General features: G+C 42.4%; 5 protein-coding genes and 2 long non-coding RNA genes across 8 annotated transcripts; 4 read left to right on the top strand and 3 right to left on the bottom strand.

Moving 5' to 3' along the window:
• Positions 1–103,198: 103,198 nt before the first annotated feature.
• On the top strand, positions 103,199–105,262 carry LOC134347664 (melanocortin receptor 5-like). The gene is made up of 2 exons (XM_063050073.1): positions 103,199–104,206; positions 105,167–105,262. Exons 1-2 carry the CDS (start codon positions 103,199–103,201, stop codon positions 105,260–105,262), a joined length of 1,104 nt encoding a protein of 367 aa, XP_062906143.1.
• A 19,714-nt stretch (positions 105,263–124,976) lies between these two features.
• LOC134342591 (melanocortin receptor 5-like) lies at positions 124,977–126,760 on the bottom strand. The gene has a single exon (XM_063040914.1). The coding sequence runs from the start codon at positions 126,758–126,760 to the stop codon at positions 125,801–125,803; it is 960 nt and encodes a 319-aa protein (XP_062896984.1). The 3' UTR covers positions 124,977–125,800.
• A 15,126-nt stretch (positions 126,761–141,886) lies between these two features.
• Positions 141,887–162,788, top strand: LOC134352477 (uncharacterized). Its single transcript, XR_010019410.1, has 3 exons — positions 141,887–142,064; positions 158,697–158,773; positions 161,942–162,788. It is a non-coding gene; the product is annotated as an uncharacterized LOC134352477 (long non-coding RNA).
• Positions 158,947–198,191, bottom strand: rnmt (RNA (guanine-7-) methyltransferase). 2 transcript variants are annotated; one of them, XM_063059747.1, is made up of 10 exons: positions 197,980–198,190; positions 192,899–193,034; positions 188,068–188,193; positions 181,270–181,385; positions 175,419–175,600; positions 170,335–170,499; positions 169,155–169,272; positions 165,574–165,672; positions 162,796–162,829; positions 158,947–160,293 (listed from the first exon to the last, which is right to left on the bottom strand). In XM_063059747.1, exons 1-10 carry the CDS (start codon positions 198,136–198,138, stop codon positions 160,256–160,258), a joined length of 1,173 nt encoding a protein of 390 aa, XP_062915817.1. In that variant the 5' UTR covers positions 198,139–198,190; the 3' UTR covers positions 158,947–160,255. The 2 variants fall into 2 exon arrangements, with proteins under 2 accessions (XP_062915817.1, XP_062915812.1); XM_063059742.1 differs by lacking the exon at positions 162,796–162,829 and having other exon boundaries at positions 197,980–198,191.
• A 10,197-nt stretch (positions 198,192–208,388) lies between these two features.
• LOC134352484 (uncharacterized) lies at positions 208,389–223,606 on the top strand. The gene is made up of 3 exons (XR_010019411.1): positions 208,389–209,233; positions 213,754–213,915; positions 222,828–223,606. It is a non-coding gene; the product is annotated as an uncharacterized LOC134352484 (long non-coding RNA).
• On the bottom strand, positions 213,108–236,282 carry LOC134352448 (leucine-rich glioma-inactivated protein 1-like). Its single transcript, XM_063059739.1, has 8 exons — positions 235,869–236,282; positions 235,478–235,549; positions 230,938–231,009; positions 230,778–230,849; positions 218,068–218,139; positions 216,434–216,603; positions 216,172–216,336; positions 213,108–214,405 (listed from the first exon to the last, which is right to left on the bottom strand). Exons 1-8 carry the CDS (start codon positions 236,051–236,053, stop codon positions 213,585–213,587), a joined length of 1,629 nt encoding a protein of 542 aa, XP_062915809.1. The 5' UTR covers positions 236,054–236,282; the 3' UTR covers positions 213,108–213,584.
• Positions 236,283–248,626: 12,344 nt separating this feature from the next.
• Positions 248,627–270,816, top strand: fam210aa (family with sequence similarity 210 member Aa). The gene is made up of 4 exons (XM_063040901.1): positions 248,627–248,728; positions 251,895–252,430; positions 263,736–263,847; positions 268,311–270,816. The coding sequence occupies exons 2-4, from the start codon at positions 251,940–251,942 to the stop codon at positions 268,542–268,544; spliced, it is 837 nt and encodes a 278-aa protein (XP_062896971.1). The 5' UTR covers positions 248,627–248,728; positions 251,895–251,939; the 3' UTR covers positions 268,545–270,816.
• Positions 270,817–288,358: the final 17,542 nt, after the last annotated feature.

Below are 288,358 nucleotides of genomic sequence, written 5' to 3'. Positions count from 1 at the left end.
GCGAGAAGGCAGGTGTATGGCTTGAGTGGGATCTGCGATCAGCCATGATGGAATGGTGGGGCAGACTCGATGGGCTGAATGGCCTAATTCTGCCCCTATGTCTTATCATCTCAGACACTTCTATCAAGACACCTCTGATCCACCTTCCCTCCAAGGAGAAAAACCTTAGCTTGCTTGACCATTCAAGGCTATGCTGGATAGGTTTTTGAACATTAAGGAAATCAGGAGATAAGGACACAGGACAGAAAATGGATTTGGAATACAGGATTATCCTATTTTCTTCTGTTCATACAAAATCAGAGACACAACATATTCAATACTTAAGGAATAACTAAGGCCAAAACAAGAGCACAGCCAGCGCTCAATGCAAGATATTGCTGAGGAGAAGGAACTGGGAACGAAGCTTGCAAAGGCAGCTGATTGCCACTTAATTTTGTCTCATTAAGGAAGATGAACAGCAGTTTAGTGGCTAGAACTTTAACTGATTCAATTTATGGTAATCACCAACTATGTCCACAACTTATGTGCTAAAATCAGCACTTCAAACAGGAATGCCTTTAACATGCCTTCCATTTATAGAACATATAACATAGAACAGTACAGCCCTTCTGCCCATAAAGCAGTGCCAAGCTAATTAAATTAGTAATTAAAAACATAAGCTAGTCCCTTCTACCTGCATAATTCACATCCATCTTCTCAGTTTTCCGAGACTATTTCCATCCCGACACCAAAATCTCCTGCACCTTATCTGGAAAGGAAGACTGATAAAGATTTTCAATTGGAGTCCTGAAACTATCCCACTTATCAATGCAATCCTGGCCACTTCTCCATCTTTGATTCCACAGTCTTTAATTTTATTAAGAATATAGATTAGTGTAGCACAGGAACAGGCTCAGTGGCAAATGATGTTGCGCTGAACGTGATGCTAAGTTTAACCTGCCTGCACATCATCCTTACCCCTCTGTTCTCTGCATATTCACATGTCTATGTACAAAGTTTGTAAAAACCTCTTGAACGCTGCTATCATATCTGCTTCCAGCACCACCTCTTACAGTATGTTCGACACCCGCCACTCTCTGTGTCAATAAACTTGTCCTGCACATCTCCTTTAAACTTTCCCCTTCCCTTATTTAATATCTGTCTTCTAACATTTAACATTTCTACTCTGAAAAAGGTTTTGAATATATACTTTATCTCTGCCTCTCATAATTTTATAAACTTCTCGCAGGTCTCTCCTCAGCTTCTGATGCTCAGGAGAAAACAACCCAATTTTGTCAAACCTCTCCTTATAGCTAAGGTCATCTAATTCAGGTGGCATCCTAGTAAACATCTTGTGTACCCTTTCCAAAACCTTCACATCCTTCTTATAATGGAACGACCCAGAACTATACAGAATACTCCAAAGTGAGGCTTAACCAAAGTGATGATGGCAACCATGGCATATGCTTTCTTTACCACTGTATCTATTTACGTTTTTACTTTCAGGGATGTATAGACTTGGGCCCCAAGAGCTCTCTGTTCATCAAAATAAACAAAATTCTCACTTCTTGATCAGCAAAATACGCACAGACTCAAGATGTTTTTGGAAAGGAAGAGTTCCAAGTTTCCAAAGTACTTTCTAAAAAGAAATACATCTCAATCACCTCCCTTGATAGTCCATTATAAGTTATTTCTCCATTTCATGGCCATAATTTTCTGGTGCAATGATCCAGAGTTGATAAGAGAGCTTAAGGTTAAGGAACCCTTTGGGAACTGTGATCACAATACGATTGAGTTCACTTTGAAATTTGAGAAGGAGAAACTAACTTCCAATGTGTTGGCATTTCAGTGGATTACAGTAAACTACAATGGCATGAGAGGGGAACTGGCCAAAGTTGACTGGAAAGGGACACTAGCAGGAAGGACAGCAGAGCAGCAATGGCTGGAGTCTCTGTGAAAAATGAGGAAAGTGCAAGACAGATATATTCCAAATAAGAAGAAATTTTCAAATGGAAGAAGGACACTACCATAGCTGACAAGTGAAGTCAGAGCCAAAGTAAAAGCAAAAGAGAGGGCATACAAGGAAGCCAAAGCTAGTGGGAAGGTAGAGGATTAGGAAGCTTTTGAGAACTTGTAGAAGGAAACTAAGAAGGTCATTAGGAAGGAAAAGATGAATTATGAAAGGAACCTGGCGACTAATAGCAAAGAAGATACTAAAAGCTTTTTTAAGTACATAAAGGGTAAAAGAGAGTTAAGGGTAGATATAGGACCAATAGAAAATGACACTGGAGATATTGTAATGAGAGATGCAGAGATGGCAGAGGAACTGAATGCATATTGTGCATCAGTCTTCACAGTGGAAGACATCTGCAATATACCAGACCTTCAAGAGTGTCAGGGAAGTGAAGTTTGTGCAGTGAAAATTATGACTGAGAAGGTGCTCAGGAAGCATAATGGTCTGAGGGTGGATAAATCTCCTGGACCTGATGGAATGCACCCTCAGGTTCTGAAGGAAGTAGCTGAAGAGACTGCGGAGGCATTAACAATGGTCTTTCAAGAATCGATAGATTCTGGCATTGTACCAGATGACAGGAAAATTGCAAATGTTACCCCACTATTTAAGAAGGGAGGTGGTGGTGGTGGCATCCGTTAGTCTCGCGAGACCATGGATCTGCGCCTAGAAAGTCTCACTTCAGTCTGTGTTAGAGCAGTGTCTGTTGTGGCTGTAGAGGCCCACATGGGAGTGACAGTCTCGGCTGCAGTGACTGTACTTGAAGGGAGGTAGCAGAAAGAAAACTATAGACCCATTAGCCTGACATCAGTGGTTGGGAAGTTGTTGGAATCGATTGTTGGGGATGAGATTACGGAATACCTGGAGGCACATGAGAAGATAGGCCAAAGCCAGCATGGTTTCCTGAAAGGAAAATCCTGCCTGACTAACCTACAGCAATTTTTTGAGGAAATTACAAGCAAGGTAGACTAAGGAGATGCAGTAGATGTGGTGTACTTGGATTTTCAGAAGGCTTTTGACAAGGTGCCGTGCATGAGGCTGCTTAGCAAGAAAAGAGCCCATGGAATTACAGGGAAGTTAATAGCATGGTTGGAGCATTGACTGAACGGCAGAAAACAGAGAGTAGGAATAAAGGGATCCTATTCTGGCTGGCTGCCAGTTACCATTGGAGTTCCACAGGGGTCGGTGTTGGGACCGCTGCTTTTTACGATGTATATCAACGATTTGAACAATGGGATTAATGGATTTGTGGCTAAATTTGTCGATGATACAAAGATAGGTGGAGGAGCAGGTAGTGTTGAGGAAAGTGTGGAGGAGCAGGTAGTGTTGAGAGCCTGCAGAGAGACTTTGATAGTTTAGGGGAATGGGCAAAGAAGTGGCAAATGAATACAATGTTGGAAAGTGTATGGTCATGAACTTTGGTGGAAGGAATAAACAGGCAGACTATTATTTAGAAGGAGAGAGAATTCAAAATGCAGAGATGCAAAGGGACTTGGGAGTCCTTGTGCAGAATACCCAAAAGGTTAACCTCCAGGTTGAGTCGGTGGTGAAGAAGGTGAATGCAATATTGGCATTCATTTCTAGAGGTTAACCTTTAGGATTTAGATCATTGGATCTAAGCTCTTCTTCTTGAGCAAACTCAAGGGTGACTTGGTCCAATTCCAGTGCAGGTAGTTGGGAGTTAGTGGATGAAATCAGTGTGGCCCCTGCAGATCCTTAAGCAAATGGAGCAGAAGGTGCCTGAAGAAATGTGTAGATGGGACATTTGGGAGATGATGCTCACCTTCTGCTGTTAATGCAGGACCTCTACACGCTCCTAGTCTAGTCCTTAATAGTGTCCTGAATGCTCTTCCACTATGTGTAGTCATAAGCTGGGGATTCCCAGAGGTCAGTGGGGACAGTTACATTTTCTCAATGAACCTTCATGCACATCCTTCAATATTTTCTTCAGCCCACCTGGAATTTATTGAGTAACATAGCTTGGAAATAGGTCATTTTGCCCAGGTGATCCATACCATCCAAGCTAGTCCCATTAGTCAGCATTTGGCCCTTATCCGATTAATCCTTTTCTATCCATGTACCTGTCCAAGTACCTTTTAAATGATGTTAATGTACTTGCCTCAACCACTTCTTCCGGCAGTTCATTGCATATATTTACCACCCTCTGGATGAAAAAGTTGGCACTCAGGTTCCTATTAAATCTCTTCACTCTTATCTTAAACTTATGCTCTTGTTCTTGATTCCCCTTGTGATTTTATATACCTCTATACAAGAATTCCCAACCTGGGGTCCGTGGACCCCTCGGTTAATGGTAGGGGTTAATGGCATAAAAAAGGTTGGGAACACCTCCCCCATAGAGTCTTCCTGTTTTCTTAAAGTTATAACAGTCCCAACTTGCTCAACTTGTCTGCATAGCACAGTCCCAGAAGTCCTGGCAACAACCTCACAAGTCTTCTCTGCGATCATTCCAGCTTAACAGCACCTTTCCTACAGCACGGTAACCAAAACTGAAGGCAATATTCCAAATGTGGCTTCGTCCATGTCTTATACAACAGTAATGTAATTTCCAAGTTTTTATACTCAGCACCCTGAGTGATGGGAGGCAGAGTGTCAAAAGATTTCTTCACCACCCTGTTTATCTGCGTCACCAGTTTTGCAGAACCATCTACAGGTGTCCCCCGCTTTACAAACGTTCGCTTTACACCACTTCGCTTTTACAAAAGACCTACATTAGTACCTGTTTTCGCTAACCGAAAGAAATCCAAAGAGGATTTTCGCTTTTACGAAAAAAGGCGCCCACTTTAAACTTGTGTTTACCCCGAGAAAGACTACCATGACCGTGAAGCCTTGCGTGGGCAGGTATGTGCGCATGCGTGTCCGTGCTGATTTTTTGCTACAAATCTGTTTTGGCTAAACCTTCCCAATTCTGATAAGTGAAACTGCACTGTACATAAATTATTTCTACTTTATATAGGCTGTGTATTTATCATATCATTCCTGTTTTCACTATATGTTAATGTTATTTTAGGTTTTATGTGCTATTTGGTATGATTTGTTAGATTATTTTTTGGGTCTGGGAATGCTCTAAAATTATTCCCATATAAATTAATGGTAATTGCTTCTTCGCTTTACACCATTTCGGCTTACGAACGGTTTCATAGGAACACTCTACTTTCGGATAGCAGGGGAAACCTGTACCTGTACTCCTGTCCTCTGTTTTACAACCTGGCTTGCCCAATGGAGTTATGTAGGTGAAACCAGGACATTAGTGTTGGACAACACATATAAAAGTTGCTGGTGAATGCAGCAGGCCAGGCAGCAACTTTTATGTGTGTTGCTTGAAATTCCAGCATCTGCAGATTTCCTGGTATTAGTGTTGGACATGTTGGCTGGGGAGAGGACACTGATATTGGTTCACTCACCCTTACACTAAGCTTGGAGAGCTTAATGGAGACAGCATTGAAGGTACCATACCAGTGCCTGAGATTTTGTTGTAGGCAAGTAGCACTGACTAATCAGTCACATAAATCTTGCAAAACACGAATATATTCCCATTCAAGGACATAGTCAATTTTAGTTTCCATCACATCGTCTTCGATATATCAGCCTCTAACAAAGACTCAGTGACAATCATGTCTGAAATGATTACACAGAGACAATCCCATTTGTAATACAGGAGTATCAATCCATTAGACAACACAGGCAGTAAAACATCCCTCTCCACAGGAAATTGTCCTCCAGCCTGAACTGTCTCACTTTGGTTAAACTCTCTAATTGGCCCAGTGTGTCAATGCGATGAAGTAATATTGCCAAACAATAAAGTTCTCAAAACAAACAACTGTTCTCCTTAAATGTTTGGATAAGCATAGCTCAGAATGTTAGTAGCAATGAAGAAAAGATACGAATTATAAGTACTGGTAATTTGCTCTCCACTGAGCTTTAATTAATTCTGAATGGCTCAGTATTTTTGCTGTTGAATAGAGTTCAAGTGCTAATCATCCATGCTTTATTTGTCCATTGCCAGGGTGACTAGAAGCTAAATTATAAATTCACATTTGATGGCTACAATATTGATGACAGGTGGAATGGGAAAGTTCACTGTGTTGTCTAATGGATCAATATTCCTATATTACAAATGGATTGTCTTTCTGTAATCATTTCAGACATGATTGTCCCTGGGTCTTTGTTAGGAGGCTGATATATTGAAGGGGATATGTCTGTGATGGAAACCAAGATCAAATTTGCCTCTAAATAGAAAGTGAATGAACTGGAGGAGAAGGGAGGCTGGAGGCTGAGGGACATGGGGAGGCTCAAGAGTGATATTGAAGGCTGAGGATACAGGAGGGAAGGGAGACTGGAGAGTGAGAAGAGAGGAGGGAAGGGGGGAGAAGACAGAAAATGTGGGAGAACTGGAGACTGGCAGGGGGGGGGAAATGCAAGAAATCAAGGGAAAGGCGGCTTGGGTTGAGAAGATATGGCAGGGATGATTGAGGCAGAAAAGGCTACAGTCTGAGATCAGGTGATGGGATAGCTGGAAGGTGGGTAAAGGGGAAGATGGAGACAGATCGGGGAAGGGTTGGCTAAAAACCAGCAGAACAGGTGTCTGGAGATATTGAGAGGGGAAATCTGAAGTCTAAGGGAAAGGTTAGAGATTGATGTTTGGAGGGGTGGGAGTAGAAAGAGCCCGGAGATCAGAGAGGTGGAGGACAAAGAAGTCTGGGTGGGAAGAGGCTGGTGATTTAGGGATGGTCTAGAGATTGGGAGGGAGGGGTAGGAAATGGGGAAGGGGCTGGAGGAACTTTGGTATATGGACGAAAAGGCATGAGTTTGAGGGTTTTGAGTGAAGATTTGAGAGACTATGGTTGGGGAAAGCAAGGCTGGAGATGATCAGGGAAAATTAAAGCTGGGGATTGGTGAAATGAAGAGTGCAGACAGTTCCAAACAGAGATTCAGGGAAAGGGGAGCCTGAAGGCTAGACATCCATGGATATTAATCTTTGAAGATGACAAAACTCGTTGAGGTGCTTCTAAAGAATAGATTAGATCCTTAAGGAGGTTTCATTAATAATAGTAACAGCCACAAAGAATTGTTAGTCACTGATAGAACACTGCTTGAACCTCAACTGGCAAATGGTTTATTATTGTCATTTCTACCAAGGTAAGGTGAAAAACTTTGTTCTGCCTGCCATCTAGACAGATCATTCCATACACAAGTACATTGAGGCAGTACAAAGGGAAGGATAGTAACAGAATGCAGAATACATTGTTATGGTTACAGAGGAAGTCCAGTGCAGATAGAAAAATGGCCATGATGAGCTAAACCATGAGATCAAAAGATCATCTTGATCAAACAAGAGATTCATTCAAAGGTCTTACAACAGTAGGATTGAAGTTGTCCTTGAGCCTCACGAATCATGGTTTCAAGTTCTGCCCGATGGAAGGGTTGGAGAGGAGAGAAAATATCTGGGCTGTGGGGGGGTCTTCAATTATGTTATCGTGACCACTTTGAAGCATGACTAATTCGAAAATAAGAAGAAATAGGAGCAGGAGCAAGCCACTCAGCCTCTCAAGTCTGCCCTTCTATTCTACGTGATCATGACTCATGTCCAGGCATCTTTTCTGCACCAGTTCCCATACTCCTCAATTCCCTAATTGTGATTCTGTCTATTCCTTCTTTAGGTATCCCCAACTACCTGGCCTATACCACCTTCTGAGCAGAGAATTCCAGCAACTTGCCACACTAGGTGAGAAGAAATCTTTACATACCTCAGTTTTTAAAAATCTGCCCCTTATCTTGAAACAAGGCTCTCCCACTAGTGACAAGATTTTAACATCTACCCTTGAAGTCCTCTCAGTACCTTGTAGTAAGATCAACTGTCATTCTCCTAACCTCCAAGGGAGCATGTATCATATCACCTTGAACAAAATCCAGAGGGGATGTCCACAAATGGTCCCTGAGATGAAGAATCTAAGTTAACTGGAAGTGCTGGTGAATTTGGTCGCATTTTTCAAAATTATGAAAGTTTGATGGAGTAAATGGGGAGAGACTTGTGCTTGCAGCCTGAGGCAAACAAATCCAAATCTCTGAAGGTGTCAGAGCATTCAGATTTAGCATTACAGGGAAAGAAGCCAAGCAGAGAAATGAGGAGCAGTGTAACCCTGGGAGGGTGGTAGAAATAGGTTCAATTGCAACACTGGAAAGTAGGTATATACTTGAAAAGGCAGGACTTACGCTGGGGCAGATAAATAGAGGTGAGGAGGAATAGGATAAATAGCATTGATATTGATGGGATGAATGGCCTTTTTTACTCTGTGATTCCCAGGAATGTCAGATAGATCTGAAGGGGCATTACAGGTAAGACAGCGGAAATATTGTAAGCCCAGATTCCTGGGTTTGACCCAGAGTATCAAGAATATTTCCTCAGGCTACCTAATCAGGGGGTATTTTCTGTATAAGTAGAGTATTGGCTAGATCACTGGGGTATTTTAGGTCATTGGAGGTAGTGGCTATATAAGTGGGGTATTAGCTAAACATTAGGGGTATAGACTAGGTCATTAGGGTACTGGTTATATCATTGAAGATATTGACTAAATCATTTGGGCATTGGTATCACCGAAGACTTGGCTAGATCATTGTGTGTATTAGTTAGATTAATGAGGACATTTGCAAGATCATTGGAGGTGTTTGCTAGATCAGTGGAGAGATTTGCTAGATTGTTGGGATATTGGCTAGATTGTCATGGTGACTTGAAGAGGAAGCAGACGAATTTTTGAAAAATCACAGAATCAAGTGTTGTGGGGAAATGGCGCAAAAGAGATGAGATCTGTGGCAGATCAACCATGATAACACTGAAAGGCAGGGCAGATTTGAGTGGCATACTCCAGCTCCTAATTGCTTACATTTTGATGGTACCTGAATGTGATGGACCCTTGAAAAGCTCCTCTCAATTTCTGGGTAAGTTATTGCTGTGTGACAAAGTCACAATGCAACTTTTCACCCACTTCAGTCAGGCAGCATGACAAGGTTTCAGTGAGCAAGGTACATTACAGAGAGGCGGTTAATGGCTGTCCATAAACTAGAATAATTGTTCCACATTGAACATTGACAGAGACCATTCAAAGCTTTATTTTTGTCTCGGCACAGGCTTGCTATCCTCCAATTTCTTTACAGAAGTAATTGAATTCAATCTGTTAAGCAGCGATTTACGCACACTAAAGGTTGCTCTTTACATCAAAATTTGGCAGATCCTGATAGTCTTATTCATATGATGAAAAGCATGTTTCAACGTCTATTCAATCAAGATATTATTGTATATACCAACCAAGACAGCATTCTTTCTGCTTTTCACATATGCCAGACCTCATTCTTCTGTGGCTCAGAATTGTACTTTAGGTGATGCAACAATAATACATTAGCAACACTTCCTTGGTTTTATCCCCGGCTCTAGTTTGTTCATCTTGATGGAGATGAATTGGGAAACAGTTTGAGAATAAATTCATGGTGCAGAGTTGGCACAAGGAATGAAATAAAGCAATGATAAACACTCGGTCACAGCGGACTGTGCAGTCTCACGGTCAGTGGTAATGGCTTGGACCATCTGAGAAGGTCTGAAAAAAAGAGTCTTCACCTGCTACTACTTCTGCTTTTCTTATTTAGTCATTTACGGGATGTGGGCATCACCAGCTAAGCCAGGATTTATTGCCCATCTCTAGTTGCCCTTGAGAAGGTGGTGATGAACTGCCTTCTTGAACCGCTGCAGTCCCTGAGGTGTAGGTACACCCACAGTGCTGTTAGGGAGGGAATTCCATGATTTTGACACAGCAACGATGAAGGAACAGCGATATTGTTTCCAAATCAGGATGGTGAGTGACTTGGAGGGGGATTTCCAAGTGCTGGTGTTCCCAGGTATCTAATGTTCTTGTCTTCTAGATGGTAGTGGTTATGGGTCTGGAAGGTGCTGCCTTAGGAACTTTGGTGTGCTGTTGCAGTGCATCTTGTAGATCGTACACACTGCTGGAACTGTCTGTCAATGGTGGAGGGATTGGATGCTTGTGAAAGAGGTACCAATCAAGCACGTTGCCTTGTACTGGATGGTGTCAAGCATCTTGAGTGTTGATGGAGCTGCACTCACCCAGGCGAGTGGCATTACACTCCTGACCTGAGCCTTGTAGATGGTGGAAGGCTTTGGTGAGTCAGGAGGTGAGTTACATGCTGCAGGATTCCTAGCCTTTGACCTGCTCTAGTAGCCACGGTGTTTATATGGCTAGACCAATTCAATTTCCTGCCAACGGTAACCCCCAGGATGTTGATAGTGATGCCACTGAATGTCAAGGGACGATGGTTAGAGCCTATCTTGTTGGAGATGGTCATTGCCTGGCACTTGCGAGGCTCGAATGTTACTTGCCAGTTGTCAACCCAAGCCTGGATATTGTCCAGGTCCTGCTGCATTTGCGTATGAACTGCTTCACTGTCTGAGGGGTCATGAATGGTGCAGAACATTGTGCAGTCAAATGCGAACATCCTCACTTCTGACCTTATGACAGAAGGAAAATCATTGAAACAGCCGCCGAAGATGGTTGGTCCTAGGACACTTCCCTGAGGAATTCCTGCAGTAATGTCCTGAGGATGAGATGATTGACCTCCAACCACCACAACCATCTTCCTTTGTGTTAGGTCTGATTGCAACCAGTGGAGGGTTTTTCCCTAATTCCCCCCTAATTTGAGCAATTACAGGTCTTGATAGAGCAATGACTTGATCCCAAGGCAAGGATATTCAAAATGATTGAATGCTGTTGAGAAGCGGGTTAATTTTACCCTTCTGGTGATGTATTGTTGCAATAAGGAGGAGGAGAAGATGGTGGCGTGACGCAGCTTGCACGGCCACTCCGGTGAAAGATATCTGTAATCTGTCAAGTAGGGTGCCGTGCATAATCCTGATTTGATGGAGACAGATGTGAGAGAACGGAGGAACATCTGGAGACGCTTCTGAAATGCCTTTTTTGCTGCCGCTGTTACTGTGTGATTTTGAATCTCCAGAGGGGAAGGCCCCGAATCCTCGGCTTTGCTTGTTGCTCAGCGGCCGGGATGGGATCAAAGCGCTCGGCAGAGATGGTGCTCAGTGCTCACTGTCGAAGGGCTGGTCAGAGGCTCGAAGTTTTCGGACAGACTCAGAGTCGGCTGGAGTTGGGTGCTTCCAATGCATCGTCATTTGTCGGTGCCTGGTGGTTTATGGCAGAGAGAGTTTCTCCCTTCTGCCTCCTGCTATCGGGGACTATCAGGAGTTGATCGGAACTTTGAGGCCTTTTTTTACCCTTCCCATGGTCTGATCTTTATCAAATTATGGAATTGCTTTGGACTGCTGTAACTATATGTTATAATTATGTGGTCTTGTCAGTGCTGGTCTTTGGTTTGTCCTTTTTTTTGTGATATCACTCTGGAGGACCATTGTATCATTTCTTAATGCGTGCATGCATTTCTAAATGACAATAAATGAGGACTGAGTGTCCTCATAATCTAATAATCTTGTTCAGTGCAAGACATGCCATGGGATTGGACATGTGTCTTTGAGCTTGGTAGAGGAGCCATTGGCATGAAACTACTACCATTGTCCCTCAGGTCTTCAGTATCCTATCCCCTAAACTCAGTACCCCTCTGGGTCAGAGTCCTGAAAAAATGTAATGACACACCAGTGCTACAGTATGAGTGTCAGCCTAGGAGAACTAGCCATCCATTCTGCAGAGTGGATAGACAGACACCACCTCTCACCTCTTCAACATCCTAGTGCTCAAGTATGTGCAGACAACTTCACACACACACACACCCAGAGGAGGTATATAAAATCATGAGGGGCATAGAGAGGGTGAATGTACAGTCTTTTTACCCCAGGACTGGGGAATCAAGAATTAGAGCACGTAAGTTTAAGGTGAAAGGAGAGAGATTTAATAGGCAATTTTTTCACCCAGCGGGTATCCTTCTATAGAACTAGTTGCCAGAGGAGGTTGGTGAAGAAGGTACATTAACAACATTTCAAAGACGTTTGGACAGATGTATGGAGAGGAAATGCTTAGAGTGATATGGAGTAAACACAGGCAAATAGGATTAGCTTAGATGTGAATCTTGGTCAATAAGGACCAGTTGAGCAAAAGGATCTGTTTCTGTACTGTTTGACAGTGATCTTTTAATGTGTCTTCCATCTCTACCATAGACAACTCACATTTCACCTTCCTAGGTGCTGGCTGCAGACTGACATAACTTACATTGTATAAAATTCAATCATACTGTAATCAAATATCTACACATGCTGTCACTGACCTTATTAGCTCTGGGGATGGAAACACATCCACAGCCACCAATCTCCTAGTTCCAGCATCCGGCACCTCCTGTTTCTACCTCCTACCCAAGACCCTCAAACCCGTTTCCAGGTAGAACCATTGTTTCAACTTGTTCTTCCTCCACTGAACTCATATCTGCATACCTCGACTCTGTTTTATCCCCCCAAGCTCAGTTCCTTCCTGCCTACATCCATGACACTTCATGTGCTCTGTATCTTTTCAATGATTTCAAGTTCCCTGGCCCCTATCTGATCTCAGGATGAGACTTTTCATTCCAGAACGAAGGAGATGTCCTCCTTTTTCAAAATAAAGAACTTCCCCTCCTCCATCATCAATGCTGCCCTCATCTGCATCTCTTCCATTTCACACACATCTGCTCCTACCCCATCTTCCCACCACCCTACCAGGGATAGGATTCCTCTTGTCCTCACCTACCATCCCAGTAGCCTTCGCATCCAGCACATAATTCTCCAGAATTACTGCCATCTCCAACCAACGAGATCCCACCACAAAGCACATCTTTCCCTCCCCCCCCCCACTTTCTGCTTTCCATAGGGTTTACTCCCTACGCGACTCCCTTGTCCATTCATCCCTCCCCACTGATCTCCCTCCTGGCACTTATCCTTGCAAGCAGAACAAGTGCTTCCCCTGCCCTACACCTCCCTCACTACCATTCAGAGCCCCAAACAGTCTTTCCAGATGAGGTGGCACTTCACCTGTGAGTGTGTGTGTTGAGGTCATCTACTGTATCTGGTGCTCCTGGTGTGGCCTCTTATATATCGGTGAGATCCAATGTAGATTGGGAGACTGTTTCGCCAAGCATCTATGCTCCATCCACCAGAAGAAGCAGGATCTCCCAGTGGCCACCCATCTTAATTCCACTTCCCATTCCCATTCCGATATGTCAATCCATGACCTCCTCAACTGTCATGATGAGGCTACACTCAGGCTGGAGGAGCAACACCTTATATTCCATCTAGGTAGTTTCCAACCTGATGGCATGAACATCAATTTCTCGAACTTCCGGTAATGCCCCCACATCCGCCCTCCTTACCATTCCCCATGAACAATACCAGACTAAAATGACTCTTTCGTTCCTTGCAAGACCAATATTTCGGGGATTCCAACAACTGCCATTTCCCTCCACCAAGTGGAGCTCTTCCATTCATCTTGTGTTCAATTCAGAGCCAATCTGCAGTCTTTTACCATAAACTGAACACGAGCTCCCCTCAATGGTCGGCCCTGGAGGTGCAACTTCAACATTGGAATGTGTTTGTCAGGCAGCATGGTCCATTGAAACAAACATTTCTCTTTCTGTTCATTCAGGGGATCAGGTTTTCACAGGCTAAACCAACATTTCATTGCCCAGCCCTAGACGCCCTTGAGAGAGAGACGTGAGCTGTCTTCTTGAACTGTTGCCGCCCTTCGGGTGTGAATGTACAAAATACTCACACCTGAGTATTTTGCACCTGAGGGAGTTCCCAGATTTTGACCCAGCGATGGTGAATGAATAATGATATAGAAAAAGGCACAGGAACCAGCTCTTTGGTCCATGATTTATGCGCTGAACACAATGTCAAATATAACTAAACTTCTGCCTCGGTATCATGTATCTAGCTAACAGCCTCTTAAAATACCACAATCATATCCAATTCCACCACATCTTCAAGCAGACCATAACAGGGACCCACTGTGTAAAAAAAAATTGCCCCGAACACCTTTAAACTTTTCACCTCTCACCCTAAATGCACATACTTTATTACTTGCCATCTCTAATCTGGGTGAAGATTCTGACTCTCTACCTCATCTATGCCTCCTATAATTTAATGGCTCGTATATTTCTAAGTCAGGATGGTGTGTGGCTTTGACAGCAACTTCACCAAAGACTTTACAGATGTATGGCAGAATAGCACTCATTCAACCTGGTATAGATCCGCCAATGCACAGGATCACACGAGGACGCAAAGGTATGTAGACTCATCCAGTTCTACCACCACAGGCACAAATCTCCCCACCACTGAGGGCATCTTCTAAAGGCAGTGATACCATCATTAAGGACACTCACAATCTGGGATGTGTCCTCTTCTGTTACAGTCTTTGGAGAAAAGGTACTGGAACCTGAAGACGTGCGCTCAAAGATTCAGAAACAGCTTCTTCTCCTCCAGCATCAGATTTCCATGAACATGTATACCTCCTAATTTTTCCTTTTTTATTTTGAAATTTTCATTTATTTTTGTAATTTATCATCATTTTATGTCTTTGTGTTGTACTCCTGCTGAAATTTCACATAATTTAAATCAGTGATAATAAATCTGATACTGATTCCGAAATTGAGAGGAGAAAGTTTCAAAGAGATATGAGAGGCAAGGTGCTTTTTTTAACACAGAGAGTAGTAGGTGTCTAGAATGCATTCCTGGGGAGATGGTAGCAGCAGCTCTTAAAAGGCATTTAGACAGATATATGAACAAGGGAATAGAGGGTTAAAGACCATATGCAAGCAAATAGGATCAGTAAAATTGGCATCAAGGTCAGCACAGTCACAATGGGCTGAAACATTTTACATCCTGAGGATAAATGTTAGTAGCAGAGAGGTTTCTCCTGCCAGAGGATAATGGCACAGGATCTCTCTCCCTCATCTTCAAGAACAAAATCCTCCCACGTTTTAAGCTGTAATCCAAAAACAGATATCAAAGCAGCCTTGCATTTGTGGGAAGGGTTTTGGCTGTCCCAGCTCTTTCCCACTGTCTCCAAAATGTTCCATGGGGAATGCAAGAAAACATTAGCTCTGGCAAAAATTTTGTGTGGGGGCTGATTTGTAGATAGGCGGACTGATGTTACTAATATGTTCAGCTCTGGCCTCAAGCAACAATTCTGTGACCTTCTCACGTGAGCTTCATGAGAAAGGGCGGCACAGAGCTGAAACAGTTAGTGTTGCTGCCTCAGAACTCCAGTGACCCAGGTTTGATCCTAACCTGAGGCACAGTTTTTCACATTCTCCCAGCAGCCATTTGGGTTTCCTCCACTGCCCCACCTTCCTCCTACATCTCTGACTTGTTGGGTGGCCCTGCGGCAGCCGCTGTAAATTCACATTAGTGTAGTTGGGCAGGAGGAGAATTAAAGGGGGTGTTCATGAGAAAATAAGTGGGGAGTGGGACAGATGGGAGAGCCAACATAGAAATGATGGGCTAAATGGCCTTCTACGCATTATAAGAAATGTAGTAAAAGGGGCAACAGAGTGGGGCAGTTTGTAGACTGTCTCTATGCCACAGTCGCCTGGCTTCAATCCTGACCTGCAGTGTGGTTTGTGCACGTCCTCCTTCCCTCCTTGTGACCACATGGGCTTCCTCTGACTGTTCCGGTTTCCTTCCACATCCCAAAAGCACGTTGGTTTATTCATCAATTGGGCATAGTAAATTGCTACTAGTGTGTAGCTGAGTGATAGAATTTGAGAGGTGTACAATGAGACAATACTATAAAATGGGATTACTGTAAATGTGTGCTTGACAATCAATATGGACTCAGTGGGCCATAGGCCACATTTATGTTCTGTCAGGTCAAGTCCTAGTGTAAAGGTTCGACCAAAATATCAACAATTCTTTCACCACCACCACCCACCCCCTCAACTCCCACCACAGATGCTGCTCAACCCACTGAGTTCCTCCAGTAGATGTTTGTTGAGACTAAGTGTTTTGTGACTCTATGACACAGAATCATACAAAATATTTAGGATCGTTAATAACTTACTCCAAGAAGGAAGAACATCAGTACATAAAGAACCAGGAGTGGGTGGACACACACAACTCAGCTTGCTCAACCCTTTGGTAAGATCATAGCTGAACACAGATCATCTTTCCTTCCTGGCCCCCTTAACGCCTGACTCCTCCAAATTCTGCCAGTGCCTCCTTTGAATATACGATATATTCCATGACATCACTCCAGAGAAAGAATTGCAAATAGTAATTGAGTCCATTAGCAGAGTTTGCACTTAAATTACAGGATAAATGGGAAGAAAGAGGAGTCAAACAAAGATTCTGAATCTTTCTCACTGCAATGTTTCAACTTGCCCTTCTCAAACTTCCCATGGGAGTGGAGCTGAAGGAGAAGGGTTCAACCTGCATTGGCCACGCTCCAGAACTAAGGTCATTCTGACATACAGTAGCTGGGCTGCAGTATTCACACAGGATGTGGTTCTGCACTAATTCAAAGGCAGTGTTCCAAGATTCTGGTAAGTTTCTAAAGATATACTGTATCTTGGGGAACATTCTGACTGGTTGTATCACATACTGATATTGAGGCTCCAATGCACAGAATCAAAAAAGGCTTCAGAGGATTGTAAACTCAGCTGGCTCCATCATGGGCAAAACCCTCCCCGCCATCGGGGAATCTATAAAATGTAGTATCTTAAAAAGTATCCATCGTTAAGGACCCTCACTATTCAGAACAAGCCTTCTTATTACAACCAACAGGGAGGAGGCACAGGAACCTAAAGACCAACACTTGACAATTCAGAAACAGCTTCTTCCCCTCCACCATCAGACTTCTGAACTGTCCATAAACCCATAAACACTACCTCACTATTTTGCTCTTTTTTGAACTTTTTATTTATTGTATATATTCCTTTTTGTAACTTATAGTCATTTTTATGTACTATTCCATAAAACAAAAAATTCCACATACCTTCTATAGCTAATATAGTGGCCACTGAGTAGATATTCATGGTCTTCTGCTGCTGTAGCCCATCCACTTCAAGGTTCAATGTGTTGTGCATTCAGGGATACTCTTCTGCATACCAAAGCCAAAAGGGCATCAGTGAACCACTGTGAAGTGTTGTGGGCTGCTTACAAAATATCTAAATATCTCTTCTGAATTATACTCTCTGCAGCCTTCAATTTCCCTTTAAACAACGTACCTTTCAGCCATCTCAATAAGCTAGTGATTTCAGATCTCCTGAAGGACTTAACACTGCCAAGTCCTTCACAAGATTGTGCATGCAGGTACACATCTTTAAGCAGATGAAGGTACGTCACCATAGCCAGAAGGACTGCAAGCCAGACTGAAATGCCGAGTAACTGAAGTTCATCTTCCCAGCATTATGTTAGCAAGTGTACAGTCACTGGTGTACAAGACTGAGGATCAAAGGGCAAGATTGCTGTATCGGAGGGAAATGAGGAATTGCTGCATTCTGTGTTTCACGGAGACATGGCTCACTCCAAATACACCAGATTTGGAGATCAGACATGAGGGCTTCTCGATACACAGAACTGCTCATTTGAAAAAGGCAAAAGATGGGGGTCTGTGTTTCATGATAAACTCTCTGTAGTGCTGAATCAAAGGTGGTGACATATCAGCATTTTGGAAGAAGATTGAAAATCTGCTGAGTGGGTCCACAACAACAACCTCTTACCCAATGTCAGCAAGAACAAGGAGCTGATTATCAACTTCAGGAGGTGGAAACTGGAGGACCATGAGCCAATCCTCATTGGGGGGGATCAGAGGTGAAGAGGTTTGGCAACTTTAAACTCCTCGGTGTTACTTCAGAGGGTCTGTCCTGGACCCAGCATGTAAGTGCAATTACAAAGAAAGCACAGCAGCACCTCTAATTCTTATAAGCTTGCAAGGTTTTTGCATGGCTTCCAAAACTTCCACAAACTTCCATAGATGTGTGGTGCAGAGTATATTGACTGGTTGCATCACAGGCTGCTATGGAAAAACCAATGTCCTTAAATGGAAAATCCTACAGAAAGTACTGAATACAGCCCAGTCCATCATTGAGCCCTCCTCTCCATTGAGCACATGTACGTGGAGCACTGTTGCAGAAAAGAAGCATCCATTATCTATTGCCCCCACCACCCAGGTCACACTCCCTCCTCACTGCTGCCATCAGGTAGGAAGTACTGGAGCCACAGGACCCACACCACGATGTTCAGGAGCAGCTATTACCCCTCAACCATCAGGTTCTTGAACCAGGGTGGATACCTTCACTTAACTTCACTGAACTGTTCCCACAATCTATGGACTCACTTTCAAGGATGCTTAATCTCATGTTCTTGATACTTATTGCTTAACTATTTTATTATTATTATTATTATTAATCTCTTTCATGCTTGCACCAATTTGATGTCTATCGCATAGTTGTTGTTTGTCCGTCCTGTTGGGTACAGTCTTTCATCGATTCAGTTGTGTTTCTTGGATTTACTGTGCATGTCCACAAGAAAACAAATCTCCAGGTTGTATATGTTAACAGATATGTACTACAATAATACATATACTCTGAACTTTGAACTTTGAACTGTTGAAACACGTGGCTATTTGCGTTACTGTCACCTTCCTGTCAGCTTGAACCACTCTGGCCATTCTCCTCTGATCTCTCTCATTGGTAATGCATTTTCACCCAGAGAACTCCACTCAGTAGATTTTGTTTTTTGTACCATTCTCTGTAAATTCTAGAGACTGTTGTGCATGAAAATCCCAGGAGGTCAGCCGCTTCTGAAATACTCAAACCACCCCATCTGACACCAACAATCATTTCACAGTCAAAGTCATTTAGATCACATTTCTTCCCCATACTGATGGTTGGTCTGAACAACAACAGAATCTCTTACCCATGACTTCATGCTTTAATACACTGAGTTTCCACCACAAGTGTACCTAATAAAGTGGACACTGTATGTTAGTGGCAATAAACCTAATTCTTATTCTGTTTCTGAAATATTGGTTCACTTCAGCCAAAAATAAGACATGACTTACATTCAATATCTACAACAGAAAGACCTCAGCCCACTGCATCCTGACTATAAAAGTTCATATCAAGACCCTGCAAAATCTGGACTACCTGTATCTCTGGAGATACCTCCAAGTGAAGGTAAATAGTCTTCACTGCCTTCAGTGTATCAGGACAGCCTTTGCTTGGCTGAAGAACAGGTGTTTGAACATAAGACTATAATATACTGAAGTAGATTCATCGAACCTCCTTTACCATTCCATCATGGCTGATTTATTTTCCAACTCAATACTATTCTCTTGCCTACTCCCTGTAACCTTTGACATCCTCATCCATTAACCCTTTCGTTCCCATAATCATTCTTGTGAACCTCCTCTGGATCCTCTCCAGTGCCAGCACATCCTTTCTTAGATACAGGACTTGAAACTGCTCACTGTAATCTGACCAATGCCTACTGAAGCCCCAGCATGACATCTTTGCATTTACGTTCTAGTCCTCTCAAAATAAATGCTAATATTGCATTTACTACTTCCCTTGCTACCACCTCAACCTGCAAGTTAACCATTTAGGAATCCTGCAGTAGGACATTACGAGTTCAAACTTGGCACCAAACATGGTCTATAAGGAAGCAGTCTACCATCCCATGTGCTTCTGAGACCCGGATAATAAGCACTGAAAGGTAGCATATAAAGTTCCAAGTTCACTGGAAGGATCAATGTGCCCTCACAATCTCCAGCCACTGCTGTTCCGCCATTATCCAGGCCAGCTCCTCCCTTATGCATCTGTAATTCTGTTTATTCCACCGTAATACCAAATCATTCAATTTTAGCTTCTCCTTCTCAAACTACAGGGTGAATTCTATCACATTATGATCACTAACTCCTAAGGTTTCCCTTACCTTAAGTTCCCTAAACAAATCTGTTTCATTGCACCCAATCCAGAATTGCCTTTCCACAAGCTCCCCTAAAAAGCCAACTAATAAACACTCTACAAATTCCCTCACTTAGGATCCAGCTACAACCTAATTTTCCCAATCTACCTACATACTGAAATCTGCCATGAGGATCGTAACATTGCCCTTTTTACATGCCTTTTCTATCTCCCATTCTAATTTATATTCCACATTCTGACTACTGTTTGGAGGCCTGTATATAACTCCCATCAAGGTCTTTTTACCCTTTCATGGCCTTGCTGTTTCTCGACCATACCCAAAAGGATTCTACATCTTCTGATCCCATGTTACTTCTTGCTAAGGATTTGATTTCACTTGTTACCTACAGAACCATCTCAACCCCTCTGCCTCCCTGCCTATTCTTTTGATACAACATGTATCTTTGGATATTCAGCTCCCAAGTACAAACTTCTTTCAGCCATGACTCAGTGATGCCCATAACACCATACCTGTCAATCTCTAACTGCACTAAATGATCATTTACCTTATTCAATATACTGCATGCATTCAAATGCATCATTTCAGTCCTGAATTCATCATCCTTTTTGATTTTCCTTGCATGTTATACTTCATGTCATACCACTAACTGCAATTTTGCCCTATCATCTGCACGTCCTTCCTCACAGTCTCACTCACACTGCATCTGTTTGTATACCAATTGCCCCATCCTCGGCCCTATCACTCTGGTTCCCATCCCCTTGCCAAATTAGTTTTAGCCCTTCCTGAGAGTTCTAGAAAACCTGCCCACAAGCATATAGATCCACCATTATGGAGGGCTACTGTCCAGGTGCAGGTTAATGGGACTAAGCAGAATTATAGTTCAGCAGTGGCTAAATGGGCTGAAGGGCCTGTTTCTGTGCTGTAGGTTCTATGACTCTATGACCTCTTATCATTCACCTCAGATCCCACAAAATCAGAGTAGAAACAAGTGATCATCAATCCAGACGCACTGTCAAAGGAGACTAAATTGGTTAGGAATGGGAGGGTGGATCTGATGTCATCCAATTACATTAATTGCTAAGGATGAGGTGATGGAGTACTTGGTGACAAAGGACAAGATAGGACAAAGTCAACATGGTTTCCTACAGGGAAAATCCTGCCTGATGAACCTGTTGGAATTCTTTGAGGAGATTACAAGTAGGATAGATAAAGGGGATTCAGAAGATGTTGTACATTTAGACTTTCAGAAGGCCTTTGACAAAGTGCCACACATGATGCTGCCTATCATGGTATTACAGGAAAGTTACTGCCATGATTAGAGCATTGGCTGATTGGTAGGAGGCAGCGAGTTGGAATAAAAGGATCCTTTTCTGGCTGGCCACCAGTGACTAGTGGTGTTCCACAGGGGTTGGTGTTAGGACCATTTCTTTTTATGCTGTATATCAATGATTTAGATGATGGAATAGATGACTTTGTTGCCAAATTTGCAGATAATACGAAGATTGGTGGAGGGGCAGTTAGTGTTGAGGAAAGATGTAGGCTGCAGAAGGACTTAGACAGATTAGCAGAATGGGCAAGAGAGTGGCAAATGAAATACAATGTTAGAAAATGCAAGGTCATGCACTTCATGGTAGAAGAAATAAATGTGCGGACTATTTTCTAAATGGGGATAAAATCCAAAAATCTGAGATGCAAAGGGACTTGGGATGGGAATCCTTATGCAGAACACCCCAAAGGATAACTTGCAGGTCAGGTCGGTGGTGAGGAAGACAAATGCAATGGTAGCAATCAATTCAAGAGGTCCAGCATACAAGAGCAGGGATGTGCTGCTGAGGCTTTATAAGGCACTGGTGAGGCCTCACCTTGAGTATTGTGAACAGTTTTGGGCTCCACATCTAAAAAAAGATGTGCTGGCATTGGAGAGGGTCCAGAGGAGATTCAGAAGGATGATTCCAGAATGTAAGGGTTATCATACAAGGAAAGTTTGATAGCTCTGGGTCTATACTCGCTGGTCTTTAGAAGGTTGCTCATTGAAACCATTCAAATGTTGAAAGACCTAGACAGAGTAGCTGTGAAAAGTATATTTCCCATGATGGGGGAGTCTAGGACAAGAGGGCATAAGCCCAGGATAGAGGGGCGCCCACTTAAAACAGAGATGCGAAGAAATTTCTTTAGCCAGAAGGTGGTGAATTTGTGGAATTTATTACCACAGGCAGCTACAGAGTCCAGGCCAGGAAGTGGCGCTGGGGAGGGGAAAAAAGGGATTAACCATGATTGAGTGGCAGAGCAGACTCAATGGACCAAATGGCCTGACCCTGTTCCTATGTCATGTGGTCTTATGGAGTTATTTCAGTACACTTCTCCTTTAAGAACAGCATGTATTTCCTGTGTGTTGTTCTGAGCATGTTTGCTATCTCAGGTAAGGCAATTGAAAGGAAGCAGACTTTTTCTTCAGCGATTTTAACAGTGATTCTACAATTAATCACACATATTAAACGGTCGGTCTGAACAGTGATTGTGGATACCAGTGCAACGCAAGCCACATGCACGCACTTTCAGTCTCACCGTCCTATTATTGCACGAAAACCGCAGACAAATTTTGACCCCAGAGTTTCGGCCAACACCTTGACCAGAGAGACAGACGGCACCTGAAGGGGTCGGTGGCCATGAACTTCCAAAGTAGCTAGTTGATCAGAAAAGTACTTAACTATTTTCCTGTAAAATCATTGTGAATGAAAAGGCAATGGGATCCGGGAGCTGTGGTCCCATGGCTGATTTATTGACTCTTGTCGACGAGAATGGGAAGGACGTAAAATCACAAGGTCTACAGAGCCCCCATGGAGAGGCTGTTTACATAGCTTTTCCGCTCTTATCATTTTCACATTGCACGAAGCGTCATCATTTATTTCACTGTCAGCCTGTTCATTGTTATTGACCCAGGCTGGTGTACGGAGTCCCGAGGAATTACGTCTTGGCGCTTAAAACTTATCTTGGCAAAAATCATCGCCGATGGATTCAGATAAAGAACGAGAGGACTTCCGCAAAGCAATGCAAGGTACTGAGTTTTGTTCCTGTTTTACTGAGTTTGAGGAACTTTCGAGAGATTCAGTAATAGAGACGCACCAGTTGTGCTCTGAGGCAGTTGCTATAAAGCGCACTCTCAACGTTGAGGACTGATTTCGTCACTGAGCTTTTTCAATACCAGTCTGATCAGTGCAAATCCTCGCTGACTGGTAATCCTTTATCTTCTGTCAGCTCTAAACTTGTCGCGATATTTCTCTGTTTATGGAAAGGCTCGGTATGTTACTTTTCTCCTTGCCATTCTCTCTGGGACGGAGATCCTCCCACTTCTAACCTACCGACTCACTTTCAAGGACCCTTCATCTCATGTTTTTGGTACTTATTGCTGATTTGTTGTTGGAGTCATAGAAAACTAAAGCACAAACTGGCCATTCGGTCCATATAGTCCATGCTGAACCATTTAAACTGCCTAATCCCATGGACCTGCACCAGACCATAGCTCTCCATACCCCTCCCATCCATGTATCCATCTAAACTTCTCTTAATCATTGAAATCGAGCTGGCATCCACCACTTGAGTTGGCAGCTCATTCCACACTCTCACTATCCACTGTGAAGAAGTTTCCCCTCATGTTCCCCTTAAACATTTTACCTTTCACCCTTAACCTATGACCACTAGTTGTAGTCTCACCCAACCTCAATGGAAAAAGCCTGCTTGCATTTACCCTATCGAGACCCCTCATAATTTTGTATACCTCTATCAAATCTCCCTTCAATCTCGCAAACACGAGGAAATCTGCAGATGCTGGAATTTCAAGCAACACACATAAAAGTTGCTGGTGAACATCAGATGCTGCCTGGCCTGCTGCGTTCCCCTCAATGTTCTATGTTTTAGGAATAAGGTTCTAACCTATTCAATCTTTCCTTATAACTCAGATCCTCTGGTTAAATTATTATTATTATTTGTGTATTTGCACAGTCTGTTGACTTTTGCACGTTGGTTGTTTGTCTTGATGGGTGCGGTCTTTATTGATTCTATTGTATTTCTTTGTTTTTACTGTGAGTGCCTGGAAGAAAATGCGTCTCAGGATTGTATATGGTGACATATACGTGCTTTGATAATAAATTTACTTTGGACTTTAAATGTTTAGATTAGAATTTGGCTGAGTGCATATGAACACTTGGTGTTCAGGTTTTTTTAGTTAAGGGAACTATAAGCGCTTTCCAAAAGGAACCCTTATGTTGAAAGGGACAACGCCGTGGGACAGCAGACTAAGGTCCAGCCTGCCTATTAGAGCATGTAAAAGACCCCATGGCTCTGTTTCCAAAACCAGCATGGGACTTCTCACCAACAGCCTAGCCAGTAACCGCCCTCCAGCAAAACAGATCATTAAACTCATTGCTGTTTCTGAGAGTTGCTGTGCCCTGCCTGGCTGCCATCTCCCCTACATTACAACAGTGACCACAAATACTCTTGACTGGAGGAGCAGAATTATGATCAGCTGGGCAAATCCTACTTGCTTTAAATTCAGAGTATTGACTTCAAAATCAGAATGTTGCCTTTTTTTACTTGGATATCACATTTTCATTTGTAAGTGGTCCATGTTGGATCAAGAGTCATACAACACTAAAATGAACCTAACAGGTCCATAGCAACCAAGGTTTCCATCTAAGCTCATCCCACTTGCCCATGTTTGGTCCATGTCCCTCTAAGCATTTCTTATCTAACTACCTTTCCAACTATATAGTAAACATTAATGTCTGTGCTCCCACCATTTCCTCCGGCAGCTGAGTCCACATGAGGGCCGTCGTCTGGGGAAAATGTCACCCCTTGGAACATCTTTCCCCTCTCACCCTAAATCTATGTCCTCTAGTTTGTGATTCCCCAGCCATGAGAAAAGGACTTTACATGTTAATAAACAATAGCCCACTGCTCTACCAACACCCCATCCCATCCCCTGAAAACTAATGTGAGTACTTGTGCTCTGAAAACAAACCCTGGTGCTGTTAGCCTCCACAACATTTCTCCACATGCGTCACGGCTGTGTTGCAATCTGAACCCATCCTTCAGTCTGCTGCCAGCACCATTTCATGTGACCCTTTATCTCCTGCATTCTGCCCTTCTTCCCACAACCTCCAAGGGCTTCACAACTCAAGGTTCCTATTTCCTGATTTATGTTGTCTCCTTACTTTCCCCAGCCTTGGTGCCTCTCCACTCTATCACAATACAGAGGTGTTGGTTTATTTTTGTCACATGCACCAGGATAAAGTGAAAAACTTTTCTTGCACTAATCATTATACAGTGCACTGAGCTTGAATAAATTAAAACAATTACAATGTAGAGTTTAAAAACTTTTTAAACTACTAAAGTTTAAAAACTACCAACAAGGTGCAGTGCAGGTAAATTTTGAAGTGCAAGATCATAACAAGTTAGATTGTGAGGCCATGTCGGTAATATCCTATGAGGTTCTTTCAAGAGTCCGATAAGACCATAAGACACAGGAGCAGAATTAGGCCATTCAGCCCATGGAGTCGGCTCCGTCATTCCATCATGGCTGATCCCAGATCCCAGAACCCACTCAACCCCATGCACCTGCCTTCTCACCATATCCTTTGATGCCCTGACTGATCAGGAAACTATCAACTTCCACCTTAAATACACATACGGACTTCGCCTCCACCGGAGTATGTAACAGAGCATTCGACAGATAAAAGTAAAAATAAAAGTTAAAAGTAGGATAGAAGCTGTCCTTGAGTCTGCCCAATGAGAAAGGGCAGAAGACAGAATATCTGGGTGGGTGGAGTCGTTGATTATTCTGGCTGCTTTACTGAGGCAGTGAGAAGTATAGGCAGGGTCCATTAAGGGGAGGCTGTTTCCTGTGACGCGCTGAGCTCTGTCCACAGCCCTCTGCAGTTTCTTGTAGTCATGTGCAGAGCAGAATTACCAAGCCATTATACATCCAGATGGAGTACTTTCTATGGGGCATCGTTTAAAAATCACCTATTTACTATGGAACAAGCTACTAGTGGAAGTGGTAGAGGTGAATACAATTGAAAGACCTTGGGACAAATAATGGATAGGAAAGGTATGGAGAAATATAGGCCAACTGGGACTAGTTCAGATAGACAACTTAGTTGGCATGGATGAGTTGGATCAAAGGGCCATTTCTGTGCTGTATAAATCTACGACTTCAATTCAAAAGTCTAACTTCCACACATACATTCATTCCTACGAGTAACGGAGTGAGCTTCTTCTCTGTTCACTTTTAGTAATTGTTCTTATCAGTCTTATGTGCTTTTGATAACTATTTATTGCAACAGTGTAACAGGTACCATATCAGGTGATATTTGTGTATTTTCTGACTTGTGGTCAAAATCAACTCAAGGACATTTATCAAAAAAAATGATGGATGACCTGAATTATATGTGCCCACGTGTATGAGGTTTACACCTGAGTACCAGCGAATCCTTCCCCCCTACCCCCCGTACACCTCCCATGCACTTTATCATTTGTCATTGCATGTAGTTGAAAGGGCAGGTGAACCATTTCCATTTGTGGAAACCATTTGTGCTTCTCAGCAACCCTCCTCCTGCAATTGCATGCTGTCCATCACACAACATGTACAGCCAGGCAAAAGGCCATTCGGCCCAACTGATCCATGCTACCATATACGACTAGGCAAGTTTTCTCTCGTTTTATTGTCCAGTATAAATATCCTTATTATCCTTTCTCCATTCTGTTTCGTCACCTTCATAACGTAGCATCCATGCAATTCATTTTCTGCTACTTATGCTTGGGATATGAGAGCATAATGATTATGACACTGAAATATTGTCTGCGGGCCTGGGCTATTGATCTGGAGACATGAGTTCCAATCCCACCATGGCATCTAGGGAATTAAGTTCAAATAATTTAATAATACTAAAATAAAATGTCAACATAGTAAAAATTGATCATGGAAATGTTGAATAAAAACAAACAACTCTTTATGAATGGAAGTAACACTCACAAAACGCTGGAGGAACTCAGCAGGCCAGGCAGCATCTACGGAATGGAGTAGTCAATGTTTTGTGCTGAGACCCTTCAGCAGGACAGAAGGGTCTCAGCCTGAAACATCAACTGTACTCTTTTCCATGGATGCTGCCTGGCCTGCTGAGTTCCTCCAGCATTTTCTGTGTGTTGCTCTGGATTTCCAGCATCTGCAGATTTTCTCTCCTTTATGAGTGGACTCAGTTTCAGAAGTAGAGGGTTAATGTGGCTTAGAAATTAAAATAATTCTGGGAATACTCAGCAAGCCAGGCAGCATCTGTGGGGAGAGAAACAGAGTTCAGCTTTCATCAGAAATTTGTCCTCTTAGTTGCAACAGCATGATTGGTTATAGAAAGGCTGCTAAATTTGACCTGGTTTCTTGTCTGTAGGATGTGTGGGTTTTCTCTGTTGCTTCAGTTTCCTCCCACAGTCCAAAGACATACCAGTTAGTAGGTTAATTAGTCATTCTAAATTGTCCCATGATTAAGCTAGGGTTAACTTCGGGGTGGCTGGGCAGCCTAGCTCAAAGAGCTGGAAGGGCCTTTTCTGTGCTCTGACTCAATTAATAGATAAATAATATGGATCTGCTTCCCTCACTTTGTATCATACTTCACTATATTTCAATTTCTTATACTTCTTCTTCATGTAAAAGGTAGTCCATTCGGTCCAACTATTACATGCTAGCTCTTAGATCAGTTCCACCATTTCCAGCCTTCCAATGATTTTCCTGCTATCAGTTCCCCTCATGTCCCCACAACTCCCTTCAGGTTCTACCATGCACCTAAAACATTTCGTCAACTTATAGCAAATGAATCTACCAGGGGGCATGCTTCTGAGATGTGGGAGGAAGGCCATGCATTCAGAGGAAGAACATGCAGGCAGCACCCGAGGTCAGGATTGGACCCAAAGTTCTGGCACTGTGAGACAGCAGCTCTGCTAATTGTGCCTCCGACATCCACAGTACTCCAGGAACTTTCTGAAGCATAATTGCCATTAATATTAATAGTGCAGGAAACACCATATCCACAGTAAGTTCCCAAAACTAGCGCTGTGAGATTAGACAGGTAATTGGTATCAGTGATATTGACTGAAAAATAAAGATAAGTCAGGATGCCAAAAAGAACACATCTACTCTTTGCTGTGTTATTTCTTCATCCAGTCTAGACCATAAACTGATCTCAGGAGGTAAAACTATCAACAGCTCAACACTCCCTCAGTAATACCATGAGTTTTGTCCTCCAGGCTCTCGAATGGGGGTTCAATTCTTTCCGAGAGACAGCTGCACCACCTACTAAATCACAGCTGATATGATCCTTCGGGAATGGATCAAGATTTGCGGATTCCCCAGAACAGAGGACATTACCCAGAACCCTGCACCAGGTTTGACTTGATACCACCTTGGCCAATCCATTCATCTGGTTAGAAAGGAACAATTGCCAAAGACAAAGCCAGTGCTTATTTATTATACATTATTTCAGATTTTTTAATATTTTAGCTGCTTCTAATTTTTAAGTGTTGCGCTAGTCTGATTATTTTTTGGAATGACATTCAGAGACAATTAAGGTTTTTAAAATGGCTTTAACAGCCATCTATGCCGGGGAGAGCAGTTGAGATGACTTTTTTCACAGGTTTTTACAGATTATAACAATATTACACTACAGCACAGGGACGCGCCCTTTGGCCCGCAGTTGTGCTGAATTAATTAAACTGCTTGTTTCTGCCTATACAATCAATATCCCTCATTGTCTACCCATCCACGTGCTTATCTAAGGATCTACTAAATACCTCTCTTGTATGTCAATGCCCCCACTATCACTGCTGGCTGCAAATTCCAGCCACCCACTGCTCTCTGTGTAAAAGAGATGTGGGGGTGATGAGTAGGGCTTTTTTCTGAACCCCCACCATACTGAGAAACTGACACTCGAGCATCAACTCAATGTAAATTCTGCCTTTGAGCAGAGACCAGCTGAGTACGCAGAAGCTTCATGGCTGCTTAGCCCAAACAGACCAAGCAGTTCTTTCTATCTTGTCCTGGTGGTTCATAATACTCATCCTGTGTCTGATCCACCAGTACCCTTGGTGCAAACAAGAATTATGTTGAGATTAAACAATACCTGGTCAGTTGCAGTTAAGTTAAGCACTAATTCCACAATTCAAACTATGGGCTATACTATAAAACACCTTGAAAAGATTAAGTGATAACAGGAAAGGTTGGAGATACTCTGCAGTTTAAAGATAAACTATGAAGAGTCTTAGCTCAAAACGTCGACTGTTTATTCCCCTCCACAGATGCTCCCTGTCTTGCTGAGTTCCTCCAGCATTTTGTTTGTCCTGCTCAAGAGTTGCAGAATCCTCCGAATGTTTTTGTGTCACTAATCTGCACACTGCAAGCTCCCATAAAGGTGAAAGTTTAGAGATTACCATTGAGTCATAGAGCACAGAAACAGACCTTACAGCCGCTGTGTTCCACGCTGACTTTGTGTATCCATCCATGTTAATCCCACTTCACCAGAACTTGATCCGTAGCCTTCTATGCTTTGGTAATTCAAGTTCCCATCTAGATATTTCTTAAATCTTGTAAGAGTCTCTGCATCCATCACCCTGTCAAGCAGTGCATTCGAAACTCCAACCATCCTCTGGCTGAAAGAATTCTTCCTTGGTTTCTTTCTAAACCTTTCACTTCTTGCCTTAAACCTAAGCCCTCTGGTTATGGGCACCTCTGCAATGGGGAACCTTTACTACTGTCCACTCTGTATGTGCCCCTCGTAAATGTGTATATCTCTATTAGATTCCCCCTCAATCTCCCCCACTTCATTTAAAGCAAATCTAGTCTCACTCCCTTGCTTTTTTGATAAAAGTTTTTTTTAATGCCACGTAGAACATTGAACATTGCAGCACAGTGTATGCTCTTTGGTCCACTTCTAAAATTACTCTAAGATCAACCTAACCTTTCCCTGCTACATGGCCCTCCATTTTTCTATCATTCACGTGCCTATTTAAATGCCTCTATAAGATCATAAAACATAGGACTAGAATTAATCCATTCAGCCCATTGAGTCTGCTCCACCATTCCATCATGACTGATCCCGGATCCCACTCAACCTCATACACCTTGCCTTCTCGCCGCATACTTTGATGTCCTGACTGACCAGGAAATGATCAACTTCCGCCTTAAATATACCCACAGACTTGGTCTCCACCGCAGTCTGTGGCACAGCATTCCACAGATTTATTACTCGCTAGCTAAAAAAATTCCTCTTTACCCCTCAGTTTTGAGGCGGCTCCGTCTAGTTCTGGATACCTCCACCATAGCCAACATCCTCTCCACATCCCCCCTATCTGGTCCTTTCAACACTATTCCTGGTAGGGCATTCCTGCAACCACCACTCTCTGTGTAAAGAACTTGCCTCCAACATCCCACCTATAGACAGTGAGGAAGGTTTTCAGAGCCTGCAGAGGAACTTGGACCAGCTGGAAAAATGGGCTGAAAAATGGCAGATGGAGTTTAATACAGGCAAGTGTGAGGTATTGCACGTTGGAAGGACAAACCAAGGTAGAACATACAGGGTTAATGGTAAGGCACTGAGGAGTGCAGTGGAACAGAGGGATCTGGGAATACAGATACAAAATTCCCTAAAAGTGGCGTCACAGGTAGATGGGGTCGTAAAGAGAGCTTTTGGTACATTGGCCTTTATTAAACAAAATATTGAGTATAAGAGCTGGAATGTTATGATGAGGTTGTATAAGGCATTGGTGAGGCCGAATCTGGAGTATTGTGTTCAGTTTTGGTCACCAAATTACAGGAAGGATATAAATAAGGTTGAAAGAGTGCAGAGAAGGTTTACAAGGATGTTGCCGGGACTTGAGAAACTTGTTGAATAGCTTAGGACTTTATTCCCTGGAGCATAGAAGAATGAGGGGAGATTTGATAGAGATATATAAAATTATGATGGGTATAGATAGAGTGAATGCAAGCAGGCTTTTTCCACTGAGGCAAGGGGAGAAAAAAACCAGAGGACATGGGTTAAGGGTGAGGGGGGGAAAAGTTTAAAGGGAACATTAGGGGGGGCTTCTTCACACAGAGAGTGGTGGGAGTATGGAATGAGCTGCCAGACGAGGTGGTAAATGTGGGTTCTTTTTTAACATTTAAGAATAAATTGGACAGATACATGGATGGGAGGTGTATGGAGGGGTATGGTCCGTGTGCAGATCAGTGGGACGAGGCAGAAAATGGTTCGGCACAACCAAGAAGGGCCAAAAGGCCTGTTTCTGTGCTGTAGTTTTTCTATGGTTTCTATACTTCCCTCTAATCACCATAAATTTAGGCCCCCTTGCATTAGCCATTTCAAATCAAGTTTATTGTCATTTAACTATATACATGTATATAATGTATATAACCATATAATGTATATAGAAATGAGACAACGTTTTTCTGAACCAGGGCGTAAAGCACAATAGTATACATAACACATGATAATTTATGCAGGTAAGGATAAAATCTACAAATGAAAGACTTCTACAGATCTACAGATTTCCAAGATACAGTGAGAAACTCTGTTTTACATGTCATCCAGACAGATCATTTCATCACACCAGTGCATTGAGTTGGTACAATGGAAAACAATAACAGAAGGCAGAATACAACATTCCAGGGAAGTGTTATATTCTGAATTCTGAAGATGCAGGCAGACAACAGGTACAAGGCCACGATGAGGTAGAATGCGAGGTCAAGAGTCCATCTTATCGTACAAGGGTACAATAGTCTTATAACAGTGGGATAGAAGCTGTCCTTGATCCTGGTGATCTTCGAGGCTTTTGTATCTTCTGCCTGATGGGAGGGGAAGAGAAGCGAGAATGACTGAAAAACTCCATCCCAGGCAACATTCTGGTGAACTGTGCTACCATATTAATTTGGTACTTGCTATCAGAACATGATGTGCTATATTACATCTAATATCTTTGAAAAGGTTTCTATTTAAAGCACCACAGTAATTCCTTTACAACATACAATGTTGTTTGATTTCTTGCTTTGTAGGTATCTCTGTGCCCAATCTTCTCCTAGAGACTGTCATGTGACATGTGTTTTAGTGAAACCTAACATCATTAATAGCTGAGATGCTTCACTCCCAGATGAGCTCAATGCCTTTTATGCATGTTTTGAAAAGCAGAATAAAACAACGTTTATGTGAATCCCTGCAGCTTCTGGACACACTGTGATCTCTGTCTCAGAGGCCAATGTCAGAACATCTGTCAAGAGATTGAATCCTTGCAAGACGACAGGCCCCAATGCTGTACCAGGTAGGGCTCTGAAAACCTGTGCCAACCAACTGGCAAGAGAGGTCAAACACATCTTCAGTCTCTCACTGTTGTAGTTGGAGATTCCCACCTGCTTCACAAAGCTGACAATCAGCAGGGTGAGCTACCTCAATGACTCACATCTACTGTGATAAGGTGCTTTGAGAGGGTTGGTCTTGGCTAGGATCAACTCCTGCCTAAGCAAGAGCCTGGACCTGCTGCAATTTGCCTATCACCACAACAGGTCCACAGTGGATGCAATCTCACTGGTTCTTCATGTGGCCTTGGATCATCTGGACAGTAGTAATACTTACATCAGACTGCTGTTTATTGTCTACACTCAGCATTTAACACAAACACACCCTCCGTCCAAATAGAAAACTGCAAAACCTGGGCCTTTGTACCTCTCTCTGCAACAGTCTGTGTGGATCAGAAATAATATCTCATCGTCGCTGACAGTCAACACTGGCACACCTCAACGATGCGAGCTACACCTACTGCTCAACTCTCTCTACACCCACAACTGTGTGACTAGGCACAGCTGAAACACCATCTATAAATATGCTGATGACACAACTCTTGCTGGCAGAATTTTAGATGGTGACGAGGAGGCGTACAGGAGCAAAATAGATCAGTTGGTTGAGTGCTGTCACAGAAACAACTTTGCACTCAGTGTCAATAAGACCAAAGAATTGATGGTGGACTTCAGGAAGGGTAAGTCAAGGGAACACGCTCCAGTCCTCACTGAAGGATCAGAAGTGGAAAAGGTGGGTAGTTTTGAGTTCCTGAGTGTCATCATCTCTGAGGTCCAACCAGTTGATGCAATTACAAAGAAGGCATGACAGTGGATACATTTCGATAAGAGTTTGAGGAGAATTGGTATGTCACCAAAGAATTGCAGATTTGAACAGATATACTATGAGAGCATTCTAATCGGTTGCACCATCATTTGGCATGGAGGGGGCCAACTGCCAGGATTGGAAAAAGTTGCAGAAAGTTGTAAACTCAGCCAGCTCCATCATTGGCACGAGCCTCCCCAGCATCTAGGGCACCTTCAAATAGCAATGCCTCAAAAAGGCAGCATCCACCATTAAGGACCCCCATCACCCAGGACGTGCCCTCACCTCGTTGCTACCAACAAGGAGGAGGTACAGGAGCTTGAAGACACGTACTCAATGTTTCAGGAACAGCTACTTCCCCCCCCCCCCCACCCCATCCCATGATCAGATTTCTGAATGGACAATGAACCCATAAACACTCCCTCAGAATTATTTCCCTTTCTTTTTGCACTTCTGGTCCAGATGGACCCAGCAAACTACATTTCGTCAGGCAACACTGTCCAGATAGTCCACGGAACTGTTAATTTCACTTCTTCTACACCTTCTTTCACTTTAATTGTGTTCTGGTTCTGTTAGAGCCTGTGATCTACTATTTGAAGATTAATTGAGTGATCTAGTGCTTTGCTGTCTCCAAGGTTCCAGGAGGTGAACAACCTTGAGGCGAAGAAGCTTCAAGATGGGGCGCGAGCCCACAATCAACTTTGTTTCTCATCAATTTCACCAATTAAGGTGCAGAGAAAGATTGAAACAAGAGGCCAATGTGGAAGATGAACAAGTATACAGCACTATCTACCTGCCTCTCATTCACTGCTGTCGGACTAGGTGGCTGTGTGTGACAGATTCTCGCTCACTGCTGTCGTATTCTCACTCAGTGCTGTCGGATTCTCACTCAGTGCTGTCGGAGAAGTTGTCTGTATGTGACCGATGCCTTGCTCATTGTCCCCAAGGGTAGTCCTCTGCATTCATGTTGTCTCTCCCTAGATGATGTCAGAGGATATTCCAGAAGTTCTGTGATTTATGGATGGACTATAGTTCAAGTTAGACTTTTTCAATTTTATGTTTTTATATTCTGTGTTTTCACCCATTCTTTCTTGTAATCTGTGAGATTTGTTAGTTTTTTTTACGTGAGGGGTGTTTAGGGTTTAATGTTGTTGCTGCCATTTGCGTTTTTTTTACAGTGGGAGGTTGTTCTTCTTGCCATTTGCGAGATTAGTTTTGTTTTGTGTTGGGGGGAAGAGGTTGGTGTTTTTCTTTGTACAGCTACCATGGTTTTCTTTGTTTTGTGGCTGTCTCAGAGTTGTACACTGCGTACATACTTGATAATAGATGTACCTTTGTACCTTTTTATTTATTTTATTTCTTTTTATATACTTTCTATAATTTATAGATTTTATTACTTCGTGTTGCAATGTACTGCTGCCACAAAACAACAAATTTCGTGACATATGCCAGGATATTAAACCTGATTCTGAATCTCAGTGCAGGCCATGACACAGATGTGGACTAAGTAAAAACTCGCTGGTCTTCTCCAGAATAGTGGACTGGGATGTGGGGACCAGGACGGATGAACCCTCAATTTGATGAATATCAGACAGGCAGCATCTCCAAAAGATGTGGCAGCCCAGATTTTAGACTCAAGCAGTCATGTGCCATAAAAACAGCCCCTTTGGCTGACTGAGTCCGTGCTGACTATAGACCTCTTGTTTTAAATTAATCCCAGAGTCACAAGAGAATGCAGATGCTAGAATCTGGAGCAAAATAAAACAAACCGGCTGCCTGAGACCCACTGACTTCCCCCAGAAGCGTGTTTCAGATAATCCTACGTTGATCCTATTTTATTCTCTCAGTATTCCATCAACTCTCCCCAGGTTCTGCCACTCACTTCCCTATGCACAGGAGGCGACTCGACCTGCTCACTTTTGGGATGTGAAAGAGTACCAGAACACTCGGAGAATGGGGAGGATGTGAAAACGGCGCATAGACAGCATCTGAGGACATGATGGACGAGGTCCATCACTGGTGTGAGGGGCAGCTGTTCTACTCACTCCACCAGTGTGCTGCCCCGGATAAGGCTTCATTTCTTGGACTGGGCCTCACTGCACAGAAATGTGTGTCAGCATGTCCCCCACCAACATCTCGACACAGACAGAATTACCTGGATGCAAGGCAGAATATGAATCAGGCTTATTATCATGGGCATTTGTGCTGAAATTTGTTATTTTGTGGCAACAATACAGTGTCAGATATAAAAATAACTAAGTTGCAAAATAACTAAGTCGTGGAAAAGACAAATAACAAGGTCGTGTTCATGGGCCATTCAGAAATCTGATGGCGCAGTGGAAGAAACTGTTTATGAATTGTCGAGTATTGATCTTCGGGTTCCTGTATCTCCTCCCTGATGGTAGGAATGAGATGAGGGCATGTCATGGATGGTGAGGATCCTTAATGATGGATGCTGCCTTCTTGAGACACCGCCTTGGTGGTGTGGAGGGTTGTTGCCTGTGATAGAACTGGCTGCATCTACAAACCTCTGCAGCCTCTTGTGGTAATAATCTTAACTCCATCCATGTGAAATGTTGAACAGGCCTTTTATTCTGAGTCACCTTCAGTCCGGAGTAAGCTCTTCCAGCCCCTTGAGTCACATCATCCAGCAACCCCTCAACTCCGATTAACCATAGCCTAATCACGGGACAATTTAGACCATAAGACCAAGGAGCAGAAGTCAGCCATTCAGCCCATCGAGTCTGCTCTGCCATTTTATCATGAGCTGATCCATTCTCCCATTTAGTCCCACTCCCCCGCCTTCTCACCATAACCTTTGATGCCCTGGCTACTCAGATACCTATCAATCTCTACCTTAAAAACACCCAATGACTTGGCCTCCACTGCTGCCCGTGGCAACAAATTCCATAAATTCACCACCCTCTGACTAAAAAAATTTCTTTGCATTTCTGTTCTGAATAGGCGCCCTTCAATCCTTAAGTCATGCCCTCTCATACTAGACTCCCCCATCATGGGAAACAACTTTGCCACATCCACTCTGTCTATGCCTTACAACATTCATAATGTTTCTATAAGGTCCCCCCTCATTCTTCTAAACTCCAAGGACTACAGTCCAAGAGCAGACAAATGTTCCTCATATGTTAACCGTCTCATTCCCGGAATCATTCTAGTGAATCTTCTCTGTACCCTCTCCAACGTCAGCACATCCTTTCTTAAATAAGGAGACCAAAACTGCCCACAGTACTCCAAGTGAGGTCTCACCAGCACCTTACAAAGCCTCAACATCACATCCCTGCTCCTATACGCTATTCCTCTAGAAATGAATGCCAACATTGCATTCGCCTTCTTCACTACCGACTCAACCTGGAGGTTAACCTTAAGGGAATCCTGTACGAGGACTCCCAAGTCCCATTGCATCTCAGAACTTTGAATTCTCTCCCCATTTAAATAATAGTCTGCCCGTTTATTTCTTCTGCCAAAGTGCATAACATAGACATAGTCATAGTCATACTTTATTGATCCCGGGGGAAATTGGTTTTCGTTACAGTTGCACTACAAATAATAAATAGTAATAGAACCATAAATAGTTAAATAGTAATATGTAAATTATGCCAGTAAATTATGAAATAAGCCCAGGACCAGCCTATTGGCTCAGGGTGTCTGACCCTCCAAGGGAGGAGTTGTAAAGTCTGATGGCCACAGGCAGGAATGACTTTCTATGACGCTCTGTGCTGCATCTTGGTGGAATGAGTCTCTGGCTGAATGTACTCCTATGCCTACCCAGTACATTATGTAGTGGATGGGAGACATTGACCAAGATGGCCTGCAACTTAGACAGCATCCTCTGTTCAGACACCACCGTGAGAGAGTCCAGTTCCATCCCCACAATCATACACTTTCCAACATCGTATTTCATTCGCCACTTCTTTGCCCATTCTTCCAAACTATCCAAGTCTCTCTGCAGACTCTCTGTTTCCTCAGCACTACCAGCCCCTCCACCTATCTTCGTATCATCAGCAAACTTAGCCACAAAGCCATCTATTCCATAATCCAAATCGTTGATGTACAATGTAAAAAGAAGAGGCCCCAACACGGACCCCTGTGGAACACCACTGGTAACCGGCAGCCAACCAGAATAGGATCCCTTTATTCCCACTCTGTTTACTGCCAATCAGCCAATGCTCTATCCACGTATGTAACTTTCCCGTAATTCCATGGGCTCTTATCTTGTTAAGTAGCCTCATGTGTGGCACCTTGTCAAAGGCCTTCTGAAAATCCAAATATACAACATCCATTGCTTTCAAGGGCAATGACATCAATGCTTCCCCTCCCCCACCCCTTTGTCTTTCAAATTACTGGTCTTTCAACTGAAGCTACAAGTATTCTTCAAATCCTTCCCCATCTTTCATTCTTCAGTCCTGACAAAGGGTTCCAGCCCGAAACGTCGACTCATCGTTTCTAACTGATGCTGCCTGACCTGCTGAGTTCATCCAGCGTACTGAAAGTGTTGCTTTGATCACAGCATCTGCAGATTATTTTGTGTTTACAACATCCATTGCATCTCCCTTGTCTAACCTACTTGTAATTTCCTCAAAAAATTGTAATAGGTTTGTCAGGCAGGATTTTCCTTTAAGGAAATGCTGAGTTCTGCCTATCTTGTCATATGCCTCCAGGTACTCTGTAACCTCATCCTTGACAATCGACTCCCAACAACTTCCCAACCACCAATGTCAAGCTAACAGGTCTATAATTTCCTTTTTGCTTCCTTGCCCCCTTCTTAAATAGCGGAGTGACATTTGCAATCTTCCCGTCCTCCAAAACCATGCCAGAATCTATCGACTTTTGAAAGATCATTGCTAATGGCTCCGCAATCTCCACAGCTACTTCCTTCAGAACACGAGGGTGCATTCCATCTGGTCCAGGAGATTTATCTACCTTTAGACTATTCAGCTTCCTGAGTACTTTCTCTGTCGTAATTGTGACTGCACACACTTCTCTTCCCTGCCACCCTTGAGTGTCCGGTATACTGCTGATGTCTTCCTCAGTGAAGACTGATGCAAAATACTTGTTCGGTTCCTCCGCCATCTCCTTATCTCCCATTACAATTTCTCCAGCATCATTTTCTATCGGTCCTATATCTACTCTCACCTGTCTTTTACTCTTTATATACTTGAAAAAGCTTTTAGTATCCTCTTTGATATTATTTGCTAGCTTCCTTTCATAGTTCATCTTTTCCCCTCTTAATGACCTTCTTAGTTTCCTTTTGTAAGCTTTTAAAAACTTCCTAATCCTCTGTCTTCCCACTAATTTTTACTTCCTTGTATGCCCTCTCCTTTGCTTTAACTTTGGCTTTGACTTCTCTTGTCAGCCACGGTTGCATCCTTTTTCCATTCAAAAATTTCTTCTTTTTTGGAATATACCTGTCTTGCACCTTCCTCACTTCTCGCATAAACTCCAGCCACTGCTGCTCTGCCGTCCTTCCCGCCAGTGTCCCTTTCCAGTCAGCTTTGGCTAGTTCCTCTCTCATGCCACTATAATTTCCTTTACTCCACTGAAATACCGACACATCGGATCTTGGCTTCTCTTTTTCAAATTTCACAGTGAACTCAATCATGTTATGATCACTGCCTCCTAAGGGTTCCTTCACCTCAATCTCTCTAATCACCTCTGGTTCATTACACAATACCCAATCCAGTACAGCTGATCCCCTAGTGGGCTCAACAACAACAATTTACAATGACCATATAACCCACCTGGTACATCTTTGGACTGTGGAAGGAAACAGGAGCACCCAGGGAAAACCCATGCATTCCACAGGAGAGCGTATAGAGACTCCTAACAGAATGGTGCTGGAATTGAACTCTGAACTCTGGAACACTCTGAGCTGTAACAGTGTCACGCTAACCACTGCTCTAGTGGTGCCCAAAGGCATTATCATTTGCCAAGTTTACCCAGCACATCTCCTTTAAACTTACTCCCTCTCCCCTTAAGTGCATGTCCTCTAGTTTTTCCCATTTCTACCCTGTGAAAAAGATTCTGACTGCCTTCTCTATCAATGCCTCTCATTTCCCTTGAAAATCCTGATATCATCCAGGATAAAGAGGACTGCTGGAGATTCAGCAAGTGACGCAGACAATTCATTCCTGAAAACTAGTGCATCATGGTTCCTTCCTTTGTGAGGTCAGAAGTTGGACTGCTCAGTTTGGGCTGTGTCAGGATCAATTGCCTCGAGACTTCCTCTCTGTCTTGGTCCGAGGAGCGGAGCTCCAGAGATGACATGAGAGTGACTGTCCTTGACCTTGAGTGAGCTTCTGGGTATGGCATGAAGGAGTCACTCTCAATCCACTATCATAATGCATTCAGTAACAGCTGTGTGCACTGTCTTCAAACTGCACTGAAATTACTCACCCGGGTTCTTTTCAACTTCACAAACCTATGTCCTCGACCACTAAGAAGCCCTCTGACAGCAGACACATAGGAACACCTCCATCTGCAGGTTTCCCATCAACTCTTTTAGAAGTGTGTCTTTGCACGGTACTGCTGCCACAAAACAGCAAATGCCGTGCTAAGTGATTCTGGTTGTGCTTTATTTTCTACACACACAAAATGCTAGAGGAACTCAGCAGGTCAGGCAACATCTGTGGAAGGAGATAAACAGTGAATATTTCAGGCTGAGACCCTTCCCCTCCATAGACGCTGTCTGACCTGCTGAGTTCCTCCAACAATTCGTGTGTGTTGCTCAAGATTTCCAGCATCTGCATAATCTTTTGTGTTTCTTTTTTTTCCTAGTTCCCTGAATCATGATGCATTCACAACTCAGAATGAAGACATTTATCCCATTGTGATTTTGCTGGCAGAAAAAGAGGTACTTGGCCTAATGCCACTATTGAGAACTCTTTAAACACTCTTAATACTTCTGGTCAATAAAAATCTCATTTATAAAATTAAATAGTTGATGAAGCGCCAATTGGTGTTTGTGAAAGAATCACAAACCAATGGGAATAATTTCTGTCAGACATACTGATTGGTTCCCATTCATATGGTTGATGTGCTGGCCAGTTCGATGTTTCTTACTGGAATGCCTTTCATGAGAAATCTTCAACTTTCACATTCATTGTCTTTGAACATTAAGCCTCCAGTTCAGGAATTCCCATCCTTTTTCATGCCATGGACCAATAGCATTAAGCAAGGGGTCCATGGACCTTAGGTTGCAAACCCCTACTCTAGATGCATAGATTAGATTAGATTATGAGAACACTCAGTCCTCTTTTATTGTCATTTAGAAATACATACATGCATTGAGAAATGATACAATGTTTCTCCAGAGTGATATCACAGAAAACAAGACAAACCAAAGACTAACACTGACAGAACCACGTAATTATAACATATAGTTACAGCAGTGCAAAGCAATGCCATAATTTGATGAAGAACAAACCATGGGCACGGTAAATAAAGTCTCAAAAGTCCCCGAGTCGATCGACTCCCGAGTCCCCGATAGCAGGCGGCAAAAGGGAGACACTCCCTGCCATAAACCTCCAGGCACCGTCAACTTGCCAATGCCTTGGAAGCAGCCGACCACAGCCGACACGGAGTCCATCCGTCCGAAAACTTCGAGCTTCCGATAAGCCTCTCCGATACATCCTCCCGAGTGCCTTCGACCTAGCCCCGGCCGCTGAAACAAGCAAAGCCGAGGATTCGGGGCCTTCTGCTCCGGGGATTCCGGTTACAACACAGTAGCAGCGGCAGCGAAGCGGCCATTTCAGAAGTTTTCCAAGGTAGCTTACTTTCCCCCATAGCTGTGAAAGGAATGTTTCCCAGGAAACATTACCGCAGTTCGATCCAGATACTTGGAAATGAAATGAATGGAGGAAAGAATGAAAATGTTTAGAATAACTAAAAATCTCAAAATGAATGTTTCCTCGCTGCCAGTCCTGTTTCCTTTCAGTCAGAGAGTTTATAGCCCATTTGTCCCCAGTGGATACTGATGCTGTGTTATCTCCTTCCTCTCTTGAAGATGTCTCCGATGGTGGGGAGGGCTGTGCCCGTGATGGACCTGGCTGAGTCTACAGTCTGCAGCCTCATGCAATCCTGCGCACTGGAGTCTGTATACCAAGCTGTCATGCAACCAGTCTGAATGCTTCCCTCTGTACATCTCTAAAAATATCATAGGCCTTTGGTGACATGTGGGGGCGGGGGTTGCTGCGGATGGCCATCCTGGGAGCTGGCACAGGCCCACTGGTCTGATAAGCTCCTTCCTACCCGTACTCAGTTCGTACTGCTTTGTTAAGGGAGGAGGAGAAGATGACGTCATGACGCAGCGCACGTGGCCTCTCCGGTGATGAATATCTGTAATCTGTCAAGTAGGAGGCCGTGCACAATTCTGATTTGGTGGAGGCAGGTGTGCAAGCACGGAGGAACATCTGGTGAAACTTCTGGAATGCCTGCTTCACTGCTGCTGCTACTGTGTGATCTGAAATCTCCGGAGGGGAAGGCCCCGAATCCTCGGCTTTGCCTGTTGCTTGGCGGCTGGGGCCAGGGTCGAAGCGCTTGGCAGAGATGGTGCTCGGTGCTCAGTGTCGGAGGGCTGGTCAGAGGCTCGAAGTTTTCGGACGACTCAGAGTCGGACTGTGGTCGGGTGCTTCCAGGATGCTGCATCAGCAAGTTTGCGGCACTGAAAGCTCATGGCAGGGAGAGTTTCTTCCTTCTACCGTCTGCGTGAGATGTTGGGGCTGTCGGGACTTTGAGACTTTTTTTAATCGTGCCCATGGTCTGCTCTTAGCAAATTATGGTATTGCTTTGCACTGTTGTAACTATATGTTATAATTATGCGGTTTTTGTCAGTTTTAGTCTTGGTCTGTCTTGTGTTTCTGTGATATCATACCAGAGGAATATTGTATCATTTTTTAATGCATGCATTTCTAAATGACAATAAACGAGGACTGAGTGCCCTCATAATCTAATCTAATCTAATGTTGCCAAAGATGGAGGCTGTGTTTATGGTGAGACTGACACCATTCCAACTCCACTTAGGCTGGCTCCATGGCATATGTCACTGGATAGTCTGCAGATGGTCAGCTCAGGAAAAAAAAAGACATGGAAAATCTCCTCAAATTCCTAACAAGTAGAACCATTGGTGTGCCTTCTTCATGATTGCAATAATTATTGAAGTGAGACAGGCTTGAGGGCAGAAATGGACATTCCCTGATTTTATGGCTATAAAGTTGGAGGCTGTTCATCCCAGGACTGACTCCATGAAAGGTCAATGCGGTTGGTCTCACTCTTCCTTACACTTATTCCCCTTTTCTTTGCAATAATTTCACCTTTCATACAATTCCCTTTTGTTTAATTTGTTTTTCTTGTGAATGCTACCTGTGATGCCACTGCAAGTAAGTTTTTCATTGCACCTGATAATAAATGCAACTGTGCCTGACTTGAAGCTTACCATTGCATCAGTTTCCACCACCAATTTGGAAAGTATAACTTAAATCCTAACTACTCAATGCATGAAAAATATTTTATTGATATCACTCTGTCCCTTTTTTGCCAATCACCTAAATATATACCTCTGTTCAGTGTGGGCTTACTTGGCCTATGATTCTTATGATTCTTTAAGTACTGTATAATAGCACCCTCTCGTGGCTGGAGGGTAAGTTACTGCTCTATCTTGTTTCTGTCGTAAATTCATATACATGGGTATGATTAGTTACGCTGGAAAATATCACTCGTGCACAGGTTGAGTAATAGAAAACAGCACAGAATAGTAGTTTTATCCCTCCAGCTGTGAGGGGACGAAAGAGATGGTATATAACAGAGCAAAAATTAGTGGGAAGGTAGAAGATTGGGAAGCTTTTAAAAATCAACAGAAGGCAACTAAAAAAGTCAAAAAGAGAGAAAAGGTAAACTGGGAAGGTAAATTGGCCAATAATATAAAAGGGGATACAAGAAGATTTTTCAGATAAAGGGTCAAAAATTGATGAGAGTGGTGGAAAGTGATGCTGTAGAGGTAGTAATGGGGGATAAAGAAATGGTGGAGGAATGTAGTAAGTATTTTGCATCACCTTCACTGTGGAAGGCACAAGCAGAATGCCAGAAATGCAAGAGTGTCAGAGACATAACTGAGTGTCATTGCTATTGCTAACGAGATGCTGCTTGAGAGGCTGAGAAGTCTGAAGGTGCAGTAGATAAGTCACCTGGATCTGATGGACCACACCCCAGGTCTTGAAAGAGGTAGCTGAAAGATCATGCAGACATTGGTAATGATCTTTCAAGAATCACTAGATCCTGGAATGTTTCCGGAGGAATGGAAAATTGCAAATGTCACTCCACTCTTTAAGAAGGGAGGCAGAAAGAAAGGAAATTATGGACCAGTTAACCTGACTGCAGTTCTTTTTTTAAGATATTGGAATCTATTGTCAAAGATGAGGTTTCAGGTTACTTGGAGGCACATGATAAAATAGGCCGAAGTCAGCATAGCTTCCGTAAGCAGAAATCTTGCCTGACAAATCTGTTAAAACTCCTTGAGTAGGGGGGTCACGTGGGGTCTTGGTATGGAGTAGACATGTGTCCTGGGAGCTGTGTCTACCTTCACCTTTTGCCTCACCCAAATAGCAGTTAATTCTTATTTTTTAAGTGACTGAAGTGAGCTGTAACGGGCTGAACGAAATTACGAAGCCTGGTAAAGGGAAGAAACAAGAAAAGGGCACAGGAGAAGAAGATTCTGGCGAGGGTTCCGCGAAGATAGCGGGCCCAGGAGAAGCTAAAGCCAATGCTGCTAGCGCCCCGGTCCCAACTACCATTGAAGAAGCCCTTGTGGTGGTAAACAAGCTGCACTGTTCGGTAGACGGGAGACATGCAGAGCATAATAAGTCAATCATGAACCTAACCGTGGCTCTAACCAAAGTCAGTAAGCATGTTTCTTTAATGGAGGATACAGTCGAATTGTTTGAGAGGCAAATCGAAGAGTTGGAGAGGTGGCTTGAAAGTCTAATATCCCAAAACACACTGCTACAGGCTAAGGTGGATGACCTTGAAGCTCGGTCTCGCCGTCAAAACATTCACATTATCGGGGTTCAGGAGAAAGCCGAAAACAATAAGCCGACAGAATTTGTAGCCACGTTGCTTCCAAAGTGCTGGGGGAAGAACATTTTCACTAGCCGATTGAAGTGGACCGTGCCAACCGGAGCCTAGCACCTGCTAAAAATGGCAGGCCAAGAGCTATTATTGCGAGGCTACACCACTACCAGGTTAAAGAGTTGGCACTACAGGTGTCCAGGGAGAGAGCTCCGCTGCTATATGACGGGTGTCCGGTGTTCATTTAACCGGATTTAACCTTGGCTACCATGAGGAAACATCAGGATTTTCAGCACATTAAGGAGAAATGCAAAGCCAGGAAAATTAGGTGTGGATTCCGGTATCCAGCGAGGTTTGTGGTTACAGTTAACAATACCACCAGTACATTCAGCACTGCAGCCGTAGCGAAGGAGTTCCTGAGCTGAGAAGTTAAAGATTGGCATTCTGACGCCGTATCAACCTAAAAACGGATTAACGCTGGGTTACTGGTTTCGTTGTTGATCGATCGCGGCTTCATCTGGAGACTGTTCATTATGTTCAGCGCATGAGGAACTGAAAAATAAGCTCACACTAAGATGTGGGTGAGGACTGATTGTTATTGTTTATTTTTATGTTTCATAGTGTATTTGTGAAGAGGTGTTTCTCCCATGTTTAGTGAGTAATGGGTAGTTATCTCGCTATTCCGGGCCATGTGTTGGCTCTTGGATGTAGCTTTGACTCTAGGTTAGTGGTATGGAAGTTCTACTCCTGGTCTGCTTTTATTTTTGGGAGGGTTTTTTGTGCTTCTCAAGGGGTTGTTACAGCACATCTATTTGTTCGAGTTACTGTTCGTGTTATGCTACGACCATACAGCGTATTTTTTTTTGTTAAGCAGCAGATATGACATCTAATTCACATATGCACAGCATTGGTGAGACTAAACTTGTCAGCTGGAATGTACGGGGGATGAATAGTCCACTGAAGAGAGGGAAGGTGTATGCACCTCTTCGTACACTCAAAGCTGATATTTGTTTTCTCCAAGAAACACACATTAAGAAAACAGCAGCGAAAGTGCTTTGTCCCTCCTGGGCATCTCATTCTACCAGTCGAATTTTAGTACTAAAACTAGAGGTGTTGCAATCCTAATTTTAAAAACCTATACCATTTATTCACGCACAAACTATCGCTGACCTGAGGGACAGATATGTAATAGTAAGTGGAATATTAAATTCTATACCATTGACACTAGTGAATGTGTACGGGCCCAACTTTGATGATCCAATTTTTTTTCAGAACCTCTTTAAGGCCGTGCCTAATCTGTCTGACTCTAATATAATTGTAGGTGGAGACTTTAATTGCATCTTAAACTCCCTCCTAGATAGACAACGTCCCCAAGGTTGTTCACTTAAAAATAGTGTAACACTTAATAATCTCATGCAATCGTATAACATAGTGGATATTTGGAGGCTTCTTAATCCCACGAAGAAGGATTTTTCATATTTCTCCACAGTATATAAATCCTACTCTAGGATTGATTATTTTCTGTTCGATTCGAAATTGGTCTCATCAGTAGTCAGTTGCACTTACCATAATATACTTATATCGGATCATACTCCTGTCTCACTTGTACTCAAATTGAACCACAAAAGAAGTGAATATAGTTGGCGTTTAAATAATGCTTTGCTAAAAGGTTAGGATTTTTGCTGTTATCTTTCAGATAAGATAGATCTATACTTAAGCACCAATGATATGGGCGGTGTTGATGATTCCACCCTTTGGGAGGCCATGAAGGCGATTATTAGAGGTTGCATAATAGCATATGAGACAGCGGAAAAAAGAAGATTCAAGAAAAGGTTAACTGAAATAGATGATCAGTTGGCAAATCTGGAAGCTTCTTACAAAATAAACCAGGAAGCAGAATTACTTAATAAGATTACTGCCTTACGGTATGAGTATAATTCTATCATGTCCAAGAGTGTTTCAAAACTACTGACACAAGTCAGACAGAGGTATTTTGAGCTTGGTGAAAAACTCCATAAGTTATTAGCCCGTCAGTTAAGACAGATGCAGGCCTCCAGGGCCATACATCGTATAAAGGCAAAAGATGGCTTTTTATTGACGGACCCAGAAAAAATTAATAAGTGTTTTGCGGAGTTCTATGCTAATGTTTACCAATCACAAGGCGGTCCAGATGTTGAAGCTATGGTAGCATTTTTTGATAATCTGAATCTGCCCACGCTGTCAACAGATTCAGTAAATATACTTGATGCTGATATAAGCCTAGATGAGATCAAGAAGGTCATCTCTTCCCTCCCCAATAATAAGGCAGCGGGTCCAGATGGTTTTAGCATGGAATTCTTCAAAGTATTTGGTCCAAAATTGTCACCTCTGCTCTTACGAATGTTGAATCACTCTAGGATAGCTTCCAGATTGCCACCCACTTTATGTAAAGCTAATGTTTCTCTGATTCCAAAACCAGGTTGTGATCCCAAGGTGGATTCATCATATCGCCCCATTTCGCTGCTGCCCATTGAAACCAAAATTCTTGGGAAAGTCCTGGCCAATAGGTTAAAAGAATGCATTTGTTCTGTTATTCATCCAGATCAAACTGGCTTTATGCCAGGTAGATATATGTATTTTAATTTGCGTCATCTTTTCAATATTTTATATACAAAACATGCAGAAGAAACCATAGAAACCATAGAAACTACAGCACAGAAACAGGCCTTTTGGCCCTTCTTGGCTGTGCTGAACCATTTTCTTCCTAGTCCCACTGACCTGCACAGGGACCATATCCCTCCATACACCTCCCATCCATGTATCTGTCCAATTTATTCTTAAATGTTAAAAAAGAACCCACATTTACCACCTCATCTGGCAGCTCATTCCATACTCCCACCACTCTCTGTGTAAAGAAGCCCCCACTAATGTTCCCTTTAAACTTTTCCCCCCTCACCCTTAACCTATGGTTTTTTTCTCCCCTTGCCTCAGTGGAAAAAGCCTGCTTTTAAGAGGCTGTAGTCATTTCATTAGATGCGCAACGTGTGTTTGACCAAGTGGAGTGGCCATATATGATGTTTGCACTTAAGAAATTTGGATTTGGACCATCTTTCATTAAATGGATTGAGATAATTTATGCACACCCATCTGCTTCTATTATAACTAATCAGAATATGTCCTCCCCTTTTGCAATTCATCGTGGGACTCGTCAAGGCTGCCCCTTTTCTCCATTTTTGTTTGCAGTTATCATTGAGCCACTGGCTGTTCGCATCAGACAGGATCCTTTGATATCTCCTATTGATATGCATGGACATAAACATCACCTTTCGTTATACGCTGACGATGTCCTTTTATATATCTCCAGCCCACAAACATCAATACCTGCCCTTCTGACTCTAATTAATAACTTTGGTAGTTTCTCAGGTTTCTCTATTAATTGGTATAAGAGTGAACTAATGCCAGTCACTGCAGTGGTTAATACAATGTATTTACAGTCCATTCCCTTTAAAATAACTCATGATAATTTTTCCTATCTTGGTGTGACTATTACAAAAAACCCAGATGAACCTTTGCAAGTGAATTGGCGAAACAAAGTTGAGCAGGTTAAACACAATATTGACTTTTGGAAAACCCTTCCAATTTCTTTGGTGGGGAGGGTTAACGCAATCATGATGATTGTACTGCCACGATTTCTTCATCTTTTCCAGTCAATTCCATGTTTTATTCCTCTGTCATATTTTAAGCAATTGGATTCAATTATTATACCCTTCATTTGGAATTATAAAGCTATTAGAATTACTAAAAAGCACTTGTCAAAGCCCAAGGAAGCAGGTGGTTTTGCCCTACCAAATGTTAAAATGTATTACTGGGCTGCCCACCTATCCATTCTCGCATGGTGGAAAAAAGGCCCACCCTCTACCTCAGACTCGTGCCCAGCATGGTTACTCATATAGCGAGTGCTTTGTAAGAAGACTTACTTACCAGCTGTCCTTAACAGCCGCACTGCAGTTAATAAGTCACATTTTAGTAACAGCTTCATGGTTGGCAGCACTATAAGAATTTGCAAGCAGATTCAACTACACATTAAGGCCCCAAAATCTTATATTGACACTCCGATTTGTGACAGTCATTCCTTTTTGCCTGGCCTGAATGATACTGTTATTTTCTACCTGGAAATAGAGAGGCATCTGCAGTGTAGGTGACCTATATATTAATGGAAACTTTGCCTCATTTGCGCAGTTACAAGCAGTTTACAATATCCCTGCATCTAGTTTCTTTAGATACTTACAAATTCGAGATTATGTTAGGAAATATATACCTAACTTCGAAGTTTTAGACAAACATGAGTCCCTGGAGGCATTTAAAAAAATTTGATCCTGTTACTCGTAGTCTGGTATCCTATTTTTATCAGATCCTACATAATGGAGCTCGGGTGAATACTGGAGGTTTTAAACAGGCACCTTCAATAACTCCAAAAGACTGAAGTTGGGTAAAATACTGAAAGGCTTTTATTCGCTGTACAATACGACCTCCATGCTGAGTGTCTGCCCCTGGACTGAGGGGGAGGGACAAGGCGAAATCACCTTTATTCAGGGGTCTGTGGGAGGAGCCACGGGGCAGTCAGCAGAGGGGTGTGTCCAGACAGGTAACCCAGTTACAACATATATATGGTTTACCACATTCACCCCTCCTTTTTTTTAAAAAGAGTTCCACGGGGTGAAGTGACTGACAATATTTAAAACAAGTATATTTACAGGTCAAGTCTATCAGGCGGTCGAGTCCGTCGCTGTGATCTACGTAGCACCGTTGGTGATTGCACCGGCGACAGTGGTTGTGCTGGCTCCGGCCTGACTTGAGGTGTCAGCATGTTAGGTGTTGGTAATCCCTCGTGCATGTGTGCCATGCCCGGTATGGGAGTGTCGTGTGGTGTCTGTGTAGGGTTTGGAGTGTGCGGTGTCTCATGGGTATATATATCAGTGGGTACGGGGTCAATAGTCACCACGGAGTGTTCAGGGTAGGGGCCCGGTGCTCCTGCGGGCGCCAGGTCGCGGATGGAGACCGTGTCCTCCCGCCCATCAGGTAAAACCACATAGGCATACTGAGGGTTCGCATGAACTAAGTGAACCCTCTCGACCATGGGGGAGTACTTATTGCTCCTCGCATGTTTCTGGCACAGCACTGACCCCGGGGACGTCAGCCAAGTTGGTAGGGTGGTCCCAGTGGTTGACTTTCTGGGAAATGAAAAGAGCCGCTCATGAGGGGTGGCATTGGTGGCCGTGCATAACAGGGAGCGGATGGAGTGGAGTGCCTCGGGAAGGACCTCCTGCCAGCGGGAGACTGGCAGTCCCTTTGACCTGAGGGCTAAAAGTGTGGCTTTCCACACCGTGCCATTCTCCTTCTCCACTTGTGTGGCAAACCATATATCTGTTGTAACTGGGTTAACTGTCTGGACACACCCCTCTGCCTACTGCCCCTGTGGCTCCTCCCACTGATTTCTGAATAAAGGTGATTTCACCTTGCCCCTCCCCCTCAGTCCGGGGGCAGATACTCACCATGGAGGTCATATTGTACAGCGAATAAAAGCCTTTCAGTATTTTACCCAACTTCAGTCTTTTGGAGTTACTGAAGGTGCTTCAATTTTATTTGCTGTAAATTTTAAAGCATGGAACACGCTCTGAGACCCGACAAGTTAGACCTCGATCCGCAAACGCCTGAAGCTGGAAACGCTTTCGAACTCTGGCTGGCCTACTTCGAAGCGTACCTAGAGGAGATTAAAGCGGACCGACCCCGTAGCGAAGCGGATCGCGTGCCTGGAGAGCCTCAGAGTTATGCAGAGCGGCCTCCAGTGTGTTGGCCAGCTCAATCGCTGAACTTAAGGTAAAATCAGCATTTTCCAACAGCCGCTGGTGCACATACACTGACCTGGTCCGCGTGAGGAAGGCGTCTCTCACTAGGAGTTCTGCATGCTGCGCCACCATCAGTACAAGTGTCTGTAGGGCTCGGATGAACTCAGCACTTGATTTCCCGGGCCGCTGTTGCCGTGTTGCTAAGCGATGCCGTGCATAGACGCTGTTTACCAGCCGCAGGTATTGTCCTTTGAGGGCACTCATGGCACCATCGTAGCTCGGCTGGTCTCTGATCAGTGAATAGGCGTGTGGACTGACCCTGGAGAGTAGAACTCTGCGCTTCACTACGGGGTCGGTCGCTTTAATCTTCTCTAGGTACACTTTGAAGCAGGCCAGCCAGAGTTCGAAAGCGTTTCCAGCTTCAGGCGTTTGCGGTTCGAGGTCTAACTTGTCGGGTCTCAGAGCATGTTCCATGCTTTAAAATTTACAGCAAATAAAATTGAAACACCTTCAATAACTCTAAAAGACTGAAGCTGGGTAAAATACTGAAAGGCTTTTATTCACTGTACAATACGACCTCCATGCTGAATGTCTGCCCCTGGACTGAGGGGGAGGGGCAAGGTGAAATCACCTTTATTCAGGAATCTGTGGGAGGAGCCACAGGGGCAGTAGGCAGAGGGGTGTGTCCAGACAGTTAACCCAGTTACAACAGATATATGGTTTACCACATTGGCATGGGTGGATGAATTGGGTATAGAACTGACAGTGAAGGTCTGGGATGAGTGTTTAAAGAGTATACATGATTGTTCGGTCAACGTCAGACACCGACTTATACAGTTTAAAACGATACATAGACTCCATTATTCCAAAGAAAAGTTGCACAGTTTCTACCCTGATGTTTCACCAGTTTGTAATAGATGTAAGTCTATGAACAGTAACTTGTCACATTCATTCTGGTCATGTTGTAAGCTTTATGCATACCGGAAAAGTATTTTTCACTGTTTCTCTGCGGCTTTTGGGAAGCGGTAGGAACCAGACCCGCTCATAGCCATCCTTGGAGCAACACGCTCCCTATCTTCAGCCAATATATATGAAAAATGGCTGTACTATTTGGAATGGTGATTGCTAAGAAGTTAATCCTGCAAATATGGAAAATGGACTCTGTGCCTACGTACGATCTGTGGCTGAGAGACCTGACAAATACTTTACATTTGGAGAGACAGGGACTACGTAATGAGGACCCAGGGGTCATCTTTGAAAGGATATGGGGCCCTGTAATGGACTTTCTCACGGGGTGAGGACTGAGGTTTTTTGGTGCGGTGAACCTCTGCTGTATATGTTTATTTTGCCTTTATATTTTTCTCCCTTTTGCTGCTCAATATTTAATTTGATTTTGTTATGGTTGTGGTTTTTGTGGATGTGCTGTATTTTTTGTGTTTTTTTTGTTTGTAATAAATAAAAATTAAATAAATATTTTCTTTTTAATTCCTTGAGTAAATAACAGGCAGGATAGACAAAGGAGAGTCAGTGGATGTTGTTTACTTGGATTTTCAGAAGGATTTTAACAAGGTGCCGCACATGAGGCTGCTTAATAAGGTAACAGGCTATGGTATTACAGGAAAAATGCTAGCATGGATAGAAGATTGGCTAACTGGCAGGAAGCTAAGAGTGGGAATACAGGGGACTTTTCTGGTTGGCTACCGGTGACTAGTGGGGTGCCACAGGGTTTGGTACTGAGACTGCTTCTTTTCACGTTGTATGTCAATGATTTGTATGAAGGAGTTGACGGTTTTGTGGCCAAGTTTGCGGACGATATGAAGATAGGTGGAAGTGGTGTTGGGGAAGCGTAGAGGCTGCAGAAGGACTTGGACAGACTGGATGAATGGGCAAAAAAGTGGCAGATGGAATATAATGTAGGGAAGTGCATGGTCATACACTTTGACAGAAGGAATAAAGGCGTGAACTATTTTCTAAGTGGGAGAAAATTCACAAATCAGAGGTGCAGAGGGACTTGGGAGCCCTCGTGCTGGATTCACTGAAGTTTAATTTGCAGGTTGAACCAGTGGTGAGGAAGGCGAATGGAATGTCAGCATTCATTTCAAGAGGACTAGAATATAAAAGCAAGGATGTAAACCTGAGGCTGTACAAGGCATTGGTCAGACTGCACTTTGAGCGTTGTGAGCAGTTTTGGGCTCCTTTTCTAAGAAAAGATATGCTGGTGTTGGAGATGGTCCAGAGGAGGTTCATGAGACTGATCCCAGGAATGAAAGAGTTAACATGCGAGGAGCATTTGATGGCACTGAGCTTGTATTTGCTGATGTTTAAAAGAATGAAGGGGAGATCTCATTGAAACCTATCAGATATTGAAAGGACTAGAAAGAGTGGATGTGGAGAAGTTGTTTCTATAACGGGGGTGTCTCGGACCAAAGGGCACAGCCTCAGAATTGAGGGATGTCCGTTTAGAACAGAGATGAGGTAAAATGTCTTTATCCAGAGGATGGTGAATCTGTGAAATTCATTGCCACAGACAGCTGTGCAAGCTGGGTCATTGGGTATATTTAAGACAGAGATTGACAGTTTCTTGATTAATCATGGAGTTAAAGGTTATGGGGAGAAGGCAGCAGAATGGGGTTGAGAGGGATAATAAGTCAGCCACAATGGAATGGAAGAGCAGACCCGATGTGACAAATGGCCTAATTCTGCTCCTATGTCTTACAGTCTAAATGGAACGGGCTGTGGGAATGAGGATGTGCTCCAGTTCATAATGGCCATTACCTGTGAAGCTACTAACCTTGGGTGATAACAATAACAAACATAAGAGGAGCAATTCTGCTACTGCAATCCAACACCCAAAGATATCCTCAGCCCAAACAAGCCACCTGCTCCAGTCCCCCTCAGTCCAGTGTAAGCTCCCAAGCACTCAACATTCTACCCTAACATCCCCTTCATCACCACTACAACACCACCTCAAAACCCCCAAACAATTCACTCTCCACTCACACCCAGCCCTGCTGCTAACCCAACTATAACCCCAATAACACTCATCCACTCACATGTCCGGGCCAGTCGAGAAGGTTCCATCCCACTCTTGAACTGTGACCTGCAAATGCTGTAAAATACTCCTGAATGTGAGAAAGTGAATCATAGTGCCTGACCCTCAGGGGTAGGTGGTCAGATGCACTTTTATTGGAGGTGGTCCTTGCCCAAAACCTCTTATGTCCTGATATCAGTCATTGCTTGTACATTGCTCTGGACTTGCTACGTGTAATCATAAGGAGATCATTTCTCTGAAGAGATGCAAATACTATTGAAGATCATGCAGTCATCAACAAACAGCCTGGATCCATCATGGAAGGAAGGTCACTAATAAAAATGCTGAAGATGGTTGGGACTGGGAATTCACGTAATGAGGGCCAGTACTGTGATATGAGGCTTGACTCCAGACAATAATGTGTTTACCCCCTTTGATGTCCATTGACATCAAGTGCTGTGAATATAGGAAGGAGAATTGAAAATATGTTGTAATGGTGCCACAACCTCGCACTCAAAGTCAGCAAAAGTAAAAGCTGATTATTGACTACAAGACGAAGAAATTGGGAGTCCTTGAGCCAGTCCTCATTAGAGGAATCAGGTGCTTTAAATTTTTATGCATTACCATGTCAGAGGATCTGTGTAAATGCACATAAGTGTCTTCACAAAGAACACACAATAGCAACTCTACTTCCTTAGGAGTTTGCATAGACTTGGCATGTCACCAAACTCTTTGACAAACCTCTTTAGATTCACAGTGGAGAGTTTTTGAACTGATGGCATAATGGCCTGGTATGGAAACACCAACGCCCAGGGATGGAAAAGGCTATAGTAAGTGGTGGACACAACCCAGTCCATCACAGGTAAAGCCCTCCTCACCATTGTGCACATCTACAAGGAGTGCTGCCACAAGACAGCAGCGTCCATCATCAAGCACCCCAACCAACCAGGCCATGCTCTCTTCTTGGTGTTGCCATTGGGAAGGAGGTAAGGGAGCCTCAGGATTCACACTGCCAGGCTTAGAAACAGTTATTACACTTCAACTATCAGGCTCCTGAACCAGCGTAGATAATTTCACTCAACTTTACTTCATTGTGGCCAAACAATTGATACTAGAACGTACAATCATCACAGCGATATTTGATTCTGCACTTCGCGCTCTCTGGAGTACAAATCGATAATAAATATTAAAAATTTAAATTATAAGTCATGAATAGAAAATAGAAAAGGGAAAGTAGGGTAGTGCAAAAAAACCGAGAGGCAGGTCCGGATATTTGGAAGTTACGGCCCAGATCCGGGTCAGGATCCGTTCAGCAGTCTTATCACAGTTGGAAAGAAGCTGTTCCCAAATCTGGCCATACGAGTCTTCAAGCTCCTGAACCTTCTCCCAGAGGGAAGAGGGATGAAAAGTGTGTTGGCTGGGTGAGTCGTGTCCTTGATTATCCTGACAGCACTGTTCCGACAGCGTGCGGTGTAAGGTGAGTCCAAGGACGGAAGATTGGTTTGTGTGATTTGCTGCACCGTGTTCACGATCTTCTGCAGCTTCTTCCGGTCTTGGAAAGGACAACTTCCATACCAGGTTGTGATGCACCCTAGAAGAATGCTTTCTACAATTAGTGAGGGTTTTAGGGGACAGGCCAAATTTCTTTAGCTTTCTCAGGAAGTAAAGGCGCTGGTGGGCCTTCTTGGCAGTGGACTCTGCTTGGTTGGACCAAGTCAGGTCATTTGTGATATTGACCCCGAGGAACTTAAAGCTTTTGATCTGTTCCACTTACGCACCACCGATGTAAATGGGGTCGTGCGGTCCGCTACTCCTTCTGAAGTCAACAACCAATTCCTTCGTCTTGCTGACATTGAGGGATAGGTTATTGCCTTCGCACAATGCCACCAGGTTCTTAATTTCCTCTCTTGTACTCAAACTCATCATTACCCGAGATACGGCCTACAATTGTGGTGTCATCAGCAAACTTATATATTGAGTTCGATGGAAACTTGGCTACACAATCTTGGAAAAGAAGTTCAAAGGCAGGTTCAAGTTTATTGTCATCTGACTATACATATATTCATTCAGACCATGGTGCGCCCAAAAAACACGCATCACACACAGGCACATAAACCAAAATATTACAGTAGTTAAGTTAATACAATATAATTCAAAATGCATGTAATGTGCAGGACAGGTAAACAATAGAAATACAGTAAACAGCTTGCTGTCCTAGGATGAGACCTTGGTCTTGGCATGGTGTTCATTAATCACACAGCCTGAGGGAAGAAGCAGTCCAAGTCCTGATATTTCTGTACCTGAACTGATCACAATAGACGATAGGTGCAGCAGTAGGCCATTTGGCCCTTCGAGCCAGCACCGCCATTCACTGTGATCATGGCTGATCATCCACAATCAGTATCCAGTTCCTGCCTTATCCCCATAACCTTCGATTCTGCTATCTGTAAGAGCTCTATCCATCTCTTTTTTGAAAGCATCCAGAGACTTGGTCTCCACTGCCCTCTGGGGCAGAGCATTCCACATATCCACCACCCTCTGGGTGAAAAAGTTTTTCCTCAACTCCGTTCTAAACGGCCTACCCCTTATTCTTAAACTGTGGCCTCTGGTTCTGGACTCACCCATCAGTGGGAACATGCTTCCTGCCTCCAGCGTGTCCAATCCCTTAATAATCTTATGTGTTTCAATCAGATCCCCTCTTAGCCTTCTAAATTCCAGCGTATACAAGCCCAGTCGCTCCAATCTTTCAACATATGACAGTCCCGCCATCCCGGGAATTAACCTTGTGAACCTACGCTGCACTCCCTCAATAGCAAGAATATCCTTCCTCAAATTTGGAGACCAAAACTGCACACAATACTCCAGGTGTGGTCTCACCAGGGCCCTGTACAGCTGCAGAAGGACCTCTTTGCTCTTATACTCAATTCCCCTTGTTATGATGGCCAGCTTGCCATTAGCTTTCTTCACTGCATGCTGAACCTGCATGCTTGCTTTCAGTGACTGATGTACAAGAACACCTGGATCTCATTGTACTTCCCCTTTTCCTAACTTGACTCCATTTAAATAATAATCTGCCTTCCTGTTCTTACCACCAAAGTGGATAACCTCACATTTATCCACATTAAACTGCATCTGCCATGCATCCGCCCACTCACCCAGCCTGTCCAAGTCACCCTGCATTCTCATAACATCCTCCTCACATTTCACACTGCCACCCAGCTTTGTGTCATCTGCAAATTTGCTAACGTTACTTTTAATCCCTTCATCTAAATCATTAATGTATATTGTAAACAGCTGCGGTCCCAGCACTGAACCCTGTGGTACCCACTGGTCACCGCCTGCCATTCCGAAAGGGATCTGTTAATCTCTACTCTTTGTTTCCTGTCTGCCAGCCAATTTTCAATCCATGTCAGTACTCTGTCCCCAATTCCATGTACCCTAATTATGCCCACGAATCTCCTATGTGGGACTTTATCAAAGGCTTTTATCACTGAACACAACCTATGCACCTCACTTCAAGGACTCTACAACTCACACACTCAATATTATTAATTTACTCTATTCATTTACAAATATTATTTGTTTTTTGTATTTGCCAGTTTTATCTTCTTTTGATTAGTGGTTGCTTAGTAGTCTTTGTGTGTAGTTTTTCATTGATTTACGGTATTTTCTTCGTTCAACCATGAATGCTTGCAAGAAAATGAATCTCGGTTGTATATGGTGACATACAGAGTAATAGAGAAGTACAGCACAGAAACAAGTCCTTGGGCTCATCTAGTCCATGCTGAAAACTATTTTGATAAGAAATTTACTTCAAACTTTGATGGTCAAAGGCAGTCACTCTCACCTCATCTCAGGAACTCTGTTCTTTGGGCCAAAATGTGATGAGGTCTGGAGACAGGTGACCCTAACACAACCCAGACGGGATGGTAAAACATCTGACCTTACAACAGAAGGAACCACAGTGCACTTGTCATGGAGGGAAACATAGAAACATAGAAAACATAGAAAATAGGTGCAGGAGTAGGCCATTCGGCCCTTCAAGCCTGCACCGCCATTTATTATGATCATGGCTGATCATCCAACTCAGAACCCCGCCCCAGCCTTCCCTCCATACCCCCTGACCCCTGTAGCCACAAGGGCCATATCTAACTCCCTCTTAAACATAGCCAATGAACTGGCCTCAACAGTTTCCTGTGGCAGAGAATTCCACAGATTCACCACTCTCTGTGTGAAGAAGTTTTTCCTAATCTCGGTCCTAAAAGGCTTCCCCTCTATCCTCAAACTGGGACCCCTCGTTCTGGACTTCCCCAACATCGGGAACAATCTTCCTGCATCTAGCCTGTCCAATCCCTTTAGGATCTTATACGTTTCAATCAGATCCCCCCTCAATCTTCTAAATTCCAACGAGTACAAGCCCAGTTCATCCAGTCTTTCTTCATATGAAAGTCCTGCCATCCCAGGAATCAATCTGGTGAACCTTCTTTGTACTCCCTCTATGGCAAAGATGTCTTTCCTCAGATTAGGGGACCAAAACTGCACACAATACTCCAGGTGTGGTCTCACCAAGGCCTTGTACAACTGCAGTAGTACCTCCCTGCTCCTGTACTCGAATCCTCTCGCTATAAATGCCAGCATACCATTCGTCTTTTTCACCGCCTGCTGTACCTGCATGCCCACTTTCAATGACTGGTGTATAATGACACCCAGGTCTCGTTGCACCTCCCCTTTTCCTAATCGGCCACCATTCAGATAATAATCTGTTTTCCTATTTTTGCCGCCAAAGTGGATAACTTCACATTTATCCACATTAAATTGCATCTGCCATGAGTTTGCCCACTCACCCAACCTATCCAAGTCACTCTGCATCCTCTTAGCATCCTCCTCACTGCTAACACTGCCACCCAGCTTCGTGTCATCCGCAAACTTGGAGATGCTGCATTTAATTCCCTCATCCAAGTCATTAATATATATTGTAAACAACTGGGGTCCCAGCACTGAGCCTTGCGGTACCCCACTAGTCACCGCCTGCCATTCTGAAAAGGTCCCGTTTATTCCCACTCTTTGCTTCCTGTCTGCTAACCAATTCTCCACCCACACCAATACCTTACCCCCAATACCATGTGCTTTAAGTTTGCACACTAATCTCCTGTGTGGGACCTTGTCAAAAGCCTTTTGAAAATCCAAATATACCACATCCACTGGTTCTCCCCTATCCACTCTACTAGTTACATCCTCAAAAAATTCTATGAAAGAATGCCTAGTGTTTGAACAGGGGTGAATATCAAGGAATCTACTTTATTCTGGATTATATCAAGCTTTTTGAGAGAGATGAGTGGTGTAGATAGGGTAGTGAGTCAGAATCTTTAGAATCTTTTCCAAGGGTAGAAGTGTCAAATACAGGACATGTGCTTAAAGTGAGGGGGAAAGTTTAAAGGAGATGTGCTGGACAAGTTTTATATAACACAAGAAGGTGATAGATGCATGAAATGGGCTGCCAGGAATAGAGGAGGGCACAAATATAATCATGGCATTTAAGAAGTAGTTAGATAAACACATGAATATACAGGGAATGGAGGTACAGTATATGGATCACATGCAAGCAGAAAAGATTTAAATTTGGCAATATGTTCAACACAGAGATTGTCGGCCATGTAGTATGATCCTGTGCTGCACAAGTCCATGTTCTGTGTTCTATATTGGAGCTGCACTCCATCTCATTAAATGGAGAGTATGCCATCATGCTCTTAGAATGGTAAGACTTTAGGGGGTCAGGAAATGTGACTCTAGCCACTGGAGTCGACTGCACGTTGAATAAATCAGTCTGTTACAATGGTAAACATAGAACAAAAAGATTTGTTATTTCATCATGTATTAGTTTCCATGATCAGATCTTAGAAGCATTGTCAGAGAGGAAATTTTAAAGTATGTAAGTTATAAAGAAGGCCACAAAATACCAACAGCTCCATGGGTTTACAGGAAAAGTCAGAAGTAAACAAACTGGCAAATCTTCAAAGTTCCATGAATTAACAGTCAAGAAGCTGGAGGAACTTTACAGGTCAGGCAACACCTGTACAGGGAAATGGACACTTGAGGTGACAGGGTGTCGAGCCAAACATCAACTGCCCATTTCTCCCCACAGATGCTAGCTGACCCACCAAGGCCCTCCAGCTTCTTGTTTGAGGCTGCAGATTCCAGCAACTCTTGAGTCTCCAAGCAGAGTTAAGCTTGGCCTAGTGTGTAATGTCATGCTGTGCCAAGGGTTACTTTGTTCTTGTGAGCTTGGGATGAGCCATTGCTATTTGTTGTTGGCCTCTATAGAAGTTGCACTTATTGGATTAGGGACAAGATAAGTAACAGATGGAGTGGGATTTGAAAACATATGAGCAATAATGAGTGGAGTAATTGCCAAAACAATCGCACAGCTGCCAATGTTTAATGTATTTTATTAACCAATATTAAAGGTGATATGAAGATAAAGGTGAAACAGATATAAAGGTGGTAAGATGGTGATGAAGAAAGGAAAGGCAGCAGGTCCTGATGAATTGGTAATAGAACAAATTATCACCCTTGAAGATTATGGAATTGAAAAACTTACTGATTTAATCAATGACATTTATGAGACTGGAATAATACCAAAAGAGATGAAAAAAATCAGCTTTTATCACTCTTCCTAAGAAACCTGGAGCAATAGAATGTGAATTACAGAGGACCATAAGTTTAATGAGTCATATCAACAAGATACTTATAAGAATTTTGATGACAAGAGCTAAAAGTAAGATACAAGCTGAAACAGGTAAAGAACAATGTGGTTTTGTAAAAGACAAAGGAACAAGAAACGCAGTATTGATGTTAAGGATACTATCAGAACGAGCTATTCAAGTGCAAAAACATTTGTTTGGTTTATCAACTACACAAAAGCATTTGTTAAAGTGAAGCACAATAAGTTATTTGAAATATTACAGAAAACTCTTCTCCGCCTAATCAGAAATCTGTATTGGGAACAAACTGCCACTGTAAGAATAGATGGAGAAGTGACTCAGTTTACAAAAATCAGGAGAGGTGTTAGACAAGGGTGTGTTTTCTCCCCTGATTTATTTAATGTGTACAGTGAAACAATATTACAAAAATAAGAGACATCTTGGGAATCAAAGTTGGCAGTGAAAACATCAATAATTTCAGATATGCAGATGACACTGTGTTAATTGCAAGTACGGAGGAAGAACTACAAAACTTAATTGATATAGTTGTTGAAGAAAGTGCAAAAATGGGTCTATCTGTCAATCTCAAAAAGACAGAATGTATGGTGATATCCAAAAAGAAGGAGAATCCTACCTGCAGGCTGAGAATAAATGGGGAAGACATAAAACAAGTACAGAACTTTTGCTACTTAGGAAGCTGGGTGACATCAGATGGCAGGTGCGACATGGACATCAGAAGAAGAATAGGGATGGCAAAAGACACCTTTACGAGAATGAAGAGTATACTGACCAATACTAAACTAGGCATAACAACCTGCCTCAGAGTACTGAAATGTTACCTTTATCCAGTTATGTTATATGGCTCAGAATGTTGGGCAATATCTAATAACATGAGGAAATGAATTGTAGCAGCAGAGATGTGGTTTTTGAGGAAGATGCAAAGAATATCATGGACGAAATGAATATCTAACGAGGATGTCATGAACAGAGCAAACACAAAAAGAGAAATAGCGTATGAGATCGTGAAAAGGCAACGTAATTTCATTGGACATGTGATCAGGAAAGAGGAGTTAGAATACACAGTAATTATGGGGAAGATTGAAGGGAAGAAAGCAAGAGGAAGACAAAGACAGATGATGATGGAGACAGCAGCCCAAGAACTGGAAATGAAGGCCAATGAATTGATCCACTTGACCTGAAACAGGAGTGTGTAGGCCATGGCAGTCAAAGCTCGAACTGGGCACGGCACCTGATGATGATGATGAGAAGGTGGTGATGCAGTCAGACACAGCAGCCTCTCCAAGGCCACCCTAAGGAGTTTTTGTCTTTATTAAACATATTTTTAACTTCAAGCACTGCGGGCTACCCCATCAGTGCATTGCTCGATAGCAGAGGATCTGGATGGTGCAGACCATGGTGCTGCCCGCTACAAGGAGGTGTAAAGTCAGTGCACAAAGGTGGTAATGTAAAATACTGCAAGTCCAGTTTACTGGTTTCTTGGAGGGTTGGATGGTGGGGGAGCTGTGTGTCCTCGGTAGTAACAAGGACTAAGGCCTCATGCTGCAGGCTTGCCTGTTGCAACAGTCCAGGAGGGGAGATACAGGTGTGGTGTTCATGCTGGGTTGGGGGCTGATGATTATCAGAGTTTGGATTCTCATTCCTGAATGGAAGCACAGACAGGAATGTCCAAATCCCTCACCTGCCTGATGATGACAACATTCCACCGATGGCTCCATTATTACACATTTAAAATATGAAATCTAACTTCCCAATTTACTGTGACGATTTAGATGAGTTGGTGCACTTTTAATCCAGCTCACTGACTAGTAGTGCAAGCAGTCGCATCTCTATAGTAACTTCTGCAGAGTCAGACCATGCCAGACATTGAGAGAGAGCTCCAGATACAGATGTAGCAGGCAGCGCACAGTGAGATCTCACATTTCTAAAATTTATTCTATAAAAAATACATATACAAAAGAAGAAACGGTGCAAAATGTTTACATTCATTGTCATTACATTCAGTAGTGCCACATATGTGGCTGCTAAACAAGAGCCAGTGATGCTACAGAAAAAATACGAGCATGGATAGAAGATTGGCAGAATGCAGAGGGTGGGAATCAAGAGGGCCATTTCTGTTTGACAGCTGGTGACTAGTGTTCCACAGGGGTCGGTGTTGGACCCGGTCCTTTCAACTTATATGTTAATGACCTGGATGATGGAATAGATTTCTTTGTTGTCAAGTTCGCAGATGATATAAGGATCAGTGGAGAGGAAGGTAGTATTGAGGAAGCAGGGAGTTCACAGAAGTACGGGGACAAATAAGGAGGATGGGCAACAAGTAGCAGATGGAGTACTGTGTAGGGAAGTGTATTGTCATGCACGTCAGTAGAAGAAATAAAGCTGTGGGCTATTTTCTAAATGGGGATCAAGTTTGGAAAGGGATTTGGGGTCCCAGTACAGGATTCCCAAAAGGCTAATTTGCAGGTTGAGTCAGTAGTAAAGAAGTCAAATGCAATGTTAGTATTCATTTTGAGAGAACTAAAATACAAAAGCAAGACTGTAACACTAAAGCTTGATAAGACATTAGTCAGACCACATTTGGAGTATTGCGAGCAGTTTTAGACCCCATGTCTAAGAAAATGTGTGCTGGCTTTGGAGAGTGTCCAGATGAGGTTTACAAGAATGATACTGGAAATGAAAGGGTTAATGAATGAGGAGCATTTGATGGTCCTGGGTCAGTACTCACTGGTTGACTGAGGACAGATCACAATGAAAGCTACTGAAAATTGAAAGGCCGAGACAGAGTGGAACATGGTGATGTTGTTTCTAATAGAAGGAGAGTCCAGCACAGTCTCAGAATGCAAGGGCATCCATTTAGAACAGAAATGAGGAAGAATTGATTTAGCCAGACTGTAGTGAATCTGTGGAATCTGTTACCACAGGTGGCTTCAGGAGCCAAGTTAATGGAATATTTAAAAAGATTGATAAATTCTTTCCTAGTAAGGGTGTCAAAGGTTAAAGCAAAGAGGTCCTTCTGCAGTTGTACAAGGCCCTGGTGAAACCCCACCTGGAGTATTGCGTGCAGTTCTGGTCTCCAAATTTGAGGAAGGACATTCTTGCTATGGAGGGAGTGCAGCGTAGGTTCGCTGGGTTAATTCCAGGGATGGCGGGAATGTTATATGTTGAAAGATTGGAGCGACTGGGCTTGTATACACTGGAATTTAGAAGGATGAGAAGGGATCAAATTGAAACATATAAGTTTATTAAGGGATTGGACACACTAGAGGCAGGAAACATGTTCCCGATGTTGGGGAAGTCCAGAACCAAAGGCCACAGTTTAAGAATAAGGGGTAGGCCATTTAGAATGGAGTTGAGGAAAAACTTTTTCACATGGAGGATTTTGGATCTGTGGAATGCTCTGCCTCAGAAGGCAGTGGAGGCCAATTCTCTGGATTCTTTCAAGAGAGAGTTAGATAGAGCTGTTAGAGATAGCGGAGTCAAGGGATATGAGGAGAAGGCAGGAACGGGGTACTGATTGTGGATGATCAGCCATGATCACAGTGAATGGTGGTGCTGGCTCGAAGGGCCAAATGGCCTACTCCTGCACCTAATGTCTATTGTTATGGGGACTAGACAGGAGAATGGTGAGAGGGAAAATAAATGAGCCCTGATGGAATGGCAGAGCAGACAGAATGGGCTGATTGGTTTAATTCTGCTCTTATATCTTATAATCTTATGGTCTTAGAGTTAACTTATTTTTTTTTAACCATTGCACTCATATGACTCCCTTCCCCTGGGATGATACACCCTTTCAGTGTTTAAGGTACTTCCTCACTGATCTCAGCGCTCCCATGTCCAGCAGCAAGAGGAGCCAAGGCTGTGGTCCTTCCCCACAGAGCCTGAGCATGGGCGTCACCAAGACACAGAGGTTCCCGAGCATGTACTCCTGCCAGCCAGCAGCGTTCCCTTCCAGACATCGCACTGTGCTGGAAGACCAACAAGATTTAGGCAAGTCAGAACATTGTGATAAAGACCAAACTATCTGTTTCAGTGGTGGTGTATGAGTGACAAATACCGAGCAGGGCTCCAGGGAGGACTCACATCGCACCTTAACATAACACAACATAGCTCGTAGAATAATATAGACCCTTCAGTCCAAAATGTAATGTTCTATGTTCTATAATATGGTGCCAAACTACTTCCAAGTTCAAAGTAAATCCATTATCAAAATATATATGTCATCATATACAACCCTGAGATTGTTTTCTTGCAGGCATACTCACTAAATCCAATAGCCATGATAGAGTCAATAAAAGACCACACTTGACAGGGTGGACAACCAGAGTGCAAAAAACAAAAAAACTGCAAATGCAAAATGAAATAACCAATGGTAACGAATAAATAAGCAATAAATATTGAGAACATGAGATGAAGAGTCCTTGAAAGTGAGTCCATAGCTTGTAAGAACAGTTCAGTGATGGAGCAAGTGAGGTTGAGGGAAGTTATCCCCTTTGGTTCAAGAGCCTGATGGTTGAGGAGTAAAAACTATTCCTCAACCTGGTGGTGTGAGTCCTGAGGCTCCTGTACCTCTTTCCTGATGGCAGCAGCTAGAAGAGAGCATATCCTAGGTGGTGCGGGTCCCTGATGATGGATGCTGCTTTCCTGAAACAACACTCCATGTAGATGTGCTCAGTGGTGGGAAGGGCTTTGCCCGTGACGGACTGGGCCATATCCACTACATTTTGTATGTTTTTCTATTCAAGGGCATTGCTGTTTCCATACCAGGCCATGATGCAGCCAGTTAATATACTCTCCATCACACATCAGTAGAGGTTTATCAAAATTTTAGATGCCATGCCAAATCTTTGCAAACTGCACGGTAACACGTCGAAGCTGCACCCTCTCTAACATGCTGGTAGAGAGAGTTTTATTTGGGTTTTTAGCGCTGGAAATAGTTACATTCCGACACGTCTCATTAGCAGGGCAGCAGTATGGTTGCATATAAGCTGATTGAGCTTATGCCGGCCGGTTTAGCGAGCAGAGCGGCGGACACCTCTGCTGAAATCTGGAGGAAAACAAACAGAGGATGCAGAAGGGGATCACAAAGTCGAGGAAAGAGGACCGGGTCAAGACAACAGAGACTTATGGAGAAGAGGAGTTCAGTGGGTAATAAAATGGATGAGTTCATGGCGCTAGCCAGACGTCGGAGAACATTTCGGGAGTGCAGTGTTATGTGTTTCACTGGAACGGGGCTGCATGAGGACATACCCGATCAAAACTTCTCCATAGAGGGCTTCCAGACCGTTCGGGCTGACCAGAAGTGCACTGAGAGCAGTAAGCGTAAAGGAGTTGGGTGTTTGCTGTTCTGGTTAACAACAGATGGTGCAATCCGCGTCATATTACGATCGAGGAACGTGTTTGCACACTGGATATTGAACTTTTTACTGTTGGACTTCGGCCATATTCCACCGAGATACAACACTGGGCGGCATGGGAGGTTGTTCCTGTCTGTGGACATCGAACTTTGCAGCTCCTCCCGTGGAGGGTCAGACACCCTGAGTCAACAGGCTGGTCCTGGACTTATTTCCATCTGGCATAGTTTGCATTTTGTTGTTTGATTGTGGATTTTGTATTGCTATATTTATGCTCTATTCTTGGTTGGTGCGGCTGTAACGAAACCCAATTTCCCTTGGGATCAATAAAGTATATCTATCTATCTACCTAGGAAGTAGAGACACTATCATGCTTTCTTCATAATGGTACTTGCGTGCTGGGCCCAGAAAACATCTTCTGAAATGATAAGATTGAGGAACTTAAGGTTGCCGACCCTCAGCACCTTTATTTATTTGTTTGTTTGTTTGTTGAGGTGCAGTACAGAATAAACCCTTCCAGCCCTTCGAGCCACGCCTCCCAGTAATCCCCCATTTAATCCTAGCCTAATCATGGAATAATTTACAATGACTAATTAACATACCAGCCGGTACGTCTTTGGACTGTTACGTACCCTGTAACTGGGTTGCCAAACGAGCAGAAATGGATCACTCAGTTGGAGTCTGGATTACTAGATCTAAGAAAGTTTTATTAAAGAAACAAGCAACACAGTAATCGAAAGGATAATAAATGCAACAGTTCAGCAATGATAAACACACGTGCACAGAATTAAGATAACAGGATCAATCAAGCTCTATCATTGTCTAGGGGTAAACGACCAATTTCAAAGTGACACAAAGTCCAGTTCAATTTAGTTCAGTTCGCAGTAATCGTTGCCATGGCGATGGACAATGTGGGGGGAAGGAGAGAGAGAACAAGAACGAATGATCATTCAAAATGGCTTCCACTCACAGACCTGCGATATTGCTCACAAGCAGCTTTCGGGCAAGTCCTTTGTGATGTCACCTGAGGTCACCGACTGTGACCCCTCCTCCAGATGCGGTCGATCCTCTGCAGTGAACCCGGCACCCAGGCAAGGGCGGACACACACCGGGTTCCCGCTGATCGTACCTTTCCACCCTGTGCGTCTAAGGCTTGGTTCCGCAACCAGCCTTCCAAACGACTCCCGCCGACTTGCGGGGGGGGGGGGGGACACCGCTTCCAGGGTCTCGTTACCTCGTGGTGTCGTGTGTGTCCTGCCTTAGCGAACCTGTCCCTTTTTATCCCCCCTGCTGGGGTATCGCCTGTCCATCACACTTCAAACAGTTCAGGGTTCAAAGGGGGAGCCGATCTTGACAATACCCAGACTGATGGCTCCTTCATTAACATCTCCAAATGCTGCTTCATTGTGTTCCTTATCTCTCCCTCCCCTGAGGACAGGTGGCAGACCAACTGCTGATGCCACTGGTGCTAGCCCAGGCCAGCAAACATCTTAATTTATGTGTATTCTCGTCACAGGACTGTAGGAGGAAACCAGAGCACCCGGAGGAACCCCACTCGGTCGCAGGGAGAATGTACAAACTCCTAACAGTGGTGGGAAATGAACCCGGGTTGTTGGCACCATAAAGCATTGTGCTAACCACTGTGCTACCGTGCCATGACCTGTGATCCCCCGCTGAGGAATGACTCATGGGCCTCCGACTTCTTCCTCCTGAAGTCAATAATCAGCTCCTTGTTCTCGCTGACTTTGAGCGAGAGGTGATTGGTGTGGCACCACTCAGCCAGATTTTCATCTCCCTTCTATATGCAGAGTCATTACCATGTTTGGTTTGGTCAATGACAGTGGTGATGTCAGCAAACTTAAATATGGCATTGGAGCTGTGCTTAACCACACAGTTATAAGTGTAAAGTGAGCAGAGCAGGGAGCTAAGCACACAGCCTTGTGGTGCAACTGTGCAGATGAACATTGTGGAGAAGATTTTGTTGCCAATCTGAACCGAGGATTCAATTACACAAGGAGGTATTGAGGCCAAGGTCTTGAAGCTTATTTATTAGTTTTGAGGGGATGATAGTATTGAATGCCGGATGGTCATATTTAATTTCATGATCAATTTAATCCTTCTCTCCTACACAGTCCATAACCCTCCATTTTACTTTCAATTCCCAGTGCCTGTTCAAGAACATGTACTTTCTTTCAACAATTTGCATCTTTAACCGACTTGCATAACCCTACTGGTGTGAGACTTCAGTGTCATCTGCAAATTTTCTGATCCTGTTAACCACATTATCATCCAGCTCATTGATATAGTTGGCAAACAATAACAGACCAGCACTGGTCCCTGAGACAATCCACTAGTCACAGGACTCCAGTCAGAGAGGCAACTATCTACCATCACTCTCTGGCTTGTCCCACAAAGCCAATATTTAATCCAATTTCCTACCTCATCTTGAATGCCAAGCAACTGAACCTTCCTGACCAACCCCCGCATGCAGGACCTTGTCAAATGCCTTGCTAAAGTCCATGTACACAACATTCACTGCCTTGCCTTCATCAACATTTCTGATAACTTCCTCAAAAATCTCTATAAGATTGGTTAAACACGACCTACCATACACAATCCATGCTGATTATCCCGAATCAGTCCCTTTCTATCCAAATACTCATATATCCAGTCCCTTAGAATACCTTCCAATAACTTTCTCACTACTGATGTCAGGCTTACCGGCCTATAATTTCCTGATTTATGTTTAGAGCCTTTCTTAAACAGTGGAGTAACATTAGCTATACTCCAATCCTCTGGTACCTCACCTGTCACTAAGGATGATTTAAATATCTCTTCTAAGGTCCCTGCAACTTCTGCACTTGACTCCCACAGGGACTGGGAATTTATCCATCCTAATTTGCCTTAGGACAGCAAACACAAAGTCTATTGTATTTCAAAGCAGTCATGTGTTGCTGTCCTGAGGTGATGATAAGGGTTGTGCAGGGTGCTTCAAGAGCCAAGTGGTTGAAGGGAAGTAGCTGATCTTGAAACTGGTGCTGTGGGACTTCAAGCTTCTGTACCTCCTGCGTGATGGTAGCTGCAAGAAGATGACATAGCCCAGACGGTAGTTGTTACCGCTTTTAAGCAGCTTCTCCTATATATTCCATTGAAATCAATAAGCTTCAGGACCTTGGCCTCCATACCGCCCTGTGCAATTGGATCCTTGGTTTCCTCACTTGCAGACCTCAGTCAGATTGGATTGGCAACAACATCTCCTCCACAATCTCTATCAGTACAGGTGCACCACAAGGTTGTGTGCTTAGCTCCCTGCTCTACTCGATTTACACTTATAACTGGCTAAACACAACTCCAATGCCATATTCAAGTTTGCTGACAACACTGCCCTAGACCAATTCAAAGGTAGTGATGATTCAGCATATAGGAGGGAGATGGAAAATCTGGCTGAGTAGTGCCACAACAACAATCTCTTACTCAATGTCAGCAAGACTAAGGAACTAATTATTGACTTCAGGAGGAGGAAACCAGAGGACCACGAGACAGTCCTCATTGGAAGATCAGAGGTGGAGAGAGTCAGCAATTTTAAGTTCCTCTGTGTTATCATTTTGGAGGACCTTTCCTGGGCCCAGCACGTAAGTACAATTATGAAGAAAGCACAGCAGCACCTCTACTTCCTTGTGAGTTAGTGAAGACTTGGCATGCCAGCTAAAACTTTGACAAACTTCTATAAAAATGTGGTGGAGCGTATATTGACTGTCTGTATCACAACCTGGTATGGAAACACCAATACCCTTGACTAGAAAGTCCTACAAAAAGCAGTGAAAAGAGAGCAGTCCATCATGGGTAAAGCCCTCCCCACTACTGAGCACATCTACATGCAGGAATGTAGCACCCATCATCAGGGACCCCCACCACCCAGATCATGTTCTCTTCTAGCTGCTGCCATCAGGAGAAAGGTACAGGAGCCTCAGGACTCTCACCACCAGGTTCAGGAACAGTTATTACCCCTCAACCATCAGCCCTTGAACCAAAGGGGATAACTTAACTCAATTTCACTTGCCCTATCACTGAAATGTTCCCACAACCAATGGACCCACTTTCAAGGGCTTGTCATCTTGTGTTTTCAATGTTTAATGCTTATTTATTTATTTATTAGTTGTATTTCTTTCTTTTGCATTTGTACAGCTTGATGTCTTTTGCACACTAGATAAATGTTCAAGTTGGTCTGGTCTTTCATTGGTTCTATTATGGATTTATTGAGTATGCCCACAAGAAAATGAATTTCAGGGTTGTATACAGTGACGTATATGTACTTTGATAATAAATATACTTTGAACTTGGAGATACCACCGATGGTGGAGAAGGATGTGCCCCTGAGGTATGCGCTGAATCCACTATCCTTACATTCCTATCCATTTGAATAGCCATACCGGACCATGATGCAACCTGTCAGGATACTCTTGTTTATGATAGTCATGAGGGTAAGTGTCCATTGAATCCAGAGATAAGCTATTAGACAAATTGAATCTGAAATTGGTTTGGTAGTAGAAGGCTTACAGTTGTGGTTAGAGGCTCGTTTTTACAGTTGAAACCCCATAATCAGTGGAATATCACCAGAATCGGTTAGGTTCCTTGTAAGACAGGGATATGAGACTGGAAAAATAAATATCACACAAATGTCAGGTGCTGGAAGTTAAAACCAAAATAGAAAAATGCATTGACTTTTCAGATTGTCAAACAGAACTGGGAAACAGAACCCACTATGGAGTCTGCCATTGCAACCAGCAGTTTGTATTATACAAAAAGAAGAAACATTATTAATGGAAGAAAATCACCAATGGATCAATGGGAATTATTTTTACTATCTAGCTGAGCAATTAGGCAACATTCACATGATCATTCGGAGTACTAGAGCATTTAAATTCCATCTGTTTCCAAAAGTGCACTCAAAGAAGTCACAAATAGCTGTGTTGTAACAATGGTGGTCGCTGTGACCATACCTTACTTGATCTCCACACCTTGGGTCAGTGTTACACATTTTCACTGGATTGATCACAAACACGAGAAAACCTGCAGTTGTTGGAAATCCAAGCAACACACACAAATGTTGGAGGAACTCAGCAGGTCAGGTAGCATCTATGTAAAAGAGTCAGGTCGATGTTTCGAGCCTAAACCCTTCATCAGAACTCTTCCTCCTCTTCCCCCTCTCTCTCCTCTCTCACTTGCTTCCCTCCTCTCCACCCCCTCTTCCTCTCCCTTTCTCCCTCTCTCCCTCATTCCCTCACTCTCTTTGTCTCTCCCTTGCTCGACGTTTCGAGCCTAAAACCTTCAGCAGAACTCTTCCTCCTCTTTCCACTCCCTCTCGTTCTCCCCCCACTCTCACTTGCTCCCTACCCACCTCTCCCCTCCCCCTCCCCTTCCCCCTACACCCCCCCACTGCCCTACACCGCTGTCTCACCCTCACCCCTCTCCCTTTCCCACAATGTCGAAGTGTCTCAGTCCAAAACACCAGTACTTTTTTCCATAGATGCTGCTGAGCTCCTCCAGCATTTTGTGTTGGCTGTCCACTCTATCACATTTGGGCTATATCCCTCAGAATCCTTCCTACCCCTGCACTCATTCAAGTGCCTATTAAATGTTATTATCGTACATGCCCCAACCACTTCCTCTGGCAGTGTTCTATATACACTCTGAAGTTGCCCCGCAAGTCCCTTGTAAACCTTTCTCCCCTCGCCTTAAGCATATAGCCTCTAGTTTTCAGCTCTCCTTCACTGGGAAAACAACAGTGTACATTCACCCTATCAACACCCCTTGTGTTTTATACGCTTCGGTAAGGTCTCCAACATTTCAAGGAATAAAGTTCAGTTCAAAGTACATTTATTACCGATGTATACATTATACAAACTTGAGATTTGTCTCCTTACAGGCAGCCACAAAACAAAGAAACCCAAAAGAACCCATAAAAAGAAGAAGACCGTCAAATGCCCAATGTGCAGAGAGAGAAAAAAACAAATCATGCAAACAATAAAAGTAGGCAAATAGCATTCAAAACAAAAGTGAGTCCATAGACACAAAGCCTGGAGCAGGCCACAGTGTCAGTTCAGCGCAGAGCCCAGTAAGCATCACAGATCCCAAAGCAGGCTTAGGTGGACGGGCTTCAAATCTGCCTCTCCTCTGCTCCGCTCACCCCGATTTTGCCTCAAATATGCCTCGACTTCACCTCCTACCCATATGCTTCGAGCCTTAACTCAGCCTCACCTTTGCTCGCCTTTCCACTGTTTGCAATGATCACTTACCAGAAATTTTACAAGAAGAAGTGCTATTAATAAAGTATTTAGTTGTATTCTGTAGTTTAGTTTTGTTTTCTGCCAGTAAGTAGTCGCTGGGCTTCACCCACACCATCATAAATCAGAAGGCCTCGCATGCCCAACCGCTCCCTGTAACTCAGGCTGTCAAGCCCTTGTAACACTCTCTTCTCAGTTCTGATTATATAACATATCTGAAGGCACAGGTGTAGGGTAAGGAATCTGCCAAAGAATGTTTTCACCCAGAGTGTGGTTGGAATCTGGAACACCCTGGCTGAGTCGAGGCAGAGATATTCACAACACTTCACGGTGTCTTGACAATCACTTCACTCACCAGGCATGGAAGGCTATGGACCAAGTGTTGGTAAAAGGGATTAATATGAATAGCCCAATCTTGGTTGAGGAATTACAAAGGAGCATTTTCAAGGAGGGAAGAGAGGCAATGATGTATAAACACTTATTTAGGAGCTTAAGGTTGTTGGCGGTATAAGTTCTGATTTCCATCTGTGGAGTGGCTGGTAAACCCGAGACACAAGATAGATATTGTACTCTGGAGTAATACACAAAGATCAGGAGAAACTCAGAAGATCAGACAGCATCTGTGGAGGAAAAGGGGCAGTTAACGGTTTGGGTTGAGACCCTTCATCGGGACTGAACCACTGAAGAGACCAGGACTGGATAGTGACAAATTATTCAGAGGACAATGGGGAGACAAGAGATTGCAAATGCTGGAATCCAGAGCTACAAACAGTTTGTCAGGGGGAGCTCAGTGGATGGAGCAGCACCTTATTAGATTAGATTATGAGGACACGCAGTCCTCTTTTATTGTCATTTAGTAATGCATGCATTAAGAAATGATACAATGTTCCTCCAGAACGATATCACAGAAACGCAAGACAAACCAAGACTGAAAAACTGACAAAAACCACATAATTATAACATATAGTTACAACAGTGCAAAGCAATACCATAATTTGATAAAGAACAGACCTGTGGGGGGAAAGGAACTCCCTGTTGCAAAAAATGTCCAAAAGTAAGATTTCAACCCAAAATATTGACAATTCATCCCCCCCACACACACACACGCACACACAGATGTTGCTCAATCTACTGAGATCTTTATGCAGATCTTTTGTTACATTCGGAGGGAGGGAGAAGTAAAAGTATGTGGTATTTTGCAAATAAGGATGACAATTTGAAAATCAAAGTGTTGCTATAATGACAAGTGCTAGAGTGACTGGTACACTGGACAGAGTTAGGACATAAACAGCAGTCTTTTGGATAAGCGCAGGCTTGAAGAGAGGATAGAAACGGACTCGGAATAGTTAAGCCTTACATGGATGAAGATTACTCCAGCAGGTGCCCCAAAGCAGGATCAGATTCAGAGTTACAGAGATGGATGTAGGCCGTCATTTTTGTTGTCATGGATACAGGATGCAAAGGTCATTTCAGAATATAATTAAACACTAAGCTTGAAAACAATTGTTCAGTCTGAAACAGTTGCCAGGGAAAGGGATGCAGTCAGGAGCTCGAGAACAGCTGGATGTGGCAATCAAAGACACTAGCTTCTCCTGATAATTAGTTGGGAGTCGCAGAAGCGATTTAAAGCAAGTAACGAGGTTAAGAGAAGGTGGTGGTAGAGTCAAATGTCTGCACCTTGCACTGGTTTCCAATGCTAATGTACCAATTTGATATCATAATTGCCTGCTGTATCTGCGTGTTAACTTCTAAAGGTTTTTGTATGTCACACAGCTCCTGATAATCTGTCACTATTTTTAAAAAATAAACTTCTTTCTGCCTTTTCCATCATAGATTCACAGAGTCACGCAGCATGAAAATAGCCCATTATCCCAATAGGTCCATGACAACCAAGATGCCCACCATGTTCAGCAGGACAACACACAGCCAACATACACCAAGTGACAACAACAAAGCAAATCCCTTTCCCTCTCCCCCACAACATGCTGCCTCCAGGCTGTAGCTCCACTCTTGCAGACATCAGGCCTTCAACCATCAGATTTGGGCAATCTAGGATTTCATCCTTTGGGCTTTGACCTGTGGATTCACCAAACTCAGGCTTCGATCTCCAGACTCACTGACCTTTGGACCTCAATCCTAAGTCTTGCTGATCACAGGCCTCTGACCTCAAGACCTCCTCACCAACCTCAAACCTCCAACTTCAGGACTCGCTGACCTCTGGGATCACCAGCCATCATTCTAGGGGCAATGCGGACCTTGGACCTCTGACTCCTAAGTGCTATGCTTGACTCGCTCGCCCCCCCCACCCCTATTCCAGGCCCTAAACGGCTCTTCTAGGTGAGGCAGCACTTCACCAGCGAATCTGCTGGGGTTGCCTATTGTGTCCAGTATTCCCAATGTGGCCTTCCCTACACTGGTAAGACCCATCATAAACTGGGGAACTGCTTCATCAAGCCCCTGTGCTCCTTCCTCCAAAAGCAGAACTTCATGGTGACCAAACAATTTAATTCCACTTCCCATTCCCATTCCAACATGTCAGCCCATGACCTCCTCTTGCGCCAAGATAAGGCCACCATCATGGTGGAGGAGCAACATCTTATATTCCGTCTGGGTACCCTCCAACCTGATGGCATGAATATTGATTTCTCCTTCTGGTAAAACATTTTCCCTCCCCCTCTCCTCTTCTTCAATTCCACACTCTGACCTTTTACCATTTCTCACCTGATATCACTTACCCCAGGGTCCCCTTCCCCTTCCCTTTCTCCTGTGCTCCACTCTCCTCTCCAATCACATTCCTTCCTCTCCAGCCCATTACCTTTCCCACCAACTTGGCTTTACCTATCACCTTCTAGTAGTCTCCTTCCCCTCCCCCCCCCCATCTTTTTTATTGTGGTGTCTTCCCCCTCCTTTCCAGTCCGGATGAAGGGTCTTGGCCCAAAATGTCAACTGTTTATAAAGTTGCATAGATGCTGCCTGACCTGCTGAGTTCCTCCAGCATTTTGTGTGTGTTGCTGTGGAGTTTATTGTCTAGAATGAAAAGAAAATTCTATTTCAAGAGCTATTTCAAAGCAACAAAGGACTGCTATTAAGTGGATTGTTCATTTTACAGTGACATTTAGTCATTAAGTAGAAGAACAATACAATGCCATTGATAAATACCTACTCTGCCTCTTTTGTGTCTGAGAGGGTTTTTTGGACACAGCATAGAAACAAACCCCTTTCAATCCTGTCCATAGGTTAAAAAAGCACGTGACTGAACTTCTCCATCAACTTCAAGTCATGGAGCGATAGGGTCACAGAGGTCAAGTTCAAGTTTATTTTCATTCAACTGTATACATGTATACTGCCAAACATTCCTCTGAACCAAGGTGCACAACACAGTACACAGCTCACACACAACATATAAAGTAGTATTAACACAAATAAATGAACAAATAATAAAATACATTCCAGATTCCAGTTGTACAGCATTGAAACAGGCCTACTGGCCCATCATGGGCTGTATCAATTACTTTTTGTAGGATTTTTCCATTCAAGGGCATCGGTGTTTTCATATCAGGCTGTGATGCTGTCAGTCAATATACTGTCCACTACATACCTATAAAAGTTTGTCAAAGTTTTAGATGACATGCCAAATCTCAGTAAATTGCTAAGGAAGTAGAGGCACTGCTATGCTTTCCTCATAAGTGCACTTACACGCTGGGCCCAGGACTGGTTCTCCAAAATGATAAATGAAAATAGTACGAATTTAAAATTGCTGACACTTTCCACCTCTGATCCACCAGTGAAGACTGACTCATGGACTTCTGGTTTCTTTCTCCTAAAGTCAATAATCAGTTCTTTGGTCTTACTGATATTGAGTAATAGGATGTTGTTATGAGTCAACTTATCCAGATTTTCATTCTCCCTTCTTTCTGGTGATTCAATCATCACCACTTTTGACTCGGCCTACAACAGTGGTGTCATCAGCAAACTTGAATAAGACATTGGAGCTGTGTTTAGCCTCACAGTCACCAAGTGTAAAGCGAGTAAAGCGGGGGCTAAGCACACATCCTTTTGGTGCATCTGTACTGATGGAGATTGTGGAGGAGTTGTTGTTGCCAAGCTGAACTGACTGGGGTCTGCAACTGAGGAAATCTAGCACCCAACTGCACAAGATGGTATTGAAGCCAAAGGACTTGGAGCCTTTTGATTAGTTCTGAGGGAATGATGGTATTGAATGCTGAGCTGTAGTCGATAAAGAGCAGCCTGATGTATGTATCCTTGCTGTACACGTGTTCCAGGTGTTACGTACCCCGTAACTGGGTTGTCAAACCAGCAGAAATGGATCACTCAGTTGGAGTCTGGATTACTAGAACTAAGAAAGTTTTATTAAAGAAACAAGCAACACAGTACTCTAATCAAAAGGATAATAAATGCAACAGTTCAGCAATGATAAACACACATGTACACAGAATTAAGATAACAGGATCAATCAAGCTCTATCGTTGTCTAGGGGTAAATGACCAGTTTCAAAGTGACGCAAAGTTCAGTTCAATTTAGTTCAGTTCAGTTCGCAGTAATCGCTGCCGTGGCGATGGACAGTGGGGGGAAGGAGAGAGAGAGCAAAACGAATGAATATTCAAACGGCTTCCACACAGACCTTCAACATTCTGCGCAGTCAGCTTTCGGGCGACCCCTTTGTGATGTCATCTGAGGTCACCGACCGTGACTCCTCCATTTCCAGATACGATCGTTTCTCTGCGGTGAACCTGGCACCCAAGCAAGGGCGGACACACACCAGGTTCCTGCTGATCGTGCCTTTCCACCCTGTGCGTCTATGGCTTGGTCCCGCAACCAGCCTTCCAAAACTCCCCACCGACTTGTGGGAGACGCACCGCTTCCAGGGTCTCTTTACCTCGGGATGTCGTGTGTGTCTTGCCTTAGCGAACCTGTCCCTTTTTATCCCCCTGCTGGGGTATCACCTGTCCATCACTTCAAACAGTTCAGGGTTCAAAGGGGGAGCTGATCTTGACAGCTCTCCTTCCGTTAAACTCTCCCGTCCCTTCATTGACATCTCCAAATGCTGCTCCATTGTTTTCCTTATCTCTCTTTCTCCTGAAGACAGGTGGAAGACCAACTGCTGATCCCACTGGTGCCAGCACAGGACAGCTAACATCTTAATCTATGTGTATTCTCGTCACACAGGGTTGAATGAAGAGTCAATGAGATGGCATCTGCTGTGGCCCTGTTCCTCTGATAGGCAAATTGGAGTGGATCTGAGTTGCTTCTCGGGCAGGAGTTGCTAAGTTTAACTACCAACCCCTCAGAGTACTTCCTCGCAGTGGATGTAAATGCTACTGGACAAGAGGCAGATTACCACGTTCTCCTTAGGCACCAGTATACTTGAAGCCTGTTTGAACCAGGTGGGTACCTCAAAGTTTGAAGATATCAGTGAACACTCCAACCAGTTGATCAGCAGTGGTCTTTAGTACTCAATCAGGTATGCCATCTGGGCTGCGTGATTTCCACGCGTTCTCCTTCTAAGTCGCTTCTCAGGCAAGAGTTGATATGTTTCATCACCATCCTCTCGAAACTTTTCATCACTGCAGACTTCATGACTGGGTGATAGACATTGATGCAGGTCTTGGGCAAGGGTATAATTGAAGCCTGCTTGAAGCATGTGGGTACTATACACTGCCAAAGCGAGAGGTTAAAGATCTTAGTGAACACACCAGCCAGTTGATCAGTACAGATCTTCAGTACGTGGCCAGGTGCCCCATCTGGGCCGGATGCTTTTTGTGGATTCACCCTTCTGCAGGCACTATGCACATCGGCTTCAGAGGCTGAAATCATAGAATCATCGGGGTATATGGGAGGTCGTGATGGTTCCTCCATGATTTGACGGTCAGAGCAGGTATAGAAAGCATGGAGCTCATCAGAAAGCAAAGCCCTGCTGTCTCCCATGTCTCTTGATTTAATGTTATAAGATGTGATAGTATTCAAGCCCCACCTCCACTGTCGGGCATTCTTCATTGATTCAAGTTTGGTCCAGATTTCCACTTCGCTCCTGAGATGGTTTTCTGCAGATCGTACCTGGACCTTTTCTAACTTTCTCGGTCTCCAGACTTGAATGCCTCTGACCTGGCCCTCAGCAGATTTTGGATCTCATAGTTCATCCAGGACTTCCAACTGGTGAAAACTTTGAACGATTTAGTGGGAACACACTCATCTACAGCTGCTTTAATAAAGTTCATTACAACCACTCCTTCGGATCTCCACATGAGTCCTTGAACCCGACCCAGTCCATGGACTTGAAGCAATCCTGTAGCCACTCCTCTTCCTCCTATGACCACTTCATTGTTGTCCTAATCTCTGGAGCTTTGCTCTTTACTCTCTGCCTGTATGTCCATAGGTAAAAGACAGCCAAGTGATCAGGCTTACCAAAAGGCTTTCTGGGCATGGAATGGTAGACATTCCTTATCTTAGAATAACAGTGATCTAGTATGTTGTGGCCCCTGGTGCTACACATCATATGCTGATGGTAATTGGTCATGGTTTTCTTCAAACAAGCCTGGTTGAAGTCTCTGACAATGATTTGAAATGCATTGAGGTGGACTGTTTCTGGTTTGGAGATGGCATCATGCAGTTTTGCGAGGGCTTGATTATAGTGGCATAGTGGCAACAGCGCCGGACTTCTGGACAAAAGGTCCCAGGTTTGAATCCAGCCAGCCAGCTCCCCTGCATGCTTTCCATCCATGCTGGGTTACGAGCTGGTGATCTCTTTGGAAACTCACCCGGCAGAAGACAATGGCAAAACCACTGCTGTAACTTGCCTCGTATGCAATGCCCCGCTACGTCTGAGAGGCGTGGAGGGAAATCGTCCGCTAAACGGAGAAACTCCGGATGCAAGGTACCTTTCCTTTCCTTTGATTATAGTTGGCCAGTGGTGGTATGTAAACTGTGGTCAGGCTTACGGAAGAGAACCCCCGGTAAATAGTTTAGACGGAATTTGACTGTCAGGTGTTCAAGGTCAGGGGAACACAAGTTCAATAAAGTCGCAACATCAAAGCACCAACAAGAGTTTATCAAAAAATTCCTTGTTTTGCCTTTTCTGAATCAGCAGTTCAGTCCATTCTGTAAATCGAGGAGTCCTTGGGTCTAATCGCTGTATCTGGCATGCCCACAGAAAGCCATATTTCCATCAAGCATACAATAAAACAGGCTCTCATTTCTCTCTGATACAGCAGTCCTGCCCTTAAGTCCTCAATTTTGATCTCCAGCGACTGCACATTTGCCAACAAGATGCTGGGTAGAGGAGGCATCATCCCTCTGCGTTTCAGCCTGGCTTGTAGTCGCCCCATCCTGCCTCACTTTCAGCAATGGCAATGAACCCTCATCCTCTTAAAGGTGCTGTGTCTGCATGGCCAGCCAAGCCCTTCAGTCAATCGTGAGATATGAAGATCATTGAACTGAATTGACTTTATTTCTTACATCCTTCACATACATGAGGAGTAAAGATCTTTACATTATGTCTCCATCTAAATGTGCAATCATAGTAATTTTAGAACAGTCAATGTGATATAGAATATACTCAAATCAGCATAAATTCATCAGTCTGATGGCCTGCTGGAAGAAGCTGTCCTGGAGCCTGTTGGTCCTGGCATAGGCCCCCAGTGATCCTAAGGGCACTTTTTACACACCTGTCCTTGTAAGCGTCCTGAATCATGGGACGTTCACAACTACAGATGTGCTGGGCTGTCCGCACCACTCTCTGCAGAGTCCTGCGATTAAGGGAGGTACAGTTCCCATGCCAGGCAGTGATACAGCCAGATCATGAGGGTAATTTAAAAGTCCATTGCTTGGAGGGAAGTTACATGCTGCAGATTGCAGTGAGAATAATTTAAAAGGGGTATATTTAACTGAGTATTTGGAACAATTGTCTGCAGCCTACAGAACATCGCTGATGATCAATAGTGCCATTTTGTCAGTGACTTTATGATACTTCATTCAAAGGGTTAACACAGGCATGATGAGCCAGTTTTGTTCAATAGCTTATAAGTGTCTCTTCCGATGCTAAAGTTAATTAGCTCTGGGCTGTTTCATGCTCTAGGAGAACTGTAATTGGTTTTTCAACTAAATTCTCGGAAGTACCACAATAAAACAGAGAAAATGCTACAAATTGAGGTTGCCGTCAACTCTGCTGCCCTTGTCCCTGAATGCAAAGTGTGAAATGTTAATTTGGATAACTTCCCAATCCTTTCATTTGGTCCTTTCCTGCCCTCCCACTACCCTATCACGCCTCTCCTCGTCCACCCTGAACAGCTGAATGGAGACATAAACATCAACCTGAGAAGAATCAAGAAAATTTTTATTGAGAAATTGATGTGAAAATGAACAACATGCCATTGCAAACCGTTCATGCTTGCACATAATCACTGATCAAAGAAGGAGGAGATGCAGCCCAAAGTATCCAAGTACTTTTTAAATGCGATGAGAAACTCTGCTTCCACCAGCGAGCCTGAGATCCCACCACTTATCGGGTGAAAGAATTTTATTTATTTTTAGCAATTATCTTCAATTATCCATGTCGTCTCATCGCTGTCCTATCTCCAAATGGAAATAGGACCTTCTCCCTTAGGATTCGCACAGGTTTATTCATTTGGAATACGGACATCCTCAATTTCTTCTGTTCCAGTAGCTCAGCCCAGCTAATATTTCCTCAAAATTAAACTCCTCCATCACTCAACTCTCTCCTGTATCCTGGCACTCCTGATGGACAGTGACTAGCAGTTTACGCAGTAGCTAGCTGTAACCTTATGCATATTTTATATAGTTCTAGCATGGCTTTCTTATTACCATATTTTGTGTTCAACGAAGTATATTTTATGCGTTCTTACCCACACGCTTGCTGGATTTCAAAGTTTTCCTTAGCAGAAGATGTGAAAATGTACCAGGATGCTGCCTAGATTGGAATGTATGAGCTATTAGGAGAGGTTGGCAAATTTGGCTTTTTACGCTGGAGCATCAGAGGACTCCAGTGCTGACTGTGTGTAGTCTGCACATTCTGTCTGTCACTGCCTGAGTTACCTCCAGGTCCTCTGGTTTCCTCCTACAGTGGTAATTGATACATAGCTTCTTATTGTCTCAAGTACCAAGTTACAGTGATAAAATTTATTTTGCATGCCGCCTAGACAGATCATTCCGTACATAAGTACATGGAGGTAGTATAAGTGAAAAAGCAAAAACAGAATGCAGAATATAGTTACAGTTACAGAGAAAGTGCAGTGCAGGCAGACAAATAGCATCCAAGGGTGGTGACGATGTAGACTGAGAGGTAAAGAATTCATCTTTATCATACAAGTCCATTCAGTGAGCTAGAAGCTGTCCTTGAACCTCGTGGTGCAGATGTTTAAGCTTTTGAACTTTCTGCATGATGGAAGCGGGTGGGGGGGAACAAAATGACCAGAGGGGAGGGGACTTTGATTATGTCCCAAAGGCATGAGGATTGGTAGCTTGATTGTCTCCTGTAAATTGCCCTTGAATTAAGTGGATAGAATGAGAATCAGGTGGTGTTGATGGACATGTGGGAGGGATCTCTGCAGGTGGAAGCCAATACTGTAGTCTTAAGTACATGAGTCTATCCTTGACCTGTGTCTGGCGGCAGTCTGTAACCCATCCATTATGGATAACTACTGCCTTCTAATTAAAAGTTCAGGTCTCCTAGCACAGACCATGTTGAAACTACTGGAATATGGAAAGTGTTCCAACTAAATTTATTTCCCCTTGAGCAAATTGTTTGAATAATTGAAAAGAAGCAGCTTCAGCTGAGATTTCACATCAATAATGGTTTCCAATAAACTGGATAGAATCCAAGTACAGGGCAAATTTTGTCTACCATCCATTTAAATAATTGCCATTTTCTTTTATATTGTCACATCTTATAGGTACTTGTTTTTCTGTTCTTGTTTTTTTTCTTTTTAAAGATCACTGATTTGTTTGATGGGGTGGTAAATTGGATTAGTGAGTATGCAGGTGATATTAAGATAGGTGGCGTTGTGGATAATGAAGTAGGTTTTCAAAGCTTGCAGAGAGATTTAGGCCAGTTAGAAGAGTGGGCTGAAAGATGGCAAATGGAGTTTAATGCTGAAAAATGTGAGGTGCTACATTTTGGTAGGACTAATCAAAATAGGAAATACATGGTAAATGGTAGGGCATTGAAGAATGCTGTAGAACAGAGGGATCTAGGAATAATGGTGCATAGTTCGCTGAAGGTGGAATCTCATGTGGATAGGGTGGTGAAGAAAGCTTTTGGTATGCTGGCCTTTATTAATCAGAGCATTGAGTATAGGAGTTGGGATGTAATATTGAAATTGCATAAGGCATTGGTAAGGCCAAATTTGGAGTATTGTGTACAGTTCTGGTCACCGAATTATAGGAAAGATGTCAATAAAATTGAGAGAGTACAAAGGAGGTTTACTAAAATGTTGCCTGGGTTTCATCTCCTAAGTTACAGAGAAAAGTTGAACAAGTAGGTCTCTATTCTTTGGAGCGTAGAAGGTTGAGAGGGGACTTGATGGAGGTGTTTAAAATTATGGTGGGGGGGGTTGATAGAGTTGACGTGGATAGGCTTTTTCCATTGAAAGTGGGGGAGATTCAAACAAGAAGACATGAGTTGAGAGTTAAAGGACAAAAGTTTAGGGGTAACATGAGGGGGAACTTCTTTACTCAGAGAGTGGTAGCTGTGTGGAACGAGCTTCCAGCAGAAGTGGTTGAGGCAGGTTCGATGTTGTCGTTTAAAGTTAAATTGGATAGATATATGGACAGGAAAGGAATGGAGGGTTATGGATCAAGTGCAGGTCGATGGGACTAGGTGAGAGTAGGAGTTTGGCACGGACTAGAAGGGCCAAGATGGCCTGTTTCTGTGCTGTAATTGTTATATGGTTATATGGTTTGAAGCAACAGGCATTATTATTGAAAGAGAGAAGGAGGTCTTAGTTCTGGAAATACCTATCAGATGTATGGTAATTGATTTAATTACATCCATCGTTTCACATTAAGATCTTGGTCAGTTACTCCTGTAGTTAGCATTGATTACTTTCTTTTCTCATCTTGAATCAAACCATCAATGACTTAAGCCACAAAATAGTGATACACTCATTGTTACATTGCAAAGAAAATGTTCTCATGGATCCTGAGGTGGGAATTATAATTAACTATACTTATAACTGTAATTATAACTATATAAGCAACTCCATTGAAAGCTAAACACAACATTCAATGGAATGGACAACAGAAATAAAGACTATTGCATCTGTTTGGTCAACTCTGTGCCTTTGCATCCTACAAGTCTCCCACCTTATTTTTTGTTCCAGGGAAGAGGAATTTCAGCCCCAGAGTTGGAAGGAAGAAGCTGAAATCCTTCATGCCTGGAACTGTGAAGTAAAATGGGAGAAGACTTGTGTGGAACAGATCACTAAGAAACTTCTTGGAGCAACAAGGGTTGAGAGGAGACTGGATAGAGGTTGACAAGATCAAGACTGGTTAAGATGGATAAACAAAAGGAAAATCTTCCTAATAATGGATGAATCAGAGACAAGGGAATTCAGATTTACAGTTTTTGACTTAAGATACAGGTGCAGAATTTGCGGAAAAGCCTTTGTATTCAGAGAATATTCTTGATCCAGAAGTGGTGGAAACAGAATGGCAATGGGATAGTCAGATGAAAGAATAATTCGAAGGGCTATGGTGAAAGACATAGGGTCATAGAGCTATAGAGTCACATAGAACAAAAACATGACCTTTGGTCCAACTGATCCATAGCAACCAAGATTCCCATTTGCCTGAATTTGGCCCATATCCCTCTAAACCTTTCCTATCCATGTACCTGTCTGAGCGACTTTTAAGTGCTGTTAATATATCTACCTCAACCACTTCCTCTGGCAGCTCATTCCAATTACAGACAACTCTATTGGCATACAACTCTATTAGTTGTACGTCAGGTTCTTATTAAACCTCTCCCATCTCTCCTTAAACCTATACCTTCTGGTTCTTGATTCCTCAACCCTGGGAAGAACTGTGCAGATTGATCCTATCTACGTATGTCCCTCATAATTTTATACAGCTCTATAAAATCACACCTCATTCTCCTATGCTCTAAGATGCTCAAAATTCTCCTTGGTGGAATTTTCTATGGGGAACCAGCATAAACTTGATGAACCAAATGGCCTTTTCCTGCACTATTCCATTTCTGATGCTCCATGATTCTGTAGCTCCATTAGCAAATTCTTTCATTAGTTCACTTTTCATGTACCTTTTTAACGTTAGTGTAAGTGCATCATTACTTTACCACCTCTAAGCAAACAGGAGAGGGAAAGGGACTAGGCAGTCAGTGCAGAGTAGCTTGGTGGCTGTTCCCCTCAATAATAAGTATACCGCTTAGGATACTGTTGGTGGGGGGGAGTGGAAAGTACCCTACCAGGGAGAAGCTGCAGCAAGTAGGTCTCTAGCACTGAGTCTGGCCCTGTGGCTCAGAAGAGAAGTGCAGTAGTGATAGGGTATTCCTTAGCTGAGTGAGCAGACATGGATGGCGGAGTAGGTCCAATGGGATGAATGACCCAATACTGTTCCTATGTCTTATGGTCTTTCTTCATAATGGAGGTGGGTTCCATATTCTACTCACTCCCAGCAATAAAGTGGTAAGGCAGAACAATACTGGGCCATTGATCAAGATAATAGATTCAGTTCATTAAAATAGTGAGCTGGACCATGGTTCTGTAAGGAATCACAGACTTTCTGCCATTTGCTATTTAGCTTTGGTCCAATTTCCATGCCGAGACATCGGAATCTGCTTCTGCACTCATTACTGAGCCCAAAGTCGGTACACAAGAGAGGGAGGAGCGTGTAAAATTCATCTGAATTTACACCAGGGAAGGCCGGAGTGTGAGGTTTGGCTCCGTTCTTCTAATAGGGTTGCAATCAAGCAAGCTAGAGATTGAAGGAAGATCTCATAAAGGTTTATAAAATAATGGGAATCTCGGAGACGGTAGACAGTCAAAATCTTTTCTCTGAGGGGAGAATTGTCAAATTCTTGAAGGCATAGCATGAAAGTGTGAGGGGAAAAATTTACAGGGGATGTTATGTGGGACATATTTTCTTTGCCGCCATCAAGGAGAAGGTACAGGAGCCTGAAGACATACATTCAATATTTCAGAAGCAGCTTCTTCCTCTCCACCATCAGATTTATGAATGAACAATGAACCCATTTCACTACCTCAGTATTGATTCTTGTCTTTTTGCACTACTTACTTATATATAGACCCAGCTGGTGGTGTAGTGGCATCAGCGTCTGACTTCAGGACGAAAGGTCCCGAGTTCGAATCCAGCTGGCTTTCCATCCGTGCTGGGTTATGAGCTGGTGATCTCTTTGGAAACTCACCCGGCAGAAGGCAATGGCAAACTACTGCTGTAACGTGCCTCGTACGTGGTTCCCCACTACGTCAGAGAGGCGTAGAGGGAAATCTTCTGCTTACCGGAGAAGCTCCGGATGTGACGTACCTTATTTATATATATATCCTTACTGTAATGTGTAGTTTTTAGTATTATGTATTACAATGTACTGCTGCCGCAAACTAGAAAATCCACAACATATTCCTGAAGTGGACTACCAGGGTGCTGGTAACAGCAGATGTGATAGTAGCCTTCAAGAGACTTGTAGATAAGCACAGGAATATGCAGGGACAGGAGGGATATGGATCATGTGTAGCAGAAGTTTGCTTTGGCATTATGCTCAGCACTGACATTGTGGGCTGAAGGGCCTGTCCCTGTGCTGTTTAGTTCACTGTTCTTTGTTAAAGTAAAATTGTAAAACGTTTACTTTATCTTCAGGTTTCAGTTGCTCTCTAATTTTCTAATGAAGAAAGAAATGATATGATCTGTCTGAACAGTACACAGGGCAAGCTTTTCGGTGCATTGTAGAACATGTGACAATAGTAAACTGTCATTGTGGCTATCCCTCGAGGTCGAGGATGATGGTCTTCGTTCTGTTGATCTACTTATGGGCTCTCAAGTGGCTTATGAGTCCAATCTTGGCTTTGAAAGTTCTTCTGCATTCAGGACAGGTAGTTCCAGATGGCAGATCGGGCTTTGGTTGTTGCTGCCTCTCTTTCCATTTCCTTCTCTTTTCTTCTAATTCTGCACATCCGTTGGCTTCGAAAGTTGCTGTTCCTTCTTGGATGATGGCTCGCCAGAGTTTCCTGTCCTTGGCATCAGTTTCCCAATTGTTGATGTCGACGTTACATTTCTTCATGTTGGCTTTTAAGACGTCTTTGAATCTCTTCTGTTGTCCGTCTCTTTTACGTTTGTCTTCTTTAAGCTGGGAGTAGAAGATTTGTTTTAGCAGATGCTTGTCTTTCATCCGAACAACATGACCGCTCCATCTTAGTTGGTTCTTGATGACGTAGGCTTCAATGCTTGTTGTTTTTGCTTCATTTAGCACGCTGACGTTGGTTCTTCTATCTTCCCAGCTGATATTTAAGATGTTTCGAAGACAGCGTTGATGGAACTTTTCAAGTGCCTTCAGATGTCGTCGGTATGTTGTCCAGGTTTCTGATGCATACAGGAGCATTGGGATCACCACTGCTTTGTACACTAACATTTTGGCGTCTGTTCGGATGTATCATCCAATACCGATACCCGTAAGTGCATAGGTAAACCAATACCGATACCATAAGTGCATAGGTAAACCAATACCAATACCGATACCCGTAAGTGCACGGAGCACTTGTGCTTGGTTGATATTCATCCAGAAGTTCATCCTGAAACGCACCTCAATTAGCTTTTAACATGGGTGAATATTTTCCAGTCAGCTGATGTTCAAATGTTAATATTACATGGGATAAGCTTTGGAGTGGGGAAAGATTTAAAACTGACCTAAAGTGTAAATTTTTCGCAGAGTATGTACTTGGAGCAAGATGCCAGAAAAAAAAATGGTAGAGGTGGGTACAATTACAATGTTTAAAAGTCATTTGTACAGGTGCATGCATAGGAAAGGTTTGGAGAGGTCTGGGCCAAATACAGGCAAATAAAGTTAGCATGGATAGGCATCTTGATTGGTATGGATAAGTTTGGCTGAAGGGTCTGTTTTGCTTTATGTAGCTCTATGAAATCTATGAAGTTGGAAAATTCATTAATCATTAAAGAAGGTTGTAAATAGCCCAGATAGAAGTTAAGGTGCAGTCTACTTTATTTTAGGCCTCACTACAGCTGCGAATGAGGCTTTTAACAACTCTGAAAGGGAATGGGGTTGAAAATTAAAGTGGTTTGCAAGAGGATCCTTCCTCTGGACTAAGTAGGTGCTCTACAAAGTGCTCGCCCACTCTGCATTTGGTTTCTCCGATGTAGAGAAGACTGCGTTGTGAACACTGAATGTGGCCCATTAGGTTAGAAGTGCAAGTGAATCACTGCTTCACCTGGAGTGATGGTTTGGGTCTCTGGATGGTGCACATTCATACTGTTCTGTGAGCTGGACTTTACACTTTAACCACAGTTACAATTTAAAGCTTCGTCTGCCACGAAGATTCACCTCTGGAGATGCCAGCCCAAAAAAAAAGTCAGTTTTGCTCACTCCCTTGCAATATGAATCCAATGTTCATTCGAGATGCTTGATTAGTAGAATCGTAGAGCCATACAGCATAGAAACAGGCACTTTAGCCCAACTGATCCATCCTGACCACAACTACAATCCAAGCTGGTCCTGTTTGCCTGTATTTGTCTCATTTCCATCTAAAGATTTCCTATTCATGTACCTGTCCAAATACTTTTTTAAATGTTGCTAATGTACAGTATCTGCCTCAATTCCTTCCTCGGGCAGTTCATTCCATAAGCTAATCACTCTCTAGGTGAAAGGTTTGCCCTTAGGTTCCTATTAAATGTTCCTCCCTTACCTTAAACCAATGCCCTTGATTTCCCAACTCTGGAAATAAATATTGGCCCTATCTGTGCCCGTAATATTTACCACACCTTCAAAAGATCACCCCTCATTCTCCTACACTGCAATGAAAAAAGTCCCAATCTTTTCAAACAACAGGAATTCTGCAGATGCTGGAAATTCAAGCAACACACATCAAAGTTGCTGGTGAACGCAGCAGGCCAGGCAGCATCTCTAGGAAGAGGTACAGTCCACGTTTCAGGCCGAGACCCTTCGTCAGGACTAACGGAAGGAAGAGCTAGTAAGACATTTGAAAGTGGGAGGGGGAGGGGAGATCCAAAATGATAGGAGAAGACAGGAGAGGGAGGGATGGAGCCGAGAGCTGGACAGGTGATTGGCAAAAGGGATATGAGAGGATCATGGGACAGGAGGTCCGGGGAGAAAGGCAAGGGGGAGGGGAACCCAGAGGATGAGCAAGGGGTATAGTGAGAGGGACAGAGGGAGAAAAAGAATGTGTGTATATAAATAAATAACGGATGGGGTATGAGGGGGAAGTGGGGCATTATCGGAAGTTAGAGAAGTCAATGTTCATGCCATCAGGTTGGAGGCTACCCAGACGGAATATAAGGTGTTGTTCCTCCAACCTGAGTGTGGCTTCATCTTTACAGTAGAGGAGGCCGTGGATAGACGTGTCAGAATGGGAATGGGATGTGGAATTAAAATGTGTGGCCACTGGGAGATCCTGCTTTCTCTGACGGACAGAGCGTAGGTGTTCAGCAAAGCGGTCTCCCAGTCTGCGTCGGGTCTCGCCAATATATAGAAGGCCATATCGGGAGACCGGACGCAGTATTTCACCCCAGCCGACTCACAGGTGAAGTGTCGCCTCACCTGGAAGGACCCAATCTTCTCAACCTCTCTCAATAACGCAATCCCTCAAAACCCAGAAACATCCTCTCAGTACATGTGGCAATAATAAAGCAATTAAAATTCATATGTCCTTTGTTCTAGACCAGTAGCTCTTCTGCAAACATACCTCCTACCCTTTAGGCGTCTATTTCTTCACATTGACTCAATATTCCACCATAGAATTTTTGAATCTCATAGTTGCGCCCCTGGAACTCTGATAAGACCAAATTCCAAGGCAAACCTGTAGTAAGAGTGTAAATTTCATAACATCATCTTTTCACTGTACTGTTGGTGCAAAACAACAAATTTCACATCATATAAGACAGAGATAATAAACCTGTTTCTGATTCTGATTCAGTGTATTAAATATCTTAATTGTGTTATACAATCACATCTAAATTAATAGATTTTGTTTAAGGAAGTGTATATGTTAACAGACTGAGGGGTGACTTTATGAAGGTTATTAAAATCATGCCTTGCCTTGCCTTGCACCCTAAACTCCTGGTGGAGTCGTCGGGGTGCCGTCATGACAAGCTTTGCACTAGTCTGTTCCATCTGTCGCGGTTGTGTGCCAGAGCCTGGGTCACCGCAAATGTTTTCCCTGTCCATTCTTTAATGTTGTCCATCTATCTTTTCCTCTGTCTGCCTCTCCTTCTTTTTCCCTCCACAGTTCCTTGTAGAATGGTCTTTGCAAGGTCACTGGATCTTGTTACGTGGCCATACCATCTCAGCTTTCTTTTCTTCACCGTTGTGAGAAGGTCTTCATGGGGGCCAATGTGGTGCTGGATGGTCTTGTGGACCTGCTCGTTTGTGATGTGGTCCAAGTATGAGATGCCCAAGATGTTGCGATAGCATCTCATTTCCAATGCCTGTATCTTCCTCTGTGGCCGTGCTGTGAGGGTCCATATCTCACATGCATACAGGAAGATGGAGAATACCAATGATCTTGTACTTCATGGTGATGTTGCTGTCCCTCCATATTGTCTTGAGTTTGGATAGTGCAGTCATTGTCTGTGCGGTTCTTGAGGGGCATGGAAAAGGTGAGTGCACATAGTCTTTTCCCAAGGGGAAGGGGAGCAAAAGTGGGCAAAGCAAAGGTTTAAAGTCAGAGCAGAGAGTGGTGCAAATACAGAATGAGCAGCCAGAGGAAGTTGTTGAGGCAGGTACAAAAATAATATTTAAAAGACATTAAGGATAAGTACTGTATGAGGATGGGTATATTGAGAGCTCCTTCTTCTAGAGCCATGGACCCCTACGACTAACCAAGGGGTCTGTGGATGCCATGTAGAGAACCCCTGTTCTAGAGGCTCAGATGCTGAGTCTAAATCCCAGTGTAGAAACATGGGAGCACCTACACCAAAAAGATGACAAAATCTGAATCAGGTTTATTATCACTGACATACAGTACTTCATAAAACGTGTTGTTTTGTAGCGGCAGTATCCTGCACGATATAAAAATTACTGTAAGATACAAAAATGAGTAGTGTAAATGAGGAATAAAGAGGTAGTTTTCAAGAGTTCATGAGTCATTCAGAAATCTGATGACGGAGAGGAAGAAGCTGGTTCTAGAATGTTGAATGTGAGTCTTCAGGCTCCTGTACCTCCACGTTCATAAATACAAAAAGAGATGGAAATGTCTGTAACACAAAAAATAAAGCAATATTTTACTGATAACGTTCAGCTAACTGGTGTGTCACTCCAAAGAGTCATACATTTATACTGCATGGAACAGACCTTCAACCCAACCTTTCCACACCAACCAAGGCGCTTTCCTGAGTTAATCCCATTTGGCTGCATGTGTCCCTCATCCCTTGAGTCCTTTTCTATCCGTGTACCTGTCCAATGCTTTTTAAATATTTTGTAGCTGCCTCTGGTCTGGCAGCACAGTCCATATACCAGCCACTCACCCACACAGAGTGTAACAAACCTTTAGAATTCCAAAGCCAAGTGGATTGTGTAAACTCAGGACCAAGGTTAATAGATTTTTGGATATTAGGGTAGTCTAGGAGCATGAGGTTAGAGTTGACCTGAGCTAAAGATCAGACAGGGGCATATTGAACTGTAGAGTCGGCACTCATGGCAGAATGGTCTTTTTCAGATTCTCTTTTGTGTAATCTGGTCCATAAAACTGTTAAATGTAGAACCCTGTGCTAGACCAGCACAGCTGATCCACTGCATCATCGGGTTCCTATTTGTCTTGCCTGACAGCAGCAGCGATGTTAATGACTTTAAGTTCCTCAGTATCAGTTGACACTTGGATCCCTTGTATTTCAGTAACATTTGCTTTGTCTTTTGCATTGAATTGTTTGTTTAAACCCTTCACAATGTCTTTGTTCACTGTTACAATATCTCCTGGCTTTACTGCCATGGGAACCACATTCATTTTTGTCACTTTCTTCCAAGATATTTTCCTAAAATAGAAATGTCAAATACTAGGGAACATGCATCTCAGATGAGAGGGGAAAAGTTTAAAGATGCGCGGAGCAATGTTTTATTATACAGAGAGTGGCGGGTGCCTGGAGCGGGGAAGCTAGGAGTAATGCTAGAATTAAAAACAGGTTTTTATCACCAACATACATATGTCATGGAACATGTTGCTTTGTGGCAGCAGTAAGGTGTCACAAATTACTATAAGCTGTTCAAGAGGCTTTTAGATAAGCATATGAATATGTGGGGGATAGAGAGATATGCACAGACAGAAAGGTTTAGTTTAATTTCACCTTGTGCTCAGCACAGGTATTATGGATTGAAAGGCCTGTTTCTGTTCTGCACTCTTCTATGATCTTCAATTAGAGCTGCTTAAAAATTCCTCAACAGAATGGTGACAGTGTTAGCTGGAGGACCGAGGATTGTGAAATGGATCAGTTCAGAAGGAGGAATTGTCATAGAATCAGACACCAGAGAAATAGGCCCTTTGGCCCATTATGTGCATACTCACCATTGAGTAGCCAAACATACTAATCTCATTATCCAGCACTTGGCCAATAGCCTGCTATTCCCTGATGGCCCAAGTGCTCATCCAGAAGCTTCAATAGTTCAATCGTTCAACTTAATATCAGAGAATTACTCTTACTCTTATCCTTACTCTTTGCAGACATCCATGAAACAGAGAGAAAAAAAACACAAAGAATGAATGAAAGAAAAATGTTAGAACCCTAAAGCCCCCCTCCCATGCAAAAGCAACAGCAAAAGTATCAACCCTCCACCCTCCCTCTCCAGCCAATTCCTTCAGCAAAAGCATCAGCCCACACTATCCCCCCCCCACCATCCCCCAGAGACCATGATCTAAAGTCCATCAAAAACTACTGTCCATCACAACACTTCAGCATCTCAATAGGCTCTTTCCCTTACTAACAAGGGAGAGAGAGAGAGAGAGAGAGATATCACTCCTCCACAGCAAGAGGGGAGGCCAACAGCTCGCTGTTGCGATGTTACAGTCTGCAGTGTTGCTTATTCGAGTTCCCCTGACTCGAGAATCAACAAACTCTCTCCCACACCGAGAGAGATTGCTCAAGTGCAGAGACCTCTGACAGCCGAGCTCATTGCTTCTTGCACGTTTCTGAAAGTCACTGCCTTCACCACCCCATCAGGGAGTGTTCCAGATTCTAATCACCCTCTGGGTGAAAAAAAAATCCCTCACTTCCCTCTGGACCTCCTACCCTTTTTATTAAACCCCCTGGTTTTAGACCCTTCCGAGGGGATAAGTGTTTCACTATTTATGCCATTCTTAATTTTGTATGCCTTGATCAGATTTGTCCATAAACTTTAATCAGAAAGTAATTGTCTGGAGAGAGAAGAGAATTTCTGCTGTGTGCTTTTTTTATGCTTGCTAGTCATCTCACTAAAATAAGAAATTCCAGCATTGTAAATTGCCCAAAGCACTTTCCACCAAGAATAATATGCCTTGTGAAGCAGAGACCAGATAAATCTAAAGTTGTAGCACGATCTGTCTCTGAACTAAATCTTACACACCACAGAACAAAGCCCGTTCTACACAAGAACCAGGCGTGAGCACAAGGAGGGAAGCACATTCCTTTGTGTTAGACGGGGCAAACAACACAAGGCTAGAAAATATTATTTTCAATGAACAAATACTTAGAATTTAGAACATAATACAGCACAGTACAGGCCCTATGGCCCCAAGTTCCCTCTGTTCTTCTACACTGCTAAGAATCCTGCCGTTACTCTCCCTTTAAATTGGCTTTCCAAAGTGCTTTCACACTTTTCTAGTTGAACTCCATCTGCCACTTCTCAGCTCAGCTCTGCATCCTATCAATGTCCCATTGTAACCTATGACAACCTTCCCCACTATCCACGCCACCAATCTTTTGTGTCATCTGCAGACTTAATAACACACCCTTCCACTTCCACATGGAAGTCACTTACCAAAAAAAAAACAAAAAAGCAGGGGCCCCTGCAAAATACCGCTAGTCACCAACCTCCAGGTAGAATACACTCCACCTGCTATCACCCTCTGCCTTCCATGGGCAAGCCAAGTTTCTCCGAATCCCATGCCTCCTTTCACTTCTAATTACCTTTGCCTGGGATTTTTGGTTTGTGTCTTTTTCCTCTGTGAAAACTGAGAATAATGTGCCTTGTGAAGCAAAGAGTAAGGATTTCGGGTTGTTTACTGTGCACATCCTCTAGTATTAAGTTGAACCATTGAGCTATTGAAATGGTAGTGTTAGAGGATTCTATCATTAGGGGATATATAGGTGATCCATGGCCGTAAACAAATCTTCAGGATAGTATGTTACCTCCCTGGTGCTGGGGTCAAGACTGTCTCAAAGGGGCTGAAAGTCTCTCTGAAGAGTGAGGATGAACTAGAGTGAGTAGTCATACAGCATATTGGTATTGATAACATGGGTAGGAGGAATAATGAGGTTTGTTAAGAGTTCATGGACCGTACAGAAATCTGACGACGGAGGGAAGTGTGGGAGTTCAGGTGCTGGCAGCTGCTGGCAGTAATGAGACGAGGGCAAGTGGCGGATGGCAAGCAAAGTAATTGTACAACGTTAGTCAAGGATTGCATTACTTCAGTACTGGGGGAAGATATCCTAGAAGGCTCCTCAAATGAGGCCATATGGGTAAAGATGAGGAACAAAAAGAGAGCTATTACTTTGCTGGGGGGTGTATTGCAGTCCTCCTGAAAGTTGACAGGAGACAGAGAAACAAATATTTAAGAAAATAGAGGAGAGAGGTGAATAATGAGGCTTATGGTACAAGACGATTAAAGTTTCCCAAATATTAACTGAGATTGCCTTAGTTTAAAAGGCTCAAAGGGTCAGGATTTTTGAGGTGTATCCAGGAGAGATTTTTGATTCAGTATGTAAATACCCAATGAGGGAAGGGGCTTTACTGGACCTTATCTTGGAGAATGAAGTTGTTCAAATATCGGGAATGTCATTGGAAGTGCATTCTAGAGATAGCAACCATAACTCTATATATGTATTTTAAAGGAGTTATGAAAAAGGATAGGGATAGACCTGGAATAAAGATCTTACACTGGTAGAAAAACAATATCATTCAAAGAAGACAGGACCTGGCAAAGGTAGGCTCTGAGAATCTCCTTTTAGCTACATCGACATCTCCACAATGGGAAGCATTCAAAGAAGAGGAAGTAAGAGCTCAGGACAACTGTGCTCCTGTAAGACTAAAGGCCAAGCAACTCTCCCATTACCTGCAAAAAGTGAAAAAGTGGAGAGAAATTAGATTTATTTTTCACATGAACATTGACACAAAGTGAAATGCATTGTTTGCCTTAACAACCAACACAACTTAGCCTTATAAAGCAAAGCGGGGTCACAAAATATCACTGACAGAGCAGATAGAATGAAGGTAGATCAGAAGGCAGTTTATGGATATATTAAGGACAAAAGGATAACCAGGAAAGAGTAGGGTCCATTATGAAAAACAGAGGCAAATCACACTGTAAGGGTAATGGAACATAATTTGTGGAGATGGAAACCTAATTTGTCCCTCTAGATTTTGTGCTGTTGTCTTAATATCATCTCACAATTTAAAAATAACAGGCCAAGTTCAGTATCAGTAGTGCATATGGTAAGTCATATGTAGCTTTAATAAGATGGACCTCTGTCCTAATAGTCCATTCACATCATTGTTATAATATAAAGAGATCTAAAATGGTCAAACATCATTATCTGACAATAAAAAGGGGAAATGAAGAGCCATTTTCTAAATCCCTGCAGCATTCCCATTACCTGCAAAGACTTTGGATCGAAAAGCAGTTTTAATTTACAGCCTGAAGGTTTTGTTCATACATGTTTCACAGGCGTCACAGAAGATTTATCAGGGTGTGTGTGTGTGTCTGTAGAGCATTATTTGCAGTGAGTGATTTAGTTGTTAATGCTTCTCTGGTGATTTACCATCGATTGTCAATTAGTCTTGAATATGCTGCTTTTAACCATTTCAAAACAGGAATGAAACACCTGCAAAACTGTACCTGTTTAAATTGTTTTTCTACTGATAAAACTTAGTGTTGGCAATAATTGCCAGTCACGCAGAATTTATATTTTCATTCCATTTTCCTTTATGAATAGCACATGTGGCTTTAAAAATGACAAGTGGATTCCAGTCTAATCCATCCAGGACTGAGGAGAGAAGTTCACTCAGTATATTGCCAATCTTTACAAGTCTCTAATCCAGAGATTTCCAAAGCATAGTCAGAAACTCATAAGAAACTACAGGCACTTCAGACCTTCAAGTCTGCCCTGACCATTTACACAAATCCTATTTAATACTCTTTTATATTCACCTCACATGCTTGGCAATGATATCGGTTTTATTATTGTCACATCTACAAGATATAGCAAAAAGCTATATTTTTTGCCTGCCATCCAGACAGATCCAGATCATACATAAGCACATTGGGGTAGTAAAAAGAGAACCAGAATGCTCCTTCATGGGACGCTATCAGATTTGCTGAGTTGCTTCAGCATTTTGTGTGTATTGCAGATTATCGTGTTGCCATTACAGAGAAAGTGCAGTGCAAATAGATAAATGAAGTGCAAGGGTCACTTCAATGTAGACTGAGAGATCAAGATTTCATCTTTAGCTCAGCAACTTTATACACACACACACACACACACACACACACACACACACACACACACAGAGAAATGTACAAACAGCACCAAAGTCAGGAAAATAACACACCTCATATGTTAACCCATTCATTCCCAGAATCACTCTTGTGAACCTCTGTACAAGTACAATGAAAAGCTTGCTTGGAGCAGCAATGCAGCCTAATGCCCCTCTCAATTGCAGATTCTAACCACTTCAGTAATATCTGTGTAGTGTTATGTAGTGTTGCAACACAGAAACAGACCATTCAATTCAGCAAACAGTGTGACATTCAAGTTCCATTAAACCTTCCTCTTATCTTTCAAAGTTAGAGCAAAAAACATAGAAAAGTATAGTGCATAAACAGGCCACCATGTCTGTACTGGCCAGGATGCTGATCTCAACTAATTCCATCTGCCCATTCATGGGGAAGTCTAAATTCCTCTTAACTGTTGCTATCTTATCTGCTTCTGCCACCTCGCTGAGAAGCACATTCCAGAAGATATAGGACGTAAGGATAGAGAAGGGTCAGTTCGGTAAATCTTGGCTTGATTCTGCACTGTGGATAACTTTATTTACTTTGTAACACATCCCCCTATTCCTTTCTTCCTTGTGTGTTTCTCTAGCTTCCCTGTAAATGCATCAAATGGCCTGAAGACGCACACTCAATGTTTATAGAACAACATCTTTTCTTCCATCACCAGATTTCTGAACGGGGTCCATGAACCCATGAGCACTACCTGTCTATTCTTTTCTCACACTATTTATTTATTTTGTAACTTATAAATCAGTGTAATGTCTTGCACTGTACTGCTGCTGCAAAACAAATTATTTCACAATATATGTCAGTGATAACAAACTTGATTGTAGTACTGAATCCTAAACAAAAGCTGAGTCAGTGGCTGTGTGTGTGTGTGTGTGTGTGTGTCTTTGCGTGATTATGCAGAAAGTTTGAAGTTAATAACTCATCTCCTTCTACCTTAGGCCACAAACTTATCAATCACCCCTCATAAAAAAGAAGATACCCAAAGTTTTTGCAAACATATATAAAGATAAAAGAGAGATGAGAGTGGACATTGCACCTCTGGAAAATGATGTTGTAGAGGTAGTAATGGGGGACAAAGAAATAGCAGACTAACTCAACAAGTATTTTCTATCAGCATTTACTATGGAAGACACTAGCATTGTACCAAAAATTGGAGAGTGTCAGGGGGCAGAAGTAAGTGTAATTGCTATTACTAAGGAGAAGGTACTTGTCAAGTTGAAAGGTCTGAAGGAAGGTAAGTCACATGGTCCAGATGGACTACATACTAGGGTTCTAAGAGAGGTAGCTGAAGAGATTGTAGAGGCAGTAGTAATGAGATTTCAAGAATCACTAGATTCTGGAAGGATGGAAAATTACAGATGTTATTCTACTCTTTAAGATGGGAGGGAGGCAGAGGAAAGGAAATTATAAGCTAGTTAGCCTGAGTTCAGTGGTTGGGAAGATGCTGGAGTCCATTATTCAGTATGAGGTTTCAGGGTACTTGGAGGCACACAATAAAATAAGCCAAAGTCAGCATGGTTTCCTTAAGGGCAAATATTACCTGACAAACCTATTGGAATTCTTTAAGGAAATAACAAGCCAGCTAGTCAAAGGAGTCAAGGGATATTACTTGGATTTTCACAAGGCCTTTGACAAGATGCCGTACATGCAGCTGCTAACAGGATAAGAGGCCATGGTATCAGAGGAAAGATACTGGCATGGGTAGAAAATTGGCTCACTGGCAGAATGCAAAGTGTGAAAATAAAAGTGGTCTTTACTGGTAGGCTGCTGATTCCAGTGGTGTTCTGCAGATGTCCATATTGAGACCACTTTCACAGTACACGTCAATGACTTGGATGTGTGGCCAAGTTGACAGACAATACAAAGATTGGTATAGTGTAGATAGTGTTGAGGAAGCAGGGAGTCTACAGAAGGACCTAGACATTGGTAGAATAGGGAAAGAAGCTTCAGAAAGAATACAATGTAGGGAAATGCTTGGTCATGCACTTTGGTAGGAGAAATAAAGGCATACTCTATTTTCTAAATGCAGAGAAAATTAAAAAATTAGAGCTGCAAAGGGACTTGGGAGATGTCCAGTCCCTATGCACCTCCATCCCTCACTAGGAAGGCCTCAAAGCTCTCTGTTTCTTTCTGGACACCAGATCCAACCAGTTCCCCTCCGCCATCACTCTCCTCCATCTATCGGAAATGGTCCTCACTCTCAATAATTTCTCCTTCAGCTCCTCCCACTTTCTTCACATAAAAGGTGTAGCCATGGGTACTCACATGGGTCCCAGTTATGCCTGCCCTTTTGTCAGCTACATGGAACAGTCTATATTCCAAACCTGCATTGGTATCACTCCCCAACTTTTCCTACGCTACTTCAACAAGTGTGTTGGTGTTACTTCCTGCACCCATGCAGAGCTTGTCGACTTCATTAACTTTGCCTCCAACTTCCACTCTGCCTTCAAATTTACCTGGTCCATTTCTGACACCTCCCTCCTTTTTGATCTCTCTGTCTCTGTTTCTGGAGACAGCTTACCTACCGATGTCTTTTATAAATTGCTCTCACAGCTACCTGGACTATACCTCTTCCCACCCTGTTACTTGTAAAGATGCCATCCCCTTCTCTCAATTCCTTCATCTCCACCGCATCTGCTGTCTGGATGAGGCTTTTCATTCCAGAACTAAGGAGTTGTCCTCCTTCTTCAAAGAAAGGGTCTTATCTTCCACCATCAATGCTCCCCTCAAATGCATCTCTTCCATTTCGCACAAGTCTGCCCTCATGCCATCCTCCTGCCACTCCACCAGGGATAGAGTTCCTCTTGTCCTCACCTACCATCCCACCACCCTCTGCGTCCAGCACATAATCCTCCATAACTTCTGCCATCTCCAACAGGATACCACCCACCACCAAGAAAATCTTTCTCTTCCCCCCACTCTCTGCTTTCCACAGGGATCGCTCTCTATGCGACTCCCTTGTCCATTTGTCCCTCCCCACTGATCTCCTTCCTGGCTCTTATCCTTGCAAGCAGAACAAGTGCTATACCTGTCCCTACACCAAACAGTCCTTCCAGGTGAGACAACACTTCACCAGCCAGACTTTTGGTGTCATCTACTGTATCCAGTGCTCACGGTGTGGTCTCCTGCATATCGCTGAGACCCAACATTGGAAGACCACTTCGCCGGGCACCTACGCTCCGTCCACCAGAAAAAGCGATATCTTCCAGTGGCCACCCATTTTAATTCCACTTCACATTCCCATTCCAACATGTCAGTCCATGGCTTCCTCTACTGTTGTGATGAGGCCACACTCAGATTGGAGAAGCAACAGCATATATTCCATCTGGGTGGCCTCCAATCTGATGGCATGAACATCGATTTCTCAAACTTCTGGTAATGCCCCCACCTTCATCACCATTCCCACTTCCCTCTCTCACCTTATCACCTTACTTGCCCACCACCTCCCGCTGGCACTCCTCCCCCTTCCCTTTCTTCCATGTCCTTCTGGTCTCTCCTATCAGATCCCCCTTCTCCAGCCATAGAACCATAGAACCATAGAAAATACAGCACAGAAACAGGCCTTTTGGCCCTTCTTGGCTGTGCCAAACCATTTTCTGCCTAGTCCCACTGACCTGCACACAGACCATATCCCTCCATACACCTCCCATCCATGTATCTGTCCAATTTATTCTTAAATGTTAAAAAAGAACCCACATTTACCACCTCGTCTGGCAGCTCATTCCATACTCCCACCACTCTCTGTGTGAAGAAGCCCCCCCTAATGTTCCCTTTAAACTTTTCCCCCCTCACCCTTAACCCATGTCCTCTGGTTTTTTTCTCCCCTTGCCTCAGTGGAAAAAGCCTGCTTGCATTCACTCTATCTATACCCATCATAATTTTATATACCTCTATCAAATCTCCCCTCATTCTTCTACGCTTCAGGGAATAAAGTCCTAACCTATTCAACCTTTCTCTGTAACTGAGTTTCTCAAGTCCTGGCAACATCCTTGTAAACCTTCTCTGCACTCTTTCAACCTTATTTACATCCTTCCTGTAATTTGGTGACCAAAACTGAACACAATACTCCAGATTCGGCCTCACCAATGCCTTATACAACCTCATGATAACATTCCAGCTCTTATACTCAATACTTTGATTAATAAAGGCCAATGTACCAAAAGCTCTCTTTACGACCCTATCTACCTGTGACGACACTTTTAGGGAATTTTGTATCTGTATTCCCAGATCCCTCTGTTCCACTGCACTCCTCAGTGCCTTACCATTAACCCTGTATGTTCTACGTTAGTTTGTCCTTCTAACGTGCAATACCTCACACTTGTCAGTATTAAACTCCATCTGCCGTTTTTCAGCCCATTTTTCCAGCTGGTCCAAGTCCCTCTGCAGGCTCTGAAAACCTTCCTCACTGTCTACTACACCTCCAATCTTTGTATCATCAGCAAACTTGCTGATCCAATTTACCACATTATCATCCAGATCATTGATATAGATGATAAATAACGATGGACCCAGCACTGATCCCTGTGGCACACCACTAGTCACAGGCCTCCACTCAGAGAAGCAATTCTCTACCACCACTCTCTGGCTTCTTCCATCGAGCCAATGTCTAATCCAATTTACCACCTCTCCATGTAGACCTAGCGACTGAATTTTCCTAACTAACCTCCCATGTGGGACCTTGTCAAAGGCCTTACTGAAGTCCATGTAGACAATATCCACTGCCTTCCCTTCATCCACTTTCCTGGTAACCTCCTCGAAAAACTCCAACAGATTGGTCAAACATGACCTACCACGCACAAAGCCATGTTGACTCTCCCTAATAAGCCCCTGTCTATCCAAATGCTTGTAGATTCTGTCTCTTAGTATTCCCTCCAACAACTTACCTACTACTGACGTTAAACTCACCGGCCTATAGTTTACCGGATTACTTTTCGATCCTTTTTTAACCAACGGAACAACATGAGCCGCTCTCCAATCCTCCGGCACTTCACCCGTAGACAGCGACATTTTAAATATTTCTGCCAGGGCCCCCACAATTTCAACACTAGTCTCCTTCAAGGTCCGAGGGAACACTCTGTCAGGTCTCGGGGATTTATCCACTTTAATTTTCCTCAAGACAGCAAGCACCTCCTCCTTTTCAATCTGTACAGTTTCCATGGTCTCACTACTTGATTCCCTCAATTCCATAGATTTCATGCCAGCTTCCTTAGTAAATACAGACACAAAAAACCTATTTAAGATCTCCCCCATTTCTTTTGGTTCCGCACAAAGCCGACCACTCTGATCTTCAAGAGGACCAATTTTATCCCTTACAATCCTTTTGCTCTTAATATACTTGTAAAAGCTCTTTGGATTATCCTTCACTTTGACTGGCAAGGCAATCTCATGTCTTCTTTTTGCCCTCCTGATTTCTTTCTTAAGTATTTTCTTGCACTTCTTATACTCCTCAAGCACCTGATTTACCCCCTGTTTCCTATACATTTCATACAACTCCCTCTTCTTCTTTATCAGAGTTGCAATATCCCTTGAGAACCAAGGTTCCTTATTCCTATTCAATTTGCCTTTAATCCTGACAGGAACATACAAACTCTGCACTCTCAAAATTTCCCCTTTGAAGGCTTCCCACCTACCAATCACATCTTTGCCAGAGAACAACCTGTCCCAATCCACGCTTTTTAGATCCATTCTCATTTCTTCAAATTTGGCCTTCTTCCAGTTCAGAACCTCAACCCTAGGACCAGATCTATCCCTGTCCATGATCAAATTGAAACTAATGGTGTTATGATCACTGGAACCAAAGTGCTCCCCTACACAGACTTCTGTCACTTGCCCTAATTTGTTACCTAACAGGAGATCCAATATTGCATCCCCTCTAGTTGGTCCCTCTATATATTGATTTAGAAAACTTTCCTGAACACATTTTACAAACTCTAAACCATCTAGACCCCTAACAGTATGGGAGTCCCAATCAATGTATCTCTTTATCTCTTTCACCTATCAACTTTCCAGCTCTTCACCAACCCCTCCCCAGTTTCACATATCACATACTACCTTGTATTTCTTTCCTCCCCCCCCCCCACCCCCCAACTTTCTTACTCTGATCTCACTTTTTTTCTCTAGTCCTGTTGGAGGGTCCTGGAGAAACATTGACTTTTCCATTGATGCTGCCTGGCCTTCTGAGTTCCTCCAGCATCTTATGTGTGTTGTTTGGATTTCCAGCATCTGCAGATTTTCTCATTTGCAGTTAAAGCCTTCATTTCGAGAGGACTAGAATATGAGAACAAGGATGTAGTGCTGAGGCTTAATAAGGCATTGAGCAAACTGCACAGAGTATTGTGAGCAGTTTGTGTCCCTAATCTAAGAAAAAGGTATTTGGCACTGCACTGAGTTGAGATCTGTGTATTTCACTGTACTTGTACACTTGACAATTCACAGGGCTCAGCTTGAGAATTTCTCCCCACAAACCCCTCCAAACCATCCCACCTCCAGTAACTCCACTCCTCTCCTTAATCTCCAGAAGAAGTCAGCCATCTATGGACAACACCGCAGCAAAAGAGCAGCATCAGGGTGTGCCCTTCACCCCTCACTATTTAGTCCACTCCAATCTTAGCAACTCAATGGACAATGAATAGAGCTGATAGAAGCTAATCCTCCCACCCTGACCTGTATTGTCACTGGAAAAAGGATTTTCCTCTGCCCCAGTAAGTGCAATTTCAGCTCAGCTGAGCAGAGAAAGCGGATGGAAATGGGCAGATATCAATTCAGGTTGAGAACTTTTGACTGATAGAGGGACGATAGTCAGGAAAAGAGGGGGTGGGCAGTCATCGGATGAAGGAGGGAAGAGTTAAAATATGGGGAGATGACAGGTTGAGGCAACAAAGGGCTGCAAATGATGAAATCCAATAGAAAAAGGAGGTGGAGAATGGACTCTTTCCCTTCAACCTTTCGGTCCAGATGAAAGGTCAGGACCCGAAATGTCAACTGTCTGTTATCCTCCACAGATGCTGCCTGACCTGTTGAGTTCCTCGGGTATCTTGTATGTTGCTTGCACCACATTCCAGACTATACAGTCTCTTGTGTCTCTGTTTTCAGATCAGTTTGTTCCAATGTGTTCCAAAACTGAGCTTTGATGAAACTTCCTATAATAGCTGTGAATGGAGGAGGAATATTTTACAATCATGCGATATCATTGAGGGCCTTCCAGAACTAGTGGGCACCGGAGGCTCAAGTGTATCCTGGATAAAGGTGACTATGTTTAAATTGGAAGTTATTGACTGTGGAATAGCATAGTATTGCAATAATTTGATGCTGTAATCACTGAGTAAACCTTCATTGAAAAAGGAAAAGAATAGGGAAGCAAGGTCCAAGTTCTCAACACTCTCTAAGATGTTTCTCTTGAACTCTCTACAGGATTTCAAATCAGATACGATAAATGATCTTTATGACTCCCTGACAAGTAGAGACTACATCTACCCCCTAAGATCATTTCAGGTGTTGGGGAATGAATATTAGGTGTCACTTCTTGACAATTTCCCTTTAATTAATTGTTTCTCAGTTCTGGCATCATCCTTGAAACCTTCTTCCAATTCTCCTGTATCCTTTTTATGATACTGAGGTCCAAATTGTTCAGAGTACTCTCAACTTGATCTGACCAGAATTAAATATTTGAGTGAGTTTCATCCTGTTGTGCTTTTCTTTTTCAGGTATTTAGCTTCCATTTCCTGGTGGAGGGAAGATTCTTGACAATATGGAAAACTGCAGAGAGGACAAATCTTCCACATCAAGAAAATGACTTTCACACTCTTTGCTGAAGAGTAATTCTCCTTGAATTATGCCTGGGATGCCTGACATGACGATGCCAGGATGTGGCACATCACTGGACTTAAATGACATCCTGCCCGCGCCCCCAAATGTCACCCTCTCTCCACATTCACATCCCAGCATCTCCCCTTGGCTGCTGTATGGGACAGAGGTTGTGACAGACGCTATCAACCAAACCAACATGAATGCCACGAAGGAGTGCACTCAAATCGAGATCCCCACTGAGGTGTATCTCATCCTGGGGCTAGTGAGCTTGTTGGAAAACCTACTAGTGGTCATTGCAGTACTGAAGAACAGGAATCTACACTCTCCCATGTACTTCCTCATCTGTAGTTTGGCAGTTTCAGACATCCTTCTGTGTCTATCCAAAGCTTGGGAAGCACTTACAATATCGCTGGTAAACAACCACAAAGATCTGTTCACACAAGCCTTTTTATTAAATTTGGACAATGTATTTGACTCATTAATATGCATTTCCTTCCTTGCCTCCATTTTTAACTTGGCTGCAATTACAACCGACCGATACATCACGATTTTCCACGCTTTGCGATACCACAACATTATGACAGGGAAGCGAGTTGCTTTTGTCATTGGAGGGATCTGGGTGTTGTGCACTTCCACCGGTGTCCTCATGATCAACTTTCACGACAGTCAAGGCATCGTCAGCTTCTATATTATATTTTTCCTGCTATCAGTAGTTCTTATTGTGTCCCTTTACATCTGCATGTTCCTGTTGGCACAGATGCATGCCAAGAAGATTAGAACACTTCCAGGTCATGCAGCCCACCAGGGAATCAATTTTAAAGGAGCCTTCACAATAACTGTCCTCCTCGGGGTCTTCATTTTCTGTTGGGCCCCTTTATCCTTGCACTTTATCCTCTTCTTACTCTGCCCTTCAGATCCGTACTGTGCATGCTTTATATCCCTCTTTCAAATTGACCTCATTTTTATTATGTGCCACTCAATCATTGACCCTCTTATTTATGCATTCCGAGATCCCGAATTATCCAATACTTTTAAGAAGATGATGTTCTGTCACAAAAAGCAATGGTATTTCCATGCGTCACCCAGTTTTTTGAACATTTAGTTGATCTGCACAGACTGGAAAAGTAGGCCGCCGTGCTGTGATTGCCAAGCTCGGGAGGGGCACGTGATGGGAGCCAGATGCAATGATGCTGAGCAAAAAGTTTGAGTTCTTCAGAGTGAAAAGCACACACTTTGTTGTGGCACTGAGGAGAATGCTGTCTTTCAGATGTAGTGTTAAACAGTATAACACTCAATAGTAGCCAACATTCTGCCAGGGATAAAACAGTTTTTGGTACTGTTTCCACATCCGAGCTGTCTATTTTTAGTGATCTCTTTTTGTTGCTGTGTATAGTTTCTCTGTCCCTGTCAGTTGCAAGCGAGTGTTGGCTGTTCCACTTTGATTTGATTCAACTCATTCAGTGTCAACCACAATTGCTTTACATTGTTACATGATTTATTTTAACTTCTGGATTATATGTGGCCTCATTCTGTATAATAGCTTTAAGTGGAACCTGTTTGCACTCAGTACCTGAATGCCAAGTGAATCACTGAGAGGAAAAGAGCAAAGAAAATTCATTAGCATTGATCCAAAAGATTTTAAAGATCAAAAAGATTCATGCAGTTTTTTGCGTACTAATGTAAATGTGATACATACTGTGATGTCAGTAGTTCTTGCTGCTCTAAATAACAGAGCATCAAGTGCAAGTAAATAACAACGAGGAAGATCATAATGAGGTTGATTGTGAGACCAAGTATCCTTCTTATTGTACAAAAGGTCCATTCGAGTGTGATAACAGCTGTCCTTGAGCCTGATGGTATGCACTTTCAGGGTTTTGTATCTTCTTCCCAGCGGAAGAGGGGAGAAGTGAGAATGTCTGGGGTGTATAGGGTCTTTGATTATGCAAGCTGCTTTAAAGAGACTGCGGTAAGTATAGACAGAGTCCACAGAGGGAGGCTGGTTCCTGTGATGTGCTACGCTGTGTCTGTGCTCACATGTTTTATCTGTGATAAAAACTGTTCTGTCCCTGGCAGAATGCTGGCTACCATTGAGTGTTATACTGCCTAACACTGCATCTGAAGACAGCACTCCCCCCCCCCCACCCGTACAACAAAACACCGAGCTTGTCACTTCTTGCAGTCACAGGCGGAGCAGTTGCCATACCAAGCTGCTGTGCATCCAGGCAGAATGCTTTCTATGGTGCATCAATATGTCATGTTCACCCACAGTGTCCAGGGTGCCTGGATGTTTCACTGAGGCAGCTTTTGTTAGTCAGAGATATTAAAAGATATTGGGGAAAAAGTTGAGTTGAATGCTGGAGCTATTTTTTTTTATTTCACAATGTATCACTAACAAGGATAAGAATTTATTGTCCTTCCTGAATTTCCCTTGAACTGTGTGACTCTCTAGACCATTCCAAAGTGCTATCAAGGATTGACCACTGGAGTTGAGTTGAGTTGCTTTTGGTACAACCTCTCAGAACGAAAACAAACCACTGTTTGATTGCTGGCATTGCTGGCATTGCGGGCATTGAGTTTGCCCATCTGATGTCTGAGGTAACTCAAAATATTTTTTTTTACCATTCTGCAAATACCAGTTGTCTCACTGGTAAGAAGGGATTTTCTCCCAACCTCAAAAGCACCCACAGGAGCTTGCAACATCCTGCTCTGAGGTCCCAGCCCAAGATACCAATTATCCCTTGGTCTCCACAGATACTGCCTAACCAGCTGAATTTCTCCTGCAGATTTTTTGCTTTTTTGCTTTTTTTGCTTCAGATTCTACCTGTGGTCACTTGTGTCTCATTTAAAATGTCTCAAAGCATGAAAAGGTCTTGGCTGCCTTCCAGCATCTGCACTCCCTTGTGTCTCCCTCTTGTCTGCTGAGCAGATTGATGGATATTCAACGTTGTATTCATAACGATGGGATATCCATGAACAACAAGGACTTTCTCTGGAAAAAAAAGGAAATATTTTTCATCCAGTACTCATGAAGTACATATGTTAGAAAGTAGGCAGTGGCATCTAGTGGTGAAACTATGATCCCCCGAAAGGTGACAGAGGACACTTCAATCTCAAATGGCTCTCAGCAATCAGTTTAACACTTTTCTGACATCCAGAGGGGAATGCTGCTTAGACAGCAAAGTCTATGTGTAAGGTGCCGAGTACAGGCACTGTTGTCTCGTTAGCATAGAACCTCAACTGGAACATGGGTCAACAATCACCTGGTGGAACTCAGTAGGTCTGGCAACATCTATGGAAATGAATAAACAGTCAATGTTTTGAGCTGAGGCTCTTCCTCGGGACTGGAAAGGAAGAGGGAAGAAGCCAAAATAAGAAGGTGGGTGGATGAGAAGGAGTACAAGCTGTTGGGCCAGCTACTATATCCAGTGCTCTCGATGCAGCCTCCTCTACTTTGTTGAGAGCCGAAGTACTTTGTAGATTAAAAGACTGCTTTGTTGAGCACCTTCACTCCATCCGCAAAAAGCAGGATTTCCCGGTGACCAGCCATTTTAATTTCAATCCTCCTCCCCATTCCAACATGTCAGTCCATGGCCTCCTCTACTGCAATGATGAGGTCACTCTGAGTTAGAGGAGCAACACCTCATATCCCTCCCAGGCAAGCCACCAACCTGATGACATGAGCATTGATTTCTCTAACCTACAGTAATTTTCCCCTCCTCCATCCCTCATTTTCAATTCTCCACTCTGACTCCCCTCCTACCTCTTCTCTTCTCCTCATCTGCTTATCACCTTCCCCTGGTGCCCCTTCCCCTTTCTCCCAAGGTCCACTCTCCTTTCCTATCAGATTCTTTCCTCTCCAGCCCTTTACCTTTTCCACCTATCACCTCCCTGCTTCCCCTTTCCCCTCCCACCTTGGCTTCATCTATCACAATCTAGCTCGTACTCCTTCCCCTCCCAACACCTTTTTTTTGGTTCCTCTCCAGTCCTGATGAAGGACTTGGCCAGAAACATCTACTGTTTATTCATTTCCTGACCCGCTGAGATCCTCCAGTATTCTGTGTGTGTTGCTCTGAATTTCCAGAATCTGCAGAATCTTTTGTCTCAACAATCACCAATCACTTAATTTTGCTTGCACTGCAGTTTACTTGTAGAGTGCAAAGTATCCAGGCCAAATCCTTCGGGACCAAGCAGTATTCCAAGCACAGATAGCTTCTGATGATGAATTTTGATTTTTGTTGATACTTAACAGTTGTGTTCTTGTATATTGTTCTGTATATGTAGGCACATACAATATAGAACACAGAATAGTCCAGCACAGGAGCAGGCTCTTCAACCTGCGATTTCTCTGATAATTTTGCTGCCAAATTCAACTAATCCCTTCTGCCCGCACATGTTGATAATCCCCCCAATTCCTGCATGTTTGTCTGTCTATGTAAACACCTCTATCATACATGTTTCCACCACAAAGTTGACAATACATTCTAGGTACCTACCACCCTCTATGTGAAAAATAAAGTTTTACCCTACATATCTCCTTTAAACTTTCTCCTCTCTAACTTCAAAGCATATAAAACATTTTAAAATGTTTATTGGTTTGGTTTATAATACTGAAAACTAATTGATGCATTTCAGAAATCATTAATTTCTGTGAGAGTACCAAATATGCCCAGTAAAATTCTGTAAGCATTGTATATGGAAGCAGAGATCTTCTATTCCGTAAGTTTTTTTTGCATTGAGTCCCAACCAAGCCCATGTTCACCCACAATTACTACTTTCAGGACATCCTGGTTAGATTTTGGACCCATAATTTGCCAAGCTATTCCTGAAGTCCCATTACCCAGTACAGTGTCCTCCTGCTACAATGGCTCAAACATACTGAGGAACCATTATTGTCAAACATACCAGACTTCATGATGCAACTCATACTTCGGTCTCATACTTGAAAGAGGAGCATTTACAGAGCAACGGGTAGGGAGTGGTGTGGACCTGCTGGGGTTAATTGATCAATTCTTCCAAAGATATAGTACAAGCCTTTCGGGATCTTCCATGCTGTATCCTGTTCACTGGGGTGAGCTATCATGGAAATTGCTGCCGTCGTATTTTAGCATATTTGAGCAATAAAGATTTAGAGAAAACTATCCTCAGACTTGATGCAGATGCTATACAGTACTGTCAAACCACACTCTTTTGCTGTCTAGATTGTAATTTATGTCGAATCTGCAACACAATGTTAATTCCTTCTGCATAATGGCATGATATTTGTACTTCATTCATATTCTGCTCATATATCTCACACTGATTTTTGATTCATCTATTCAACATCTCCAAGCAGATGAAGAGAAGCCTTATTCCTATTCCATGCCAGTCTACTAAGCAAATCAACAAATGTTCCCTAACATTTGCATTCTGCTTGAATTAGCATTGTGGTATACTTAATCGTAATTTTAATGAGGTGACTTAATAAAGAACGTTTAATAATATTAAGTGCTATTTTTACTTTATTTTTGAAAGGGTCATCTGCACTTTGCAATGCGGTTCGAAGTAGATTTCAGGCACAGTGACTGATTTTAAGCCTAGAGTAAAGTTGGAAACCAAATAAAACAGGATATTAGCTGAGAGCCAACTGGGTGAAGCCTTCTGAGACATAAATTACAACAAAATTAATAATAAAGCTGAGAAACATGGGTCAATAATTAATTAATTTGCTTACGGTAAGTTGTGTTTGATTAATTTCAAAGAGTAATGAAGAGTGTTGATGAAGGCAAGGCAATGTTTTTCACGTGCCTTTCAGAAAGTGATTTACAAAATGCCACATGATTGACCAACCAATTGTAATAAAAGGAGGATGATAATTATAGATGAAAGAATATTGAATCTCAATATAAAGATAAAAAGATGAGGACAGTAGAAGGGTGCTTTGACATGGAATGCATGCAAAACTGTCCTACAAGGGTCGGTATAGGGCCACTGCTTTTTGTGTTAATTAACAAGCTGAACCTGGGTATATGGAATGATAGATGCAAAGCTGGGAACTGCAACAGTAGCGACCAACACGAGAAGAATGCAGACAGACTGGTGAAATGAGGCAAATTGAATTTAATATTGAGAGATGAGAAACAATAAGACCAGGAAAGTAGATGATATTTTTCAGGCCCCAGAGTGGAGCCCATTTTTTCCAATGTTCCCTTTGATTCCGATATCCAGCCCAAATTTTAATAGGCCACTTTCCTTGTTGACACTGAAGAGGGAAAATAAGTGAATTTACAAGATGCCCTGCCCTGAATTTGAATATGTTCCTGATACAGCATTGTCTTCTGCCTCCAATCCTGCTCTCAGCTTTCTGTGCTGCCTTCCCTTCTGCACATTCTGCCTTTCCCTGAAACCCCCATCATGGTATGTTGCTAAAGGGATGAAGAATATACAGACCTTTTGTTATTAATGCCACAAATGAGTAAGTGCACAAGAAAATAAAAAAAACAGTAGCTCCTTACACAAAGCATTCCACTGAATCATAAATGATGCTTTTACTCAATGTTTAAGTACATTAAGGTTCGTTAAGGTTGTTATAGCTGGGGTGGTAATGGAGACAAGCTCCCACTACCTACTAAATGCTCCCAATGGCGTGCGCCTCAGATAGCCTTGGACAACCAATTGCAGCTCCTGGCATCCACATGTGGCTTATCTACTAAGCCCGGCAGAACTGTTTCTACTGACAGGAGAAGGGGCAAAGGCACCTTAAAACCAGTCGCTTCAGGCAGATAGGGCTCTTCACCCGTGGTTGGCAGCTCATCTAGGAGAAGGAAAGCTCTGATCGCAGACCTCTGCTACCTTGCAGCTATACCCACTCATGGGGAAGGCTCCAGGAGTAAATCCTGAAGGAAAAGTCCAGAGCTGGAGTCCCTAAGGTAGTCCTACATTGAGTTCAATACTGACTGGCAACTCTTGCGACACTGCTGGCACCAAACTGTATCGGTCTCTGTCGTTCCTTTGGGTTCATCAGATACATGGAAAAGAGGAGCTTCCTACATGGGCAACAGCTTGTTCTCCATACCTTCGAGCCCAGGCTTGCATATCTAGACAGCTAGGATGCACTATGCATGCTCAACTCTGACTGACGGAGGCTTCAGGAGTACATAGACTAGTCTAATAACAACTCACTGCCTGGATCCTGATTGGAAAATAATTGAGTTTGCATTATTTGTTCTCAAGTTCATAACAGTACAATAGGGATTTTCAATTTATGAAATTGAAGAATGTGAGGCAACACTTCACCTTCGAATCCAACTCCCCCCTCATCTCCATTCAGGGCCCTAAATAGTTTTTCCGGGTGAGGCAAATCTGCTGGGATCATCTATTGTGCCCAGTGCTCCCAATGTGGCCTCCTCTATATAGGTCAGACCCATTGTAAATTGGGGGAGTGCTTCATCAAGCACCTCCACTCCATCTGCCAAAAGCGGAAATTCCTGGTGGTCAAACATCATAATTCCGGTTCCATTCCCATTCTGACATGTCAGTCCCTGGCCTCCTCTTATGCCACAAGAAGGCCACCATCAGGATGGAGGAGCAACACCTTATGTTCTGTCTGTGTAGTCTCCAACCCGATGACAGGAATATCAATTTCTCCTTCCAGTAAAAATATTTTTCTCTCCTGCCCCTTCTTCTTCTATTTCCCACTCTGGTCTCTTATCTCTCTGCCTGGGTCCCCTCCTCCTTCCCTTTCTCCTACGGTCCACTCTCCTCTCCTATCAGAATCCTTCCTCTCTAGCCCTTTACTTTTCCCAGCCACCCAGCTTCACTAATCACCTTCCAGCTATCCGCCTTACCCTCTTCCCACTTTTTATTCGGGTATTTTCCCCCTTCCTTTCCTGAAGAAGGGTTTTGGCTGAAACGTCGACTATTTATTGATTTCCATAGATGCTGCCTGACCTGCTGAGTTCCTCCAGCATTTTGTGTGTGTTGCAATGAAAGATAAGGATTTTTTTTTCACAAACTAAATTTATTTGATGCACTTCAATGGTGGAGGAACTTATAGCATAGTAATGTATAGAACATGGATGCATTTATCCAAACAGTATATCACGGTCAAACTCATATTTCAATCAAGCATAAAGAGAGGCAGTTAACTGCTGCAAACACTAAGATACGCACTAATTTATGACTCGCCTAACAGTGTAGTTTCATCCGTTTCCAGGCAGAAAATAGATTTTACTCAGTTTAATAAGCATAAGCATTAGTCACTTCATGTTTCCTGCCTCACATTATTTATTATTATTGACACAGGTCAAACATTGAGAAGTTCTCTAAATGGCAGACAATGAAAATTGCATTGGCAGGTGCAAATATAACTTAGAGCAGCAAATTAATTGATCACTTCATCACTGACAGCCATGTCTTCAGCTGCTGAAATGCTGGAATTAATTTCCCTAAACCACTTGGAATCTCTAATCTCCTCCCTCATTTAAGTGGCTTCTTGAAATGTCATTGATCATTCTGCCCTAAACTCCCACAGCAACAGGCTGTTTTCTAGTACACCTACAAAATGGCATATGCATACATTCCCATCTTGATACGACCTGCCTATCATCTCCCTCCTGTTTGCCACCTCGCTCCCTTTATTTCACTGTGCTCTCCAATCAGATTCCCTTTCCTTCCACCTATTTTCTCCCAGATTCTTACATCATTTTCCCCAGCAACAACCAACCAAGTCCCCCCCTCACATGACCTCACCTATCACATGCCAGCTTGCACTACCCACCCGCCTCTCACCTTCTCATTCTGGCTCTGCCCTATTTTTTTTTTAACAGTCTTGTTGAAGAGTCTTGGCCCAAAACGTCAACTGTTTATTTCCCTCCATAGATGCTGACTGACTGCCTGAGTTCCTCCAGCTGGTGTTGTAGCTGTTGCTCAAGATTTTCAGCAGCTGTTGAATCTCGGGTTTACAAAATGGCTTAGGGCATTTTCACAATATCGACAGTGCTACATAAATGCAAGGTAGTGTGAAATAAAACATAAAATGCTGGAAATAATAAACAGAGTAAACATTTCTCTTTCACAGGTGTGGTCTGACCTGCTGAGTATTTACAGTGTTCTACGTTATTTTAATTTTAGATTTCTAGAATCTGCAGAATATTCTTTGATTTTCACTTGCAAGGCACTGTTGCTGATTATAGTATTGATCATGGCATACTAACTGTTTAAAGCCTAGCATCTATTTTATATTCATATATCAGAATTCAGTGGAGTCTAGAAACATCGTTGAAACCACAAGATGCTCAATTCTGACAAAGGATCTTCAAAATGAAATCTTAAGCATTTCTCTTTCCACAATTACAGTCTGATCTGCGAACCTTTTTTAGCTTTTTCTATTCTTATTTCAGATCTCCAGCATCTGCATAGTTTTATTTCACTTAGAAAGCACAAAACCCTGTATAATATGATTTGCCTCCTTCTTTTCTCTGTAACATCACATTCAACTGTCTGGACATGAACTAATGAGAATGCCTCATCCTCATTTCACCAGTCCACCATTACTTTCCCCAACCCTCTCCCCCACCCCATCTCCAACCAGCAAGCCCTCTGTTTTTTCTCTTAACTACGTTCATTATCAATAACTAGGTGTCACTGATCAAGACTTCCACTTTAGCTGGTCCCATTTGGCTCATAGCCCTGTAAACCTTTCCTGTCCACGTACCTGTCCAAGGGTTCCTGTACCTGTCCCAATCACTTCCTCTGCCACTCATTCAATGTTCTGACCCACCCTCTGGGTGAAAGATTTGCCCCTCAGGTTCCTATTAAACCTCTCCCATAAACCAATGCCTCTAGTTCGTGATTCCCCAACTTTGCGAGAATGACTGCACATTCAGCCTATCTATGCCCCCCATGATTTTGTATACGTCTGTAAGATTACCCCTCATTCTCCTAAGCTCCAGCAAAAACAGTCCAACCCCATTACCCACAACCACCTTCAAGTGTCTGTAAAATTTTGCAGAACTTCTTTATTTTAAAGATTTTTGTGTCACTGATAAGGGCTAATTAATGCCCATAGCTAATTATGTCTTGTAGAGTGGTGGTGAACCACACAACTGAGTCACATGTGGCAGCATGGAGTCATACCACAAGGAAACAGGCCTTTGGTTCAGCTCATCCATGCCAAATGTGTTGCTCAGAGAGCTAGTTCCATCTGCTTATAATTGGACCAGTACCCTCTAAACCTCACTTCTCCATGTACTTATCTAGATAGCTTAAGACCATAAGATATAGGAGCAGAAGTAAGCCATTTGGCCCATCGAGTCTGCCATTCAATCATGGGCTGATCCAATTCTTCCAGTCATCTCCACTCCCCTGTCTTCTCCCCATACCCTTTGATGCCCTGGCTAATCAAGAACCTATCTGTCTCTGCCTGAAATGCATACGATGACTTGGCCTCCACAGCCGCACGTGGCAACAAATTCCACAGATTTACCACCCTCTGACTAAAGTAATTTCTCCGCATCTCAGTTCTAAAGGGACGTCCTTCAATCCTGAAGTTGTGCCCTCTTGTCCTAGACTCCCCTACCATGGGAAATAATTTTGCCATATCTAATCTGTTCAGGCCTTTTAACATTCGGAATGTTTCTATGAGATCCCCTTTCATTTTCCTGAACTCCAGGGAATACAGCCCAAGAGCTGCCAGATGTTCCTCATATGGTAACCATTTCATTCCTGGAATCATTCTCGTGAATCTTCTCTGAATCCTCTCCAATGTCAGTATATCCTTTCTAAAATAGGAGCCCAAAACTGCACACAATACTCCAAAAGTGTGGTCTCATGAGTGCCTTATAGAGCCTCAACATCACATCCCTGATCCTATATTCTATACCTCTAGAAATGAATGCCAACATTGCGTTCGCCTTCTTCACCGCCGACCGACTCAACCTGGAGGTTAACCTTTAGAGTATCCTGTACAAGGACTCCCAAGTCCCTTTGCATCTCTGCATTTTGAATTCTGTCCCCATCTAAATAATAGTCTGCCTGTTTATTTCTTCCACCAAAGTGCATGACCACACACTTTCCAACATTGTGTTTCATTTGCCACTTCTTTTCCCATTCCCCTAAACTATCTAGGTCTCGCTGCAGGCTCTCTGTTTCCTCAACACTACCTGCTCCTCCAGCTATCTTTGTATCATCGGGAAATTTAGCCACAAATTCATTAATCCCATAGTCCAAATCATTGACATACATCGTAAAAAGCAGCGGTCCCAAAACCAACCCCTATGGAACTCCACTGGTAACCGGCAGCCAGCCAGAATAGGATCCCTTTATTCCCACTCTCTGTTTTCTGCCGATCAGCCAATGCTCCACCCATGCTAGTAACTCCCCTGTAATTCTACAGGCCCTTATCTTGCTAAGCAGCCTCATATGCGGCACCTTGTCAAAGTCCTTCTGAAAATCCAAGTACTGTACACCACATCTACTGTATCTCCTTTGTCTACCCTGCTTGTAGTTTCCTCAAGATACTGCAGTAGGTTAGTCAGACAGAATTTTCCTTTCAGGAAACCATGCTGGCTTTGGCCTATCTTGTCATGTGCCTCCAGGTATTCCGTAGCTCATCCCTGACAATCGATTCCAACAACTTCCCGACCACTGATGTCAGACTAAAAGGTCTATAGTTTCCTTTCTGCTGCCCCCCACCCTTCTTAAATAGCAGAGTAACATTTGCAGTTTTCGAATCATCCGGTACAATGCCAGAATCTATCGTTTCTTGAAAGATCATTGTTAATGCCTCTGCAATCTCTCCAGCTGCTTCCTTCAGAACCCAAGGGTGCATTCCATCAGGTCCGGGAGATTTATCCACCCTCAGACCATTAAGCTTCCTGAGCACCTTCTCAATCCTATTTTTCACTGCACATACTTCACTTCCCTGACACTCTTGCATGTCTGGTATACTGCAGACATCTTCCACTGTGAAGACTGATGCAAAATATGCATTCAGTTCCTCTGCCATCTCTGTGTCTCTCATTACAATATCTCCAGCATCATTTTGTATGGGTCCTATATCTACCCTCAACTCTCTTTTACCCTTTATATACTTATAAAAGCTTTTAGTATCTTCTTTGATAGTAGTCACCAGCTTCCTTTCATAATTCATCTTTTCCTTCCTAATGACCTTTTTAGTTTTCTTCTGAAAGTTTTTAAAAGCTTCCCAATCTTCTACCTTCCCTCTAGCTTTGGCTTCCTTGTATGCCCTCTCTTTTGCTTTTACTTTGGCTTTGACTTCACTTGTCAGCCACGGTAGTGTCCTTCTTCCATTTGAAAATTTCTTCTTATTTGGAATATATCTGTCTTGCACTTCTCTCATTTTTTGGAGAAACTCCAGCCACTGTCCTTCCTGCTAGTGTCCCTTTCCAGTCAACCTTGGCCAGTTCCCCTCTCATGCCATTGTAATTTCCTTTATTCCACTGAAATAACCGACACATTGGAATTTAGTTTCTCCTTCTCAAATTCAAACTGAACTCGATCATATCGTAAACACGAGGAATTCTGCAGATGCTGGAAATTCAAGCAACACACATCAAAACTGGAAATTCAAGCAACACACATCAAACTGGAAATTCAAGCAACACACATCAAACTGGAAATTCAAGCAACACACATCAAATGGAAATTCAAGCAACACACATCAAACTAGAAATTCAAGCAACACACATCAAAATGCCTCACCTCCCCCTCGTAAACATTGACTTCTCTAACTTCTGCTAATGCCCCACCTCCCCCTCGTACCCCATCCGTTATTTATTTATACACACACATTCTTTCTCTCTCTCTCTCTCCTTTTTCTCCCTCTGTCCCTCTGATTATACCCCTTGCCCATCCTCTGGGTTTTCCCCCCCTCCCCCTTTTCCTTCTCCCTGGGCCTCCTGTCCCATGATCCTCTCATATCCCTTTTGTCAATCACTTGTCCAGCTCTTGGCTCCATCCCTCCCCCTCCTGTCTTCTCCTATCATTTTGGATCTCCCCCTCCCCCTCCAACTTTCAAATCTCTTACTAGCTCTTCTTTCAGTTAGTCCTGACAAAGGGTCTCGGCCCGAAACGTCGACTGTACCTCTTCCTAGAGATGCTGCCTGGCCTGCTGCGTTCACCAGCAACTTTGATGTGTGTTGCTCAATCATATCATGATCACTGTTCCCTAAGGGTTCCTTAACTCTCTTATCACCTCTCTTATCTCTCTTATCTAAGGGTTCCTTAGCACTCTTATCACCTCTGGATCATTGCACAACCCCCAATCCAGCACAGCCGATCCCTTAGTGGGCTCAACAACAAGTTGTTCTAAAAAGGCATCCCTTAGACATTCTACAAATTCTCTCTCTTGATGTCCAGTACCGGCCTGGTTTTCCCAATCCACTTTCATGTTAAAATCCCCAACGATTATCATGACATTGCCCTTCTGACACGCCTTTTCTATCTTCTGCTGTAATTTGTAATCCACATCCCGGCTGCTGTTTGGAAGCCTGTATACAACTGGCATTTGGGCCCTTTTACCCTTGCCATTTCTTAACTCAACCTATAGAGACTCAACACCTTCCGATCCTATGTCATCCCTTTCTAATGATTTAATATTATTTCTTATACACAGGGCCACACTACACCCTCTGCCTATTAACCTGTCTTTCCAATATACCGTATATCCTTAGATGTTCATCTCCCAACGGCGGCCGTCGTTCAGCCAAGTTTCAGAGATGGCCACAACGTCATACATGCCAATCTGTAGCTGAATTTCAAGACCGTCCATTTTATTTCTTATGCTGCATGCATTCAAATATAGCACTTTCAGTCCAGTATTTATTGCTTTCTGTTTTAACTGCACCACGCCTCTATTGCCTTCTGACTCTTCCCACTGGCTGTGATTATGCCTCATCTCCTGCCTGTCCTTTCCATCATCTGTTGCACACTATCTTTGGTTTCTGTTTTCCCCTTCCTCAGCCCTATCACTCCGGTTCCCATCCCCCTGCCAAATTAGTTTAAACCCTCCCTGACAGCTCTATTAAACCTGCCTGCTAGGATATTGGACCCCTTTGGGTTCAGGTGTAACCCGTCCTTTTTGTACAGGTCGCACCTCCCCCAGAAGATGCCCCCAATGATCCAGGAACCCGAAGCCCAGCTTCATACACCAGTCTCTCAGCCATGCATTAATATGCCTGATCATGCTATTCTTGAGCTCATTAACACGTAGCACAGGCAGCAATCCTGAGATTACTACCATGGAGGTCCTGCTTTTCAGCTTCCTACCCAACTCCCTGAATTCTCTCTTCAGGACCTCCTCCCTTTTTCTACCTATGTCATTGGTACCAATGTGTACCAAGACTTCTGACTGTTCACCCTCTCCCTTCAGAATACTCTGCACCTGATCCAAGACATCCTGTATCCCGGCACCTAGGCGGCAACACACCATGGGGATATCTCTATCAGGCTGACAAAATCTCCTGTCTGTTCTCCTCACTATGGAATCCCCGATGACTACCACATTCCTCATCTTCTTCTCTCCCTTATGCACCACGGAATCAGGATCAGTGCCAGAGACACAATCGCAGTGGTCGTCCTGTCAGGTCATTTCCGTGCCCCCCCCCAACAGCATCCAAAACAAGATAACGATTACTGAGGGGCATGGTCACAGGGGCACTCTCTACTATCAGAGCTCTTCCCATCCCTTCCCTGACAGTCACCCACTTATCTAACTCCTGCAGCCTCGAGGTGACTTACTCCCTGTAGATCCTAACTATCACCTGATCACTTTCCCTAATAAGCTGTAGGTCATCGAGCCGCAGCTCCAGATCCCTAACACGGTCTCTCAGGAGCCGCATCTCGGTAGCCCTGATAATAAAGAATGCAACATAGCTCAGGGAAAATCAGTGTGAATGGAGCCAAGGATAAATAATGGACAGAAAGTGCAGTGAGGAATAGTTTATGGAAATCATTGGGATAAATCAAAAGAAGATAGGAAACTGGAAAAACAATTGTATGTGTGTTTTAAAGATATTTCAATCATCTGGAAAATCCTTGGATAAATCAAATCAAGGAGTTAATCATAGCACGCATTCAAGATTGTTTTCTAGAACAATATTACAAGCAAATAAATTAAGAAGAACATTGTGCAATAAAGCAAGGCAGACTTGTAATTATAGTGTAACACCCTGGGAAAGGTTTCACTGCTAATGTAATGGTCTTTCTATAGAGGCAGTGTTTGGGTTATGGTCAGAGATAACGGGTGTTTTGGAATGTGAGCCGTCCAATGACAGGAGGGTGTTTTTGTGCTGTGTGCCTGACACCGGGGTGATCTGGGTCTTTTGTTTGGTGGGTGATGAAGCCAGAAGACGCCGGAGTGGAGCCATGATCCGACAAAGGCCAGGGAGATCGAAGGAGGATCGGCAAAGGGGAAACCATGAGCTCCAACTTGTGCACATTAGACTGTTTCATTTAAAATGGGCCCTTTTCTTTTTTTTGCTTTTTCTTCACTAACCCTGTAGTTAAATTAAGAATTATAAAGCTAAACTGTTTAATTGTATTTGGTGTACTGTCTGATATTTTGTGGTATTGATTTGTAACAGGGTAACAAATCACTCAGCATCCACACAAACAGGGGGTTTCGGGGTGGGCTCACATCTCAATCTCACCCGTTTGGCAGAGCCAGAGATTGGCTTCCCTCGACTTACACAGCCGACAGAACCTGAGGGTTATTATAGCAAAGATTCCTCTGTGGAATAGTGATAAAGATAAGACAGGAATTCTAAATTAAGTTTTCGAATGGTATGATACATTTGATATTTGGGCTCTTAAGTTCAAACAAGTTGGTTTGGTCAAGTATTTAAAGTTTTCATTTCAGAGGAGAAAATTATTAATGTCACAAGGTCTGTATAGGAAAGATCTGCCTAAGGAGATCTGCAGTTTTTGGATGGATCATGCTATCTTTGATCCTCACTCATCTCCTTTGTCTAATAATTTTCAAAACAAATGGCCCATAGATAGGGTGAATGCAGACAGCCTTTTTCTCAGGGTGGGGGAATCAAGTTATCAAGATCAAATTTAATTGTCATTCGACCATACACTTGATTACAACCAAAGAGAACAGCATACCTCTGCAGTCAAGGTATTATAAAGACACAGCACCAACAGTCACACACAGCACAAGGCACATATAGCACATATAATTACAACAGCAGTACAACTTACAATAAAGAATACATAATACAGGCAAAGTCCCTGAGTGTCATGGCCTGAAGAATGATGTAAATTTAATCAAGAACTAAAGGTCATAGGTTTAAGATGAGAGGTGAGAGATTAAAAAGGAATTTGAGGGGCAACTTTTTCACCAAAAGCATGGTCTATATATGAAATGAGCTGCCAGAAGAAGTGGTTGAGGCAGGTGTTTTATCCACATTTAAAAGATATGTGGACAGGTACATGGATAGGAAAGGTTTTTTTATGCCATGGACCAATACCATTAAGCAAGGGCTGAGCTGGATAGGAACTTTGGTCAGCTTGGCCTATTTGGGCCAAAGGGCTCATTTATATGCTGTATGATTCTACGACTCTAAATGTCCAAAAGACCACGGGAATGGTCACAAGTCCTCTGCTCATATTCTGATCATTTTTGAACCTTCTATCATAATACTTTCATAGTAATTAGTAGCCATCCAATCCCTGACTACAAGACAACTCCATAGACTTGTACATAATGATCTAGGTCAATACTCAAATGCAGTGTGGAGGGGATACACTTCTGACTTTCAGATTAAAGCCATTCCTCATTTGATTTCCAAAGCGCTACAAACCCCAGAAGATGAGTAAAAATACCAAATCAATATTTATTCAAAGTGTCACTAGTTAATCTGTTCCATGCATTACAATATTTAACATGATTGCACTTTAGCTTGTTATTTATGTGTGCATTTTATCCTTACCTTCATTAGTATCTTGTGTTATCTGTGTTAGACCCTGGTTCAAGGAAAAGTTGTCTCGTTTCTATATACATTATATGGTTATATAAATTATATGCATGTATACAGTTAAATGACAATAAACTTGACTTGCCTTGACTTACTCTACTACCCTTATATATAAAAAAATTCAATTGACTGGTACACGGTCACATTCCAGTCCATGTGACCTTGCTGTGCGCAACTTGATTTGCTTCTGGCAATACAACTATGACAATACTTCAAAATGCCTTTATTGCCTATAAAGCTCCTGGGACATCTTGAAGTTGTGAAGCAACTTACATCTTACACAACATTCTTTATTACCTGACTTTTGGAGCAGAGACAACAACATAATTTTGAGAATGAATCCTTTGTAGAACAATAAGAGATGTGGAAATGAAAGCAGATAACTCCAATTGATGCATTAATATTACCATGTGTTGCACCAATGTCTTAACATCAAGACTCACTACATCTGTCTTGGGTTAAGTATGTATGAAACACTAATAGATTAAGTTTTCATTCACTGCTTACTTAAATAAGAAAACATATGGTACTTCAAATGTAATTTCTTATTTGTAACAAAACAATCGCTTCTTCAACAGATAAACCATTTCACATACATTAAGATCTTCCATCAGTAATGCTTTCAGTATCACATACAACTTAATATATACAAATAGAAAAGTGTACTTTACTGAATTCATACAAGCATCACTTCAGATACACATGCACAATAAGATGGGATAGCACTAGATTTGTTAACTTAATACAAAGCAGCACATAAAAAGAACCATAGGGAATTTATAGCTAACATATTAACAAAGCATTTAAGATATGTAAGAGAATACACATTAAACATATGTAAGAGAATACATATTAAACATTAGTCAAACAGATGTTCCTTTGAGAAATATTCAACTGAACAGACTAAATACTGATCCTGATTAATGACCTTTTCAGATTTAATGAATATTTTATCACTTCTCTTTATATATTGAAAGCTGAAGTTCACTCATTTTACTGAAGAGGTGTCTTTCTTTTTCTTTCTTTTTAAATCTTTTTATTGAGTAAGTATACAAAAAAGGTAAGCCATATAAACATTAATACAATGTTAAAGTATAATAAAATTCCAAAAGATAACAATACCAAAAAGAAAATACTACAAACAATGTAATTTAAGCATAAGAAACCAAGATAACATAATAGTATACTAGATTTTATATATATCAATGGAAAAAAAGAAAAAAAAAACCCCAAAAAAAAAACCCACCGTGCAACTAACTAAAAGCAAAGCAAAGCAATGGGCTAACTTGAAACCAAACAGAGTTAAACTTAAAATCACGTCCTCAATCCCGACCTCCATTAAAACAGTGAAGAGAAAACAAGAAGGGTAAATATTACATTAAATGAAAATATCGAATAAAAGGTCCCCAAATCTGTTCAAATTTAAATGAAGAATCATAAAGGTTACTTCTAATTTTCTCCAGATTCAAACATAAAATCGTCTGAGAAAACCAAAAAAAGGTAGTTGGAGCATTAAGCTCTTTCCAATGTTGTAAAATACATCTTTTCGCCATTAAAGTAAGAAATGCAATCATTCTACGCGCTGAAGGGGAAAGATTACTAGAAATTTTAGGTAGTCCAAAGATAGCAGTAATAGGGTGAGGAGAGATATCTATATTTAATACCTTAGAAATAATATTGAAAATATCTCTCCAAAAAGTTTCCAAAGTAGGGCAAGACCAAAACATATGAGTTAAAGAGGCTATCTGCCCCGAACATCTATCACAGAAAGGATTAATATGCGAGTAAAAACGCGCTAACTTATCTTTGGACATATGTGCTCTATGAACCACTTTAAATTGAATTAGGGAATGTTTAGCACAAATAGAGGAAGTATTAACTAATTGTAAAATCTGCCCCCAATCATCCACAGAAATGGTAAGCCCCAATTCCTGTTCCCAATCTACCCTAATCTTATCAAATGGAGCTTTCCTAAGTTTCATAATAATATTATAAATCATAGCCGATGCACCTTTCTGACATGGATTAAGGTTAATTATCGAATCTAAAATATATATAGGAGGAAGCATTGGAAAGGAAGTAAGTATAGTACTTAGGAAATTTCTAACTTGTAAATATCTAAAAAAATGTATTCTTGATAAGTTATATTTATTAGATAATTGTTCAAAAGACATAAGGGAACCATCTAAAAATAAATCCAAAAACCGTAAAATACCCTTAGTCTTCCAAGTTTGAAAAGCGCGATCCGTAAAAGAGGGAGGAAAAAATATGTTACCTAAAATAGGAATCGCTAACCCGAATTGATTAAGATCAAAAAATTTTCTGAATTGAAACCAAATGCGCAAAGCATATTTAACTATCGGGTTAGAGACCTGCTTAAGACGTTTCGAATCAAAAGGAAGAGAGGAACCTAAAATAGAACCAAGTGTATAACCCTGAACAGATTGTAATTCCAATGCTACCCATTTAGGAATAAATAGTATGTCCCGGTCAAGTAACCAAAATTTCATATGTCGAATATTAATAGCCCAATAATAAAATCTAAAGTTAGGTAATGCTAAACCTCCATCTCTCTTAGCTTTCTGTAAATGTATTTTACCCAGTCTCGGATTCTTGTTCTGCCAAATAAATGAAGAAATTTTAGAGTCAACTTTATCAAAAAAAGATTTAGGAACGAAAATTGGTAATGCCTGAAACACATATAAAAATTTTGGCAAAAAAAACATCTTAACTGCATTAATACGACCAATCAAAGTTAAATATAAGGGAAACCATTTAGATGAAAGTTGAGTAATATGGTCTATTAATGGTAAAAAGTTAGTCTTAAATAAATCTTTATGTTTACAAGTAATTTTAATCCCAAGATATGAAAAGTAATTATTAATCAATTTAAATGGAAATTTATAATATAAGGGAAGATGTTTATTAATCGGAAAAAGTTCACTCTTACTAAGATTTAATTTATAACCTGAGAAAAGACCAAATTGTGCTAATAACTCTAAAACAGCAGGAATGGATCTCTCAGGATTAGAAATATATAAAAGTAAATCATCAGCATAGAGTGATAATTTATGGGACTTTAATCCCCGAGTTATCCCAGTAATATTTAAAGATTCTCGAATAGCAATTGCAAGAGGTTCTAATGCAATATCAAATAATAGGGGACTAAGAGGACAGCCTTGTCGAGTACCACGAAAGAGAGGAAAAAAAGGTGAGTTTAAGGAGTTAGTACGAACCGAGGCTACAGGGGAGTAATATAACAGTTTAATCCAGGATATAAATTTCAAGCTAAAATTAAACATTTCAAGCACCTTAAATAAATAAGGCCATTCTACTCTATCAAAAGCTTTCTCGGCATCTAAAGAAATAACACACTCAGGAACATTTTGTGAGGGAGTATAAACGATATTTAACAATGTGCTGTTGCTGTAAAAAGCTAACTTTTTGCTTTCTTTTTGCTCTACTTATTTAGTTTTATTTTTATAATTTTCTTATTGTAATTTATAGCTTTTATTACATATTGCAATATATTGCTGCTGCAAAACTACAGATTTCATGACATATGCCAATATTAAACCTGATTCTGTTTCTAATTTTTTCCTTTGTATTTATGCCCATAACAATAAGCTGGAACTTCAACTCCCTTGCTTTTCAAGAATTTATCTATTTAATGTATGTACTTGGCCTGAAATGTCAACCATTTCTTTCCCTCTGCAGAGGCTTCCTGGCCTGCTGTGTTTCTGCAGAAGATTGTGTTTAGCTCCAGATCCCAGCATCTTGTGTCTCAGTCTCATTAATTACTCCTTCTAAACCATGTATGTTAGTTAACGATTTAGGTCTGATAGTTCATTCTAAAAGATAAATTAACAGCTATTACAAAAGACAATCCAGCAGGGCACTTAGACAAACTCAAGATAGTTGGACAAAGTCAACCTTTTTGGGAGGGAGGAGGAATTATATTTGATCTATTTATTGAAGTTTTTAAGACGGTAATGTGCTGTTTATTTTGAGAAACTAGTAGATGTAACATACTTGGATGTCCAGAAGGCATTTGATAAAATGTCACCACAAACATCATTGTGGAAAATAATAGTTTCGGGCAAAGGGGACTAGCTTAGATGGGATATCTTGAACCTCATGGACCATTTTGGCTGGTGGGCCTGTTTCAATGTTGTATAACTCCGTGACTTAAAGTGGAGGTAGATAAATATTTGAAAGGTTAAAAAAATTGAGGGTAATGAGGAATTGGCACTGAAGAGGAATTGAAGCCAGCATAGATCAGCCGTGATCCCATTGAATTTGAGGCAGTCTTGAGAGGCCTGTGGCCTACTCCTGCTCCAATTTTCTTGTGCTTTTGTGTTAATCTCAGTTTATCTGTCAAGCAAAGGTGTCAGTAGAGGGAGATGAATGAGGACAGAGACAGGGAAATAGCTAATGTTAGAAATCAGAAATACAGAACAACACAGTTCAATGGTTCCATTTAATATCAGAAAATGTATATAGTATACAACCTGAAATTCTTACTCTTCACAAACATCCACAAAACAGAAGAAAACCCCAAAGAATGAATGACAGAAAAACACTACAACCCCAAAGACCCCCACCCCCTCCCATGCACAAGCAGTGGCAAAGCATCAACCCTCCCCCAGTCTGTTCCATCAGCTCCAACCACCCACCAAGCAAGCAATAGCAAAGCCCCCAGAGCTACTGGAAACTTAAAGTAAAGGAGTATGTTGGAAACTACTCAGCATATCACACAGTTCAGTGGAGAGAGAAAAACAGAATTAATGGTGCAGGTTGATGACCTTCTATCAGAAGACAGTAACTGACTCTTCCAGGGATTTATCCTTCTCCTCTTGCCTCATTCTTTCCTCTCTATTAAAGATGAGTGGAGCAAAGTTTAGGGAAGATGTCAACGGTAGGTTTTTACACAGAGTGGTAGATGCCTGGAATGCACTGCCAGGGATGGTGGTAGAGGCTGATACATTGGTAACTTCAAGACTCTTAGACACATGGATGTAAGAAAAGTGGAGTGGTATGGGTCGTGTAGGAAGGATGGGACAGATTGACCATGGAGTAGGTTTATAGAGGTTGGGGTAACATCGTGGGCTATGCTGCAGTGTTTTGTGTTCTGTGCTTTATTTACACCTTCTCAAGGAAGATCAGCAGTAATTAAGAAGCTTCAAACTCTCTGTTACAGAAAAATCATTTGCATTGTTCACTCTCTCAGGGTCTCAACCACTTTATTAGCAATCCACCCCTTCCTCTCCTCTGCTTATTTTCTAATGTTTCCTAGTTTTGGGTGTTGCCAGACCTTCCAGATGTTGCCAGACCTGTGCTAAGCATTTTCCATCCTTACTTCAGGTTTCCAGCACCAGGAGAGTTTTTTTTCTCTCTCTCACTTTTCCCTGGGCATTTGAAATTCAATACAGATAAATGCAAGGTGGTGGGGTTTCTTGGCAGGAGAAATTAACCAGAGGAGGGACTCAAAGCTCCTCAGAATACAGCTGTACTGTTAAAAGATACAAACTAAACACTAGAGCATATTCCCAGAGGGACAAGTGGACAAGAAGAGAAGTTGTGCTAAAAACTGTATCAGATCATGACTTCCACTATATTTAGTTATTGGAACCTTTAAAAGCCAACAACCTTCACTCACTGTAGTCTCACTTGACAGTAAGTCCACAAACTGCCCTTAAACTATGGCAGCAAATGATCTCCTTTAACGTCTTCCGCATTTCTTGACTGCGGAAGGCGTAGATGAGTGGGTCAATGATCGAGTTACACATGATGAGGATCAGATACAAGTTGAAGTGTGATATGAAGCACGTGCAGTAAAGGTTCCTGGGGCAGGAGACCATGAGGATGAGGTGCAGGAAGAATGGTGCCCAGCAGACAATGAAGATGCCAAGCAGGATTGTCAAGGTGATGGCACCTTTCATGCTTGCCTGCTGATGGATGGAGTTGGAGCCTGACATAGCAGCAATCCGCTTGGCGTGAGAGCGGGCCAGCAGAAACATGTGGCTATAGAGGAATGCCATGAGGAGCAGCATAACGAAGAACATAGTGACAAGACAGATGATGACAGTTGGGCTTTCGGAGTAGATGATGAAAATGATGCCACACCCGGTGCATAACGCCCAGATCCCTGCAATAATAAAGGCCGCTCTCTTCATGCTCATGATGTGGTGGTAGCGCAATGCGTAAAATATGGTGATGTATCTATCAACAGCAATGGCCAAGAGACTGCACATGGATGCCACCACTGAGGTGCAGATCATGGAGTCAAACACGTTGTCTACGTGTTTGACAAAGCTGTCCTTGACAACCAAACGCCTGTTGTGGAGTAAAGTTATCACAATAGTCTCCCATGCATTGGACACACTCACCAACATGTCCGCCACTGCCAAGCTGCAGACAAAGAAGTACATAGGTGAATGCAGGTTCCTGTTCTTAATAATTGCAGCAATAACCAGAATATTTTCTAGCAGACTAATGATACCCAGAATTAAGAACACCTCAACTGCTACACTGACTTGTTCACATAAAGCAGTAGAGCTCCTCGTCCTGTTCACCATTGCCTCGGCCAGAGTTACCCTCGTCAGGGAAAGCTTGGTTAAATTCATCCTTAACTCCTGGACTTCAAGGGTGTAGTCATCCTCTTCTGCTTTCACTGTGAGGTGCTTGTAGAGAAAGACGTGTGGTCTACTTTAGAAAAGAAACATGTTTAATTGAATGACCGATGAGCTATTGGTCTGGCTTAAAGTTCCAGGGGCTGCACCATTTTCCTATTTTTTTGCAGGACGTGGAATGACTGTTAAGGCTGGTACTTATTGTCTGTCCCTTCACTGGTTCCTGAACTGCTAATGAGTCCAGAGACAAATATATCGAAATATATGCACCTGGCAAGATTGAATCATGGTATTGTACAGTTTTTGAAACAGGCCTTTCTGCCCTCTGTGTCTATGTTGACCATCAAGCCCCTCTATAGTAATCTCCCACTTGCCTGCATTAATTCCATACCCCTCATTCCACTACCTGTCCAGACACCTCTTAAGTAACTGTTCCTGCCTCTACCACCTTTTTCCTGACAGGACCCTCACTGTCCCTCACTAAACATTAACCTTCACTCTAGCAAGAGCAGGCAGGCCCTGAACTCATCCTGTCTCACTTTTAAAAGATTCGCATGAAAGTGAACCGAATAGAATTTCCCAACATACCAATGGCTTCATGCTTGCCAGTAATGATAAATAGAAACATAGAAAACCTACAGCACAATACAGTTCTTCGGCCCACAATGCTGTGCTGGACACGTACTTACTTTAGAAATTACCTAGGGCTACCCGTAGCCCTCTACTTTTCTAAGTTCCATATACCTATCCAGGTGTCTCTTAAAAGACCCTATCGTATCTGCCTCCACCACTGTTGCCGGCAGCCCATTCCACTCTCTGGGTAAAAAACCTACCCCTGACATCTCCTCTGTACCTACTTCCAAGCACCTTAAAACTGTGCCCTCTCGTGTTAGCCATTTCAGCCCTGGGGAAAAGCCTCTGACCATCTACACGATTAATGCCTCTCATTATCTTATACACCTCTATCAGGTCACCTCTCATCCTCCGTTGCTCCAAGGAGAAAAGGCCAAGTTCACTCAACCTATTCTCATAAGGCATGCTCCCCAATCCAGGCAACATCCTTGTAAATTTCCTCTGCACCCTTTCTATAGTTTCCACATCCTTCCTGTAGTGAGGTGACCAATTGTGGTCTGACTAGACTCCTATATAGCTGTAACATTACCTCTTGGCTCTTGAACTCAATCCCACAGTTGATGAAGGCCAATACACCGTATGCAATTCTTTAATCATGAAGAAAGGTGCCAGTCCGAAACATCAACTGTTCATTCCCCTCCATAGATGCTGACTAACTTGCTGATTTCCTTCAGCATTTTGTGTGTGTTGCTCAAGATTTCTCACACCTGCAGTTTATGCAATTCTTTAACACCTATTTCTAAACTGGATGTCCTAAAGCACTTCACAGAGTATTAAGTTATAGAACATAGAACAGTACAGAATGGAAGAGGCCCTCTGGCCCACAATGTTGTGCCAAGTTAATTAACCTAATGACACCCAATCCATTCTGCCTGTACGTTGTCCATCTCCCTGCATTCTCTGCGTGTTCACGTGGCAAAGAGCCTCTTAAACATCTATTATATTTGCCTCCTCCACCCACTTCAGGCACTCCCCCGGTTTAGATAGGTGGCCTATTTCCATGCTGTGTGGCTCTGTGAATTTGACCCTGAGTGGGTAACGCCAAGGAAAGCGTTGAAAAGCATCAGTCTAGATCCGTCAAACCAGCGCCTCAGTTTGGTATCTGCAACCACTGTAATAGGACTTGGACATGGACTTGCACTGTGTAAAACTAATTCCTGGGCCATTCTACCACCCTCCCCCACCCCCATTCTGGATGGACCTATGAAACCATACTCTTCCTCAGAGGCCAAGAGGGGACTATGTAGAAGTATATATGGTTACGAGAGGTACAGTATATGTAAAGTAGATCATCAATATTTTTCCACAGGGTTGAAATGTCAAATAATAGAGGGCTTCGCTTTAAGCTGAGATGAGGGAAGTTTAAAGGAGTGCTGTGTGGCAAGTTTTATTGCACAGAGAGTGGGAGGTGCCTGGAAGCCCTGCCAGGGGTGGTGATGGAAGTAGTTACATCAGCAGTGTTTAAAAGGACTGCAATAGGCACATGATCAGGCAGCAGAATTGAGAGATAGCGTTCATAGCAATTGGATTAGAACATAAAACCAAGGACCAAAGAAGGCTTTATAAGCCATTGGTCAAACTGAATTGGAATACTGTGAGCAATTATAAGGAAGGTTGAGCTTGCCCTGGAGAGGATCCAGAGAACGTTCACAAGAAAGATCCCAGGACTGAAAAGATTAAAGTTTGAGGAGCATTTGATGAAACTGGGCCTGGAATTCAGAAGGATGAGGGTGGATCTCATTGAAAGCTACTGGATACTGAAAGGCCTAGATAAAGTGGAGATGGAGAGGATGCTTCCTTTAGTAGGGGAGTCCTGGATCTGAGCGCACAGCCTCAGAATAAAGGGACATCACTTTAGAACTGAGATAAGGAGGAATTTCTTCAGTCAGAGGGCGGTGAATCTCTGAAAGTCATTGCCGCACAGGGCTGTGGAGGCCAAGTTATTGGTGCAGTTAGGGTAAGGTTTCACACACAAAATGCTGGAGGAACTCAGCAGGTGAGACAGCAACTATAAGTGAATAAACAGGCAATGTCTTGGACCGAGACTCTTGCTCAGGAGTGGAAATGAAGGGGGAAGACACCAGAATAAAAAGGAGGGAAGAAGGGAAGTATTGGCTAGAAGGTGCTAGGTAAAGCCAGGTGGGTGGGAAAGGTAAAGAGCTGGAGAGGAAGGAATGTGATAGGAGAGGAGAGTGGGTCATGGGAGAAAGGGAGGAAGGAGGGGCACCATGGGGAGGTGACAGGCAGATGAGAAGGAAGAGGCTAGTGTGGGGAATAGAATAAAGAGGGAAGCGGGGAAGGAAAAAAAATACCAGATGGAGAAATTGATGTTCATGCCATCAGGTTGGAGGCTGCCTAGATGGAGTATGAACTGTTACTCCTCCAACCTGAGAGTGGCCTCTTCATGGAAAAGGGGAGGCCATGGACTGACATGTTGGAACGGGAATGGGGATAGGAATTAAAATGGTTGGCCACCAGGAAATACTGCTTCTGTCAGATGGAGCGAAGGAGCTCTACAAAGTGGTCCTCCAACTTACGTCGGGTCTCATCAATGTAGAGGAGGCCATCAGGAGCACAATAGATGACCCCAACGGATTCGCAGGTGAAGCGTTGCCTCACCTAAATCGGTGAGGTAACTGACATAAATTGGGGAACTGCTATATTAAGCATCTCCACTCCATCCCCCCAATAGTGGAATTTCCCAGTCGTCAACCATTTTAATTCCAATCCCCATTCCCATTCTGACATGTCAGTCCATGGCCTCCTTGTTTGTCATAAGGCCCTTCTCAGGGCGAGGAGCAATATTCTGTCTAGGTAGCCTTCAATCTGATGGCATGAACATCGATTTTTCTTACCTGTAATTTTTTTACCTCCCCCTTCCCTCTTCTTCTATTCCCCACTCTAGCCTCTTACCTCTTTTCCTCACCTGCCTATCACCTCCCCCTGGTGCTCCTCCTCCTTCCCTTTCTCTTTTGGTCAACTCGCCTCTCCTATCAGATTCCTTCTTCTCTAGCCCTTTAATATTCCCACCCATCTGACTTCACCTATCACCTTCCAGCTAATTGTCCTTCCCCTCCCCTCACCAGTGTGTTCCCCCTTCCCTTCCAATCCTGAAGAAGGGTCTTGACCCGAAATGATGACCGTTTATTCATCTCTATAGATGCTGCCTGACCTACTGAGTTTCTGGAGCTTCTTCAGCATTTTGTAAGTGTTGTTCCGGATTTCCAACATCTGTAGAATGTCTTGCATTTATAAGGGAGAGATGGATAGGTCCTTGATTGTAAAGGGGTGAAGGGAAAAGGCGGGAGAGTGAAGTTGACAAAATAATTAAGCATGATTAAACGGCAGAGCAGACTTGATGGGCTGAATGGCCTAATTCTGTTCCTATATCCTATCCTATTGATAAAGACCATGGGCAAGGAGGTGGGATTAGTTTTGATTGACAGCATGACATCATGAGCCAAAGGGCCTGTTCCTCTACTGTACTGCTCTATGTAAGTAGGCTCCAGACTTTATGAAGAGTTAATGTGTGTGCTGGTACCTGCCTGTTTAAGGTGGAGAAAGGAGGTGTATTCAAGATAAGTCTTTCACGTCCTCTTCGTCAGTTGCAACCCCCGGGTTACGATGGACCTGGAAAGGAAAGGAAAGGAAAGGATTGAGAGTTAGAACTCAATGATGAGTGTGAGAAGAGGTGGAGGAAATGATGCTACATTGCCCAAGCGATAGACAAAGTTACGTAAGTTCCAAGCATGAATTTATAATGCTCTGTCACAAAGGAGTGTTTAAAAAGATGTTTTGAGGAGAAGACAATGTCAGAGCAGTAAAACACCACACATCACGTCATCCAGTTTCACTGGGTAAACTGACCCTACACAGAGTCACTAATTCTGCACAGCTCTTCTGGAGACTCTGGAAGACCGAAGAGAATGCAAGAAAGGGAGAAGAAAATCATCAAATTAAAAATACAGTGATTTTATTCATTAATTATAACTGTTCAGTTCAATAGCTAATCAATGACAATCTGAGCAAGTCTGTTCAATAGTTAATTGATGAAGTGAAGGAAGATCCCATGAACATGTTAGATGACCAATAAGGGGCGGAGCCGGCCATGAAATGAAACCTCCTGAAGTATTTCCAACTAATACTGTACAGCTCAGGCTGCCCCATTCCAGGAAGGATGGGGCAGCTTTGGACTGAGTGAGGAGGATGTGCACCAGGATGAAAAATAGAAACATAGGTGCAGGAGTAGGCCATTCGGCCCTTCGAGCCTGCACCGGCATTCAGTACAATCATGGCTGATCATCCAACTCAGAACCCTGTACCCGCCTTCTCTCCATACCCCCTGATCCCTTTAGCCACAAGGGCCATATCTAACTCCCTCTTAAATATAGCCAATGAACTGGCCTCAACAGTTTGCTGTGGCAGAGAATTCCACAGATTCACCACTCTCTGTGTGAAGTTTTTCCTCATCTCTGTCCTAAAAGGCTTCCCCTTTATCCTCAAACTGTGACCCCTCGTTCTGGACTTCCCCAACATTGGGAACAATCTTCCTGCATCTAGCCTGTCCAAACCCTTTAGAATTTTATACGTTTCAATAAGATCCCCCCTCAATCTTCTAAATTCCAACAAGTATAAGCCTAGTCGATCCAGTCTTTCATCATATGAAAGTCCTGCCATCCCAGGAATTAATCTGGTGAACCTTCTTTGTACTCCCTCTAGGCAAGAATGTCTTTCCTCAGATTAGGGGACCAAAACTGCACACAATACTCTAGGTGTGGTCTCACCAAGGCCTTGTACAACTGCAGTAGTACCTCCCTGCTCCTGTACTCGAATCCTCTTGCTATGAAGCCAGCATACCATTCGCCTTTTTCACCAGCTGCTGTACCTGCATGCCCACTTTCAATGACTGGTGTATAATGACACCCAGGTCTCATTTCACCTCCCCTTTTCCTAATCAGCCACCATTCAGATAATAATCTGTTTTCCTGTTCTTGCCACCAAAGTGGATAACCTCACATTTATCCACATTAAATTGCATCTGCCATGAATTTGCCCACTCACCTAACCTATCCAAGTCACCCTGCATCCTCTTAGCATCCTCCTCACAGCTAACACTGCCACCCAGCTTCGTGTCATCCGCAAACTTGGAGATGCTGCATTTAATTCCCTCATCCAAGTCATTAATATATATTGTAAACAACTGGGGTCCCAGCACTGAGCCTTGCGGTACCCCACTAGTCACTGCCTGCCATTCTGAAAAGGTCCCATTTATTCCCACTCTTTGCTTCCTGTCTGCCAACCAATTCTCTATCCACATCAATACCATACCCCCAATACCATGTGCTTTAAGTTGGCACACTAATCTCCTGTGTGGGACCTTGTCAAAAGCCTGTTGAAAATCCAAATATACCACATCCACTGGTTCTCCCCTATCCACTCTACTAGTTACATCCTCAAAAAATTCTATGACATTCGTCAGACATGATTTTCCTTTCACAAATCCATGCAAACTTTGTCCGATGATTTCACCGCTTTCCAAATGTGCTGTTATCACATCCTTGATAACTGACTCTAGCATTTTCCCCACCACTGATGTCAGGCTTACCAGTCTATAATTCCCCGGTTTCTCTCTCCCTCCTTTTTTAAAAAGCAGGGTTACATTAGTCACCCTCCAATCCTCAGGAACTAATCCAGAACCTAAAGAGTTTTGAAAAATTATCACTAATGCATCCACTATTTCTTGGGCTAATTCCTTAAGCACTCTGGGATGCAGATCATCTGGCCCTGGGATTTATCTGCCTTCAATCCCTTCAATTTACCTAACACCACTTCCCTTCTAACATGTATTTCACTCAGTTCCTCCATCTCACTAGACCCTCAGTCCCCTACTATTTCTGGAAGATTATTTATGTCCTCCTTAGTGAAGACAGAACCAAAGTAGTTATTCAATTGGTCTGCCATGTCCTTGTTCCCCATGATCAATTCACCTGTTTCTGACTGTAAGGGACCTACATTCGTCTTAACCAATCTTTTTCTTTTCACATATCTATAAAAGCTTTTACAGTCAGTTTTTATGTTGCCTGCCAGCTTTCTCTCAATCTTTTTCTCCTTTTCCTAATTAAGCCCTTTGTCCTCCTCTGCTGGACTCTGAATTTCTCCCAGTCCTCAGGTGTGCCACTTTTTCTGGCTAATTTGTATGTTTCTTCTTTGAAATTGATACTATCTCTAATTTCCCTTGTCAGCCACAGGTGCACTACCTTCCCTGGTTAATTCTTTTACCAAACTGGGATGAACAATTGTTGTAGTTCATCCATGCAATCTTTAAATGCTTGCCATTGCATATCCACCATCAACCCTTTAAGTATCATTTGCCAGTCTATCTTAGCTAATTCACATCTCATACCTTCAAAGTTACCCTTCTTTAAGTTCAGAACCTTTGTTTCTGAATTAACTACATCACTCTCCATCTTAATGAAGAATTCCATCATATTATGGTCACTCTTACCCAAGGGGCCTCTCACAACAAGATTGCTAACTAACCCTTCCTCATTGCTCAATACCCAGTCCAGAATGGCCTGCTCTCTAGTTGGTTCCTCGACATGTTGGTTCAAAAAACCATCCCACATACATTCCAAGAAATCCTCTTCCTCAGCACCCTTACCAATTTGGTTCACCCAATCTATATGTAGATTGAAGTCACCCATTATAACTGTTGCCTGGATTTTAGCCACTAGGACACATTGGACACGCTTGGACTGTTTTCTTTGCAGTACCAAAAGCCAAGAGGAGATCGGATAGAATTTCATAAAATTATGAGAGGCATTGATAGAAGAGATGCTCAGAATCTCATTCACAGGGTAGAAACACCAAACACTAAAGGTCATAGCATTAAGGTGAGAGTGGAAAAGTTTGAGGAAGATGTGCTGGGCAAGATGTTTAACCAACAAGAGTGGAAGTTGCCTGGAATGCATTGTCATGGCGTTACCAGGTTCGGACATGGCCCAATTGCGGAGTGAGAGACACCGAAGCAGGTCGATTGTTCGCAGACTTTAATACCAACAGTGTTAAAGGGAAAATAAAACAATAAATGCTAGGCCAAACAGGGCCATCAACTAAAACTCTCAAAAGGAAAACGAAGCCTACACTGGGGCTGAAAAGAACGTCTAAACATTAAACGAATACTGTTGGTTTTCAGAGTCAGTTGATTTGAAAGTCCAATCTCTCAGGGAAGGCCGAATGCAAAACAGCAGCGAAGCATTGCTATGCTCTGTCCGAGTCTCGACAAGCACTACAATGACAAGAATGGAGTTAAATACTATCACAATTAAATAATAATTAGCTGACACGTCCAAATTCACAAGCGCAATTGCCATAACTATTGTGCCGCCGAATCGGTGGTTGTGACACGGGGAGGTGATTAGTAGCATTTAGATGGACATTGAATAGGCAAGGAACGAAGGGGTATGGGTTATGTGCAGGTAGGAGGGATCAGTTTCATTTGGTATCATGGTCGACGCAGCCAACAGGAGCTGAAGAGACAGTTCCTATGCTATACTGTCTCTATCAATGTTCTATTACTGTCTCCTCAGAGCAGGATGAGATTTTTTTTATATCTACTGTATGTAGGAGAGGTGGGCATACAAGAATGCGGGAACTGAGTTGCCTTTTTGATCCAATGATAGAGGAGCTTCCAGCACCTTCTCTAACAGGATTTCCAAAGGTAAGTCGGAACAACTAGAGAGGAGGGAGGGAGGGAGGACTGGAGGGCAGATTTCCAGCAACACGCTGGCCTTTCCATCTACCCAATTGGATTTCAGACTTTTGCAAACCTCTCAAAACTGATCCGGCCTTTAAGGTACTTCTGCGCTTGTCCCAGCTGCTGTCCCTTCCTTCTCCCTGCTCAGTTCCTTCCTCACGTATAATCAGAGGGAGGTCTGATTCTGAAAACCACCCAGCGCCAGGTTTCTCTGGGTGTCGTTTCACAAGCCCATTCAAAAATCCCATCATGTATTTCCCACAGGACAGGGCACCATGGCCGGGATGAAAATCACCCTGATCTTTTCAACAATTGATCAGTAAATCCGTCAGTTAATGTAACTAGCCAGTTGAATCGAATTCAGCAAATTAGGCTTTCTGGCACTTGGGAATCTATCTATCTATCTATCTATCTATCTATCTCTCTCTCTCTCTCTCTCCTCCCCTTCAATCTATCATCTTTCCCCTTTCACTTTATTGTTTACCTGTACTGCACTTTCTCTGTAACCGAATTGACTTTATTTCTTACATCCTTCACATGCAAGAATAAAAATCTTTACGTTACGTCTCCATCTGAATGTGCAATGTGCAAATTATAGTAAATAGTATGCACGGTAAGACATACAACAGAATAGTCAATATAACATAGAAATACAATTGTGTCCCTGTAAATTAATCAGTCTGATGGCCTCGTGGAGGAAGCTGTCCCGGAGCCTGTTGGTCCTGGCCTTTATGCTGCGGTACCGTTTCCCGGGTGGTAGCAGCTGGAACAGTTTATAGTTGGGGTGACTCGGGTCCCCAATGATCTTTCAGGCCCATTTTACACACCTGTCGCTGTAAATGTCCTGCATAGTGGCAAGTTCACATCCACAGATGCGCTGGGCTGTCCGCACCACTCTCTGCAGAGTCCTGCGATTGAGGGAAGTACAGTTCCCGTACCCGGCAGTGATGCAGCCAGTCAGGATGCTCCCAATTGTGCCCGAGTAGTAAGTCCCTAGGATTTGGGGACACTTTATTCTACATTCTGTTATTGATTTTCCCTTGTCCTACCTCCTTGTACTGATGTGATGAAATGATTTGTACGGATGACGTGAAAACGAGCTTCTCATTGAATCTCCATACGTGAGACAATAATAATTTACTAATTTACCACGTGACTTTGCAGTTCAGAGGATGGTTTCACTCTGTCCATTTTACCTGTTTTCATATAGTCACAGTATTTATTATCATCTACTAATAAGGAATTAGCTTAAACACACTATAGCTTCAGAGTTAACTGATTGGTTCCTGGGCAAGCGCCCAGAGCAGAGACGTTTAACCATCAAGCTGATTATCTGAGTTCAACACACGAAATAAACCCTGTCTAACCAGCTAGCATCAAATTATGACTATGTAACTCACGGGATTGTCGTTAAGACCCCTCCTGATAATGGGGGGGGGGTGGAATCTGCAGTCCCTACCCCATCTGATTTGGATACAACTCACAAATGAAATCGCCCTTCGCTGTGATGGGGGTGTATTTAGGTATACTGTAGGTGATAAATACCAGCTTTCCTAACAATCTAGTGAAATAGTTTAAAAATAAAATTCAAAGATCCAGTAGAGAAGAATCAAACGCTTTAGCGCAGACATCAGCATTTCAATTGTAAATGGTAACATGTTGGTTTAATGATTGCTTAAGATATTAAAAAGGTAAGATAAGCGCACAAGACATCTGAAAGTTACTTACTGAAAGACTTGCTAGCCCACTGCCATCTTCTCGCCGGGCATCACCTACCTTTTCCATGTGCCATGTGTTACAGCTCGCAATGAGACCGACTGCAACTGGAAGACAAATTCCTCTGCTCTGCTGACACGGCTCTCGTGAGGTCCGGAGGCAGTCCGCGCTTCCACCAGCCCTGGAAACAGCAGCAACTTCAACTGAGTTGGTGGTGCCTCCCCCTCCGTCTGAATGCACGCCAGGCTGGGCACAGCCAGTTACCTGGTCGATCACAGGCACTTACTCAGGAACGATTCAGCCCGCGCGTATCTGAAGGCAGCGGGATGGAAAGTTTAAAGGACACTCATGAGGCAAGTTTTTACAGAGTGGGGGTGCCTGGGAAGTGCGGAAACATACGACAGCAGTTCGAAAGAGGCTTTTAGAAAGACGTGAACAGGCAGGGAATGGAGGGATGCAGACCATAGGCTGATGGGTTAATTCGGATAGGCACCACGGCTGGCATAGTCATCGAGGGTTAAAAGAGCCTGTTCTATTCTATGCTTCAAGTTCTGACTGGATCTTGTTCAGCTAAAGTTATAAAATTTTGTGAGGAGAGATAGAGGGGACAGCTAGTGTCCTTTTCCTACAGTCAAAATATCTAATATTAGGGGATGCAAACACGAGGAAATCTGCAGATGCTGGAAATTCAAGCAACACACACAAAATGCTGGTGGAACACAGCAGGCCAGGCAGCATCTATAGGAAGAGGTACAGTCAACATTTCGGGCTGAGACCCTTCGTCAGGACTAACTGAAAGAAGCCTGGGTAGCCTCCAACCTGATGGCATGAACATTGATTTCTCTAACTTCCGTTAATGCCCCTCCTCCCCTTCTTACCCCATCCCTTATTTATTTATTATTTATTCCCCCACCCCTTTCTTTCTCTCTTTTTTCTCCCTCTGTCCCTCTCACTATATCTTCCTCTGGTGCTCCCCTCCCCCTTTCTTTCTCCCTAGGCCTCTCATCCCATGACCCTCTCCCTTCTCCAGTCTTGTATCCCTTTTGCCAATCAACTGTCCAGCTCTTAGCTCCATCCCTCCCCCTCCTGTCTTCTCCTATCATTTCTGATCTCCCCCTCCCACTTTCAAATCTCTTACTACCTCTTTTTTCAATTAGTCCTGACGAAGAGTCTCAGCCCAAAAACATCCACTGTACCTCTTCCTATGTGTGTGGCACGTGGCCAAGTGGTTAGGGCATTGGGCTCACGATCTGAAGGTCATGGGTTCAAGTCTCGGCCAAGGCAGCGTGTTGTGTCTTTGAGCAAGGCACTTAACCACACAATTCTCCAGTCCACCCAGCTGAGAATGGGTACCGGCAAATGCTGGGGGTTAACCTCGCGATAGACTGGCGTCCTATCCGGGGGGGCGGGGGGAGTCTCGTACTCTCAGTTGCTTCACGCCACGGAAACCGACATAAGCACCAGGCCACCTGATGGGCCACAAGGCTCGGGACAGACTTTGACTTTTGATCTCTTCCTATAGATGCTGCCTGGCCTGCTGCATTTTGTGTGTGTTGCTAATATTAGGGGATATGCATTTAAGGTGTGGGTGGGGGGGTCACCTTATGCGTTTTTTTACATAGAGAGTGGTGGATGCCTGGAAAGCACTACCAGGGGTGGTGGTGGAAGCAGGTATGATAGGGGCTCTTAGATAGGCACATGGATTTGCAGAGAATGGAGGATTGTGGGCCATGAGCAGGCAGAAGAGATTAGGTGTCATTTGCTTAATTTGAGTGGCATGACATTGCGAGCCAAAGGGCCTATCCCTGTACTGTATGCTCCAGTGTTCCACATTCTGCTGCTCCTCTCTTCCATGAAGTTGCCGGGATTAAGTAACAAAAAGTCAGTAATGATTCTTAGTATGAATTTTTACCCAAGTTCACTCTAAGTGTTAACAGAGGAGGAAATGTTACTTCTTATGCCCCACATCTGCTAAAGCAGTGGTTCCAAAACCTTCTTGGGTTACCTCCTCCTTCCACATCCTCACTTCCAAACCGCATCCCCAGCTCTCCAGCTCCCTTTCCAGCCAACACCCAAAAACTATAAAAAATTTTGGTTTGTGATGCACAGTGAAAGAATATAGGAACTGCAAATTCAAAGCAGTGACAAGTAATTGCAAAGTTATTCAAATCTGTTAAACCTGCAAATAATATAATTTCTTTATTTAAATAGAGTAAAAATAATTTTCTTCAACAATTTTAGGGCATATATTAGTAGTCCAACAATTCACTACTTCATTGCTTTCTCACCATTCAATGAGATGGATGAGCTTGGTGCAGTGATATCAGCTTCTCAATATCAAGCTGAATTTCAGAAGGAGACTCAGTCCCCTATGTTCTGTAATTTGCGGTCTGTTTCATTGCTTTGAAAGAAAGGCTCAGAAATTGGAAAAGATCGTGACAGCCAATGTTGCACTTAAATAGTTAACTTGGACAGAAATTGTGCGTGCAAGCTTGATTTCAAAGTTTAAGGTAAGTTTGGATAGGTACGTGGATAGTAGGGGTATGGAGGGTAGGGAGTAGGCAGTTTAAATGGCCTGTTTCTGTGCCGTACTGTACTCTTGACTGTTACTCTAAATGTAGAGTCAACTGATTTGACTTTGATAAGATTCACATCATTTCCTTGCAATTGAAGATTGATTTCATTACTTTGAGAATAATTCTAACAAATAAAGAATGCCATGCCTAATATTCTTGACTGGGTTACTGAATGAAGCATTCAAGTCTTCAAAAAATGTTATCACAGTTTCAAAAGAACCATTAAATCATCTCTGGTAGTTTCCTTTCGAGAGCTATTGTGTATGCACTAGCAAACGGTCAAGCTGTTCATTATTCTAAACACAAAGTTCTTGAAATAGTTGGGAATTGGGAGCATGGGACTTGTTTTTTTTACTGTGTGATAACAGCATTTAATGATTTGTGCAGCTGAACACAGTTTTTTTGCAACAAGGTGTTGAATGTGAATTACACTGTGATTAGTAAATATGTCAGTTACAGCTTTTTTTCAAGAAAGTAGTGACCCCATGGTAGCATCCTGTCATTGATGGTGTTGCACAAGCAAGAGTGTCAGTGAGCAGAATGTCCTCTTTGAAACATTGCTCAACAAACCAAAATATTGACTTCTCCTTCATACCTGTTTCTAGTCCCTTGCAAATAACAATTCTTGAACCATGCCTTCATCCTCTATGGAGCAGACATAACCAAGAAGCAAAGATTCATTGTCTGAAAATTTGACTTGTCCTACTGCAGAGCAAATTCTATTGTCCAAAGTATGTTGCACAATTTGTCTTCCATGTTCTCAGACATTTCATCTATTTGTCTTTGAAAAGAGTTGTTGCTGAGTGGAATCACTTTAATTATTTGAACCGGAGACTTATGCAAATTGTACTCAGAAGCTCCCTTACTGCTTGCAGAATCAGTTCTTTTTCAATTGTGTAGGGCTTTCCAGATTTGGCAATGAACCACAAAATGTTATATGAAGCTGCAAACCATCACCGTTTTGTTGTGAAGTGCTGGCAAACATGCTTTGAAGTGGTTTCTGTTTCTGAGTTTTCAGTGACTGAAATTAAGAAAAGTTCTTGTTTGCATTATCAGAGTGTATTTTCTTCAAATGTTCAAGGAGCTGAACAGTTTCATTGCCTCATTTGATAAAACATTTTCACACAAGTTATGACATCATCATAGCTTAGGCAAAACCTAACTCTCTCCCTGAAGGTACATAAAGTGGGGCAGCAACATCTTGGTTGGCCCATGGGCTAGAGAAATGTCAAGACTATTTGAAAGGGCAGGTTCTGAACTTTACCCCATTGAACTCCATCCCCTACTTCACAGGAATTGTGTCACTATGTGATTAGACTATGGGAATCATACTAACACTGTACTACAGTAGTGAACAGCAATAATGCACGGGCTGGGTCCAGAAATAACACGATTTCTTCAGTCCAGATTTCTCATGTTGTGCGAATATGAAAGTGTGGCATTGCATTTCAAAGTGCTTCAAGCAAAGTCTAAGAGAACGCTTAGTTAACAAGAGATGAGGTGATTGCACAATGATGGTAATCAATTATGAGGCAGAGGATCAATTCTTATAATAAGTAATTAATTTCTTAAATTAAGCCTGGAATCCCTCAGCTTTCCCCCCATCTCCATTGCCTCCTTAGGAACTCCCACCACCCCAGGAACCACTACTAATGCACACCACAAAAACTGTATGATTACTGGATGTCCTTGATGTCAATTCAGCCAGCGTAATAACTGCAAGTATAAATGCCTTTAGTGTAAAAGTCTTTCTTAAAACATCCTTCTGTCCTACTTGCAACCCTGTCCTTAGTTACACCCTTGGTCTTTGAGTCTTTATAAGGTATCTCTAGACTTGATTTTATTTTGATTTTTTTCATGACCTCTTTGAATTCCTAAAGTCTCTTTAACTTCACCCCCTTGCTTTTTATATTCGTCTAGGCTTTTGAGATTATTAAGATAAGAATATCTGAAAGATTCCCTTTTTAACCTTGTCATCCAGGGGTACTAGATTTACCAGTCCCACTCTCTAAGAAAGGGTAGCAGAAGGTGTGTTTATTTTCCATGGAATGGAAATTGTTGAGAGGAAAAAGTGAGGGAGCTGTGAAAAATTATGATAGTTAGGATGGACACTAATGATCCTTTCCCTGAAGTGGTGGTGCTTAAGACAAGAGGGCAGAGAATTAAAATAAGAGGGGATCTGAGGGGTGCTTGCAGTCTGGAACACGCCACCTGAAGCGGTGGAGTAGGCCGGTACTCTCATGACATGTAACAAGCATAAAGGCAAGTATGTGAATCACCAAGGGATACAAGGCTACAGACCTCAGATTCAGGTTATTTTGCTGTCACAAACACCAGGGTGCAATGAAGTTACTTGCTCGCTTGCAATTCAGAGAGTAAACAGCCTATATGGTAATTATAAGAGCTGTGACAGGCACAAAACAACAGAATGCTGCAAAGATGGCAGTGCAATCTGAAATCGTGCAGAAGAGAGAAATGCTAAAATGATATTATCAGAATTAATAATGGAAGAAGCATTAAGAGTCTGAGAATGGCAGCACCACTGGGAAGGGAATGTGAAGGAGTTCATGAGGCTAATAACAGTGAGGAAGACATATTCTTAAGTCTGCAAAAGCAAGTAAGTGGAATCAGCGTAGATAAATATAATGATCAGCATGGACGTGTTGGGCCAAAGGCCCAATTATGTGATGTATGAATCTATGACTTGTTTGTGACATTGTTTTCCCAAAATGTCAACAATTGTTTCCGTCCAGAGAAATATAGACACTGTGTAAGCAGAAGGGATGCACTGCTGGAAGTGTCCTGACTGCTTCTATCATAACCCGGTACGGCTATTTCGATGCACAAGAACACAAGCTGCTCCAGAGACTAATCTGTAGACAGGTGCCTGTGATGCTGTTGCCAGTAAGTTTTGCACTGTTCCTGCACCTCACCGTACTTGTGCTCATGAAAATAAACTTGGGTTAATTTTAGATCTACAGTTAACCGAGAACCTACCAACCTGATGGAATTAACTACCAGTGCAACTGTTTTGATCTCAGTCAACAGCATTTTTAACTTACAGAAACTTCGGGTTGCTGATCCAGTTCTTGGAATCCTACATAATGTTAGAAAGTAAAAACAACAGTGTGAAGCTCAGAGGAGAGTGGTCAGGTAGGGGGAGACTTCAATTTCTGTCACCTGGCACCAGTGAAGGCACAAGGATGCCAGACAATAAGTTTCAGCCTGTGTATCTCTATCTGGTCTCCCCCACCACTGCTTACACTCCTCTGTGCCAAAAGAAACAAATCCAGCCTTTCCCATCTCTCCCTATAACTGAAACACTCCAACCCAGGCAAAATCCTGGTGAATCTCTTCTATGCCCTTTCCAATGCAACCAGATCCAGAGCAAACCTTAATTACAGAGCAGGCCAGAAACTGCATTAGCGATAGCAAAGTCAAAATCAAGTTTACTGTCAGGTGCACAAGCACACCTATGCACAGATACAGTGAAAACCTTCCTTGCTGCAGGATCACAGGTACATAGCATCATATTAGCAATATTCAGAAGGAAACCATAAATTATACACAATTTTTACAAGAAAGAACACAATTAGAACAAAAAAGTCAATTTTCGTGCAAAGTGATTGAAGTGGTCATGGTGTCACTAAATTGTTGTGCCAGTTAGTTCAAGACCAGAAGTAGCAGTTCTTGAACCTGGAGGTATGAGACTTGGGGTTTCTGCACCTCCTGGCCAATAACAGCTGCAAAAAGACGGCATGGCCACGATAGTGGAGATATTTGAGTTGCCCTCTTGAAGCCGAGTCTCATATAGATATTTTCAATGGTGGGGAGTGATGTGCCATGAGTCCACTCACCTCCACAGCTTCTTACATTCCCGCACATTCGAATTGCCATACCAGATCGTGCTATGTGATTGCAGTATGCAACATTAGCACTTACCTGTCAAGACTACCTTAACACAACATCAAGCCTATGAACTTTATCTCCGAGAAGAACAAAGAGCATGGGCAATGGAACAAGTTTCCATCTGATTCGCATACGTGCCCATCCAGAGTCGTGTTGCCGGGTCAAGATTCCCCCAACATGTGTGAGAGCCTTTACTAAAGGAATATCAGGAATTCAAGGTGGTGAATCAGCTCCACACTTTAAAGGGCAATTAGGGAATTGAATTAAATGTTTGCCTTGTGTGTAACATCCTTATTGAAAGAATGAATTTTAAAAGTATTTAATTAACTTTCCTAATTGAATATCAAATGCAGCTAAAATTCTACACTACAGCAAGAAAATGAGCAAAGCAGAATATCTATCAACCTTTCAATTACTGTTGGCATTCAGCATTGATAATAAACTGTTTAACTTCATGCTTTTCTCGCAAGAGTATTATTAAAATAATACATTTAATCTTTAAATTAAATTTCTAACTTATTTTTATAAATTCCTAGCTATGAAAGCATTGATGGCATCACTTCAATTTACACTTCCTTAGCAACATCTTGGTAATTGTGTTCTTTTAATTCATTTGAAAATGTATGTCTCCTACTTAAGATCAATGACTCAGTGTAGGTTGCCAAGTAACAGGGCAATAGTTACGTGATTTCCTTTAACTACAAGTCTACCTTTCATTTCAACCCCTGTGGTGCTTCAATGCCAATTCCTGAAAGAAAATAGCACTTAAATTTTGTGGTATAGTGAATCCAGTACATTCAGAGAAAACTGGAATTAAAAGCTATCTGAAACACACAAGCAATTACTTTATTAGCTGAAATTTCTCCCTGGCTCAGTTCTAGAATATTTCAATGGATTTTGAATTGCTACAAGCATATTTTTTTTGAAGAGCAAGATTTCCACTTAGTTCTGCAACTAGATTGTGACCCCATCCTTTCTAGAGCAAGGAAAGCAAACTTTCAATCACTCCCCACATCAGATCTTTTAAATTGTTTTTTTGATTGACAGATTTAGCATAGTAGAAAAAGTGACAAGGAATTTTTCTCTACTAGTATAGTTTTTGTGAAGGTTGTTAATAATATAAAGGCCATTCATTCAGCCCTATTAGTTAAAGATGGCATTTGTACTCCATTTGCCCCTTACTATTTCCTTTCATTCCTTTCTTTCTCCTCCTTGCCTATTAGTTTTAAAAGGGTGATGCCACAGGTCAGCAGATATTGAAGGATTTCTGACCTGAAAGGTCAGCTCTGTTTCTCTGCTCCTTGATGCTGGCTGGGCCTCCTGGGATTTTCCAATTTTTTTCCCTGTGATTGTAGACGTTTACAGCTGCTGCCCCACTGTCCCATCATCCAGTCCTGATCTTAGATGCTACCTATATGGAATTTATTGTTCTCCCTGACAAATTCTCTTGGATGCTCCCATTTCCTTCCGCAGCCCAAAGACATGCTGGTAGGTTAATTGATGACTGCAAGTTACCTTCAGTGTAGTGGATGAGCAAGATAATTGGGTAGAATTTAATGACATTACAGGGAAATAAGGGACTGGTGGATCTGATTCAAAAGATAGTTTAAACTTGATGGGCTGAATGGTCTCCTTCTCCACAATGTCACTGTTATTAATGCAGCTGCCTCACGGCTTCAGTGACCTGGGATAGGATTTGAACCTCTGGTTTTGCAAATAAGTCATCTGCACACTCTCTCTGTGACTGCACAGATTTTCCCCAAGTGCTCCTGTTTCCTCCCACATCCCAAAGACACACTGGTCTTAAGGTAAATTTACTATTGTAGCTACAATAGGTTAGCTGGGAAGGAGGAGAAGTGAACATGTTAAAAGTAATATGAAAGAGAATAGGTTACAGAGAAATGTAAGGGAATGGGACCGAAGGAATTCCTCTAGAACCCAGCATAAACAGAGTATTGAAAAGGAAACAACCATTGAAAATGTCTACTCCCATCAACCTGCATTGGGACCACAGCCCTCCATACTTTGCCATCCTTGTTCCTATCCAAACTTCTTAAAACATTGAAATTGAGCTTGCCTGCACCATTTCCACTGGCAGCTCATGCCACACTTCACAACCCTCTGAGGAATTTTCCCCTCATGCTCCCCTTAAACTTTCCACCTTTCACCCATAACCCATGACCTCTAGTTGTAGTCCCACCCAAACTCAGTGGAAAAAGCCCGCTTGCATTTACCCTATCTATACCCTCATAATTTTGTATACCTCTATCAAATCTCCCTTCAATCTTCTACATTCCAAGGAATAAAGTCCTTCCTAACCTGTTCGATCTTTCCTTATAACTCAGGTCCTCCAGTCCCGGAAACATCCTTGTAAATCTTCTCTCTACCCCTTCAACCTTATTTACATCTTAATGGGCCAAATGGCCTCTTTCTCAAAGGAAATATAAAAGCACTAATCATTTGTCTCAATTGCTTCTTTCAAGTTCAACATTCTAACTGAATAAAGCACTTTATCCAGTTTTCACTTTTGAATTTATTAGTTAGTAACTAACTCTATTTTTAAATGTCCCTTAGTCTTGGGGTCTCTAGCCAACAGAAACATTCTCTAGGTAATCAACCTGCCCTGCACAGACAAAGCTAACAGAAATCTGTTTTTGTAAAGGCTGCCCTAAAGTTTTAAGCAATAAGAAAATACTGGAAAGAGTCAACTGGTCAGGTAGAGAGGAACTGAGTCAATGTTTTAGAATGAAAGGATTTCTGATGAAAGCATTAATTTGATAAATATAGAGATAAAAGAGTAACAAAATAGAAAATCTTGTTTTATTTGTTTATTTCTCAAAAGCAAGGCTGAGCAGCCAGAACTCTTGGTGCCTTGCACATTGGCACCAATGACATAGGTAGACAAGGTGAGGAGGTCCTGAAGACAGATTTTAGGATGCTAGGTAGCAAGCTGAAAAACAGGACCTCCAGGGCAGTAATCTCTGGATTGCTGTCTGTGCCACATGCCAGTGAGGGTAAGCATAGGATTATTTGGCAGGTGAATGCATGGCTGAGGAATTGGTGCAGGGATTCAGATTTATGGATCATTGGGATCTCTTCTGGGAAAGGTGTGACATGTAAAAAAGGGACAGGTTACATCTGAAAACCCAAGCGCGTCCAATATCCTCGCGAGCAGGTTGGCTAGAGTTATTCAGGTGGGTTTACGCTAATTTAGCAGGGGTGTGGGAACCAGAGTGACAGTGCTGAAGATGAGGTAGTCAGTTTACAAACAGAGGCAATGTATAGTGAGACTCCAAGCAAGGAGAAACTGATGATTGGGCTAAATGCAGTCAACAGGATGAGTCACAATGTAAAAGGTGGGAAAAACCGAAAAGAGTGAATACAGGACTCTATCTGAATGCACACAATATACAGAATAAGGTAGATGAATTTGGAGCACAGTTACAAATTAGCATCTATAATGTGTAAGCATCACTGAATCATGGCTGAAAGAAGATTGTAGCTGGGAGCTTAATATCCAAGGATACACTTTGTATCAAAAGGATGGGCAGAAAGGCATAGGAGGCTCTGTTGCTCTGTTGGTAAAAAGTGAAATCAAATCATTAGAAAAAGGTGACATAGGTGTTGAATCATTGTAGATAAAGCTAAGGAACTGCAAGGGTAAAAAGACCCTGGAAGTTATATACAGACCCCGAAACAGTAGAAAGGATGTAGTATACAAATTTCAATGAGCTAGAAAATGCATGTCAAAAGGGCAATGTTACAATTAGTCATAGTGGGTTTCAATATGCAGGTGGATTGGGAAAAACAGTTTGGTGCTGGATTCCAAGGGGGGCAATTTCTAGAATGCCTACAAGAAGGCTTTTTAGAGAAGCTTGTGGTTGAGCCCACTAGGGGATCAGCTATTCTGGATTGGGTGTTGTGTAATGAACCGGAATTTGTTAGAGAGCTTAAGGTAAAAGAACCCTTAGAGGAAAGTGATTATAATATGATCAAATTAAACCTGAAATTTCAGAAGGAGAAGCTAAAGTCAGATGTATCAGTATTACTGTGGAATAAAAGGAATCACAAAGCAGTATTGCACCCATATTGTACTGTCTCAGTACTTTTATATTTGTGTGCTGTAGCACTTACTTTTTATTCGCAGTTTTTTTGTAAATAACACTATTCTTTGCATTTCTGATTAGATGCTAACTGCATTTCATTGACTTTGTATCTGTACTCGGCACAATGACAATAAAGTTGAATCTAATCTAATCTAGCATCCAACCATTGGAAAACGGTGCTGGAGAGGTAGTAATGTGGGACAACAACATGGCATGGTGGACGCACTGAATAAGCGTTTTACATCAGTCTTCACTGTAGAAAACACTATCAATATGATGGAAGTCCCAAGTGTCAGGGGTCATGAAGTGTGTGAAGTTACCATTACTAGGGAGAAGCTGAAAGGTCTGAAGGTAGATAAGTCACCTGGACCAGATAGTGTACACCCCAGGGTTCTGAAAGTGATAGCTGAAGAGATTGTGGAGACATTAGTAATGATCTTTCAAGAATCACTGGATTCTGGATTGGTTCCAGAAGACTGGAAAGTTGCAAATGTCACTCCACTCTTCGAGAAGGGAGAGAGACAAAAGGAAATTGTAACCAGTTAGTCTGATCTCAGTGGTTGGGAAGTTGTTGGAGTTGATAATGACTCTTCAGCCCCTCAAGTCCATGCCTATTAATCTGTTTGGTTCCATTGACGAGCACCCACACCATAGCCCTCCATGCCCTTCCTATCCATGTACCTATTCAAATATCTCTTAAATGTTGAAATTGAAATCACATCCATCTCATTCCACTCTCACCTCTCTCTGACTAAAGGATTTCTCCTTCATGTTCCCCTTAAACATTTCACCTTTCAACCTTAACTCTGCCCTCCACTCTGTCCTGTTCCGTCTGGAAAATGGGATCTCATATGCCAGGCTGCTGCTTATAGACGTTTCAGGGAGGTGATATTCAGTGACTAAGTGGCGTCATCGGTGATGTGAACTTCCAGTAACCTGGTGCATTTAACTCTCCCTATGGAGGAGAAACATTGTCTCATTTGACAGTATACATGTATACAGTTAAATAACAATAATCTTTACTTGACCTGACTTGACTTGTCTTGACCTCTAGTTCTAGGCTCACCCGACCGCAACGGAAAGAGCCTGCTTGCATCTACTCTTCATCATTTTATATACCTCATCAAATCTCCCCTCGTTCTCCTGTGCTCTAAGGAACAAAGTCCTATCCTATTCAACCTTTCCCTATAACTCAGGTCCTCAAGTCCTGGCAGCATCCTTGTAAGTTTTCTCTGCACCCTTTCGATCTTATTGATACCTTTCCTGTAGGCAGATGACCAAAACTGCACACAATACTCCAAATTTGGCCTCCTCAAGATGTTATACCACTTAAACATAATATCCCAACTCCTGTACTCAATATTTTGATTTATCAAAGCCAATGTGCTAAAAAAAAAACTCCCTCAATGACTCTATCTATCTGTGCTGCCACTTTCAAGAAATTATGGATCTGTATTCCCACATCCCTCTGTTCTACTGCGCTCCTCAGTGCCTTACCACTCACCTTGTAGGTCTTACCCTGGTTTGTCCTCCCAAAGTGCAACTCTTCACATTTGTTTGCATTAAATTCCATCTGCCATTTTGTAGCCCATTTTTCCAGCTGATCCAGAACCTGCTGCAAACTTTGATAGTCTTCCTCGCTGTCCACTCTGCCCCCAATTTTGGTGTCAACCACATATCATACGCAAATTTGCTGAATCATATTTCCTTTGGTTTTACATGTATTACTCCAGATTTCCAGCATCTGCAGCTTTTTGTGTCTCCAATATTCAATAGTTGGTGCCCAACACAAAAGTAATACAAAAGAGCTATGAAATCACAAAAAATTACAGCATAGAAACAGGCCCTCTTAGTCAACCTTGTCTATGCTGAGCATGATGGCTATCTGCTAACCCCTTTTGCTTCCATTAGGTCTTGTCCATCTATACCTTTACTACCCAATTAGCTAACAAAACACCTTTTAAATATTATAAATATACTTGTCTCCACCACCCCCTCCAGCACCTAGTTACAATTGTTCATTCATTACGTGCTGTGTCATATGACATGGGTGATAATAATGTTTCCATGACCATGATTTTCCTTTGTAAATTTTTCTACAGAAGTGGTTTGGCATTGTCTTCTTCTGGGCAGTGTCTTTACAATACAGGACATCTCTGCCATTCAGGAATTGTCTGCCTGGCGTTATTGGTCACATAACCAGGACTTGTGATATGCACCAGCTGCTCACGTGACCATATACCACCTGCTCCCATGGCTTCTGGTGACCCTGATCAAAAGGGCTAAGCAGGTGCTACACCATACCCAAGGGTAACCTGCAGACTAGAGTAGGGAAGAACTACTTTAAACCTCCTTTGGTAGAGACGTACCTCTACCCTGACATCCTCTCATTATAATCATTAATCAAAATCAGAATCAGGATCAGGTTTGTTACCACTGACATATGTCATGAAATTTGTCATTTTGTGGCAGCAGTACAGTGCAAGATATAAACATTACCATAACTTAATAAGTAAACAAATAAACAGTTTGAAAGATGTATAGTGTTCAGGTGTTCATGGACTGTTCAGAAATCTGATGGCAGAGAAGAAGAAGCTGTTTCTGAAACATTGCGTGCGGCTCTTCAGGATCCTGTACCTTGTCCATGATAGTGTCATGAGAAAGAGGGCATGTACAAGATGGTGAGGAACCTTAGTGACAGATGATCCTTCTTGAGACACCACTTTTTGAAGATGCCCTCCATTGTCTACAACACTGTACAACTTCCTTCAATCTTGTGCATTGGAGCCTCCATACCAGCTGGTGATGCAACCAGTCAGAATGCTCTCCATGGTACATTGGTAGAAATTTGTTAGAGATATTGGTGGCATTACTAAATCTCCTCAAACTCTTAATGAAGTATAGCTGCTGGCATTCCATCAGTTGTGTGAAAAGTTTACTTACCCCTTATGTTTCTTCTTCACACCATAAACCTGTTTGTTCAAGACACCCTGCCCTGGGATGAAGACTCTAACTATTGATTCTAGAATTTGCATCTCATACTTTTATAACCTTCTCAGCAGCCTTCCACATTCTAGTGTGAATAAGTCCAATTAGCCAATCTCTACCTCTAACTACAGCCTTCCGTTCTAGGTAAAGAAGGAGATGAGGAGAAGGAGAAGTTCTTTGCAAGAGTAATCCAGCTGCTTCACTTGGAATGTTTGGGTCCCTGGATGGTGGAAAGAGCGTGATGAACTGGAGTTGTATCTTCTCCAGTTACATCAGCGGCTGCTGTGGCCAGGGAGTGGTGGGTGGGGTAGGAAGTGTGTACCAGGGAATCACAAAGTGAGAACTGACTCATGAAACAAGAAATGGAAAAGAGAGAGGAAAGTGGGAGTTTAATTTTGGAAATGGCTGAAAATACAAAGGATAATACATTAATTGTGAAGGCTAGTGGGATGGAAAATAAGTTCCATGGGAACTTTATCTTTGCTCTGTCCTGGGGAGAAGGGATGAGAGCAGACATGCTACAAATATATGTGGTTGAGAGCTCCAACCTGAAGGTGGGAAGAGTCGTGCTTCAGAATGAAACTCCTGTACCTTCTTCCTGATAGCAGCAGTGAGAAGGGGGAATGGCCCAGATAATAGGGGCCCTGATGATGCCAGCTGCTTTCCTAAGACATGGGTGATCATGGGGGTAGGGGTGAAATAAAGAGCTGGGAAGTTGATTGGGAAGAGATACAGGGCTGGAGAAGGGGGAATCTAATAGGAGAGGACAGAAGGCCATGGAAGAAAGAAAAGGGGGAGGAGCACAGAGGGAGGTGATGGGCAGCCAAAGAGATAAGGAGAGAGAGAGAAAAGGGGGTGGGGAATAGAGGGGTGGGGCACATTACCAGAAGTTTGAGAAATCAATGTTCACGCGATCTCTTTGGAGGCTATCCAGAGAGAAGAAAAGGTGTTCCTCTGCCAACCTGAGTGTCGCCTCATCACAACAGCAGAGGAGGCCACTAGGAGATCCCACTTTTTCTGGCAGATGGAGCATGGGTGCTTGGCGAAGCGGTCTCTCAATCTACATTGGGTCTCATCTATATACAAGAGGTCACACCGGGAACACCAGACACAGTGTGTATGACCCCACAGACTCACAGGTGAAGTGTCACCTCACCTTGAAGGACTGATAGGAGCCCTGAATGGTAGTGAGGGAGGAGATGTAGGGGCAGGTGTAGGGGCAACTTGTTCCACTTGCAAGGATAAGAGCCAGGAGGGACGACTGGTCAAGGGAGTTGCAAAGGGAGTGATCCTTACGGAAGGCATAAAGTTGGGGAGGGGAGCAAGGGAAAGATGTGCTTGGTGGTGAAATCCCACTGAAGATGGTGGAAGTTACAGTGAATTATGTGCTGGACACAGAGGTTGGTGAGGTGGTAGGGGAGGACAAGAAGAACCCTATCCCTGGCGTGGTGGCAGGAGGATGGGGTGAGAGAAGACATGTGTGAAATGGAAGAGATGCAGCTGAGGGCAGTACTGATGGTAGAGGAAGGGAAGCCCCTTTCTTTGAAGGAGGAGGACATCTCCTTCGTTCTGGAATGAAAAGCCTCCTCCTGAGAGCAGATACGGTGGAGATGGGGGTATTGAGAGAAGGGGATGGTGTTTTTACAAGTAACAGGGTGGGAAGAGGTATAAACCAGGTAGTGGGTTTGTAATAGGTATCAGTGGATAAGCTGTCCCAGAGATAGAGACAGAGAGATTGAAAAAGGGGAAGGAGGTGTCAGAAATGGACCAGTTAAATTTGAGGGCAGGGTGGAAGTTGGAGGCAAAGTTGATGAAGTTGACGAGCTTGGCTTGGGTGCAGGACGCAGCACCAATGCAGTGGTCAATGTAGGAAAGGTGGGGGAGTGACACCAGTGTAGGCTTGGAACGTAGACTGTTCCGTTAGTCAACAAAAAGGCAGACATAGCTAGGACCCATGTGAGTGCCCATGGCTACACCTCTTGTTTGAAGGAAGTGGGAGGAACCAAAAGAAAAATTATTAAATGTCTGCTAGACAGAGGAGAGCTTTGAGGCCTTCCTGGTGGGGTATGGAGGTAAATAGGGACTGGATATCCATAGTGAAAATAAGATGATGGAGGCCAGGGAAATTGAAATCATTGAAAAGGTCAAGATTGTGTGAAGTGTCACGTATAAGGTAGGAAGGGACTGAACCGGGGGGATAAAACAGAGTCGAGGTATGCAAGTAAGAGTTCAGTGGGGCAGGAATGAGCTGAAACAATGGGTCTATCTGGACAGGCAGGTTTGTAGGAGGTAGAAACAGAAGGTGCGGGGTAAGGGAATGATGAGGTTGGTGACAGAGGATGGGAGGTGCCCAGAACTAATAAAGTCGGTGTGGGAGACAATGGCCTGGTGCTCCTTAGAGGGATCTTGTTCGAGGGGTAAATAAGAGGAGGTGTCTGACAGTTGTTGCTGGGCCTCAGCAAGGTAGAAGTCAGTCTGCCAGACTACTACAGCACCCCCCACCCCCAGTCTGCAGGTTTGATGATGAGGTTAGGATTGGAGCAAAGACAGAGGAGAGCAGTGTGTTCAGACAGAGTGAGGTTAGGATTGGAGAGAGGAGTGGTGAAGTCGAGACAGTTGACGTCTTGTCAGCTGTTGGTAATGAAAAGATCCAGAGCCAGGTGTCCAGGAAGAGGAGGAGGGTTGAAGACGGGAAAAGGGGTCATCGGTGCGGGGTGGGGAGTCCTTGCCAAAGAAGTAGGCTCGGAGACAGTGCCAGAAGAAGAGCTCAGCTTCATGGCGAGCACGGAACTCGCTGAAGTGTGGACACGGGGACAAAGGTGAGGCTCTTACTGATGACAGAACATTCTGCCTCAGTGAGGGGAAGGTTGGAGGGGATGGAGAAGATCCGGCATGGATGAGAGCTGGGATCAGAGGGGGGAAGGGTGTAGGTAGTGTCAGAGGAGAGGGGAGGGTTGGAGTGTTCAGGGAAGGTGGGGTGAGAGGAAGACGGAGTTTCCGAGGACCTAAAAGTTGGCGGTGGGACTTGAGAGACGTGGGATTTCAGAGTGCTAGCGGGGGAAGGAGAGACGGGCAGCGCATGGATCCCAGCTGGAGGTGCTGTCGGTCAAGGATGGAGTCAGCGGCAACAGGGGTCTCGGTCTGGAGACGTCCAGGAAGAGGAGGAGGGTTGTAGACGGGAGAAGGGGCCATCGCTGTGGGGTGGAGAGTCCTTGTCAAAGAAGTAGGCACGGCGAAGGAATCGGCTGTACTTTTTCCCATAGATGTCGCCTGGCCAGCTGAGTTCCTCCAGCATTTTGTGTGTGTTGCTTGGATTTCCAACGTCTGCAGATTTTTTTGTGTTTGAGGTCCTTTTTTTATTATTTCTTACTTCTCTTGTATATCTGTGCACTTGTAATGCTACTGTGACACTGTAATTTCCTTTGGGATCAATAAAGTATCTATCTATCACAGAGAACCTATCCTGAGCCAAACACATTGATGCAATCACCAAGAAGGCATGCCAAGCAGTTATAATTCATTAAGAGTTTGAAAAGATTTGGTACATCCTCAAAGTCAAGCAATTTCCACAGATGTACCACGGAGAGCACTCTGACATGGGTGCGTCTCCGCCTGGCATGCGCAGGATTGAACGAGGCTGCAGAGGATTTTAGACTCAGGCAGCTCCATTACAGGCACAAACCACCCACCATCAAGGGTGCAGATGTCATGACAAGGCAAGGGCAAAGATAATAAATACTTTATTGATCCCAGAGGAAATTACAGTGTCACAGTAGCGTTACAAGTGCACAGATACAAATATTAGAAGAGAACTAGAAAGAATAAAAAAAGCAAGTTACCACAAACAGTCTATCAGGAGAGGGTCATCACTTCCCCGGCTGTAGGTTGACTCATTATAGAGCCTAGTGGCCGAAGGTGAGAATGACCTCATATAGCACTCTTTGGAGCAGCACAGTTGTCTTATTTTTTTTTACTAAAAGTGCTCCTGTTCAGCCAAGGTGGCATGCAGAGGCTGAGAAACATTGTCCAGAATTGCCAGGAGTTTCCACAGGGTCCTTTATTCTACCACAGCCCCCAGTGTGTTCAGTTTGACTCCTATAACAGAGCTAGCCTTTCTAATCAGTTTATTGAGCTTGTTGGCATCACCATGTTGATGCCATTGCCACAGCACACCACCGCATAGAAGATCATACTGGTGACAACAGACTGGTAGAACATGTGAAGGAGAGGCCTGCATACTCCAAAGGACCTCAGTCTCCTCAGGAAGTAGAAGTACCTTTGACCCTTCTTGTATACACAGCCTCAGTGTTGGTGCTCCATTCAAGTCTGTCATGCAAGTGCACCCCCAGGTACTTGTAGGTCTTCACCACATCCACGTCCTCACTAGCGATAGTAACAGGGAGCAGTACAGACTTAGTCTTCATAAAGACCATCACCATCTCCTTTGTCTCACTGTTGTTGAGCTGCAAATGATTTAGCTTGCACCATTTGACAAAGTCCTCCAACAGGGCCCTGTCTTCATCCTCCTGTCCTCCCTTTACACACCCAACTATTGCAGAGTCATCAGAGAGTTTCTGCAGATGTTGTATCTCAGGTTGTACCTAAGGTTTGAGGAAGTGAGCCAATGTGCAGGCAAACATAGTTTACAGAATAGTATGCTGTGAAGCAAGGCAAGAAAGGACATTGAGACCATAGCTTCCCTTTGCACAGCATTGGGCTCAAGCTGTTCTGAATACCCGGACAAGGTAAAGATGCACAAAGGATACACACGATAGCTATAGGACAATTACTTTACCAACTCTAAGGTACCAAATATTATTAGCTCGCAGTTTCTATTGGTTATTAATACCTGTATTACTGTAGTATGATTGGTAATTGATTATGCAAATAAGGAATTTGAACATGTACAAGATCACAAACTAGTTAATTTCTGTGTAAAAATTGCATTTTATTTGTTCAAGCGTTAGAACAGTTTGGTGACAGGGGTCACACTGTTCACTTTGTGCACAAGTAAATAAAGTGTGATTGAGGAATGAGTGCAAGTTTTCTGAGATCTGTTGATCTGCGACAAGGACGTCATCCAAAGGCAGTGCCTCAAGAAGGCGGCATCCATCATTAAGGATCCTCACCACCCCCTTCTCATTACTGCCATCAGGCAGGAGGTACAGGAACCTGAAGACCTGCATTTAATGTTTTAGGAATAGCTTTTTCTCCTCCACGTCACAATTCTGAATGGTCCATGAATCCATGAACACTACCTCGCTATTTCTCTTTTGCACTTTTTTATTGTACCTATAGAAATTGTTTATGCTTTGCACAGAAATACAGCCACAAAACATGTGTCAGTGACAATAAACCAGATTCTGAAATAAAAATAAGGAGTATAATTTGCCATTAGACTTTAGAACTCATACAAGAGCAAATTAGGTTTCGAAAAATTTATATCAACACACACAAAATGCTGGAAGAACTCAGCAGGTCAGGCAGCATCTATGGAAATGAATAAACAGTTGATATTTCAGGCTGAGACCCTTCATCAGGAGTGGAAAGGAAGGGGAAAGATGCCAGAATAAAAAGGTGAGGAGAGGGAAAGGATAGCTAGAAGGTGATAGGTGAAGCCAGATGTGTAGGAAAGGTAAAAGGCTGGAGGAAGAATCTTAATCACAAAATAATCTGCAGATGCTGGGGTCAAAGCAACACTCACAACACGCTGGAGGAACTCAGCAGGTCGGGCAGCATCCGTGGAAAAGATGGGGCGACGATTCCGGCCGGAACCCTTCGTCAGGACTGAAGAGAGAAGGCCCAAAACGTTGACCGATCTTTCCCACGGATGCTGCCTGACCTGCTGAGTTCCTCCAGCATGTTGTGAGTGTTGGAGGAAGAATCTGATAGGAGAGTGAACCATAGGAGAAAGGGAAGGTGGGCAGACCCAGAAACCCAGGGTGAGGTGATAGGCATTTGAGAAGAGATGGGAGGCCAGAGGAATAGAAGAGGAGGGGAGGGGGAGGGAAATTCTTCTCGTTGGAAGATATCAATATTCATGCTATTAGTTTGGAGGCTACCCAGACAGAATATAGGATGTTGCCCCTCCACCCTGAGTATGGTCTCATTGTAGAACAGGAGGAGGCCGTGCACCGACATGTCCGAACGGGACTGTGAATGAGAATTAAAATGTTTGGCCACCGGGAAATTCCACTTTTGGTGGATGGAGCAATGGAGCTCAACAAAGCAGTCCCCCAATTGACGACGGGTCTCACCAATGTAGAGGAGCTGCATCAGAAGCATCAGACGCAATCAACGACCCCAGCAGATTCGCATGTGAAGTGTTGCCTCACCTGATAGTTCTGTTTGGGGCCCTGAATGGAGGAAAGGGAGGAGTGAAGGGGCAGGTGCAGCACTTTGGCCACTCGCAGGGTTACCAGCCGAGAGGGAAGTTAGAGAGGAGGGATGAATGGACAACGGAATCACAGAGGGAGGGAGTGATCCCTGCGGGAAGAGGAGGCAAGGTAAAGGTATGTTTTGTGGTAGAATCCTTTTAGAGAAGACAGATATTGCAGAGAATTATGTTGGGTGCGGAGGCTGATGGGGTGGCAGGTAAGGACAAGAAAATCATTGTCACCGTTCCGGAGGGAGGAAGATAGGGTGAGCTCAATGTTCGGGTAATGGAGAAGATGGAGGTGAGGACAGCGCCTTAAGTGAGGAAGGGAAACCCTGTTCTTTGAAGAACATTTCTGAAGTCCCCAAATAGAAAGTCACATCCTCGGAACAGATGAGGCAGACAAAGGAACTAAGAAAAAGGAGAAGTATTTTTACAAGCGACAGGGTGGGAAAAGATATAGTCAAGATAATCGTGGGAATTGGTAGGTTTATGAAAAATGTCAGTCAACAGTTTATCTCCAGAGATGGAGACATAGAGAGATCAACGGATAGGAGGTATCAGAAATGGACCAAGTGAATTTAAGGGCAGGGTGGAAGTTGGAAGTGAAGTTGATGAAATTGACAAGCTCAGCATGGGTGCATGAAGCAGCACAAGTGCAGTCAATACAGCAGAGGAAGAGGAAGAGTTGGAACACGGACTGTTCTGTGTAGCCAACAAAAAGGCGGGCTCGTCTGGGCCCATAGCTACCCCGAGAGGTAAGGCAAGCTCCTTTACATTGATAAGAACCGTCTTAAGTTGAGGGACTGCTTCAGAGAGCACCTCCGCTCCACTCGGCAAACACAGAACCTCCCGGCCTGATTCCCATTCCTGTTCCACCACGTTGGTCCATGGCCTCCACTTGTGCCACGATGAGGCCACCCTCGGGGTGGAGGAGAAACACCTTATATTCCATCTGGGTAGCCTCCAACCTGTTGGCATGAATATTGATTTCCCTTTCTGATTAAAGAAAATTCCCTCCCCCTCCTTCTATTCCCCAATCTGGCCTCTTACCTCTTCTCAACTGCCTGTCATCTCTCACTGGGTCCCCTCCTCCTTCCCTTTCTCCTATGGTCTACTTTCATCTCCCATCAGATTTCTTCCTCTCCAGCCCTTTACCTTTCCTACCCACCTAGCTCACCTATCACTTTCTAGCTATCCTCCTTCCACCCCCCCCCCATCTTTTCATTCTGGTGTTTTCCCCCTTCCTTTCCAGTCCTGAAGGTTCTCAGCCCAAAACATCAACCGTTTATTCATTTCCACAGATGTTGCCTGGCCTGCTGAGTTCCTCCAGCATTTTGTGTGTGTTGCTTTGGATTTCCAACATCTGCAGAATTTCTCATGTTCAGGACATATGTTCTGGTTTTACTTAAAGCTTATTTTGTGGCTGGGGCTTTGCTTACAGATGTGAGCTTCAGTGGAATACATTAGTAAAGAAACCCTGTGAACCTGCAAATACAAAACAGTTGCAGTTCTAGATTAGTAAATTCGCACCCATTGCAAATTGACACCCTGAAGCAAGGTTTCATGTTACTTCTTTCAAGTAACTTGTAAGTAGCTAGGGACAGGGAGATGAGATGGTCAGAATCAATGGTTTTGATCCTCCCACTGTTCCCTTGAAGCAGATATTGATGTACTTATAACTTGATTTAAAATGGCTGAGGCTGAACAAATTGATAGGAATTTGGAAGTCATGTGTATTTATCATAATGAAAAAGCCCAGAGAAACAAAGGGAGGGTAAGTTGGAATGATGCTGCATTAACATCTTTCCAATGCAGAGAATCAATCTAACATTACCTAATTACATCACTATGATCATGTCTCCCACAGGTAAAATGGTATACCACCTCAAGGTGGAACCCAATCAGCTGATGTAAACTTTGTTATCCTTGGCAAGACTTAAGGAGGTGAGGAACAGATATAGTGCTTGTGGTCATTCATTTTAACTGGATAATCCATGCTGTGTAAATGTTTTACATTAATTGATTGGGTTTTAATAAAAGGAAATGCAGGGTGATCAAGAACAATAAGCACTAGATAATTCGAAAAGAGCCTGATACTATAGACTGTAGGCCAATGATCCAATGCCAACTGCAAAATTTATTCATGAGGAAATAATTTAAATGACAAAAGAAATGTAACAGCTTATAAATCTGTAAAATATATTTATGCATCATAATATCGATTTGTTCCAACAAAAGAACTGCACAATGTCTTTGGAACATTCATAGTGAGAGTTCAAAATTTATTCAGACACTACCACAACTGATTTTCTGCATTACATTTGACCACTTCTATGTTCCTACAAGGAAAACCAAAGATATTACATTTATATCTTTAAATATTTTTGACAAGAATTTACTTTAGAGAAGCCATAGTTTATAGATGGCAACGTGGCAGTGGAGAATAAAATATTCTATAGGAAACAGGGAAGTCCCAGTTAAAACTGGTGAGCATGTGTATGCTCCACGAAGTTCATATTTGTTCAGCATTCTAAAGGCAGGATTGGAAAATAAAACCTAAAAGTCAGCAGTTTATAAAACTGTTTACAAAAAGTAGAACATCCAAGAAATTAATCAAATGCTTAATGGCATGGAGCCAATAAAACAACAGCTTCCATTATTGCTACATCAGACATTGGCCTATGATGCCCAAGACTGGAACCACCGTCCATGAAGATTATGTTAGTCTTTCAAAAACTACACAGTAAGTTTTGAGGAAGGAGTCAAAGAAAATGGTCATTCTTACAAAGGGTTGGGGAGAAATAATAAAAGTAGATAACACCATAAAAGTATAAACAGGAAGGGCATGGAGCCCAAACTACTTCAGGATCACAGTAGCAGGATGACAAGTAAATAATTTAAATGGTGCCAACAAATAATTTTTCCTACAAAATGCAGGCAGAAAGTATCTACACTACCCTATCCCAGTACGCATGTTCAAAAACTCAAACAGCAGTGAGATTTTTATTTTAGAGTTTGTAATCACCAAATGACACAGCACATAATGATGATGATGAAATCACCAACTGACCTACTTTTCTAATATTTCCAGAAGGACCATCCTACATTAAAAAGTAAAATGTAAAAAGCTCAGTATTCAATTTTTTTTAACAAAAATATATGCTTGCAACTAAAACAATAAGTATAGTACAAAGATTTTTTTTAAATGACACATTCCATCAGGACATTGCTTCGTGTGCAGCAAATAACTGTGCGTTGATCATCAGGGACTTCAGTTTGAATCCACAATCTAAAATAGCATCAGTACCCAATAGGCATAACTAGCATTCTTAAAATACTGTCTTCGAAAGGATCAACTTCTATCGTTATCTCCTTTATCACACCTTCAGGTTCCAGCGAAGTTCCCAGCAAATAAAAAGGATTTGCTTATGGTTGTTTCTCAAATGCAAACACCAAGTATATACCTAGGAAGAAAGTATAAGGATTTTACTCTGGTTCTAATAAAACAATGATTGCACAGCCAGTGGATGGCAGTATTTTCACAAACCTTTGACTCTGTTCCTCATCTCTAATACAATGAAGTACACTGATCTTGGAAAGGTGTTACGTCACTTCAAACTTTACAATATATATGCACAGGAGATCAGAGTGAGTGGTTGGGGGAAGGGGTAGGAGCAAGAATGATAACACAAGCAGAGGTAATACAGAGTATAACTGTCTCTACTCAAAACAGTTTATTGTTTAATGAGTGCCCTCCAAGAGGCCACTTAACTGCAGTTTGTTCAATAAAATGCAATCATAAAGTCAGAGCAATAGAGCATAGATACAAACATTGCTTTCTTTCATCTAATTGTCATTTTCTTGTCCAAGACTAGAGTAACCTGTTTCACAGTGAAGGTATCACATTCTACCTCTTTCTCCACAAGACTGGCAAAGAATACAGTATGACATAGATCAGTTGCAGATATGGACAGAGAAATGGCAGATGGAGTTTAACCCAGATAAATATGAGGTGTTGCACCTTGGAGGGGCAAATACAAGGAGACAATACACTGTTAATGGTAAGACCCTTTACAGTGTTGCTGAGCAGAAAGATCTCGGGATCCAAGTTCACAGCTCCTTGAAAGTGGCTACACAGGTCAATAAGGCAGGAAAGGTTTATGGAATGCTTGATTTTATAAGTCCAGGCATTGAGTTCAAAAGTCAAGAGGTCATGTTGCAACTTTATAAAACTCTGGTTAGGACACATGTGGACTTTAGCATACAGTTTTGGTCACCCCACTATAGGGAAGATGTTGAGGCTTTGGAGAGGGTGCAGAAAATGTTTACCAGTATGCTGCCTAGTTTAGAGAGCATGTGCTATCACAAGAGGCTGGATAAATTTGGGTTCTTTTCTGTGGAGTGCCAGAGGCTGAGGGAAGATCTAATCGAGATTTATAGGATCTTGAAAGGCATAGATGAAGTGGACAGACAGAATCAGTTTCCCAGGGTTGAAATGTCCAATACCAGAGGGCATGGACTAAAGGTGAGAGCTGGTAGGTTCAAGGGGAGTGTGAGGAGCAGGTTTTTAGAGACGTGGACGTCTGGAATGTGCTGCCTGGTATGGAGGTAGAGGCAAATACATTAAAGGCGTTTGGACAGGCACATGAATGCAAGGAAGGTTTGATATGGACATTGAAGGTATATGGGCATGGTGTAGGTAGGAGGGATTAGCTTTAGGGTGTTTTTGATTTACCTTTTAAGCTGGTTCAGCGCAATACTGTGGGCTGAGTGATGTGTTCCTATGCTGTACTGCTCCATTTTCTTTTTAACTAAGCTAATTTGGAGTGGAGCTTCTCTTCAGATTATGAAATCTGACACATGTTCAGCCCCTCCACATGAACTACCATTTGGGGAACAGCAGAGTGGATTTATCAGGTGCGGGGGCGGGGGGCGGTGGAGAGTGGGGATTGCTGTCTTGGTTACAATCAAGTGGCAGGAATGGAACTCTACCATAATCTAGGAACAATCTTTATGCATCTCTAACCAACATTGAACTGATCACTAGTTTTATGTGATAAAAAGGTTGTAATTCTGATGAAAGGATGTTACAAAAACTTTTATCTCTTTTAGCTCTTCCTTCAGTTAGTCCTGACGAAGGGTCTCGGCCTGAAACGTCGACTGCGCCTCTTCCTATAGATGCTGCCTGGCCTGCTGCGTTCACCAGCAACTTTGATGTATGTTACAAAAACTTTTATCTGTTTCTCTGCCTGGTATGCCTTCACAGCTTGGAATGGAAGCTCCAATGCAAGAAGCTGCAGAGAGCTTTGACTCAGCCAACTCCATCACAGCCACAGCCCTCCTCACTTTCAAGCATATCTTCAAGAACTGGTGTCTTAAGAAGTTCCCATCCATCACTAAGGGTCTTCACTGTCTAAGGCATGCCCATTCCCATCAGGATTGACCTGAAAACCCTCACTCATTTCAGGAACAGCTCCTCCCCTCTGCCATCAGGTTTCTGCTGCAACAGATTTCATGTCATAAGAATGCTAACAAACCTGATTCTGCTCTATGTACTGTTAATTGTGTTAATAATTTCCAGCACATTTATTACTTCAGATTTTCAGTACCTGCAATAGCTTGCTTTGTAATATTTAAAGTCCGAAGCAGACTATATATTCAGGGAAAATAATATTGGCCTGTGAGGCAAGTTAACTTTGTAATGTTCTAGCATGTGCGCAGAACCTGTGCCATCTAGTGGCCACTATAACAAAGTTTCAGTCGTGTCATGCAAAGATTAGCAGATCAACAATAATGACAGCACATCTATTACAGTGAGGTTCTAAATTAATTATAGTTAAGTGAAAAGCCAAGATCAATCCTCTTTTATAATTAGATGTATGAAAACAACCAGGAATATCAATACAAATTTAACTGATTTTTACTTTACAACTTCATATCAGCCAATTTTAAATTGTTATTCTTACTTGTAGCCTCCCATTCAGATTTGCTTAATGTTCCCTGTGAAACAAACAACACAAAACCATTTTTGTAATGACAAAAGACAAATGAAAAATTCATAATTATATTCCAGGCATCACAGAATAGTATCCAATATGTAGTTTTTTTATACACCCCACAGATTTACATCGTTGTAATTTCAACTATTTAAATATGAAATTAGAATTAATTCTAATGTTCAGATCAGAGTAATGCAGCACAAACAGGCCCGTCATACTCTAGCTGACCATCAATCAACCATCTATACTCATCGCACTTACCATTACTTTACTTTATACTTTATACTTTATTGTCGCCAAACAATTGATACTAGAACTTACAATCATCATAGTGATATTTGATTCTGCGCTTCCCTCTCCCTGGATTACAAATTGATAGTAAATATTAAAAATTTAAATTACAAATCATAAATAGAAAATAGAAAAATTGAGAGTAAGGTAGTGCAAAAAAACCGAGAGGCAGGTCCGGATATTTGGAGGGTACGGCCCAGATCCGGGTCAGGATCCGTTCAGCAGTCTTATCACAGTTGGAAAGAAGCTGTTCCCAAATCTGGCCGTACGAGTCTTCAAGCTCCTGAGCCTTCTCCCAGAGGGAAGAGGGATGAAAAGTCTGTTGGCTGGGTGGGTCGCGTCCTTGATTATCCTGGCAGCACTGCTCCGACAGCGTGCAGTGTAAAGTGAGTCCAAGGATGGAAGATTGGTTTGTGTGATGTGCTGGGCTGTGTTCACGATCTTCTGCAGCTTCTTCCGGTCTTGGACAGGACAACTTCCATACCAGGTTGTGATGCACCCTAGAAGAATGCTTTCTACGGTGCATCTATAAAAATTAGTGAGTGTTTTAGGGGACAGGCCAAATTTCTTCAGTTTTCTCAGGAAGTAAAGGCGCTGGTGGGCCTTCTTGGCAGTGGACTCTGCTTGGTTGGACCAAGTCAGGTCATTTGTGATACTGACCCCAAGGAACTTAAAGCTTTTGACCTGTTCCACTTACACACCACCGATGTAAATTGAGTCATGCAGTCCGCTACTCCTTCTGAAGTCAACAACCAATTCCCTTGTTCCATTTCACACTACCACATTTGTTACTCTGCTCATTTCCAGTTGCTGCTGCCACTTTGTCCCACAGTCAAATTAAAAGAAGGTAAGTTGAACTATTAACTATCCCAACATTTAAATGTTCAAGATGTGGGGTAGCCCTAAAGCATACTGCTTGAGCTCTGTCCATCAAATTTGTTTGCACACATAGCCTAACATAGTCATGCATACTGACAGGAGAAGGGGCAAAGGCACGTTACAGGCACCTTAAAACCAGTCACTCAGGGCAGATGGAGCTGGTCAACCATGTTTGGCAGCTCATCTAGAAGATCAGCCCTGAACTCAAACCTCTGCTGCCTCGCAGCTATACCTACTCATGGGGAAGGCTATGGGAGTAAATCCCGAGTAAAGACCTGGAGTTAGAGTCACTCAGACAGACCCATGTTGAATTGAATGCTGATGGGCAATTCCTACATCATTGCTGGTGCCAAACTGTCAGCTTCTGCTACTCCTTTGGATTAACCAGCTGCATGGAGAGGGGGTGTCTGCTAATTTGGCAACAGCTTGCTTTACATATTGTACTGCCCTGGCTTGCATATCACATAGATCGCTGAGACACAACATAAAAGGTTGACCCCAACCAACGGAGGGACTCAAGGGGAAGCATTAGTGAATTGCTGCCTCTCGAAAACTGTATAGATCTTATGGGGAAACCCACCATTCATATAAGCGTTCTGAAATATTACAAATGTCTTTGCAGTTAATAAATTTTCAAACTCAGTGAATTCATTAGCTTTGTGAAGATGATTCCACATAGTTCAGCCTCTTTGGGATTATTACTATGCCTTTTTTCTGTTTGATAGCTAATCCTTTGTCCATACTAATATATTTCTCTAATGCCCCAATATCCTACCATGCACTGCAATCTATGTGGCACATTACTGAATTTTTTCTGGATATCCAAATACTGTACATTTATTGGTTCTCTCAATCAACTTGGTTTGTTACAACCTCAAAATGTTAAGTCTGTCAAACATGAATTCCCTTTTCTACAACCATGAACCCCGCCTTGCTAAATGTCCTACTACTGCTTCCTTGACAATGGATTCCACATTTAACTCAATTTCCCTCTCCAATGTTGTCTGACCAGCTGAATATTTCCAGCAATGTGTTTTCACCCAAATACACACTAAGAACACACTCACAAGATTATCTTTTCCAATTTGATTTATCCAATCTACAAGATGAAAGCTCCTCACAATTACTACAGATTATTGCAGCCCCCATTTTTTAATTTATACTGTCCTACACTGCAGTTAGTTTTAGGAGGCCCGTAAAATATTATTCCCACTCAAGTATGCTATTCTGTGCAATTTCTTATCTCAACCAAATTGAGCCCACGTTGTAATCTTCTGACCCCAATTCTTTTCTTCCTGTCCTTCTACCAGTATCACAAATGCATCAATTTAAAACATCTAACTTTCGCAATTCTCCTTAATATCAGAAAATTAACTTCCCTGCATTCTTTAGATTTTGTACCTTTTTACATATAACCTAATAGCCACTGTTAATAACTAAACTTCTTATTAGCACAAAACAAATCTCTGCTTTTTGCTGCAAAACGATTTGCAAGGTCCAAGTCGATTAATCAAAAGCCATTAAAAAGATGCTTATTAAACTACTCAAACTAAAAATGACCAAGTTTCAGCTTACAATTGGTGCCTTAGCTTGCGGATTCTTCAGGAAATCTTCTGCGTGTTTATAATCATTCTTGTTAGATATAAAACTGCTGTTCTCTGGAATGGGATATTGCTGCAAAACATACAACAGAAGTATTAAAACCACTTACAAAAAGACATTTAAAAATTAAAGAGAAATTTGAAGGCAATTCAGTCATAACTTCTAATTATCACTGCAATCTTGCATTCCCATAGCATTCTTTAAATAAACAATTTAAACACGTTTAGATAAATAGAGGGGTCTCACTGCAGAGGAATCATTCCTCACTGTGAGGAAACATTCCTCACTGTGAGGAAACATGTATGCTATCAAAACACTGAATACCATATGGAGCTCTGAAGTCTCACTAAGTGCTAACTTGTGACAACAAGTGTTTGGAAGTGCTCTCAGTGATATGTCAACATTATAAATGAGTAATGGGACATCATTGAAAACTCCAAGTCAGCTACTGCAGCATAAAATATTACATCTACAGTTATTCTAGTGGCACAGAATGTAGAGCTGCTGTCTCACAGCTATAGTTACCCAGGCTTGATTTTGACCTCCAGTGCCAACAGTGTGGAGTTTGCACGTCCTCTGTGACCACCTGCTTTCTCCTTGAAGCTCTGATTACCTCCACATACCTCAAAGTTGTACTGGCTTTTAGCTAATTGGTTACAGTAAATTGCCCGTGCTGTAAGTGGATGGTCAATGAAGCAGGCGTGGTAATGGGCAGGGGTAAGAAAACAGATTGCACAGAAATAAGCAGGAGAAATGGATTGCTCTGAGAGCTAGCACAGGCTGGAAAGGCTGAATAGTCTCTTCCCTATCATAAGGAACAAGAAGGATATGTGAAATCAATTAGACAAGGCTCATCTATACTTCCACATACCCACAATGATTCTACAACTCTCTTAAAAATCTACTTTGAAACTGATTCTACAAAATTCAGTATAAAGGAATGAGACCTCTAATATTAAAAGGAAAGAATGATGGTAAAGAAATTTGATCTATGTACTTTGGAGTTTTAATAATGGCGGTTTGATCTTATAAAAACATACAAGATCCTTAAGGGTTATGACATGACAGATGTTGAGACATTTCAACCAGTGGAAGAGTCTCGAACAAAGGGGGGAAATTACACAATTAGGGGATAGTCATACTAGGTGTGAAAACTTACCGTAATTTTCTGACAAATCTCTGGAAGCCTCTGACCACAGAAAATTAGAGGTGAGATCACAGTAGTATCTAAAGAGAAAGAAGCTAATCCTCTGAGACATCAGAGAATTGAGGGCTATGGGAATCTGGCACAGAAGAGGAGTTGAGGCTTTAGATAGGTCAGTTATCAAATTATATAAGAGTAGAATTGGGCCATTCAGCTCATCAAGTCTGCTCTCTGCCATTCATTCAAGGCTGATTTTTATTTCTCAGTCACATTCTTCAGCCTTCCCCGTAACCCTGAATTCCCTTACCAATCAAGAACTATCAATCTCTGTCTTAAATACACAGTGATTTGGCCTCCAGAGCTCTGTCAACAAATTCTAAACATTCATTATCATATTGAATGGAGGATGGAGGAGCTGGCTAGAGGGTTTGGGTAGCTTGCTCCTGTATTTTCTTATACTCTAATGTTGTTTTTAAAGATCGTGGAAATAGTTACCCGTCACTACAGTAAAAAAAGGATACGAAATTACATTGCATCTTTCATGGAATATGAAAGTAAGCTAGCCAATAATATTGAAGAGGATACTAAAAGTTTCTTCAGATACATAGAGTGTATGAGAGAGGTGAGAGCGGATATTGGACCGCTAGAAAACGGCTGGAGAGGTAGTACTGGGGGCAAGGAAATGGCAGATAAACTGAATAACGATTTTGCATCAGTCTTCACCGTGGAAGACACTAGCAATATGGTAGAAAGTCCAGGTGTTAGGGGGTATGAAGTGCGTGAATTTACCATAACTAGAGAGAAGGTTCTTGGGAAACGAGAGGTCTGAAGGTAGATAAGTCACCTGGACCAGATGGTGTACACTCCAGGGTTCTGAAAAGGTTCCAGAAGACTGGAAAATTGCAAATGTCATTCCATTCTTCAAGAGGCAGAAAAAAAGGAAACGAAAGGCCAGTTGGTCTGACCTCAGTAGTTGGGAAATGCTGGAGTCGATTATTAAGGATGAGGTCTCAGGGTACTTGGAGCCACATGATAAGACAGGGTGTAGTCATCATGGTTTCCTCAGGGGAAAATCTCGCCTGACAAATCTGTTGGAATTCTTTGAAGAAATAACAAGCTGTTGTGTGCTTGGATTTTCAGAAGGCCTTTGACAAGGTGCCACACATGAGGCTGCTTAACAAACTACAACACATGGTTTTAAAAGAAAGATTCTAGCATGGATAAAGCAGTAGCTGATTGGCAGGAGGCAAAGTAGGGAATAAAGAGAGCATTTTCTGGTTGGCTGCCAGTGGCTAGTGGTGTTCCACAGGGGTCTGTGTTGGGACCGATTCTTTTTACGTTATATATCAGTGACTTGGATGATAGAATTATTTGTTGCAAAGTTTACAGATGATATGAAGATAGGTGGAAGGGACAGATAGTGTTGAGGAAGTAGAGAGCTACAGAAGGACTTAGATTAGGAGAATGGGCAAAGAAATGGCAGATGGAATACAGTGCCAAGAGTATGGTCATGCACTTTGGTAGAAGAAATTAAAGGGTTAACTATTTTCTGAATGGAGAGAAAATACAAAACAGAACTGAGGTGCAAAGGGACTTGAGAGTCTTTGTGCAGGATTCCCTAAAGATTAATTTGCAGGCTGAGTCTGTGGTGAGGAAGACAAATGGTATATTAGCATTCATTTCAAGAGGACTAGAATATAAACACAAGGATGTAATGTTGGCACTTTATAAAGCACTGGTGAGGCCTCACTTGGAGTATTGTGAGCAGTTTTGGGCCCCTCATCTTAGAAAAGGTGTGCTGAAACTGGAGAGGGTTCAAAGGAGGTTCACAAAATTGATTCCAGGACTAAATGGCTTGTCATATGAAAAGCATTTGATGGCTCTGGGCCTGTATTCACCAGAATTCAGAAGAATGGGGGGGTGACCTCATTGAAACCTATCAAATAGTGAAAGGCCTTGATAGAATGGATGTGGAGAGGATGTTTCCTATGGTGGGAGAGGCTAAGACCAGAAGACACAGTCTTCGAATAGAGAGGAGTCCTTTTAGAATGGAGATGAGGAGGAATTTCTTTAGCCAGAGAGTGGTGAATCTGTGGAATTCTTTGCCTCAGGCAGCTGTAGAGGCCAAGTCTTAATGTATACTTAAAGTCTTGTAGATTCTTGATTAGTCAAAGCATGAAGGGATGTGAGGAGAAGGTAGAAGACTGGGGCAGAGAGGAAAATTGGATCAGCCATGATGAAATGGTGTAGCAGACTCGATGGGCCAAATAGCCTAATACTGCTCCTATATCTTAGAGTGTTATATAATTAAGACATCCTAAAAGTATTTTTGGGGAAGTGGAATGGGAAATTTAAACTTCTACTTTACTAAATTATGTCTAACACAACAAAGGTTATGTTTTCATATTACCTCTAGTGACTTCATCTTCTTCAACAGCAATTTATGCTCTGGATTCCGGACTTTGTCTTCGAAAAACTCTGCAAAAGTTTTTTTTAAAACCAGCTTCATTTTGTGCCTTTTAGCCATCCTAGGAAAGGCAAACATATAATGAACACCAGAAGATCAGAAACTTTAAACACTGATCAAATTCCTAAATTCTACAGATTGTTACTCATTATTTACTCTGATTCACTTACACATGGAAGTAGTCATCTTTAACAAGGTGAAAACTAGATTGTAGGTGCGCATGCACGTCTATAATACAACCTATTAGAGGACTGCAATCTGCTTCAGATTTTGTAGTGTTCAATTACTTCATAAAAGCAGCTCTGCAAAATGTGAAAACCTCATGCAAGGCATGGGGTAAAACATAATAAAACATTTAGAAACCTATTGCAATTATGTTATATACTACATTTAAAAATTTAGCCATTCTTTAAAAGACTGAAGGTTAATGCAAATAAAAGTTCAGTTTCTCAAAATAAACATTGGTTTAAGAGCCAAACTATCAAACTACAACAGAATGTAAAAGGCTGAGGGGTGACTGTAGATGTTTATAACATTATAATGGTATCGTGGTCAGCACAGACAAGGTGGACTGAAAGGGCCCATTTTATGATTCTATGAAGAGGAACTTTTTTTTAGTGGAAAAAGTCAAAACATAACCTGCAGTAGCACAGCTCAAAATGTAATTGCAGCAAGATCCCCAAAATTATAGAGCTCAATGTCAACTTCAGTTGATAGTGAATGAGACACAAGTAACCTGACACCTCCCTATCTTGCAGTAAGTGTTATGTTGAAGTTGCTCTTAACTGCACCAACCTCATCAGTAGATGAGTCTCCAACACCATTTTGAAAACAACAGTTGTCTGGATGCATCTCCTAATAACATCACATTGCAATACCCTATATCTTCTGGTTAGAAGGTGAAATCTACCCAAAAGTACTTTTCTCACAAAGAAAATATTTGTCCAAATTTATTGCTCCTCACTCACCCCCAATGATTGCAGCTTCAGGATGATATGTCACCTCACTGAAATTGGACAAACATTTATAGAAATTTAAAAAGCACTAAAGAGTAGTAATTCGTGACTGCTGATCTTGAATTAGAACTGTTCTATTGACATTATAATACAATCAGAGAACTTACTCTTCAAACAACGGAAAGTAAACAAGGAATTCAGGGACATTAACAACTCCTTCCAAGTTAAAATCATACTGGCAGCCAAAGAGTGGGTATTCTCCCTTCTTTTGAAAAGTTACACTGTACAATTCATTTCCAAAGGAGTTGGTTTCTGATGCTTCCAGGCGTTTACTGAAGAAAATAAGTTAAAGAAATATCAAATTATGACAAACTGTTGTTTATAAATAACATGCAGATTATAGAAACAAATCACAATGCCTTAAACTGAATGGTTTATACACGTTTCAATGCTGCAGGATTATGGTAATGTAATAAAGCTAGATTCAGGATCAAGTAAACACTAGATACTGCATGCTGGAATCTGAAGCAAAAAGACAAACAGCTGAAGGAACTCATCATGTGTGGCGGCATCTGTGAAGGAAAAAGGACACGAAGTCTTAGTCCAGTCAACACTCTTCAACTGGACTCAGTCTGGGGTCAGACGATGGGTCTTGGTTAAGACATTAACTGCCTATTTCCATCCTGCTGAGTTCCTCAAGCCATTTGTTTTTTTTTAAATAAGGTTTAAGTGGCTTGGCTGGAAGAATAACCAATTACTAGGGACATACAAAAGGCAAAAATCATATTTGACAGATCAAGTGTCTAAATATATAGAAAAGGGAATTTGCAAAGAATTTCTCTGCCACAAAATTTCATTGAGGGTAGAACTTAAGATCATGCATCAGTACGGGTGTGGCCATTACAGAAACTTGGTTGAGAGGAGGGCAGGAAGGGATGATTAATGCACCAGGTTTTTTAAGTTTTAGAGAAGATCGAGGTGGTGGTAAGTGGGGGGGGGGAATAGTTGCACTGCTGATCAGGGACAATATCACAGCTGCACTTAGGGAGACATAATGGAGGTGTCAGAGACAGTCTGTTTGGGTAGAACTCAGGAACAGGAAGGGTGCAATCAAACTAATGGGATTGCACTACAACCCCCTCCCCCCATTAGCCTCTGGGACATTGAGGAACAAATGTGTAGACAGATTAAAGAAATATGTAAAAAATAATAGGGTGGTCGTCATGGGGGATTTCAACTTTCCTAATATAAACTGGAACCTCTTAGAGCAAGGGGATGCACTGGACCAGGTGTTGGGTAGTGAGCCTGGCCAGGCGATTGACCTTTCAGTGGGTGAGCAGTTACGGAACAGTGACCACAACTCCTTGTCTTCCAGGATAGCTATAGATAAGGATAGGTATGGTCCTTGCAGGAGAATTTTAAATTGGGGTTCAGCAAATTACGATGGCATTATGAGGGCATTACAAGAGGGTACAGCAAATTACCAGGGCTGAAATGGCTAACACGAGGGGGCACAGTTTTAAGGTGTTTGGAAGTAGGTACAGAGGGGATATCAGGGGATATAAAGTTTTTTTTTACACAGAGAGTGGTGAGTGCACGGAATGGGCTGCCAGTGACTGTGGTGGAGGCGGATACAATAGGGTCTTTTAAGAGACTCCTGGATAGGTACATGGAGCTTAGAAAGATAGAGGGCTATGGGTAACCATAGGTAATTTCTAAAGTAAGTACATGTTCGGCACAGCATTGTGGGCCGAAGGGCCTGTATTGTGCTGTAGGTTTTCTATGTTTCTATTGGCAGGACATAATATTAATTGGAAAAACATTTTCTCTGGCAAGTCCACATCAGATATGTGCAGGGTGTGCAAAGATCAATTGCACAGAGTACAGGAAAGGTATGTTCCTGTTAGAAGGAAGAACATGGATGGAAAGATTAGAGAACTTTGGATCTCCAGAGAGGTGACAAATTTAGTCAAAAAAAGGGGAAAGAATGTAAATCTTCAGAAGTTAGGATCAAACAGAGCACGAAGATTACAAAGAAGCCAGAAAAGAACTAAAGGAGGACATTAGAAAAGCCAGGTGGGGCCATGAGAAGTCCTTGGCAAGTAGGATTAAGGTGAATCCCAAGGCATTTTATATATAAATGAAGAGCAAGAGGATAACTAGGGAGAGGTTAGGACCACTCAAGGATAAAGAGGGGAACATTTGCTTGGATGCAGAGAGTGGGAGTGAGGTACTTAATGAGTACTTTGCATCAGTATATACCAAGGAAAATGACATGGAGGACCAGGAGATCAATGCAGAGTGTATATATTAGGGCATTTGGAGGTCAAGGAGGAGGAAGTGTTGAGCCTCCTAATGAATATTGAGGTGAATAAGTCCCCAGAATCTGATGGGATTTAACCCAGGTTACTGAAGGAGGCAAGAGATGAGATCGCTGGCGCCTTGACTAGCATCTTCATGTCTTCTCTAGGCACATGCGAGATCCCAGAGGACAGACGACTGGCTAATATTATACTTCTATTTGGGGAAATCCTGGTAACTATAGACTGGTGAGTCTCTGTCAGCTGTAGGGAAATTGTTGGAAAAAAGTTCTTAGGGAAAGGACATATGAGCATTTGGAAACCGGTGACCTAATTAGGGACAGCCAGCATGGCTTTGTGGAGGGCAGGTCGTGACTTACCAACTTGACTGAGTTTTTTGAAGAGGTGACAAGAGAGATCGATGAAGGTAGAGCAGTGGATGTTGCTTACATGGATTTTAGTAAGGCATTTGACACAGTCCCTCGTGGGAGATTAATCCAAAAGATTAAGCTGCACGGGGTCCGCAGTGAGTTGGCTTGCACACAGAAGACAGAAGGAAATGGTCAAAAGGACTTAGTCAAACCAGAGTTGTAATTAGTGATGGTCCACAGGGATCTGTGCTGGGGCACAGAAAAGAATTAAAGAAGGGCATTAGGGAAGCCAGGAGAGGCCATGAAAAGTCCTTGGCATATAGGATTAAGGTGAATCCCAAGGTATTTTATACATTTGGGTGGTGTAGAAGACTGGCAAAAACTATAGCACAATATAGATCAGTTGCAGATATGGGCAGAGAAATGGCAGATGGAGTTTAACCCAGATAAATGCTCAGTGCTGGCAAGCAGAGAGATCTTGGGATCAAAGTTCATGGCTCCAGTAAAGTGGCCACACAAGTTGATAGAGTGGTTAAGAAGGCTTGTGCTGGCGCGTGGCCAAGTGGTTAAGGCGTTGGTCTAGTGATCTGAAGGTCGCTAGTTCGAGCCTCAGCTGAGGCAGTGTGTTGTGTCCTTAAGCAAGGCACTTAACCACACATTGCTCTGCGACGACACCGGTGCCAAGCTATATCGGCCCTAGTGCCCTTCCTTTGGACAACATCAGTGGCGTGGAGAGGGGAGACTTGCAGCATGGGCAACTGCCGGTCTTCCATAAAACCTTGCCCAGGCCTGCGCCCTGGAAACCTTCCAAGGCGCAAATCCGTGGTCTCACGAGGCTAACGGATGCCTATATATATATATATACTACACTATAGGAAGGATGTTGATACTTTGGAGAGAGTGCACAAGAGGTTTACCAAGAGGATGCCTGGTTTAGAGGACGTGTTCTATCATGAGAGGCTGGACAAACTTGGGCTGCTGTCACTGGAACAGCAGGGGCTGAGGGGAAATCTGATAGAGGTTTATTAGATTATGAGAGGCATAGACAGAGTAGATGGTGAGTATCTTTTTCCCCCAGGGTTGAAATTTCTAATCCAGAGGGCAGGGATTGAAGGCGAGAAGGGGTAGATTCAAAGGGGATGTGAGGGGTAAGTTTTTTACTCAGTGGCGAATGCCTGGAATGTGCTGCCTGGTATGGTGGTAAAGGCAAAAAAAATTAGACATAGGCACATGAATGTGAGGAAGTTGGAGGGATATGCGCATTGTGTAGATAGGAGGGATTCATTTTTGGGAGTTTTTGATTTACTTTTTAGCTGGTTCGGCACAACATTGTGGGCAGAAGGACCTGTTCTTGTGCTGTATCAAATGACAGAAAATAAAAGTAGTCCACATCAGCAACTAAGGGCTAGGAATCAAGGAGTAAAGGCAAAATATGCTATTTGATGGAAAACTGACCAGACAAACAATAGCAAATTAACATGAAATTTTCAGGTTTGAAAAAGCTTACGGACTGACTCACTTAGGGTCAGTAATGGAATACTTAGCAACCTTTTAAGAAAAAAAGAACTTCAACAGCAGCAGTTTTGCAAAAACAACAGAATTAGAAACAGACAAATTCAGCGATAATGTGTACATATTAACACAACAAAATTATAGAAATTGTCATCCTGTTAAGTAACATCTGTGGTGGGAGAAAGTAAGTTTCAAAATGATGAGATTTCACCAAACGAAATTAAAAAATAGAGAAAAAGTACTAAAATACAAAGTGGGAAGGAGAGGAGAGAATCTATTGGAATGTTAATGATAGAAGCTAAGTTACAAAGAAAAGGACTTTAAAAGCAGTAAGTAGGTGGGACATAGAATTAAGTGCAAAATAAAATATTTTCAATCAAATCACATCGAAGGGAAGCAATCTCAGAACATGGACACTTCAAGCAGAGACATCAACTGTTGTCCAGCTTGAACCTACTTAATGCAAATAACCTCTGACTCACTAAGCAGATTGAGGTGGAATTTTAAGATTTTTATCCAGATTTAGGAATCCAAGTCAGGGTGATATGTGCCTTGGAAAAAAACATGAAAGGGATGGTGTCTCCATACATCTGTCCTTCTGAATGGTGCTGAACTTGACAAGGTTTTGTGTAGTATTGTCTAGACTGAAGTACTATATGACAGCGAAGGAACAGTTTCTTTGAGTAAATACATGTTCTTGTTAATAATTTATTGTTGCAGTTATAAATGCATAGTAACTTATTCTATTACACACCAGCAAATAGTGGAGGAAATTTAAGAAATATCAGGAACTGAGCAATTCAGAGGATACCATAGAGAACGCAAGAGAACGAATGCGGTTCATTCAAAAAAGCAAACACTCATACCAGTGGACTCATGAGAAAAACGCGCAGCAGACCAATGTTTTTTTTTGAACAGGGAAGATGAGCATAGAAAACCTGAAGCAACAGTATAACTAAGTTTAGCACACAACTAGTTTCACACATCATAAGTTTTAATGCTCCTCCTCCTTCCCACGCAAGATCTGACATTGTTAAAATGGTTTGCACTTAAGACAAATTCACTTACACAAGCTCAAAAGCGTTTGGTGTGGTTCCGATGAAATAACCTCCTGGCCGTAAGTGATTGCAGGCATTCCTTAGCATGGTGTCTGCCTGTTCCAGTGACTCAAAGGAATAGTGGTAGACAAACTGACAGCTGCAAATATCAAAGACACCGTTTGGATCCTTATATTTCTGAGTCAGCAACTCCTGGAAAACATGCAGCAAATGCATTAAAAGTGCATTTGAAATGAAGTTAAACTGGACCCAAACACCACATTACGAACACAAGAACAACGTATTTGTTAATCCAAGTGCTACTTCTTCCCAAAATTCCTCCTTTTTGTAATACAGGTAGCCCCCGTTTTTCAAACATTCGCTTTACGACACCTCGCTGTTACGAAAGACCTATATTAGTTACCTGTAACAGAAGGTGTTTTCACTGCTACGAAAAAAGACAGCGCACGCCCGAACAGCCAAGCTCCTCCCCCGGAACTGCATTCTAGCCGCCATTGCTTAAGCACGTGCTTTATCTCGATTTATTTTGTGCATCCGTTAGCAAGATGAATTCTAAGGTATCGGAAAAGCCTAAAGGAGCTCGTAAGGGTGTTACACTTTGCGTAAAGCTAGGCATAATTAAGCATTTCGATCGTGGTGAACGAAGTAAGGACATTGTCCACGCGTTGAACTTGCCTGCGTCCACCATTCGCACTATTTATACACAGAAAGAATTTTGAAAGCCGCCGATGTTACTGTTGGTTCTGCTCGTAGCAAAGTGGTCTCTCTTAGTCGGCATCCAATAATGGATAAAATGGAAAGCTTGAGTGGATTGATGAGTGTACAAAGCATGGTGTTCCGTTAAGTTTTCTTATACTTAAGGAGAAATCAGTTGTCTTTTTAATAAGCTGAGACAGAAAGCACTGGACGATGGTGATGAAAATGTTGCAAAAGTGGAATTTAAAGGTGGTCATGGGTGATTTGATCGGTTTCTGAGGCAAGGGCAGCTTCATAGTTTAATGTTTACTGGAAAGAGTGCTTTGGCTGATACTGAAGCCGCCGAAAAGTTCCCAGCAGAGCTGAAGAAAATAATTACAGAAGGTGGTTATTCGTATAAGCAAGTGTTTAACTGTGACGAAACTGCAATTTATTGGAAAAGATTGCCGAGCAAGACATTTATTTCAATAGAAGAAAAGCAGGCTAAGGGACACAAGGCATCGAAGGACAGGTTTATCCTAATGGCTATTATTAACACCACTGGTGATGCTGTCCTTAAGCCTCTACTAGTGTACCATTCAGAAAATCTGAGGGCACTTAAAGGTGTAGATAAGAAAACACTTTCTGTTGCGTTTCATTCACATCCAAGTGGTTGGAATACTCAAGTGCTTTTTTCTGAGTACATGAGTGGATACGTTAGTCCTTTTGTTGAAAAATACTGTAGAGAAAATAACCTCGATAATAGGTGTGATTGTCGATAATTGTGCTGCTCATCCGCCTGGCATTACCGAGTATGGCGGTAACATTGCTGTTGCGTCCTTACCGCCGAATACGACATCGTTGCTGCAGCCATGTGACCAAGGCCTAATAGCCACAATTAAGGCTTACTGTACACAAAATGTAATGCGTTTTATTCTAAGTACCATTGACAGAGGGGGCAACTCCAAGGTGTCTTTGCCAGAGATCTGGAAAGACAACAATATAAAACTGGCAACTGCCAACATTGGAGATGCTCTTGATAGGCTAACAGTCTCGATGAGAAATGGTGTTTTTAGGAAACTGTGTCTCGAAGCAGTGAATGATTTTAAAGGCTTCGAGCCATCAACAATAAATACGACAGTAGTGAGTTTGGCTACTGTACATATATTATTTCCACTTTATATAGGCTGTGTATTTTTACATGTTATTTGGTATGATTTGGCAGCTTCATAGCTTAAAGGTAACTGGAGAGGGTGTTTCTGCCGAGAGCACTTGCGCCGTGTTTCTGCTGAGAGCACTTGCATGAGATTTTCGCTACAGAGAACAGTGCGGCAATGATTGTAGAGAAGTATTTCTACTTTATATAGGCTGTGTATTTATCATATCATTCCTGCTTTTACTATATGTTACTATTATTTTAGGTTTTATGTGTTATTTGGCATGATTTTGTAGGTTATTTTTTGGGTCTGGGAACTCTCAAAAATTTTTCTCATATTAATAAATGGTAATTGCTTACAGGTTTCCCCCGCCATCCGAAGGTAGAGCGTTCCTATGAAGTGTTGGTAAGCCGGAATGTCATAAAGTGAAGAAGCAATTACCATTTATTTATAAGGGAAAATTTTGTGAGCGTTCGCAGACCCAAAAATAACCTACCAAATCATGCCAAATAATACATAAAACCTAAAATAACAGTAACATATAGTAAAAGCAGGAATGATATGATAAATACACAGCCTATATAAAGTAGAAATACTTCTCTACAATCATTGCCGCACTGTTCTCCGTAGCGAAAATCTCACACAAGCGCCGTCGGCAGAAAATCTCACGCAAGCGCTCTCGGCAGAAACACTCTCTCCAGTAACCTTTAAGCTATGAAGCTGCCAAATCATACCAAATAACGTGTAAAAATACACAGCCTATATAAAGTAGAAATAATGTATGCACAGTGTAGTGTCAGTTACCGGAATCCAGAAGTCAGCGCCGAGCACACTGATGATGGTGTGTTAGGCTGAGTCGTCGGAGGTTGAGGTGGTGCAGTGGTCCCCAACCACCAGGCAGCGAACCGATACCGATCCGCGGAGAGTACAGCGGTAGCCGGGACGCACCCAGCACGTCTTTAAGGAAAAAGCCGAAATAAACAAGCTAATTAATTAGGTGCCGCCCGGCGCGTAAATATCGGCCCAGATCAGAGGCGACACAATCAGCAATCTGTATTCACTTTGCGACATTCCGGCTTACGAACCATTTCATAGGAACACTCTACCTTCGGATAGCAGGGGAAACCTGTATTTCAGTTATGTCAAGTAAATCTATCTACCTTAACCTTCATCCCGTTAACAAAAGCGAGTTGCCAATTTTGTTTAAAGGAAAACATTAGGAAAGGCTGTCAAGGTCTTAAGGATTGAAATGGGATTTTTCATTGAAAAATACGAAAGACAAGTCATATGGAGGCTAACCAGAGTATATTCTCCCCACAGGGAAGATCCAGGAGATTTCATATATCCAACTCAAAATCGTTCAGAGCTTTGACAAGAGTAAATAAGAAGAAACCGTTCTCAGTGACAGAAAAGTAGAAACATTTGGCAGAGATGCTCAGCAGGTCAGGTAGGAACAATGGCAAGAGAAAAGAGAGTTAATGTTTCAAGTCAATGACCCTTCATCCAAACTGGTAAAGAAAATAGCAGGATCTTAATTTTTGTCATTAACTTCTTGTATTCTGTTTCACTAACATCCATTTTCTTTGCATTTTTATACTTGTTTTTCCTCTAGCTTTTTACAATTTTAATGAAATCTCATCAACCTGACAATTTCACTCTTCCACCACCAGTGCTACCTGATCCAATAATCATTTAATGCATTTATGAAGGGTGGAGAAAATAAAGCTTATATCTGAGATACAGTGGAGACCAAGTTTCAGGTGGCAATTGCTTTTGATACTGTCCAAGAGGGAAATGGCCATTCCTTAATTAGAACTTACTGTCTCAAGTAATACTAATAGGGATGAATGAGAGTAGAAAAAAGACAGTGCCTCAAAAAGGCAACATCCATCATTAAGGACTCTGAACAACCAGAACATTCACTCTTCTCATTAACACCATCCACGACTGGGTGAAGCTAAGGAGGACGATGGCACCTAACTGCAACTCCTTTGCTTGCAACTTCGGAAACAGCTCTATTTCTATCTTTAGAGTTACACATTAAATTCGGTTCTTTGCAGAAATGGGACCCGCTCTCGGGGTCTCACGACTGGCCACTTTTCGATATGCCAAGGCCTGGAAGACTAGTGCGCCTTCAGAGTGCCAGATTTTCGTGGCTCTGGAGGTGGGCAGACTAGAGGTCCATGCCGCCTCCTGGTGAGACAAGAGAGATGGAAGATCAAAAGCAGCGAGCTGGCTACTGGCTGTGTGCCCAGAGACCCAAGTTCTTTGGGCACGGAGCTCAAGAAAAACAACACAACAGACTTTTAACACCATAAGTCAGTAAGTTGGTTTCATTATGTCTCCATTCTCGCTGTGATACGGGGACACCTCTTTTTCCCTCATTAGAGGGAATAATAAGGGCATGTCGAGTTACTGGGTGAACGAGTAGTCTTTGTGGTCCTGCAAGTCTGTGTCTTTATTAATGCTTTGCTGCATGCTTGAGTGCTCGGTGGAAGGTGCTGATGCTATTTTGCTGGTGGGGGGGAGGAGATCATTGCTTTGTTGCTGCTTATGCGCGGGGGGGGAGCATTGGCATTCTAACATTTAACTGTCATTCAATCTTTGGGGCACTCCTGTTTTCACAGATGTTTGCGAAGAAAAAGAATTTCAGGATATATATTGTATACATTTCTCTGACATTAAATATACCTATTAAGGTGGTAGAGGAGCCTGAAGACTGACACTCAATGTTTTAGGAACAGCTTCTTTATCTCTGCCACCAAATCTCTGAATGATCCATAAACATAACTTCATTATTCGTCTTTTGTACTGGGTTTTTTTATTGTAACTTTTAATTTTTTTTTATGTCTTGCACTGTACTGCTGCCACAAAACAAAAACTTTCACAAATATCAGTGATATTAAACCTGATTCTGAAATTGAGCATTCCAACATTCTCTTTTATTAGATTTCCAGCAATCTATATTCCACATTTCACAGTTTCTAATTTGTTTTTGTTTTTCTGTACAGCACTCATACATCTTCTTCTACTTCAATACCTCAGACTATGATCAACAATCATTCACCCCCCGGAAACAATTGTGACTATTCCACCTGAAGTTGTAGTGGAAGCAGATGTGATAGGAAATTAGATTAATACTTAAAAGGGAAAACCTTGCAGGACCACAAGAACAAAAGAGAACAATGTCACAAAGAGGCAGCACAGAGGCAGGAAGAGCCAAATACCTACCAGTTGTTCTATCATGTTATTATATTTTATTGTATACTGTATTTCTTCTGTTAAAGATCGATTCTGGTACATTCAGCGCAGTTAGCAAGATCTAATGTCCCCGATGCAAGATTAAAACAATCCAACAAAATAACTAATTTGGCCTGCCCAGTGAAAACCAAATGCGCTCGATGCAAAAGGCAACACAACTGTATGGCTTGCACACATCTGCACAGCTGTTGAAGTAATATTGATATTCTGACTAATTAATGTACTGCAAAAATCTTTTTGAAGCATAGATGTATTAGATTTATCGAGGGCTGAACAGCTTGGACATGCTATAGTATTCTATTCTATTCAGCCTATTTATATTAAACTTTAGGAGGAATGCAATATAAATACAGGGCAGTGGGGTTGTCTTTATTTTAAAATCAGTGCAGAATCCAATTCACTCAGGGGTCTACACACTGTTTACTCCTTTCACTTTGAAGTTTTTACAAAAATAAACCAGTTTTAAGAAATATATTCCAACTTAGTTTCTTCAAATTATTGGCTGAAGCACTGAAATGTGACTTAGAAGCCAAATGTATAAGTTATAGGCCAGGTCATTGATTGTCAACTTGTTATCTAAACAAAACTCGATTCTTCCACAAGTCATGCTACTATTATCATTACTGCTATTTTGTTTTACAAAAATCAGCTGAATGTCTTACTTTGAAAGACCTACAGCTACAAAGCTTTCCATGAGATGCCAGAATATCTTAGAGCATTTGAAACTAAATCACATGAACATATATTGCAATACCCAAAGCATCATACCTTGGTGCAGTCCGCTCTTATAAACTCTGCAGCAAAAAGAGGTTCATTGGAGTAGTTTCTGTTTTTCATGAAAGCATAGCGCTGAAAGCACTGTTCCAAAGAAACATCAGCAATATCTGTTGGAGATGGAAGGATGTAAATAATTATCCACTAATTTGTGCATAACATTCAATGAACTTTGAATATTAACTCATACATCTCATCTTTCTTCAAATTTCTCAAGAAATTCAGTGCTAAAGACACCATCTTTCAGGGACAATCAACCAATGCCTAATCCCAGTCCTTGGGCAACGGACAATCTCAGATCTTCAAAAGGAATGGTAAATCACAAAGAAGTTCTTCTTTACAAGGCAATCAAGTTCAATACAATCCCGGGTAAAGAAACCTCCTTGATCAACACACAAGCCACATCCCTAACCATTTACCCTTGCCATCCCAAAGCAATAGGGAGTTGTAGCTTGCACCACCTGATAATGATTGTTTCATCAGCAAGGAACAAAACCATAAACTCATCTACCAAGAATGCAACAGACACAGGTCCTCCACTAAGTCACGCACCATGCCGACTTGCAAACATATGCTTTACAGAACAATACAGCACACAAACAGGCTCTTCAGCCCAAGATGTCTGTGCCGACCATGCTGCAAAATTACAATAATCCTGTCTGTTTGCACATGGTCCCTATCCCTCCATTCCAGATTGATCATATGCCTGTCTAAATGGCTCTGGACCGCCATTATTGTAAAGGTTTTCACTAAGAGTACTGAGTTCCATACACCCATCACTCTCTGCATAAAAATCTTACCCTGCACATCATCTTTAAATTTTCCCCCTCTCACTTTAAGATTAGGTCCTCTAGTATATAGCATTTCTCTCTTAGGACAGTGGTCCCCAACCACCGGGCCGCGGACCAGTACCGGGCCGCAGAGCATGCGCTACCGGGCCGTGAGGAAACGATATGATTTGGCGATATGAGTCAGCTGCACCTTTCCTCATTCCCTGTCACGGCCACTGATCAGCCATTACGCATGCGAGGTCGTGACCCGCGCGTCATCCATGTCAGGGTGGGAAGGAGATCAACTCCTCGAGCTTGCAAATGACGACGGGCTGAAAAGTATGTTTGACATAACATCTGTCAGCATTTTGTATCGAAGTTAAGGCTAAATATCCTGAGATAGCCATGAAAGCACTGAAAACGTTGCTTTCATTTCCAACATTTTTCTGCGAAGCAGAGTTTTCTGCAATGAATGCAACGAAAACTAAATTGCGGAATAGACTGGACATAAGGAACTCCCTTCGAGTATCGCTGTCTCCCATCACCCCTCGATAGGACCGTGTTGTTGCAGGGAAACAAGCCCAGGGCTCCCACTGATTCAGCCATATTGGTGTGTTGCAATGATTTTATATGTTCATATGGGGAAAATATGTGCTGTGTGTTTAATATCCAAATGTTACTTCAAATGTTATGATGCTATTGACTTATAAGTGACCCTCTAACAATTACAGCACGGAAACAGGCCTTCTCGGCCATCCTAGTCCGTGCCGAACGCTACTCTCACCTAGTCCCGCCAACCTGCAACAGCCCATAACCTTCCATTCCTTTCCTGTCCATATACCTATCCAATTTTTCTTCAAATAATATTGAACCTGCCTCTACCATTTCTACTGGAAGTTCGTTCAACACTTCAAGCTCTCCTGTCCTCCCCTGATAATTGACTTATCACTGTATTCATGCGAGGAAAATATGCGCTGTGTTTAATATTAAATTCGTTAGATAAACCCTTTTAGAAACAAAATTGAGTATATTACCCACTTATTGCCTATATTCCAGTAGTGATTAACACCCACCCCCATGAACAGAATCGCCAAAAAGGATTTGCTGGGGCAGGCGGGGCGGGAATCGGCAGGTCACGACGCGCATGTGCACCCACGCAAGGCTTCATGGCCATTGTAGTCTTTCTGGGTAAACAACTCATCTGACTGCTACTCTTGTCCGTTGGCAACCCTACCCTCACCCCCCCCCCCGGTCGGCCGGTCCACAAGAATATTGTCAATATTAAACCGGTCCGCAATGCAAAAAAGGTTGGGGACCCCTCTTAGGAGAAGGCTCAGACCATGAACACAAGAGTCTGTGCAGATGTTGGAAATCCAGAATAACACACACAAAGTGCTGGAGGAACTCAGCAGCTTAAGCAGCATCTATGGAAAGGAATAATCAGTCGACATTTCGAGCTAAGACCCTTCATGGGAATGGATAGGAAGGGGAAGAAGGCAGAATAAGAAAGATGGGGGAAGGAAAAGTACAAGCTAGAAGGTGATAGGTGAAGCCAGGTGGGTGGAGGAGAGGGGCTGAAATGGGAGGCTACCCAGATGGAATATGAAGTACTGCTCCTCCAAATTGAGAGTGACCTCATCGTGGCAGTAGAGGAGACTATAAATTGACATCAGAATGGGAGTGGGGATTGGAACTAAAATGGTTGGCTACCAGGAAATCCTATTTGTTGCACGTGGAGCAAAGCTGTTCAACAAGGTGATCCCCCAATCTACGTTGGATCTCACCAATGTAAAGGAGGCCACATGAGAAGCACCGGATGCAGTAAATGACCCCTACAGATTTGCAGGAAGGACTGTTTGGGGCCTGGATGTAGCTGAGGAAGAAGGTGTCTAGGTATAGCACTTCTACTTACGGGGATAAGTGCCTGTTTGACAAACTTACTGAAGTTCTTTGAAGATATAACAAGCGCCACATAAAAGACTTTTCTATAAGATAAGGATACATAGAGGTGGGGATGATATACTAGCATGAATAGAGGATTGGTTGACCAATAGAAACAGAGAGTTGATACACGGGTGTTTCTCTGGTTGGCAATCAGTGGTGAGCGGTCAGTGCTGGGCTCGCAACTGTTCACAATATACATTAACGATCTGGAAAAGGGGACTGAGTGTAGTGTATCTAAGTTTGCTGATGATACTAAATTGAGTGGAAAAGCAAATTGTTCAGAGGATATGGGGAGTCTGCAAAGAGATATAGTTAGGTTAAGTGTGTGGGCAAGGGTCTGGCAGATGAAGTACAGTGCTGGTAAATGTGAGGTCATCCACTTTGGAAGGAAAAATGGAAGATCACATTATTATTTAAATGGTAAAAGATTGCAGCATGCTGCTGTACAGAGGGACTCGGGAGTGCTTGTGCATGAATCGCAAAAGGTTGGTTTGCAGGTGCAGCAGGCTATCAAGAAGGCAAATGGAATGTTGGCCTTCATTGCCAGTGGGATTGAATTTAAGAGCAGGGAGGTTATGCTGCAACTGTACAGGGTACTGGTGAGGCTGCATCTGGAGTACCGCGTGCATTTCTGGTCTCCTTACTTGAGGAAGGACATACTGGCTTTGGAGACCATGCAGAGGAGGTTCACAAGGTTGATTCCAGAGATGAGGGGGTTAGACTATGAGGAAATTGAGTCACTTGTCACTGTACCCGCTGGAATTCAGAAGAATGAGAGGTATCTTATCGAAACATATAAAATTATGAAAGGTATAGATAAGATAGAGGCAGGAAACTTGCTTCAACTGGTAGGTGAGACTAGAACTCGGGGACATAGCCTCAAGATTTGGGAGAGTAAATTTAGGACGGAAATGAGCTTTTCCTGAAGAATGGTGAATCTGTGGAATTCTCTGCCCAAAGAAGCAGTGGACGCTACCTCAGTAAATATATTTAGGACAAGGTTGGATAGATTTTTGCATATTAGGGGAATTAAGTGTTATAGGGAAAAGGAAGGAAGGTGGAGATGAGTCCATGGTCAGATCAGCCACGATCTCACTGAATGGCAGAGCAGGCTCAACAGGCCAGATGCCCTACTCTTGCTCCTATTTCTTATGTTCTTATGAGATTAGCAGGGAAGGACAAATGGACAAGGAAATCATGGAGAGAGCAATCCCTGAGGAAAGCGGCGAGTCGGGGAACCTTCAACCTGATGTCATGAACATAACTTCTCTAACTTCCTTTCCTTTTTTTCCATTCCCCACTCTGGATCCCCTTTTACCTCTTCTCACCTGTTTATCACCTCCCCTGGTACCTCCTCCTCCTTCCCTTTCTCCCATGGTCCACCCTTCTCTCCTACCAGATTCCTTCTTCAGCCCTTTACCTTTGCCACCGATCATGTTCCAGCTTCACACTTTATTCCCCCCCCTTCCCCACCCACATGGCTTCACGTATCACCTTCTAGCTTGTACTCTTTGTTTCCTGAAACTTCTTCCCCCTTCATTTCCAGCCCTAATGAAGGGTCTCAACCTGAAACATCAACTAATTATTTCTTTCTGCAAAGACTCAGACCATCTACCTTATCTATGCCTCTCAATTTCATAACCTCCATCAGATCTCCCCTCAGCCTCTGATGCTCCAGAGAAAATAATCCAGGTTTTTCCAACCTCTCCTTGGAGCTAACATTCTCTACTCCAGACAGCAGCCTGATGAACCTCTTCTACAACCTTTCCAAAGCCTCCACATCCTTCCTGTAATGGGCCAAGCAAGTAGAACTGCACAAAATCATCCAAATGCAGTTTAACAAAATTTCTGTACAGATGCTAAATGACTTCCTGAACCTTATACACAATGCCCCAACCAATGAAAGGCAGGTATATCATACACCTTTTTAACCACCTATCTTTACCCTATTCCTTCACCTTCTGTGTTAAAATCCTGTAAATACCTACATAGTCTCAGCACATTTCTAGAACAGCTTATACCCCACTGATGACTAATAAATGGTTGTTAGGATGATAAGAAAAACTTTTAATCTAACAACTTATCTCATTATGACCTTGAATTATATTGTCTAACTGCATTCCACTTTCTTTGCAACTGTTATAATTTATTCTGCATTGTTATTGTTTAACCTTTTTCTACATCAAGGCATCAGTTTGATCATGCAAGACATTCTTCACTGCATCTCTGTACGTGTGCCAATAGTAAACTAATTCCACACTTCAACAGCACAGCAGAATGAAGGTCATCATATCTAAGCAGTGGCACAACAATAGTGTCTCCAGGAATCCCCGTTCAACCGCGAGCTCAGGTGCTGCTAGTGTGAAATCTGCACATTCTCCCCATGACATTGTGTTTATGGGGTATTCTGGGTTCCTCCCATAAAGACACACCATAAAGTTGGATATCTATTGTAGATTACTCTTTAACACAGGGTAAGTGACAAAATAATGAAAGCAAGTACATGGGCATGTGGGAGACAGAAGTAGTATAAGGGAAATGGTAATACTGGTCCCTTCCATAATGAACTAGGATATGTGCAATAAATGCCTTGTCACTAATAACAAGATCTGGTAAATGAGCAATTACAAACAAACCCATAAAATTTGACAAGTTAAATCCTAATGTAACGCGCCGTAAGGATTCACGGCTAATGTAATGGCATCTCTGTAATGTTCACTGCTGAGGTAACAATTTCTCAGTAGCAGCAATGTTTGGGTTATGGCTGGAGATAACAGGACTTTGGTTATGCATGTTAGCCAATCAGAGATTGCTGCTCTGTCTTGTGAATCTGGAAGGAGATTTTTTGCAGTCTTTGTCGAGGAGAGATGAAGAGGGAAGACACGTGTGGAGAGAGCTGGTAGACCACCGGACGGAGTGGAATGGGATCTGAGGTCAGCGACGCTCGAAGGAGATCGATGGTGGAACAATGGCGAATGAGTGAGCTCCAACGTGCACTTTTGACTTTTCCTTGAATTGGGCCCTTTTTTATTTGTTATTTTACTAATCCTATATTCAGATTAAGATTCATAAAGTTCATCATTTAATTGCATATGGTGTACTGTCTGATATTTTGCGTTGTGGGTTTGTAACTGGGCAGTACATTACACAACATCCACACAAACATGATTTCTCAGCTTGGCGGGGCCAGAGGCTGTTTTCCCCTAGACAAACACGAGCTGGCCGAGCCTGAGGGTTACAGTAATATTTAGAAAGAGTAAATAAACCCTTAACAAAGAGGGTAATGAATGGATGAAGAAATGCTCTAAATTGAATGTTTGAAACTCAGTTCAAGAAAATGCTTAATGGAACCCAAGTAACAAATCTTCAGAAAATAGAAAGTCATTATCCAGCAATCAAATGAATAGTGGGCTAATTTAAATCCACTAGTTTTGGCAACACTCAAAAGGTTTCAGTACTAAAAGTTCAGGTGTAGTTGCCTTGGTTCAACACAAAAAGAAAGAACTGGTCAAGTTACTTTTTTGAAAATTTATTAAGGTTAGATCAGTGAATATATCACTTGGAATTTACTCAAACAAGCCATATTTTGAAAAAGGATCTAGTGCTTTCTCGGTGTATATGACGAATAAACCCTTCTCAGGCTTCAAGTAGATACAGGTATCGGTCATAACCGAAGTTCCGATGACAAACTCTGTCATCTTCTTCGGGGATGATGCCTGGGGAAGTCTAGTCCTGCGGTACTTATACCCTTGTAGTCCTTCCTTCCTGATTGGATGAAGACTAACCAATTGGGAGGGATGGACTACAGAGGTATAAATATACTGGACTAGATTTACCCAGGCATCATCCACGATGAAGATGGCAGAGTTTGTCATTGAAACGTTGGTTATAATTGATACCTGTACTTGCTGGAAGCTTGAGAAGAGTTTATTCATTAAGCTATATTTTCATTACACGTTAAATCCTTTGAACATCAATGTATACCAATTCAAAAAGCAAATGGATACAAATCAGTAACTCTTAAACTCTCCCAGTTCCTTAAACAAAAACCATGTTGCCTCTCCAGCAAATTACTTACCAACACAAACCAGTTTGTTAATTTGCCCTTTCTTCCACTTCAGCAAATCACCACCTTTCCCACAACCCAAATCCAAGACAGAGATGTTATGCCTATTCTTCCGTCGCACCAATTCAAGGAACTCTCCTAAGTAAAAAGGCAAGATGTCGGCAATCAGTTGAAAACTCTAGAATTAAAACTTCATAACTGCTTCAAAAAAACAAAAAAAAATCACATTTTTATCTAATGTGGAGGAAAACATTGTGAGTTAAAGATTTTGATAGACAGAGGGTTAATACTGACTTTTTGAGTATGGAAACCAGTTTGCAACTTAGTTATAGATATGGCCTTGGCTTTCAGCAGACAATTCTTAGAAACTGTTTGCAGTAGTTTATCTTGTTAGAATTAGCCTCAAGGATATGGGACAAACAGACTGATACACAAGACTGATTTTAGAAACGCAGAAAGCATAGAAAACCTACAGCACAATACAGGCCCTTCAACCCACAAAGCTATGCCAAACACGTCCTTACCTTAGAAATTACCTAGTGTTACCCATAGCCCTCTATTTTTCTGAGCTCCATATACCTATCCAGGAATCTCTAAAAGACCCTATCATATCTGCCTCCACCACCATCGCCGGCAGCCCATCCCACACACTCACCACTCTCTGTGTAAAAAACTTACCCCTGACATCTCCTCTGTACCTACTTCCAAGCGCCTTAGAACTGTGCCCTCTTGTGCTAGCCATTCCAGCCCTGGGAAAAAGCCTCTGACTATCCACATGATCAATGCCTATCATCTTATATACCTCTATCAGGTCACCTCTCATCTTCTGTCATTCCAAGGAAAAAAGGCCGAGTTCACTTAACCTACTCTCATAAGGCATGCTCCCCAATCCAGGCAACATCCTTGTAAATCTCCCCCGCACCCTTTCTATGGTTTCCACATCCTTCCTACAGTGAGTCAACCAGAATTGAGCACAGTACTCCAAGTGGGGTCTGACCAGGGTCCTATATAGCTGCAACATTACATCTTGGCTCCTAAACTCAATCCCACTATTTTTTTTTAATTTTAGCTGTTGTTATGTGTATAGTTTATCCCAAGATAACTGCATGTGAACCTAGCTTATCTTCTGTAATTCATAAGGGAATCAGACAGACTCTGCTTCTGCAATCAATTTGTTTAAAAGGAGTTGTGCTCTCGGTATGATTTGGAGTTCAAAACCACCGTTAGCAGTTCCACTCTCGGCAATATCATGAATAAAGCTCTCTTTACTTCAAAGCCTGAAACTGTCCGAGTGGTGTATTTGAGTAATTTCTCTAACAGTTCTTATATATTTGAGTAATTTCCCTAACCTCTACAAAGTGAAGAGGGCTGTAATATGATAGAAGCCTTTAGATCAAAGCGCCGAGGAAGATTGAAGCATCGAGGTGAATGCGGAGGTCAGATCGGCACTCGCTCTTAATGGATCAGGCTGGGGGTCGAGAGGCCACGGGAGGTCGCTTCTCAGCGGATGAAGGCCCCACAGAAGGACTGAGTTTGAGCTGTTGCTCTCCATCAATGCTGATGGAGGATGTTACTGAAATTCCAAGATGTGATTATCAGTGCGGACCGCAACTTACATTGATCTTTCTCAGTTATTCCGTGTTTTCTTTCTTGTTGCCAATTGGTGAGTGGGTGATAAGTCACTTTTTTGGGTAAGGGAGGGGTTTGGTGTTTGATGGTATTGTCGCTGTTTTTTTTTGCATGGGAAGGGGTTTGATGTTTTAGCTGCCATGTCTGGGTGGGCAATCCGTTAGTTTCTGTGTGAGGGAGTGGTTGGGGGGTTTGGGGTTTGTGAATTTTGTTTCTTTTTCTTTTTCATGCAGGAGATGGGCCTCAATGATTTCCATGGTTTTTCTGTATATTATGGTTATCTGGAGAAAACACTTCCCATATATACTTTGATAATAAAATTAACCTTTGAAACCCAGTAGAAAGTCGGGTTAACTTGATCTTGCTTGAATTAAAGCACTTACAAAGGTTCATTTATTGTCAAAGTATGCATGTTCAGTACAACTCTGATGATGTCTACTCCAGATAGCTATTAAATACAGAAAGACCACGGGAGCATTGGAAGAAAAGACATCCACTCGTCACCCCCCCCCCCACCCTGGGCATGAAAAAGAAAAAAAACAAAACTTGCAGATCCCAAAAATCCCCCCTCACACCCAGCACAATAAACAGCGACAAAAGCAGTCCCTCGACCCTGACACCCGCATAAAAAAATAACGACAATAACAGTCCCGACCCCGTCATTCACAGAAAAAAACAGTGCCAGGAGCACCAAACCTCCAAACCCTGACACACAAAAAAAATTAACAGATCACAATCTGTCACAAGAAAGAAAACACCAAAAAAACTGAAGGAAACCAATATAAAGTATGGTCCAATAATCACATAAATCTCAGTATAATCAGAAACTTTTTGTCTGCATATAAGGAGAGCAGCCGCACGAACTCAGCCCTTCTGTAAAAAATGACCGTCAACCCAGGTCCGAAATCGCTAATCCAGCTGCTGACCCACTCCGCATTCACCTCGATGCTTCAATTTTCCTTGCTGCTTCGAGATGGAGTCACTCATGACCCTGCGCCTCATCTCTGATCTTTTCCATGAGTCAGCTTGTATTCTCAGTCTTTTTTGCCATCACCACCTCCCCGTCTCTGATCTCCACAAGAAAGGTCTCCAGACACAGCATCACGCTGGATCCTTTGATCAAGTTCCAAACTGTACTTCACAGGCCCCAACAGTTTCCATAACACAAGTGAGACGAGAAGTACAAGCAGAAGGTGGAGAAGTGAGATAATTGGAAAGATTTGCTGTCTGGAAGATGTTGCCGGAGGAATCGTTGTTTGCTGGCACCATCTTGACCAGAAGAAATGTTAGATGTTAGAAATTTGCATGTTTACTTACATGTTAAAAATTTAGGTTTCCTTTCCAATCCTTGCATTTTGATCAAAAATTGTAGCACATGTTCAGATTTCTACTGTTTAATGGTGTAAACAATCCACTTGATAATAACTTCCGGAGAACACAAAACAGACTCAAGGACAGCTTCTATCTTGCTATTATCAGACTTTTGAATGGATTCCTCATGTACCAAAAGGTGAACTCTTGATTTCCTAAATACTTCATCGTGGTTTTATATTTTATCCGTCTACCTGCACTTTCTCTAACAATAACACTGTATTCTACATTCTGTTTATATTGTCAATGTAATCACATTTGGCCTGATCTATATGGTTGGCACACAAAACAAAAGCTTTTCACTGTATCTCAATACACATGGCAATAAATAGCATGGCCTGGCTACCTTAGATCATACATCACTCAAGCTTAGATGTATATTTTAATAATCAATGGCACCAAGAACAAAAATGTCCACATTTTTATAGAAAACAGATACAGATACAGTGTTAGCTGTGAGGAGGATGCTAAGGGGATGCAGGGTGACTTGGATAGGTTAGGTGAGTGGGCAAATTCATGGCAGATGCAATTTAATGTGGATAAATGTGAGGTTATCCACTTTGGTGGCAAAAACAGGAAAACCGATTATTATCTGAATGGTGGCCGATTAGGAAAAGGGGAGGTGAAATGAGACCTGGGTGTCATTATACACCAGTCATTGAAAGTGGGCATGCAGGTACAGCAGGCGGTGAAAAAGGCGAATGGTATGCTGACATTCATAGCAAGAGGATTCGAGTACAGGAGCAGGGAGGTACTACTGCAGTTGTACAAGGCCTTGGTGAGACCACACCTGGAGTATTGTGTGCAGTTTTGGTCCCCTAATCTGAGGAAAGACATCCTTGCCAATAGAGGGAGTACAAAGAAGGTTCACCAGATTGATTCCTGGGATGGCAGGACTTTCATATGATGAAAGACTGGATCGACTAAGTTTATACTCGCTGGAATTTAGAAGATTGAGGGGGGATCTTATTGAAGCATATAAAATCGTAAAGGGATTGGACAGGCTAGATGCAGGAAGATTGTTCCCGATGTTGGGGAAGTCCAGAACGAGGGGTCACAGTTTGAGGATAAAGGGGAAGTCTTTTAGGACCGAGATTAGGAAAAACTTCTTCACACAGAGAGTGGTGAATCTGTGCAATTCTCTGCCACAGGAAACAGTTGAGGCCAGTTCATTGGCTATACTTAAGAGGGAGTTAGATATGGCCCTTGTGGCTAAAGGGATCAGGGGGTATGGGGGGAAGGCTGGTACAGGGTTCTGAGTTGGATGATCAGCCATGATCATACTGAATGGCAGTGCAGGCTCGAAGGGCCGAATGGCCTATTCCTGCACCTATTTTCTATGTTTCTATATGTTTCTATGATGATACACAACAGCACTCCTACATTCAGGAAATGGGAATGAACATCACTTTCATTTGTGTATTGAGAATTATCTTCTGAACTACCTTTAATGATTGCAGATAATCCAATGCAAATAACGCCACCAATTTCAAGGTTCCATTAAAGTCCAATCCCGACAGCTCATGATTTCGGATGCCTCCTGCATCAACCCAACATATTCAACCTGTGCACATTTCATTTTAAGCTTCCTCCTGATTATGTGCACGTCAACAGAAAGTTCAAATTCTTGAAGGGCATAAAAATCAAACCTTCTGTGATTGAAATAACATTAAAAAATTGTATCCAGAACAAGGGCAAGTCACAGCTAAATTATTAAAGTGGCTAGATTTCTTTCTTTCTTTGGAAAGTCTCAAGTATATGGAATATACAAGTGCAAAGTGTTTTGATTTCTTTACAATAGACATGCAATGCAATGAACATGAACATGAACTTTCAAACCTACCAATAAGGACGCTCTTGATCCAGTTGTTGAAATTGCGTAAGTAAAAGATTCTACTCTGACTGCGGACTGCCAATCCACATTCTTGGAGCTCATTATAGTGTGCAGCCACTTTACTGCAGTGACCCTCATCCACTTTCTGATTTAAAAAACAGAATTAAAAGATTAATCATTTCTAGTGGACCTAATCATTGAAACTCCTGCACCAAAACATCAGAAGCTATTGAAAAAAAAAACCAGTGCACTAACACTTGCAAATATGCCATGGAATATGCTTGTCCACATAATGAGAGGCAAAGACAGGAGATCGGCAGTGTCTGTTTCCCATTGTAAGGGTCTCTAAAACCAAAGGGCATAGGTTTAATGTGAGAGGCGGGGATCTGAGGGATAGGTTTTTCACACACAAAGGTATCTGGAATGAGCTGTCAGAGGAGGCATTGGAGGCAAGAACAACAAGAACATTTAAGAGGCATATGAACTGGTACTAAGATGAGCATAGAGAAATAGGGAATTAACGCAAGCAAGTGGGGTTCGTATAGAGTGGTATACTTGTCGGCATAGACATGGTGGGGCAAAGGTCCTCTTAGCATACTGTACAACCCTAGGATTCGACAACAAAGTTGAAGCCTCTGGAGTACAGGAGGTAGTGACAGCATCAAGCAAAAGTAACGTGAGGGACCAGACAATAGCAATCATGGTAAATGGTTGATTTTCTGGTGTAGCCTGTTCCGCTACTTGCCTTTCTAAATTTATAATGAATGATTTGGAACATAAGATTTCCAAATGAAATATCACAATGGAGCATAAAACTTCACACAGAAAATTGTGAATTGATCCATTCCATTTTTACCTGGAAGATAAAATAAAGGGTTCAATTCTAAAAGCACTGCAAGAAATAAAACTTGGACACGTAGATGTATAAATCTTTTGAAGCCGTTAATACCTATTGAAAACTAAATTTAAAACAGCGCACATGAACTTGGACAGCATAAAAAGAAAAGAGCACAAATTAAGAGAGATCACATTGAACCTCTACATAAGCTGGATCTGATTATTCCAAGTTCTGGTCACTGTGGTTGAGAAAGGACATGAATATTTTAGGGACAACGCAGAAATTGGTTGGAGAAGTGAGGGCTGTTCTAATGAAATGAAGGTTGAGAGGCAATTTAATTTGAGACCTTCGAAGTCATAAGGGAACCAGAAGGTAATAAAGGAAAATAGCTTTGAGTGGCCAAATCAATAGAAACAGGAAGGAAATTTAAAGCAATTGGCAAAAGAACTGGTGGCAACATGAGAGAAAGGCTTTGCCACAGAATAAAGTCGTTCAATCTAGAACCCACTGCTTGAAAAGCTGGTGGATACGTATTCAATTCTTTCAAGGGAAATTGTGTGATTTTTTAAAGAACAGCACAGTTTGGAAAAAGGGAACAGAGCTTGATGGACTTGGTGTCCTCTTTCCATGCTCCAGTTTTCTGTGATATTATAACATTGATCAGATAATTCAGCAGAAACAGCATTGCCCATACTGTGGCAAGAACACCAAGTATACACCTTTAAGAAGGAAGTAAAACTTGATTGGCATAAGGGAAAACCAAAATGAAACATACAGTGATAGAGGCAGCTGATAAGCGTGAACACAACAGTCAACATGCAAACAACCAAGAGACACAGTGTACCGGAACGGTGGATAGATGATCTCACATTTAGGAATGCAAACCCTTACAGATTTATTTTTAACACTAAGCTTCAGGGCTGCCCCAAGAGTTTGTATTAGACATAACAAACGTTTAGTATCACAGGTACAATGCTATGCCTGTCAACACATCCGGCTCTCCAGATAATAAATTCCGACTTCAGCTTCCAAATTATATACGCAATCTTTCAGCTAGTTCATCGAATCAGGTGGGGGGGGCGGGGAAGAAGAAAGTGAATGTTGTGGGATGGGAACAAAGTGGAGTAAATCAGAACTGATTGGGGAGTATGCAGAGGCAGTTCAGGCAAGAAGTGTTGGATGGAGAAGCGGCTGGGGATCGGGAGTGGTGGGGAGAAGGGGCTGGGGGATCGGGAGTGGTGGGGAGAAGGGGCTGGAGGATCGGGAGTGGTGGGGGAGAAGGGGCTGGGGATCGGGAGTGGAGTGGTGGGGAGAAGGGGCTGGGGATCGGGAGTGGTGTGGTGGGGGAGAAGGGGCTGGGGGATCGGGAGTGGTGTGGTGGGGGAGAAGGGGCTGGGGATCGGGAGTGGTGGGGAAGGCGAAGGGGCTGGGGATCGGGAGTGGTGGGGGGAAGGGGCTGGGGATTGGGAGTGGTGGGGGGAAGGGGCTGGGGATCGGGAGTGGTGGGGGGAAGGGGCTGGGGATCGGGAGTGGTGGGGGGAAGGGGCTGGAGATCGGGAGTGGTGGGGGGAAGGGGCTGGAGATCAGGAGTGGTGGGGGAAGGGGCTGGAGATCGGGAGTGGTGGGGGGAAGGGGCTGGGGATCGGGAGTGGTGAGGGAGAAGAGGATGGGGATCGGGAGTGGTGGGGGGAAGGGGCTGGGGATCGGGAGTGGTGGGGGGAAGGGGCTGGGGATCGGGAGTGGTGGGGAGAAGGGGCTGGGGATCGGGAGTGGTGGGGAGAAGGGGCTGGGGATCGGGAGTGGTGGGGGGAAGGGGCTGGGGATCGGGAGTGGTGGGGAGAAGGGGCTGATGTTGGGAGTGGTGGGGGGAAGGGGCTGGGGATCGGGAGTGGTGGGGGGAAGGGGCTGGGGATCGGGAGTGGTGGGGGGAAGGGGCTGATGTTGGGAGTGGTGGGGGGAAAGGGCTGGGGATCGGGAGTGGTGGGGGAAGGGGCTGGAGATTGGGAGTGGTGGGGGAAGGGGCTGGGGATCGGGAGTGGTGGGGGAAGGGGCTGGAGGATCGGGAGTGGTGGGGGAAGGGGCTGGAGGATCGGGAGTGGTGGGGGACGGGGCGGGGGGATCAGGAGTGGTGTGGTGGGGGAGAAGGGGCTGGGGGATCGGGAGTGGTGGGGGGAAGGGGCTGGGGGATCGGGAGTGGTGGGAGAAGGGGCTGGGGATTGGGAGTGGTGGGGGAAGGGGAAGGGGCTGGGGATCGGGAGTGGTGGGGGGAAGGGGCTGGGGGATCGGGAGTGGTGGGGGGAAGGGACTGGGGGATCGGGAGTGGTGGGGGAAGGGGCTGGGGATCGGGAGTGGTGGGGGGAAGGGGCTGGGGGATCGGGAGTGGTGTGGTGGGGGAGAAGGAGCTGGGGGATCGGGAGTGGTGGGGGAGAAGGAGCTGGGGGATCGGGAGTGGTGGGGGAGAAGGGGCTGGGGATCGGGAGTGGTGGGGGAGAAGGGGCTGGGGATCGGGAGTGGTGGGGGAGAAGGGGCGGGGTATCGGGAGTGGTGGGGGAGAAGGGGCTGGGGATCGGGAGTGGTGGGGGAGAAGGGGCTGGGGATCGGGAGTGGTGGGGGAAGGGGAAGGGGCTGGGGATCGGGAGTGGTGGGGGAAGGGGAAGGGGCTGGGGATCGGGAGTGGTGGGGGAAGGGGAAGGGGCTGGGGATCGGGAGTGGCGGGGGAGAAGGGGCTGGGGGATCGGGAGTGGAGTGGTGGGGGAGAAGAGGCTGGGGATCGGGAGTGGTGGGGGGAAGGGGCTGGGGATCGGGAGTGGTGGGGGAAGGGGCTGGGGATCGGGAGTGGTGGGGGAAGGGGCTGGGGATCGGGAGTGGTGTGGTGGGAGAGAAGGGGCTGGGGGATCGGGAGTGGTGTGGTGGGGGAGAATGGGCTGGGGATCGGGAGTGGTGGGGGAAGGGGAAGGGGCTGGGGATCGGGAGTGGTGGGGGGAAGGGGCTGGGGATCGGGAGTGGTGGGGGGAAGGGGCTGGAGATCAGGAGTGGTGGGGGAAGGGGCTGGAGATCGGGAGTGGTGGGGGGAAGGGGCTGGGGATCGGGAGTGGTGAGGGAGAAGAGGATGAGGATCGGGAGTGGTGGGGAGAAGGGGCTGGGGGATCGGGAGTACTGGGGGAAGGGGCTGGGGATCGGGAGTACTGGGGGAAGGGGCTGGGGATCGGGAGTGGTGGGGGAAGGGGCTGGGGATCGGGAGTGGTGGGGGAAGGGGCTGGGGATCGGGAGTGGTGTGGTGGGGGAGAAGGGGCTGGGGATCGGGAGTGGAGTGGTGGGGGAGAAGAGGCTGGGGATTGGGAGTGGTGGGGGGAAGGGGCTGGGGATCAGGAGTGGTGGGGGGAAGGGGCTGGGGATCGGGAGTGGTGGGGGTTAGGGGCTGGGGATCGGGAGTGGTGGGGGAAGGGGCTGGGGATCGGGAGTGGTGTGGTGGGGGAGAAGGGGCTGGGGATCGGGAGTGGTGTGGTGGGGGAGAAGGGGCTGGGGATCGGGAGAGGTGTGGTGGGGAGAAGGGGCTGGGGATCGGGAGTGGTGGGGGAAGGGGAAGGGGCTGGGGATCGGGAGTGGTGGGGGAAGGGGAAGGGGCTGGGGATCAGGAGTGGTGGGGGAAGGGGCTGGGGATCGGGAGTGGTGGGGGAAGGGGCTGGGGGATCAGGAGTGGTGTGGTGGGGGGAGAAGGGGCTGGGGGATCGGGAGTGGTGGGGGGAAGGGGCTGGGGGATCGGGAGTGGTGGGAGAAGGGGCTGGGGGATCGGGAGTGGTGTGGTGGGGAGAAGGGGCTGGGGATCGGGAGTGGTGGGGGAAGGGGAAGGGGCTGGGGATCAGGAGTGGTGGGGGAAGGGGCTGGGGATCGGGAGTGGTGGGGGAAGGGGCTGGGGGATCAGGAGTGGTGGGGGAAGGGGCTGGGGGATCGGGAGTGGTGTGGTGGGGAGAAGGGGCTGGGGATCGGGAGTGGTGGGGGAAGGGGAAGGGGCTGGGGATCAGGAGTGGTGGGGGAAGGGGCTGGGGATCGGGAGTGGTGGGAGGGGGGGAACGATGAGGCCGGGAGTTGTGGGACGAGGGTTGAGTCCAGGTTTGAGAAGGAGGAAGATTACGTGAAGGTGAGTGCGTATGTTGGGGGGGGGGCTAATGTTAAAGGGTTGAGAGAAGAGTCTGACGGCCAGGGGGGATTTGGGTCAGAGTGGCCGGGGTGTGATTTCAGGCCCTCGCCTCACCTGGTACTTTCGGTCCACTTGTTCATCTTCCTTTTCTTCCCTCTCCTCGCTGTGCTTGCGCTTCCTGGGCCTCTCCCTGTCGCTATCCACCGAGGCCGGGCAGCACTGCTCCCCCGCTGAACCACTCATCCCTCGCCCCCCGACCGCTGCCGTCTGCATTCTCAAGGCGCCGGAGTGGGAGAAAACTCCCGCGACGTCCGGCTTACAAATAACCTTTGACCCTTGCCCGACCTGCCCACCAACTTCCTGCAAAGTATCTTTCCATCCGGTTCAGCCGGTTGCCATGGCCACCCATCCGCCGGAGCGACGCCCGTAGGCCACAGCAAGATGCCTTCAGAAGGCTCCCAGCGGCGGGCGGAGCCCTGAAGTTATCGTTCGGTCTTTGCCAGCGGCTCTTGGCCCCGCGGGAAGGGGGAAGGAGGGCGAACGTGCACCAGTCTATGCTGTGGGATCGGCGGCGGAGAGAATAAGCAGCTTTAAATTAGAATTGGATTATCATTTTCACTTAGACCATAACATACAGGAGCAGAAGTAGGCCATTCGGTCCATCGAGTCTGCTGTGCCATTCAATCATGGGCTGATCCAATTCTTCCAGTCATCCCCACTCCCCTGCCTTCACCCCATACCCTTTGATGCCCTGGCTAATCAAGAACCTGTCTATCTCTGCCTTAAATGCACCCAATGACTTGGCCTCCACAGCCACTCGTAGCAACAAATTCCACAGATTTACCACCCTCTGACTAAAGTAATTTCTCCGCATCTCAGTTCTTAAAGGATGTCCTTCAATCCTGAAGTTGTGCCCTCTTGTCCCAGACTCCCCTACCATGGGAAATAACTTTGCCCTATCTAATCTGTTCAGGCCTTTTAACGTTTGGAATGTTTCTGTGAGATCCCCCCTTCATTCTCCTGATTTCTGGGGAATGCAGCCCAAGAGCTGCCAGACGTTACTCACACAGTAACCCTTTCATTCCTGGAATCATTCTCGTGAATCTTCTCTGAGCCCTGTCTGATGTCAGTATATCCTTTCTAAAATAAGGAGCCCAAACCTACACATAATACTCCATGTGTAGTCTCATGACTGCCTTTTAGGCCTCAACATCAGAACCCTGCTCTTATATTCTATACCTCTAGAAATGAATGCCAATATTGCATTCGCCTTCTTCACAACTGACTCAACCGGAAGGTTAGCGGGTGTCTTACACAAGGGCTCCCAAGTCCCTTTGCATCTCTGCATTTTGAATTCTCTCCCCATCTAAATAATAGTCTGCCTGTTTATTTCTTCCACCAAAGTGCATAGCCATACTCTTTCTAACATTGTATTTCATTTGCCACTTCTTTGCCCATTCCCCTAAACTATCTAAGTCTCTCTGCAGGCTCTCTGTTTCCTCAACACTACCTGCTCCTCCACCTATCTTTGTACCATTGGCAAATTTAGCCACAAATCCATTAATACCATAGTCCAAATCATTGAAATACATGGTAAAAAGCAGCGGTTCCAACATCAACCCCTGTGGAACTTCACTGGTAACCGGTAGCCAGCCAAAATAGGATCCCTTTATTCTCACTCTCTGTTTTCTGCCGACCAGCCAATGCTCCACCCACACTAGTAACTTCCCTGTAATTCCACGGGCTCTTTTCTTGCTAAGCAGCCTCATGTGCGGCACCTTGTCAAAGACCTTCTGAAAATCCAAGTACACCATCTTTTTTGCATCTCCTTTGTCTACCCAGCTTGTAATTGATTACCTGACTAGCAGACCACAGTACGTGTGCTTGCAACACTGTGTGTCCGACAGAGTGATCAGCAACACTGGGGCTCCACAGGGGACTGTCTTGTCTCCCTTTCTCTTCACCATTTACACCTCAGACTTCAACTACTGCACAGAGTCTTGTCACCTTCAGAAGTTTTCAGATGACTCCGCCATAGTTGGATGCATCGGCAAGGGAGATGAGGCTGAGTACAGGGCTATGGTAGGAAACTTTGACACATAGTGTGAGCAGAATTATCTGCAGCTTAATGTGAAAAAGACTGAGGAGCTGGTGTAGACCTGAGGAGAGCTAAGGTACCGGTGACCCCTGTTTCCATCCAGGGGGTCAGTGTGGACATGGTGGAGGATTACAAATACCTGGGGATACGAATTGACGATAAACTGGACTGGTCAAAGAACACTGAGGCTGTCAACAAGAAGGGTCAGAGCCGATTCTATTTCCTGAGGAGACTGAGGTCCTTTAACATCTGCCGGATGATGCTGAGGATGTTTTACGAGTCTGTGGTGGCCAGTGCGATCATGTTTGCTGTTGTGTGCTGGGGCAGCAGGCTGAGGGTAGCAGACACCAACAGAATCAACAAGCTCATTTGTAAGGCCAGTGATGTTGTGGGGATGGAACTGGACTCTCTCACGGTGGTGTCTGAAAAGAGGATGCTGTCTAAGTTGCATGCCATCTTGGTCAATGTCTCCCATCCACTATGTAATGTACTGGGTGGGCACAGGAGTACATTCAGCCAGAGACTCATTCCTCCGAGATGCAGCACTGAGCGTCATAGGAAGTCATTCCTGCCTGTGGCCATCAGACTTTACAACTCCTCCCTTGGAGGGTCAGACACCCTGAGCCAATAGGCTGGTCCTGGACTTATTTCATAATTTACATATTACTATTTAACTATTTATGGTTCTATTACTATTTATTATTTATGGTGCAACTGTAACGAAAACCAATTTCCCCCGGGATCAATAAAGTATGACTACTACTACTACTACTATTTCCTCAAAGAATAGCTGTTTATCAGGCAGGATGTTCCTTTCAGGAAACCATACTGGATTTGGCCTATCTTGTCATGTGCCTCCAGATACTCTGTAATCCCAATGCCAGAATTTATTGATTCTTGAAAGATCATCGTTAGTGCCTCTACAATCTCTTCAGCTACTTCCTTCAGAATCCAAGGGTGCATTCCATCAGGTCCAGGAGATTTATCCACCCTCAGACTGTTAAGCTTCCGGAGCACCTTCTCAGTCGTAATCTTCACTGCACAAACTTCACTTCCCTGACACTCTTGAATGTCCAGTATACTGCAGACGTCTTCCACTGTGAAGACTGATGCAAAATACGTATTCAATTCCTCTGCCATCTCTGCATCTCTCTTTACAATGTCTCCAGCATCATTTTGTATTGGTCCTATATCTACCCTCGACTCTCTTTTACCCTTTAAATACTTAAAAAACCTTTTAGTATCTTCTTTGATATTAGTCACCAGCTTCCTTTCATAATTCATCTTTTCCTTCTGAATGACCTTCTTGGTTTCTTTCCGCAAGTTTTTAAAAGTTTCCCAATCCTCTGTCTTCCCAGTAGCTCTGGTTTCCTTGTATGCCCTCTCTTTTGCTTTTACTTTGGCTCTGACTTCATTTGTCAGCCAATCCAGTGTCCTTCTTCCCTTTGAAAATTCCTTCTTGTTTGGAATATATCTGTCTTGCACTTCCCTCATTTTTTGCAGAAACTCCAGCCATTGCTGCTCTGCTGTCCTTCCTGCAAATGTCCCTTTCGAGTCAACTTTGGCCATTTCCCACTCATACCGTTGTAATTTCCCTTATTCCACTGAAATACCGACACATTGGATTTTATTTTTTCCCTCTCAAATTTCAATGTGAACTCGATCATATTGTGATCACTGTTCCCTAAGGGTTCCTTAACTTTAAGCACTCTTATCACCTCCAGACCATTGCACAACACCCAATCCAGCACAGCTGATCCCCTAGTGGGCTCAACAGCAAGCTGTTCTAAAAAGCTATCCCTTAGACATTCTACAAATTCTCTCCCTTGAAGTCCAGTACCGGCCTGGTTTTCCCAATCCACTTTCATGTTAAAATCCCCAATGATTATCATGACATTGACCATGACGAGATTAATAAATCCTTTCAAGAATTTTATACCTCCCTTTATCAATCAGAATTTCCTGATGACTCCACTATAATGCATGAATTTTTTAAGAAACTGAATATTCCAAAATTATCATCTAATGAACGTTCAAAACTAGATGTACCTATTACAGTAGAGGAAATAAAGAATGCTATTTTTTCAATGAATTCAGGTAAAGCACCTGGTCCAGATGGATTTACAGTAGATTTTTTAAAATTTTTCTCGACTACACTAACTCCTTGGCTATATAGAATTTTTAGGGATGCAGTCTCAATAGGTAAGTTACCACAATCTTTCTATTGAGCTTCTATTTCCCTAATTCTTAAAAAAGATAAGGATCCTACTGAATGTGCATCTTATAGACCTATATCTCTGCTGAATGTCAATTCTAAGATATTTTCTAAAATATTGGCAACGAGATTGGAGAATGTATTACCCCAAATTATTTCTGCTGATCAAACTGGAGTTATTAAAAACCATTATTCTTTTTTTAATATTAGGAGATTAATGAATATTGTTTATACGCCTTCACCCAAAATTCCAGAATGTGTCATTTCACTGGATGCTGAAAAAGCTTTTGATAGAGTTGAATGGATATATTTATTCAATACCCTTGAGAAATTTAATTTTAGTCCGATATTCACTTCCTGGATTAAACATATATTTTACCCCTTTGGCCTCAGTACTTACTAACAATCAAAGATCCCCTTTTTTTCAATTATTCCATGGTACTAGGCAGGGTTGCCCTTTTAGTCCATTACTATTTGATATTGCCTTGGAACCGCTAGCTATTGCCATTCGTGACTCCCCTAATATATTTGGTATTACCCATGGAAATGAGACTCATCAATTATCACTATATGCAGATGATCTACTATTATATATTTCTAACCCAGGAAAATCTATTCCGGCAGTATTAACTTTGCTTGCTCAGTTTAGTAGCTTTTCTGGTTATAAACTGAACCTAAGTAAGAGTGAACTCTTTCCATTAAATATGCAGGTTCCCATTTATAGAAACTCTCCATTTAGAGTGATTACTGATTATTTTACTTATTTGGGAGTTAAGGTTACTAAGAGACATAAGGATCTATTCAATTTCAACCTTTTACCATTAATTAATCAGGTTAAACAACTGATTACTAAAGGTCCCCTTTTGTCTCTATCACTGATTGGCCGTATTAATGCTTTTAAAATGATTATTTGACCCAAATTTTTATATTTATTTCAAGCGACACCGATTTTCATTCCTAAATCTTTTTTTGATACTATTAACTCTAAAATTTCCTCTTATATATGGCAAAATAGAAATCCCAGATTAAGTAAAAAATACTTACAGAAATCTAAGAAAGAGTGTGGTTTGGCATTGCCTGTCCTAAGATTTTACTACTGGGCAATGAATATCCGATACTTAATATTTTGGACACAAGATTGGAATATAACTCCAAGCCCACATTGGGTAAACTTTGAAGGCCATCCTGTACAAGGGTTTTCTTTAGTTTCCATCTTAGGAACTTTACTGCCTTTTGCACTATCTAAATTGAATAAACAAATTTTCAACCCTGTAGTTAAACATACATTGCGAATATGGTTTCAATTTCGTAAATTTTTTGGTCTGAATGAATTTATGTTATCAAGCCCTATTATATCTAATTTCTTTTTCCAACCCTCGGTAATGGACCAAGCCCTTTTGATATGAAAAGCGAAAGGTATAATATGTTTTCGTGATCTATTTCTGGATAACTGCTTTATGTCTTTTGAGCAGTTATCTGAGAAATTTGATTTGCCTAGATCCCGTTTTTTTAGATACCTACAAATAAGAAATTTTTTTAAATACTATGTTGCCTACCTTTCCGACTTCCAATCCTTCTGGCACTCTTGATAAAATTTTAGGTTTTAATCCTTTGCAGAAGGGATTAATAGCAATAATTTATGATATAATTATGAAATTACAGCCAGATATATCTGATAAGATCGAAAATGAATGGGAAAGGGAACTTCAACTTTCCCTACCTATAGAGAAATGGGAAAAAAATTTTCAATTAATTAGTACTTCTTCTATATGTGCTAAACATACATTAATACAATTTAAAGTAGTACACAGAGCTCATATGTCCAAAGATAAACTAGCTCATTTTTATTCCCACATAAACCCTACTTGTGATAGATGTCACTCTGAAGTGGCTTCTTTAACTCATATGTTTTGGTCCTGTCCTCTTTTGGAAAAATATTGGAAAGACACTTTTGATATTATTTCAACAGTTCTATGCTTTGATTTAAAACCCCATCCTATTACGGCAATCTTTGGATTGCCAATGGTAGAACATAGATCTTTGTCTTCTTCAGCCTCTCGAATGATAGCTTTTGTTACTTTAATGGCAAGAAGATCTATTTTGTTGAACTGGAAGGAAACTAATCCTCCAACTACATTCTAATGGTTTTCTCAAACCATATTAAGTTTAAATTTAGAAAAAATTAGAAGTGATATTTTTGACCCTTCGGTTAAATTTGAAGATACTTGGAAACCTTTTATGCAACATTTTCATATGATGTAATCTGACCTTTCGGAATCTTTTTTCTAAAATTATATGATGAGAAGAGCAGAGTTAATGACATTATTGAATGTGTCTGATACAAGCTGTTGGTCTAGCCCTGTTTTGCCTTTTTTTGGGGTTTTTTTTTCTCTTTTTCGTTTGGGGTTTTTTTTGTTTATATATTTTTTTCTTTTTATTTTTTTAATGTTTAATCTCATTATGAGTTTGGAAGTCTTTTATATCTATGTTACTTAAAATTCATTTTATATATGCTGATGAACATTTTTCCAATCTCTGTACCAACTTTGTTATTGAGTTTATAATTTTGAAAAATTAATAAAAGGATTTAAAAAGAAAGAAAGATTATCATGACATTGCCTTTCTGACACACCTTTTCTATCTTCTGCTGTAATTTGTAATCCACATCCTGGCTGCTGTTTGGAGGCTTGTGTGCAACTGCTATTAGGGTCCTTTTACCTTTGCCATTTCTTAACTCAACCCATAGATACTCTACACCTTCCAATCCTATGTCATCTCTTTCCAATGATTTAATGTTATTTCTTATGCACAGAGCCACAACACCCCCTTTGCCTACTATCCTATCTTTCCAATATACCATATGTCCTTGGATGTTCAGCTCCCAATGGTAGCCATCCTTTAGCCAAGTTTCAGAGAAGGCAACAAGGTCATATTTGCCAATCTGTAGCTGAATTTCAAGATCATCCATTTTATTCCTCATTCTGCATGCATTCAAATACAACGCTGTCAGTTCAGTTTTTGTTGCTTTCTGTTTTAACTGCACCATGCCTCTATTGCCCTGTAACTCATGCCACTGGCTTTGATTAAGCCTCATCTCCTGCCTGTTCTTTCTATAATCTCTGTTGCACACTATCTTTGATTTATTTCGGTTTTCCCCTTCCTCAGTCCTATCACTCCGGTTCCCATCCCCCTGCCAAATTAGTTTAAACCCTCTCTAACAGCTCCATTAAAGGTGCCCACTAGGATATTGGACCCCTTTGGTTTTAGGTGTATCCTGTCATTTTTGTACAAGTCATACCTCCCCCAGAAGAGGCCCCAGTGATCCAGGAATCTGAATCCCTGCCCCCTACACCAGTCTCTCAGCCACACATTAATTCGCTTGATCATGCTATTCTTGCATTTGCTAGCACGTGGCACAGGCAGCAATCCTGAGATTACTACCCTAGAGGTCCTGCCTTTCAGCTTCCTACCTAACTCCCCGAATTCTCTCTTCAGGACTCCTCCCTTTTTCTACCTATGTCATTGGTACCGACTTCTGGCTGTTCACCTTCTCCCTTCACCCTGCACCCGGTCCGAAACTTCCTGTACCCTGGCAGCTGTGAGGCAACACCCCATGTAGGTATCTCCATCAGGCTGACAGAATCTCTTGTCTATTCCCCTCACTATGGAATTCCCTATGACTACCACATTCCTCATCCTTCTCTTTCCCTTCTGCACCACAGCACCACAGAACCAGGCTCAGTGCCAGAGACCCAATCGCCATGGTCGTCCTCTGTCAGGTCATCCTCCTCAACCGCATCCAAATCAAGATAACGATTACTGAAGGCGATGGCCACAGGAGTGCTCTCTACTATCTGAGCTCTTTCCTGTGTTTCCCTGACCATCACCCACTTATCTAACTCCGGTAGCCTCGGGGTGACTAATTCCCTGTAGCTCCTCGGTATCTCCTGCTCACTCTCCCTAATAAGCTGTAGGTCATCGAGCCACAGCTCCAGATCCCTAACACGGTCTCTCAGGAGCTGCATCTCGGTGCACCTGGCGCAGATGTGGCCATCTGGGAGACTGGAAGATTCCCAGGATTCCCACATCCGACGCCCAGAGCAAAATACTAACCCTACCGACATGCTCGCTATTCCTCAAAAAAAAATGCAAAGATAAAACCAAAAACCAAGTCCACTTACCTCGCCAAAGCCTGTCGCTTCTATTCTCGCCACTGGCCTACTCCCAACAATGGCCACTCTGCTTATCCCTTCTGTACTTTTATTTAGTTCGCCGAGCTCAGTTGCCGCCGCTGATAGGCCCTACACAGTGAACTAACGCCCACGAAACTCTCGTTTTAAATCACTGACTCTGACCTGTACCAAGGTACACCGAAAAACTTTTCTTGCTACGTCTCCAAGGCTAACGTGAGGGCATCCTTCAGCAGGGTGAACCCATGGAGAAAGCATCTGGTCCAGACGATGAACCTGGCCAACTATTGAAGGCCTGTGCTAATCAGCTGGCGAGAGTGTTTTCTGACATCTTTAACCTCTTGCTTCGGCATCAACCATACCAGTGTCCTAGAAAAACATAGAAACCTGCCTCAGTGGCTATCATCCAGTAGCACTGATATCCATTGCAATGAAGTGCTTTGAGAGGATGGTCACAAAGCACATCAATTCCTGCCTGAGGAGTGACCTGGATCTACTACAAATTGCCTACCATGACAACAGGTCAACAGCAGATGCTATTTCATTGGCTCTTCACTCATTCTTGGAACATCTGGACAGTGTGTGCATACATCAAGATTCTCTTCATTGATTCCAGCTCTACTTTCAACATTATCATCCCCTCAAACCCAACACATAAGCCCCAAGGCCTTGGCCTTGATACCACCTTGAGCAATTGGATCCTTGATTTCCTCACTTGCATACCCCAGCCAGTTCAGATTTGTAACACATCCCCTCCACAATCACCATCAACAAGGCTGTGTGCTTAGCTTTCTGCTCTACTCTCATTACTGTATACTTATTGTGAGGCTAAGCACAGCTCCAATGCTGTATGCTGATGACACCACTGTTGTCGGCCAAATCAAAGGTGGTGGAGAATTGGAATAAAGGAGGAAGATTGAAAATCTGGCGGAATGGTGCCACAACAACAACCTCTCACTCAAAGTCAGCAAAATCAAAGAGTGGATTATTGACGACAGGAGGAAGAAACTGGAGGACAATGAACCAGTCTTTAGCTGATCAGAGATGAACGGGGACAGGGTCATTAATATTAAATTCCATGGCAGTCATCATTTCAGAGAATCTGTCCTGAGACCAACATGTAAGTGCCATTACCCAGCAGTAGCTCTACTGTCTTACAAGTTTGCACAGATTCAACATATCATCTAAAACTTTGACAAACTTCTATACTTGCATAGTCACCTGACGCATCACAGTCTGGGATGGAAACACCATTGCCCAAGAATGGAAAAGCCACAAAAAGTGTGAGTAAAGCCCAGTCCATCGGAGAAAAAGCCCTCCCCACCGCTGAGCATATCTACAAGGAGCACTGTCACAAGAAAGCAGCATTATCAAGGGCACTGCACCATCCGGGCCATACTCTCTTCTCATTGCTGCTGTCAGAGAGGTGGTACAAGAGCCCTAGGTCCCACACCACCAGTTTCAGGAACAGTTATTGCCTTTCAACCATCAGGCTCCTGAACTAACATGGATAACACTGTGTACATACATCTATTGATGCTTCTGGACACACCTTCAGTGATGTTCCTGGAATCATCGGGTGTTTCAGATCTTTCAACATCATACAACCTCCTCCAGGTGACCCAGCCGGGGCTGATCAGACCCCAGCTTGTGTCCAGATGGCTAGCTACTTATGACTCCATGGCTCCCCTCTTTTGAGCCACAGCCATCTTGAGGCCCTCTCTGCCACATCGGTGGTACTGTGGATGGCTCTCCTCTTCCTCTCTCCCTCGATGCCCAAAATGCTGAAGGCTCTAACTAAAGAACGGGCTACGAATCCCCTACAACCAACCTCCACTGGGAGACACCTTGCTCTCCACCCAGCCTGCTGACAGTTGCTGACCAGTCCTGCGTACTTGGAGAGCTTCCTTTCAAAGACCTCCTCCAAGCTATCTTCCCATGGGATTGTCAGCTCCAGCAGCACCACTTGCTTAGTAGACTCAGACACTAGGACAATGTCTGGTCGCAGGGTGGTGCCTGCAATATGGTTGGGGAACTTCAGCTGCCCTTCGAGGTCCACCAACAGCTGCCAGTCCCTTGCAGAGGTCAGAATGCCTGCAGATGTTCTTTTGGCAGGTATTGGCTGCTCCCCAGCTCTGACAAAGGCAATGGTCTGAACTATTCCACAACATATGGACTCGCTTTCAAGCACTCTACAACTCACGTTCTCAATATTACTACCATTGATTTATTTTTGTAATTGCACAATTTGTCTTAAGCACATGGGTGGTTTGTCTTTGTTCATGTGTAGTTTTTCATTGATAATATTTTGTTTCTTGTTATCTACTGTGAATTCCTGCAAGAAAATGAATCTCATGATAGCAAATGGTGACATATACATAGTTTGAACTTTACATTGAACTTTGTTTCACTATTAAAAATATCCTCTATTTTGTTATCAGGAGACCACTGTCAGTGCAGATCAGTGAGCTCATCTCCTCCTTGCTGACAAGCAGCACCTCGAGAATAAGTACTTAGCCCACTGCTCTACTGTCTCTGCATGCATGGCTAAACACAGCTCACTCACCATTTAAATTTGTTAATGACACCTCTTGTTGGTAGAAGCTCACGAGGCAACGTAGAGGTGTAAAGAGATAGATCAGCTGGTTGAGTGGTGTTGCAACAACAACATTGGACTTGGCATTTGGCATGACCAAAGAATGTATTATGGAATTCATGAAGGGGAATTTGGAAAGACACACACCAGCCTTCACTGAGGGGTCAGCAGTGAGCTGCTTCAAGTTGGGTGTCAACATCTCGGAAGGTCTATTTTAGGCCCAGCATATTAATGCAATCATAAAGAAGGCAAGCCAGCTGTTCTAGTTTGTAAGTACTTCGAGGAGATTTTGTATGTCTCCAAAGACTCGTACTAATTTCTATGGATGCACAGTGGAGAGCATTCTGAGTAGTTGGATCACAGCCTGGTATGGAAGCTCTAATGTACAGGATTGAAAAGGGTTACTCAGACAGCTCCAGTTCTTCCCACCATCCAGGATATTATAAAAGGTGGGAAGGCGAGTAAGTCATGGAGTAGTGAGTTGAACACCAGTTCATCCTCTGTGCTCGGCCGTGATGTCTTAATCTTTTTAATCTGGCTCCTCAGTTAAATTGGCTAAATATTGCTTTGTTGTTCACTCTTCAAGACTAGATAGATTTCACTTCAGTAAAGAATTCTTATTCCTACATCACCACATGGTGGCAATAGTCCATTAGCTAAATTATATAGATTAAGAACTGAAATGCTGATTATAGAGTCATACAGCACAGAAACAGGCCCTTCAGCCCAATTCATCCATTCTGACCAAGCTGCTTACCTGTACTAGTCCTATTTTCCTTTTTTTTTGTGAAGACAGGTTCATTGTTAGGGGGAGGTTCAGGGGTGAAGAGAGAGGTAAGGGCAATAAATGAAGAGTTAGGGGAACAAACAGAGGTCAGAGTGCTCCGAGGTAGGAGGCCAAGGATCCCCGAGGACGGAGGTCCAAGGTCTGCGAGTTCTGGGGTCAGAGGTCGAAGGTCAACAAACCTTAGGAAAGATTTTCAGCAATTGATAGATTTTCAGCAATTTCAATTGTGCTGTAAAACGTCTGTAACAAAATGTCCCTTTAGAATATACCACTCATAATGTACACTTCTACTATAAAGATTAGAATCTAAGACCAGAAGGCACAGCTTCAGAATACAAGGACGTCCCTTTAGAAAAGAGATGTGGAGGAATTTCTTCAGCCAAAGGGTGGTGAACCTGTGGAATTCATTGCCACAGCTGGCTATTGAGGCCAAGTCATTGGGTATGTTTAAAGCGGAGGTTGATAGGTTCTTGATTAGTAAGAGTGTCAAAGGTTATGGAGAGAAGGCTGAAGAATGGGGTTGAGAGGGGTAATAGATCAGCAGAGCAGACGCGATGGACCGAGTGGGCTAGTTCTGTTCCTGTGTCTTATGATCTTATGGATTACACTTCCTAGGTTGTTTCTTCATTTATCCCTTGCTGGTACCATGTGCTCAGTAGTACTCTATATCTGATTTCCCACAGTGAGAGTTTATATACTGGGATATGAGATTGATACCTTTAATAGGCCACTTTTCTCTTGATTCTTTGTGTCTTCCCGTATATTATGTCGCTACCAAGTAAAGAGAAAGGGAAGCAACACATGCAAAATGCGGGAAGAACTCAGCAGGCCAGGCAGCATCTAGGAAAAGCGTACAGTCAACATTTCAGGCCGAAACATTGACCGTACTCTTTTCTGAGATGCTGCCTGGCCTGCTGAGTTCCTCCAGCATCTTTTTGTGTGTTGCTTGGATTTCCAGCAACTGGAGATTTTCTCGTTTATGAAAGAGAAAGGGAAACTAAGCTATGTGAAATGTAGAAAGGCCATTATGGTAAGATGCTTTTGATCAATTCATATTTTGATTTATTTATCCTAATATACAATGGGTTGCAATGAACCTCTTTAATCACACAAACCTCACAGAGTAAATTGATAGATGTACCTGTGTAATTCTCTCTATCCATTGCAGATTAGATTTGGAAGGGTGTCAACCCAAAACATTAACTATCCATTTCCCTCCACAGATACTGCTTGACACCCTGAGCTCCTCCATTTCCTTAATGTGTTGCTTTAAATCTTGAAGAACTGATGGATCAACTAAGTCAGTGAGAACCATAGCATTGGGAATTTTAATTGAAAGGCTGAAAATTGTCTAGAAATCAGAAGAATAAAGCAATAGGTTGACTAAAGCAAGAGCAGAGAAGGGCAGTGTAATGAGATGGAAGGAAGTTTTTTTTGAGGATGAAGATATTAAGTGATAGTTTAGCTCAAGCTCGTATGATCTGGTTCATTGAAAGGTTGGGAAGGATACAGAATCAGTGTCAGAGGTAAAAGAAAATGGTTTAAATTGAAGCAAATCTAAGTTCATCCAGGAACAAATAAAATCAAACTAAACTGCAAGTGCATGAACTATGAAATAAAAATAGAAAATGCAGGAAATGGTCAGCAATCCAGGCAACATCTGTGGAAAGAGGAACAGAGTTAGCGCTGTAAATAGATGAACTTGCATTAGACACAAGTAAAGTTAGAATCAAACAGGTTTTAGGTTACAGAAGGTGAAAAGAACAGAGAGATTGTCCAATAGAGACTGAATGACATCAATGATGGTGGTGAAAGCTTGCTAACTGCATATTATCTGCCTGGAGGTGATGTAGATTAAAAAGAGGAGGTGAATAAAGATAGACAAGAGAGAAAGGTCTTGAAAGTGTGAGGCACAATTTTCTGTTGAAAGTTCATCAACTTGTAACTTTAAATCACAAACAAGAGAAAACCTGCAGATGCTGGAAGTCCAAGCAACACACACACAAAATGCTGGAGGAACTCAGTGTCTTAGCCCAAGATGTTGACTGTACTTTTTCCCATAGATGCTGCCTGGCCTGCCGAGTTCCTCCAGCATTTTGTGTGTGTTGCTAGAAGTACCCAGCTAGTCAGACTGCATCTGAGGAGAGATTTTTAAAAAAGAACATAGTTAATGTTACAGAGTGGTGATTTTTCAGAAGAACAAGTCAATTCTGACACAAGCTGGAAGGCTGGTTGCCTAAAACTGTTGAGCTCACAGCTGAGTTCCAAGGCCTGTAACATGCCTAGTCAAAAGGTGCCGCAATACTCCTCATATTTTCATAAAGCTTTGTGAGAACAGTATAACAGGGTGATGAAAAAACAGGGTGATCAAAAAGCAGGCTGTCAGCCTAAAAGCAGTTAAAGATTCAACAGAGATGACAAGGTAGATCCAAGTGTCTCAACCAATATAAGACCATAAGATATAGGAGCAGAAGTAGGCCATTCGGTCCATCGAGTCTGCTCTGCCATTCAATCATGAGCTGATCCAATTCTTCCAGTCATCCCCACTCCCCTGCCATCTCCCCATACCCTTTGATGCCCAGGCTAATCAAGAACCTATCTATCTCTGCCTTAAATGCACCCAATGACTTGGCCTCTACAGCCGCTTGTGGCAAAAAATTCCACAGATTTACCACCCTCTGACTAAAGTAATTTCTCTGTTCTAATGGACTTCCTTCAATCCTGAAGTCATGCCCTCTTGTCCTGGACTCCCATATCATGGGAAATAACTTTGCCATATCTAATCTGTTCAGGCTTTTTAACATTCATAATGTTTCTATGAGATCCTCCCTCATTCTCCTGAACTCCAGGGAATACAGCCCAAGAGCTGCCTATCATTCTCATACAGTAACCCTTTAATTCCTGGAATCATCCTCGTGAATCTTCTCTGAACCCTCTCCAATGTCAGTATATCCTTTCTAAAATAAGGAGCCCAAAGCTGCACACAATACTCCAAGTACTCCAATATATTGAAATAATGTCTTGTCAGACTGTATACTGATGTTGTTAAGAAATAATATGGAAATGAGAAATAGGAAAGTGGCCAAGCATAGGCAACAAGGTACAGGGATAAGATGAGAAATTATTGGAGGAGGTCCTGCAAGAGTCCATTCCAGCAAGAGTCAGCATACTATTTTAAGTCTTCACAAGTACAAAAGTCTACATAACTTTGGCATGATAAATTACTAAATTGTTAGGTAAGTTTGTATAGAGAATAAGAGATCACAAATTTACTTTCATCAAAAACAGATTTTTTTGGCTCTGTAAAGAAATAATAAATATGTTCTTCATAGACAAGTCATTTACATATGTCTCAGGAAACAATCTATTTATTTGAATACAATCAAGAACAGTCAAAATCCTCCTCTAAATTGTGGGAATAAAAAGAATGTTCTTTAAGGAATTAATTATAGGAAATAAATTTCATTAAAAACAGCACAAAAATGTAAAGGTTTTATTTGGCAGATTGTTCATTCAGTAGAATAAATAAATGAGAATGTACATCTCAATATTTGTTGTAAGAACAGATACGATTAATATTTACAGCTTGCGTCAGCAAAGTACAGCAGTTAATTGCTTACCATATCATAGAGTTCAGAAACCACTATGTCTAATATGATCAAAATGGGAAAAGTGAACATGGAATAGAAATATTTTTCCTAGGAAACCAGAACCTGATGGCATTCATCGCAGAACAATGAGAAATCATGCATCATCATGTTCATGTACATATTATTACCCAAAACAAACTTTAAGATGTCATTTTAATAATCTTTAAACATATTTGTGTTTTCTCATATTGTGCTTAAGTCAATAGTGACATGTTTATATATTAGTGTGTTTCCTTTGAAACTTGAACTGAACATGAACTCACGATTGTCTGTCAACACAAATGTAAATGACCGTGGAGCTTGTATGTTAAGTTCCTGGAATTTCACAAATTTGCTTTTTTTGGTTTCCCAGCGGTAGACTTGGGTGAAGGAGTAATCACTGCCAAGAATAGCATACTGCCAGCCATTTATTTGGAGAGGCTGAAAGACCATGGCACCACGAGATGGAAAGGTCTGCTTTTCCACAAATCTGGAGGCTTCCCATTTCATCAGCTTGGAGTCTCCTATGAACCTGGTAAGGCAAATGTAGAGATCATCCTTGACTACAAAATGTTTCACTGCATACACGTCCTCCATCTCTGGAATATCTGTGCGCCACACAAACTGTTTCTGGTTTTTGTTCCACTGGAATATGACAGGACGCTGGGAGCTACTTGACAAGATTAAGTGTGGCTTATTAGCTATTTCGAGGTACTCCACATCAGTGTCTCTGAACCATGAATGTAGACTTTGATGAGAGTAGAATCCGTTTCCATTCCACTTGTACACTGTAGTTGATCCAGCCTTTGAGGTGTCTGCTATAACAAAGTACCATTCTCCTTCTATTTTGAATGTCTCAATGTCATTCGGTTTCCTGATCTTAATGTTGTCTACATCTTGCATCTTGATGAACTTGTTGGCAAAACTATCCCTCTTATAGATGTGAGAGCCACCAAATAACTGGGCCATAATAATAAATAGTTGGTCATCAATAACCAGTGGCTTGCAGAACACAGTGGAGCTCCCTGCGCCAAGAAAAGGAATGTTAGTCATCAATCAAGAAAAGGCGTAATCTAACACCACTGTCATACCTTAAGCTGTTAAGTCTTAAAGAAAGATCAAAGATAAAGATTAAATGTCAAATGTACATCAAAACATATAATGAAATGTGTCATTTGTGTCAAAGACCAACGCAGTCCAAGAATTGTGCTGGGGCCAGCCCATAAGTGTCACTATGCATCCAGCACCAATATAACATGCCCACAACTTACAAACACTAACCCATACATCTTTTTTGAATGTGGGGAGAAACCAGAGTGCCCAGAGGAAACTCACACAGAGATGGGAAGAATGTACTAACAGCTTACAGTCAGCAGCAGGAACTGAATCCCAATCTACCGATCGCTGGCAATGTAAAGCTTTACAATAACTGCTACACTATCATGACCCTCTTTTATATATTAATTTAAATATAAATTAAACTTAAATATAATATAAATATAATTATGTTTTAATGCAAAATATAAATACAAAATTTTGATATTTTATATTAGATTTAAATTTACATTTTATAAAAATTCAAAGTTTAAATGGAGATACAATATACATTTCAGGTCATAGGTTTTAATATTAAGTGACATAAATTTAAAGATAGAAGAATTAAATGTGGTGGGGTTCATTGTAGACAGCAACACCAAATGCTTGCTGGTGCTATCATACTCCTGCCTACAATGAAGATATTTAGTTATTAGTAAAGATTGGTATGATTGGACCTGTTTCTTTGAACCAGAGGAGGCATACAGAAGATTTTGTGAAGGTACAGAAAACCAATGGAGGCCTTAAATGGATGAATAGGAGGACCTAATAAATAACTAGCTTTGGGATAAGGAGGATGCTTCTTCAATTGGATCTTCCACTCTGGCAAGCTGTAGCTGTGGAGTAATTGAATGTATTCAAAGGAGAATTGTCAAACACTTTTGAAATATGAAGGAGTCAGGGTGCATGAGGAGAGAGAAGGTAAGTGGTGTTGAGATCAGCATATATTTGTTGAATGATGAACCAGGCTCATCAAGCTGATTGGGCTACTCCTGATAATTAACTGGCACAGAATTTAAGGCAGAAGAATTAAAATCAGTTTTTCTTACCCAATACGTGGTGATTCTCTGGAACTTACTGCAAGAAAAGCTGGCAAAGGCAGAAACCCTTACTGCATTTCAGAAGTTATGACCCAAAAAATTATGGGGTGAAATATGGAAAACACAATTGCCGTCAACAGCAAACAACAAGCTACCAGAGAAACTAAGTGCAGAAGCAGAGGGATAGTTGACATTTAGGGTCAAGGCCCTACATCAGAATCTAGCTCTGTTACAGCCAACAATTCACATAATGAGCTGAATACTCTGCTATGTCACTATTTTTTTATGATTTTATGAGGTTTCTAGAAAGTGTATAGGGAGGTGAAGACTATAATATATTAAAAAGGGCAACACACAGTTATACGGTACCTCTAATGTAGTAAACTGTCCACCAAGAAACATAATCAGACAAAACTCAATACCGAACCACATAAAGAGATAATGGGACCAAAAACTTGGCCAAAGAAGGACACACTTTGGAGCAACATAAATGAGACACAGATGAATTGCAGGGAAATTTCAGACATTAGGACAGGGAGCTGTCGACACAGCAGTTAAAAGTGGAGCATTTTTGAAGTCCAGGAACAGAAAGAAATTGGACAGTCAGGCCACAAACAGAGCAGGTGACAACACTGATCATTGTTTCCTGTCCATACCAATAATGTTGTCATAGTTTCTGAAAACCATCTCCACGTGATCCCATTCAAAAAAGCTACACTTCCCCACAGCAGGCTGTGCAATGACGACATTGGCATCATTCATGAAGGTAAAGGCTTCTATCGAAAGAGACTGAAATTGTAAAATTTGATCCACAGCAAACTCTATAAGACAAAAGGGGAAAGATAACAATGGGATAAGTTAATGCATCAATCAGGGTTCTACCACTTCAGTATGATAAAGTTGTTTTGTTGCAATCACCTGTTGTTATGCAGTCAAATTCCTTCAGTGAAAGGTTATTGATTTTACGACCCTGATACTCCAACGGACTGGCACAGTAGATCTGATCAACTGTTGCATTTGTGCTGCTTAACCATTCCACCAGCCACTTCAGTTTGCAGTCACAATGAAAAGAATTCCCTCTAAGATCTCTGCAATTAAAAATAATTCATAATAAGAAATTTTCTTTAAAGATTCATAGTTAATGAAGCAACACACTATCCCTGCACTCTGATGTAGATAGATAGTTCATTTTGCAAATGGGACACTCGAAGGTCAGTAGCTATAAGTCAACTAAACTAATCCTTGCATATCTACAGGTTAACTAAATTTAAAATACTTTTCTCACTTTTAGATGACTAAATGCATCCTACTAGAATCTGAGACGGTGTCCAAGTGAACCAAAATCTCAACTAAACAGAGATCGATCAAACAAATGCAATTGGCCTCGGTCAAAGTCTAGAGAATCAAGACTGAAAATGACAGTTTCAAAGTTTCGGTCCAAGGCAACTGAAACAAATGATAGTGTAGTTATAATAGGAGTTGTGTAACAGCACAGGAATATAGAAGAAATTTCAAAGAGTTGATGGATTAGAGAATATTTCACAGATAAAAAACGGGTGAGACTTTAGTAGGAGAAAATTTCAGGTCACCCAATATAAGATTTCAGGCAAGAGATGTGACAAAATAACAGCAGTGGAGGGATCAATTGAGGTGATATATGCCAGAGTTAAAAATTTACAGATGCAAAATAAGATGGCTCCAAGGATAAAATTCAGAGATGACTGTTCAATAGTAGGAAGAGACACCACTGAAGATTCTAACGTTGCGAATCAATAGAAGAGAAAGGCACTAAAGCCAGTGGGAAGTCATGGAAATGCATGGAAGGGGTGTTTTTGAAAGCTGTGGTAGGTCAAGAATGATGTGAATCAATTGTTTACCACAATCAGAGTCAAACTTATACAAACATGGACATAAACCTTAATAAGTTAAACTATATAAAGAAGAACAGATATCATAAAAAAATTACAGTGATCACCAATATCTGAATCAATGGAGTGTTTACCACCAAGATCCAATAGTAACTGAAGGCCATCCAATCGTATATTCAGGTCTTCAATTAGCAGAAACTGATTATTCTAGTCTCAGCAAATGGGATCCAAACACAGCTGGCAAAATTTACAATTACACTTCATCCCAGGCTAGACAGACATTTAATATAACAATAAAAGAAACTTGGCAATGTGTAATGTGGGTTGCCCTTTCACTCTCACCCCATTCTATCAGCAGTCGCAATTCCATTCTATTAAAAAATGAAATACGTCCAATAACTTGTGCAAAAGCAAAACGCTCCAGTTGCTGGAAATCGGAAATAAAGCATCAAACATGCTTGAAATTCTCAGCAGGTCAGGCAGCATCAATGAAGGTAAAAGCAGACAGCTGTCTGTGGCATTTTCTATTTGATGACCTTTCATCAGAACCAAGAAGTTCTAGTAAGAAAGCTCTCCACTGAACCTGCTGAGTATTTCAAGCACTTGCCATTGTAGTTTAGTCATCTAAAGAATCAAAGATCTTACATTACCACTAAGAAAATCATAATTACAGATAATTCTTACACATTAGTCAAAGCATCCAGCCCTTTGAATACATCCTTTGGAAGTGTTTGAAGGTTGTTGTTTGCCAAGCTTCTGTCAAAATAAAATTGTGAAATTCTGTTAATGCTAATTATTTTGAACATTATATTGAACTATGATGTGGGGTACTGGCTGATGAAACTGGGGGAGCAGTTTTGAGACACCTGCAACACATAGCTTTGAGAAAAAAAGAAATGCGACTGCAGTGGCTGCAGCATCCCATTATTTCCTTCCACTGTCTTGCAATTTGCTTCATTGTCTGCTTAGGAACTTCAGTTGTACCCCTAGAATGCATTAGATATGCACACCAACTGTTTTCATCATTAGTCCTAGATCAGTTCTCATATTTTCTTATGACATAGGAGGCCTTCAGAGCAATCCCATCATCCTATTTCCCTACTTAATTCCAATAACCTATTCCCTCATGCATGCTTACCAGCTCTAGTAAGAAACCATTCCACAAAAACTTCCCAAGGCTTGGACTGGTCACTGTTTTATTATTACCACATGTACAAACATACAGTGAAAAATTTATCTTGCATACCATTCATACAGATCAGATCACTACACAGTACTTTGAAGTAGAACAAGGTAAAACAATAACAGGGTGCAGAATAAAATTAGCAGTTACAGAGAAAATGCAGTGCAGGTAGACAAACATGTAAAAGGTCAAAACAGGGTAAATTGTGAAGCACTTGGTGTTGGGACAGCAAAGGAAAGATTGTTGGCGCTTTAGGATAAATCAACACTGTGTTGGGGAGTTTAGAGGAGAGTACTGCATGATACTGAAGTGTTTGGGAGAGAGACCAGCATTTGGTATTGGGGTTGAACTTAGTGTGGGGGCACAGACTAGCACTATACTGGCATTGATTGAGGGAGAGGCTGGCACTTGGTATTGGAGGGTACAGGAAGGAACAAACTGGTGTTGGGAGTATAGGCAAGAAATTGGCATGATATTGATGGGTTCAGCAAAGACCTTGACGTGGAATTGATGTGGCTCAAGGGTTGGCATGATTTTAGTGGATACAAAGGTGGGTGACTTAGGATTCTTGGGACAGGTTACAGGAGATACTGGAAACTGGTGAAGGAAGCAGCGAAAGCATCACAATATAAGACATTGAAGCAGAATTAGGCCATTCGGCCCATTGTGTCTGCTCTGCAATCTGATCATGGCTGATCCATTTCTCTCTCAACCCCATTCTCCTGCCTTCTCCCCATAACCTTCTATGCCCTGACTTATCAAGAATCTATCAACTTTTGCCTTAAATACAATTAATGACCTGGCCTCCACAGCTGTCTGTGGCAGTGAATTCCTCAGATTGACACTCTCTGGCTATAGAAATTGTTCCTCATCTCCATTCTAAATGGACATCCCTCTTTACTGAGGTTGTAGCCTCTGGGTCCTAGACTCCCGCACTATTGAAAACATCCTCTCCATATGTACCCTATCTAGACCTTTCATCAATCGAAAGGTTTCAATGAGATTCCCCCCCACCACCAATCTTCGAAGTCCCAGCGACTACAGGCCCAGAGCCATCAAATGCTCCTCATATGATAAGCCTTTCAATCCCAGAATCATTTTTGTGAACCTCCTTGTAACCCTCTCCAATGTCAGCACATCCCTTCTTGGATAAGGGGCCAAATCTGCTCACGATACTCCAAGTGAGGCCTCACCAGTGCCTTATAAAGCCTCAGCATTACATCCTTGTTTTTATATTCTTGTCCTCTCAAAATGAATGCCAACACTACATTTGCCTTCCTCACCACCGACTCAACCTGCAAGTTAACTTTTAGGGAATCCTGCACGAAGACTCCCAAGACCCTTTGCTCCTCGGATTTTTTTTAATTTTTGGCTTGTTTATAAGATATTCTACCGATTTATTTTTTCTACCAAAGTTCATGACCATATACTTCCTGACACTGTATTTCATCTGCTACTTCTTTGCCCGTTCTCCTAATCTGTCTAAGTGCTTCTACAGCCTCCCTGCTTCCTCTACTTTATCTGCCCCTACACCTATCTTTGTATCGTCCACAAACCTGGCCATTAAATCATTGACATAAAAGAATCGGTCCCACCACTAACCCCTGCAGAACACCAGAAGCCAATCAGAAGAGGCACCCTTTATTCTCACACTTTGCATCCTGTCAGTCAGCCAATCTTCTATCTATGCTAGCATCTTTCCTGTAATACCATGACTCTTACCTTGCTAAGCAGCCTCAGGTGTGGCACCTTGTCAAAGGGCTTCTGAAAATCCAAGTACACACAGCATCCACCAATTCTGCTTTGTCTATCCTGCTTGTTATTTCCTCAAAGAATTCCAACAGATTTGTCAGACGAGGTTTTCCCTTAAGAAAACCATGCTGACTTTGGCCCATTGTGTTGGTTGTTCTAGGCAGGACCCGGTCTTGGTCTTGGTCTTGTAATCAGTCAGTGAGAATAAGCTCCTGGTGCTGGGGGCAATGAGGATCCAGATCATTACCACTAATTTACTCCGGCAGAGACCCGGGTTTAATCCCAGCCTCTCACACAAAATGCTGGTGAACACAGCAGACCTGGCAGCATCTATTGGAAGAGGTACAATCGACGGTTCAGGCCAAGACCCTTCGTCAGGACTAACTGAAAGAACTACTTGTGCTGGCAGCTCATTCGACACCCTCACCACCTTCTACCTTCATCTTCACTCTCTTCTTTCAGTTAGTCCTGACGAAGGGTCTTGGCCCGAAACGTTGACTGTACCTCTTCCTAGAGATGCTGCCTGGCCTGCTGCATTCACCAGCATTTTGTGTGTGTTGCTTACATTTCCAGCATCTGCAGATTTCCTCATGTTTGCGTTTTTAATCCCAGCCTCCTGTGTTGTCTGTGTAGAGTTTGCATATTCTCCCAGGGACAGCAAGGCTTTCTTCCAGGTGCTCTGTTTTTCTCCCACATTCCATGATGTGCAGCTTGGTAGGTTAACTGGCCATCACAACTTGCCACTCGTGTCAGTGAGTGGTAGGATCTGAGGAGTTGATGAGAGTGTGGGGAGTAGAAAAAAATGCATCAGTGGTTGATGGATAGACAGAGGGCTTGTTTCATTTTTATAACTCCCTATCACTTTAAAATAACAGCATTGTGCAATGGAATTTCAAGGGTTTTTTTTCTAATTTGTTTTCCTTCATGTCTCTATTTCATAACCCTTTACTTACCAAGTAATGGGTTAAGGATGAAATGTGAAATGTATAAAGGGAACATGAGGGGGATCTTCTCCACTCAGAAGGTGGTAAGAGTGTGGAATGAGCTGCCAGCACAAGTGGTGGATACAGGTTCGATTTCAACACTTAAGAGAAATTTGTTTAAGTACATGGATGGGAGGGGTATGGAGGGCTATGGTCCGGGGTGCAGGTTGATTGGAGCAACACTTTCAGTACACTGGATGAACTCAGCAGGTCGGGCAGCATCAGTTAGAAACGATGAGTCGACATTTCAGGCCGGAACCCTTCGTCAGGACTGAAGAATGAAAGATGGGGAAAGATTTGAAAAATGCTTGTAGCTTCAGTTGAAAGACCAGTAATTTGAAAGACAAAGGGATGGGGAGGGGAAGCATTGACATCATAGCCCTGAAAAGAATGGGTAGTAGAAGGAGGTGGAACCATGAGGGAGCTGGGGGAGGGGGTAGAGTGAAATAGGGTTAGAGGAAGGGAGGGGGAGGGAATTACCAGAAGTTGGAGAATTCTATGTTCATACCAAGGGGTTGGAGACTACCTAGACGATATATGAGGTGTTGCTCCTCCAACCTGAGTTTAGCCTCATCATGGCAGTAGAGGAGGCCATGTGTGGACATATCTGAATGGGAATGGGAAGTAGAGTTGAAGTGGGTGGCTACCGGGAGATCCTGTCTGTTGTGGCGGACGGAGTGGAGGTTGATTGGACTAGGCAGATAGTTAGTTTGGCACAGACTAGATGCGCCAAAGAGTCTAGTTCTATGCTTTAGTGTTCTATGACTTGAAGTCTTCTGTTCCTCCATCAATCCAACAGAAATGTTAGCATCATCAAATTGCAATTTCTTGATTCAACTTGTTTGCTATCAAAGTCTTTTCAACCTTGGCCCATATGCAGTTTGCCCAATCAAAAATGACAGATCTACAGTGGCATGCAAAAGTTTGGGCACCTGGTCAAAATTTCTGTTACTGTGAATAGCTAAGCGAGTAAAAGATGGCCTGATTTCCAAAAGGCATAAAGTTAAAGATGACAAATTTCTTTAATGTTTTAAGCAAGATTATTTTTTAATTTCCATCCTTTACAGTTTCAAAATAACAAAAAAGGAAAAGGGCCCAAAGCAAAAGTTTGGGCACCCTGCATGGCAGTACTTAGTAACACCCCCTTTGGCAAGTATCACAGCTTGTAAACGCTTTCCGTAGCCAGCTAAGAGTCTTTCAACTCTTATTTGGGGGATTTTCACCCATTCTTCCTTGCAAAAGGCTTCTAGTTCTGTGAGATTCTTGGGCCGTCTTGCATGCACTGCTCTTTTGAGGTTTATCCGCAGATTTTCGATGATGTTTAGGTCGGGGGACTGTGAGGGCCATGGCAAAACCTTCAGCTTGCGCCTCTTGAGGTAGTCCATTGTGGATTTTGAGGTCTGTTTAGGATCATTATCCTGTTGTAGAAGCCGTCCTCTTTTTATCTTCAGCTTTTTTACAGACGGTGTGATGCTTGCTTCCAGAATTTGCCGGTATTTAATTGAATTCATTCTTCCCTCTACCAGTGAAATGTTCCCCGTGCCACTGGCTGCAACACAAGCCCAAAGCATGATCGATCCACCCCTGTGCTTAACAGTTGGAGAGGGGTTCTTTTTCTTCATCCTTTTTTCTCCAACATACCTTTGCTCATTGCGGCCAAATTTCAGCGTCAGAAGTTTGCAAAGAAACATCTAAACAAGCCTGTTGCATTTCGGAAAAAAGTCCTGTGGACTGATGAAGTTAAAATAGAACTTTTTGTGAAAGAAATCAAGGCAGTAATCCATTCTGTATCTATGGATAACTATGCTTACTCTACGTAACCTTTGTAGTTTGCAAATCCTTTTAAAGTTCTTGATTGGATTACTACCTGTACTTATAAATGTTAAGCATATCCTTTAAACATCATACCAGTCATCATGGCAGTAAGAGGGCAAAAGTGTTGTAGACACTATATGAGATCAGCACAATTTATTGCCATTGACTGAGACAGTTTGCGTGATCTCATTGGAACATCACTCAAAGTTAACACTGTAAAATAACCTTAAATCCTGAATAATGTTACAATCCTACTTCTTTTGTAAGCCTCATTCACAAATCCTGCAGAGAGGGTTGAACAGGAAGCTCAGGCAACGTCGGACTGGCACCATTTCTAAACCTGACTGTCAATTTCACCATGTCCTAACAAACTTGTCAGATAATATGACCTGTGTCAACAATGAACCAGATCTCAACGGGTGCAATAAATGTCAACATTTACTTATTACTTTCAACGGTGAATGAAACAAAGATGAGCATGACTTCAAGAGGGAAAAAGCAAAACCAATACTTCAAAACATAGAATGTTTACATACCATCATTCATTTATTCAGAAGAACCACATTAGCAAATACTAAAACATAAGGTACTATTGTCTAGCAGTAAAAATAATAGATAACAGACATGAATGAAAACAACCTATTTTTCTGTTTAAGTACAAGCTCTACAAAGTATTAAGTTTTGATGGAATGTATTTGAAATTTAAGAGCAGGAATGCCAACTCTAGTTGCATGTATTCCAAGAAATTACAACTGCACTGCTTAGTCAAGCAGCCTTAGCACTTTAAGTTTAATCAATAAGAACAGTTAAACAAATTGAAATCAATTTATTAAATTTAATGTGTCTATGATTTTTCTCCTGGGTTGTCTGTGACCAGATCAATCTCAATTCCTCTTGTCTTCAGTACAGCCCAGGGACATCAGCACCACAACTCATGAGAAGGTTGAAAACTATTCATTCAGTCCTTCCTATCTCATTCTATGCTGCTGTGACAACAGAGGCACAGTAATTAACTTCACTGGCTGTACAGTTACTTTTTGAATAAATAATTTTTAAAATGGTAATGTAAATCCCATTTGGCAATGAAAACGTGTTCTAGTTCAGTTACAATTCTTCGGTAAGAGGATGTGTCCTTGTCTCAAGCAGAGAATATCTGATTGTGCAAACCATGGTCATTTAGACCTAAAGATTGCATTACAAAGGTTACCCATGAGGGAAAGAATATGACCTTTTCAGTTTATCCTGTCTATCCTTTGTCCTATAGAAAGTATTGATTTGTGCCTCCATTTCCCTACAAATGGAGCTATCAATTAGGACAAGACCATAAAGAGCCAAAAAGAAAACCATTTAAGAGACACAAATGCTGGGTTTGCTGGCTTGGGCCACACTTTCACCACTGTTAATGACTGCTCACTCAGTATTTACTTTGAACCACTTACTGTCCATGAACTTCCACCGAATCTACATCTCATCTCATCACAAATACTTTCTGTGCCTTTCTCCCTTCTGCATACATCTAATTTCCCTGTAATGTTTTGTTAAATAACACATTATATTAATAAGATTTAGTAAGCAGGTTCCATTACAGCCCATGATGTCAGTTAGTTACAAACAGATTGCTGTAATTTGGTGAGATGGCTTTAAAGTATCAAGGGTCCACATTTCTAGTAAGTGAAGAATTTTATCTTTTGAAGTTTTCTGTTATATTTTGACACTTATTTTTTTAAACCCAGTAAGTGGTTTAAAAATGGTTTACATCTAGTCATGTATTGCACTCTATCAAAAAGTCACTGTTTACAAGGGCTGTTTAAAATTTTCTCCTTTTTTGATACTTGATAAATTTCCTTCTATTATTGATTTAAAATTTTTACAAAAACACCATTAGAGTCAACATGTAATCAACAGAGCTTAGATGTCAGGAAGCATGTATAAAAGGCAGCTGATCACGAGCTATGCCTGGCCTTAATGACAAATGTGAAGATTTACCCCAGGGAAGATGTAACAAATTAGAAATTCTTTGTCATACATCCTATTAATGCAGAAATCAGAAACCCAACTGAAAACAAAAATTGCTGCATGATGATACATTGCTGCTCCAAGGTCTGGCTCCTTTAAAATTAAGTCACCTTAAAAATTTCATTCCCTAAATGGAGTATTTTCCCAAGGGATCAAGCAAATGTTTTTGAAAGCCAAAAGCAAGAAGAAACACAAGATAGAAACAAAACAGCCAGAGAAACATTTGGCAAGCCTTTCATGTAAGTCATCAAAATTCTATCTGGAAAAGCACAAGCTAATATTTTAAATGGTCACATTCCTGCAGAGAAGACTTTCTATAAAGGTTATCACTCCATCCACTTAAGCAAAGTTTAATTTTCTTTGTGCCCCAGCCACGTTTCTGACTAAGACTGGTAGACTGTATTTGTTTTACTTTGCAAACGAAGTCATATCCATTTTAAAATTAGGCTGAGAGTCTCACACTAAATTTAAGAAGGTCACATTCAAATAAAGCAGTAACTCTGAGATTTTATGGGTCAGCCGCCAGTTTCCTACTGTAATTCCAATGAAAGGCTGGCATAAACATGAGAAGGGTAATGTAAACAGGTGATGAGACTGGTTAATGATGCGGGGAGGGGAGATGGAAGACTGAACAAAGACAGAGCGATCATAAGCGTAACATCTGACTCCATCTGTCCAGCATCCAGATACCTATCAACCTGGGTTCTTTCCCCTTGGATCACTATTCCTATCTTCTCCCCTCCATCATGGTTTCATCTGCTCATCTGTCCTCTCTTATCTGCTTCCACCTATTACCTTCCAACTTCTGTCTCTTCCCTCCCCCCATTTGCCTATTTGTCCCTTCTTATCTGTTTCTACCTATCACCCATCAGCCTTTGTCTCTACACTCTTCCTTCATTCTACCCCATCTGCCCATCATCTCCACGTTATATGGTTCTATCTATCACTACTAGCTTCTGCCAAACCCCTCCCACATCTGGTACCATCTGCTCATCATCCCCTCATCTGGTTCCACCCATCACCTACCAGCATCTGGCTCACCACCTGTCCCTCACCCCCACAGTTATAAATACAGCTCTCTTCCCCTCACATTCTTAGTCCGGTTATAGTCAGAGAAAACTGAAGCACAGAAGCAGTCCCCTTGGCCCATCTGGTCTGTCTCGAACCATTTAAACTGCCTAGTCTCATTGACCATCACCCAGATCATACCCCTCCAAACACTTCCCTCCATGTACCTAACCAAACTTCTCTTAAATGTTGAATAGAAATTGCATTCACCACTTGTGCTGGCAACTCATTCTACACTCTCACCACCCTCTGAATAACGACGTTCCCCTCACGTTTCCCTTAAACATTTCACCTTTCACCTTTAACCCATGACTTCTAGTTGTAGTCTCATCCAACCTCAGTGCAAAAAGCCTGCATGTACCCCATCTATACCCTTCATAATCTTGTATACTATCAAATCACCCCTCTATCATCTATGTTCTAATGAAGTTTTAACCTATTCAATCTTTCCTTAAAGTCCCAGCAGGTCCTCAAGTCCTGGCAACACCCTTGGAAGTTTTCTCTGTACTCTTTTAATCTTATTTACATCTTTCCTGCAGGAAGGTGACCAAAACTGCACACAAACTGCCTCACTACTGTCTTATACAACTTCAACATACATCCCAATTCCTGTACTCAATACCTTGATCTATGAAGGCCAATGTGCCAAAAGCTTTCTTTATTTCCATATTTATCTGTGACACCACTTGCAATGAACGTGACCTGTATTCTCAGATCCTTTTGTTCTACCACACTCCTCAGTGCCCTACCACTCACTGTGTAAGACCTTCCCTGGTTAGTCATCCCAAAATGCAACACCTCACACTTGACTGCATTAAATTCCATCTGCATTTTTCAGCCCATTTTTCCAGCTGGTCCAGATCCCACTGCAAGCTTTGATAGTCTTCCACAAGGACCCAGCACTGATCCCTGCGGGGCTCCACTAGTCACAGGCGTCCAGTCAAAGAGACAACCATTTACTCCCACTCTCTGTCTCCTCCCGCAAAGCCAATGTCTAATCCAATTTACTCCTCATCTTGAATTTCAGATGACTGAAACTTCTTCACCAACCTCCCATGCAGGACCTTGTCAAAGGCCTTGGTAAAGTCCATGTAGACACCATCCACTGGCTTCATCAACTTTCCTGGTAACTTCCTAGAAAAACTCTATGAATTGGTTAGACATGACTTAACACACACAAAGCCATGTTGACTATTGCTAATTAGTCCCTGTCTATTCAAATACTTATATATCCAATGCCGTAGAACATCTTCCACTAACTTTCCCACTACTGATGACAGGCTCACCTGTCTAAAATTTTCTGGCTTTTTCTTAGAGACTTTGTTAAACAGTGCAACAACATTAGCTATAATCCAGTTCTCCGGCACCTCACCTGTGGCTAAGGATGTTTTAAATATCTCTGCTGGGGCTCCTGCAATTTCTACATTAGCCTCCCACAGGATCTGAGGGAACACTTTGTCAGGCTCTGGGGATTTATCCACCCTAATTTGCCTTAAGACTGCAAACAGCTCCTTCTCTGTAATCTGTACAGGGTCCATGACCTCTCTGCTGCTTTGCCTCACTTCCATAGACTCTGTGTCCATCTCCCAATTAAATACAGATGCAAAAGAAAATCATTTTGAGATCTCCCCCATCTCTTTTGGCTCCATGCATAGATTACCAATCGGATCTTCCAGAGGACCAATTTTGTCCTTTGCAATCCTTCTGCTCTTAACATTTCTGTAGAAGCCCTTAGGGTTCTCCTTCACCTTGTCTGCTAGGGCAGCCTCATGCCTTCTTTTAACCCTCCTCATATCCTTAAGTGTTCTCTTGCATTTCTTATACTCCTCAAGTACCTCATTGGTTCCTACCTGTCTATAGCTGCTATGCACCTCCTCTTTTTTTCTTAACCAGGGCCTCAATATTTACCAAACACCAAGAGATATCTAAACCTGTTATCTTTACCTGTTACTCTGAGAGGCACATACAGGCTTTGTACTCTCGACATTTCACTTTTGAAGGCCTTCCACTTACCAAGTACTCCTTTGCCACCTTTGCCAGAAAACAACCTGTCCCAATCCACAGCTGCCATATCTTTTCTGATACCATCAAAATTTCAACCCGAGGACCAGACCTATCCTTTTCCATAATTACCTTCAAGCTAATGGCATTATGATCACAAAATGGAAAATGTACCCCTACTCAAAACTTCTGTCATCTGCCCAGCCTCATTTCCTAATAGCAGATCAAGTACCACACAATCTCTCATTGGGACTCTTGCGTACTGATTACGGAATCTTTCCCGAATGCGTTTGACAAATTCTATCCCATCTAGTCCTTTTACACCATGGGAGTCCCAGTCGATATGTGGAAAGTTAAAATCACCTACTATAACAACCTTATGTTTCTTGCAACAGTCTGCGATCTCTCTACAAATTTCTTCCTCTAAATCCCACGGACCATTAGATGGTCTGTAACATAATCCCTTTAACATGGCCATACCTTTTCTTAATTCTCAGTTCCACCTATAAAACCTCACTAGATGAGTTCTCCGGTATGTCCTGACTGAGCACTGCCATCATATTTTCCCTGACTAGTAACACCACTCCTCCTACTCTATCACATCTATTGAGCGGCCAGTGCTGCCTCTCCTGCAACGAAGTCACATTAATGGCTATAAAATTATAATGCCATGTGTTGATCCAAGCCCTGAGCTCATCTGCCTTTCCTATAATACTTCTTTCATTGAAGTATACACAACTCAGAACTTTAGTCCCACCGTGCTCAATCTTTTGATTCTTGACCTTGTCTGAGGTCTTAACAACGTCTGTCTCCACAACCACTCCACTATCTGTTCTGGCACTCTGGTTCCCATCCCCATATAGATCTAGTTTAACACCATCTCCCCACCTCCCCCCCCCCCACCCCCGTGCAGTACTAGCAAACATTCCTGCTAGTACCCCTCCAGTTTAAGTGCAAACCATCATCCATACAGGTTGCACCTTCCCTGGAAGAAAGCCCAATGATCCAAAATTCTGAAACCCTCCCTCGGAGATCAACTCCTTAGCCATGTATTAAACTGTATAATCTTCCTATCTCTGGCCTCACTAGCCTGCGGCCTGCAAACACAACCCTGGACATTCTGTCCTTTAACTTAGCACCTAACTCCCTGAACTCACTTTGCAGAATCTTGTCCCTCTTCCTACCTGAGCATAAACAAGAGAAAATCTGCAGATGCTGAAAATCCAGTCTGGTCTGGTCCTGCTGAAGGGTCTCGACCCGAAATGTCAACTGCACTCTTTTCTGTAAATGCTGCCTGGCCTGCTGAGTTCTTCTAGCATTTTCTGTGTATTGCCTCTTCCTACCTACTTCCAAGAATGAATCATAAAAACTATCAGAACCCTGAAGCCCCCTCCCCCTAAAGAAGGAAACAGTAAATAAACTGGAAAAAAATCTACCTAATGCTTTTTGCCTTCTCTCACTCAAACTTCTCCTCACTGAAGCCTCGAAGATCTAAAGCCTCAAAAACACCACTCTAACACTGTTGCAGGTATCAGCCCAAAATGTCAACCATCCCTTTGCTTCCACAGATACTGTTGAACCATTGACTTGTTCCAGGAATTTTTCTTTTGCTCCAGTCCCTTGTATCTCCATTCATGTGAATGTGACTTGAATTGTAGTGTATGAGCTGTAAAGAGCACTTGGACAAACTTAGATTGTTTTCTCTGGAGCTTTGGAGACAAAGAAGCCCAAAATTATGAAAACCATAAATAGGGTAGGCAGTTAGACTTTTCCTCTAGAGGACACAGGTTTAATGTGAGAGGGGGAGGTTTAAAGGAGATATATGAGGCCAGTATTTTTTAAACACAGAGAGTAGCAGGTGCTGGGACATCTTGCCAGGAGGTGGCAGAAGCAGATACACCAGCAACATTTAAGAGACATTTTGATCAATACAGCTGGAGATGAAGGGATATAGACCGTGTAGAGGAAGATGGGACTAATTTGGATTGGCATCATGGTTGGCACTGACATTGTGGGCCAAGGGGCCTATTCATGTACTGTACTGTTCTATGTTCACTGTCAAATTGTGTACGACTGCAAGCTAACAGAAGTTTCAGAGAAACTGATATCTTTCACCCACGATGTCATCTCACCACATGTTCCACTGATCTGACCACAGAGAAAATTCCAGATGAGCAGCTTTAATAATCAACAGATGAACTTAAAGGGAACAACAAACTTGAACTTGGAACTTGAGCTCAGAGTAGGGTGAAGCAGAATGAAGCATGAAGTGGAATTGATTATTTTAACCAAATTTACCATTTTTATGCTATTTGTGTATTTATTTCTAAATACATTTAGATAGCATGTAACATGATAATGGGTTACAGTATTTCTATTTTGTACTTTGCCTGTATTACAGCAATAAACCAACTATTGAAAGAGATGTGGAAGTAATACATTGATTTCACTCTAACTGAACAGCACATTATTTCCAGCTATTACTACACAAGGATTATTTCACTGTCTCAAACATTTATAATAATGGCACAAAACATAATGCAAAGATTGTACTGAATGAGAAGAGATATACTTACAGGTGAATAAGTGATTTAAGTCCTCTAAAAGCATACCTGGAGATGGACTGGATTTTATTGTTTTCTACAAACCTAAAAGAAAGGTGAGCATTTCAGTATCATTTTGGTAGCACCCAATTACTATTCAGTGAGAATGTGTCCACAGTTGTCATCTACTTACAAATACTCAAGCTGAGAGAGACCAAGGAAGGCATCATCACCAACAGTATCAAATGAGTTGGAAGTGAACAAGCTGTTAGGAAAATAAAAGGAGAGTATTTTTCTTTTCAGGTGGTATATTACATCATTATTGTTGCTGACAATATTCATATGGGGGGAACGTCGACTCAGACCATGATAGGCCTGCGTCGGGCATTTTCATGCCTTACAAGGCGCAGATTGGAAGTCTGTGTGGGGCGCCAATCCTCGCACAGACTAGAGCAATGTGTGATTAAGTGCCTTGCTCAAGGGCACAAACACGCTGCCACAGCTGAGGCTCGAACTAGCAACCTTGAAGTAACTAGACGAACGCCTTAACCACCTGGCCACGTGCCCAACATATTCATGTAAGTCAGTGTAATATGCTCTGTTTAAAACAGACACCTAAAAGTCTCTATCTTTTGACATCATTTCACTTTAAAGTAACATTAGCTGACCATTCTTACTGAATGCTTGCCATTTCCTGGGTCAAGATGGTGCTGCCTAGCTGGTGCCAAGTTAGTGAATATTCTGTTTTCTCTCTCCTAAACAGTAGACTTGGAAGAAGGAATGGTTATTTGCCTAGTATTGCCAGCTCATGCAAATTCAAGTTAAAAGCAACACTGAAAACTAAACTTGGCCACCTCAGGCCATTAAACACCCTGCAAGCATTAAGGTAAACTAAATACTTCCATGCTCCCTTTAGAGAGCAAACTTTAAAGCAACCATAATCAAAGATTGTAATTTACACATATTTAAAATGGAGAAAAATACATTATTGAAAAACTGGGGGACTGAAGCCATGGGCATCTATCAGAGAGAAGACAAATTGAGGCCAGCATAGATCAGCCATGATGTGTGGAATGGTGGGGAGGCTTGAGGGGCAGAGTGGCCTACTCCTGGTCCTATTTTCTTGTGTTCCTGTGTTATGGATTTGTAGCTGCAATAGTGATGTTCACTTCCTTCATGTGGCTGTTTTGATACCACAATTGTAAGATTATTTCTGTATTTTATATTTTTACAGATGCTCCCTTTTACTTATAAGATAACAGAAATCAGTCCAAGGAGTTAACAATAGTAAGGAATAAATATGGCCCATTAGGGGTGTATTAGAGGTTCTTTCCAGAGATGTTACACTGAAGTCCCATCTTCCACCTAGAGTTATCTCTAGTCTCCTGTCTACAAGCACTTTGGAAGATACTGATATTGTTAAAGGCAAAAGAAATTTAGAAGCTTTCCGTTAGCATCAGGGTCAAAACAGTTCCAGTAGACAAATGGAAAAACTCACTGAATAACCCTTTCATGTAGAATGACAGAACTGTTAGGCAAAGAAGGAGACCACCAATATCACCAGGTCCAGTAACAGTTATTAACCCACAACTGAACCACCTGAAAAGGTGACTCCTGAACCACCGTGGATAACTTTATTCACCACAATTTCATTCACCACTATTCTGAACTGATTTACTTTCAAGGACTCTTTACATCTCATGTTCTCAGGATTATTTTTATTTGCACAGGTTGTCTTTTGCACATTGATGTTCAAGTCAATGCCCTTATGACATATTTGCTCTTTCCAAGATGGCACTGGTGAATCACTGCGACGTGTTACAGGCTGCTTACAAAACTTCTACATATATTTCTGAATTATTCTTCCTGCAATCTGCGGACTGTAATTTCTCTTCAAACAACATACTTTTGAACCATCTTCATGAATTAGCAATTTCATGATCTTCTGAAGGTCTCGGCAGATTTAACTCTCTAACATGCAGAACTGGCATCTTTAAGTATATCGCCATGGCTGGAAGAGAGGGAGGAGTGAAGGACTCTAAACTAGGATGAAACACAAAGGAATGAAACTCCAGCATCTTGTTAACAAACGTTCAGTCACTGGAGAACAAGTTTGAGGACCTAAGGGCAAGATTGCTCTATTGGTGGGAAATGAGGAATTGCTGTGCTCTGTGTTTCACGGAAATGTGGCTCTCTCCAGACATGCCAAATACATGAGTAAAGAATCGTGGGCTTCTCAATACACTGGCTGGCCTGGACTGCTGATTCAGAGAAGGCAAAAAGGTGGTGGAGGGATGGGGGTTGTGCTTCATGATAAACTCTCTGTGGTGCTTGGGTGCAGCAACCTAGAACATCTGATGATTAAGTTCTGACTGTTCTACTCACCAAAAGAGTTCTCCTCCATGATCCTGATCGCATTTGACATACCACCAAAAGCAGATGTTAAATGAGCACTTGATGTTTTGAATGCCACGATTAGCAAACAAGAAACGGCCTATCCCGATGCTTTTCAAACCATAGTTAGGGACTTCATCAGGTTTGCTTGAAGAAATCTCTGCCCAATTATCATCAACATATCACCTGCAGCACTGTTGACCATTGTTACACCATGATCAGAAATATCTACCATTCCATGCCTCGACCACGTTTCAGGAAATCTGATCACTTAGCTGACCCCCTCCGACCTACATACAGGCAGAGGCTAAAGAGCAAGACTTTCGAAAAAAGGACATCAAAGAGGTGGTTGCGGGAGGCAGAGGAGTGGCTACAGGATTGCTTCGAGTTGGTAGACTTAGTCACGTTCAAAGACTCATCAGAGGAAATACACCATGATTGCCACAGATTTTATAAAAACAGTTGTAGACGAGTGTGTCCCCACAAAATCATTCAGTCTTCCCCAACCAGAAGCCCTGGATGAACCACTAGATCCACAACCTTCTGAGGGCCAGCTCAGTGGCATTAAGGTCTGGTGTCCAAGTTAAAGACAAGAGGTCCAGGTACGATCTCCGGAAAGCCATCTCACATGCAAAGTAGCAATTCAGCCCAAACTTAAATCACTGAAGGATGTTCAACGGTTGTGGCAGGGCTTGAATGCCATCACAAAGTTTTGCTCCCAGATGAGCTCAATGCCTCTTATGCTCACTTTGACCACAAAAGCAAGGAGGCACCTTCACAAGCTCCCACAGCCCCCAATGACCCTGTGATTTCAGTCTCTGAGCCCGACATGAGAGCATCCTTCAGGAGAGTGAACCCACAAAAAGCCTCTGGACCACAGCGGGTACCTGGCCGAGTACTAAAGACCTGTGCTGATCAACTGGCTGGAGTGTTCACCAATAAGTTTAACCTTTGCCTCAGGTAGGCTTCAATCATACCTGTACTTAAGCAGAATGTGGCAATCTGCCTCAATAACTATCATCCAGTAGCACTAACGTCCACAGTAATGAAGTGCTTTGAGAGGTTGTTAATGAAACATATCAACCCCTGCCTGAGAAGCAATTTTAGTCCATTCCAATTTTCCTACCATCACAACAGGTCACCAGCAAATGTCATTTCATTGGCTCCTCATTCAATCATGGAACATCTGGACAGCGAAGATGCATACAATAAAGATGCTCTTCATTGATTACAGCTCAGCATTCAATACTATAATCTCCTCTGAACTAATCAATAAGCTTCAAGATCTTGGCCTCACTACCTCCTTGTGCAAATGGATCTTCTATTTCCTCACTGGCAGACCCCAGTCAGTTCATATCAGCAAGAACCTCTCTTCAACAATCTCTAACAGCACAGCTACACCACAGGGCTGTGTACCTAACTTCACTCATCCCATTACCGAACTGTTTCCTCAACCCATGGAATCACTTTCAAGGACTCTTCATCTCAAATTCTCAATATTTATTACTTATTTATTTAATTATATGGTTTTTTTGAATTTGCACATTGTCCTGTTGTGTGTGGTCTTTCAAATACAGTATTATATAGTGTTTCTTGGATTTACTGTGTATGCTTGCAAGAAAACAAATCTCGGGGTTGTATATGGTGAAATACATGTACTTTGATAATAAATTTACTTTGAACTTTGAAATGCTGCTATGAACAAATCTATTTAAAAGCTGCTTGATGAGTTTTAACGGTTTAAAATCATTTGAGTGTATACAATGTGTTTTATCCTCGTCCCCAGTAAGAAATTTAAAGTATTTTTGCTATAATTTAAAATAAATTATAATTTTACCCCTTTAGAAATTTTGCTGCAGTCAATGCCTTTGCAGTCCCCAAGGGCTGAGGTGCCAAAAATACCTGATTCCTTTCTCGAGTTTGGATGCGGCAGGCGCTTTTTAAATGGTTAATTTCTTTCCTATTATTGGAAAGGATTCATTTCCCCGCTCTTTCTACATCTATGTCCAAACCTCTGTTGTTACAGAACCCAGTGCGAAGAATAATAAACGAGGTTTTGAGAAAATCCTGAATAATTTGGTTCAGAAACATGGCAAATGACCCGCGTTGCGTTAGAGATTTCATATAACGATAATTTTTCCTCGCTGTTATAATAGCCTGACGATTTAAGACAGACTTGTTGACTGCTAATCTTAGCATACACCATGGACCATTGCAATCATAAATGTTCTTGTTCTTGACACGTCCGTTGCTTCCACGCAAAATACGAAGGGAAATTTGGTAAAAAAAAAACACACCAAGGACACGGTAGCCTACGCGAATAAACAGTGGAATCTTACAGCAGCTGCAGAGACGGCATGAGTAAGAAGCTGCCTTCTGGGATTTCACTGAATCCAGACTTCACAAATGATCTGTAAACAAAATAAATGCATTAAAATGCCAGAATTACGAATGCTTCAATCAGCGGACATTGTTGGCAAACGCACACACTCCAATTTGGCCACAAAACCTAAATACTTTGTAAGTCGGGTTATCAGTATTCACGATAGTCTATTTTTAGCTCATGAGTGACAGAGATGCAACAAAGGTAACATCCTTGTGTCTATTTATTGGTTCCGTACCGTACCGTACAGTGTTAATGCACCATTATATAACCAGCATCTCAAGGCGTTTCCGCTTCCATTACTGTTAAATAACAGTTACATTGCATACCGCAGATAGAATACTCACAAGGAGACCACACCAGAGGGAAAACTGTGGGGAATAGATTTTCTATTTTCACACAAAGCATTGTCCTTCGAGCAAGTGCATCCTGCAGGACATTTTACCGCTTTCTTTGCTTCAATTAAGAGCCATAAGTAGATAATCCACAGGAGCAAGGAACACCATTTTGCGTTTCTATTTCGATTTCCCATTCTTCTATACACCCTTGATGGCAATCGCGCCAAATGATATCCCAGCTCATGAACTGGTTTGAGCCGTAACCCCCTTCTTGTCTGAAGCTAAAACTCTCCTGCTTAACAGCACAGTGGAACTGCAACTGAACTGTGTTCACTGGTGCTGCAAAGCTCCTCGGTGCCCTGTCTCCTTCCATTTCATCTTAGCCCAATAAATTGTTCGCGGTAGCAATGCAGAACCGCAAATACTTTTTTAATTTGCATTTTTTAATTCCTCATTTCTGCTTTTCCTTTATCGAAGCTGGGAAGTCTGTTCTTTAATTGCTTTATACATTTTTGTGTTGGCAAAATATCCGGATGGACCCTTCGCGATGAAATGGAACATGCTGGTCCTCAGGGAAATAAATGAAGAGGAAGTAAGTTGAATGGATACATGGCTCATCGGCTGCATGTGCAGAGGGAGTCAACAAAATTAAACGAGATTGACGATGAAGTGACTGGAGATTCCCATTCAATAGAATTGATTATGTTCGAGGAAAACTTGATACCATTATATAAGATGACAAATTCAAGTGTATTGATTCACCTTGAAATATTCAATATATTCTTACCGTACAGCAGAGAAATTGTCCCTTCTACCTACCATATCTATTCTGATCATCAAGCCCATCTGTGCTGCTCACACTTGCCTGCATAGGGGCAATTCCATATCCCCTTATGCCCTAATCATTCAAGTAACTGTGCAGATGCTTCTTAAATGCTATTACTGTTCCTGCTTCCACCACACCCTCTGGTAGCTCATTCTGGACACCAACTACTCTTGGTGTGAAAATTTTATCTTTCAGATTCCTTTTAACCCTCTTCTCTCTGCCTGCATTCTGATATATTTTGTTGGAAGGGCGTTTACCGGCAATATCAGCTCAGATCGGACCAGAGTCCTTGAATATATCTACTGCTATTTGTGGGATGATAGGCATTCTATCCTTGGGAACATTTAAATAATTCACAGTAAATTACCATCAGAGATTATAGCCTGCAGACATCCAGCTCTGTATCTTTAAAGCTACATATAGGTTTACATAGAAAAAGCCTGTCTTAATTTTATTCTGTACTTTCACTTGTCTATCTAAACTTAATGCATTATTTGGTAGATTGCATGCACAATATAGATGTGTAAAATGCCTTATGTAAACACAAGAGATTCTGTAGATGTTAGAAATCTTGAGCAACACACACACAAAATGCTGGAGGAACTCCGCATTTCAGGCAGGGTCAGAGAGGAATAAATAGTCAACATTTGGAGCTGAGACCCTTCATCAGGACTGATTGGGGCTATGAAGGGCCTGGCATGAAATAGCAACTGCTTATTTTCCCTCGATAGATGCTGCCTGATGTGCTATGTAAAATGCTTTGTATTTTTAGTCACATCTTATTTCATATGCAAGCCTTTTAAGAGTCGAGGATAACTAGCTTCGACCACAGTTCAACAGGTCTGCTAAATCCATTGTGGGATCCCCACACCCACAGGTGAGTCAGGTGATCTTGATAGGATGGCTTTTATTGCAAACCCAACACCCATGGATCCTGGGCTTGTCAGTTGCTTTCCCTTTCCTGAAGAAGGTGTAATCACTCTTCTCCTCCCTTAGTTGACTTTCATGGGGATCAGTGAATGTCTCATGATCATCTGTTTGGTGATTGCCAACAACCAGATGGCAACCATCATGAGTGCTTATGCACCAACTCTTGACTCACTTGAGGATGAAAAAGTGGCCTTCTACGCTTGCCTAGATGCCACACTGTCGAGCATCCCCAAGGGGATAAGACAATTCTCTTAAGGGACTTCAATGCCAAGATCAGTCAGGACTTCAACCTTTGGAAGAGTACCATAGGAAAGGAAGTTATGGGCAACATCAATTCAATTGGAGGACCGTTTCTCACTATGTATGCTGAGCACAATCTTAACCGTTACGAGCATTCTCTTCTGCCAGAAAAACAGTTTGGCAGCACTCCCAATCTAAACAGTGGTATCACATTGACTATGTTATAGTTTAAGCTAGGGACCACTGTGATATGAATATCATAAGGGCACAGATGACTGCTGGACAGATCATCGCCTGATCCACTCCACCACATCTATCAGATTCATGTAAAAGAGGAGGATTCATAAGAAGCGGTCCAGGCCATCACTAAAACTCGAGAGCCTGCTTGACCCTGCCATCCAACAGCACCTTCTGGCCCTGTTTGGGGGTGAATCTCCAACAGGAATATCCGGAGGATACCGAAGAACATTTGGGTCTGCTTAAATCCACCAACCATAACACCTGCAAAAACATCAAGATTGGTTAGTTGGCAACAACATGGAGATAGGACAACTCATCTCCAGGAAAAGGAAAGCCTGAAAGAGGTCCATGATGCCATCAGGAGCCTAAAAAGCAACAAAGTATCTGGTCCTGACAGGATCCCAGTAGAGATCCTTACATGTGGACTAGCACTCCTGCACCACACACATGCCTTGCTTCTGAAGGTCTGGGAAAAGGAACAACTGCCCTAAGAGCTCAGGGATGCTGTAATAGTGACCATATTCAAGAAGCAAAGCAAGTCAAACTGTGGCAGTTACAAAGGTGTCTTCCTTCTGTCAACAACAGGCAAAGTCCTTGCATGTATCCTTGTCAACCAACTCCTTCTGCGTCTTGATGAAGTTTTCCCCGAATCACAATATGGTTTCTGTCCATTTAGAGGTACCACAGCGATAATCTGCAAATTACAGGAAATACGCCGTGAACAAAGGCAATCCTTGTACTTGCCTTTAATAGATTTGGCAATGGCATTTGATACAGTAGACTGCCAAGCTCTCTGGCTCTCTATCAAGACATGGCTATCCTGACATAGTGTCCAGGTGTCAGGGGTCATGAAGTGTTTGAAGTCACCATAACTAGAGAGAAGGTTCATAGGAAACTAAAAGGTCTGAAAATAGATAAATCACCTGGACCAGATGGTATACACACCAGAGTTCTGAAAGAGGTAGATGAAGAGATTGTGGAGGCATTAGTAATGATCTTTCAAGAATCACTAGATTCTGGAATGGTTCAGCAAGATTAGAAAATTGCAAATGCCACTCCACTCTTCAAGAAGGGAGAGAGGCTGAAGAAAGGAAATTATAGGCCAGTTAGTCAGTCTGACCTCAGTGGTTGGAGTCGATTGTTAAGGATGAGATTTCAGGGTACTTGGAGGCACGTGGTAAAATTGGCCTTAGACAGCATGGTTTACTAAAGGGAAAATTTTGCCTGACAAATCTGTTGAAATTCTTTGAAGAAATAACAAAAAGGATAGACAAAGGAGAATCGGTTGATGTTGGGTACCTAATACCTTCGACAAGGTGGCACACAAGAGACTGCTTAACAAGCAACAAGCCCATGGTATTACAGGAAAGATTCCAGCATGGATCAAGCAGTGGCTGATTGCCAGGAGGCAAAGAGTGGGAATAAAAGGAGCCTTTTCTGTCTGGCTACCAGTGACTAGTGGCGATCCACAGAAGTCTGTGTTGGGACCAATTCTTTTCACGTTATGTGTCAATGATTTGGATGTTGGAATAGATGGCTTTGTTGCAAAGTTTGCAGGTGATATGAAGATAGGTAGAGGGGCAGGTAGTTTTGAGGAAGTGGAGAGGCTACAGAAGGACCTAGACAGATTAGGGGGATGGGCAAAGAAATGGCAAGTGGAATACAGTGTCGGGAAGTAAATGGTCATGCACTTTGGTAGAAGAAATAAAAGGGTTGACTATTTTTTAAATAGAAGGAAAATACAAAAAACTGAGGTGCAAAGGCACTTGGAGTCTGTGTACAGGATTCCCTAAAAGTTAATTTGCAGGTTGAATCTGTGGTGAGGCAGGCAAATGCAATGCTGGCATTCATTTCAGGAGGACTAGAACATAAAAGCAAGGATGTAATGTTGAAATTTTATAAACCACTGGTGAGGTCTCACGGAGTATTGTGAGCAGGTTTGGGCCTCTTATCTTAGAAAGGATGTGCTGAAACTAAAGAGGATTCAAAGGAGGTTCACAAAAATGATTACAGGATTGAACAATTTGTCAAATGAAGAGAATTTGATGGCTCTGAGCCTTTATTCAATAGAATTCAGAAGAATGAGGGGTAACTTCATTGATACCTATCAAATGGTGAAAGGCCTTGGTAGAGTGAATGTGGAAAGGATGTTTCCTATGGTGGGAGAGTCTAAGACAAGAGGGGACAAAATAGGAGGGGGGGTCCTTTTAGAATGGAGATGAGGAAGAATTTCTTTAGCCAGAGAGTGGTAAATGTGGAATTCTTTGCCACAGGCAGCTGTGGAGGCCAAGACTTTGTGTATATTTAAAGTAGAGGTTGATAGATTTGGTCAAGCATGAAGGGATGCAAGGAGAATTGGGGCTATGATGGAGCAGATTCAATGGGCCAAATGGGTTAATTCTGCTCCTATATCTTATGGTCTTATGGACAAGTACTTATGAACACTGAGGCTACTGCATGATGACATGTCAGCCACAGTACTCAGCAACAGTGATGCTGAATCAGGACCTTTCACTGTCAAGACAGGGGTTGAACAGGGCTGCATTATTGCTAACATCCTTCACCTCATTGGCTAAGACTTGCCACAGGGAATCCCAATTGTGTCTAGAATGGACAATGGGCTTTTCAACTCAAACTAGTTCAAAGCAAAGAACAAGGTCAGCACAACCACTATCGTGCAACTTTAGTATGCAAATTGCAGCAGCATCATAGTACAGTCTGAAGAAGCCCTCCAATTTATCCTGAATGACTTTGCCAAGGCATACAAATCCTTGTTTTATGATAAACAGCTGGAAGCCCTGGAACAATATTGTCAAAGAATCTTACAAAAGATTTTGAGGATCAAATGGAAGGACAGCCACACTAACACCAGTGTACTGGAGGAGGCCGACGTGAATGGTATTTCCATCATGATAAACCACTTTCCCTATCTTGGCAGCAAAGACAGACATCGATGCAGAGATCATCCACCACCTGAGTTGTGCTAGTGGAGCCTATGCAAGCTTAAGGAAAAGAGTCTTTGAAGATTGCGCCTTACAGTCCCAAACAGAACTTTTGGTCTGTAGAGCAGTTGTCCTTCCTGCATTGCTTTATGAAGCTATATCATAGACCACCTACAATAGAAACCTGGAAGCCCTGGAAGAATATCATCAAAGAACCTTGCAGAAGATTATGAGGATCAGCTGGAAGGACAGACACACTAACACCAGCGTACTGGAGGAGGCCAGTGTGAATAACAGTTCCACCATGATAAAGCAACACCAACTCTGATGGATAAGTCATGTCATACAGATGCCTAACTCACATCTCCCCAAACAGAACCTTCACTCCCAGTTGAAGGATGGTGAGCCAGCCCCTGGCAGGCAAAGGAAATGCTTCAAAGATGTCATCAACCTGAAAAAAATCCAACACTACGTCTAAAAACTGGGAAGACATTGCACTCTATAGATGTGCCTGGAAGAAGCTTGTTCAAGAGCGAGCTGCGCTACATGAAAGTGACTTTCACTATGCTGCAGAGAACAAGAGGCAGCTGCGAAAGGAGCAAACAAACAACCAAACGACTTTACTTCTGTCTACACTGCACCAGAAAATGTGGATTCCAGACCAGCCTCGACAGCCACCTGAGCACTCTCCAATAGACAACCTCCAGCAGAACATCTTACTCGATTCGAGTGATTGCACTATGATGGGGTGATTAATTGAATTGCTGTGAATTCCTTCTGGTATTTAATCTTGGCCTGCCCATGCTCCCTACAGAGAGACTGTGCTTTACATCTTCCTAGATGCATCTTTTCCTAAGCAGCTTTTGACCGTTTGAGAAGCCTTAAACCAGGAATCCCCATGAATGAGTCTTTTTACATTCTTTCAAGAAGGCATAAAAAGCATCCTGTCTCCCTGGAATTATCAGCTTCAAATTCCTTAACATTAACTTCTTAGATTACCTGTCCTGGGACCAACATATAGCTGTAATTACTAAGGAGATGGGCCAGCATTTTAATTTCTTAAAAGGTTAAAGAGGATTAGGCTTGTTGCCAAATACTCTAACAAATTTCTACAGATGCACAGTTGAAAGCATCCTGACTGGTTGCATCATAGCTTAGTACAGCAATTGTAACTCACAAAAACACAAGAGGTTGCGGAGAGTTGTGGCCCAACATGGGCACAACGTATACAGGAGGTACTACCTCAAGAGGGCAGCAAGGATCCTACCATCTGGGTCATGCCCTCTTCTCACTGCTTTGATCAGACAGGAGATACAGAAGCCTCAAGTCCTACGTCACTAGGTTCAGGAGCAACTGCTTTTCTACAGCAATCAAGTTCTTAAACTGACCTGTACAACCCTAACCTACCTCAGAAACGAAAATCTACACGCCACCTCTTGCACTGCGATGGATGTGTCTCTGGTTGTGTATTTTTGTTTGCACTAATATAATTTATAATCTTGTATAATTTATATTCTGCACTGTCCAAATCAACATGCCGGTGGTGCTGCTGCAAGCAAGATTTTCCTTGTACCTCTTCCTCACCCCCATTGTGCATATGATAAGAAATTTGACTTAACTTGTTATAACAGAGCTCAGTAAGGCATTAGGAATGCAGACAGTGTAGCTTGACCACGTGTACACAAAGACATGGACGAAAGATTAAAGATTTGTCACATGTACATCAAAACATACAGTGAAATGTGTCATTTGCATCAATGGCCTACACAAACCAAAGATGTTCTGAGGGCAACCCACGTTTATGGCACCAACAACTTGCTAACCCATACGTCTTTGGAATGTGCAAAGGATATCAGAGCACCCAAAGAAGATCCACAAGGTTATGGAAAAAAAATCATTAAGAAGGCAAAGATGGAATACAGAAGTAAGCTAGCCAGTAATATAAAGGAGGATAACAACAGTTTCTTCAGATACATAACATGCAAAAGACAGACAAGAGTGGATATCGGACCACTAGAAAACACTACTGGAGAGGTAATAGTGGGGAGCAACGAAATGGCAGATGAACTGAATAAATATTTTGTGTCAGTCTTTACTGTGGAAGACACTAGCAGTATGGTGGAAGTTCCAGCTGTCAGGGGTCATGAAGTGTGTGAAGTTACCATAACGAGGGGGAAGATACTTGAGAAACAGGAAAGTCTGAAGTTAGGTAAGTCACCTGGACAACTGTGAATGCACTGTTTGTTCCTTCGTATATATTTTTATTGTATATAAAGTTTAATTTTGAAAAAATACAAGAAGTTAAAATAAACCTCTTTTACCAACACATGATCCATATTTCTGCATGTTCACACGTCTTATCTAAAAGGTCGTTAAACTTCACTACTATATCTGTCTTCACCACAACTCCTAGCAGCGCATTCTAGGCACCCACCTTCCACATGTAAAAAACTTTCTCCTTTTCACCTTAAACGCATGTTGTTAAGTATTTGACAATCATACACTGCGAAAGGATTCAGTCTATCCTGTCTATGCCTAATAATTTTACAAATTTCTATCACGCCTTCCATCAGCTTCTGCCAGTCCAGAGAAAACAATGCAAGTTCATTCAACCTCTCCTTATAGCTAACATTCTCTAATCCAGGAAGCAGCCTGGTAAACCTCTTCTGTCGCCTTTCCCAGGCTTCCACATTCTTCCTGTAATGGGGTGACCTGAATTGCGCATTATACTCCAAATGCAGGCTCACTGAAGTTTGATATGGCTGCGGCATAATCAATGAAGGCAATCATGCCATATTTACCATCCTATCACCTTGGGTGGCCACTTTCAAATATCATATGTACCTCATTGCTGTTGAGGGCTATAACAATAGCTGCATACAAACTTTCCCCTCGCAATTGGCCTGTCAACGTGCAACACCTCATACATGCTCAGGTAAATTTTCATCTGCCATTTCTCTGTCAATATCTGTACCACCCATTACCCTATCAACAACTCCATCAAAGTTCAAAGTAAAAGTATTATCAAAGTACTTGTATGTTATTGCATACTACCTTAGGATTCATTTACTTGCAGGCATTTATGGGAAAGAAAAGAAACACAATAGATTTATGAAAAACTATATATAAAGAGACTAACAACTAATGTGCAAAGGAAAACAAATTGCACAAATTTAAAAAATACTGAGAACTTGAGCTCTAAAGAATCCTTGAAAGTGAGTCTGGTGGGACCTGAGGCTTCTGTACCTCTCATCTGATGGTCGTAGCAAGAGGACATGGCTTGGGTGATGGATGCTGCTTTCTTGTGGCAGTGCTTCATGTAAATGTATTCAATGTAATCAATCTTTGTGCCATATGCAGACTTATTAACACACACATCTACATTTTCATCCAAGTCATTTATTTATACCACAAACAACTGGACATAGGTTTAAGATGACAGGAAGGAGATCTGAGGGGAAGTGTTTTTTCCCCCACATACAGAGTGCCATTGATATCTGGGAGGAGGGGGGTAGAAAGAACAAAAGGGAAAGGCCAGAAGACAAGAAACATTATTAAGGACCTCCAGCACCCAGGGCATGCCCTTTTCTTACTGTTGCCATCAGGAAGGAGGTACAGAAGCCTGAAGGCACACACTCAGCAATTCAGGAACAGCTTCTTCCCCTCTGCCATCTGATTCCTAAATGGACATTGAACCCCTGAACACTACTTCACTTTTTAAATATATATTAGTTTTTTTGTATGATTTTTAATCTATTCAATGTACGTACGAGCGTCGAGCTAGCAACGTGGCCTCATAAAAACAAGAACAGCTTGCTACGGAAACACCGTCATGACGGTGCCCCAATAACTTAATTATTTATTGGTATTATTATTTTATCTTTTTTTTCTTTCTTCTATATTATTATTGCATTGAACTGCTGCTGCTTGTAAGATAACAAATTTCAGGAGACATGATGGTGATAATAAACTTGATTCTGATAACGAACGATGGAAGGTAAGGAGAAAGGCAAAAGGACACATTAAGCCGACACAAGATCACTTTTTGAAGTACAGTAACATTAAAAATGAAATCATCCTGAATCTTATTTTATTTAAATGTTATTGCAGTTTATCTTTTTATTATTTTATACCAGTTTATCATTTTAAGATCTTAAAACTTCCAAGTACTGTATATAGAAACAATAAATCAATGTCCATTGACACCCTGCCAGAAGCTCTCCAGAGTTGTGGAGTATCATCCCACTCTTCACAGCTCATTGAGATTACAAATATTAAAGTGGTCTAAATTTATCAGATAAAATTTTACCTTAAATATTTTTCCTGTAATAATTCAATCCAATGTTCACAAACAATAGTAAGGAAGCTTAAATCCACATGATAGGCTTATTCAGAAAGTCAGAAGGCATGGGATCCAGGCAAGTTTGGCCAGGTGGATTCAGAATTGGCTTGCCTGCAGAAAGCAGAGGGTTGTGGTGGAGGGAGTACATTCAGATTGGAGGGATGTGACTAGTGGTGTCCCACAAGGATCGGTTCTGGGACCTCTACTTTTTGTGATTTTTATTAACAACCTGGCTGTGGGGGTAGAAGGGTGGGTTGGCATGTTTGCAGACGACACAAAGGTTGGTGGTGTTATGGATAGTGTAGAGGATTGTCGAAGATTGCAGAGGGACATTGATAGGATGCAGAAGTGGGCTGAGAAGTGGCAGATGGAGTTCAACCCAGAGAAGTGTGAGGTGGTACACTTTGGAAGGACAAACTCCAAGGCAGAGTACAAAATAAATGGCAGGATACTTGGTAGAGGGGTCTGGGGGTACACGTCCACAGATCCCTGAAAGTTGCCTCACAGGTCGATAGGGTAGTTAAGAAAGCTTATGGGGCGTTAGCTTTCATAACTTGAGGGATAGAGTTTAAGAGTCGCGGGGTAATGATGCAGCTCTATAAAACACTGGTTCGGCCACACTTGGAGTACCATGTCCAGTTCTGGTTGCCTCACTATAGGAAGGATGTGGAAGCATTGGAAAGGGTACTGAAGCGATTTACCAGGATGCCGCCTGGTTTAGAGAGTATGCATTATGATCAGAGATTAAGGGAGCTAGGGCTTTACTCTTTGGAGAGAAGGAGGATGAGAGGAGACATGATAGAGGTATACAAGATATTAAGAGGAATAGATAGAGTGGACAGCCAGCACCTCTTCCGCAGGGCACCACTGCTCAATAGAAGAGGACATGGCTTTAAGGTAAGGGGTGGGAAGTTCAAGGGGGATATTAGAGGAAGGTTTTTAACTCAGAGAGTGGTTGGTGCATGGAATGCACTGCCTGAGTCAGTGGTGGAGGCAGATACACTAGTGAAATTTAAGAGACTGCTAGACAGGTTTATGGAGGAATTTAAGGTGGGGGGGTCATATGGGAGGTAGGGTTTAAGGGTCGGCACAACATTGTGGGCCGAAGGGCCAGTACTGTGCTGTACTGTTCTATGTTCTATAAATTTAATGCAAAATGAATCCCTGAGACAAATATCAAAAAGCATTGAACTTCTAATATATTTCCTAATATAGACAATTATTGTGATAGGTGTAAAAATGAAGTAGCTAGTCTGTCACACATGTTCTGGTCATGTCTCACATTGAAATCTTTTTGGAAATCTTTATTTTCTACAATTTCTAAAGCTTTGAAAATTAATTTACAACCTAATACATTGACTGTTCTAGTTGGAATAGTTCCACATCATATTCAGGGTAATTACATAAGCAACCATTGAGTAAATCACTTAGTATTATTCAGTAATCTAGTTAAAACGTTCAAACCTAATTTTAACCTTGCCATTTTCCATGATGATCACAAAATGACAGAGCAGTTAATATTCAATAAATACTTAAAATTACCTTTTAGCAATTAAGTTTGTTCTGTTGAGGCATCTGGAATTAAATTTAAGTAGATGGAAACACTGTTCAGTTCAATTTAGCTCATCTCAAATTACCATTCAAGCCTCCTCATACAATTTAAAATGAATCATTCAATTTCCAATATAACAAACTACTTATGCAAAACCATTCAGGAATATATTACTTATTTTTATAATTGCAGCAAGTGTATTATATAACCTTACATTGGATGGTACATCAACCACAACAGTTGCTCAGATGGGAACTTATAAATTAGAAGAGACGATCCACAAGTTTTTAAGTAATAGTAATTCTATTAAGATCTATGGCAGTTGAAGGAATAGAAATTTAAGATGATCAAATGACAAGGACTCATAAACATCAGAATCAAGTACATTGTCACTGACATTTGTTTTGTGGCAGCAGTACAGTGCAAGACATAAAACATTATGAATTATAATAAGAAATAAAACAAATAGTGCAAAAAAGGAATAATGAGATAGTGTTTATAGACCGTTCAGATATTTGATGGCGGAGGAAAGAAGCTGTTCCTAAAATATTAAGCGTCCATCTTCATGCTCCTGTACTTCTTCCCTGATGGTAATAATTGGAAAAGGGCATATTCCAGATGGTAAGGGTTCTTAATGATGAATGCCATCTTCTCGAGGAACCACCTTTTTAAGATGTCCTCGACAGTAGGGAGGGTTATGCCTCTGAGCCTACAACTCGGCAGCCTCTTGTCAACTTGTTCATTGGAGGCTCCACCAGGCAATGATACATCCAGTCAGAATGCTCTCCATAATACCTCTGTAGAAATTTGCTAGTCTTTAGTGATGTACCAAATCTCCTCGAATTCCTAACCAATGGCGTGCCTTCTCATGATTACATCAATATGTTGGATCCAGGATAGATTCCCTGAGATGTGGCTAACCACGTTATGAAAGGTTGTGAAGCTGAAGAGATTACTGAGAATGGGCGAGAAGGAGTTATAAAATGACTGAAGATTCAAAGATCAAAATTTTGAACTAGGACCCACTGCATATCAGCAAGCATGGGTACATGGAAATAAACATTTGGACGATCCCAGATTTTTGGATCGAATTCAACTACATTACAACAAAATTCCAGGTCTAGAACAGGTATCACACATAAACATTTAAATGTCTGCAATGACTCGCTAGTCCAAAACTCGCCTACGTAAACTACCATTGCATTGCCAAACGGCTCCAAATCAGCCTTTCACCTGGATTCACCTGACTCCTACCAACTCTTTCTCCCTACCCACCCCCTCCTTTAGTTTAGCTTCTATGCTCTTCCTTTCCAATCCCGATAGAAGGTCTCGGCCCAACTGTTCCTTCATTGATGGTGCCTGACCTACTGAGTTCCTCCAGAATTTTTGTTTTTTTCTCCAGATTTCCAGTATCTGCAGTCTCTCTTAAACCTTTTTTTCGTTTAGTTTTAGCCGGAGAATGAGACTGTTTTAACTCCGTGAGTTCCGCCCTCCCCATTGCCTTCTCGTACGGTCCGCGATACATCTCCCCACCATCCCGCAAGCACATGCACCCGGTCAATGAAAGCTGGGGACAAGTGATTAAAGCAGGCGCGGTGCATTCTGGGACTTGCAGTCCGCTTACAGCCAATCTGGCAGCCTCCCTGGTGAGAAGACTACAATAACCAGAGTTCCGTTGCTCACAGCCGGCACATGCGCGGTGGTTAACGGTAAGCCTGCTTGCCAGTGTGTAGAGTGGAAGACAGGCGGTTGTGGGGGAAAGCCAACAAAATAACAAGAAAAACTGTCCCTTGGAAGGTGAGGTGGCGTTAATTAGCAGTGGGGAAGGGGGAGGGGGGGAAGCTGCTTGTGGTCAGGCGGTAGTGCCAAAATAGGAGGAGAAGGCCCGAGGTATGCGATGTCTGTAGCACTGAGGCTGCGGCCTTTGAAGGGCTTTTAAAGGGGACCCAGGGTAGGGGTGGTACGTCCCCTCCCGAGGTGGCAAGAGGCTGCAGTCTGAGCTTCTCTGCCCAAATACCGACCTCCTTCATTCATCTTCAGTCGGAGGAATTTAAAGTAATTAAATTGAATGAAGGGGTCGTGGTGATGGAGACCATTGAAGCAATCAGGTTATAAAGCCCAGAGGGAATACAAGATTCTGCAGATGCTGTAATCTAGAGCAGCAGACAGTCTGCTGGAAGAACCTTTTCAAGGTCCTGAGATAGCATTTCGACTCGGAAAGTCGGCGGTGCCTTCTTCCCACCCCTACCTCCAAAGTTCTTCCAGTAGATCTCTACCTTGAAAACAAAACATGTCCTACAATTTGCTGAAAATGCGAGTTCAAACAAAATTAAATGTTTAACTAGGACTTTGGTGCCAAATGAACCAGTCCTCATTAGAGGAATGGAGATAGAGAGTGTCAGTAGCTTTAAATTCCTTGATGTTAACATATCAGAGGATCTGTCCTAGAACCAGTCTTCACAAAGAAGGCAACACAGTTTTAGAGGTTTGCATAGATACAGCATGTCACCAAAGACTTTGACAACTTCTATAAATGCACATTAAAGAGTACCCTAATTGGTTGTGAAACAGTTTGTTATGCTGAGGAATGGACAAGGCTACAGAAAGAGGTGGTAAAACAGCCCAGTCTTTATCACTGGCAAAGTCCTCCTCACTGCTGAGTACACTTACATGGAGTACTGCCATGAGAAAGCAGTATCCATCGTCAAAGATGCCCACCAGCAAGGCTATGCCCTCTGCTGGTACTACCATCACAGAAGCCTTGGGTTATACACCACCACTCTGAACTGATTATATGACCTACAGTCTCACTTTCAAGGACTCTTTACAACTGGTTATCAATATTAATTTTATTTACACAGCTTGTCTTTTGTGCTCTGGTTGTTCATGAAAAGTTCTTCATAAAGTTCTGTTGTGTTTTTTCCTGTAAATGCCCACAAGAAAATGAATCTCAGGGAAGTATATGGTAACATATATATACTTTGATAATAAATCTAACTTTGAGCTTTGAAATGAGGCCAATACCTTAGCGTTGAGATTTCAGAATTGAGAAAGAAATGAATGATAAAAAGAAATAGGATACATTAAAATCCAAACAAGAAACAATAAATTATAGGAAAATGTGATAATAGGAAAATTTAAATAAAAGATTGAAAATTTTAATTATTTGTTTTCTGGGCACTGAGACAGGAGACACAAATTCGCAGTTTGCTTGGATTCAAATTAAAATCTATCTGAAATTAATGAGGTCATGGCCACTCTTAACCTGAACCTCTTTTTTTTCATCCTATGACCTGACCCAGGGGTATGTATAAAAACAAAAAGAAAGGTATTGTTATGCTGCAAATGGATTGTTTCTCATCAAGAACTGGCTTGAATAGAGTACTGAGCCAAGCCAGCTCAGCCAAACCTTAAAAAAAACAGCTAACTTGACCTGAATTTGATACATGTCATTTGCTTAGCTCAAGTAATTTAGTCAGGCTCAAACATATACCTCCAAATAAAAAGTTACCTCACCTGTTAAGTAGCAGCCATGTAGGGTAGTTTAAAGTGTAGTAGCAGTACTTTCACTGAATCTATTGACATGTATTGGCAGTGTAACTCTTCTCGCTAAGCTGCTAATGTCCATCAATTGGCATTTCCAGATTTGGATATCTGGATTTCTAATCCACTGTGTAAATTATTTAGAGTTAAGGAGAGCAGCTAATACCCTAACATTTCTTCGGACACTGCCACAGATTACATCTTGTTAGTTTGAATACCTGGCCATTATTTCTCATCTCATTCTCCTGTTACTAGCCTACACCTTCAGTAAATCAGAAATTTGCCTTTAATTCTGTGATTTTTTTTTAAAACTTTGCCTTAGAGATTTTCAGATGCATTTGGAAGTACATATCAATACTATCTACAAAACATCCATCCTTAAATTTCATCCAGGCTACTTAAGCATAACCTACAGTTTACAATCCATGCTTGCTGTCTGTTTAGCTGAAAATTTTCATGACATCCAGGCAGTTTTCTTCTCTAGATTACCTATCACATCTTTCTAAAGCAACAGAGTAACATGAAAATCTGTCAGTTTAACAGAACAATTCCCATATTGAGAGAATTTTTCAGAGTATAGCAGCATTGTCAATAGTGAAGTGGGGAAAATCTTTATAACCACACACAAAATGCTGGAGGAACTCAGCAGTCCAGGCAGTATCTATGGAGAAGAGTACAGTCGACGTTTCAGGTTTCAGCCCGAAGCATCAACTGTGTACTCTTTTCTGTAAATGCTGTATGACCTGCTGAGTTCCTCCAGCATTTTGTGTGTTTTCCTTTGATTTCCAGCATCTGCAAATTTTTTTCTTGTTTATAAAATGGTGAGGAAGCCAGGTAGATAGCAAGACTGGAGAGGAGAACCTGAAAATACTGAGAACACTGTAAATTGAGAAATGGATTAAAAAAAAAGTGTAGGGAGAGAAGGAAGTGAAAAATTAATAGCAACTTAGATAAAAGTACCAGCTTTCCAAAGTAAAATCTTGCATTCTGATCAGTGCCACTGGTTCAATTTGTATAAGTGATTTAAGTCTTAAGAAGATATTCGCACAGATTTCATCTTGCTGGCAAAATATTAAACTATTATAAGGTGCAAGCAGGAGTTATGATGACCTAATTTAAAATGCCCCTTTTTGGGAATGCCCCCTCCCCTAATTCACCTTTGGAAAAACAACACAGTGGATGGGCTGATTGCTTAGCTTCGTCTCACAAAAATAGCAGCACAAGTTGGCTGCCACATATAACCATGAAACAATGATTCCATTTCAGAATAGACCATTGGCAGTAAATTCAAGGTTAAAGCTTACATTGAAGAGAAAGCAATTGTAAAATTGTTTGGCATTTTAAGTGCAAGGTGAGTCTATAATGTGCAATGATTAAACTGATTGGAAACTGCATTTGTAACACTTTGTTTTCCTTCCAGTTCTTCTGTCATTAGACTAGAAATCATCAAACTGGAAACTTAAACATGCAGAGTTACTTCCTTCAAACTGTCCTCAAACTGCACTCAAAGCAAGCTTGTAATGTCCGACAGTGTGTCTCTCGCATACTTCCAGCTACATGTGGGAAGATGCCTTTTCTTATCCCTCATCAGGGACAGCTCCTGCACATGTCTCGCCCAGTTGTTGCCTTGGAACAGCGAAAGCCGAATTTCCAAGCAGAACCATCATCCGCAAAGCACGTGGACACTGAGAAAGCCAAGTCAGATGACCCTAAGTCTATACCAAGGAGTGATCCTGATCAAGACACTTTATCAGACTCAGTTCAAGAAACATACTTTTCTGAGACAACCCCAAAACAAGAAGTAGCAGATGTGGAAAAGGATCCTCTCCACGACCACTCAATTGGTCTATATCAGCGATTCAAAAAGACATTCAAGCAATATGGGAAGGTCATGATCCCAGTGCATTTGTTGACATCAAGCATATGGTTTGGTACATTTTATTATGCAGCGTTAAAGTAAGTATGTCACGTGCTTACAATAACATGTCTTTAGATAACAAAACTTAAGTTGAATCCTCATTTGTCGAACATTACTACCAAATCTAAGTTTAGAATTTTGCATCATTCCTGAATTTTTTCTTATTTTTTTTTAAAGCTGTTTAAAAACTTACATTTTCTTTTGCCAAAGTCACAATGGTAAACACTGTTCAGTGAAGCCTGAATCGTTCCAAAATTGGCTTCAGTGTAGTAGCCAGGTTTGTACAAGACTGCATGTCTGAAAAGAGATATTGGGTTGCATGTTTTCTTGGCCAAGCTGCCTGGTAAAGAATTTGATTAAGGACCAGATAGAAGTGAGAAAAATGATCACATTAATAATGATACATATATCTGCACCGTAGGATAATGATTTTAGCCATAGAGTGAATGATGTAGCAAGGATGCATGTCTGATTATGCCCATGCAAACTCTTACAAAGAGTTAGCTTTCTAATCCCACTCCTCTTCCCGTTCAGTCCTGAAAACATTTTTGCCTGTTCCATTTTGTTTATTCTGTGCTTTTCATGATTTGTAGTTACCTACTTTTAACAGCTAGAAATAACTTCACCTGCCTTTATCAGAATAAAGATGTCCTTCAAATTTAAAGGAAAACATGCCCTCTTTCACAGTGGAAGCCACTTACCCCTGGTACCATTGATGTAAAATGAAGATAGGTTGAGGGGCAGCTAGTGTTAAGGAAGCAGGGAGGCTGCTGAAGGACTTGGGTTACAAGAATGGGCAAAGAAGTGGCAGATGAAATGCAGTGTAGGGAGGTATATGGTCATGCACTTTGGCTGAAGGAATAAAAGCATAGAGTATTTTCTAAACAGAGATAAAATTCCAAAATACGAGGTGCAAAAGGACTTATGAGCCCTTGTGCAGGATTCCCTAAAGGTCAACTCGCAGGCTGAGTTGGTGGTCATGAAGGCAAATGCAATGTTAGCATTCATTTCGAGAGAGCTAGAATATAAAAACAAGGATGTAATGCTGATAATTTATAAAGCACTGGTGAGGCCTCACTTGGAGTATTGTGAGCAGTTTTGGGCCCCTAATCTAAGAAAGGATGTGCTGACATTGGAGAAGGTTCAAAGGAGGTTCATGAAAATGATTCTGGGATTGAAAGCAACACACACAAAATGCTGGTGAACGCAGCAGGCCAGGCAGCATCTATAGGAAGAAGCACAGATGACGTTTCGGGCTGAGACCCTTCGTCAGGACTAACTGAAAGAAGAGATAGTAAAAAATTGGGAGAGGGGGAGAATCGAAATACAATCAACTGTCCAGCTCTTAGCTTCATCCCTTCCCCTCCTGTCTTCTATCATTTCAAATCTCCCCCTCCCCCTCCCACTTTCCAATCTCTTACTATCTCTTCTTTCAGTTAGTCCTGACGAAGGGTCTCGGCCCAAAACATCGACTGTACCTCTTCCTACTGTGCTGCATTCCACCAGCATTTTGTGTGTGTTGCTTGAATTTCCAGCATCTGCAGATTTCCTTGTGTCTGGGATTGAAAGGCCTTACATGTTAAGGGTGTTTGATGGCTCTGGGCCTGTACTCACTGGAATTCAAAAGAATGAGTGGGGTGATCTCATCAAAACCCATCAAGTGTTGAAAGCTCTAGGAGAAGAAGAATTTCAGAGTTGTATACTTTGATAATAAATTAATCTTGTATTTTTGAAACTTTGAACTTTTTTAGAAAAAGTGGATGTGGAGAGGATGTTTCCAATAGTGAGGGAGTCTAGGAGCAGAGTGTAGAACCTCATAATAGAGGGACATCCATTTAGAACAGAGATGAGGAATTTCTTTAGCCAGAGGGTGGTGAATCTGTGGAATTCATTGCCACAGGCACCTGTGGAGGCCAGGTCATTGAGTATATTTAAGGAAGAGATTGATAGATTCTTGTTTTGAAGAATATACTTCACTATGCTCTGAACACATCATCAGTGATGTAATTTGTAGTCACTGGGTGTTTCAGGTCTTTCAACATCAGACATCCTCACCCAGGCGACTTGTATTCATATAGCATGTGCTGCAGATCACCATGGACTTGCTCTCCTCATCCAGAGCCATCTTGAGGCTTTCTCTGCTGCCTCAGTGTTGTTGCCAGTGGCGCTCTGCCTCCTTGAATTAGCAATGCCCAATGCGCTGAGGGCTCTGTGAAGTGACTGTCCAGCGAAGCCAAAGCAGCCCACTTCAATAGGCATGCACTTCCTTCCATCCCCGCTCCAACTGTCACTGACCAATTCCTGTATCTGGCAAGCTTCCTCTCACGGGCCTCTTCCATATGCTCCTCCAAAGGCACCGTCAGCTCTAGCAGGATGATATATTTTGATGCCTCTGAGACCAGGTGGATGTCAGGGCATGGAAGATTGTGAGGAGAAGGCAGGAGAATGGGATTGAGAGAGAAATGGATCAGCCATGATCAAATGATGGCACAGGCTTGGTGGGCTGAACAGCCTAATTCTGCTCCTGTGTCTTGTGGACTAAATCTGAGCCTTTTCTAAATACGGGGCCAGAATTGGCTACCAAACTCCACTTGAGGTCTCACTAATATTTTATTAAAGGTTTAGCAAGTTTTCCAACCTCTTATACTTTCCACCTCTAATAATGTTCAGGATCATCTGCCTTCTTCAAATTTATACGGGCTTCCCATTTTTATACCACAATTATTGAGTTACGAAGTCAAAGCAAATTATTCCGATTTGTCATATTCTGTCACAACCTAGGGTAATTATAGCAAGGAGTCATTCTAAGTAATGTATGACACTCGATCTCCAGTTTAGATTTGTGGTTTTGTTTGTAAATAAAACAAAGCTTTTCATCTGAGGATTTTAAGTAATGCATGTCTGTTATGCTTTAGCTTGTGTTAATGCATAGGTTATGTGCTGGGCAAGTCTGTATGCTTTAGCTGAATGGAATATTGGATTCAAAATGTTCAGAACATGTCCAGATTTTAAGACCTGATGCAGTCCAAGAGTAAATACTGAAGAAGCTGAAGAATGTTACTCAGATTCCAATTATTAATTCTCTCTTTTGGCTTCTTTAAATTAAATTTAAATTATTTTGACTTTATTTAAAGTTCATTAATTTGACAAGTCCAGCAATTGTGACTTTGAACATTGGCAACTAAAAATAAATTAGCAGTAATTATACCTTGAAAACTTGCTTATGTGACCATAAATTAGTTTTGTTACAGGAATACCTATTCCATGCGGAAGATGATTGAAATACAGATATAGAGTACCAAATCAAGTTATAATTGATTTTGAAATCTTCTTCCTTAACTTTCCACTGTATCGGACAGAATTGTAATATGACCCACAGAATGTTCTTCTATGTAACTGACAGCAATCAAATTAGCATTTACTATGAAGGGGCACTGAATTGAGGATGAAACTATTTAGCTCTTTGTGAGATCACAACTGATCTGTGACGTAACTCCTAATACCAACTTTTGGCCTGCTTTCCTTTACAGTCTTAGAATAAAAATTCTTACTCACCTCAGATTCAAAGCTAAATCTTGACCACACATTCTAAATTACACATTCTTTCTCTCACTCTCCTTTTTCTCCCTCTGTCCCTCTGAATATACCTCTTGCCCATCCTCTGGGTTCCCCCCCCCTTGTCTTTCTCCCCGGGCCTCCTGTCCCATGATCCTCTCGTATCCCTTTTGCCTATCACCTGTCCAGCTCTTGGCTCCATCCCTCCCCCTCCTGTCTTCTCCTATCATTTTGGATCTCCCCCTCCCCCTCCAACTTTCAAATCCCTTACTCACTCTTCCTTCAGTTAGTCCTGACGAAGTGTCTCGGCCTGAAACGTCGACTGCACTTCTTCCTAGAGATGCTGCCTGGCCTGCTGCGTTCACCAGCAACTTTTATGTGTGTTTCTTGACCACCTGTTCCTTTTTAGTTTGTGAAATAGAATTCCAAACACTTAACACTATTACTGAAACATTTCATCATTTCAAAACTCAAGCCTACCTCACTTCTTTCTAGTCTTATCATCCCGCAACAGTAGCTCTTTTTAATGATACAGGTTTCCCCTGCCATCCGAAGGTAGAGCATTCCTGTGAAACGGTTCGTAAGCCAAAATGTCCTAAAGCGAAGAAGCAATTACCATTTATTTATATGGGAAAATATTGTGAGCGTTCGCAGACCCAAAAATAACCTACCAAATCATGCCAAATAACACATAAAATCTAAAATAACAGTAACATATAGTAAAAGCAGGAATGATATGATAAATACACAGCCTATATAAAGTAAAAATACTTTTCCATAATCATTACTGAACTGTTCTCCAGAGCGAAAGTCTCACACAAGTGCCGTCGGCAGAAAATTTCATGCAAGCCCTGTTGGCAAAAACACGCACAAGCGCTCTCCAGTAACCTTTAAGCTATGAAGCTGCCAAATCATACCAAATAACACGTAAAAATACACAGCCGATATAAAGTAGAAATAATGTATGTACAGTGTAGTATCACTTACTGGAATTGGTTCAGCGCCGAGCACACTGATGATGGTGTGTTAGACTGAGTCGTCGGAGTTTGGGTGGTGCAGTGGCCCCCCACCCTCCAGGCCACTGAGCGATACATTGCTGCGAAGCATGCAGGGGTGCAGCAGTAGCCAGGAGGTACACAGCACATCTTTAAGAAAAAAGCCGAAATAAACAAGCTAATTAATTAGGTGCTGCCCGTAATTGTCGGCCCAGATCAGTGCCGATTTCCGATTGCGTCGTCTCTGATCTGGGCCGACAATTACGTGTCAGCGGCCCCCAATTAATTAGCATGTTTATTTCGGCTTTTTTCTTAAAGATGTGCTGTGTGCCTCCCGGCTACCTTTGCATTCTCTGCGAATCGGTATCTGTCCGTGGCCCGGGGGTTGGGGTGGTGGGACACTGGGGTGTCATCTCGTCGTCTGTTTCCATTAGAGCAGGCAGCTCATCTTCTCCTATGACTGCCCACCTCGATGTCGAAGGTCGAGGTTCGTCGTCTGCTGTGGCTGATGTGGAAGGCTTGCTTGACTGCTGAGCCTCACGCATTTTTCTATCACACAGTTCTTTAATGAGGACTCAAACCATCCTGCAAATATCCCCTAAACCGACGTACCCTTTCAAAATTAAAGTCGTACTTTATCATGACTCATTCGGTTTCGATTGTTATCCTTTTTTCTTCCAATTGCATCAGCTCTTCATCTTGTCAGTTCTTGGTGATGGGATGCCAAAACCTCTTCAACATCACCTTCATCAGCTTCTACAAGCCAAACTCACGTTGTCCTTACTTCGTTCACCACGATCAAAACGCTTAATTATGTCTAGTTTTATCGTAAGTGTAACACCCTTACAAGCTCTTTCAGGCTTTTCCGATACCTCATCTTGCAAACGGCTGCTCACAGGCTCGTGTTTAAGCAATGCCAGCGAGAATCCGGGGGAGAGCAGCTGCTCGGGGCGCGCTGCCTTTTATCGCGCGCTGAATATTTTTTTGTAACAGTGAAAACACCTTCTGAAAGCGAAAATAGGGTACTAATGTAGGACTTTCGTAACCATGAGGTTTCGTAAGGCGAACGTTCGAAAAGCAGGGGACACCTGTATATATCATCTGCCTCAGACCTCACTGGACAGGCAGCTGGGATGTTCCTCATCAGTTTGAATTGCAGACCTCCCCTAGAGTTAAGTCCTGGCCACATGAACACCTAAACCGTATTGGTGAAAGCTTTATAGAATCCAAATGAGTTACGTAGACTGGTACAGCTTTCCAAGCTGACTGATCTGTCCACATATTACCTGGTATCATTATAGTGGTCCCATTCATTATTTGTACTGTGACTGGCCTGAATCAATCATCAGTTAAAAGTCCATGTAACTAAAAATAGAATGAGTGCATAACAATTTGATGAGCTATTAGACTGCAACATGTACTACAGTCTGAAAACTCAAAATTGATTTATTCTGAAATTCAAATAGGATGCAATTTCTACTGAGCATCTTATCAGGTTTAAGGGCTATTTTAAATCAGCAATCAATTGAAAGCCAAGCAAACCCTGAATATTTGCAAAAGATGTTTCATTGGTGTTGAGCATTAAATTCATAATCTGCTTATCCTACTAGCTACAGAGCTGTTTTAATTCTGCAAATGTTCAGTTTGCTATAAAGTTTAAAATGGAATACAATGATCCTGATGTAAACATACAGAATTTTCTGTCGCATGTCATACTTCCAGCATTTTAGTTTATCATAGGGATAGATTACTTTACAAAGAAACATAATACTGTTAACATACACAGCATAGTGTTTCAGTGAGATTGTTCTTTTGTTAAATTCAGAATGTTTTTGATTCTGAAGAGATGCACAAGCTATAGTCACCTTGGCAGCATCAACAACTAGAGATGGGGCCCTGCTGATTGTCAAAGCCATTCTGAATAGTGTTCCACCTCTCCATGTTGATCCCTATGAATAAAAGGCCATCCCAGGTACCAAAAAAGGTTTAAGTTGCATGTAGTTTACTTTCTACACCTGCAACCTTGCTTCCCAGTATTTTCAATGGAAAGCAAAGATTTTACGCTGGTTGTTGATTCGTGACAGGACGAACAAAAAATGGAAACTAGAATAGGCTGGTTTCCTGTCTTCTTCCAAGTCTACTTCACCATTCAAAGTTCATGACCAGTCTTCTCTATTAAGTACCATTATTATGCCCTATTCCCAAATTGTTGATTGTTTCGATGTCCAGAAAACTGTTAATCTCAATTTTGAATGTAGTTAGTGAGATGGCCTCATTGAGGTCCAGGACAAAGAATTCTAAATATTTATTAATCTCGGTGAAGCAACTTTAATCTAGTTTTAGATTCTTCAGATTAGTCGGGGAAAATCCACCCTGTCAAGCCCTCTCTGAATCTTATATTTTTCAGTGAGGTCATCTCTAATTTTAAATTCCAGAGGATAAGAGGCCCAGCCTATTTAATTTCTCCTTGTATGACAGAATGGCCTTTCCAAATAGCTGTCAAATGAATCTTCAGTGTATTCCTTCTATAGCAAGTATGTTGGTAAGGAGATCAATTTTTCTTTTATTTTGGAATTTGGAAAAATCATTGATTTAAAAAAAATATATAATTGGGTCTGAGCACATTGGTAACAGCCTGGCAACTTGAGAAGAATCTACTTTACTGTAGTGACATGCTATGTTAACCAATTTTCAAGGCACGTTAGTAGATTACCCATAACTCCATGTGCTCTAACCTTGGTCACTACTCTCCTGTGCAGCACCTTTTCAAAAGCCTTCTGAAAATAAAATGCACACATCCACTTGCTTTTTCCTCATTTAATCTACTAAATAAATAAAGTTGTATAAGATCTTGAGGGACATGAGGTGAAAGGACATAGCCTTTTCATTGGGGCATAGGTTAAGATCAGAGGCAAGAAATTCAAGAGACATCAGAGGCAGTCCCTTCATGCAAAGCATAGTGCGTATTTGGAATGAGCTGCCAGAAATAATGGTTGAGGTGTCATCAAAACAAAAAAGCTGGTCATTGACTTCAGGAAAAGAAGTGGTGCACACAGTCCTGTTTACATCAACGGTGCTCCGGTCAAAACGGTTCAGAGTTTCAAGTTCCGAGGAGTGAATACTGCCAACCACATTGATGCCATGACCAGGAAAGCTTACTGGTGCCTCTACTTCAGAGGCTAGAGAAATTTGGCATGTCCCCTTTGACCCTCACCAATTTTAATTGATACACCATAGGTTCCGGGGCCAAATTGTGTTCTGTTTGTGAGATGTGGGAATTCTGAGAGACCTCCAGCCTCCTGGATAACCACATCTACACCAGGTGCACTGAGGTGCAGCTCTTCAGAGAACATTATAAGAAACTGGAGCTACAGCTCGATGACCTTCGGCTCATACAGGAGAATGAGGTGAGGCAGGAATTACGGGGAGGTAGTCACACCCAAGTTGCAGAAGGCAGGTACCTGAGTGACTCGTATATGAAAAATCTTTGGTATCCTCCTGCCTTCATATTTCATCTTTTCCCTCCTTATGGCTTTTTTACTTGTCTTCTATTGGTCCTACTGAAGGGTCTTTGCCTGAAACGTCGACAGTACTCTTTTCCATAGATGCTGCCTGGCCTGCTGAGTTCCTCCAGCATTTTCTGTTGCTTGGATTTCCAGCAACTGCAGATTTTCTCTTGTTGCTGTGGGTTTTTAAAAGCTTCCCAATCTCTAACCTCCCACTAATTTTTGCTCTATTATATGCCCTCTCTCTTGCTTTTATGTTGTCTTTGAATTTCCTTGCCAGCCATGGTTGCGTCATCCTGTCTTTAGAATACTACTACTTCTTCAGGATATATCTATCTTGCGCCTTCCGATTGCTCCAGAAACTCCAGCCGTTACTGCTATGTCATCATCCCTGCTAGTGTCTCTTTCCAATCAACTTTGGCTGGCTCCTCTTTCATTCTATAATTCCCATTACTCCACTGTAACACTAATACAATTGACTTTATTTTCTTCCTCTCTAATTGGGGGGTAACTCAATTATGTTATGATCACTGCTACCTTAAGCTCCCTAATCAAATCTGCTTCATTACATAAAACTCAATCCAGAATAGCCTTTCCCCGAGTGGGCTCAACCACAAACTGCTCTAAAAGGCCATCTCTTAGACAAATTCTGTCTCTTGGGATTCAGCATTCAGCATCGACTGCCTGCATACTGCAATCGCCCATGACTATCATAACATTACCCTCTTGACATGGCGTTTCTATCTCCCATTGTAATTTGTGGCCCACGTCCTGACTACTGATCAAGAGCTGGTATATACCTCCCATCAGGGTCTTTTTATCCTTGCAATTTCTATAACTTCTAATCCTATGTCACCTCTTTCTAAGGATTTGTTTCATTTTTTACCAATAGAGCCATCCCACCCCCTCTGCTTACCTGTCTGTCCTTTTAATACAATGTGTATCTAACTATAATCTCTCTCAGCCTCGACTCGATGATGCTCACAAAGTCATACCTGCCAATATCTAGCTGCACTACTAGATCATCTACCTTATTCCATATACTGTGTGTATTCAAATACAAGACCTTCAGGTCTGCATTCTTTACCCTTTTCAAATTTGTCCCCATGATACACTGCAACTCATCCTACTGACTGCAATTTTGCCTTATCATCTGCCTGTCCTTCCAGACAGTTTCACTGTACACTGCATCTGCTTGTATACCAACTGCCCCATCCTCACCCCTATCATTCTGGTTCCCATCCGCTCTACCAAATTAGTGTAAATCCTCCTCCACCAACAGAACACAACACAGCCCCTGGAACCAATCTTACAGCACTAACGGATGAAGAATGAAGAAGAAACTTACCAAAAATTTTCCTAGCCCAACCCTGTTCTTGTCAAACCTTGTTGAGTCAAAGTCTCTCCACTCTTAACACTGGTCCCCTCCAACAATAGTCGCTCTGCTTGTTGCTGCCTTATTTTTAGATTTGATTGGGTCACCAGAAAAAGCCAAAAGCCCGTGAATGATACTTTTTAAATCGTTCAGCCTTACTTATGTGGAGCCTCCTCTGTCGATCCGATTGGACCACCGGAAAGCTCCCAAGTTTGAGGAACAGTTATTACCCTACAACTATCAGGCTATTGAACCGACATGACTAACTTCAGTCACCACAATTCTGAACTGATTTTACAACCTACAGACTCACTTTCAAGGACTTCTTACAATTCACGTTCTTTTTGTTTATTTGCACAATTTGTTATCTTTTGCACGTTGATTTAGTCTTTGTTTATGTAGAGTTTTTCATAAATTTTATTGTATTTATTTTCTTGTAAATTCCTGCAAGAAAATGAATCTCAATGTAGTATATGGTAATTGTGTACTTGAGATGATAAATTTTTCTTTGACTTTGATTTAAAAGCCATCTAGACAGGAGAGATTTAGAGGGCTATGGGCCTAACATAGAACCAAAGAGCCTGATTCCATCCTCCGTGACTCAGTCTTCAAATAGTCAACTAGCATTTTCCCTTTTATAAATCTGGATTGACTCTACTCAATCATTTTCTTTTCAAAGTGTCTTCGTGTTATATCCTTCATTCATGTAGTCCAAAGTTGCTCATCTAACAATTATAAGAACAAGCAGAGTAATACCATCTTTTCTCTGTTCTTTTCTTAAACGGTTTAGTTATATCTGCTCCCTCTCTAATCTGAAAGATGATAACCAAAGTGTTCACTATCTCTATAGCCATCTCTTACAAATCTCAGGTGCAGATGATCAATTTCTCAGGATTTACCAGTTTAAAGGACCATTAGACGTGAGACTGCAGATGTTAGAATCTGGAGCAAAAACCCAGGTTGCTGGAGGAACTCAGCAAGAATGGCAGCACCTGTGGAGGCAAAGGGATAGTTGAAGTTTTGTGTCCAGTTCCTGTAAACTTGAATCGTCGCCCCATGACTCCTTAAATTCCAGGGAATACAACCCTTTCTTTGCATAATCTCTTTATTGGCAATCTTTTCTGCATACCTTTCAAGGTCAGTATCTTAAAGTGTGTTCCCAATATGGCTAATTTATTCTTTTATTACTGTAGCCAAACCTGTACTCTGATTATATCCTGCTTCGCTTGATGTATTAAAAAGGATTAATAAGATTTGTAGATTATTTCTGTGTCCATGAAGGTTTAATGATCCATATGAAGGAATCCCAAGTTGTGTTTTTTTTAGAGCTTTATTTGCTTTGTTTTTCAGCATTTGCAAAATATGGTTGTCTTGTTAACCTTGGTTGTATGTATTGCATTTGCTACATTTTCATCTGTCCACTTGATATGATCCTCTCTCCTTGTAATTTAGTGCTTCCATCTATTCGCCTGTTGTGTCATCAGAAAACAGTTCCCTGACTTTTGAGCCCGATGTGTGAATTGTTTATAAATACAGTTAATAGACAAGACCTCAAACACATCTTTGTGAGAAGCCATTAAAAGCCAGTTTGAGAACCTACCATTATCCATTTTTATAGACTCAGCCAGTTTCCTAACTAGGACAAAATTTTCTCTTAAATTTCTGTAACGTTCAACCTGAGGCATCAGTGCAAGACTTGCAATGCATGGGTGTTATTTATTGGCATCAGTATCTTAGTTGTAAATTGCTGTAGAAACTAAAAATTTAAGCAGTTGCCTTAATTAAGTTTTTTTTGACTCATACATAATTATAGTAAAAGTAAAATCCAGAACCTTCCAATCCAAATTAGTGAAAGCATTGGTAAAACAGCTTTTGATAAAACACTAAATGCTGATTTTCATTTTACTTTCAGAGGTGTTAACGTGGTCCCATTTCTTGAGTATATAGGAGCACCTAAAGGAATAATACAAATTTTGAACCATTCTACAGGTGGAAATGCACTCACTGCTTATGCATTGTATAAGGTGAGTAAGGTGTTGCCTTGATCAGTGTTTCCATTATTATACAGGTGGTTCTGCTAAACTATAATACAAATTCAATATAAAGTGACACACATCAAAGTTGCTGGTGAGCACAGCAGGCCAGGCAGCATCTCTAGGAAGAGGTACAGTCAACATTTTGGGCCGACCAGCAACTTTGATGTGTGTTGCTTTAATTTCCAGCATCTGCAGATGTCCTTGTGTTTGCGTCAATATAAAGTGATTGAGTTAGGATATACACTATCTATGTTATTCAGGTTGAATTGGTTATAATGTGATTTTAATTAGGAGTCAAGCCCAAAGTAACCAGGTACAGGTACCAGCTTCACCATGGGACTATTGGAAGTTAACAGTCGCTCCCATTGATCCATTGTTTTTGTGAGTTTGAATCTCCTGGTCTTGTTCAGATATTTCCTAAAAGCCTCTAAGTTATTCACCTCAGTTCCTTTGTATATATCAAGGGTAAGCAAATTTATTTTGAATTCTTGCATGGATTTATTAATGTATATAATTTCTGTGGCCATAAATTCTTGTCAAAAAAGAGTTTTTTTTGTCAAATCTTTCATATTAAGAGATATTAGTCCATTCCTAATTTGTTCAGCCTTCTCTGGGGATGTTACATCTCGTGCAAGAACATAAGCAGAAGCAGGAAGACCTAAATCATCTCTTATGTCTGCTCTGCTGTTAATTATGGCTGATCTGAACTGGACCTTGGCCCCAAGTTCTTGCTTGTTCCTCAGAATCCAAGACTCCCTTGTGAACCAAACTGTCAATATCAACCTTACATATATTTAGTCCTACAGCAATGCTGCATGAAAATATGCCCCTCAGCCCAACTCATCCATGTTGATCAAGGTATCCACCTAAGCTAGTCCCATTTGCCTGTATTTGGCCCATATCCCTCTAAATCTTTCCTATCCCTGTCCCTGTCTAACTGTATTCTAAGCGTTACTTTTATCTGCCTTGACCACTTCTCCTGGCAGTTCATTGCAGCAGAGAATGTCAAAGATCCATGATCCTCTGAGATGAGATTCTTCCTCATCGTTGTTTTAAATGAATGAAACTCCCTTTTTAATTCCATATAATCTCTCCAGGGGAATCAACCCTCTGAATTTCATTTGGTTTCAGTTACATTATCTGTCACTGTGATGGGTAGAGATTAGCCTGGTGGATCTTTCCTCGTAGAGAAGCCCTTCCATTCAGGAACCAATTTGGTGGACCTGTTCTGAACTCCCTACAGGACAGTGTACTCTTAACTAAGGAGATAAAAATGGGTGTGGTTTCACCAGCACCCTGTATAATTGCAGCAGGTGTATTGTTGGAAAGGACCAACAATTTGTTTTTTAAGTGACCAAGGAGATAAATAACATCGTATTTGGGAGTATTGAATGTAAAATATCAGATTGTGGAAGAAAAATGAAGAAACAAAAACATCAAAGAGTATCAGAGATTCTCAGTTTCAAAATCCAGTGCAGAGAAGGGCAACCAGATTGTGATAAATCTGGGACCAGAATCAGAGTCATACAACATAGAAGTAGGCTCTTCAGTCCAACTCTTCCATGTGTTGTCCGTCAGTCTAGTCCCATCTGCTTACATTTGATCCAGAGCTCTCTAAATCTCTCTTGCCCATGTAACTACAGGGGGTGCAAAAGTCTTCGGCACATGTATAGAGCTAGGGCGCCTAAGACTTCTGCACAGTACTGTATTCGGCAACGTGGAGTGGAAAGTGAGTTGTATATCCAGTGGGAGCAAGGGATATTGGGAATGGTGAGAGTGGAATGCTGTGGGAGGAGTGTGGGACAGGTAGCAGAGAAGGAGTGCCAGAGTGGACGTGGTGAGGATGCCAGCCAGCCCTGAGACACTAGGCAAGGTCATTTGATTGCAAACAATTGGTTTATTGATCATTACAGAGTATCTCCCTAATGCTTCCCACTCCCCCCCCCCGTTGCCTTACACTTTTCCCAACCGTGATTCCCCTCTCCCTGTAACCTTCCACTCTTTTGTGTATCACAGACCAACTTCCAGCTTGAGGTTGACATTACTACATCTGTTCATTGACCCATGTCTGCCATAGTGCAATAGGCCCATTAAAATACTGTTTAAATCCAAAGTGCCCCAGGGTGCACACAACAGCTAACCAATTCTCCAGAGGTTAGAATTTATAAGTACAGGTACCTTCCTCAGTAATGAATCTGTTTATTAAAGTACATTGTCATTTGGCTGATAAGGTTGTCTGTTTTTGTTGCCAAATTGTTTTTGTAGGGAAAAAGATCCTCTTTTTTTAGAGATACAGCATGGAATAGGCCCTTCCAGGCTAAGGAGCCATACGACCCAGCAACCCGCCTATTTAACCTTAGCCTAATCATAAGGCAATTTACAATGACTAATTAGCCTACTAACCGGTATGTCTTTGAAATGTGGGAGGAACCTGGAGAACTCAGAGGAAGCCCACCTGTTCACGGGAAGAACAAACTCTTTACAAACAGTGCTGGATTTGAACTTTAGACTGATGCCTCAAGCTGTAATAGCATTGCGCTAAACACTGTGCTACTATGGCACCCCTTTGATAATATCTTCTCAAGATCAAAATCAGTCTCATCTATTTTCATTGACGTACTGTTTTGCAGTATCAGTACAGTGCAATACATAAAAATTACACATTATAGTAAGAAATACAGTGGATTCTGGTTAATTGGTCCATCAGTTGACCAGGGCAGCCACTTATCTGGGACAAATTTCAGAACAAGAACTCGTCAGGAAAAAGACTTGGATTCCCTTCATTTATTTGGGAAAATATGCCACTTAATTGGGACAGGTTACCGAATAGTTTCCAACTAGCGTCAGTCGTCTGAACAAGTATGGCTATTAGACACTGCACCATGCTTAGAGCGAACAATATTTAAATAGTGACAGTTACACGTGTTTGTGTTCAAAAAGCAATGACTTTTATCACTAATAGTTGACAAGAAATAAGCATTAAGACAATTCCAAACTGTTTTGCTCGCTGCAGGTTTAAGCATTCAGGCTTGGGGATGCCAGAAATAGCCAGAAGTAAAAATGAAATGATTTCACTACCTAAACCAGCCAATGACAATGACAGTGAAACCTGGGTGGGAGAGTTTTTAAAGTGGAAAAGCTGATGCACTGGGACAGTCCACTGTCTTGACTTTGGATGTCCAGATCCAGTAGTATGAGTAGTCATCACAACTGGAGTCTTCCAAGTTTGTAGTGGACAACCATGACAACTTCTGTGCCTAATCATGATTTTACTCTCTATGAAGCATTGCAGAACTGCCATCTTGGCCGTTGGATCTCACTGTTATCTTATCTGTCCAGTCTGTCTGATCTGACTTCATATGTTAGGACAGGCATGTCTCTATCTCACCAGCATATGAGACCCACCGGCTACCCTCACTTGGTTTAGCCTGCCTCTCAAAGTGTGTACCGGTACGTGGTCGCTGTTGGCTGCAAGTAGCTACTGAGAGCCTCAAGTGGGCTGGACCAAAGGTGAGTGAGCTGCCCCAGAATGAACACAAGCCCATTCACTAGAGGCGATACCCCCTCCATGGACACCCCATACACGGCAGTGTACACAAGATGGATTTCTCCGTGGAAAACTATTAGGTGCAATATAGTTTTATGGTGCTATAGTAGCATTGGTAGTGTTCTAATATGTATTTCATTCATGTGTTACTTAGTTAAACAGTAGTTTCTTTTTATACCTTTTTAACTATTTCCATGAATAGCCGCTTAATTGGTTCAAAATGTACTGCTCCTGATGCGTCCCAATTAACCAGAATCCACTGTATATATTGTTAAAAAGTACAAAAAGAGAGCAAACCAGTGAGATAGTGTTCATGGACCATTCAGAAATCTGATGGTGGAGGAGAAATAGCTCTTTCTGAAATGTTGGGGGTATGTCTCCAGACTCCTGTACCTTTTCCCTGATGTCCTGGATGGTGCCGGTCCTTATTGACAGCTGCAACCTGCTTGAGGTACCTCCTTTTGAAGATGTTTTCAATGGCCTTAGAGATCCCTAACCCATCCTGCCTTTCCTAATCACTACCTCAGTATAGCAATATTTTGATCACTTTGTATACTGCAATGGACAACTTCTGCTCTAATTGTGTTCTCTCTTTTAAAAATTGTGTACAATTTGTTTTTCTTGTGAATGTTGTGTATCTGGTACGTTTCTGTGACGCTGCTGCAAGTAGGTTTTTAACTGCAGCTCTACATACATGACCTTGTTTGTGTGACAATAACCTTGACTTGGAGAACAATTCTGAGAGTGCTTAATGGGAGTAGTGGGTATCTTAACAAACATTACTACATTGTAGATCAGTTGACAGTGAAAGCAGCATTCCTTGGGTATAGAGGCTGCGATGATATCTTACATTATAATTTTTATCATTCTTCAAACTAAATACTTGTACTTTTCTGTTTCATAGCTTGCCACACCAGCTAGGTACACAGTGACCCTGGGAGGAACCTCCCTCGCAGTTAAATATCTTCGCTCTCATGGTTACTTGTCGACACCACCTCCGATGAGGGTTTATATACAGGACAGAATGGAGGAAACCAGAGAGCGATTCTCTGAAAAAATGGAAGAAACAAAGGAACTGCTATCCGAGAAAATCCAGGAAACCAAAGACATGGTCTCTTTCAGGAAGAAAAAAGAATAAAAATGTGGAGGACACACTAAAAACTTTTAATTGTATTAAATAATCTAAGAACTTCCATCATCTCCTGTAAAGTAAAAATGCTCTATATTTTGTGACAAACTCTGAAAACTGCTGCTATTGAAGAATGCCAATGGTATTTCTGAAACTATTTCCAAATAGTCGAGTAATTTTCGGCAGTGCGATTCTTGTTTTTTTTAAATAACTTATGTGGAAAAGTTGCCAAATGGTTCAACAAATAGTCCTACATTCAGTGGTGTAAACAAAACTCCTGAGCTTTGTAGTGGTTATAAAAAGAATGGTTTACAGTAAATATTTCAAGACTTGAGTTTTAGTCACTGAATATCATATGTGTCAGCTGAAACTTTGTGTATTGTGACACCTTCAAGCTAAATAAAATGCAAACACTTGTAATATGAAGTGCAGTATATCAGTGCTACCCAGCAGCAAATAGTTATGTAAATATGAAAGGCCAGAGACACTCAGCAGGTCAGGCAACATCTGTGGACAGATGCAGAAGTAATATTTCTAGCATGCTGAGTGTTTCTAACAGTTTAAGTTATTATTTCAGATTTTCAGCATCTGCAGATGCTTGTTAGGCACTTAGAAGTAACCTGCTCATAGATCTCAGTTTGCATTTTGCTAGGATCACTCTCCATCTGTCATCAGAGCTTTGGTCCAAACATAGCTAAGGAATTTAAATATCATGATCTGATTAGCTGAGGTAAAAGTAATTGCCCTTGTCATTACAACACTACCAAAAATTAGTCAATGAACATTAAGCGTAACTCTGTCTCCAGTGATTAGGTTATAGCTGACAAGAAGAAGTGAAGTTTTGATTGTTCCTGGTCCGTTTTCCTAGTCTCAGCCTATTATATAAGATCCTAAGGGCAGTGCCCTTGGGCTAATCATCTTGAAGCTGCTTCACTAGTGACTCTCCTTTCATCATAAGGTTGGAAGTGGGACTGCTTGCTCTATGTTTTATTACATTTACAACTCCTAAGCAAATGATGTAGTTCATGTCTGCATGCACTAATACCCAGCTTGCTTCCAATAATAGGCTGAGAAGTGGCAAGTGACATTTATCATAAAATGTTTTGGAAGATGCCTTTCTCTAGTAAGGGAATATCTAATCACCTCCCTTTGATCTTTAATTGCTTTACTATCACTGAGTCCCCTCACCCAGCATCAATAAATTGGCGGGGTCACCATTCACCAGAACCTCAACTGGACCAGCTCTATCAATATGATGGCGAGAGGAGCAGATCAGAGGCTTCCTATCTCGTGTGAATGGTTCACCTCTAGGCACCCCAAGCCTTCCCACTATCTGCAAGGCATAAGTCTCCAATGTGATGACATACTTTCTCCTTGCCTGCATGAATACCAGATTCAACAACTCGGAAGCAGCTCAACACCAGGATAAAGCTGCCTGTTTAATTAGCCCTTCTATTATCCACATGAGATACTCATTCACTCCAATGTCAGTGCAAAGTGAATACAGTTTGTACCAGCAATCAAAAGCAATCAGTTATTCCAACAGTTCCTCCAAAACCCACAAACTCAACCACCAAGAAGGTCAAGGGTACTAAGACACCTGGGAACACCACTATCTGCAGATTCCCATCCAAGTTGACACTTTGTGAGTTTGGAACTGTCAGTCCTTCACTGTCAATACATTCTGGAACTCCCTAGCCAATGTCACCAGGCAATGATGGAAAATGGATCACCACCACCTTTTCCTTATCAATTGGGGATGGGTAATAAATGTAGAGTTTCCAGTGATCCCAAAAACTGACATTTTCTAAAAGTTTAAATAATTGCATGATCTTCATGTTAATTATTCAAACAAGTCTTTGTAGTCTGTCCAAACATATCTGATACACCTCATTTTACAATCAAACAATTAAGTTTATCTGTACCAATGATTGTTTTAAAAAGAACACTATTCCACTTTAATAGAAATAAACATGTATTATGTGGTATAAGACACATCCTAACACTGCCAAAAACAATTTCTGTGAGAAGTGCAAGAATTGATTGTCACTAATCAGTTGCCAAAACATTCAAATTCTGGTTTGTCTTCATTATATCTTCATTACATCATAGAAATATGCAGACTTTCAAAATGGCTTTGACATGGCCTGAACGGCTTGTGGAAAGTGTGATCTATTTATTCATCTGCTCATTCTGTTGAAGATTACTGTTGTAAAGAAGTGTGTATTTTAACATAATCTACATGCATTGAAATGCAAACTCCGCTCTAAATAAAATCTAACCATCTATGTTGACTTTTGAGGAATGTTCAAAGTAATTTTATCAAAGTACATATATGTCACCATATACAACTCTAAGATTCATTTTCTTGTGGGCATACTCAAATCTAATGAATAATAACCATAACAGAATTCATGAAAGACCACCCAACATGAGTGTTCAATCAAAGGACAGAAGAGAACAAACTCTGCAAATACAAGAACAAAGAAATAATAAATAAGCATTAAATAAAAGAACATGAGGTGAAGAGTCCTTGAAAGTGAGCCCATTGGTTGTGGGAACATTTCAATGATGGGGCAAGTGAAAATATCCCCTTTGGTTCAAGAGCCTAATAGTTGAAGGGTAGTAACCGTTCCTGAACCTGGTGGTTTGAGTCCTGAGGCTCTTGAATTTTCTTCCTATTGGCAGCAACAAAAAGGGAGCATGTCCTGAGTGGTGGGGGTCCCTGATGACAGATACTGTTTTCCTACGACAGTGTTCCATATAGGCGTTTCCAATGCCCTTGAACATGGAAGGGATGTGAAGTTGCACCAGTTCTCTTTAGCTCAGAATCTCATCCACATCAAGTTAAAAACAAGAGTTCTACACTGCAGTGCATCCTGAACAAGGTTCAGGTATAAGCTGTTGTATGATGCAAATGTTACTGTCATTTTAATGCCAAGCAATGACCATTTCCAACAAGAGGGTACAATCTACACCCTGATGTCATTACTGACTAGAAACTTAACCAACCTAAGAACTTGGCTCCTGACTCTCCCTCTACCACCTCAAGGCCCAAGACAGGAAGATAATGAATCTCCATGTCTCCAGATGGGTACAACTCCAATTACATTCAAGAAGGTAATGGTAAAGCAGCCCATTTGATTGGTACCTCATTCAAACACCAATATGCATCATTGACAAATGCACTGCAACAACTTCCCATAGCTTCACATTCCAAAGCCATGATCTCTTGGAAGGAGAAGAGTTGGAAGCACAAAGCCTCTCCACCATTTTTGTGGCACACCACCAAATCATACAACATTCTGATCTGGTATGCAACTTAGATCCTGATTCAACCTTGATGAGTCAAAATCTGAGTCTCCCTACAGTGGGATTACCTTCACTACAATGGTTCAAAGAGGCAGCTGATCATCATCAAAGATTTAAAGGGTCTTTAGGCGTCAAAGACAAGGTGATCCAAAGGGTCTGTTCCAATGCTGAATAAAAACCAAAATCAGATATTCTATCACTAACACGTACAATATGAATTCATTGTTCTGGGGCAGCAGTATAGTATAAAAATATAAAATTACAAAATAGTGCAATAAAAAGAAATAACGAGGCTGTGTTCATCAGTTCTTGAAATCTGATGTCAGAGGGGAAAAAGCTGTTTCTGCTTATATTTTATCAAATGTTGGATTTGCTAACATGTTCTATAGAAAAAGAAGGGATAGTATATCTCAAATATCAGATGCAAACTGCTAGCAACCACTCTGTTCATAAACACATTGGAAAACTCATCAATTACAGATTTATTTTTCGTTTAATTCTTTGGTAGTTTTGAAACTAAGATGTTCACTAACAAAACACAGAATGACAAACATGAGAAATCCAAGCAACACGCACAAAATGCTGGAGGATCTCAACAGACCAGGCAATGTTTCGGGCCGAAACCCTTCAGCAGGACACAGAATGAGGCCACTCAGCCCATAGGTCCACGCTGACTCCGAGCAGAGCAATCCCATCAGTCATATTCCCTTGCAATTTTCAATGCTACTAGCCAATGCAATTTCACCTAAAAAATCTAAGACTTCTGAGCAAGAGGGCAGGAGGGGCAATTGGGGAAGGGTGACCTCATCAAATTGTTTTTAGATTTGAACTAATGTTTCTGAGGATCCAGAGGAAGGGAAAGGCATCCCTTCCTGTCAACTGTCAGATTAGGCTGTTGTCATCTCTCAGCCTTGAATAACTACCGGATTGTAGTTTGCCTGGTGCCAGGGTCCGGGATATTTCTGATCGTGTCCAAGATATCCTGAAGTGGGAGGGTGAGGAGCCAGAGGTCGTGGTACATATAGGTACCAATGACATAGGTAGGAAAAGGGATGAGGTCCTGAAAGGAGAATATAGGGAGCTAGTAAGGGAGTTGAGAAAAAGGACCGCAAAGGTAGTAATCTCGGGATTACTGCCTGTGCCACGCGACAGTGAGAGGAGGAATGCGATGAGGTGGAGGATAAATGTGTGGCTGAGGGATTGGAGCAGGGGGCAGGGATTCAAGTTTTTGGATCATTGGGACCTCTTTTGGCGCAGGCGTGACCTGTACAAAAAGGACGGGTTACACTTGAATCCTAGGGGGACCAATATCCTGGCAGGGAGATTAGTGGGGGCTACTGAGGTGACTTTAAACTAGAATGGTTGGGGGGTGGGAATCAAATTAAAGAGGCTAGGCGTGAGGAGGTTAGTTCACAACAGGGGGATGGGAACCAGTGCAGAGAGACAGAGGGGTGTAAAGTGAGGGTAGAAGCAAAAAGTACAAAGGAGAAAAGTAAAAGTGGCAGGCCGACAAATCCAGGGCAAGCATTAAAAAGGGCCACTTTTCAACATAATTGTATAAGGGCTAAGAGAGTTGTAAAAGCAAGCCTGAAGGCTTTGTGTGTCAATGCAAGGAGCATTCGTAATAAGGTGGATGAATTGAAAGTGCAGATTGTTATTAATGATTATGATATAGTTGGGATCACAGAGACATGGCTCCAGGGTGACCAGCGATGGGAGCTCAACGTTCAGGGATATTCAATATTCAGGAGGGATAGACATGAAGGAAGGGGAGGTGGGGTGGCGTTGCTGGTTAAAGAAGAGATTAACGCAATAGAAAGGAAGGACATAAGCCGGGAAGATGTGGAATCGATATGGGTAGAGCTGCGTAACACTAAGGGGCAGAAGACGCTGGTGGGAGTTGTGTACAGGCCACCTAACAGTAGTAGTGAAGTCGGAGATGGTATTAAACAGGAAATTAGAAATGAGTGCAATAAAGGAACAGCAGTTATAATGGGTGACTTCAATCTACATGTAGATTGGGTGAACCAAATTGGTAAAGGTGCTGAGGAAGAGGATTTCTTGGAATGTATGCGGGATAGTTTTTTGAACCAACATGTAGAGGAACCAACTAGAGAGCAGGCTATTCTGGACTGGGTTTTGAGCAATGAGGAAGGGTTAATTAGTGATCTTGTCGTGAGAGGCCCCTTGGGTAAGAGTGACCATAATATGGTGGAATTCTTCATTAAGATGGAGAGTGACATAGTTAATTCAGAAACAAAGGTTCTGAACTTAAAGAGGGGTAACTTTGAAGGTATGAGACGTGAATTAGCTAAGATAGACTGGCAAATGACACTTAAAGGATTGACGGTGGATATGCAATGGCAAGCATTTAAAGGTTGCATGGATGAACTACAACAATTGTTCATCCCAGTTTGGCAAAAGAATAAATCAAGGAAGGTAGTGCACCCGTGGCTGACAAGAGAAATTAGGGATAGTATCAATTCCAAAGAAGAAGCATACAAATTAGCCAGAGAAAGTGGCTCAACTGAGGACTGGGAGAAATTCAGAGTTCAGCAGAGGAGGACAAAGGGCTTAATTAGGAAGGGGAAAAAAGATTATGAGAGAAAACTGGCAGGGAACATAAAAACGGACTGTAAAAGCTTTTATAGATATGTAAAAAGGAAAAGACTGGTAAAGACAAATGTAGGTCCCCTGCAGACAGAAACAGGTGAATTGATTATGGGGAGCAAGGACATGGCAGACCAATTGAATAATTACTTTGGTTCTGTCTTCACTAAGGAGGACATAAATAATCTTCCAGAAATAGTGGGGGACAGAGGGTCCAGTGAAATGGAGGAACTGAGCGAAATACATGTTAGTAGGGAAGTGGTGTTAGGTAAATTGAAGGGATTGAAGGCAGATAAATCCCCAGGGCCAGATGGTCTGCATCCCAGAGTGCTTAAGGAAGTAGCCCAAGAAATAGTGGATGCATTAGTGATAATTTTTCAAAACTCATTAGATTCTGGACTAGTTCCTGAGGATTGGAGGGTGGCTAATGTAACTCCACTTTTTAAAAAAGGAGGGAGAGAGAAACCGGGGAATTATAGACCGGTTAGCCTAACGTCGGTGGTGGGGAAACTGCTGGAGTCAGTTATCAAGGATGTGATAACAGCACATTTGGAAAGCAGTGAAATGATCGGACAAAGTCAGCATGGATTTGTGAAAGGAAAATCATGTCTGACGAATCTCATAGAATTTTTTGAGGATGTAACTAGTAGAGTGGATAGGGGAGAACTGGTGGATGTGGTATACTTGGATTTTCAAAAGGCTTTTGACAAGGTCCCACACAGGAGATTAGTGTGCAAACTTAAAGCACACGGTATTGGGGGTAAGGTATTGGTGTGGGTGGAGAATTGGTTAGCAGACAGGAAGCAAAGAGTGGGAATAAACGGGACCTTTTCAGAATGGCAGGCGGTGACTAGTGGGGTACCACAAGGCTCAGTGCTGGGACCCCAGTTGTTTACAATATATATTAATGACTTGGATGAGGGAATTAAATGCAGCATCTCCAAGTTTGCGGATGACACGAAGCTGGGTGGCAGTGTTAGCTGTGAGGAGGATGCTAAGAGGATGCAGGGTGACTTGGATAGGTTGGGTGAGTGGGCAAATTCATGGCAGATGCAATTTAATGTGGATAAATGTGAAGTTATCCACTTTGGTGGCAAAAATAGGAAAACAGATTATTATCTGAATGGTGGCCGATTAGGAAAAGGGGAGGTGCAATGAGACCTGGGTGTCATTATACACCGGTCATTGAAAGTGGGCATGCAGGTACAGCAGGTGGTGAAAAAGGCGAATGGTATGCTGGCATTTATAGCGAGAGGATTCAAGTACAGGAGCAGGGAGGTACTACTGCAGTTGTACAAGGCCTTGGTGAGACCACACCTGGAGTATTGTGTGCAGTTTTGGTCCCCTAATCTGAGGAAAGACATCCTTGCCATAGAGGGAGTACAAAGAAGGTTCACCAGATTGATTCCTGGGATGGCAGGACTTTCATATGAAGAAAGACTGGATGAACTGGGCTTGTACTTGTTGGAATTTAGAAGATTGAGGGGGGATCTGATTGAAACGTATAAGATCCTAAAGGGATTGGACAGGGTGGATGCAGGAAGATTGTTCCCGATGTTGGGGAAGTCCAGAACGAGGGGCCACAGTTTGAGGATAGAGGGGAAGCCTTTTAGGACCGAGATTAGGAAAAACTTCTTCACACAGAGAGTGGTGAATCTGTGGAATTCTCTGCCACAGGAAACAGTTGAGGCCAGTTCATTGGCTATATTTAAGAGGGAGTTAGATATGGCCCTTGTGGCTATGGGGGTCAGGGGGTATGGAGGGAAGGCTGGGGTGGGGTTCTGAGTTGGATGATCAGCCATGATCATAATAAATGGCGGTGCAGGCTCGAAGGGCCAAATGACCTACTCCTGCACCTATTTTCTATGTTTCTATGTTTCTAAAACCATTTCAGACTCTATTGTTATTTATAGATGACCCTGTGTAATGAGTATTGGGTTACAGAAATTCACTCTTACAAAGTTCACAATTCACAATCCAAAAATTTGAAGTACAGACTAAAGTTGTTCACATGGAAATAATGTAAAAAAATACACTCACATCTCTTGACACAAATAAAATAGCTTTATATTGTGCAAAATCAATACACAAACCTTTCTTTGGGAACACAACCCACCATGATCTGGGCATCACTTTGCCCAGCAGGCTTTCAATTACCACCTGTTACAAATGCAAGTAAAACGGGCAAGCAGCGATATGACAAGCCCACTCTGTGCAAAAGAGATCATTTCAGATAGGTACAGCTTCTCGGCTGCTGCTCTTTCACTCATGGGCTGTGAGTGATATTGTCAAGGCCCAGATCCTGAATGCCCTTGAAAAGGCAATGTTGGGCCACCTTCCTGAATTGCAACGGTCCATGTGAAGGATGTAGCAGTCTGTATACATCAAAGTGTCATATTCATGAGGGAATTTAATAGTTAAGCGCATTGAATACATTTGTAGTTTCATATAGGTCAGGGTAACAGATTTCCTTCCCCGAAGGATATACATCACTGGTAAATAGGGTGATAAAGACAGCTTTTAACAGCTCCTCCTTGCTGATGATCAACACTGATGCACCTCAGAGGTGTGTGCCTCGCCCACTGCTCTGTTATCAATATACCATGACTGTGTGGCTAGGTATAGCTCAAATACCATTTATAAATTTGCTGATGATACAACCATTGTTGGTAGAATCTCAGATGGTGACAAAAGGGCGTACAGGAGTGAGATATGCCAACTAGTGGAGTGGTGTCACAGCAACAACCCTGGCACTCAACATCAGTAAGACGAAAGAGCTGATTGTGGACTTCAGGAAGGGTAAGACGAAAGAACACAGACCAATCCTCAGAGGGATCAGAAGTGGAGAGAGTGAGCAGTTTCAAGTTCCTGGGTGTCAAGATCTCTGAGGATCTAACCTGGTCCCAAAATATCAATGTAATTATAAAGAAGGGAAGGCAGCGACTATACTTTATTAGGAGTTTGAAGAGAATTGGTATGTCAACAAGTACACTCAAAAACTTCTATAGATGTACCATGGAGAGCATTCTGACAGGCTGCATCACTGTCTGGTATGGAGGGGTTACTGCACAGGACTGAAAGAAGCTGCAGAGGTTTGTAAATTTAGTCGGCTCCATCATGGGTACTAGACTACAAAGTACCCACGACATCTTTAAGGAGTGGTGTCTCAGAAAGGCAGCGTCCATTATTAAGGACCTCCAGCACCCAGCGCATGCCCTTTTCTTGCTGTTGCCATCAGCTAAGAGGTACAGAAGCCTGAAGGCACACACTCAGCAAATTAGGACCAGCTTCTTCCCCTCTGCCATCCGATTCCTAAATGGACATTGAATCCTTGGACACTACCTCACCTTTTTATTGTATAGTATTTCTGTTCTATACACAATTTTAATCTATTCAATATATGTATACTGTAATTGATTTAATTATTATTATTATTTCTTTTATATTATGTATTGCATTGAACTGCTGCTGCCAAGTTAACAAATTTCATATCACATGCTGGTGATAATAAACCTGATTCTGATATTGGCCTCATAAATCAGAGCACTGAGTACAGGAATTGGGATGTTGTGTTGAAGTTGTATAAGATGTTGGTGAGGCTGAATTTGGAGAAATGTGTGTAGTACCTACAGGAAAGATAGCTTGAAAGAGTGCAAAGAAATTTTACAAGGATGCTGCTAGAACTTGAAAACCTAAGTTATAGGGAAAATGCAACTGTAATGCATCCAGTTAGGACTCTTCCAATAGTTCATCCGTAGAAGTTTGTTAAAGTGTTGCTAAAAGCCTCTTTAATGTCTTGAGCAAGGAAAGACGCTAATGTGTTTGCTTTATGATTGTGTCTTAGTGCTGGGTCATCCAATATGTTACCACCCAGGAATTTGAAGCTGTTGACTCTTTCATTGCTGATTCCTCAATGTAGACTGGTGTATGTTTGCCCTCCTTCCCCTTCTAGAAGTTAACAACCAGCTCTTTGGTTTTGCTGATGTGGAGTGAGAGCTTGTTGTTGTAGGATCACTCAGCCAGGTGACCTATCCTGCCATCACCACCTGCGGTTCATCCAACAACAACAGGGGCTGGGGGATTTGAAAATGGCATTGCAGCCGTGCTGTGCCACACAGTTATGTGTATATAGGGAACAGAAAAGGGAGCTAAGCACACAGCCTGAATATAGCTGTGTTAATGGTCTGTGAGCTACACTACACCACGTGAATTCTGCTGGGAATAACCTGTGTTATGGGCCTAGATATGGCCTTTAAGTGTGCTATTGTCTTAGCAATTACATGTTTAGCTTATGTGGTGCCAATATTTTCCTCATGCATTCTGTATTTCTAACTTTCTTGTTAATATCACCCTCGCACCTTCTGCACCCTTCTCCGTGTCGAACTCGGGATATCAGACATCAGCTTCCGGCAGATCACATTGCTGAAGGCAGAGCTGGGAGAAGGTGAGCAGACTTTTTCCACTGAGGCGGGACGAGACTGGAACTGGAGGTTATAGGTAGGTGAAAGGTGAAATATTTGAGGTGAGCCGGAGGGAGAACTCACTCAGAGGGTGGTTCAAGTAAGGAACTAGTTTGTAGTTGCCAGCGGAAGTCATGGATGCGGTTTGATTTCAGCATTTAAGAAAAATTTGGATGAGTACATGGAGAGCTATCGTTCTGGTACAGGTCAATGGGACGAGGAGTAAAAGGTTTGGCACAGACTAGATGAGCCGAAGGACTTGTTTCTGTGCTGTAGTGCTCTATAACTCTATTGAAAGACAGCGAATTCTACGAAGATTTACCTAAGCTATGAGTGAGGTGAAGATGACCCAAACACAGTGTAGGACTCTATTTGTTGTCTATCTATGTTATATTTTGTGTGGGTGATTTGTTACGGTAGAAGCGAATGAGTATGGTTACGTTTTTACGCTTTGTCTCAGTTCACTTTAGTCTAGGCAGAACCAGAAAAGCAGCTGGAATTATATTTTTTGTTGACTCCCTTAAAAATGCTTAAGTAGACTCAAGATCGCTGACGCTACCGCTTATTTTGTTATATCGCTAGTTTTAGTTTCATTAGTTTGTTGTCATTACAAAATTGTTCGTCTTTGCTGGTTTATTAATAAAGGACCGAAGGCACTTTCTTTGACTTAGAACTTGGTTATTGTGGATAGCGCGTCACTGAGTGTCAACCCCTGTGCTTACTCTCAGCGGTTTCGGTTTGTTTTCCAGTATCCGCTCCCCGCTGCACAAAGATCTATCGCTCAAGTGAGGGAATGCAGAGAAATGATCTGTTGTGTTTATCAGTGGCTCGCCTGCTGCAGTGCCGGTAATTTTTATGAAGGGATTCCTGCTACAGAATGTAGTGGAAAGTGATCAGCAGGAAATGCTGTGAGCATCACGCAAAACGCTGAAGGAAGGCAAGTTGGGCAGCATTTATGCAGGGAATGTTGACAAAGAATATTACGGTAATTGTGATAATGGGAGAAATGTAACATCAGAATCTTCACATAGAGGCCAGTGACAGCAAAACAACAGACTGTAACTGAAGGAAACCTGATCACAGGCATCGGGAGGCCATGAGCTATTTTCTGAGAATGACTTAGGGGGGAGCACAGATGCTCCGTGAAGAGAATCAGGTTTGACCCCGTTACACAAAACAACGCTCTGCAAGAAGGATGCATGCAAGACAGTTAATCCCGGATCTCTTCACAAGAATCACAACCTGGTGCACCTTCACAACACATCACTGTGCTATGCATTAAGTCCCATTATATGGTCACTGCTTAATAAATAATATTGTAATACCCTATGGTAGGGGTGGCAAATCTGAGAGCGTGTCCCCATATTAGTGATAACATCACAAAAAATTCTTTCACACCTATCATTTTTAGTGGAGATTACACTGATTATTTAGTTAGTAATTGGTGGAGATTGTAATTGATTAATTAATTAATTATGGACTTTTTAAAGGAAAACTGGTTAGACCTGTTGCTTATTTACCTGTATGCCTTGTTCTATGATTAATTAACGTAGAACAGAGACAGACTGAAATAAATGAAGCATTTTAGAAAACCCATTAAAATATTAATATTAACCTTTTTAAAAAGACAATATCACTTCTAAGTAGCATTGTAATTACAAATGTTTATGATCTACATATTGATATGTATACCAGGGCTGTGAGGATTTCAAAATGTATCATGCAACCTTTTGTGTTCTTGCAATCGTCTAGCTGGTGCCAGGCTGATGTGAGAAGTTTCCTGTGAAAGCATCTCACTACTTTCAGGTTGTAAAGAAAATTACTGCTTTATTTAACAGTAAGATAATCATTATGTAACTTTTTTATTATGGGTAGGATTTAAAATGGCATATGCCAACGAAATTTCTGACTGCACAATCTGGGGCACAGGTGAAATGGGTTTGCCTCCCTGCATTTTGCCTTCCACGAAACCTTCCTTTCTCATCCATCCTTGAGTGCCAAGTAAGGTATCAGGTACGAGCAGCATTCGTTGCCTCTGGGCTTCCACTTGAAGGGGTTCAACACAATGGGGAAATCTTACTGAACCCTATTGGATATTGAAAGACCTGGATAGAATGGACGTGGAGAAGACGTTTTCACTGGTAGGAGACTAGTCTCCTATTTTTCTCAGAATAATGGGACGCACATTTAGAACTGAGATATAGTCATTGAAAGTGGGCATGCAGGTACAGCAGGTGGTGAAAAAGGCGAATGGTATGCTGGCATTTATAGCGAGAGGATTCGAGTACAGGAGCAGGGAGGTACTACTGCAGTTGTACAAGGCCTTGGTGAGACCACACCTGGAGTATTGTGTGCAGTTTTGGTCCCCTAATCTGAGGAAAGACATCCTTGCCATAGAGGGAGTACAAAGAAGGTTCACCAGATTGATTCCTGGGATGGCAGGACTTTCATATGAAGAAAGACTGGATGAACTGGGCTTGTACTCGTTGGAATTTAGAAGATTGAGGGGGGATCTGATTGAAACGTATAAAATCCTAAAGGGATTGGACAGGCTAGATGCAGGAAGATTGTTCCCGATGTTGGGGAAGTCCAGAACGAGGGGTCATAGTTTGAGGATAAGGGGGAAGCCTTTTAGGACTGAGATTAGGAAAAACTTCTTCACACAGAGAGTGGTGAATCTGTGGAATTCTCTGCCACAGGAAACAGTTGAGGCCAGTTCATTGGCTATATTTAAGAGGGAGTTAGATATGGCCCTTGTGGCTATGGGGATCAGGGGGTATGGAGGGAAGGCAGGTGCAGGGTTCTGAGTTGGATGATCAGCCATGATCATAATAAATGGTGGTGCAGGCTCAAAGGGCAGAATGGCCTACTCCTGCACCTATTTTCTGTGTTTTCTATAGAGGAATTTCTTAAGCCAGAGGGTGGTAAATCTGTGGAATTTGTTGCAAAAGAGGGTGTTGTGTCCAAGTCATTTGGTGTACTTAGGGCAGTGGTTGATAGTTTATTGATTTATATGGGGGGGCAGTTTACAGGGAGAATGGGGTTGAAAGAAATCAGCCATGATTGAATAACAGTTTATTTGATGGGCTGAATGGCCTAATTCTGCTCCTATATCTTATGGTGTTATGTGCTTATAAACTATGTCCCCATCAAAATGCCTTCTACCACTTAACACTGATTTACGTATTTCCACTTCACTATTGCTAAACTGCATCTCTGTATCATAACATTTGCCTTTCCCTGATTAGGACCTTTTATTCCTCTGTTAATGTTGTTTCTGTCCATCATTTCATTGAAGTCATAGTCCAGTTTGTTGTCATCTGCACAACTATAATGTATGTATGCGTAAGTTCAGTGAAAAACTTACTTGCAACAGCATCACAAGCTCATAACTCAGATAAACATTCACAAGAAAAAAGCTGAATATAAATTATGCAAAATTATGTAAACCTACCCAATTTGGCAGCAGCAGCACATGTGGCCTCTCCGGTGATGAATATCTGTAATCTGTCAAGTAGGGGACTGTGCACAATTCTGATTTGATGGAGACGGACATGAGAGTACGGAGGAACATCTGGAAAACTTCTGAAATGCCCACTTCGCTGCCGCTGCTACTGTGTGGTAACCGGAATCTCTGGAGCAGAAGGCCCCGAATCCTCGGCTTTGCTTGTTTCAGCATTCGGGACGAGGTCGAAGGTACTCAGCAGAGGACGGCGCTCGGGAGGCTGTATCGGAGGGGCTGGTCGGAGGCTCGAAGTTTTCAGACGGATGGACTCAGTGTTGGCTGTGGTCGGCTGCTTCCAAGGCATCGGCAACTTGATGGTGCCTGGAAGTTTATGGCAGGGAGTTTCTCCCTTTTGCCACCTGCTATCGGGGACTCGGGAGTCGATCGACTCGGGAACTTTGAGATTTTTTTTACCGTGCCCGTGGTTTGTTCTTCATCAAATTATGGTATTGCTTTGCACTGCTGTAACTATATGTTATAATTATGTGGTTCTGTCAGTGTTAGTCTTTGTTTTGTCCTGTTTTCTGTGATATCACTCTGGAGAAACATTGTATCATTTCTTAATGCATGTATGCATTTCGAAATGACAATAAAAGAGGACTGAGTGTTCTCATAATCTAATTTATAATCATTACTACTATTGTGTTCTTGCTGTTACTGCTTCTCCGTGGATTGTCACCTTGTTGTGGTAGAGAAGCTTGTGTGGTCCTGTGATCCCAAGAGAAGTCACCCATGGCGGTAAGGTCGAGGGTGAGGTCCCTGACAAAGAGCAATCCAAACAAGACCTCAACGGTGGAACAGGTGGACGAAGTTACTTTGAACTCAACGGCTGTGAAGTCGGATGAAGCTGCAACAAATCCATCAGCTCCAATCATCGTGGTTTCCATGCCATTGGAATCAGTTGGTTGATTTGTGAAGTATCGTGTGCTTCTTGGAGCGCAACATCAAGTACACGTTAAACAAATACATGCACGGGCATCTTCGCTCTGTAGGCCACTTCTTCAGAATGAAGACCATCATCCTCGACCTCAAGGGATAGCCATGACAATGACTGCTTCCACTATTTCAATCAGAGAAAGTTGCGAAGTGTTGCCTATCTTGTTGAAATTGATAAATACTGGTTAACTTTTTTTTCTTGTATACATTCCAAAAAATCTGCATCATTTATACTTTTAACAAGATATCACTTGCAACTACCATTTTTAAAATAGAAATCCCCTATTTTAATGACCATTTTTTACTGGATTACCTGAATTATTTGTAGTTCTGTCTCCCTCTGGTAACTTGGGACCAGTATTGAGACCAGCCTCTGAAAGTGCCTCAGGTTAACTCAGTTGTTGACTTTTCCATCACTCCTCACAGTTTCAATCATTTCTTTGAACAATATTTCACATGTTGCTTCTTTTTATCCCTATCTAATTAGAAATCCCTGTAACCAAGGAGTAATAAATAATGTGCTGGAGGAACTCAACGGATTGGACAGTGTGTGTGTGTGGTGGGTGGGTGGGGGTGTGTGTGTGTGATGAAATTGTTGACGTTCTGGGTCAGGGTCTAAAGCGGAGAGTGAAAGGTAGCCGGTGTGAAGAGAGGGATAAGGGTGAGACAGAGGCTGGCAGGTGATTGGTGTACTGAGGAAGGATGAAGAATGTCGGACAGGTGGTCAGATTGGGGAGGGGTTATGGGCGGAGTTGGGAGGCAGTTGCTTTCACAATCCATGTCCTAGGCTCATTGGCTGCATTTCCTTGATTAAAGAATTTAATTGTTCACATAAATATAACTCTTAATAATTTCTCCTTTGACTCCTCCCACTTCCTCCAAACTAAAGGTGTAGCTATGGGCACCCGTATGGGTCCTAGCTATGCCTGTCTTTTTGTTGGGTTTGTGGAACAATCTATGTTCCGTGCCTATTCTGGTATCTGTCCCCCACTTTTCCTTCGTCACATCGACGACTGCATTGGCGCTGCTTCCTGCACACATGCTGAGCTCGTTGACTTTATTAACTTTGCCTCCGACTTTCACCCTGCCCTCAAGTTTACCTGGTCCATTTCCGACACCTCCCTCCCCTTTCTAGATCTTTCTGTTTCTGTCTCTGGAGACAGCTTATCCACTGATGTCTACTATAAGCCTACTGACTCTCACAGCTATCTGGACTATTCCTCTTCTCACCCTGTCTCTTGCAAAAATGCCATCCCCTTCTCGTAATTCCTCCGTCTCCGCCGCATCTGCTCTCAGGATGAGGCTTTTCATTCCAGGATGAGGGAGATGTCCTCCTTTTTTAAAGAAAGGGGTTTTCCTTCCTCTACCATCAACTCTGCTCGCAAACGCATCTCCCCCATTTCACGCACATCTGCTCTGACTCCATCCTCCCGCCACCCCACTAGGAATAGGGTTCCCCTGGTCCTCACCTACCACCCCACCAGCCTCCAGGTCCAACATATTATTCTCAGTAACTTCCGCCACCTCCAATGGGATCCCACCACTAAGCACATCTTTCCCTCCCCCCCCCTGCCTTCCACAGGGATTGCTCCCCACGCGACTCCCTTGTCCATTTGTCCCTCCCATCCCTCCCCGCTGGTCTCCCTTCTGGCACTTATCCTTGTAAGCAGAACAAGTGCTACACATGCCCTTACACTTCCTCCCTTACCACCATTCAGGGCCCCAGACAGTCCTTCCGGGTGAGGCGACACTTCACCTGTGAGTCGGCTGGGGTGATATACTGCGTCCGGTGCTCCCGATGTGGCCTTCTATATATTGGCGAGACCCAACGCAGACTGGGAGACCGCTTTGCTGAACACCTACGCTCTGTCCGCCAGAGAAAGCAGGATCTCCCAGTGGCCACACATTTTAATTCCACATCCCATTCCCATTCTGACATGTCTATCCATGGCCTCCTCTACTGTAAAGATGAAGCCACACTCAGGTTGGAGGAACAACACCTTATATTCCGTCTGGGTAGCCTCCAACCTGATGGCGTGAACATTGACTTCTCTAACTGCTGCTAATGCCCCACCTCCCCCTCGTACCCCATCCGTTATTTATTTTTATACACACATTCTTTCTCTCTCTCTCCTTTTTCTCCCTCTGTCCCTCTGACTATACCCCTTGCCCATCCTCTGGTTCCCCCCACCACCGGTCTTTCTCCCCGGACCTCCTGTCCCATGATCCTCTCATATCCCTTTTGCCAATCACCTGTCCAGCTCTTGGCTCCATCCCTCCCCGTCCTGTCTTCTCCTATCTTTTTGGATCTCCCGCTCCCCCTCCCACTTTCAAATCTCTTACTAACTCTTCCTTCAGTTAGTCCTGACGAAGAGTCTCGGCCCAAAACGTCGACTGTACCTCTTCCTAGAGACGCTGCCTGGCCTGCCGCGTTCACCAGCAACTTTGATGTGTGTTGCCTGACTTTTTATTTTCCCTGACCTACTGAGTTCCTCCAATATTTTATATGTATCTGCAAAATCTCCAGCATTGCCTCTCCATCTTGAAATTCAAAGTTAAAAGTAAATTTATTACCAAAGTACATATATGTCACCATGTACAACTGAGATTCATTTTCTTGTGGGCAATCATAGTAAATGCAAGAAACACAATAGAATCAATGGAAGATTGTACCCAAAAGAACAAACAACCAATTTGTAAAAAAAAATACACTGTGCAAATACAAAGGGCAAAAGAAAACAAAAATAAACAAGCAATAAATATGGAGAACATGAGATGAAGAGTCCTTGAAAGTGCATCCATAGGTTGTGGGAGAAGTTCAGTGATGGGGTGAGTACAGTTGAGTGAAGTTATCCCCACTGGTTGAGAGGTAATAACTGTTCCTGAACCTGGTGATGTAGGTCCTGAGGCTCCTGTACTTTCCGCCTGATGGCAGCAGTGAGAAGAGAGCATGGTGGTAGTTATTAATGATGGATGCTGCTTTCCTGTGACAGCGCTCCATGTAGATGTGCTCGATGGTGGGGAGAGCTTTACCTGTGATGGACTGGGCCGTATCCACTACTTCTTGTAGACTCTTCTGCTCAAGGGCACTGGTATTTCTATACCAGGCCATGATGTAACCAGTCAATATACTCTCCACCACACATCTATAGAAATTTGTCAAAGTTTTAGATAACATGCTGAAACTTCGCAAACTTCTAGAAAGTAGAGGTTCTGCTGTGCTTCCTTCATTATGGCACTTACAAGCTGAACCCAAGGCAGATCCTCTGAAACGATGACACCAAGAAATTTAGAACTGCTGACCCTCTCCACTTCTGAGACCGTGATAAGGATGGCTTCTGGACTTCCGGTTTCCTCCTTCTGAAGCCAATAATTAGTTCCTGGGCCTTGCTGACATTGAGTGAGAGGTGGTTGTTGTGGCGCCGCTCAGCCAGATTTTCATTCTACCCACTATATGCTGCTTCATCACCACCTTTGATTTGGCTAACAACAGTGGTGTCATCAGCAAACCTAAACATGTTATTGGAGCTGTGCTTAGCCTCACAGTCATAAGTATAAAGCGAGTAAAGCGGGGGCCAAGCACACTGCTTTGTGGCGCAAGACCTGCTGATGGAGATTATGGAGGAGATGTTGCCAAACTGAACTGACTGGGGTCTACAAGTGAGGAAATCAAGGATGCAGTTGCACAAGGGGGTATTGAGGCCAAGGTCTTGAAGCTTATAGACTAGTTTTTAGAGGACAATAGTATTGAATGCTGAACTGTAGTCAATGAAGGGCATCCTGATGTTTGCATCTTCACTGTCCAGATGTTCCAGCGCTGAGTGAAGAGCCAGTGAAGTGGCATCTGCTGTGACAGTAGGCAGACTGCAGTAGATTCAAGTCACTTCTCAGGCAGATGACATGTTTTGTCACCAGCCTCTCAAAGCACATCATCACAGGGGATGTAACTTCTACTGGACAATAATCATTGTGGCAGGTTACCACATTCTTCTTGGTCATTGGTATAATTGAAGCCTACTTGAACCATATAGTTACTTAAGACTGCTGAAGCGTGAAGTTTATGATATCCGTGAACCACCATTAAGCACATCTAGACAGAGTGCTGTCGCAGGAAAGCAACATCTATCTTCAGACTCTCACCACCTGGGTCATGCTTTCTTCTTTCTGTTGCTATCTATGTTTATTGCTTTATTTATTATTATTATTAAGACTATAAGACATAGGAGCAGAATTAGGCCATCTGGCCCATCGAGTCTGCTCCACCATTCAATCATGGCCGATCCTTTTTTTTTCCTCCTCCTCAACCACACTTCCCTGCCTTCTCCCCGTAACCCCTGATGCAATGTCCAATCAAGAACCTATTAATCTCTGCCTTAAATACGCCCAATGACCTGACCTCCACAGCTGCATGTGGCAACAAATTCCACAAATTCACCACCCTTTGGCTAAAGAAATTTCTCTGCATCTCTGTTTTGAAAGGGTGCCCCTCTATCCTGAGGCTGAACCTCTTGTCCTAGACTCTCTCACCACAGGAAACATTTCTTTTTTCTTTTATATTTGCAGTTTGTCTTTTGCACATTGGTTGTCTGCTCTGTTGGATGCAGTCTTTCATTGATTTTATTGTTTCTTGGATTTACTAAGTATGCCCTCAAGAAAACAAATTTCAGGGTTGTTTATGGTGACAATAAATTTTCTTTGAACTTTCCAGGCAGTTGATCCACACAGCTCTTTAGTACTCAGTCAAATTCCCACTTCTTGTCAAGCTAGTTGAATCCTTACCAATAACTAACTTACTTGATGAAAATAGGTTTGGCTTGCTGAGATGCAATGATACACATTGTGTACAATCCCACCTCCCACGAGAAAATCCTCAATATGTGAAGTTTCTAAACTTCCACAAGATGGCATTATAATCTCAACAGTAACAAAGTGCTAGTTATTACTTAAGGCCCTATCTAATTTGTAATACTGTAAATTATCCAATATCATTTACTGCAATG

This window comes from Mobula hypostoma, chromosome 1, assembly GCF_963921235.1.
Source record: "Mobula hypostoma chromosome 1, sMobHyp1.1, whole genome shotgun sequence".
NCBI classification, from domain to species: domain Eukaryota; kingdom Metazoa; phylum Chordata; class Chondrichthyes; order Myliobatiformes; family Myliobatidae; genus Mobula; species Mobula hypostoma.
This window is presented reverse-complemented; position numbering and strand designations above follow the sequence as displayed.

Coding starts and splice junctions, on each gene's coding strand:
- fam210aa (XM_063040901.1), top strand. CDS start 251,940: ATGCAGAGTTACTTCCTTCAAACTGTCCTCAAACTGCACTCAAAGCAA. Junction 252,431..263,735: donor TTTTATTATGCAGCGTTAAA/GTAAGTATGTCA, acceptor TTTTACTTTCAG/AGGTGTTAACGTGGTCCCAT. Junction 263,848..268,310: donor CTGCTTATGCATTGTATAAG/GTGAGTAAGGTG, acceptor TCTGTTTCATAG/CTTGCCACACCAGCTAGGTA.
- LOC134342591 (XM_063040914.1), bottom strand. CDS start 126,760: ATGAATTTAACCAAGCTTTCCCTGACGAGGGTAACTCTGGCCGAGGCA.
- LOC134352448 (XM_063059739.1), bottom strand. CDS start 236,053: ATGGGAAATCGAAATAGAAACGCAAAATGGTGTTCCTTGCTCCTGTGG. Junction 231,010..235,477: donor ATGCCGTCTCTGCAGCTGCT/GTAAGATTCCAC, acceptor TTTTCCTAACAG/CTTGTTCACTTCCAACTCAT. Junction 218,140..230,777: donor CTTAAATCACTTATTCACCT/GTAAGTATATCT, acceptor TTATTTTGACAG/AAGCTTGGCAAACAACAACC.
- LOC134347664 (XM_063050073.1), top strand. CDS start 103,199: ATGACGATGCCAGGATGTGGCACATCACTGGACTTAAATGACATCCTG. Junction 104,207..105,166: donor TTAAGAAGATGATGTTCTGT/CACAAAAAGCAA, acceptor GTTCCTGTGATG/TGCTACGCTGTGTCTGTGCT.
- rnmt (XM_063059742.1), bottom strand. CDS start 198,138: ATGCAGACGGCAGCGGTCGGGGGGCGAGGGATGAGTGGTTCAGCGGGG. Junction 188,194..192,898: donor GATCAAGAGCGTCCTTATTG/GTAGGTTTGAAA, acceptor CTTTTTACTTAG/GAGAGTTCCTTGAATTGGTG. Junction 169,273..170,334: donor TACTTTCCGTTGTTTGAAGA/GTAAGTTCTCTG, acceptor TGCCTTTCCTAG/GATGGCTAAAAGGCACAAAA.